Source organism: Lycorma delicatula, chromosome 13, assembly GCF_047948215.1.
Source record: "Lycorma delicatula isolate Av1 chromosome 13, ASM4794821v1, whole genome shotgun sequence".
Lineage (NCBI taxonomy): Eukaryota > Metazoa > Arthropoda > Insecta > Hemiptera > Fulgoridae > Lycorma > Lycorma delicatula.
In genome coordinates, this window is record NC_134467.1 from 3,756,787 (window position 1) to 4,045,144 (window position 288,358).

At 31.5% G+C, this 288,358-nt stretch overlaps 2 protein-coding genes across 3 annotated transcripts in view; both read right to left on the reverse strand.

Moving 5' to 3' along the window:
- Positions 1-12,161: 12,161 nt before the first annotated feature.
- On the reverse strand, positions 12,162-160,946 carry LOC142333763 (uncharacterized). Of its 2 annotated transcripts, XM_075381255.1 has the most exons (14): positions 160,820-160,946; positions 155,316-155,617; positions 110,372-110,686; positions 101,788-101,997; positions 97,929-98,108; positions 88,219-88,387; positions 85,010-85,196; positions 80,552-81,328; positions 43,596-43,869; positions 30,285-30,434; positions 22,025-22,196; positions 19,407-19,611; positions 13,363-13,458; positions 12,162-12,471 (listed from the first exon to the last, which is right to left on the reverse strand). In XM_075381255.1, coding segments are annotated over exons 1-14 (3,135 nt in total). In that variant the 5' UTR covers positions 160,822-160,946; the 3' UTR covers positions 12,162-12,375. The 2 variants fall into 2 exon arrangements, with proteins under 2 accessions (XP_075237370.1, XP_075237371.1); XM_075381256.1 differs by lacking the exons at positions 155,316-155,617; positions 160,820-160,946 and adding an exon at positions 123,408-123,657 and having other exon boundaries at positions 30,258-30,434.
- Positions 160,947-203,314: 42,368 nt separating this feature from the next.
- Positions 203,315-288,358, reverse strand: part of LOC142333998 (neprilysin-1-like) — a 97,976-nt gene continuing 12,932 nt past the window's right edge. Inside the window, exons 2-13 of the mRNA XM_075381663.1 lie at positions 287,582-287,707; positions 250,122-250,305; positions 241,257-241,340; positions 235,980-236,185; positions 225,076-225,262; positions 218,464-218,671; positions 214,350-214,566; positions 212,430-212,612; positions 210,258-210,423; positions 208,399-208,518; positions 206,473-206,669; positions 203,315-203,587 (exon numbers count right to left, since the gene is read on the reverse strand). Coding sequence (XP_075237778.1) covers positions 203,315-203,587; positions 206,473-206,669; positions 208,399-208,518; positions 210,258-210,423; positions 212,430-212,612; positions 214,350-214,566; positions 218,464-218,671; positions 225,076-225,262; positions 235,980-236,185; positions 241,257-241,340; positions 250,122-250,305; positions 287,582-287,707 — 2,151 coding nt within the window. The remainder of the gene's footprint in view (positions 203,588-206,472; positions 206,670-208,398; positions 208,519-210,257; positions 210,424-212,429; positions 212,613-214,349; positions 214,567-218,463; positions 218,672-225,075; positions 225,263-235,979; positions 236,186-241,256; positions 241,341-250,121; positions 250,306-287,581; positions 287,708-288,358) is intronic.

The window sequence follows — 288,358 nt, forward strand, 5'->3', positions numbered from 1 at the left end:
GGCTTCATTACTCATCAAGTCCTTTAAGTAATAAAATAAATTGTATATGGTTTAAAGGACTTACTGCTGCAAAAATCAGATTTTTGCCACCTGTCCTACATGTGGTTTTTGCGTCCCAAAAATGAGACATTTTCAAAATTTTACAATTTGACGGCCATTTTTTTTAATGTAGGACACCCAATAACAGTCCAACTACTAGTACATAAGAATTCAAAGGTAAAAAAGAGGCTTGTTACCTTAAGCTCTTCATTATTAATTACTCCCAAAATTTGAAAAAAAAAACAATATGTAAATGTAACTTCAGTAAACATTTCAATATTTGGTTATGTAAATAAATTTTGAGTACACTAAGATGAAGTTCCATCTTTACTCTTTCCTAAAAGCCCTTTCTGATCCTCTGTACAGTGTAAAATAAGAATGCTACAGCTCATGGAAAAAGTGACAAAAATGGCTGTTTTTACCTGTTGACAAGTTATAAAATAGTCTTTTACTAAAGGAAAACATTTTTTAAATATATAAAAAATATTTTTCGATCACTACAAGGTGAGTTGTTATTATATATTAAATATCATCAAAATCAAAAATAGTGATGCACCGATCATTTGTTTAATTAAAATGGAATACCCCTTATGGAATTTTTCAATATTAAAATTATACGCATTTGGTTATACATTTAGTCTTGAAACAACAAGAACTGTAAAAATTTCAATCAATTACATACTTTTCCTTACATAGTCTACTGCGTCTCATTTAAAAGAAATAAGTTTTCAACCCTTGAAAATTTAGAAAAAATTTAAGGGGGAAATTTTGGTTGGTAATTTAAAAAAATAATCTTCAGTTTTAATTCACAGTTTATGATTATTTCAAACGGTTTAAGCGGTAATATCATGTCATTTTATAGTTATTTTTTTTGGAATGAAATTTAAAAAAAGTACTACCCCAAATGGTTTTCGCACCTTCCGAGAGCAAAGAGTGGGCGGATTTTAATTTTCTTTTCACCAAAATTCATTATGTTTTTCGGGTTGTCAATTAATGTAATTAAAAGTTACCATGGCTATTTAATTTTTTTGAGATGGGGTAGGTGTAATGGAGAGGGTGGGTTCCATCCCTTTGAAAATAATTTTAAAAAGGTTCTCTTTGAGAATGGTATACATGCCTGTAAACAGATATGCGATGGGACTGGTAACTGTTGACTTATGGTAACTTTTCAAATGATCACCCCGTATAGCTGGGAAAGTAAAAAGATAATTTTCTTTAGTTTTTTTTTTGAAGAAAAATCTTTAAATAACTACATCGATTAATAGAAAGATTAGTTACAGAATAAATAAAGACAACCGATAATATTTCAACATCATTACTACAAATATTTCATCATTATTAGTTGTTATTAAGCATCAAAATCTTTCGAAACTTGTACTGAGCATAGCATGTAGTACAGCTGTTAACAAATAATTCAGAATATTTTGTTTGTAAGTTTATTTTTAAAAATAATAAGGAATAAGAAGACTATTGTAAAAGCTGACTACATGCATAAAAATATGCATGTGCGCACGCATGCACACACACACACACACACACACACATGCACACAAGGAGAAATGAATGCAAATAACAGAGCAGGCTAAACCATTTACAGATGTTATGTAATCAGTATATCATCATCTCACTTCAATATATAACTGCATCTTTCTTTTAAACTCCCCACTTCTTCCACTATTTCTGTTCTTAGCCATACTTCTAATATACTTTAATGCCAAAATGAAAAAAGAATAGCTTTTTTTCATTTAATAATGAAAACATCCAGGAATAGTTTGCCCTATATTCGTATTAGTATTGCATCAACACATTTCATACTACTGAATTTATACATATTACTTGAAGCAGGAAGAGTAAACCTAAATAGAATATGTAACATTTTAAAGCTGAATTAAAAAAAGAAAAAATTACATTTTAATACTGATTTTTTTTTATATGAAATATTAAATTTTTGCAAATGGTTTTAATTAATGCAAATAATTTTCAAAAAATTGGTGCTTTATAGTAGCAGTAGCAGCAGGAAAATTGATATTGACTTTTTTTGGGACTGACAAGGTTCAATAATGGAATATTATCATGAAAAATGTTCAACAGTAAATAGCGTTTTTTTAAGTGAAATGCTTACTGAAACGCTGAGGCCTGCAATTCAAAGCAAAGCTGAGGAAAATTATTGAAAGGTTTTACCGGATGACAATACGTATCTGCATACTGTTACCCGTACAGTAGAAACACTCCAAAAAATCCAAGGTTTGAGTTATCATCTCACCTGCCACATAATCCTGATCTCACTCCTTCGGTTTATCACTTATTTGGCCCGCTCAGAAACATTAAGGTTTTCTTGATTGGTTCCCTTCTCGCCAAAAACGGTGTATTTCCTAAAGGAAATGGTATACGATGGCTTGTTGCACCTTTTCATGCACTGTAAAGGAAGGGGACTCTGTTAAAAAATTATGTTACTGTAAGATTTTTATAGAAATTAAGTTTATAGGTACACTGCTGATTATTATTGCCTTACCATTATAATTATACTTGTGCCTAAATTGTAATTATACTAACATTGTAATTATACTTATACATTTACCTAAAACATAGAATATAATAAAGGAGAATGTTACTATTCTTAAAAGTAATCCATATGTAAATATATATTAAAAATTATAAAGATTAATTAATTAAAATTAATTTAGAATAAGAATAAATTTAATATGGTCAACCTTCAGACAGAGTATGAAGACGATGTTATTATAAAAGCTGCACTAGACAGTAACACTATCTGCTTTGATGATAATGTTGAGTAATTAATCTTACAACTTGGTTAGTAAAGTAAACTCAGTGAAACGACTAGCGTATAATTTTACTTTACTTAAGTTTTTGATTTAACTTTAAAAGTTTTAAATTTTTTATTTCATTTTAATTTATTTGTTTAAACAACATCACATTGTGCACACATGTAAAAAAAACTTCATTTTAATTTTTAATTTAATTTAAATTAATTTTAATATCGATTTTAATTAATTAATTTTTATAATTTTTAAACAATTTTTTATATTTTACATCTTGCTTTGATTTATAACTTAAAATTTTGAATTTAAATAATAGTTTTTAAATTTTGTAAAAGCTTTTAAAGTATGATAAAGTAAATTTAAATTTAATTTAAAAGATTTTAATAAAATTTAATTAGTTAAAAATATTTTTAACATAAAATATAAATGAATAAGCGATATGATATTATATACTGCAAGTTTATGATGGTTTTTGAATTATATATATAAATTTAATGCAACTGATGATGTGAATTAAGTTTGCAAAAGCGCTTCTGTTTATGTAATGAAACAAGATAAGTAATCCTATTTCAATTATTCTGTACTCGAGTTGATCTATTAAATATAAATTAAATTGTATTGGTACAGAGAAGTATCATTCATAAAACAATTAATTTTAAAAAATATATAAATTTATATATATTTCTAACTCAGAAGTCATGAGACTTCAGGATCTACCGTAAAAGTATATGTGCTTGTGTTGGTCTCTTATTTCACTTAAAATCTTGTAAAAGAAACAAGTTGTAAAAACTTGAAATTAGGTAGGATTACGTCTATACTTGGAGAAACTGATTATACCACATTTTGAAAAAAATTCATCAGGTTGTGGAAGATATACAGGTAAGAGTTGTCACATCTCAGAAAAATGTCTAAAACAATGATTTTTTTTACTTATCTCTTGTGTAAGTAACAAAATATATTTTTCATAAAATCACCTTTTTCTTCAAATTTTAATCAATGGCTCTTATTAATTCTACTGTAATTTACATATTAATTATATATACATAAGGCATGTCAGTGAAGTGGGAAAATTTAAAAGCTCATTCATTTATTTGACATTCGGGTGAGGGCATTGAACTTGATATACTGTCAATCATTAATGCCATTTAGTAAACATGGAACAAATGGTCCATAAGATTATTTCACGACTGGTTCAGTATTCCGTGCCATGGATGGGCACAAACCATTCATCTAGTTAACTTATGAGTTAGAGGTTATAGAAAATTAGGTCAAAATTACATTTAAAACATAAAGAAGCGGCAAAAAGTGTTAGTATGTTAGAAAATATTGACAAAGTTCCAACTGCTGTAACAAACAGCCTAAAGTATTCTGTGATTAACAAGCATTAGCACTGAATATCAGTGCTAATGCTTGTTAATCCGTCAAATCTTATATAAGAACATAAGTTTTTACTTTTATAAAATTCAAATTATTCAGGAATTAAAAGATGCTGTTTTGGATGTTCACATTAATTTTTGTCAAGAATTGTTTTGGATGATAGTGATGAAAGCTTATTCCACCATTTGTTTATGTCACCTCATTTTCACTTCTGTAGCTTCATAGATAAGCAGAATACTCAGTATTGAAGTGCTAAAAATCATTTTGATTTGGATGTGTTAAGAGTTTTCAACGCTAAACTATTGTTTTATTTAATATTATTTGTTACTAAACTGTAACTCAGTTCTGTGGAAAGCAATAAAATAGGGAGATTACATTAATTCAGGAAACAATGAATGTCAAAAGTTACATATTCCATGAAAATTTCCTACTATTATCAAAGCCGTTAAGGAATTATCAATTTATTTAATAAATATTTAGTTACACAAAAGGAAAATAATGATGTGAAACAATGTTTGACATTCTCTTAATTATATTTTCCGAAGAAAGCCGAAAATGGTCTTACTAGTGTAGATTCAACAATCAAGTCTAAAAAATAAGATATCTTGCAATATCATAAAACGTATGTAGTTATAAAATATTATATGGAGCAAATAATAGATTTAACTAATGCCTCGATTGAAATATAACCAGTCCCTGAACATTTAAGAAATAATCAAAATTAAACTTTTATATAAACATAACAAAAAAATTCCACAGCGATAGACTGAATTAACTATTTTTTCAAAACTATTTGAACAGATAGTGTTCAGTAGGTTATACACTTTGTACAAACAAAGTTCTACCCAGATACCTTGTGACTCCCCCGTAACCTTTTGAAGTTCCATCATGAACTCATCCTGAGTAGTTTGAACATCCACATCTTTGACAAGGGCGTGAACCTTTTTGCCACCCCTCCCTATCAGGGCTGTAGTGATGCCCTCGACCTTTGCAAAAATTGTCCTTACTAATTCGTTCAGCTGCACCACTATCGGCCTGCACCCGGATACGAAGGTCCTCTCCCTGCCCTTTAGGTGCGGAGAGGACCCCGACTTCACCTGGTGATACAGCTAAACGAGTCAGGTCTCTGATCCACGGCGCTTTTCAGAAAATGGGACGTTTGGTCAGCCTCTGCCGCCAAGTCAATCATCCAAACCTTCCCAAACAGGAGGGGACGTGGCCCAGACCGATCTGGTTCAGTCGTAGTCCACAAATAAGGTAAATTCTTATTAAAATTCGACTCAGCAACTTGTTCAAGTCGAATGTAAACAAACAAGTAAACTAATATTACCAGCAAACAGTCCTTAGTTACCGTTCAAACACAAAAACACGTTATTTAAATTAAATACATCAGCGAAAGGGAAACTAAACACAAAATAAACGTTATCTAATGAAACGGAAGAAAACTTAACGTAATTAAAATTAATGCAAAATGAATAATAACACACAGCCAAAAATAGTCTGACGCGAATAAAACAAATTACAAAAAAAAAGAACCCAATAAATAACAAACAAAATTACTAAAAATAACACAAAACAATGAAACACTGTAACAGAAAAACGCAATAATAACCACAGTTACGCAGAGCTAGGAAACCCTACTGTATCCACAAAGTGTTCCATACAAATGTAATGGATTCAGGTGAAAACATCATAACAGATCAAGAAAAAATATAGATCAATATATCTATCATTCTATACTTAAGTAAATTCACTGTGCAAATTAACAACAACTTTCAACAAAAATAGTTGTTGCATATTTATAGGGGAAAATGCACCTGGCTGGTGATGGAGCAACAAACAGAGAGGTTGATTTTTCATCTTGGTACAAAGATACAAATGCTTGTCCACATATATTTAATATAATTTTGATGTATTAAGACTTCCGCACAGTGAAAGCATCATTATGTGTCTTACACAAATTCGTACAGTGAATTAACGATATAACAAGTAAAACACAAGCGAAGGCAAGATTTGGTAATATTGCACTAGGCTGAATAATACTGGTGGAGCTATATTGTGACTACAGCAGATGCCTATGAAAAAGCTAGGTTCCCTAATATTCAACTCCAAAAAAATGCAGAATTCGTAGCATTTATGACACTTATCTTAAATTTATTTTTTTAACAAAAAATTGCACATTCTGTATGAGCAAACTGAAAAGTATTTTTTTTAAAGTCATCACAGTAACTCCATTTTTTCTGTTAATTGTAGGTTAATGATGAAAATGACATAAAAGTATTAATTTTTAATGATAAATGAAATCAAATCTATTTAATAAAAGAGGTTTTAAAAATTTTGCAACAGTCTTCAGTAACCATTGTTGGTATTTTGTAACCTTGTTTGAAAATGAAGAGCAAAACAGTTGGTTATAGAAGGCTAATACTACGCTCCTGATTTACCTATGGATTTGTTAAATGGATTTTTTGATGACTGGTAGAGTGATTTCTCACACACTATGGCCTCCAAGATAGCCAAATTTCTCATCACAAAATTTTTATTTACAAGGTAAGGAAAATTTTTCAAAAACAACACGCACACTTTGGTTAAATTGAAAAAATAACACAGATAGTACTCTAATATCAGTGCAGCAACTATAAAGAAAGTTGCAATGAATGTGAAAAAATGATCTATAACAACATTTAGGGTGGATATTTTGAACAATTATTGACATATAAGTGGAAATAAGATTAAAAAATATAATCTGCTTAGTTTAAGAAAGTAGATATAATTGATTTTTTTTTTAAATGCGGATTGTATAACTTATTAGTTCTACCAATAAGGCCATTCTTTTCACGTCATAATAAAGTTTATTTATTATTATGTCATAGTTTTCATTCAAATAAAATGGATTCAAAAGTATTAGAAAGAACAAGAAAAATAAAGAAAGGAAAGTCAGTCATTTGTGTATATATTATGATCAAAAAAGATTTTGTTTCTTTTTCAAAAGATAATATTATTATAGATTATGCAACATGAAAAACTGATAAAAAACAGGATCCTGCTAGAAAAATGTTTGAGGATTTCTTAACATATTATAAAGAAAATTACATTTCAAAAATTCATTACAACGGAAAAGATGATTGAAATGTTCATTTCACTGGTTTAAATTTATGTGAAAAAGAAATGAAACAAAAATCTTTGCACTTAGTGACACTGGAACGTCTTTAAAAAGAAGAAGACACTGAATTCTTCAAAAAAATACTGCACATGAAACATTTTAAAAAACATAAGGAAGTTCCAAATAAATAGCTTTCTTTAGAAAACGTACATAAATACTGTAACGAGTAGAGAAGTTTCTTATAATAGAAAGTGCCAGAAAAATAAACAGAAAATGTAGATAAATCGACAAACAAACTGAAAAATAAAAATCCAGAGGTAACAACAAATTCCTTACAGAAAAAGTTTCTAGAATAGTGTACAGATAATTCAGGCAAGTACTCGAATATTCTGTTTTGGGATAGTGTTCTTGTCTGTAGTTTAGTATGGGAAGCTGCTGGGTGAGTTCGTTATGAACAGGAGAAAAGTGTTGACATTGTTATTTATACAAATGTCAGCTAGTTTCCTTTTCTAAATATTAGAAGCAAATAATCCTGAGTTAATTATTGATTTAGTAATTGTTATCTTACTTGTTACTCTATTACAATTTTTTAAATCTTTTATTACCTTTTATTACCTGTTATAAAGTTTATAGTCAAATAAGAATTACATTTTGCGATTTATAACCGAGTTAATCGGAACAAGCCTAACGGTTTAAACAACCTTACTAACCCCCATAAAGAAAGATACCACCTTCTGACGATCCTGGTTGCCTCTGTTCATAGCTCTGTTGGGCTTTACCAGAGGTCATCTTTTATACCCTCTTTGAAACCCCCTCTTTTAAACCTGGCAACACATCAAGTCATCAGTTTGGCTTGTCAGAGTACCACCGATGCAAATTGGTGGCAAATGTCTGCCTCGACAGAATGTGAAAAATTTCTATATTCCAATACCATTTCTAATTTCTATATACCAATTTCTATATTTTTCTAAATTTAACCTTGAAATGTAAAAAAAAATTGAAAAATGCTTGCAAATTTTCCACATTTCCAAATATACAAAATAAGATATTCACTAGATTGGTGCTTGCAAATACTCTGCAAATAAATAGTTAAAAACCATTTTCAGGTATTTTTATTTAATTTTTTTAAGTGTTTTATACAGTGTGCGTGGCGGCTCACTGTTATGTATGTACGACATGTCTGGCTGCACCTACCTCTAGTTACTTGACTAAAGAACATAAAATAAAAGTAATTAAAAACTTTTAAAAAAATGAGAAACTAAGTACAGTCACCTCCTAGAGGTGTTGGTCGGGTAACACTAAGAACCAGGCAAAATGCATTTCTACCCGTACAAAGTACAGATAAATATATATATATTTATGTTTATTTTTAAGATGGGGGATGAATATTTTGAAACCCATATTCTTAGATCACTCAAAGTCAAGGCCTGTACTGACCAAACTGTTATGAAGAGATTACAGTACACTGATAGTTTTTATAAATTGAACAGGCTTTAATTTTTATTTATTATTATTCTCACAAGCATGAATTTCATGAACACAGAGGGGCTGGGGGGGCGCTAGCAATGCTTCAATTGTCCTTCCTTGGGGGACAAGTAAACCGAGCCCTGACAAGCTAAACATCCCCTGATCATGATAGAAAACACAAGTAATTGCATAGCGTGAGCAAAGTTAGGAAGGGTCTGCCTACAATGTATATAGTTATGGGCTAGTAATACAACCTGAATATAATGCTGTGAAAACAAAACTACTGCAGGACTATTTTTACAGTAACATAAGGAATAATAGAATTCAATAAATTGCTTTATTTATATGATTCTTTTAACATGTCACAAACAGAATAAATAATACCAAACAGATACATTAACACAATAACAAAAAAAGTAATTAAACTTTGAAATTTTATTCTTTTTTTTTATCAATTTCCATCTTTTAAATTAGTTACCGCCTTTTTCACTAAAGTACTTAATCAAATTCAACATACTAACTGTCTGCATTTTTAGTCAATCTTGTACATTTCTTAAACTTCACAATTTAAAAACACAAAACCTTGTCACTTCTGGTAAATTATTTATTTTCTTTATTAAACAACTACATTCTAATCGATCGACTACAACTGCTAACAATAGATGAGTTTTTGTAGCGGTGAAAAAATGGCAAGTCTGACTGGGATTTGACTCCAGGAGCTACCCAGGGGTGCACTCATAAATTTTCCATACCAGAAAGTTTGATTCTGTATTATAACAGACCCCAAGCATAAGGTCCACAGCCACAGGTTATCAATACTGCACATTCAAAAAACTTTTCTTTTCCATCTCAAATGTTTAATTTTTTTGTGAATTAGATTTTTAACAACTTATTTTGTCATCATTTGCCTTTAGATATTGAAAAACAAGGACCATTTTTGTGCGGTTTGATTTTTATAATTTACAGAAATGTCCTTCATCTCACATCATTTATGGATGTTATATTATCAAGAAATAAGAACCGTGAATGCTTAATTTTAAAATAAAACGTAGGCCAAGTGAAACAAATCGGTAAAATAAATTTTACGAACAAGGACAATTTTTTATTTCTACAAAAAAACAGTACCAAAACACCATTCCGACGCACCGGTGAATTCCTTAACCTGCTGGACAGAAAGCAAAAAAAAAAACAATTTCATAGTGAAATCTCATTTATTAATTTCAGATTATAACTTTTATCATTTAAAAAAATGCAGTCTTTTTCATATAACATAAAACATTTAAGAAACAAAATATAAAAACAAGATGGTAAACCTACACAATACATTTGTACAACCGTACAAAAGTAATACAAAAATTAAATAATAAATAAAAATAATTACAGTTACAAATATAATACTAGATAAATTATATACAAGTAGATATACATTGATAATCCACATTAAATATTAATATCCAAATTTTGGATACTTTTCCTTAGAATATAAGGTATTAATTACTCATATTACACCTTATACGACAATTTATTTCATAAAATAATTATAGGAACTATCTTATCTTACACAAAAATAAATATATATTTACAATAACTGCCCATCAGATTTTAGAATTTAACTAATAATCTTGAGGGCCTATAAGCAAATTTAAATGAGTGAATTTTACACTGGCTACATTAGGTAAATTAAAATCTAAGTTTAAGTGGCTGCTGTCAAGTTTCAAAAAGACAAATGTGGTAATATTATTCCAACTGGAAAAAAAATTGTAAAGGGATGCAATGAATTTGTTATATCACAGATCCTTTAACACAATAATACATACAAACACAAGATATACATTAAAAAAGTAAGTACTATGTGCATATTTGATATGTAATCATTTCATATTTTTGCAATGAGTTTAGTTTCTCAGTTCTTTTAACAGAACCGTTTCAAATCATGTATATTACTTATTTAGTGCATTTAAAATGTTGAAATAATGAAGACTTAACTAAAATACTTTATATCTGTTTTTTTAAACAAATAGAAAAAATCTTTAATCTCGACAGATGTATCAAGTAGTAAAATAAAGTAACAAAACTAAACAACAAAGAGGATTTGATGCTTAGAATAAGTGAAGGGAGAACAGAAAAATAAAAGATTACATATATTTAGGAACTATGGAGAAATGAGGAGTGGAAGAGCACAATGGAAATAAAAGAAAAAAGAAAAAATGGCAAAGAAGCTTTCAGTAAGAAGAGGAAACTACTATGTAATCTGAAGTTATGAGTTAAAGAAAAGGTTAGTCAAATGCTATTTATGGAGGGTCTTGTATGGAAGTAATGCGTAGACGATGAGGAAGATGGAGATTTTTAAGATGTAGTTGTGGAAAGGTAAGATAAAGTAGGAATGCCAAAATAAAAGACAGGATTAAAGAAGAAAAAGCCCTTATGTGGAAAGTACACAGAAGAAAAGGAAACTTGGAATCTTGACAACTTCCATCGGGAAAGGTCGGTAGAAGGAGTATAAAAGCAAGGAAGAAGAAGGAAAGTTGAAGATGAGGTGAAGACTGGAAAGTACAAACGGATAAGAGAGATGGAGGTTGGATGGAGACAAAAGTGGAGTAAGGAACCTGCCACCATGCAGTACACCATGCAGTACCTGCAGTACCAGAACCTGCCACCATGCAGTATAAGTTTGCATTCAAACTATTATAACCGATGAAATAATGTGAAAATAGGCGTAGTAAGTAGTCATTAATATTTGTTATGTGTACTTGTAAAACTTTGTAAGAACAGATGATTCACAATTTTGCCCTTTGTCTTATCTTTACCGGAAATCTCAAGAAATGTTTTCATGAAATTTTGTCAAGAGCATTTGAACTACAGAAATTCTCATTTGCATCGGTCGCTTAAACAAATATTTAGCTAAAACTTTGATAACCTCAAATAATATCTACGAATTTCATAATTGTTTATACAAAAAATGGTGGAAAGAAAACAACCAAAAAATTTGACAAAACAGAAATGCCTTGTCTGAGGTGATGCATATGAATGAGCGAGCGAGTGTGCGTGCATACACACACACAAATAAAAGTAAAAGATCATTTCAGATAACCCAAATTTTTGTGAACTGAATTTCACATATTATTACATAAAATATAACAATACAACAATAAAAATGTAGAGTACTATAAAAGTACTGCTTATGAAGATCTTAATTTCTAAAAAATGGCATCTGCACAGAAAAAACTGCTGAATATTGCACAGCAGAAAAACAAGATGGCCAAAAACAGAACAAACACCATACAAAGTAAATAAAATAATTTCTGGAATGTCTCGTTCATTTAAAATCAGTAACTTAATGTATAAACTAACATAAATAAAAAAGAATAATTTTGGGTTAAGAAGTAATACAACCTTCACTCAAGACTAAAAATATCTTTGAATATCAAAATACTAAAATATTTCATAGACCGACAGAATATCACATTCCGACATCAATATCCTTTCAAATAAAAATTTGTATATTTTCTTTTCTAACACTTAACAATAGATTATTATCAAAGCTCATGTAAAATATCCAACATTCCAACATCTTTAAATCGATAAAGAAAAAAGTCACATCAGTACAAAAATTTATCCGTTCGATTTCACTTCTCTTATATTAAAAAGTGACCATCTTCTACCGCTGTTTAATTTATCAAATTTAAAAAATCTTGATGACAATCCAACCTAAAAATAAAAATAATTGAAATAAATAAAAGTGTAAAATAAAATAACAAATAAATAAAAATAAAACAGAATAACATAAATAAAACAAAACAAAAAATCTGCCAGAGTTAAAAGAAAATTACAACGAAAGAAAAGATCAATCCTTAGGTAATCCTTGCAGCTTTAAATATTAAATAACTCCTGTATAGAACAAAATAAAATATAAGATGGTAAGTCTTGCTTGTTATGCTAACAGATCCTATCAATCACTCGCAGAAATATAGCTTTAATCTCAGTTCTCCTCATGACTTTAGCAAGCATTATTTTTTTATAAAAAAAAATGTAATTCCTTACTTAAAAAAGGAACCTAAATTCTGTACTTTATTACCTCAAATCTACATCTGTAAATTCAGTTTTCTCTCAAACTTGTATGTTTTTAAATTACTTAAAACGTTAAATAAAAATTAAAAAATTGCCATAACTTAAAAACCAAAGTTTACACACTAGCGGCAGTACTCGTTACATATGTCCTGTATCAGCATTTACGGTAAGGTGTCCTATTCTCTTTTTGATTTTCCTTTTGTGAGAACAGGACCTATGCAGTCAGTAAAAAAGTAAAATCAACCTTCGCTTTAGTGGAATGCTGGACATGTAAGATTTATAATTAAATAACACAGATGTTTGTACAAATCATAACTCTCTATGTAATACAAATCTATCGATGACCGACAGACAGGCAAAAGTTTGCAAAATACAAGTGTAATGCACAAACACTGATGGAACCATGAAAACTAGACAACGGGTTCTTGTAAGGCACGAAAATTACAAGCATTAATAAAAATACTGCAGCTAACATGTTAATTTATAGAAGAAAACATTAAATACAAGAGAAATATGTTTAAATTTATTTACCTTGGTTGTAGTATCTAACGACATTTTCTTTTTAAACTGTGCGCTTTCATTAGACTGCTCTATTTTACGGACACTTTCATTGCAATCTTTCACCAACTAAAAACAAAAAAAATAAACAAACAAAGTGGTACTAATAAAATCATAAATCAAATTCAAAGTAAAATTTTGAAATCTAGACAGGAGTCAGACAAGGAAATGGAATAGAGTATACATACCCCTTCTTTTCAATGCAGTCCTAGAGAAGGTCATAAGAGAATGGAGAAACATTTTGAAGAAAAAGGACTTAAAAAGGTCAAATTAGATTAGGAAAAGAGAATTTGAACGTATATAGTTTAGCTTTTGCAGATGACCTTACAATCCTACCGGAAGACATAGAGAACAGTGGAGAAGATAGCAGAAAAACGGGATTACAGATATCTTTTGAAATAGCAGAATATATAATAAACATAACAGCTCTCAAATTCTAAGATCTAAATCTGAAAATTAAGAAAACTGGAAAATCTTAGTACCTAGGTGACATAATTCAACCAAATGCACCAAATAAAGTAAGGACCAGCAACATCTAGAAAGCCTACACCCTGACAAAGTGTAATGAACAATAACAAATATCTAGGTAAGATTAGGAACTGGCACCACAGTAATCCAATCTGAGTCTGTATGACTAAACCAGAGAGGAAATTATAATTAAAATTAAATTTCATTATAAGAAATATAATTACAACAATGAACTTACCTCAAAATAGACTTAAAGACACCGTATGAACAAAGACTAGTCTTTTAAGGACATTTAACAGGAATGAGCTCTAACAGAGACGATTTTTGACAAATGTAATGGAAATAAAACTAATGTCATATTATTAAAGCAAATCATCAAAGATATCAGAATTGCAGGTAATAAACATACAGTCATACAGAACAATAATGCATTCAAAAAGAAGGTAGATGACTATGATCGAATCAAGAAAGGAAAAACAGATTGTGGTGATAAGAAATGGTCACAAGACAGAAATAAATAATACAGCTCCAAAATGAAAGAGAATCCAAAGTATTGGAGACTGACCAGAAATTAACTACTAAATGTGACTGACCCTATAGTGACCAGTGACAATCCCCCCCAAAAAAAATTAACAATAACTGGTTTGTTTCAGAAGAAATTTTTATTTCAAGAAGCAGAATTATGAAAATAGGTAACATATATTATATATTAAGCAGCTTCTCGGACAACAAAGTAAACTATTTTGATCAAAAGACAGTCGCTCTATGAATTAATCATCCATTTCCTTTTCCTTCTTTATTCTTCATCATCAATTCCTTTTTCTTAGGAAAAATACCATAGAAATTGGGTCGGCCATCATCTTAGTTCTACCTGGGATAACACATGGTGTACTTGTGAATATTATACCAATCTGGCAGTTGCCATCTTGGATACATCAGTCAATGACAATTAACACTTGAACATGGAATGATACTGCCTTTGTTGATGGTAATAAATTTAATTGTGTTTGTGTGTATCCACACACACATGTGTGGGCGCGCAAACACAATAATCAATTAAATCAATCACATTTATCATAACAAATTACCATCGCATATTTAGTCAAACAAGAGGAAAGATAATTTATTTATTGCATCCTTAATTAATAGATTTCAATCGGTTAGTACAAAGTTTTTGCATTTTTTTTTTTTTTACCAAGATTAAAGATGTTATAATTTACTTATGATAATGAAAACTGTCACAAAATAAAAACTATGTGCTGGTTTAGTAGAGGCTGTAGACACATGTTACAAAATGACACAGTTGTATGAGTTCCAAAGAGATAAAATAATATATTATTGTTATATTTGAATCGCATTTCCATATTAGAAACATATGATTTTGACTAGTAAAGTTTTATTAAAATCTCATTATTAGCTGGATTGCTTACTATAAGATTAAAAAAGAATTAAATTAACGGAAATTCACATTACTTTAATCTTTATTAATAACATATTTATGATACAGAATAATCCTGTAAGGGAAGAAATATAAAAGGGCTGATTTAAAAAGAAAAGCTATAATGTTGATTATTTGATATTTCCCCTAACCTTTTCTTAGTAAAATTTAAAATAGCACTGTTAAGCCTTTTAATAACTACCCCTTCTGCTTTAAATTCTGGTATCAGTAAGTTTCTTGTGCTTTATCGATGACGTGAAAGGGTTGCGAAGGAAACGGAAAAGGGATAGACAAAGATAGGGAAAGACACCTGCCTTGTGATGACTCTGGGTGCCAAACCACCCATTCCTAGCCCTGGGGCTTCACCGAAGGTCATCTTCAAGACCACAACACCTGAATAGATATTTCAGTTATCAGAGTGGCCTCTATCAGGATGCCACCGATGCAAATGCCTCAAGAGACATTCCATCGGTATGTTGCAACAGATAGCAGCACTCATAGGCTATAATAAATTAATATGCGTGCGATTCTTAATGTTAACAAACATTTTCATAACTTCAGCATTTTTAATATGCAGTTTAATTAAACATCTCAATCCTGACTGAAAATGCAGAATTCCGTGAAAGTACTTATGAGATATGTCTTTATCTCAATAATCTGTACTAACCTGTGCTAGGTGGTTAATTTTAATAGAATTTAAAACACACACACACACACACACACACACACGAGAGAGAGAGAGAGAGAGAGAGAGAGAGAGAGAGAGAGAGAGAGAGAGAGAGAGAGAGATAGAGAGGAGAGAGAGAGAGAGAGAGAGAGAGAGAGAGAGAGAGAGAGAGAGAGAGAGAGAGAGAGAGAGCGGGGTGACAGGGAGGGGGGAGAGTTAATATGTCATTAACCCTTCAACTGGCAACGGCAAATTGAAGACCTATTCTAAAAAATACATAAATTTCGTAACTGCCCTCAAATTATTATTTATATTCAAATTAACACAAAATATTGAGGAATGAAAGTATATGAAGTGAAAATAAATATAGGAAAAATTACAGTAATGGAAGAAATAACAAAGAGGATTTAATGTTAAGGACAAGTGAGAATAGAGTAGATGGTAAGAAGAGGAAATTATGTAGTAAGAGTCTGTTAAGAAAGAAGGAGTTTTAAATTCTATTAAAATGTTATGTGTGGTATGCGTATGAATGCCACGTATGGGGTGTCTTGTATGGAAATGAACCATGGACAAGGAAGGAAGGATTGAGGGTTTGAAGTGAATATGAAAAAGGGCAAAGAAAATAAAGTGGATGGATAAAGTGAAGAATGGTAACGTAATGAACAGTTTTAAAGAAGAAAAAGGACTTTTGTGGGAAGCACACAAACGAAATTGGTTAGAATATGAGTAAATTCTTAACTGCATCAGAAGGGTCAGTATAAAGGATCTACTACCAGATAATGATAAAACGCAATACCATAAATTATCAATGACAGATACCACAGTTAAAATATGATACTAACCGTAGACTACAGTTTTCAGAATAGATGTTAAATGAAAATAAACAAGATCCTACTGTAATATTAATTTTTTTTTAATGAGGGAGTATCTTCAAATTATTAAACCGGATAATTCGGCACAATTGTACATTTATCCATACATACAACAATTTGCATTGGAATATATGTGCTAGAAGTGTTGGAAAGGTTTTTAAGTTAAGTTAAGGAAAGTATAATCTGGAAATGTTGTTTACCCATATTCTTCTACGGTTATTAATGAATTTCTATAATTTTGAAAATTTGTATTTCAAGTGCTCTAAACTACTGCAAAGTACGATTAAATTTTAATATCAAAGTGATTGAACAATACAGTTCCGTAGAAGTGTTAACTAAACGCCTACAAACATTTTCATTAAAAATATTGTGAAAATATATCATGAAACCACAATTGAAAAATTAAAAGGTACAATTATAAGGTCGGTTTGAAAACTGTGCAAAGCCCAAGAGTTGGCACTATCAGTGCATATCGTGGGGATTTTCAGTTAGTAGCATCTTTTGGGAGAATGCACGTCAAATTTTGACCTGATCAGTTAATTTCTCTATTTTTGGTGTCCAATTGAATCAAGAAAGTCGAGTAATTTCTAAAAAAATGAATGAAACAGTTTTACATGTTGATTAAACATTGCTTTATGAAGGGCAAATCACCTCAGGAAATAAAAGGAAAACTTGATAAATGTTATGGTAAATTTGTAGCTTTGATAAGAACAATTTATAATGGTTTTAAAATTTATAAAGTGGTCACATGAGCACAAGTGAAGCCGAACATTCTGGACCCCCTGATGAGGTCACTACTACAAAAATGATTAAAAATATCCACGATATGGCGTTGGAAGACAGAAGAGTGAAGATGCGTGAAATTGCTAGTGCTGTGGTGTGTGAAATTGCTAGCGCATCTCAAATGAATAGGTACATAATACTTTGCGTCAACACTTTAACATGAAAAAGTTATCCTCAAGATGAGTGCTGCATTGCTAGCATTTGACCAAAAATTAAATCATGCGAGGTATTCCACAAGCGATTTGCTGTGAAATCTACACAATTTTAAACATCGATTCATCATTGTAGATGAAACATAGATACATCACAACACGCCTCAGACTAAGAAATAATCCAAACAACAGCTTGCCAGAGCAGCAGTCTGCATCAAAGAAGGCAAAGACCGTTCCTTTAGCCAAGAAGATTATGGTAATTTCTTTGGGTTTCACTACGGATAATCCTCATCGACTATTTAGAAAAAGGTTCAATAATTACAGCCGAATGTTACGCATCATTATTGGACTGTTACAAAATTGAGCTGCAAGAGAAACTTCCACAACTGGCCATTTCCATCACGATAATGCACCTGCTCACTCCGCTGCAGTTGCGACCACAAAATTGATAAAGTCAGAGTTTAAACTCATTCCCTTATTCACCAGATTTGGCTCCTTCGGTATTCAATCCCCAACATTAAAAAATGGCTATCAGGAAGGAGATTTTATTTGAAAAAGGTGACTGCAGGAACAAATGCCTATTTTGTAGAATTGGAACAATCCTACTATCCGGAAGGGATCGACAAACTGGAGCAGTTTTGAATAAAATATACAAACTTAAAAGGAGACTAAAATGAGAAATAAAAAAGGTTTATCTTGAAAAATAAAGCGATTTTTATTTTTGCACTGAATTTTTAAATTGTCCTTGTACACTAGTTTTCAAAGTAATTGTAGAATGTAAATCAATTTCCATCAAATGTTCTATAATGCCTACAGTTGTATGTTAACCCCTTACAGGTCTTTCATGGAATATTCTGACGTAGCAGATGTGTATATGGGCTTTGTCGAAATATTCTGGCGTCAACTTTTTGTACGGTTTTAATTCCTTCTCTGTCATAATATTCCGTCATTTTAGATTCTTTTTTTTTAGGAGTATTCTGCAATGATAGATAACGCTAGTTGTTAGTTTTAAGACAGTATAAAGCGAGGGATTTTCATGTGTATTTAATCATAATCAGCTGACCTGCTGTAATGGCAAGTTATTTATTTACAGTGTTCTGTGAATTCGGACTCTGAGCATTATATTTCTATTATATCATAAATATATCAGTATATAAATGTATAATTATGGAAATATTAAGCGTATAGGTAAAATTATAAAACTAACTGCATAAATGTTTTGTAATTACATATGAAGGAATTCTGCAAATATTGCATATGTTTGTATGTGTGTGTAATAAAATAACTTTTGCATACAAAAAAGTTGTTCTACAATTACATATTAGGTAATTATTAGTCAAAATAGATATATTAAACAAAAAAAAGAAAAAAATATAATAGAGCAAGTAACATTCATTTCTGTAAAAAAAATAAACTGGTAAGGGGCTAATGAAGAGGTAAATCATTTGTTAGTTTCATTGAATGAATTGAATGATTTTTTTGTAGCAAGAAAAACATTGTAAATAATATTAATTTAAATATGAAAAAATAAACAAAGAATTAAAATGGTGTAATAGAATGCAACTTTTTTAATATGGTTCTCTATGACTTATAGTTTCACTAAAAAAAAAATACATGAAAGAATAATTTTTTTTTACCGTATACAATAATTGTAATGCACATTTACAATCCTCAATTTCTTCTGAGTCAGGTGGTAATCGCCTTTGTACAGCTTCTAATAGTAATGGCAGTCTTGTTACTCTTTGCATAGGTAAAGTAAGAAATGAATCTAAAGAATATCCAAAACATTCTGGACTATTTTCTAATTCCCTTGTTAATTGAACAAAATTATTATCTTGAATTCTGAAAATAAAATGAAATTAAAAAAAAAATAAATAATGTGAAATTAAGTTACTATTACAGGAGAGCAGTAGTTTATTACTACAAGTCATAAACTTGTATATATTATTATTTAACTAGTTTGGTGGCCAACTCGTACATTGAAAGCAGCTTACTAATTCCATCCAAGAATTCCTAATCGGTTTCAAAGACTGTATAATCAGTCAGACCTTTATACTGGTGAAAAGATGAAAGTCAATCAAATCAAATTCCAGGATGTTGGGGAAGTCAATGAAAGTCAGCTACCTGAACATCTCAAGTAAAGCTATTGAGTGACCTGCTGAGTTGGGTTACATTTTTTCATGTAGAAGAAAAATACTCAGATCATTAGTTTGGATTCACCTCTAAAGCTTTTTCAACATTTTACATTATACTTCTGATATTGTAAGACCATGTTCCATGAGTTTTTGTAGAAAAATTTTACTTGGTGTTCATAATACTTTTTGGACTATTCCTTTCCCCTGTGCATATCTTTCTTTGAATAATCATGAGACTATTGCATTTAATATATTTGACATAGGTATTCTATAATGACTGTAGTTTCAATATTTCTAATGTAATAAATTCAAGCCCATTATGTAACTGTATGTCACAGCAACTTCTATGTTTAGTTACGTGCGATGTTTCGTACAACAGTTCATTGCTTTTGCAGTACTTTATTGATTATGGCATTTTATAACGGTTTAAAAATGAAAGCGGCTATTTATGAATAAAATGGATGACAGATAACCAGATTAAAGATTACTGGTGGCTAAGGTATACATGTCACGTTGCTTGTTACTCGACTTCCAAATTTGAACTACGCATTGAGTTCAACATATGCCGATTTTATTTCACAGTATTAAGACAACCAACTTATTTTTTAAAATAATCAGACGTTTTGGAATAATCCTTGTAAGCACTTTAAACTGAAATAATAATAATAATGTTTCAACAATTTTGTGAAAACAACTTTCAGGTACAACAAATATACAAAAAATAAAGTACGAGGCTTGATAAAAGAAAAACAAATATTTTATAATTTTGTGCTTGAAAAGAAAAGAGATCTTTTTAACCGAGTTCATCTTTTTCCAACGCCATCGTAGCACTTTCTATAAAAAAATCAGTATTTTCAACCATATTAAATGCATAGTTCAAATTTGGCAATTGAGTAATTAGGAAGTATTTTATTACAAGTGGCAGGTGATTTATTTTGTTTGAAAATGACGGAACAAAGGAATCGCATTAAATTTTACATTAAAAATGGAATAAAGTGAATCTATCAAGATCTGAGAGAATGTTTTCGGTATGAACACTTATGGACACCGAGGGCTTATAAATGGTACAAACAATTTCAAGAAGACCATGAAAATAAGAAAGGGTTGTTCATTCTAAAACACCAACAATTGAAGATATCTTCAAAGTAAAGAACAATATTATCGATAATTTTTGAATCTTACAGCTTGTGTGAAACAATTTTAACTGATATTTTAGGTACAAAATCAGCAGCAATGAAATTTGTTCCAAAATTATTGAATTTTTAACAAAAGTTGAACAATTGGAAATAGACATTGCTGATGACTCAGAATTACTCAAATTTGTCATAACAGGTGATGAAATTTGGATATACGGTTACGATACAGAAATGAAGGTCCAATTACCCTAATAGAAGCTTCCTGAAGAACCAAGATTGAAAAAAAATGTGCGTAATTTGATCAAATTTTAAAATTTTTCAAACAGTTTTTTTTTAATTACATTGACATCATCCATTATGAATTTTTGCCATAAGATTGTACGGTCAACAAACAGTATTACTTAATTTTATGCTGTGTACATGAGACAATCCAAATAAAAAAAACAATTCTTGGATTTTGACCACAGTGTTTGTATTCTCTGAACACAACACCCTGAAACTGTTTGTTATTCTCTTTAAGTGAAGGACACTGATTTGCAATAATAGCGCTAAGTGAGCTAAAAGTTAAACAAAAACATACTTTCCAAAAATCTTTTGAAAATTGGAAAAAACACCAGCATAAAAGTCTTACTTCTTTGGTACTACTTTGAAGGGGACAACATCACTAAAGAAGAATAAGTAAATCTGTTTTGATAAAAATTGAAATTAATTTTTTATCGCTTATCTTATTTTATATAACCGTAATATTTTATCAAAATTTAATTGAGAATTTCAGTTCTGAAATTTTGCAAATTATAAGCACATCGTTAAAAAAATTACTATTTAAATTCGGCTTAAAACCGGTTTATTATTTTTAATATGAGCTTTAGCTTTTCTAGAAATTCCAAATTCGAATCCTAATTGGGCAATATATCTTTTATACGCTACAAAATTCATCGGTTAACTACTAATGGGCGTCAACCAGTTGTTACATAAATAACTTACAAAAGTCGTTGTAATGTACGATGCAAATTTATTTGGTTAGAGCAATAATCAACGTAAACTCTAAATGTTGTGTTTATATGATTTTTAATAACACTGTACACTTGTCTCATTAAAACATCTTGGTTCCAATGGCCGGCTAAATCATCAAGAAATTTTTCTGAAGCTTCTTTTACTGAAATAAAAAAGAAAAGAATAAAATTAAAACTTGTAAAATTATATTAATATATAAACTGTTCACGGCAATTTTTTTGAAGTTACATCTTTCGACCGACTCGATGGAAATAAATAAATTTTATGCGATACTAAATCTTGTTCATTTTTTATCTTTTTTTTTGTATTTGCCTTATGATTTTCAATATTTTTGCAAAAGCCTACAGGAATTATAGAAAATTACACACAATTAAGTACAAAGTTTTAATTGTTTAAATACATGAAATATTTTTCCTTTTCTAGAACATGCAAAACGGTATATTTTTTTATTATGTAAGTTTCTAAAATTCCTATTATTTTGGATCAAATTGAAACTTATAATAATAATAATGTAAAGAACACATGGCATATAACATTTTTTATAAAATAGTGGCTTACAAAGCGTAATTCTTCAAAGCCACATTTTTTTTCTTTTATGTTGCATAATAATTTTAATATTTTCTTTGCATTAAATAAAACAAAACAAATAAGAATACAGTAAAATAATGTACAGTATTTTGTATTTCAAAATATAACATAGTCATGATGGAAACTGAACAGACAAAATAAGATATCAAATAAAAAAAAAAAAAAAAAAACATAAACCAAGGATTAATCCTCTATAAAGTAAGCTAGTTATTTCATAATAAAAAAATGTAAATGTACATGCTACAATATGTAGATGCTTATGCTATAATAAGATAAATACTTCAATTTTTTGAAAGCTGTAAGTATAATATCAAAAATTTAAGTAAATTTTGCTGAATTTTTCCAGAATTAGTAAAACTCCAACTGGCCTAATTTAGATCACATATAAGTTATTTAAACTATAACAAATTTATTTATAACCTGATTTTTTTTATTCGTAATTATAAAACAAACACTTTTTTATGAATTTTTTTCTCGATACATTCCTATTCCCATCTTTCATGTTTTGTTGAATTTTATTTAAAAATCTTTACTACTGTTTAGTTTTTGTCAAAGAACTTTAGATTAGATGTCAGGAAAAATAGTAATCCTGGTCACCCAAAAAGAACCTCAGCTGCTAGTTTGGATTTTTATGTATTACCCGTATAGAAAACATAGTCCTCAATAGTTTCACCCTATTGAACCTTATGACTAAAGCAGCTACCTTACTGGCTAATAGTAGATGACAGCATAATGCTACAGATTGAATCAATTTCAGTACTTTAGTTGTTCGTGATTCAATAGTTTCTCAAATATACTTAACATTACACAAACATTTCTTGAAAATTTTCATGCAGTAATGCATCTTTTGCATTTAATGCATTATATGGTGGGTTGACAACTCTCTTTTAGTATTAGCAAATTGCCACTATTAAAGATTGGTAAGTACATTTCTTTTACATCTTTTCACCGCATAAAAGATTTATAAATAGATGAAATCCAGTACATATTTAGATCATTATGCGTGTTAGGTATCGTAACCAAATGATAACACTCCCTTGACTGAACATGAGATCCCAATCGCTACCAAAAGTAGCAATACCGTTGTCAAGAATAATAAGTGTCACATGTCAAGCTTAGTAAAGTAATTTCTCTTAGTCTACTTCACAGAGACAAATATACGAGGAGCATTCAGGTCAATCCAGAACTATTAATTTTAAATTAACATAAAACACACTTATGATAGTATTTATTTCTCGAAGTAATCTCCTACTACACTTATACCGGCGTTTCACTAGTACTTGGATACCTGCAGTGTAGAAATATTTGTTGTTACGTTGAAACCAAGATAGGACTGATGCCTCACCTCATTGTTGCTGTTGAAATGCTGGCCTCCCAGGAACAATTTGAAGGGCCTGAACAGGTGAAAATCACTGGGCGCGAGGTCTGGACTGTATGCGGGTGTAACTCCCTGCCAAGATAACGTAGCGTGCATGTCAAGCAGGCTTTATGCGGTCATGCATTGTCCTGCAGAAACCAAACGCCTTTAGTAATCACACCAGGCCGTTTTTCTTGAGAGCATCATGCACATCTTGAAGAACTCGCTATTAATATTGACACCACAGGGTAGAAAATTGATGTGAATATTTTATCCCAAAAAACTAAAGCCATCACTTTGCCTGCAGAAGCAATTGTTCAAAATTTTTTTGGGAGGTAATGTGTCTACAAGCTATTATTGCTTTGATGCATGTTTTGATTCCAGGATGAAATGATGGACCCATGTTTTTACCACAGGTAACAATTTGATCAAGAAAAGACTGGCCTTCTTAGTTAAAACACTGCTTTAACTACACTTTTCTGGTCCAAAGCAGAAAGGTGTCTTGGTAACTGACCGCTAACCTTACTAAAGTTCAGATGGTCACGAATGATTTTGTTTACAGTCCCTGCAGACACATTTATTGCTTCTGCAATTTGCTGACAAGTTATCCGTCAATTATCGAGGATCAGTTCTTCCACATGCTGAATGTTTGTGGAAGTGACGACAGTAGGGTTCAAACCACCTCGACCGGGATTGTCACTCACCGATGTACAGCCTTCTTTAAAACATTTGCATCACTCAAATGTTTCACTGCGACTAAGAGTCTCATCACTCTTACCTTGCAAGGAGTCACAAATAAATTTCACCAGGTTTTACACCTTCATTCATGAAAAATTTCATAATAATGCGCTGTCCCACATATCTATTTGCTATATATATATGCCATATTTTTTTCAATAACGTTGTTTCACGTCAGTGCACCAGCTATGTGGTAATAGCTGACACTTGTAACTTATGTGTACAATCAACAGAATGCACAGAAATCTCCATTTACACCCTAGTCTAACTAAAGTCCCAAATTGAGGTGAATGTCCCTCATACTATTGCATACCACTATGTTAGGCCTACTCAAAAACCATTCTATTCAATCCTATAAGTGATTTAATCACTCTGTTTATCGTAGACCAACTATGTAATGAAAGTTACATTGAAAGAGAGCAACTCATAAGAAATCACAAATAAATGTATTCATTTTTATAGGAAACAATACAATTTATAGATTAACTTCATTAGCAGAAGGGAAAAATGTTAAAATTAAATTGTTTTATAAATTACAAGTTAAAATACTTTATTGTACTGATGAAATATATCAGAATAACAAATATTAAACCCCCAGTTGGAAGAAATTTATTCTGAGAAATAATATTTTATTCATTATACTACGGGTCATAGTTCAGATTTTATTACTAATGCTTTTATAAGATTTTGTTACTTATTGTTATCAAAAATGATCAGCCATTATATTATGAACATTATTTTTGTCTTATTTTTTTAACTTATACATTTATAATTTTCAAATCTAATAAAAAAAGTTTTAAAATATATTCCAGACTAAAAGAAATAAAGTATAAAAATACCACCATAAACAAAGTAAAAGTGCAAATTACATTACCTAATAACAGCTAATTGGCTTAATAACAATCTCAAAAAGCAAACACAACCAGTATATGGAAAAATCTGCCAGCTTACATCAAAGTGTTACACGTAAAAAAAATTATACATTCATGTTTTTATTTATTTTTACAAACAACAGAGTTTTTTTCGAATACCGGTCAGGCATGTTATTTTTCATAAGCTAAAAAATTCCATTTTCATTCCCCGTGCACAAGTTCAAGCTTTTATGGTGAAATCAAGAAAAAAAAAAAAAACTTAACACTACGTGTCTCGTTCATTTGCCAACATTATATACCAAAATTATTATTTATAAGTGGGTTATTATTTATTTATTTATAAGTGGGTTTGTGTTTTACATACACAGATGTCCCGGAAGGTGTCGGTCAAACTTAAGGAAATGATTCAGGACATCGAAGTAAACAAGAGTTCATCTGGACAAATACCATATCTCCCTTCATTTTTCCTCTGTCTACCGCTTTGTATTTTTTCAATAAAAATTCACATCTTAAGAACAGATTGAGATATTTTAATGAAATTTGGTGTCCACATATCCAAAAACATCTACAAAATAAACAAGTCTGAAAATCCTAAAATAGTGTTCCGTTTAGTTTTTTATCATTTTTTAAATTAGTGTAAATTCTATTTAGTTTTTTTTTAATCATTAACCGCTTTGTAAATGTTAAAATTATGTTTTATTATGAGATAAATTGTTAAATTTAATGCGGAAAAATTTAATTTAATTTAATTAAAATTAATTTAAATTTAATTAAAAATAATTAATTAAAATTAATTTAAATTTAATGTGAACAAATTGATATCTCATTTGCTTAAATCGGTTGATAAACACCTGAGATATGCTGAAAATGTTAAGGTGGATCAAAAAATCAAGCAGTCTTATAATTTTATGACTGGTTTTACTTCCTTCACTAATTAATACTAATAATTAAAAGAAATAAAAGAAACCACGGTCCAATTGTTGCAATCCACTTTAGTGAAAATTGACTGATAATTTCTAATCTACCAGGCATGATGCCAATAACGAATAACTTCAGTCGTAGCTACCAAACAGGTCCCTAGCTATCCGGACCCCTTTACAATCTTTTGGTTCCATAACACCTAAACATCTTGGGGTAATAGCATCCTAGAAATTGAAGGGTATAAAGTAAGGTAAAATAATAACAGCTAAAGCTAATATTAAGATCTTTAATGGAGAGAAAAATTGAAATTTTTAAGATCGGTAACAACTGATGTTATTTATAACAAAAAACATCAAATCGATTCAAATGATCTAAGGAAGAAAAAATATAATTAAGTTTAAATCGTATCGATATTAAACAATTGTATAAAAAAACTTTTTAATACAAAATTCTGCAACTCAGCAATATAGATTGTTTTTAATTTACAAAAATAATAATAAACAAAATTACACAACATTATATCTATACTGTATTTAGTTAGCTTGTAGAGTGAAGAATAAACAAACGTTGAATTTGTTTTAGCGATTTCATCATGTTTCTGCTGGGTCATGTCCCTTGAATCAGTATGATTCACAACGCGGCCGTATCTATATACAACACTACAATCGTTACTCATATGTAGTCACCGTATAATTAATTTGTCATATTGCAGTCAATGCAATCAAAAGTTTATATAATGTTTTGTCTTCTCAGTTCTATTAAAACCCTTGATCTTTTCATATGATCACTCTTTTGTCCTCTAGTTCAATTTTCATGTTTCTGTTATTTATTTACTCTAATATAATTTAAAGTTAATATAATGCAATTTTTTTTAAGTATACTTGAACGTGAGTGAAGTGTATTCCTAGATCTGTGTCTGTATGACTTGAGTTGTACCATTATTTTGAGACATGTCTGATACCGATTCAACCGATAATAAATAGTACACGATTACCAATATCCCCTCCAAAAATGAAGACCGCAAAAAAAGTCCTTAAGTTGGGCAGAAAAACACATCTTTTTAAACGCTTACAAAAGTGAATTACACAGTAATCCGAAGGCATTGAATCTGAATGTCGTTAATAAATGGCTAACATAACTGGAAGTTGTGCTGCTTCAGTGTAATATGTGATTTGCAAGAATGAATCTACTAATGAATTACAGCTTACTAAAAAAACAAAACTTCACAGATCGAAGAAAACGTTAACTATTTCAATAAAAATGTGATTCGTAAAAAAGTACATGAACTTTATTTATTGAGAAACGGTTTAGCGATGCGTTACCTTCTCTAGAAGATAATTCAGTTATCGTCTTAGACAATGCCCCTTATCGCTAATGTAAAAAGGAAAGAATTCAAGTCGTGCCTTTGAAATAAATTATATCAAAATGCGGCTTAGTTCAAAAGGCAAGATTTGTGAAGAGGATGAATCTAAGGTCTGATTGTTGCAGAGGGTTTTGCATATTAAAAGTAATTTTAATGCATATAAAATTGAAAAGTTAACAAGATCCATCGGCAAAACTGTACATCTATTAACTGCTTATCATTATGTACTCAACCCGATTAAGTTGATTTGAGGACAAATCAAAAGTTATGTAGCATCAAAAAATACCACTTTTAAAATATATGATGTTAAAAATTTATGCTTAAAAATCATCAATAAACAGGCAAGCAGGAGTGGAGAAACTGTATAAAACATGTAACGGATACAACTGAACCAATTACTGGGAATTGGATAATGTAATAGAAAACAAAATTGAGCCTCCTGTTGTATTTCTTAATACTGACAGCACTATGGATTTCTTACAATCAGATAATGAAAACTGAATTGAATTTATTATTATTTTGTTTATTATCATAGAAATTTACTGTTTGTGGACGATTGCTAATTTCATAATTCTTAAAAATACTCAAATAAAATGTCTAATTTATTTAAATTTAAAAAATATATAATAATATAAAATACAATAGCACATCGTTACTGATTATTAACATCGCGTAGTTTCTTTTATATCCATCATAATTTATAGGAGATGCTTATAAATCGGCCGACTGTACACTCGTACATGCAGTTTGTTTACTTGAACTCTACAAGCTAACTGAATAAGATATATACACAAGCAAAGTGTTTTTCTTTCATGAATCAATAAAAATGTTTTAAACATCAAAAAACATCATTAATCAACTTATAATAAATAAAATTCATATTAATACATCAATGAAATAAAAGGAATCATTTACAAATACTATTACTACTATTACAACAGTTGAGTGATGCAAGAGTAGTATTCATTAATATATGTAATACGTAAAAAAAACATAAACAAAAAAAAATTACACGTGGCAAAATGTTAACAAAAAAAAATAAAACATAAAAATAAATAATTTTTTTGTTATTTAAACATGAATACTTTTATTCATTTCTTTATTTATTTCTTTAAATAAATTGAAACTCTATCTGCACTCTACAATAATACAAAAAAGAAAATGCTATATTACGGTTTAAAATTAATTTTTTCCCCATTTACTGGTTAGCAAGATGTAACTATTTAAAAATAAGTTTTTCAAAATTAATGATTTGGTACGAGGGGTGACTGAAATCTAATGCATACTGGAACGTATTTAGAAGAACAAAATGTCACACAAGTGACAGGTAGCGCCATATTCATTCCAAAACTCACTGATTCGCATCCTCTCATTTTCTGCCAGTTGTTATTATTATGGAGGAGTACGCCTGGCCTTGTCAATGCATAGCAGTGATTACATTTTTAACAGCAACAAAAATTGCAGAGCATGGTATATTGGCACTACAGTTTGCCACTATAAGAAAAATCAAATACATAACCTTCTGTAAAAAAAACCGCTCTTGACAGTATTCTGTGACTCCACACATGTATATGGCTACCTGAAAGTCAGGTCAACTGTAAATTCTGTGAAATACACAGACACATTAAAACATCTTACAAGACATTACATATCATATTCAACTATTCAGAGAGTCGATAATTCTGCAACATGATAATGCTCATTAATACACATCACATCCAACCCAAATCTATTAAGAAGTTAAAATTTGAATCTATCCATACCTTCCATACTCACCAGATTTGGTGCCCTTCATTTAAAGAGAGGTACAATTAAAGAGGGGTTATTACAGGTTATTAAAAAGGGATTATTTCACCACAGATGATTTACTGAAGGATGCAATGGCATTGTGATCAAGGAAAGACTGCCAGTATTCTTTACTGAAGTAATGAGTAAACTGGTTCACTCGGGATAAATTTTTAGCTGTAAATAATGATTATGTGGAAAAATAAATGTAAGTTTTTGTAACAAATAAAATGCACTTTAATCCCAAATTTTTTCATTTTATTATCTCTTTTCATTTGCAAGTAACAAGTGACTGTGCATTATATTTTAGCCAGTTCTCGTACCTTATATCTTTGAATCACCAGACTTACTATATTTAACTGGATAGGTTGTTAATTAAAACCCGACAACAAAATGATGACTGGAGGGCATTACTGAAAAATTGAGAAAGTTAAATCATAACTACTACATTTCTTCGCCTTAATCCATCAACTTCATTCATCTTCTTGTGAAATGAATAGTAATCTTATCTATAATCTTGAGACGCGATTAAAATATGACATAAATAAATAAAATTTTATAAAAAGAAGTAATATAAACCTTTTAACACATGTTTAAACAAATTACTTTTGTCTTCGTCTGTAAGAATTTCATTCAGTTCTGGAGATTCAATAAATACAGCAACTAAAATCGTTAATGATTTCAGGTATGAAACTTCAGAAGTAAGTATCTCGTACTTTGACTCTTGCAGTGCCAAATCATACTTCGACATATTATCTGAAAAAAAAGATAAAATATTGAAATTTGTGTAAAAAATTAATTTGTTAACTTTCATTAATTATTATTATTATTATTATGCTTCTCTCTAGACAAAGTTGATAACATCTCTACCTTTCATCTGGAGATTCCGGGTTCTAATCTCGGTCAGGCATAGTATCTTTCACATGCTACAAAATTCATTATCATGCATCTGTAGCTGTTATTGGGAATCAGTTGAATCTGTTGTTGATGTAAAAATAAATAAATTATTATTAAGGTACAAGGATAACAAATGCATACTAAAAATTCTATTATGCAGCTGTAGAAAAATAATTGTCAAGATTAAGAATTATTGATTTAAATAAGAATATGCGTAGATAGTCAAAGAGTTACTTGAATGAAGTCTGTTGATAGTTGGTATGTCTCATACAAAACAAGTAAACCAATAAAGGGTATAATAAGAAATTAACTGATTGATTATTCTATATAAAATTTTAATTAAATTCAAATTTTTATTATTAACTGTATTCAGTGTGGATTGGATTGCTTATTTATTTATGGAATTTTCAGTTAAAATTTAGTCAATAAATAACAAATCTTTTATTTCATCATTTATAGTTTTTAATATTTATTTTGCAATCGTAAACAAGGATAAGTCTGAAAATATAAGGAAGCTTTATATTCAAAGCAAAGATAGAAGAATATTGTTAGCAAAAAAGACAAAGAACAGCTACATTATTTTACCTACTTCAATTTTAAGCTGTTAATTCACATTTTTCCCATAAGTAAATCGGTTGCACAATTAATCTGTGTTGATTATAGTGCTGTACCGATCATCTCCAGATACAATGTTAATTTGGTTGTGCAATACATATAAAACTATATAAATGGTGGGTTTCAGCTGCTCAAATTGTAAAACCCATACATAATTTTGTAAAAAAAAAATTATAATTATTACTGTTTCAGTTACTTTTACTTGGTTATAAACTTTTATAAATTTAATACTTTTAAAGATAATTTTTTTTTTTTAATTAGTTATTTATCTTACGATAAAAATATGCAGAAATTTATTTCTTACATCAAAAGTAAAATTAAATGTTATGTATTTTTTTATATATACACACTTTTTTTAATATATATTTATTTATGCATTTTGTTTGATGATTTTAACCAAAGAAGTTTAGAAGTTTGTACATATATGTTTAAAAATGATTTCTTATGTATTTGTTAAAATCTGTCAATTTTTGTAATATAGTAAAGACAGAAAACATAAAAAATTCTTAAAAAAATGTATGAAAATAATTTCTCTCAAACTTTTAAATATTCTTTTCTTCTTGCATCCTTAGTTATAAGACTAATCCTAAAAAACCTAACATTAGAAACACACTTTCACAACAAGAAGAATTCAAAACGGAAAAATTTTAGAATGTCATAAAGCAATTACTTTTTATATCTCAGAGCAAAATGTAAAAAACAGATTGCAGGAAACAGTTTAAGCTTCAAAGACAATCTAAATTTTTTTAGCTAAAAATCAAATACATATTTTTTTTAAGAAATAAATTTTTTCTCCTACAATCTATAGACTGCCTTATTCACACTGAATAAAACTAAAAATCCTAAACAAAAAAGTCAAATGACCATCAGTTATTTTCATTCTGAAAATGATTAAGGATATTCCTTTAGAAAGCCTGAGAATGTTCTTGAGTGTAGTCAGATATGTTCCTCCTACCTATTATAAAAATTGCAAAGATTTATAATTTTTTTTTTTGGAGGGGATTAAAAAAGAGGTGTTTGAAGTGGAGATTGTCGATATAGTAACTAGTTTTTAAAACCGGCTAGACATTTAATTCAAATTCCTTTCGTTTTTGAACCCGATTTTATTCAATGATGTTGAGATTTCATTCAGCTCCTTTTTCCTATTCTCTCATTACTTTCTCTAAGACACAGTTAAAAAAGTCTGCGGTAAACAACCCCTTTTCATACTCTTGTTTTAATTTTGAATTCATCTGACAGTTCTACCGTGAATCTTAATTTTTTTCTTCTTCATATGGAGTTTGCATTACTGTCGGGATTACAATGGATAATTAAATGCACTGTTAAATAAGCCTATAACACTATTTATAACTTTCATTTGAAATGCACGTGGAAAAACAATTTATCTTTTAAAAAAGTTGTAAATAATTACTAAGTGACAGACACATTTTCCTATAAATAAAAAGAAATAAAACCAATTTAAACAGAATATAATGGCTTAAAAAAGAAATAAAAGTACAAATAAAAAACAATTACATATTTACTTAGATTTAACACGGAAAGAAACCGAGTCAATAATTGGCTATGAGTAAATCTTAGCAAACAAATCATAGTACGCATTATGGTTTTATATATACAAATACGTTGTATGTGTACGTAAGTATAATGTTCCTTAATTCTAAGTACTTGTGTAATAAATAATGAAATATCCGAAAGAATTAAATAAGATTATAATGCTTATTTTTATATACGTATTTATTTACAAAAGCTAGTACTAAAAACTTGGTGATAAAAATGAATAAATGTGATTTTATTCTTAAAGATAGATGAATGAAATTAAATGAAAAATATGTTAAAAATAATTAAATTTACAAAATAATACTTTGATAATTGTAATAAATAATAATACTATTAAACAAACTGTCACGAGATAAATTAATTTCATTCAAATGAGTAATAATTTAACAATGAACTATCAATGACCAGTCAAGGTGACTTCAAAATTATTATTAAAAGATTATCGGTAAAAAAAATTCAGGCCTATTGCATTTAACAAAAAAAATCAATTATTTATAATTATTTAACTGTCAAATAGTTCTGACAACATACAAATAAAAATAAGTTTGTTTACAAAAGTAGTTAAAACAAAACCGTTCAAATCAATAACAATATCCTTCTGGTCATGGATCTTGCCGATTGCATTTGCTAGTCGCAACATGGCATTTATGTTTTAAAAACGAATAAGAATTTTCTAAAGAAATACGGGTATATTTTATATACAATCAAGATATTTAAGTTTTATTGTGCAGGATTTATAGGCAGCTACTAAACTATCAGATAACATCAAGAATTTACCAGAACTACATAACTGGTTGGTATTAATGTTACGATGAAACAATGATCTAACCTACACCTGTGCAATCCAATGAGTCAGAAAACTGTCTAGATGGATGATAGAAAGGATGATTCTGCACTGAGCAACTTAGATATAAATGCATCAATAGAATTTTTTTCTCTTCAAAAACAGGAAAAAAAACGGCTCTTTCTATTCTGTGTATTCCTTTTCATATTTTATCAAAATGCAGGTTTCTCGCTTTTAAATTTGTTACAAATAGCTCTCTTTTTTCATAGAAGAGGCATTTTAAGCTAACCTATCCATATTTCAACAAAAATAAAATGAAAAAGTCGGTGAAGACTACATCTTAGGAGATAAATTAAGTTGTACAACAAATTATGTAAGCATGCAGTTAAAGAATTATGTAAAAAATTACTCTACTCACGGCAAATTTTTTTAATATAGGACAAATAAATGGTTATTATACTTTCCCATTCGCTTGACCGATTGTAACCAAAATTTAATGGCATAAATGACCCTGTTCAGAAGTAATCATACAAAATTTGATAAAAATCGGTTAATCCAGTCTGCGATATGAAGTAAAACTCACCAAAAAAAAAAAGAAAGAATCATATCCACCTATCAGTGATATCCACCAACCCCTGAATAAAATTGCCCAAAAAATTAACTGAAGTGACATATTAATGCGATAGGATTATTTAATTAGTACAAGAATGTTACTCGAGTCCAGAAACTAAAACAAAACAGGTTTTTGTCCCTAACCTTTTACAGGGGTTTGAATAAGACCAAACATCATCATAAAGCACCTAAGTTACCAGAGGGGCATCAAATTATGTGAAAAAATTTACCTACCCTTAAGTAAAATTTGAGATATAAGACTCGTAAGATCCAACTACCGTAAGGTCAAACAAGTCATTTCCCTACCCCTTTGACAGATGTGACCAAAACTAAACTGTCACTGCCCCACGTATATGGATATCACAGTGGTAAGTTTAATCCGGTCAGGAGACATCGGGCAAAAATTAGGCTAAAATACATGCACATATATGTTATATCTTTCTGGAATTTTTCAATACAAAACCTTGGGTTTTTTTAGAGGTGAAGTCATAAAAAATTAATATATAAAAATGTCCTTAATGTGCAAAATTTCATCCGATTAGGAAACTTTCCCTTAATATACTGTGTAACCAAACAGTATAAATATGCAATGGAAAATAAGAGGATTAACTTGTTTTAGGAAAAACTTGTTTAAAATTAAAGTGCGGCCAACATTTTACTTTAATGTAAAAAAAAAAACCTAAATTATAAGTCATATAACATGAAAGTGGGTTTTGGATATGTGTAGGTGAATGGCAACAACCACCCACAAATCGATTTTGAAGTCGAGAGTTCTAAGGTTCAAATCCTACAAAAGGCAGTTACTTTTTTTTATGGATTTGAATACTAGATCGTGAATACCGGTGTTCTTTGACAGTCAGATTTTAATTAACCACACGTCTCAGGAACGGTAAGCCTTTCTTTTTCCTGTTTAGCCTCTGGTAATTACCATCACATAATACTTCAGAGGATGAATGAGAATGATATGTATGAGTGTAAATAAAGTGTAGTCTTGTACAGTCTCTCAGTTCGACCGTTCCTAAGATGTGTGGTTAATTAATACCCAACCACCAAAGAACACCAGTATCCACGATCTAGTATTCAAAGCCGTGTAAAAATAACTGTCTTTACTAGGACTTGAACGCTGAAACTATCGACGTCCAAATCAGCTGATTTGGGAAGACGCGTTTTCACCAGTAGACTAACTCGGTGGGCAGGAACAGTCGATCTGAGATCGTACAAGACCACACTTCATTTACATTCATACATATCATCCTTATTCATTCTCTGAAGTAACACCTTACAGTGGTTCTGGAGGCGAAAACAGAAAAAGAGGGAGGTAAACTAAGGCCAATGGTAAGAAATAAGTTGCTAAAAATTTAATTTATGAAAAAAGTAAAATATCTGACATAAAAAAGATAAATTTTGCTTCTTATCGATGTACGTGTCAAAATGTGCATTTTTTGAATGTGGCTTTTTCATAATGTTGTCATGTAACCAGCCGCCCGTGGGTGTGGACCATACATATTCTTGCACTCTGCTATAATACAAAATCAAATGTACCAGTACTAGAAAATTTAAGTGCACCCCTGTTTACTTACTATTTATTTATAAGCTATTTATTTACTATTTTATACTAAGTTTACCCTATTTATTTTGGTTAAAATTTTAGTGTTATAAAATTTTAATTAAAAATAAAATTAATTATTAAAAATAAAAAAAAAATTTGTATCACTTTACTACTAGCCAATTATTATTAGTATTGTGAAAAATAATGACTATTAAGTAATAAGACTGCAAACATCATCAGTTTACATATTTGTTTTTTTTTACATATCTCTCCTTTTGACATATCATTTCACATTAATTATATAATCTAAAGTATAATATAATTTATTATTTTATTACAAATAAATCAATTTAAAAAAAAAACTATTGCCCAAAAAAAATATAATAACTTTTTTAATGTAATATTTACTAGTCTATTTGCAAATGCCAGAAATGTTTTGAAAAGTAATTAACTATAATATTCCAGAAATATGTAAATAAAAAAACATATAAAAATAATGATATCATCATACATAAATCTTATCAATATTATTAACTTATTAACACAATGATAGAAGTAGCAACTTGTTATGAGTAAGTGTATATTATCGTTAAAAAATTATGCATATTTATACATTAACATATTCTACTCGAGTGATAAATATCCAATATGAAAATATTAAAACTACATACAGAATAATTTTCACACTTTTATGTGTCTTGAGACTATTTTACAATTAATGTAGTTATCTCGTGCATAAAGAATGGATTTATTCAAATAGAGATCAATTAAGAGGAACAAATTAAGAGGAACTGATAAACTGAAATCACCTGAAATTAAATTTCTCTTCTATTTTAGATAACGATGTGCTAAAAGTCACTACCCATCATTAAGGTCATTATTAGTATAAAAACAAAAACAAATTGAATTCATAACTAACACTATATTGAAACTATACGATTATTTATTACATTGTTTCTTGAATTGTTTTCCATCTTTGTCAACACATTTCTGCAGACAAACTGGGACGCTTAAGCGTTTGTGCAGTCGTATATTGAAATTTATTTCTTCAAAAGCATTTTGAATAGCATCTTTTAAACCTTCAACTGTTCGTGGTTTTGTAGCATAGACTTCATCTTTAGCATTACCCAAAAGAATAATTCCCCAGGTGTGAAGTTCAAGTGGCATTTCTACTGCTCCTCGCTATCCAATAATTTTCACACCAAACAACTCAACATAATTTCGCACAGCTGTTGCACAATGTGGTAGGGCTCCATCATGTTGAAAGTAAAGTATGTTGGAGTCATCACAATCACAGTTCATTTGTAGCCCTGGAGTGCCAACATTCTTCTCTCCAGTTAATATTACATCAAAAAACAAAGGTGCAATTACTCCACAACATGACTGCACAACATGCATTACTTCCAAACGGTAACACCAGGTCAATTAGTCCCCTCTCAAAAACAAGTCTATGGTTCTCTGAATATAAATAGCAGCATGTCTGATGTGGCCTGTTAATTTGAAAGTCACTTCATCACTCCAATTATCTTAGAAAACAACTCATTATCACCTTCTCTTACTTCATTTAACATCATCTCACAAAATTGAAGCCTAAGACAGAATCATCTACCGATAGGCCACTAATGAGATGAGGTAAGTAACGTTTGAATTCAGTCTTATGTAAAATTCTCCGAGCGAAAGTTCTAGAAATATTCTGTTCAAGAGATAGCCTACGAGTAGACTTTTTAGGACTTTGGATAACCGTTGTAAAACTTTAAGTTTAGCTTCTTCACTTAATGAAGGCCTACCAGACCCAGGGTAGTCCGCTGCTGACGCATTCTCTCAAAATGTTTTTGTAAATTGTAGACAACCTTCCATGTTGGTGGAACAGTTTTGAAATGATTATTCTACTCATTTATTACTAAATTACAACAGCCTTTGTATGAGATTTTTAATGCAAAACCATTTCCTTCGTTAGTAAGCATCTTCACGACAAGTTAGAATCAATAATGTCCAGTGAACATGATAAAAGCTGTATACAATAGATGTTTGATTGAATAGCAGTGCGCTCTGGTGTTTGTGTCAATAAGTACCTGATGAAAACAAATAGTGGTAATTTAAAATCAATGGGAAGATCACAAACAAAATTATCTTAATGCTTATAATGGATAGCGACTTCTAGCCCACCCGGTATATTTATATTTCCAGAACTGTAACTCTTTGAGGAAAGAACAGTTTTTTTATATGCCATAAAACATGTACCCAATTTTATGTTAATATTACCAAAAGTAAAACCTTTGAGGGAAATTAAAAATTTTTTTAATTTTGATTTTAATAAATGTTTTGGAGATCTTTGGAAGATGACAAATTATTTTAATCTACTTAGATTTCTACAGGTCGATCGTTTGGTTTCTATTCCTAACCATTTTATTTTTTTCCTGGATGTATATAACAGGAATTGGATTATCTGCAGCTTTGTTTCATCTGCGATACAATGCCAGTAGTTCTTGTAGCCAGAACAGCAGCTGCTTCTTTATTTCAGCTCAATGAGGTTAACAGTTGTCTACAACATGGTTTTTTAATAATGGCGCGACTAAAAATGTTTGTGTCCCATGGACACAAAAAAATTACTTATGTAATTTTATTTTATTCACTACTTGTGAATTTAGAAAATACATAAAAAATATAGAATATAAAGTACTGATTATCAGTGTTATTTTATTTAATTTCATTCATTATTTGTAAAGTTTATAATAAATAAACTATAGTAGTAAATGATCCAGAACTGAAGTTGTGAATACATAATAAGACTTTAAGAATTTCCTAAGCAAAATAATATGTACCTCAAGTTTCTTTTTCAAGTAAAACTTTTAACAAATTATTATAGAGAAAAGGATTGAAAAATGAACAAGTACTGTAAAAAATTTGTTTAATCTTTTAAAACTCAAAAGCAGTGTATACTGACTTTTATATCTTAAATATCAGTATAGGCCTGAAGAAACATAATAAATATTTATATATTCAATTAAAATATTATTTTCCTTGGAATGTGACGCTCGACCTAGTACAGGTTAAAAATATTAGCTCAAGGGTGAATTGGAAAATCTAGGCTTCTGATTCCTCTGAAAATCTAATTTTGCACCCTGATAGTACAGATTACAAATATTAGCTCAAGGGTGAATTGGAAAATCTAGGCTTCTGATTCCTCTGAAAATCTAATTTTGCACCCTGATCTCTGAATTGTAGGTGTTTTTTGGGGTGAAAAACGCTTTTGCATTATTATTACCCGCGTGTCAAAATAATAAGAGGCTTCTTCTCTGATATTAAAATATTAGCAAAATAGGGTTAAAACTGAGATAATAACAGGAATTACAGTGAAATAGTAAAAAAAATCCAACAATTAGGATAATACACATAACATGAATAAGTAGCTCAATTCAAACAAAAGTTAAAACTGGAAATGTTTTCTTTTAAATTAGTTTAGTTTGCACTGATAGTAGATAGAAAATGACTGACATTAAAAAATTAAATAAATAAGAATTGAGATTAGAAAATAATTAAACTAGATAAATTTGTAAACTAAACTCTAAAAAAAAACCCAAATACATTGTTATAATACACTATTAGAAAAGCAAAACTTTTAATAAAATAAAAATAAAACACAACTGTTTACAATACTAATAACAATGATTGCTAATAATATACAGTTGTAATGACAACTGTATGATGCATTCAAAACATAACAGAAATATTAAATTTTTAAAATTGTTTTTCTCTTTGAAGTTACTAAGTATGTTTGTTTGAACTAAGAAAATTCAGTTGGGTGTATAATCAGCTGATTACAAACTATACGTAACTTTTTTAACAACATTAATTGTAAAATTTATTTTGTATAATAAAACAATGATTATTTAGTACTAAACAAAAAAATTCAATTTTAAAAACAAATTTCTGATTGATGAAACATAAAGGAAAATTTTTTTTATTATTTTTGTACCGATACAGTCATTACTATGTGTTAAACTGATTATGTCATTGTCAAATGGTACTCAATGTTTTCGATATTTGATATAATGTATATTATATAGAATATTATATTGAAAGTACATTTTCAAGGATTATAAGAAAGTCAACATAAAAATTTATCAATCAACAATAACTTAGAAATTATTTAATTAAAAAAATTTTTTTTAAATATTTAAAATCTCAGCTGTAAAAAAAACACTACTACTACTACGATGGCTGGTAGGCAAGGGAGCCAATACTTAAAGCTTTTCTTTGAGGCTCAGCGGGTTAAGCCCCATTGAGAGTTGGTTTTGCAACTCTCCTATCTGAGAGCTGCTAAAGTAACAAACAATCAGCAGATTTACTTATCAGGTAAAGCTTGCTTTCTGGTAAAATCCATATACTGATTCGATTAAAAAAAATATATAATATATCACACTAACTTTACTTATATTTTACATTAACTAAACTTGTGAACATTGTATAACAACACATTAAGTTTTTCTTAATGTAAAATCAATTTTCACAACATAGTATTATAAATTTCCCTACAATAACTTTGTATAAAAAAATAAAAACAAAAATATAACATATTTTTAAATGTCACTACTAAATGAAACATAAACAATTACTACCAACAGTAAGCATTAATTTGGTGCAGACTTTGAAATATCAAAATTTTTAAAAGCTTATTTATTTCACCCACAGATAAACCTACAAAACGGCATTGCTAATTTAAAAAACTGTTAACAAGAAATTCAAATGATTAGAAACTAGTCAACATTGTTTCATTCAAGCCAATTTTCATAAAGAGATGGGATAAGAGAATTTCACCTCTTCTCTAATAGTGATTTGATCACAATTTCCTTTATTTAGTCAATATTCTGATTCGTTGTTGATGTGTTAGGACATCCAACCCTATTGTCATCTTCAAAAACCTCATGAGCTTTTTGAAACCATTTGTACCGCTCATAATCCCCTGGTGTTGACATAACATATTCTCACCAAAAGCCTTCTCTAAGATATCCGCCACCGTTTCACTGTATTCTATTTCATTTTTAACGTAAATCCTTTACGCTGCCATTTTCAAACTAAATATACCAGTCATACCAAAATATGTCCAAATTACTTAACTGCTAAATTTTAATTACGTATCTAATACGGCTGAAAATATTGATATACATTATAGACATGTTGCCTCGTAAGGTAAAAAGATGAACAAACAGCCAACATGGGAAGAATTAAAATATTCCCATTATTTTTTTGATCACACTTCTTATATATAACTTCAAATTAAGCTGAATCAATATCTTCCTTCTAATCTACTCAAGTTAAAAAGTAAACTATCGAAGTAACAAATATTCCATTATTAACTAAAAATTTAAAAACTTCATTAATATTTATTGAAGATAATAATTTTATCGTAATTGTGTTCATAAGCAAGTTTTTCAAATCATTACAAAGGAGATTTTTAAATTATTATTAACTAAAAACAAATAAAATAATACATAAAATATACTGTAATAAAATATAACTATAATTACGTTACGGTTTATAAACATAGCCACATTATAAAATATTTTTAAAAACCCACTATTAGTCCTGTATAATGATAATTACAGTAATTTATATTATTTGTAAGATAAAATCTGACAAAAGTGAGTAAATTTACATTGGAAAAACCAATACGTCATTTAAAACTGGATTTCTAGAACGTATTACAGCATAAAAAGAAATAATTATCCAATGTAACAAACACATTTTAGAAAACAAACATACAATAAATAATATAAAAATTATAAATAAAAAATAGAAATTCTAGAATTAAATATTACTATTAATAGAACAGAAAATTTGAAAAATGTTTTTGAATTTAAAACTTCTCAAAGTAAATGTGAATCAATGAATTCACAAGCAGTTCATAGCAGAACATTATGTTAAAATTAGTAAAAAAAAAAAAAAAACAATTGAAAATATTTCAAATAATATCACCTTCAAAAGCCTTTAAAGTAAGTAACCAATTTAGGACAAAGATAATTGTTATAAAACTATATTAGTTAAAGTTTTACGCTTTATTTACCTTGGATTTAACGCTTTACTTCCCTGTCTGTAAGTCTATTGCTGCTGCAGAACTATAACTAAAAAGGGAATGTATAGCGATCAGTTTTTGTGAGATGTAATTAAAAATATTGGTACTTCAAGATCTCCTTAACCAAAAAAAAACCTAACAAAGTTATCAAAATTTCTGGAAGATGTATGTATTTACATGTGTTTGTCTTTTATTTTACATATTTTATATATTTTGATTAATATCTCCAAAATGGATCAACATTAATTCTTCAAAACTAGCTCAAATAATTTTCTATATATGGGGAATAACTGACATAAAATATTGAATAAAATTAAAAAACACAGAGAGGTGATTTTCAACATTTTTCATGCTTGACTTTTTGTGTAACGGTCTTAGAAAACTGAGCTTAGTTCAATGAAAATACTTTTAAAATTTCTAAGTTTTACCTCAATCGAATTAAGGGATAGGAGATATTCAACATTATTTTTAAACGGTTTTTGCCTTATATCTAGAAAATCCATTGATGAAAAAAGTTGAGATTTGGTGCTTTAAGTAAGTATTAAAAGTTTTGAATATATCATATAATACTGATAGTATTAACATGCAGTTGCCATTATATCGTAAATAAACAGTGTTTTATTTATTTTTATTAAAATGTTTGCTTCTCTAATATTGTCTTATAAAAATATATTTGATTTTCTTAGTTTTGTTTCTACATTCATCTATTTTAATTTATTCCTCACTTTTTTTTGTAAGAAATCCATCTCACAGGATTTCTTACAATGACTGTGCAAACTACACTAGCTAGTGTTACTTTTTCCAAACTACACTAATTTCTTAAAAATATTTCCCGCTTAATTTTTTTTTTTAAATAAGTTACTTTTACAAAACAATACTTACAAAAAATAACAAAACGCCTGAAATATTTAATAATTCATAAATAATAAAAGTCCTAAATTTAAAAAGCAGGATGATAGATTAAATTAGATTTTCTAAGTTATCAAAACCGTGCTGTTATCTAATAGTTATATCAGCCACTAAATATGGTTTTTTGTGTAAGCCCCAAAGAGGAAACAGAATCCCTGTTGGAAAATCCCAATGACGAAGACTACAGATCTTCATCCTTTTTCACTATCGGACAAATATTTCTAACCTGCGCTAGCTTGAGGGCAGCAATCCAGTAAAAAGAATATTTTAATTTGATATACAAATATTTATATTGCTTTTGCTGGCCTATACTGGAATTCTAAGCCAAAAGCTCAAAATTACTTATCAATCACAGAAAATTTTTAACAGCATCTTTTTTTACGTAATCATATTTTAGTACTTCTTGTGAGATAACTGATTAACAGTTACATTATTTACTTAAAAAATATGACTGTTAAAAAATTTTTATTTGGAAGAAACTGAGATATGCCAAATAGGCATATCTCAGAGTTTTCTTCTTAAATAAAAATAATTCTTCTCAAGTAAAATTTCTTAAACTGTTATATATTCATTAGTCTCAGTTCTGTGACATTTACAACAGTAATTTATTTATTACACACTCGAAAAATAATAAATGAAGTTAAAAAAGATTGATAACCAGTATTTAATACTTCTGAAGTTATTCTATAAATACAATTAATAGAACAAAAAAAAAAATTCGACTCATTTTTTTGCCCTAGAACCAAGTTAAACGTTCCCTTTTTATTACATTTCACCTGGTTTTTTCTCTATATCTGGGAAAGATAAAGAAAAGTAATAACAAAATGAAGGTATGAAGTGAATTTCATGATATTTACACAAATCTATTAATTTTCTACATACATAAATAAAATAACTCATAATAACTGTAGATAATCTTACCTAATATTCCTTGATTAATAACTTTTTCAGTTTCCTTCCACAGAGTTCTTTGTATAGAAGGCGGTGGTCTTGATATAAATGAAGTACTATTCTCAGATATATTGTCATCGCTGTTACAATTATTATCAATCATATTTATAGATTTATCGTCATCACCGGTATTATCACTAGTCGTATCACTACAATTATCTTTATCATTTTCAGTCTCAATATAAAAAACAGCTGTGTGTGATTTCACTTTTCCTTCACTTTCCGACAGATTATCACCATCTGACTGTAATAAAAAAATGATAATTACAATTATAAAAAAATTATTTACACTATAAAAAGCATTTTTTTACAGCTAACTCTTTTGTAGGATTATACACCTAACTCATGATAATATTTTTAAAAAGATCATTTCCATTACAACCTAACAGTAGGATCACTTGTAAGTCTGACTATTAAATCTGAAATTATTTTGAAGACATTGCGTTATCAAAACAACACCTATTAAAGAACGATCAAGAGTTATCACTAAGCGACGGTCGCACTATTAAAGAATTTTCTTAAAACATAGCACCACAAGAGGAACATGATTTTCAGAGAACGTCTAATTAAAAAATTATCACATAAAAAAAAACAAGAAATGCTACTTTACAATTTCAAATGGGAAATTAAACAACTTATGGAGAATAAAATGTTTAAAAATTATCAATTTTAAATTTTATTTCTTTATAATAATTTTCATATCTACTGATTTTTCCCCTGAGTATGTTTTTCTAAATAATACATTATACTATAATAGAAACGTAGTATGAGCACATAAATTTGCTGTTATATGCTATCTTACTCTTTGTTATAACTATGCCATAACTAGTTCCTGATCTACTTAACAGATATAATGTCCTTTCTTTCCACATATATTTTTTCCTGATTCCTTTTATCATTTCAGTGAGTCAGACCCTATTAAATCCTCAATAATAAAAAATGTAAACATTTTAGAAAAACTCAGTGCATCCTTGGAGATGTTAACCGATAGAATGCTTCTTATGGACCTTTCTTTTTCCTGTTTAACCTCCGGTAATTACCGTTCAGATAATACTTCAGAGGGTGAACAAGGATGATATGTATGAGTGTAAATGAAGTGTAGTACTGTACAGTCTCAGTTCGACCGCTCCTGAGATGTGTGGTTAATTGAAACCCAACCAGCAAAGAACACCAATATCCACGATCTAGTATTCAAATCCGTGTAAAAATAACTGACATTACTAGGACTTGAACGCTGGAACTCTTGACTTCCAAATCAGCTGATTTGGGAAGACGCATTCACCACTAGACCAACCTGGTGGGTCGCTTCCTATGGATTGAATTAGGGACTTCCATTTTTTGTACAGTGACAACTTCTAACGGCTACTTAAACACACTTATAAACCAATGTTACATAAAAATACATAACAGAATCAAACGAAATAAAAAAATGCAGTCACAGAAGAACAAAACTCACAATCACAGAATCTAGATGTATACAAATTAAATTGCAATGATTGCACTAAATATTATACTAGACAGACTGAACGCACATACACTGCAGATAAATTTTGAAAATCACCACAAAGGAAACGGACACAAATACAATTATTTTAACCACAATATGAACATTTTACTCACAACAATTAAAAACCAAGATTTCAATATAATATAAATAACATAATAAAAGAATAAACAAGAAGAATTTGAAATTAAAACAGGAGTAATACAAAGCAACGATTTACACAGACTATATTTTTAATTGCATCCTAGAGAAACACAAAAAAAAATGTTTTTGAAATTTAAAGGAATAGGGAATAATTACACAGCATTTTGCAGACAATATTGCAATTTTCTGAGAGAATCTCGAAAAAGGCAGGAAAACAAGAAAACTGCCTAAAAGAAATCTTAGAATAAGTAGGGTTAAAAATCGCCTCGACCAACATCAAAGATTTCCTCAAATCCCAAATTATGAAGTATGAAAAAAATCAATATTCAATAAATTTAAATATCTGGAGGAAATAATCTAGATAACAGTTTAGATAAAGAAAATGATAAAAATGGTATCGGCTATCCAATTCATAAAGGATATTTACAACAAAAAAATTTCAATAAAAGCCAAATCAGCTATTACAATACAATAATAAAACAAAGTTTGTACTTATCAGAATGTATCTTCAGTCAGAAATAATGTGTAATAAATACAATAGGAAAAAAAGAAAAGGAAAATCTTAAGAAAAATCCTACCGATAAAAGTAGGTGAAAATAAATACAAATTCAGAAGTAACTGAGTTCTTTAGAAATACAATGAAAATTATAAATTGTCAGATAAAGAAGAGCCAAATTTTTCAACCACCTTATGAGAATTATTATTAGGCTTACAAAACAAATATTCAACTGAATTTACAATAAAAATAACTGAAGTAGATGTACTCAGATGTACCTCAGTGGTTCAAAAAGAAATGAAAATATCTGAAGAAATAGTAGACGATAGAACATTTAGAATACTGGTACAAGATTTCAAGAGTTTCCAAATAAGCAGAAAAAAGAAACCAACATCTGACAAAAAGAGAGAAGGCACAAACAAAATGAAAGAATAAAAATTTAATGGAAGATCAGGAAACAAAATGTCCAATAGAAAAAAAATGATGCAATATATTGCTTACATGGTACTCAGGCAACCAAATTAAAAAAAGAAGATCAAACACAACATAAGACAGAAAATATTATTTGGTTACAAAAATAAGGAATACCCTACTTTTTAACACAGAAACTATTAATAACAGCACTATCAGATATTCGATAAGGAAGTAAGAAATAATTAGCTCTAAAGGGCTTTTGAAAGTTCCATTTATTTGATGAGTCATTTAATATTTAATAAGTAATGGATTTAGTAAATGATTAAACTCATATACTATAATATATCAAAATAAAGTTGTTTCAAATCCGAATAAAAGTATACATATATGACAAGAGTGTGGAAAGAAAATGAAACTTTGAAACTAAAGTAATGAGGACAGGAGAGGAAATAAGCCGATGAATGTCTTCACAAAAGAAGTAAGAATTGAATATGTAAAATGGTACAGATACTTAGGTATAATGTTAACAGAAAATTAAAAGTGAAAATAAAACAAAAACAAGAACAGTTACGTCTAAAAAGGCATTTAATAAATGGTTACTATAAGTGTAGGAAGAATGGGTTAGGCTTGAGGTACTTTATGAAGACCTCTTCTCTAAGAAAAATGGATGCTAGGAAAATGAAAAGATTGAGACATTTGAAATAGGGGCATGAAGGAGACTAAAGAAAATTAAATGGACACATAAAATGAAGAAGAAATGAGGAAAGTGAAGAAAAGTTGTAGCTTCATCAGAATAGGAAAACTAGCTGGCCTAGTAAATTATGAGATTAAAATAATTGATTTTAACAGTGCTAGAAGGATCAGTAGATGGCAAAAATGCAAACAAGAGGCCAGAAAGATTATAGATGATGTTAAAGGAAATAGGACTTATCAAAATCTTAAAAATTTAGGTGGGAATGGAAAATAATGAAGATGGAAGTGATGCAAGTAACCTCAGGACAGCTTAACTACACACACACACACACATATATATATATATATATATATATATATATATATATATATATATATATATATATATATACATATAGTTGGTGGATTTCTTTCAAACAAGTTTAGTTTTTGGTTTGAAAACGATTTGCGTGACAAAGATTACCATTTAAAAATGGCAAAGATATTTGCCATTTAGAAGAGTAATTTACAGGAGCTAAAAGTTTATCACATTATTATCTTCATAGTAAAATCAGGTAAAGATAAATTTCATCTGCTGGTGATATCTTTTTTTAATATTTATTTATTTATTTCATAACTACCATAATCTTATAGTTTTAGATAACGTAAAACGAGGCATAAATCAGTCCATAAAATGTCAAGACCTTTTAAAGCCAAGAAGCATTCCACACCAAGCTTAGTAGGGAAAAAAGGTTTAGTAGTTTAACATTGCCATCTTTCTTGAGGCAAAACCCCTGCAAATGACAATTTCACTCTGTTCACTATAGGAACAGACCGCATAGTTAACATCATTACTCTTAGAGAAAGCAACTGACTGTATTGTATTTAAAACGATTTATACACTCATAATGAAAAGACTGCAAAGTAACAAAACCCTTTATAAGCTGGGAAAATGTCTGTACAAACGTATTAATTAAAAAATGATATTAAATAAATTGTATACTTACAAGTAATAAATAGTTTCTTATAAACATATTATAACAAAAAAAAAACAAAATTTTACCAACAAGAAACAAACAAACATAATTTTAATAAAATTACAATAATAATAAAAATTTATACAGAAACTTTTTACAACAAAACGAATTTTCACACGTAATAAGTAATTATAAACAACAAATATAATAATAATAATAATAATACATAAAAAAAAAATATCAAAAGTGACTCTACAGTTATCAGGTACTGTTAAAGCTAATATTCTTATCATTTATTCCGCACAGAGTAAGAGATAATGTAAAGTTTAGTTGTATATATGATGACATGTTTACATTAAAAAAACCTTTTGCTACTATAACATTTACACTCATACTATCATGTGGCAGTGAGATAAGTATTAAAGAAGAAAGGGAAAACTAAAAAAAAAAAAAAAAAAAAAAAAAAATTATATATATATATATATATATATATATATTCACCTATAAAGAAAAAGATGAAAATTATAAGAGATGTGAAACTAACATTAATTAATAAAATAATCTATTTCTGCTAATTAAATAATGAAATAAGCAGTTCACAATTTTCATAAAAAATTAATTAATTTTACGGTATCCAAAAACACATATACAAATATAACCATTCTTTTAATAAGGCACATTAAATTTATTATTTTTTATTTAAATCCAATACATTCATTTAACTAATCCAAACAAATAAATCATAAAACCAAACATGAAATTAATAGACTATGACTAACTAATATTCCAAAACTTATAATATTCTAATTTTTGCAGGTAAATTTATTAAAATAATATAAATTAATATTTTTGTCTTTTCTAAAGTCCCCCTGTCTTGATTAACTATCTCTACATGAGGGCTCTATGGTGACAAAAGGACTGAAAGACTGCAATTTGAATAAAAAAAAAAGAAGTATAGAAAAGACAAGCAAAGCCTTCAGTAAGAAGAGAAAGTTATTATATAGTAAAAGTCTGAAGTTAAATCAAAGATTAGCTGAATGCTTTGGATGTAGTGTTCTGTTGTACAGAAGTAAAGCACGCATTATGAGGAAGAGGGAGAGGAACCGGATTGAACCTTTTTTGATGCGGGAATGGCGAAGAATGGAGAAAGTAAAATGGACATATAACGTGAGAAATGATGAAGCGATAATCACTTTTAAAGAAGAAAGAGCAATTTTGCAGAAAGAACAAAAATGAAAAGTAAACAGAGTAGTGCATGCGGTTAGAGTGGAATCTTTGCAAGGAAAAAGGAAGTGAGAAAGAAGAAGGATGAACTTAACAGATGAGGTGAAGATTGGAAACTACAAGGAGACAAAGGAAAAGGCTTTGGACATGGACAGACAGAGAGCAGTGACATAAAGAACCTCCTGCCAAGCAGGGCACTAGATGATCTGATTTCAAAGCACACAGATGAATAGGATAATTTGTAATGATTGATATAACAGTCATTTGCTTTCCACATAACCATTTTACTAAACGATTCCCAAACTTCTGAGCAAATAATAAACAACACTGTTCTAACCGATCAGAAGCAGATCCTTCAGTAGATTGATTATTTTATTCCACGTTAATCCCTTTTCCTTTATTCCTTCTTCTTTGGATGAGTATCAAGAAAATTTGGTTTACTAGCAGCTTGGTTTTGACTATGCCATCATGCATGTATCATTTAGTAACCGGGAGGGTAGCCGCATATTTTTATTGAAGCTCTATGCGTTAGCTCCAAACTTATAAAAATGTCTAAAGATTGTGTTTCCTCCCCAGGAGTTAAACAAAAAAATGTTAACATCAAACGCTGAGATACCTACTGGAAAAATCCAGACCAGTAAATAAATTTTTTACTTAGAACGTAATAATATGTTACACAGATCACATCAGGAATGTAGATATGTTATTCCATGGCTAAAAAAAGGAACTGTCCTAGTATTGTGAATGGATTAAGGTAAACCAAATTAAAACCTTGATCAAAGCAGCATCACAAAATACCACACTTAATTCAATATTAAAATATAGATTTGGTCATCGTATTCAATTTTTTAAATATATATACATAAAAATAATATTAAGCTATATACATGAAGATCCTAAATATAAAAAAATAATTGCCAATTTAAAAAGAGTTAATGAAAATTATTTAAGCACATATTTATGTACAGGTTGAATTGAATTGAGAAAAGTCAGAGTTTTTCAATTAAAAGGGCGATGTTGTTTCTGAAAAAGGAAATTTTTTAATTGTATTTTAAACAGAATGATGGGAAGAAATTTAAACGGTTTAATAATTTATTAAAAACAGCAATGAAAGCATAATAACAAACTTTCTCGTAAGCTGAAGAATTGGGTTGTTATATGAAAGCAGTTCTGTTGTCTGATTTTTAGAGTTGGATGTTGTTATTTTCTAAGAATAAATGACTATTTTATTTTTTTTTTTTATAAGGATAAGTAAACACTTGTAATTAACTAAATACAGGCTTGCTGGAGTCATATTGGTCTGATGTTTTTGTATTTCTTACCTTAAATACTTTTTAAGGGAGTCCTAAGATTTTATATTATTCTACAGAAGATAATTATGTAAACATAATAAACATTTAATAATGATGAATTTTATTAGGTTGCTTTAGAGCATTGATTCTCAAACTTTTTCGCCCACCATCCATATTGAGAATCAAAAATTTTCTAGCACCACCAAAATCTTTAAATTTACCATCTGTCAAAAATAATAATTGCAACTGCTGTTTTTAAGATGCACTCTTAAAAACAGCAATTACAATTATTGTTTTTAAATATGGTACATCCTATTTCTGAGTTAAAACTTACATTTTACTTCACATTTTAGTTTGAAATATCAGGAAAATGTAATTTTTGCCTTTTTTTTTAATCAGCCATCGCTTTCCTAAACCGCCTGAACTCCCCCAATTTTCTGTGGGCCTTCTATCATCCCCTTGGAGACCTCCAGTATCCACAAGGGGGCATTATTGCCCACTTTGAGAACAAATGCTTTAAAGCAAAACAGCATGGTTTGTTTCATTACATGTAATAGAAATCAATTTCATTATTCAAAGTGAATCTTTCATCTAATAAAACACTCGGAAAATTTTCTATATGGATAACAGAAAATCTAATCTAAGTTGAGCCAATAAGCTTTGTCTAACTATGTAGCAATATATATTAAACAAGACATTTTTTCAATAAAATTACATATTCATTTTTCCCCGGAATCTTTTTTATTTTTTTTTTGTATAATGATAAATCATACTTTGTGTTTAACTAAAATTAAAACTGAAAACTATACTCCATACATTTATTACCACGTGCTGTTAAAAAATATTTAAAGATAATAATAAAAGTAAAATATTACATTTGTATTTTGTATGAACAAGATTAAATAACATTAGTTTAGAAAAACCGGATAAAAACAGTGATTTATTTATATATTCTGAGGAATTATTTATTCCATGAATGTGTCTATAGTAACAAATCGATCAGTATAATCTTCATAAATGCATTTTAAACTAGATTGACCTCTTTTTATTCTAGGTAACATCCTCCAGAATGAAATTCAAATTTATTTATTAGGTTGATTTCAACACCGTGAATTACAGGACTAAACTATTTTATCCAAAAATTTATTTATTTTAAGGTTATGTGAGTTACTTAAATCCAATGTTATCTGTAATAGACAAATTTTTATAATTTAAAAAGAGCGTTAAGAGCCCTAAATCTTATGAATAAAAGCCAGAAATTCTAAGACTCTATGACAAAGATCAGCATTTTTAAAACTTTGAAGTGTTCTTCAGGAAAGAGGAACTGAATTCAAGGAAATTTTTTTATGTTAATTCATAAAAAAGCACCTTAAATACATTATACAACAAAAATCGAACATCTAACTCACATAGCGACTACACCGCAGTAATCCAACCTGAAGTCCTGTACAGTGCAGAATGCACAACACTAAATGTGGAAGATGTAGACAAAATAAAAATTAGCGAGAATGATACCAAGAAAGATACTTGGACAAAGGAAAATGGATGAGGGTTAGAAAATGTGGACTCTATTTCAAAAGATATAGTTCCACAGACCATACAAAAATGAAGATAACATTTTAATGGAGATTTAATAAGAATGACCTGTAACAAACTAACTGAGATGATTTTTGGCAAATGTATTGGAGAAAACACTACTGTCAGACAATTCAAACAAAACAAAAAGATGTAAAAATAGTAAGTATAAAACACAGATACAGTAAACAGAAACACATATTCATAAAGAATACAACATATTCATAAAGATACAAAATTATGGAGGGATCCAGAAAGGAAATAGGGAATGTAATAATATAAAATGGTCAGAAGAGAGAAAAAAACAACACAGCTTGAAATGAAGTAGCATTATTAAATATGGTCCTGTACGGTAAAAAAATAATCATCAAATATAGTCCTGCAGTAACCGGTGACAATTCCCCACCCAAAAAAAAAAAAAAATAATGACATTCACAACTAAAAATTTTACAATTTAATTGGCTTTCAATATTTTGAATAATCTCATTGCACACACTGCCTTTAATCAGTAATGGAATATAATTGTAACAATAAATAAACAAAGAAATTAATAATATTGGTATTTTAAATTAAAATACCTGGACAGCAGTAAGCATGATTGCTACTAAGTAATTTTTTCATAAGTGCATATTTAATACACAAACTGCAGTTTCACAATTCAGTTTTTTTTAATGAGCTTTGTTTGATTTTTTTTGTTCTTAATGTAATTGTTTTCTTTTTGGTATTTCTTTTTGATTAGTTAATTTAATTTTTTTGTTTTAATAATATCTATTGAAGATGATTATTTAAGTAAAAATGGAGCACCTAGTTACAAACAATAATTTTTGGTAAATTATTCTCAAGAATTTTAATTTTTCATTTTAATTGTTATAATTAACATAATTATAATTAGTATTTGTAATAATACTAATAATAATACTGTTATAATTAGTATTTTTTTGTTTTTTTTTTCCAATAAATAATTATCCAACAATACTATGAAAACAACAAAATCATTCTTAATTATAGAGAACAATTATAAAAACAACAAAATTATAAGAACAATTAATGTAAAAAAGCAATCGTGTATAATCACCAATGAATTTTATAAATGAACAACTATAAGGGAATTAAAATAAATAACGACAATAATAAAAACGTAATTGGGGGTAAATCGAATGATCTGATTGGTTAATTAAAAAAGGAGTGTTTTATGAAAATGAAAACCTATTATTTAATTACAAAAAAAAGTTTCTTAATTTAAACTACACGAATTTTTCTTTAATATTATTCCAAGCCTTACTCTGCACTAAATGGACATAAATGAGAGATTTATTTTTTATCTCATATAGGAAATTACTCCTGGTGGTCCTATTGAAAATTTTCCTGGTAAATTAAATAGAAAAATACAAACACAAACAGAAAAATTACACAATCGATCTACAAAAATAATTTGGAGGTTTTTAAAATAATTTGCTTAGTATTGAACAATAATGCCGGTCTCCGTGGCTGAGCCGTAGAGCCTTGGCCTTTCACCCAGGGGTCCCCGGTTTAAATCCCAGTTGAGCATTATATTTTTCATATGCTACAAAATTTCCATTTCATATTCCCATAACACAGTTGCAAGCTTATGCGGAGAATTAATCATAAAAAAAATCACATAACTATACAGACTGAATCATTAAATAAATGCTAAGTATTTTAATTTTGAAAAATTTGGAAAACTTACTGAGAAAAATTACATAATTCTTACAGTCTAAAAAGTCGTAGCATTACTGCATGGCAGTAATTTTTTTTATTTCCTGGTACTCCTTATTTTTTCTTTTAATGATAATGACAATTTTTTTTTGTTTTTGTCTTTTAATAAAATTCAAGTTTTTCACTAGCTACATTTTTTCTCAACTGCCAGCATTCTTTTCTAAATTTACCCGTATTTTAAATAAAAGTGGAACTAAGAAATATAAAATTTTAAAAATAAAAATATACATCTCATTTAAAAACACACAAAATATTTTTAAATTCTTTAAATTTTAACCTTCTGAAGTTCTAAGTTTAATAAATAACTAACAACGCTTCAACCTTTTTAAAATTGATTTCAAATTATTCAAATTTAAATAAATGAAACAAAAAGAATTTTATATATTTTTTAGATTTTAAGTTTTTAATTATATCGTAATTTATAAGTATGAAAAAAATAAATTTTTGAAATATTTTATAAATATTTTTTATAAATATTTTAAATTTTTGAAATATTATTTTACAGATAATCCTACTTATTTTTACCGCATAAAACAGATATACTTACAGTAAATTTATTTTTCAAAATTTTAATGATGACGTCAATCCAAAAATGATTGTTTCCCATATTGTTGAAATTTTTATTGTCTTTTATATTTTCACTAACATAGCTAACACTATTGTTTTTTGAATTAACCACAATTAAATCGGTCCTTTTTTTTAAAAAAATTGAATAAATTGACATAACAGTTATTTTAACACACATTCTAAATAATAATAATAATAAAAACTATTAAAAAATCTGCAGAATGAAAATAATAAGAGAATAAGAAAATAATTTACATTTTATTAAAAAAAAATCACAAACAAAACAAAAAAAAAACATATATATACTTATTAAAATAAAATAAAAAAATTTAATTATGTCGCACAAAATATAAAACCAAAATAAAAAACCAATCGTGTATAAACAACCACCAATGAATTTTATAAATGAACAACTGTAAGGGAGTTAAAATAAATAACGACAATAATAAAAACATAAGTAAAATAAAATGTTGGGGGTAAATCGAATGATCTGATTGGATAATTAAAAAAGGAGTGTTTTATGACGTTGTATATAATGAAAACCTATTATTTAATAGAACACTAAGGAGATTTTTTATTATTACTATTAATACATTGTTATTGAAATCATCAGTGACCATGGTGTGATACCGTCTTTATTAAAGAATGATTCATATTATTAATATTTATAGTAAATACTAAGAATGTGTGTGTAAATATAAATAAGTATTAGCGTACGCATGATAGTAAATTCTTTAAAAATATTTACACACATAAAATATATTATATTAACATTCTTTTAAATGTTAATAAATAAATAAATAAATAATGAGGTATAAAGAATTTAATTAGTATTTACTACAACAGCTACTACTTTGAGATTTTCCTGTACGCAACATTTTTTTATAATTATTTTACAAAGCAATATCTTATTCGGTTTCTAAATTAAATTAATTAAATCAATTTAAAAAAAGCTTTAAAAATAAGCAAAACTCATTAAAATTTCACAATATTACCTTCAAAATAAATAACAATTGATTTAAATAATCTGAAATTATATTAACTGTAGCTAAATTAAAATATAAAAATTCAGTAAAACTAACAGAGGATCATTGAACTCTGGTTTATTCATTTACATTATTATTATAAATAAAGCCACAGTCGATATAGTGATCAATATCAACCGATCATCATTCAATTCCCAACAAGTCTTGGCAATTTTTTCATCATCAAAAAATAAAGATTATCATCTACACTAACCGCTAACATCCGGTGGGTAAATAAAAAATAAATTATTATGTCATCAAATATACATAACATATTATTACTATGACAAAGATGATGTTTTTTCCTCAGAAAATATTTACTACATCCTACACCTTCAGTTATATAAGTTTTATACGTTCAAATTTTTGTTTTCCTCTATAGTTTTTACCTTCGACACAGTCCTCTATTAATTAAACTTGTTTGTCTAATGTGCGGCCGACCGACCTAGTTCAAATCTTTATAAGATTCTGCCAAACATTTCTCTCTTTTATTTGCCTGAAACCTCTTCATTTGGAATTCTATCAATCTACATAATTCTGAATGTTCTTTGGTACCGCCGCATTTCAAAGGCTTTTATTCGTTTCCTTCCTGTTTTAGCCATTCTTCACTTTCATAAACGTTAAGCTCCTAGTATTTTTTTTTTTTTAAAATGCCTTCATCTAATTCTTTTATTATATCTGATACTAGCCACCAGACATAAATTAATTTTCTGCTTGAAAATTCTCCCTGATCGTGGTAGTCTGCTTCTGATGTCTGGCTTATTTCATCCATCCTTTAAGATTCTATTATTTAAATTTTAAAAAAAATTCAATGAATTCTAGTTTATTATTTCCCTATCTTAACTCATTATCGTCATTCTTGTTGCATTTAATTTTCTTTGTTTTAATCTTATTAATTTTCAAACAGATTTTTCTATCGGTGAATAATTTTATTATTTTTCTATTTAAGTGAATAAATGAAAAAAAAAACCTCGTCATAAATTTTAACAGCGAGTGATCTGGAAGCCAATGGCATTAACACTATGTAGCAATGAAACCACATCTAAAGATTTTTTAACTTTAATGATTTTTGAAACCGCTTTATTAAACATAAATTTGTTAATTGAAAAAGCGGTTTTAGGTAACCTCATACTGTTCAATTTTTAGAATGTTATTTCCTTCTATAAATACTAGGCGTTGCGGAATGGCTCGATTGTAAGGAGATGCAGTGGACCTCATTATCTGTACATTATAATCTTACAACATCAAAATACAAAAATTGTCACTGCTTTTGGTTAATTTGTACGACCAACAATTTGAAAAAATTGAAAACATGTTATCATTATTGATAACATGATAGTATATTTTAAAGATACATTTAAAAAATGTCAACAACTAACATTGAAAAGAGCATACAATCTTGCTTATGCGGTGTCATCATCGGCAACAAATTAAAATCTACTAACTGATGATGGAAAGGTGTAATTACTTATGAAAAGAAATTTTATTAGTACAGTTATCATGCGAGTATATAAACAGTGCATAATTAAAAAAGATTATAGGCATCCTGACGCGAGATAAAACCCGATCCTGAAACTTATATAGCCTTTCTCAAATTAGAAAGCATCTTATGTTAATCTTACTAACGAAAGTCAGGAATAAAGTGGTTTTCTGTTGTAGTTTTCACTGAATCCAACACGCAGTTTCATATCACCTCATGAAATGTCAATGCTAAGATCTGCAAGCGATCCGTTCCCTCTGATTCCTACAGCGATCAACATACAGTGAGCACAATTATTCTCAAAGAAAATAACTCTGAATAGAGACTCTGGACCTCAGGTGCTTTACATTTGTCACAATCATAAAGTCTGAGACAGAAGTGTAAAAAAAATTTATAATATAAATTGCCGGCTACTGGGTAGAGGCATACCTGATTTAGAAGGGTAAAATTTAATAATATTTAAAAAAATAATTCCAGTAGTAGCTGGGAAATGGATATAAATAAACCATGGAAGTTTATCTGAGGGAAAGCTTTAGCTGTAGTTAATGGAATGATGAAGCTTAGGGATATCTCAGCATCTGTATTAATAAAAATTATTAGTTATAAGAGAAAGGCTTTCTTAAATCTCTCACTCCACAACCTACAACAGATGTCTCCACTAAGCTAATGAAAGGTTGATAAATATTTATTTTTTTAATTTAAATGTTTTAAAATTTAAGAAAAAAAAAATTCTTCGTCTAAATAACTTTAAAATCAAACTGTAATTCAATAATATTTGGTTTCTAATTTACATAAGCTAAGATACTGTAATTTACATAACTATACATAAAAAGAAAATTTTAAACAAATTGAGTGAAAATAGAAACCTGAATGAACAAAATAAAAACAGCAAGAATGCAATTATGAAAAATAATTATATAATTACTACACTGAACGATATTACATTATAAACTATAAAAAAATTTCTTTATCAGAAAATAACCAAAGACACAATTATTATTTAAAAAAGAAATACAAACAACAGATAAATTAAAAATAATAATTTTGAAATTCTAAAGTAATAATTTTAAACTAACCTGCCAGGGGTTAGTTTTGTAGTTAAACTCGTCATCGCAAAATCAGCTGATTTTTGAAATCGAGAGTTCCAAGGTTCCAGTCCTTGTTAAGGCAGTTTCTTTTATATATGGATTTGAATACTACACTGTAGATACCGGTGTTCTTTGGCGAGGTCAAAGGAGTGGTCAACCGAAATTTGTTCAGGCCTATATGTTTACCGGTACATTTACATTTGCAGCTACAGGGTTGGGCAAGCTGATAGCAGTAATTGCATTTGCCTATACACCTACATCCAGATCTAACTGCAAGCTGGAAAATCTGACTGAAATAATGATAATAATTTTGAAGGAAGATACTTTAACAGTGATAGCTGTAAAAAGAAATTTTGCAAGTACCAGCGTACAGGTAAACAGAATTAACAACATTTAATTATAAAGGAGCTTCTATAAATGTAAAATATAATCAAACTGAGATGATTGTAAAAATCTTGACCTAGTAAAATAGAGTAACAGAATAAATGTACAATAACGAGAAAATATTTAAAATATATGACTTCTAATGTATTCATATATAACTGCATAACTTCTTCTTACTTTTCTTATAAAACTAGGATTGAATATATGTTATTCTTGAGAATGGCTTCATCACTTTCAGGAGTGACTTACGATCTATTACAACTTACCATTGTAATACATCATTTACAGATACTACATTTGTAAAAATTATAAACTGAGGTGCGATAACAAAAAGAGTAGAATGAATTTTTTAATTCTGCACACTACATGTTTTTGACAGAGTTCAACTTTTCCAAATGCAATGATAGCACTATCTATAATGTATTTCTATGCAATTAGACATGTAGTTCAAATCTGGCAGCTGAGTAATTACATATTTTATTATGAGTGGCTTATTTTTTCTAAAAATGACAAAACAAAGAATTTGCGTTAAATTTTGCATTAAAAATCTAAACAAGTTTAAGTGAAATGGTAATGATGTTACAAGAAGACTTTTGACAAGGACGTTATAAATAATTGGACAATAAACCAAAGGTTTATTAGAGGTTTCGGTTTCAGGAAGGTTTCAAGAAGACTTGAATTGATGACAAAAGAGTTGACTGTCCTAAAATATTAACAACCAATCGACAAAATAAAGAACACTGTGATCAGTTGAATCACTATTAGAGAAGTAGCTGAAAAGGTGGAAATCTGTTATGGCTCATGTGAAACAATTTTGACATTTTGGATATGAAATGGACTAGCAGCAGAATTTGTTCCAAAACTGTTGAACTTTAAACAAAAACAAGGTCGAGAGAACATTGCAGAACAATTCTTAACCGACATCACTGACAAATCAAAATTTTCAAATGTGTCATAACAGGTGAAAAAACCTGACTGTACAGTTAAGATCTTGAAACAAAGGTTCAATCGTACCAATGGAAGCTTACTGAATAAAAAAGCACGCAAAGTATAACTGAATACCACTTTCATTAAAAAAAAACTTAGAATGAAATAAAAAATAAGATACTACTTGCCATATTAGATGGAAAAAAAAATTAAAATTTATAAAATTTAGTTCATAAAAGTAACCAGCACTATCTAATGAAAGAACAATCATTTTTTCAGGCAGAGTCTGTTCCCTGGTCAGAGGTGGACATGTCCTGTTTTTCTACTGCGCTACAATATTAAAAAGACCTTAAAACATTAGTCACAAATTGCTTTTCTCCTGAACTTTGAAATAAAAAAACAATCTTGAACTACATTGTAGCATCAAAAATTTGTTTTAGCCTACTTTTTTCCTGTACCCTTCAAATGCTTTTACGTTCTAAAACTACAGAAAATATTTTGATATTACATAATTATAGTACATAAAGAACCGATTATACTTATGTATGAAGTACATTTATTAAATTAAATGATGTACTTTGGTATACTTTTTTTTTATATTTCTATTTTTAGATAATAACACTTTGTATACAAATAATAACAAACTGTTTGTCTATAAGTAAAGGTTATAATATAACAGCACATATCTCTCAGCATATTCAAAACCACAGATAATTTAATATTACATGACAAAAATATTGTAACATTAAAAAATATATAAAGTAAAAAAATAATTTGATGTTTAATCTGTAATTAACATAACGTAAGCTCATGTTGTTGGATAAGATAATAAACCGCATCCTCTATAATTTACCGTTTTGCACCACCCGAAACATCTCAGGGAATGAAAACCGACTGAAGAATTTAAAGTAAAGGAAAAGTGACAACAACCTAATCGATATTTAATACATCAGTTCTTATGTAGAACTGAATTTAGGCTAACAATAATTAATTTAAGGAATTCACAAAAAAACATACCATTTACTGTTTTCACAAGAAATTACATTAATTTTAATAAAATTTATAAAAACATTTAATTTTAAAAGGCATATTTTCAGTTATTGAAAACATCATCGATTAATGAAAAAGTTTCTAACTTTATACAGCGTTAAAAAATTACTTATTTTATAAATTCTTAGGGGATTATTTATATTTAACAGTGTGTTAGTGTACATCCATTACTTTTGTTTTGCTTTTTTGCTAAAAGATACATTCTTGTAAAAAAAAGTATGGATAACATTGCCGACCTTCTTGGTGGAATGATGCATCATTGCCTTTCAACCACCTTTTGACTCCTGGTCAGGCATGCCATTTTTCATACACTACAAAATTTTCATTAGATAATCCCACTCAGAAGGCTTGAGCTTATGTTATTTGTGTACAAGACTGGAGCTTATATTTTTTTTTTTTGTCTTCAGTCATTTGACTGGTTTGATGCAGCTCTCCAAGATTCCGTATCTAGTGCTAGTCGTTTCGTTTCGGTATACCCTCTACATCCTACATCCGTAACGATTTGTTTTACGTATTCCAAACGTTGCCTGCCTGCACAATTTTTTCCTTCTACCTGACCGTCTAATATTAAAGCGACTATTCCAGGATACCTTAATATGCGGCCTATAAGTCTGTCTCTTCTTTTAACTATATTTTTCCAAACGCTTCATTCTTCATCGATTCATCTGTCGCTTTATCCACCCGTCTGATTTTTAACATTCTCCTATAGCACCGCATTTCAAAAGCTTCTAATCTTTTCTTCTCAGATACTTCGATCGTCCAAGTTTCACTTCCATATAAAGCGACACTCCAAACATACACTTTCAAAAATCTTTTCCTGACATTTAAATTAATTTTTGATGTAAACAAATTATATTTCTTACTGAAGGCTCGTTTAGCTAGTGCTATTCAGCATTTTATATCGCTCCTGCTTCGTAGGAGCTTATATACAGAAAAAAAATTACTTAGTTATTGATTTAATTAGATAATAATTTTTTTGTTTAATTTAATATAAATTGATTGTAAACAAATAGTATTAAAAATTATTATTCTGCAAAATAAATAAAATATTTCAAATTTAAATAGAAAATTTGTATTTACTATTGAAAAATATAATGATAAATTCCTTAAAAATCACTAATGTCACAAATTGTACAATTTTTTTTGCTAGATTTTATTATAAACAAATAGTTCAAGATTGCAGATTTTCTCGCATGTGTAAAACATCTTAAATTACTACACTGTTGTACATTTAAATAGCAATATATATTTTTTTTTAAATCATATATTTTTAAGAAAATAGAAAGATTTATATATAACCTTTATTCACGTTTTACTATTAAGAAAATTACAAATTCTTCCACCTTATATCAGATGGAAATTTTATACAAGCTTACATAAACAAATAAATATTATGCAGAACACAGTTAAATAGATTATATCTGGAATAAGTAGGTATGTTATTCTAAAGATAGTAAAAAGATCTCTGATATTTGCCTGAAAGTTTCAAGAAAAGCCATGGGAAAATTTTGAGGCATTAAAAAGTAAAAGGTAATTGAAATAAAAGCAAAATGGTAGTAACAAATAATAACAAACTAAAATAATTATGTGACATAACAGTGATAAAATAATTATGTGACATAACAGTGATGAAATTATAAAAAAAATAATAAATAACTAAAAATAAAAATTTTGAAGTCATTCAATGGAAAAAAATTTCAATACATATATATTAAAGCTCATTAAAAAAAGTACAAAACTCAAGTTTATGTAATACATGTACGTTTTTGTTTTAAAGTCATTAACCGAGTAATATTTCTTCGTGTAAATGAAATTTATTTAAATTTAAATAAGTTATTTGAACTTTTTTTTAAATTAATAGGCAATTTATTAGAAATAGAAATGAAATCTTAAAATTAAGGTCCACTTTATTTACTGAAATGTTATGATGCCAGGAGTGTTGCTACACTGAAGGTGTAATACAAGAAAAATTTGTTATCTTTTACAATTGTACGATCGCTTTCTTTTTAGAAAAGATTCTAGATTGATAAATATTAATTCACGGATACGTTAGAATTTTTAACTTGCTAAAAATTGTTCAATACAATTCATATTTATTGACACCAAAAAAGATTTGCACACCCTTTTCTTACGTATATACAACATTGTTGACTGTATGGATAGAACTGTCATTAATGATAATGATAGTATTTCTGTTGCCCAAAAAGCAAAATTTCTGGATGATTTATTAGATGACAAGTTAATGTAACCTCTTGGAGCTTCCTAAAAAAGAACATTATGAGTTTTCAAATACAAAAATGGGTTGTTTGGCATCCATAAATATGAATCATTTAGGTCAATATTCAGAAAATTGAAAGTGTTAATCTATCCTTGTTTCTGATTAATCTTTGCTAAAAAGAATTATCACTTATTTTTAGCGAATAACAATATTCATCTCTACCGATCAAGGCAACAGAACTGTTTTTAAATAACTCAAACAGTACTTCAGTTTAAAAGAGCCTTGTTATGCTTCAGTTGTCATTTTTAATAATTATCAAACACTTAAAAAATCTCCCTAATAATTTATTTACAATACATTCAAAAAATTTTCTTTTACTTTGATGAATTTCTGAATAATTAAATAAAAATAAAAAATAAATAAATTTTCTTCAACCTGTTCAATGTGTACATAGATTACCAGATAATGAAGCGGTTAGTATGTTGGATTCTAAATCATTTGATAATAAATTCTATTCCAGCAATTTTTTATCATTCATTTCATTCATCATCCCATTTTCTTTGTTAAAATATGTACAGAAACAAGTAAGGGAGTCAGTCGTACAGTATTAAAAAAAGTTCTGAAATAATTTTCACTATAATCTAAATTTTGAATATTTTGAAGCTATTTTTTATATTCAATATCTACATTTATTTTTATTTTTTACATTGATTTTTTTTTTTTTTTTTTTTACATTTCAATATCCAAATAAGGCACAGAAAAATTTCAAAATATGGATAACAGAAACACCATCATCATACAAATGTGAGTAAAAATTGTGCAAACAGCAAACTTACATTTACTAACAAAGCATATCTCAATGGTACTTTTATTCATATTTAAATTTACAAAGTTAATAATTAATCTAATGAATAATTTTTTAATCTTCTCAAATAACTATCTTTGTAATGCTGTTAATGATGAACATCTGAGATTTTGAGGTAAATTATTAGAAGCACTGTTTCATTTTTGATCATCTGTGAATTCAGGGGAAGTTTTTCACCCCTTTTCTACAATTTGTTTTTTACAAAGCACCTACACTTCTACATTTTAAAGGGTGAGACTTGTTTTTTTTTTTGTATTTTTTTCTTAATATGTTACTGCTCCTCGAGGCCAGACCTGCTTTTATTAGAAACACATCCCTGGAAAATTAGGGGAAATTCATCCCTGCATTTCTTCAATCATCTTTGTTTGGATAATTGACACAAACATCCTCGTCACCATAAACCATATGCCCATTTGTTCTGTAGCATTGTCCCTGTGATGTTTTCTGTGGTCGGCACACCAAATTTTTTCAGGCATTTTCCTGTGCTTCAAAAACACGACACAATAGAACACATTGTTCTGTAGTGTTCTCCCTCCTGCAATAATCACACTCAGTAGAGTCTTAATTTTGCATGCACACATATACTTCGAAACAGTAGTGACCGACCACGGGTCCAACCTGGGTCAAATCATTCCCCGGTTCTCCTGTGCTTAATGTCCAGCCATCTCTGGAGGTCTGAAACCAGCTTAAGGGTTCATCTACCCTTTGTCAACTAATCCTTCCTCTCCACCTGCGAAGAGGCAAGTACCCCTATCCCCTAGAGACCATGCCTATCCCCTAGTACAGTGTCTATCTTTTCCGAATAAGGTCTAGGGATGCAAGTTTAGTCAATACACCAGTGGCATTATCCAAGACTGTCCTGTAACCGCAGCATACCTGAAGGGAACCCTGTGCACCTACAGGTGCACAGTTTAGAACTGTGCTTTCCGCCTTTACATTATTGCAAAAGTCCAGGCTGATACTCCATAGAAAACCACCTTTGACAAAACCCTCTGCTTTGATGTGTGAGGACCCCTAATGTCTAATGTTGGCCATTATCCACTTTAAGGTGTGAACCTATTATGTTTATAGTTCTTTTATCAAAAGATATCATTTTGATCATTTGCGGTTGGTAAGCTATGATTTTAACTCTGTGCAAGCAATTCCTATGATTGCATAACTATTAATTTTTTTTTTATTTTTTGTAAGAACTGAATACTACGACATAATAACTACTATTCTGTGAATATACTTTGGTTATTCACAATTAAAAAATTACTGAATGGGTTTCAGAGTTTTTATTTAATAAGATTTTAATATTCATATCACCGTAATACTGTGATAAATAAGGTTTAATTAACAATATTGCCTCAACTATAACTAAAAAAAGAATAAAACCAAAAAACTGCCAAATTTTAATTACACTTAATCCATTGGTTAGACAAAATTGAAGAAAAAAAATTAAATCATTAATAACTATAACTTTATCAAACAAACTAAGTAATCCTGTATATAATGATAATATTAGAAAAAACCATTACCGTTAACATACTACAATCTGAACAAAAATACATAAACTAGATCATATAACGATATCACCTTATGATATAACATTTTTAGATTATAAAATTTCACTTGATTTAGCAAAATAAAAATGATATAATTCTGAATTATATCATGACCGACCTAAAAGAATAATAAATATAAAAAACTAATAATAAAACTTCTTAAAAAGTTAAAATTTCAACACAACTTTAAAATAATAATAAAAATATTATCACCAATATAAAACCAAACAGTACTTGTCAGTTAAACTTTCAAGCAACAACTGGCTTATATCTAAAACACACATTAATTATATACAATTTAAACGGAACTACATGTGCTTTTCTTCTAATGCATATATTACATATGACATTACACATTAATACATACACACACACACACACACAAATTCAAGGTTTAAGTTTGTGTAAATATTTGCTTAGTTGCTTTACATGAACTTACGTATAACTATGAATACCTTTATATTATTATTTTTATTAACAAACTTTTATCTTTTAAAATCAACTATAATTCACTTGTTTATAAATTAAATTTGTTTCCTTTCTCAGTTATTTATCATTAGATATTTAATTTTCAATTAATTCATACAATATCAGAACTCTTTGGATATCAACTAAAATTTTTTTAACTGGTGCCCTCATTCCTTGTTTCATCACTGGACTGTACAACCAAAATGTATTGTTAATCCAACACTGAATAAGAGAAGACTATACCTAAAAGTTAATAGCATTTAAATATAACTTGATCTAGTGATATTTTGAATTGTTATAATATACTGAACAGGATTGTTTTACGTATATCTGAATTTAAAATTTAAAAATAAGAATACTTACATGAAAAAAGCAAAAATACATTTTATTTTAAAAAAATGTTTTTTTTTTAGCAGCAGTTAAAGTATAATATAGATTTTAACAAGAATAAAGTAAGAATCTCGCCAAAAAATACTTTTCCCCTATAACATTTGTCGGACTCATGAATTTTGAGAAATTAAGAAAAAAGGGGGATATAAATTTTGTTTGTTCAAATGTTTGTCTGAATTATCAGCGAGTCTGTAAATGTGTGTAAGCATCTATTTGATGCGATAACTCAGCTACACCAAAAATGATTAAATTTGGCACAGTGCTATCTATAGATGGGTGACAATGATGTTATTAAAGATTGGAGTCGTCTCAAATGAATGATTAATTAGAGTAGTTCACAGAATATACTCTGGTCATTCGCCAGATAGGTTTAGCAACGGTCATTTCTTTTTTATTTATATAAAACAATCCAGCTCCAAAAGACTAAAATATCTCGATGGAACAATTCATTAAAAGTAGATTTAATTATTAAAAAATGATTAGTTTTGTGTTTATATAACCCTTCACAAAAAATTACAAAAAATAAAAATACGTTTCGTTGATTCTCAGTATTTTATTTTTATTGAATTAACTAATTACAGATATCAAAATTTTGTTAAGCTTTATGTAAAGTACAATAATATAATTTCTCAAATTTACGCTGAAATAAAGATAGCAATTAAATAAAATCAAGCTGTAATAACACAACTTGTTATTATGCTTATGATGTGAGCAATTAAATGTTCATAAACTACAATTTATTTCTCCAGTTTTTAACACATTCTAACAATTGAAAGATTTATTGTAAATGCAATAATTCTTCTTATAATTTTTTTCTTAAATTCTTCCACTAACTGCAATTACTATACTGTGCAAATTAATTGGAACAAGCTATTTTTTTCTCTAAATTGTTTTACAATTACAAGTTATGTTTGAAAACACCTTAAACCAGTTTTAACAGCCTTGAGATGGTGTGACTATTTGACCTTGACAATAAGAAAGCAGTTTGACTGGTTTTAAAGTGGAAACAGTCACCTTGGCTTAAGTTGTCAGCCTTGGAGTGTAGCAGGTGGATGTTACTTCTTCTGCTTTGTGTAACACGTGTTGCTTTTGTGTGTTTAAGAAATGGATATTATTCTGATGAAAAGTGCAACAATTATCGCTCTTATAGATCACACATCTATGATAGTGAGAGATATAGTTTCTGCAGTTGGTGTAAGCACATCAAGTGTACCAAGAATTTTGACAACATTCAAAGAATCTGGATCATAGTCTCCAAAAAGGAGAGAAAAATGCGAGCAAAAACAGAAAACTACTCAAAGAACTGATACAATTCTAATAAAAAATAGTAAAATTAATCCATGGAAAATCCAATGAAAAACAATTTTTAACTCCTAAAATGAAGAAAAAATGTTTAGCATGGTCCCAAAAATATAAATCATGAACTGCTGATGACCAGAAGGTAATTTTTAGTGATGAAACTCATTTATCTGTTCAGGGTTACAAAAAAAATGTCATGAGACGAGGTGACAGTGAATCTTTGAGTCCTGAGCACATCAAGCAAATTGTAAAACACTCTCTGAAACAAATGTTTTGGAGTTTTTCATGACAAATTACATTGGAAACTTAGTTCCTGTTCAAGGTATGTTGAATTCAACCAAGTACATATAATTATTATGACGTACGATTGTTCCATTTATGCAAACTTTTGACAGGACATTTCAGCATGACTTGGCCTATTATAACAATTCAAAATCGGTCAAGACTTGCATGCTGGAAAATCAAATTTATGTGCTTGATAGGTCTGGAAATTCATCCCATTGAGATCTTGTGGAATATTTTGAAGAGATGTTTGGGTAAGATTGACTGTACAACAAAAGAACACATGATAACTAATTCTATAAAAGTGTGGTTTCACGATTATGAAGTCAAGAATATGTGCACTAATCAAGTGGAGTCGATATCAAAACGTCTTCAAGAGGTCATTTTTGTTAAAGGAGGGCATACTTCAAACTAAGTATGCCCTCTTAGGGCATACTTATCACCCTCTCAGGGTGATTTTTTAGTCCTGTTACCCAATTGTTAATGTCTGGTAATTTTTTTCTAAGAAGGGAAATTTTGTTTTGTGACACGAAGTCAGTAGCGCTACTCAACCGGTATAGATACTGCAGTGTGAGTTGATTATCCTTGAGTTGTGTAAGCCTTTGTGCCGTTTCTGGTCGTGTTAGGAACAGAATGTCTTTTACCATAGAACAACGAGTTTTCATTCTTGAACAATATTTTGCTATGAAATCGTACGCGAGTGTACAAGAATCATTTCGAATTAAATTTTTTGGCGTTCCTCCGCCAGAAAAAAACTCAATTTCTAGGCTAGCAAACCGATTTCGAGAGACAGGTAGTGTTTGCGACAGAAAACATAGCAGTCGACCGACTCACTTGACAGATGACGTTTTAGAGAATGTGAAATAATTTTCTACATATGAAATTCAGTACCAAATTAAAAACAAAGACCTATCCACAACTATCCCTTTACTTGTTATTAATTCTAAAATGTTAAATTTAAAAAAAAATACTTTTATTACCTCCTATATGAATCATGAGACCTTGCCGTTGGTGAAGGGGCTTGAGTGCTCAGTGATACAGAGTAGCTGGACCGAAGGTGCAACCATATCGGAGAGGTATCTGTTGAGAGCCAGACTAAGGAATGATTCCTGAAAGAGGGCAGCTGCTCTTTAAGTAGTTGTTAGGGGCATGAGTCAGGACGACTTAAACGGCCATATCAACATCACTCAGTCCTCTGAGTACTGCGCAGCTGAAAGCAATGAAAAACTACAGCTGCTTTTTTTCCAAGAAAATGTGGCTCTCTGCATTTTCATATAGCAATGATGGAGGCGCCTTCCTTTGTAAAATATTTTTGAAGGAAAACTAGTCCCCCCGTTTGGATCTCTGGGTGGGGACTACTAAGGAAGGGGTCACCAGAAAATTAAAAAATAATATTCTACGAGTCGGAGCGTGGAATGTTTGAAGTTTAAAAAAGGTTGGTAGGCTAGAAAATTTAAAAAGAGGATAGGATAAAGGTAAATGTAGTAGGAATTAGTGAGGTTCAGTGGGAAGAGGAAGATGACTTTTGGTCAGGTGATTTTAGAATAATTAACTCGGCTTCAAATAATGGGCAGGCAGGAGTAGGTTTTGTAATGAACAAGAAGATAGGGAAGAGGGTAGAGTATTTCAAAATGCACTGCGATAGAATCATTGTATTAAGGATAAAATCAAAACCTAAACCGACAACGATTGTTAACGTCTATATGCGCCTACAAGCGCCCATGATGATGATGAGTGTGTATACGAAGAGATTGATGAAGCAATTAAACATGTAAAAGGAGATGAAAATTTAATAATAGTTGGAGATTGGAATGCAAGCATTGGAAAAGGCAAGGAAGGAAATATAGTGGGTGAATACGGGCTGGGCAAAAGGAATGAAAGAGGGGACAGACTTATAAGAGTTTTGCACAAAGTATAATTTAGTAATTGCCAACACCCAATTTAAAAATCATAATAGAAGAATATACACTTGGTAAAAGCCAGGCGATACTGCAAGGTATCAGATAGATTATATCATGGTTAAGCAAAGATTTAGAAATCAACTCGTTGACTGCAAAACGTACCCTGGAGCAGACATTGATAGCGACCGTAATTTGGTGATAATGAAATGTAGATTGGGGTTTAAAAACCTGAAGAAAAGGTGTCAGATGAATCTGTGGAATTTAGAAAAGCTTGAGGAAGAGGAGGTAAAGAAGATTTTTGAGGAGGACATCGCAAGAGGTCTGAGTAAAAAAGATAAGGTAGAAAATGTAGAAGAAGAATGGGAGAATGTTAAAAAGGAATTCTTAAATCAGCAGAAGCGAACTTAGGCGGAACAAAGAAAACTGGTAGAAAACCTTAGGTTTCAGATGATATATTGCAGCTGATAGATGAACGTAGAAAATATAAGAATGCTAGTGATGAAAAAAGTAAAAGGAACTACCGACAATTAAGAAATGCTATAAACAGGAAGTGCAAACTAGCGAAAGAAGAGTGGATTAAAGAAAAGTGTTCAGAAGTGGAAAGAGAAATGAACATTGGTAAAATAGACGGAGCATACAGGAAAGTTAAGGAAAATTTTTGGGGTACATAAATTAAAATCTAATAATGTGTTAAACAAAGATGGTACACCAATATGTAATACGAAAGGTAAAGTCGATAGATGGGTGGAATATATTGAAGAGTTATACGGAGGAAATGAATTAGAAAATGGTGTTATAGAGGAAGAAGAGGAAGTTGAGGAGGATGAAATGGGAGAAACAATACTGAGATCTGAATTTAAGAGAGCATTAAAAGATTTAAATGGCAGAAAGGCTCCTGGAATAGACGGAATACCTGTAGAATTACTGCGCAGTGCAGGTGAGGAAGCGATTGATAGATTATACAAGCTGGTGTGTAATATTTATGAAAAAGGGGAAGTTCCATCAGACTTAAAAAAAAGTGTTATAGTCATGATACCAAAGAAAGCAGAAGCAGATAAATGTGAATAATACAGAACAATTAATTTAACTAGTCGTGCATCAAAAATCTTAACTAGAATTCTATACAGAAGAATTGAGAGGAGAGTGGAAGAAGTGTTAGGAGAAGACCAATTTGGTTTCAGAAAAAGTATAGGGACAAGGAAAGCAATTTTAGGCCTCAGATTAATAGTAGAAGGAAGATTAAAGAAAAACAAACCAACATACTTGGCATTTATAGATCTAGAAAAGGCATTCGATAACATACACTGGAATAAAATGTTCAGCATTTTAAAAAAATTAGGGTTCAAATACAGAGATAGAAGAACAATTGCTAACATGTACAGGAACCAAACAGCAACAGTAATAATCGAAGAACATAAGAAAGAAGCTGTAATAAGAAAGGGAGTCCGACAAGGATGTTCCCTAGCCCCGTTACTTTTTAATCTTTACATGGAAATAGCAGTTAATGATGTTAAAGAACAATTTAGATTCGGAGTAACAGTACAAGGTGAAAAGATAAAGATACTACGATTCTAGCCGAGAGTAAAATGGATTTAAAAGAAACAATGAATGGCATAGATGAAGTCCTGCACAAGAACTATGGCATGAAAATAAACAAGAACAAAACAAAAGTAATGAAATGTATTAGAAATAACAAAGATAGACCACTGAATGTGAAAATAGAAGGAGAAAAGATTTTGGAGGTAGAAGAATTTTGTTATTTGGGAAGTAGAATTACTAAAGATGGATGAAGCAGGAGCGATATAAAATGCCGAATAGCACAAGCGAAACGAGCCTTCAGTCAGAAATATAATTTGTTTACATCAAAAAGTAATTTAAATGTCAGGAAAAAATGTTTGAAAGTATATGTTTGGAGTGTCGCTTTATATGGAAGTGAAGCTTGGACTATCTGAGAAGAAAAGATTAGAAGCTTTTGAAAATCGGCGCTATAGGAAAATGTTAAAAATCAGATGGGTGGATAAAGCGACAAATGAAGAGGTACTGCGGCAAATAGATAAAGAAAGAAGCATTTGGAAAAAATATAGTTAAAAGAAGAGACAGATTTATAGGCCACATACTAAGGCATCCTGGAATAGTCACTTTAATATTGGAGGGACAGGTAAAAGGGAAAAATTGTGCTGGCAGGCAACGTTTGGAGTAAGTAAAACAAATTGTTAGGGATGTAAGATGTAGGGGGGTATACCGAAATGAAACGACTAGCACTAGATAGGGAATCTTGGAGAGTTGCATCAAACCAGTCAAATGACTGAAGACAAAAAAAAACTTTTATTTGTTTATTTTTTGAATTACCCGGATCAGGATATATTGGATCAATCATGTGTTATGGCTGCTTTCTGATCGATTCAATATTCTTTCATTTTTTGTGAAGAATGGAGGTTTTGAACTGCAAGTGTGGAGAAATTGGAAAAAATAAATGAACAGAATTAAAATGAAGAAGTAAAGAGAAAGCGTAAACAAAAATAGGCTTTATCAGAACAATTCAAAATTGTTAAGAAAAATGGCTGTGATATAGCATAAATGGAGACACCCGGATAAAAATAATCCTAGACCGATCGGTAGACTAAAAAAGAAAAGAAAAGAGGACGGTAAATAATGGAAAAATATGTAGAGCTACAATCTAAATATAAGGAAGCCGTAGGTCCTCAGAAGTTTATGTGGAAATAGAAGAGTACAGATGTTTAGCTAGAAATGAAAACGGTGGAAGAAACCTATCTCACGGCCAATATTATAATGACAATGACGAAAGCAGTATGCACAGGTTGAATTCATAACTTCTTTTTTTAAAGCCTGTTAAAAATTTAAGGGCTTTTTTATTGTGTTTTTAATACTTGTTTTTTGAGAAGTAAAATTTATATAAAATGACAATAATTTATCCCTCAAGTATTATTATACATTCAACTGGAAATAAATTCCATATATATATATATATATATATATATATAATAAAAGAGCTATTTATGAATTAACCTCCAGATGAGTAATAAAAATAAGCAAAATAAAGTGAAAAAAGGTATTATATACAATGTAGATAATGTAATGTGACAATGTAGATAATTATTATATTACTTCTTGACATAGTCCCTGCTCAATTTCAAGCAGCTGTCATATCGTGTTACCAGCTTATCTATTCTCTTCAAAAAAACAGCAATGCTAAAGTACCCATGCGTTCACTGATTCCAATGGCAAGTTCATCATTTGGTTTTGAAGTTTTGGGTTGACCAGCCATTTTTCAATTTTGTAAACATGGTGTCAAATAAGGACTGTAAGAGGACAATAAAAAATCTGCCACTTGTTTAAGTTCACCCTTAATACTAACACTGCTGTGCAAAAGCACAGATTCTGTAATGCTCTCCTAAGCCTAAGCTTTATCAGTGGTTCACAGATTTTTACTCCATACATCAGAATCGGTCTTAAAAATCAACATTTTATGTTATTGTGATATGTCATTCCACATCAGTTTTTTGACAAAGTTGCAAAGGTTTACAGTAATATGAGTTTTTCTACTTTTTACCTAACCTTTTTTCTTCAACTGCACTAAGAGGAAGATATGTTAGAAACGCTATAGCAAACAATTTCACTCAGAAGAAATCATTGCTTCTTTCTGAGTATAACTACGTTTAACCAAAATCATCTCTCTACATTTCTTGGAGTTAATGTGATGTTGCATTCTTTGTTTAAAAAGGAATTAGTGTATATATATAATAACACTTTATACAAAAAAGTCTATATAAATCCTTTTCTTTTTCAAAACAAACCAGTTTAATTAACATAACAACAAATACCTTTTGAGTACAGTTCTGACTTAGGTAAGGTGAATACTATTTTAAAATGGTTTCAGGTTATTTTAAAATCGGTTGCTTTTCAGGTCCAGAAATAAAAAAAAGTAGCAAATGACCATACTAGATGACTGTGATTATTATATTAACATTAGAAAGTTACTGTGTTTTTAAAATATATTACAATTATTAGTAATGGATATTATTTTATATAACAAATTTAATTAAAAAAAAAAAAAATTTTATTTAATTTTTTGTCATCCAGTAATAAAAAAATATCAAGTTAAAGATGGTTTTATTCACTTTAAATATATAAATCATGTTTTTTTTTCAAAAAGCAATATTTTTCAAGGTTTTATAAAAAAAATAATAAAAAACTCACTTTACACATTACTTTTCAACCTCTCTCTACAATATAACAACTAATAACTTTTATAAAGAATTAGAAGTATTTCCAAGAAAATCAAATTATTGATAATTAATTTTACTATATAATAAAAAAATTTCTGTTAAAAAAATAATGAGCAAAAAATATCAAGTTATAACGCCTAATTAAGATATAAAATAAGGGAACTTATTATTGAAACAAAAAAATGTACTATAAACAAAAAAAATTTTCTTTAAAATACAGATAACAGTACAGTAAAATAATTAAAAAATGGAAAGAAATTTTTGTTTGACTTCAAAAGTACTTTTCAAAATAAGTGACAAATGTAAAAATTTTGCAACTCTTTATGTATTCTATATAAAAGATATGATTTAAATAACCAAATATCACACTCTTATTTTAATTTTAAGAAGTTAGACTTAAATTTTGTAGCCAAGATTAAAGAAACCCACCGGGTTGGTCTAATGGTTAACGCGTCTTCCCAAATCAGCTGATTTGGAGTCGAGAGTTCCAGCGTTCAAGTCCTAGTAAAACCAGTTATTTTTACACGGATTTGAATACTAGATCGTGGATACCGGTGTTCTTTGGCGGTCGGGTTTCAATTAACCACACATCTCAGGAATGGTCGAACTGAGAATGTACAAGACTACACTTCATGTACACTCATACATATCATCCTCATTCATCCTCTGAAGAATTATCTAAACGGTAGTTACCGGAGGCTAAACAGGAAAAAGAAAGCCAAGATTAAAGAAAAAGTCTCATCTAATCTGAATGTTCTTATGCAGTAGAATGCCTGGTACCGCTTAAAAAACACAAGACCAAAATACTTAAATTAAAAAATAAAGATACTCAGGAAAATCCTAGACCTAAGGAAAAGAGATACCTACAATATCCAAACCGACAATAAAATCTATCCACACTGTAAAAATCTCATCAATATAATGCGAAAAGATTCAATTCTATGGCCACATTTCTCACATGAATGGCTTATGACTCACAAAATCTATCATCATGTATACCAAAACTCAGAAGAACAACAGATAGATCGATGATATCTGTAAAGATAGGCATGAAATAAACATCACCGATGAAGAAACACAATACCCCAACACATTTTAGGACAAAATTAAGAATTTCAGTAGATCAATCAAGAACTAATAAAGCAAGTCAACAACAATTTGACATGGTCTGAGGAGAGAAAACAGCTCTATTCACAAAAAATGAAAAATTACTGGAGTACAAAAATTAAGAACCATTTGTTACTTGGTCCAAAGATGGGTTAAATCGAGAAAGAAAAAAGAAATGTGTATGATATATGTACATAAACAAGGATATGAAAAAGTCTGAATGTGTGTTTTATCTCAACTTTTAGCCGACATAGAAAGATGTTTTATACCATGCTGGAAGTGTCTTTATTAAAGCTATATTCAAAGTATGCGAAAAAAATGCCTAGAAATACAGTGTTCTGAGAAATAACTAATTTTTTTTAATTTTTTTAAATGTAAGCATATCACTAATTATCTAATTTCAAACAGTCCTCATTACAATCTTTTTATTATTTATTTATGAGTATTATTTCAGTTACGACTTACAGAGAGTTGAACTTTATGAATTCACAGTGTTATTGTGTCATCTTGTTTTATTATATGAATGTACTCAATCAAAATTTTTTTTAAAATTTACTAATCTTTCAATATGATTAAATAAAACTTATTGCTTATATACAGGATAACAATAAGATGGGTAATAAAATTTGAAATGAAAAGGAGATGAACTAGTTGGTCAGTCATGTGTATTAAGACATCCAAATAAAGTTAAATCGACATTGGAGGAAGACGTAAAAGTAAAAACTGTAAAGGAAGTAGTAAACGACTTGAAAAACAAGCTGATTTAATCAAAGTACAAATAGGATACTATACTTACAAGTGAAATCACTTTACTAAAACAGAAAAATTTACAAGTGAATAATGTATCAAGGAAATTCAAAATGGAGAGTACGATCAAAGAGCTTAAAATAATATTCACAATTAGTGATGATTTAAATATTACATTTAAGTAATATTTAAATACATCAAATTATAGAAAATAACATTGGAATTGTTGAAGAAACTGCTATGAATATTGGTAAAGCTTTAGACATGCCAATCTGCAGCAGTAATATTAATGCTTCTTATCTTAGAATCAAGAAAAAATTAGACATTGTTGGATCTGTACTAATAATAGTTTAACATTCAATATAAAATCAATTAAGATTCATAAAAATTCATAAATTATATATATGTACAGAGGGTGACGCATCTGAAATGTATGTTTTATCTCTTTATCTCTCAGCTCTTTAGAAAAAGAAATAAAGAAAAAACAAAATAAGCAATTTTTTTTTTAATACATTCATCTAAAAATATATACATACATATATATATTAAAACAGATACATACATACATATATACATGTTATGTATTTTGCCGGCTTTCGTATATACACATATACATACATATTTTGTATAATGTACTTTGCCATCTTATATATATATATATATATATATATATATATATATGAAGCATATATATAAGTAGATGATGAAGCGTTGTTGAGATGGCCTCTGAGGTCTCCAGAAATGACTCCATATGACCTCTTTTTTGGGACATTGTCGAAGACAATGTCTTTGTCCCACCATTGCCTTGAGATCTGAGCTGTGGAGCTGCGAAAGCGGATCACAGAAGCCTTTGCCGCCATTACAAAAGACATGTTGATTCGAGTATGGGAGGAAATGGACTATCGATTAGATATCTACCACGTCACAAAGGCACCCAAAATGAATCTTTGTAAGGTAGGAAAAAACTTTCATATTACCTTGCTTTTGGTATATAAAGGATTCCAATATCACATCAGGGGACAAAGAATATTTTTTTAAAAAGGTATATTCTTTTTTGGACATATTATATATAAAATAAATAATAATAATATATATATATATGTAAGTTGTAGGCAAATTGAAAGATCAGGCTTATTGTAAACAGCCTACGATACTTTGCAATGCATCTGGAAAACTGGAAAATTATCTAGCAATTTCTAATTAGCCTGATATTTTTCAGGCTTATTGTAATTTACCCATCCAACTTTAGGCTAATTAGAAAATTTGCAACTGTTTGCACATTTTTTCTACCAAAATCAGCGAGTATTTGGAGGTATTTGCAGAGAAATTATGGATATAATCTAACCAAACTTAACTTTGCTCATTTCATTCACTAAAATTTGCTCACTAGTCAAGGTTAACGAGCAAAGCAAGTGTAGCTTAAGTTTTGTTGAATTATATTTATAATTTATATTTACAATTATAAGCAATAATCCTTATATTGTTTACTCTTTAATGAGTAAACAACTGCACATTTTCTAATTAGTCTAAAGTTGTGTGGGCTCATTACAGTAGCCTGAAAAATATCAGACCGATTAGAAATTGCTATATAATTTTTCCACTTTGCCAGGTTCATTGCAAAATGACGGCTCTTTACAATAAGCCTGATTTTCATTTCACCTACAACATATTACATATATATATATATGTTTAATATTAATTGAAATATTAACCATCAAAACACAATAAGTAGATAAGTTAAACTTACCTCAAATATTATACTGAAATGTTATGTCATTTCAGTACTGGGCAGCAGAATTTGTGTATTCGTCCATAATAAATTTCAAAATTTAGAAAACAGTAATAATTTCAAAAAATCCAAAATTAACAAATTATAAAAACAATTTATTTTAATGTAATTATAGAACCAAATACCAACAGACGTGCAATCCCTCACAAATCAATTCTTGGAATTAATATGGTAAGTTTAGCTTACCTGTGTTTTGGTGGTTTATATTTCATTTAATATTAAATTTTATTAGCACAGTGGTCAATATGTTAGTATATAATATACATATATGTATATATGTATATATTTTTATAAAATCAATCCGTTTAAGGCCCATATTACTTATGCACTAATAATATAAATTCAAATATATATAATTCAACTAAATCCACCCGAGTACAGATATAAGACAACTCTTACCTTATTAGTATATTTATAATTTTTCACAAAAATACTTTTGCAAAATCCTGCATCATCAGTGGTGTGATATTTATAAAATTACATATTAAACGACTGAAAGATTAAAATTATGATCATATACAAGAGTATATGAAGTCATTAAATAAAATATATTAAAAACAAAATAAAAATAAACATTTAAACATGCATGTTGAAGTTAAATACTACAGTACTGTACTGTTTAAATAAATAGCTTATGTAATATCTATGAAAGTGCTGCTATCCACTGCAGCTTTTATGAGTGTGTCTCCTTCAAAATCTGTCTGTAAGTTGATCAAGTTGAATCTTTGTTTATAATTATATATATAATATTTTTCTAAAATATCTAGATTTTTATTTACGCTTCCTTTCTTAATTTCTAAATTATAATTAACATCAGTAATGGAATGTTTATTGTTTATAAGGTGATCGGTAGCATTAGAGAAGCCCAATTTTTTATGTTTATAATACCTAAAATGTTCATAAAATCTGGCGTTAAACGATCTATTGGTTTTATACCTATACAAATATCCTCACAATCATTAACGTTATCTTATAAATCCCACATAAATTGTATAAATCAGTATTTTTACTGTTTTCTTAATTATTTTATTATGTGGTTGTTAGTTTTATATACAGGTTTAAATTTATCCTTGTCATAAATTTTGGTTATTTTCAGCAATACTGTTAGTGAATGAATATTTTAAGTAAACGTTATCAATCTTCTGTGCGCTACGTATTGGTTTTAAAGTTATTGTACTATTAATTTTTGATATTTGTTTTTTATATATATTATTAATTAACAAAGTACTATATCCATTTTGAATTGTAATTTGTTTTATGATATTTACTTCTGTATTTAATTTTTCTTTATTACTTTGCGTATAATTGATAGCTCGCTCTATTAATCATATTTGTATATATGTTAATTTTATGAGACCAAGGATGATTTGATTTTCTATGAATTGTTGCTTTATTGGCTGTAGGTTTCCTGTATACCAAACTTACAATTTGATAATCTTTCTTAATTTTAATGCTAACATCTAGAAAATCTATTCCTTCTGTTTGTATTTATTTCATAAGTAAATTTTAAATTGTTATAAGTTAATTTTTTTTTTAAATATTAGGTGATCATTGTTTGTAGCCAGATCATAAACGACAAACATAATGAGTCCATAATAAAATTTTACGTGTGTTAATAATAATAAGAAATTTTGTTTTTAATATATTTTATTTAATGACTTCATATACTCTTGAATCTTTTAATCTTGCAATTTTAATCTTTTAATCAATTTTAATCTTTTAATCATTTAATATGCAATTTTATAAATATCACACAACTGATGATATGGGATTTTGCAAAAGTACTTTTGTGAAAAACTATAAATATATAAATAAGGTAAGTTGTCTTACATCTGTACTTGGGTGGATTTAGTTGAATTATATATATTTGAATTTATATTATTAGTGCAGAGGTGATATGGATCTTGGAAGAATTGATTTTAGAAAAATAATTATGAATGCTGACCAAGGAATATTATCTTTTAAACTTTACAAATTACATATTAAACTTTATAATGAAATACAATTAATAAATTTTAATAAAACATGTCTTAGATTAAACAGAATTCCCAAATATTTTGCGATAAATATAAAAAACTTTCAATTTAATAAAAATATATCAAAAACAAAAGAATTTGCAGAAAGATTTTGATATAACAGTTAATTAAACAAGGTTATTACAAAAGCAGAATAGAGTTACAGCCAGGAAAATAAACATCTATTTTTAAATATCATATTAATACAATACTTAAATATCATAAAGAAGAAAAGTGTAATATATATCACAGGAGAAAAGATTACAAAAAATTTAATCACAGTCTTGATATAGATTTTTGTCAAGCAATCAATTAGTCAATTTACTTAAGATTCTTTTTTTTTGTCAATCCAGAAATTAACCGATTACACTCTTTTATTAATAACTGTATATTTTCCATTCCTTCATGTAACTGTTCTTTACTTTTTCGTTAATTAGTGTCAAGAATTGTGTCTTCACTCCATATCTATTGGTCTTTTCTTCCAGCATGTTCACAATAAATTTATTGTGTACCTAAATGACCAACAAACTTGTTTTATCTCTATTTTTATTGCTTTAAAAATGTTTTATCTACACTTTCAAGAATCTCTATCTTTGTCATTTTTAATGGATCATGAAATTTTTTAATTCTCCTTCAGCATATCATTTCAAATTTTTCCAATCTTTTCAAGTCAAACCTTCCAATAGTCCATATTTCTGATCATACAGAGCCACATTTCATAAGTATTCAATAAATCTCTTTTTTAGTTTTTTTTTTTTTTTTTTAACTATGGTAAATTTCAAATGTCTTTTTGCAGATGAATGTTTCCTAACCTTAGATAATTCTTCTGTTTATATTGGCTAAACTTAATGAACTTGTTACAGTGGTACTTCCCATGTAATTTTAATTTACACAAAGCTTTATCAGCATTTTTATACCGTAAACACAATTTTTATTAATTTAATTAACTTAATATTTCCCTAGCAAGATTATATCTAATTCTAGAAAGAATAATTTCAACATTTATTCATCTTTTCCAACGGATAATGTCATAAACAAATCTTATCGCCTACAGTATCTTGCCACTCATCATAATTCCTTCTGAAGTTTCTTTGCATTCATCCATTACTACGTGTTTGATGTACATGTTAAATAAACTGGTAATAGATTGAATTCCTGTCAAAACCCTTTCGAAATGCAATCTTTTGTAGTTAGCCATATATATTATAGCTTTCTGATTCGTGTGTAACTTTTATGTTATTTATCTATCTTAAAAGTTTAATCCAGCATTTTTATAATTTCCAGTAGAAATTTCTTAATACCATGGGCAAAAGCTTTTCCTACATTATCAAAACTTATAAACTACAAATTTTTAAAAAACTGTTTACAACAGAAATCAAGGGGTGAAATATGAGTAAATACTCAATCAACTTCTGTTAGGTAAAGACTTCAGTAAAAACAATCAATTGTAAACTAATAAACATTTAATATAAAAAATAAATAAAATTAAACTTACCTGTAAAGAACTTTCAGCGTAAATTTGATAGAGCGGTTCATCTTCAAATGTTTTATTTAACATCGAACATAATGGCAAAGTACTTGATTTTAAATACTCATTTTTTAAACGTAAACGAGCTTGATAAGATATAGCTGATAATTCTACCATTTCAACGTATTCATGTTCGTCTAAATCTTCTGAATTATTAATATGTTTTCTATTAAAAGTACGAAACGGTAAAACATTAAATAATGTTCTCGTCTTTTCAATAGCATCTTCTTTAAAATTATTCTTACAATTAAATTTTTGACTAAAACTTCCATTTGATAAATTATTATCGAGATCTTCATCTAATTTCAATTGAACAGGTGATGTTTTATTTGAAATACCATTACCATCATCACAGTCATCAATATTTTCTAAAACATGTAAATTTGAATCGATTGAAAATGACAATTTATTACTTATTTTATCATTATAATTAAATTTTATTTTCCTTATAAATTCATTTAATTCTATTAAATTAATCTCTTCGTTACCATTTAATTTTTTATTTCTAATTATATCATCTTTATTGTCAACATTATCATAATCATCATCATCCGAATTGATTCCTGTTGACCATTTCATCATTTCATGAGTGATAATAAAATCATCATTACGATTATTAATACTAATGTGTTCATCAAATGACGATGATGAAAAATTTAAATCGAATGGAAATAAATTTTCGATTTTACGTAAATATTTTAAACCATATATTGATGTTGTTATTTCATAACATTTTGCTAGCATCTGCAAATTTAAATAAATAAATAATTAATTAATTATTATTAATTAAAGCCATAAAAGCAAATAACTAAAACGACAACATAAAATACAAATTGTATTTGTAAATATTACATCCTTAATCAAAAACAACAAAAGTCTGCAGGTGTAAGTGTTCGAAGTACGTTCTGCATTTCTTCCTGAATCTACTCAATTGGGTTAAAACTACGGCCTTTTAATTGAAATTAAATTTTCAGAAAGAGAAAAAAGTTGCATGGGGCAAGGTCAGGTGAATACGGTGGGTGGGGAATCACTACCGTCTTTTTGGAAGCCAAGAAATTCCAAACAGCTAGCGATGCGTGCGTGGGCGCATTGTGATGGTGCAGAACCCGGCTGTTGTTACCCCACAGATCTGAACGTTTGCACCTAATGCTTTCACATAACCGCTTCAAAACTTCACAATAGAACATCCATTGACAGTTTAACCAAGAGGAACAAATTCCTTATGTATAATGCCTTTGATGTCGAAAAAATCAATCATCATGGACTTCACGTTGCTACGAACTTGGCTTGCTTTTTTTGGCCGCAGTGAACTTGACGACTTCCACTGCGACTACTGCTGCTTAGTTTCAGGGTCATACCCGTACACCCATGTCTCATCACCGGTTATGATGTTGGAGATGAAGTTAGGGTCATCTCTTGCTAAATTTTTCAATTCGCTACAGACAGCTACACGATTTTGTTTCTGGTCGCTGTTCAACAGTCTCGGTACGAATTTTGCAGCAATGCGTCTCATCTTCAAATTGTCTGACAAGATGCGTTGCACGGACCCATATGACATTTGTACGATTTCACAAACATCATGGATTGTTTGTCTACGATCTGCAACAATAGCCTCTCGTACTTTCACGATGTTTTTCAGTGTTGTGCTTGTTGATGGTCTTCCTGAATGCTCATCGTCATTGACTGTCGTTCGTCCATCTTTAAATCGTTTGTACTACAAAAACGATTTAAAGTTTTACTTTTACTCATAGCATTGTCACCAAATGCTTCCACAAGCATACGATGGGTTTCTGTACCGGTTTTTTTAAGCATGAAGCAAAATTTGATGTGGGTTCTTTGTTCTTTAAAATCTGCCATTTAGAACTTCGCTGAAGCAGTAAAACACAACGTTACACAACCGCACGAAAGTCAATAATGCAGCCTCTCACCGTCACAGCTTTTGGAACACTGATTCACAAAGAGTACTGTTAGCCACATCTAAAGGCAGCAGGTCATACCAGCAATGGTTCGCGCGTGAAATTCAAATTTCCCGAACTTTTGGGTAGCACCTCGTATATAAAGTATGGATGTAACCTTACCTTTCACTATTTAATTTGCATACAGAAGAAGTAATAAGAGAGGGCTAAAAAAAAATTTGAGAGCATTGTCCAGGGTTAAAATATAAAAATAAGTAAAATTTTAATAAAATTAATCTTTTTTTAAATATAATGGTTTTTTAATACCATTTCCACTGAGTATAGGATGAATCAGACGAAATCTAAAACTTATGATTAACAAAGTTAAGGAATTATTCACAGGAATAAAAACAATTCTCAACTAAAACTTAGAAATTTTTCTGTCCAGTACTGGACAGAACACTCATATATATACGCTCTTACATGTTCACTCATTCAAAAATTTTCAAAGCATAATTTTGAACAAATTATTAAAAGAATATACTATAATGTAATAGATATAGAATTTCATATAAACTAAATATGCAGAATACTGCAAAAACCAGAAACCAGTTACTGGAAATTAATAGGGCAAATTTATAGTCTAATTTCTGTGTTTTGACGGTTTATATTACATATAATATTAAATATATTTATACATAATACAATAATATCTTTTCAGCCTCTGCAAAGAACAGAATTACAGAAGTAGAGAACACTCTTCCCTTTACTTTTTTACATTCATCAAAACATTTTCAGACTCAAGTCCATCATCAGTGATATTTTTTTATTTTAATAAATTCTTCTTTGTTTACATTTACACATTAATTTTAGCTTTTTACATTTTCTTTTTAAAATTTCATAACAGATATTTGTTCTAAAATTTTTTAAATGTTTTAAATTTTATTAACAAACAATTTTTACAAAATAAAAGAGCAGAGGCTGAAAAGATATTATTGTTTTATTATATTTACTTATTTAACATACAGAGGGGAAAAATGGACTATAAATAATTTAATCCAAATAAATTAATAAATATATTTATATTTATTATTATTATTATTTTACTAAAACTAATCTTTTTAATTTTATATTTATAGAATTTAAAATATATTTGTACATATAAATTTATCAGGTGATATAGAAAAAAATGATGAAATTGCAAGACAATTGTGTCAGATTATTGTAAAAAAGTCAAAATTACATGGCTATAAGCAATATATTAGAGCTTACAGGGAGAGCGAGTTCGATTCTAGAAATATATAAGATAAGACATTTATTACTTGACTATTATTACAAATATTAGCTAAGTAATGTATAATAGTGTACAAGGCATACTGAGATGACTACACTGCCACAGAGTGGTAAGTAATGGAGAAGTGCACCAACCAGTAAATATTTTTTCATTACCTGACCACTAACTAATACTGATATTTGGAATGGATTCTTGGAATGCCATGTTCTTACTTGCAGATTTGAAAAATACAATGTTCTAAGTACTCAGTCACCCAAAAATGTGGTTTAAAATAGACATCCGAAACTCACACACTTGAAACAGGAAACACTTGTTTTTTATATAACACTCAGCTAAGCCTAAATATCATCTCACATACAATCAGCTGCCACTTCATTTTATAACGCTCAATTGGTACACAGTGAATACAATGGGAATTGTTACAGCTCTTGCTAGTTATGAGGTATAAGGTTTCATTTATTTTTTTATAAGCAGAAGGTCCATCGGCAGCCAACTACGCATCAACTATGCGTAGTCTATGGTAATAATGTAATGAGTGATGGTTCTGAGAGAATGGTGCAGGAAATTCAAAGAAGGGCAAAAATGCAACGATGAGGAAGGAAGAGAGTCACTTTCATTATAAATTATTGTGAAATATTACAAAGTTTAGGAGATGATTCAGAATAAACAGCGAGGGTTGGTAATAAAGGGGATTGTTCTCCAGTATGACAATGCACGATCTCATACTGTTTCTAGTACTAAGGATGTACTTAACGAGTTTAAGTGGTACATTTTGGCCAACTCCTAAAAACTCTGATTTGGTACTGTGTAATTTTCATATGTTCACACAACTGAAGAATTGGCTCAACACTTCAAAAGCAATGATGAACTCAGTTGGAGTCAACAAATTGAAGGGTATTTCGGTGCCACCGTTCTTTGAAGATGAATAAATAAGTTGGAGTTATGAAAGGACAAGTAATTAAATTTGGACAAGGACTATGTCGAGAAGTATGTAAGAATGTAAGTAAGATTATAAGTACGTATGTAACTTTTGTATTCGGTAAATTTTTTCAGTTATTTTGTTAATTTTTATTAGCTGACAGGAAATTAATTTATAAATTGCCCTCATAAAATATATTTCAAAATTATATATGTGACTGTAATATTTTGTTCAAAAATCTTCCACTAATATTATATTAATCGATACAATTATTATGAAATTAAAAAGATTGCACCTTCACTGCAATAGTGACTTACCCTTGATAGTTTTCTATCAAAGCTTTTAATTTTACAGTAAAAAACATTATTCATATCATTCGGTATAATACCAATAATATCTATAATTAATGTCCGAATATTTGTTAAATGATGTATCGGTAATAACGTTCTTTCAATTTGAAAATAACTACTAAATAAAAGTTTTAGGAACTCAGAATTCTTCTTCCTGTAAAATAATAATACTAATAAAACTAATATTAATGACAATAATATTAAAAATAAAATGAAAAACATATATAAAGAGAAATAAATGCTGAGACAAGAGTGCCAGATTAAATAATCACTAGAAAACTGTGGAAATAGTTAACTCTTAAAAAGTAAAATTTTAACACACATGTATACAAAAAGAAAAATCAAACACTTTGAGGAATGTTTATTCATTATTTAACTACAAAAAATGAGCTACTTTTCAACATGATCTCAAATTTACATCAATTTTTCTGTTTTCAGTAAAAAACTGCCAATAATTACAACCATTTTACAACTGATTTTTGTATCTCTTTATAAAAATGATATAATTATAATAGGCCCTCCTTCATTGATCCAAATAAAAGTTACAATGTATCTAATCTTGATTCTATGAAGAGTAATCTCATATTTTTTAAATATTCCAATAGGACTTGCTGCATATTGGTATGGCATTAACATGAAGAACCACAATGTTTTTTTTTTTTTTTTTTATTACTAATCCTGATTTATTACTCTTTAATTGCCCTTATAGGCCTTTTTGACATTTTACAATAAATAAGAAGCATATTTTTAAATTAAGGTCTGTTTAGAATTTGGAGGCTAAATAAGTGATGTAAACAGATGGCACTTGCACAGCTCAGTTATTTCAATTAAAGTTAGCTGTTAACAACAATAGTTTGGCCATTTTTACGGTTAGTTGTTTACATTCATCCATTTATAATGAATACTACAATCTGTGATCCCGCCGAGAGTGTGAAGTATGAGGAGTAAACCGAGTTTTGATGGCAAACACAAATTCTGGGGCTGAAATTCAGAGGCAAATTTGTGACATTCACGGTGCAAATATTACGAGGGATGCTAAATTAAGGTGGTGGTGATGTTAATTTTGAGAAGCGGAAACATTCTTAATAAACATAGCAACCAGCTATAGATAATAACAGATGATTTGATTGAAAAAGTTAATAAAAAATTTGAGAAAACTGACGCTTCACCACTACATAATAAGCTACTTGATTGTTTTTGAGAAACCAGTTTACATTAAGCTTCACAGTCTATTTTATTAGAATATAAACATTATAACACATAAACAATCATTTACACGATGTACTTTGCATTTTTATAAACCAAATAAAATTTTCCCGCTAAACTGCTCCAAACTGTCATGGCCTCTCGTATGACATCATGCCTTATAAAACAATCAAATGTTGTTGACAGAATGTTTCAGGTGTTTTGAAAATTACTAAGTCTAAAACAAATTCCAAGTTTTACAAGTGCCTCAGTCTGAAAGTACTACCATTAAAACTCCAAACACATTGTTTATTTAACTGTATACATGTTTATTTAACAAACTGTATACAATTTCGCATGAACTTTATGTTCCGGGCATATTTTACATTTGACTGTACATATTTTGCCAACACGCTTTAGCAGCACATAGTTTACAGCATCATTTCCATACAATGCTCAAGAGGACCTAGAATTAGATTTAACCCATTATTATAACTATTTAATTATGAGATTTCTTCTGACAACTAACCTCAAAAACAATACGGTCAAAATCCATTATTTCCCTACTTAATAGCCATCTGCTTAATAGTCCATCGACCAATAATTAGTTAGTCGGTTAGTTCTTAGATGACGCCACTGAAATACTATATTCAAATAAGAAAATAAATAAATAAAATTATCAATATAATTTATGTTTTGCAAGACATGACGTCATGCGCTCTGATTGGTGTTTTATGCCACGTGACAAACAGACTTTATTTAAATAAATTAAATCGGTTCATTTTCAATATTTTTGAATTAAAACTAATTATAAAAAATAAAATTCAGGTTTCCCCTTACGGTCATTTAGCCTATTGTCTGCTGTTTCATGATGTTTGATTTATGAAGTTTTAACTGAAAAATTGGTATATAAACAACTACAAGCCTGATAGGTGTCGAGATGTTAACAGACACAAACAAGGAAAAACATCTTGCAGCACATAAATTTCTGCAATGATTCAAGAATGATCACATTGTTAATGGAGATGAAACCTGGATTGCTTATTCAAATGTCGAGAGGAAGCAGCAATCAATGCAATGGCAACGTTCATCATGTACTAGACCAAAGTAGTTCAAATAAGAATATTCAGTAAAGAAACAGTAATGAATACTATTTATTTTAGGACAAAAAGAGCGTCTTGCTTGTTGAATTTAGTAATCGCAGAACTACTGTAAGAATGCCGATACATATTGCTAAACGTTAAAAAGTCTTAGAAGAAATATAAAAAAAACGACATGTGATGTTATCCCGCAGGATTTTGTTTTTGCATGATGATGCCTGACAAATCAGACAGTGGGGTGAATGGAAAAATTTTGTTGGGAAATCTTCAATCATCCACCCTATAACCCTGACTTAGTACTTGGTGATTATTTTCTTTTTCTTTGTGTTTCTTAATGATAAATTTCATTACAAACATTTGATGATGATGATGACGGAATTGAAAAATAGTGTTGCTGCATGTTAAGTCACTGGCAGCAGAATTTCTTGAAGACGAAATGAACAAACTAGTGACATGCTATGGAAAATATACTGAAGGCAGCTCTGTAGAAGATAAGTAAATAAATATAGTTTTTGCGCGTTAAGTAATAAACTTTGTTCATGTTTTTCAGTTTTGTTTTTATTTCAAGAAGAACCCTGCCGTAAAAAAAACGTCCTATAATATAAAATTATAAATTATAAATTATAATTGCAAGACATGAAAAAAGATCTAAACATATATCAATTTGATTTATGAAAAAATAGAATAAGAGGTAGAAAAACAAGAAATGTAACGAATAAAAAAAAACAGTTGTAAAAAATGGAAATGAAAAAATAAAAATGATAAGTAACATAGAGCAAAAAAAAACATTAAAGACATGGAGAAAATGTATTAAAAAGCAGGAAACTAGTGAAAAAGATGTAATTAAAAAAAAATGAATTAAAGTAATAATAAAATAATACTAATACTTACATCTGATGATGAAACATATGCCTTAATTCTCCCATATTTTCACAGTAAATACTAAGCATTATTAAATACTTTTCCTCTATATGACTATCTAGCACTTCAATTAATTCAAAAACATTACCATTGTTTTTACATTCTAAACACTGTTCTAGATAATCTGAATGCAATTTAACTGAAAAAAAATTGAATCAATTTATTTACTTACAAAACAGGCTTACACACAATTACAGTTACATGTAGATAAATTCTTTAGCATATGAAAAATGCCAAGCCTGCTCGGGATTTTAATCCAGTACCTTCTGGGTAAACAGAGAAGATGCTACCACTCCACCACAGTGATCAGCAATAACAAAAATAAAGAATGAATAATATAATACAAACTGTAGAGGTAAATAACTTATGCTGTATAGCAAATACGATTTAAAAGTTGGAAGTTAACTTGTAATAACTGATAAGAAGTTTTATCAAGATGACAATTTTATAATACTGAAATTTCAAGTTTTAAATGGGGAGTATTTTCAGCTTTATTGAAAAGATAATTAAACATATTACATATTTAGATAATTAAACATTAATTGAGAGCCCAGTTGAAAGCGTCTTGGATAATACAAATGTAACTTCTTTTAATTATCTCATGAAAAAAGTGATTCTCACTCAATACAAGCTAATATCAAATGTCAGTAAATTACAAAATTGAATAATAAGTTGAATACAAATACAATTTATGGGTTTTTTATGTAAGTGATGTCCTTTCCAAATAGTCTAGTATAAATAAACAAATAAACTCTGATCAATTATATAATAATAAATACATTAAAATAATTTCATTATGAGCAGAATGGATAAAGGGAAATCATGGTAAAACTTTGATCAGAATATTATAATATACAATTAATTATAAAATAAAAAATACGTATAATTAAAATTCATATTAATTATTTAAAATATAAACACACAAATTCCTAATCAGAGATCGGAAAAAATAAAAAATCTAAATGTATATAAATTGATGAATTGAAATGTCCTATGCGTAATGAATTGATTGAAAACGATAAAAATTTTTTAGTTGATTAATTCAACAACTTTTTTTTGTAATATAGGCAGTAATGATTACAAAAAACATTAATGTTAACAATTTTAACAAAAATCATAAGAGTAAAAGTAGAATTAACGTTAAGTCAATGTATCTTAGACCTGTTAAAAATTATGAAATAAAGAAAATAATTAATACCAAAAAATAAAGCAGGTAGAGTTGATGTGATATATACTTCTGTGATAAAAGTATAAAACAGTAATATTAAATTTATTGATGCTTTAATGTATTTACACAATTACAATACTTATACAATTTATAAGTAACTAGCTCCCAGTCGCAGCTTCACTCGCGCTATACGGTTACTTGCGTTTCCCGTGGTGGTCAATCTTTTTATTTTATATTTATTAGTCAAGTAACCGGAGGCAGGTACAGTCAGTCACACATACAGTAACGGTGGCATATCGCATTTCCCGTCGCTCAGTTGTTTCAGTCGAACGGGATTGGGCTGTATATATTCGATCGCTTTCAAATTTTGACTGTCTTTCGTCTTCAGTTTCTGCTGCACGAACAGTTTTCATTATACGTGCTTTTTTTGTATTTCTCCCAATTGAAGAATGTCTTTTAGGCACAGGATGATGTTTTAAAAAAAGATCACAGAATTTAAAATATTGCAGTTAAATACTTTACACACTTTAAATTAGTAACACACACATGATAAACAAAAGCAGCTTTTTATTTATGTTTTTAAACAGCAAAACTGTAAATGAATGAATCATACAAATTACATATGCATGTGCGCTAAATCAATTGAAACTTAGGAATAACTGTACGTTAAAACCTCAGCCCTTTTCAAAATTAATCAATTCAATGTTGAAAAAAAATGTTAGCTAAAAATTAAATTTTTCTTGAAAATCAAAGTCATTTTGAAAATTAAATAAACTTTAAGGAAGAAATAAAGTGTTTTAAATTTCATTATGTTGGAGGTCCAAAAAAATTAGCCTATGTTCACCGCAGGGCTTCAAAGTGTAGGTGTGCAAAATTTTAGACAAATTTGTCCGGTAGATCTCGAGTTAAGTTGAGATCTCGAGTTAAGTTGGAACAGACAGACAAACAAACATTGATTTTCATATATATATATACTATAGTAGTATTTGTCCAGATAAATTGAAAATTGCTGAGCTTATATGAATTTTTAAAGCTGGTGATAAAACTAAACCTGGAAATTATAGACCATTTTTTATATTCTCTACTTTTGCAAAGACTTCTTGAATAAAAATAATATTCTACATAACTAGTTTTAGAAAGGGTATTGAAACTAAAAATGCAACAGCTAATTTATCTGAAATCATTTACCAAAAGCTAGATATACGAGTAGTAATCACATAGCAACTATTTTTGGATCTGGCTAAAGCCTTTATTTCGAGAGAACACAAAATTTTAATTGAAAAGTTTGAAAAAAATTGGTATCGGAAGTTTACCTCTTCAGTTAATTCATAATTATCTGCTGAATAGAAAACAATATTTGAAATCGATGAAAAAAAAAGATTTGAATACTGGTGTTCCACAAAAGCCATTCTTAGGCCACTATTATTTATATTAATGAAATAGGTGACAGTTACAATACATTATAGAAATACTTGGTTAGAAGTTTATAACAAAATTGGAAAAGCAACTTAACTGATTTAAAAGTATGGTTAGATTCTAATAAGTTAGCTCTGAATGAAGTAAGAAAATCTGTTTAATTTTTGGTTATGACTATACAAACTGATTTTATGACTGTACGCCATTACAACTGTACACCAACTGATTTTAATTTTTTTATCTGCAATGAATTTATTCAAAGAAAATATTAACAAACCGCTTAGGTATTATCACTGATCAACATTTCAGATAGGATTGTGAAATTTCAAATAAAATATATCATTTTTGCATTATCAAAACCGAGCAGACTTCTTTCAGTTCAAAATTTATTTACATTATGTAAGGAATTAAGTATAATATCATTAGTTATGGTATAATTGCATGTGGGTCAGCTAATAGAAATCAAATAAAACGATTAAAAATGACACAACAAAATAGTAAAATTCTTTAAAAAATCAAGTAAAAATATCAACTTAAATACCACTTAATTTATTCAAAAAACATATATTAGAATCATTGAGTCATCATAATAGAGAAATATCCCAAAACCTATAAATAATTTCTCAAATACAAGACATAAACCCATTTAATTATTGAGAATATATTGTCACGTGTTCATGGTTCAACAAGAATAACGCACAAAAGAACTTATAAATGCAATTTATGAATAATAAATTGCTTTTATAACATAGCAATTCAAATTAAATACAAAATTAGTTTTGTAACAATTAAACTATAAAGACCAAGATACAATTATGATTTACTATACGCTTTAAACTAATGTTGAGGTATCAAAATAACAATTGAAAAAATTTACAACTCACTTTCTGCAAGTACTATTCACTTTTATGGTTTAACTTTATTAATGAATAGAAAGACTGTCGTCACTTTCATTCCAGTTTACAAATAACTAACCGAACAGCATTTTGCTTTCAACAGTTGTCCAAAATGAAATAATTGTGATGCACTCTTTACTCATTTGTTACCAAACACTTCCTCTGAATGCTCCTGCAAACTGTGATTGCGTTTATCGCATACTGAAACCAAACTTGCAACTGTGACTCTGCTGGTCCTGGGAGTATTTAAATTTCCTGACCTACAGTACCAGTACCCGACCCGTCCTTTTGATTGTTCAGATGTAATTTTTTTGACTGTCTTCACCTTCTATGCTTTCTATGTTCTTTTCTAGAAGGTTGTTCCTTCTAGATTCTTCTTTCTTTATTTTCTCTTTTTTTCTTCTTTCTAGAAGCTTATCTTCTGTTACAATATAAATAAATTGGCAAAAGGAATCATAAATATACAACTACATATTATTTTAATAAACTACCTCGTGAAACTATAGTCTAGTTTGAGAAATTATAAATAAAAAATTAGAAAAAATTACAGATGATGAACTTGAATAAGACAATATCACATAGATGAATACTTTACAGACTATATTCCGATGTTATTCATCATTATTTTATTTTTTAAGTTTTTCTTTCTCCTTTTTTTATTTATTATTTTATTCTTTTATTGTGTAAGTACACTGGACTGTGTACAGATGCCTTGGCATCTTGACATAATGTCATTGTACTGTTACAACGTAACCTGGTGTTAAATAAATAATTAAAATTATTTGCTAACAATAATCTGACTGCCCATTTTTATATCTTGAAAACTTGTTCCAATTTTTTAAAAGAGACCTAAGACATGACGATGTTATACTTCAGATGAGAATATACGTTAGCATAATAACTATTTTATGATGAAGATAAGTTAGAGTTTCATTAAGGTGTTTCAAAGGAAAACAGTACAGTTGAATTTTGTTTCAAAAGAAATCAACTTGATAATAATGAAAAATTTGGCCTAGTGAAAAACCAAGAAATTTTATAGTATGAGCAACAGAAATACTATCATTATCATTAGTGACAATTCTACACCTAAACTTAAATAACTAACAGGAATTGGATATCATAAATTGATAATCTCTTATGCACAGTAATGAATACAATTTTGAGATTCGTAGAAAGAATTTATTCATATTAGACTATAAAAGGGAATCATTAGAATCAGGGTAAAATTATAGGTGCATGAAAATTATAACTTTCTGAAGATCTGTACTTAATGGAAGTCATGATTTATTTATAAAGCAATGATCAACTGCAGCCAGATACATATATCAAAGTTTTGGATATTTGCAATTATAATTCAAGAATTGAAATAAGTAGGTCTGTAGGGATTAATAACATCAACTAAATGTCTTAAAAAGGATAAAATTCCATGAGAAATTGCTAGTTGTATGATTTTAATTGAATAATGTTCATATTTCACTACAGAACTTCTTTTTTATCCCACTACTAAAATGTTTAGCCAACATTTTAGGTTTATGGACTGACTGATATGGAAATAAGTAAACTACGAGTGAGCAGAGTCCCTTTACACTACAATAAGTACTCTACAAGTACACTACAATAAGTAATCAGGCTCTACTGCTGTAGATTCTCAATACTGCTGGAAAAGGTGGATAAGCCATGGTGGGGATTGTACGGTGTGTTCATTCGTGATGGGATTACCTTAGTTGTAGTTGAATATGGAATGATGGTGGATACGAGGCATTCATTGTCAAAGAGTATTTGTTAGCTTGTGTATGAAGCATCATAAACATCACGATTTTATGATCATGCGGATATTTTCATGAAGTACGACTAACATCTGTACACTGGTAAAACATTGGAGAACACTATGAATGACCTTTTATGTATATTTTGGGAAATCATCACCATCACTCCCAACGTTACTGACATGGAACAAGAAGGCTTTTGTAATGGGAAGTGTTCTTGATGTGCCACGCAGTGGGAGGCCGAGCACTCAAGCTGAGATGCGTGCTGTTGTGGTGGCATAAACTCGATGATCATTGATGAAATCGACATGCAATTGTTCCGCATTCCAGGATCAACAATGCGAGACCGTGTGGAAAGGCTTGAAAGTTAAACATTTTCATCCAGCCACAGTTAACGAGTCGAGTAACAATGACCTTATCAATGTGTTTATGCGTGTTAGTTATTTTTTGAACGCTTTCTGACGGCAAACAATAAAACGAACATCATTTTTTAGACGAGTGTACGATTTATCAAAGCTCTCATAACTAAAATTTTTTTTTTCTGGGCGAACTCTTTTTTGAATAAATCAAAGACCATACCCATCTCATGTTATGATTTCGGCTGGGATGACAGCTGAACATCTCTTTGATCCTTATTTTTTTGATGGCACAGTTAATCAACAGTTATCTGAGAATCATCAATGAATTTTTGCTTCCAGAATTAACAGCAATGGGATCGCTGACATCTATATGTTTCAGTAAGACGGTGCACAAGCACATTTTGCTTTGAATATCCGCAGACACCTCAATGAAATTTTTCTGAATTTCTGCATTGGACGTGGGTCAGAATAGTTACTGGCTCTGTTGCCTTGGCCAGCAAGAAGCCCTGACTTCATCCCATCCGACAATGCAATCTGGGGTTTTGTAAAAGGAGAGATCCAAAAAAACAGATACATCAACGAGCAGCTCCAAGATGCTGTTTGCTCAGTATTTGAAATGATCACCCCTGATATGCTGCTGTGGATGAACAACTAGACATGGAGGCACAGCTGTGCTTTGAACATGGTGAAAGCCACATAGACAGTTTAGATCCATAGAAGGTAAGCTGCACTTACCCTAATAATTTCTTAACTGTACTGAATTGAGACCAACTGATTACTGTTCAGGTTTTGTCATTTGATTACAATGAATCACCATGGTTTTCTGGAAATTTTACACATTGATAAGTATTGGGTATCCCAAATGTAATTATGTACCTCAAAAAAGGCATTTAGATCTCAATTAATAAAATATGATTTAACTTGTATTCTTTGGTATTATCAACAGTGAAACTAACAGCTGACTTTGTTCGCAGGTGATTTCTATGTTTCATTGTTGACAATACTTTTTAGAACACCTTACAAAAGTAAAAAATGTTGACCCACTTTTTATAAGTTTTTCAAATATTTTTTCATATATATATATATATAAAAGAGAGAGAGAGAGAGAGAGAGAGAGAAATTCTTTTAGTCATTTTGGAAGAATTTATGTTGAGCCAGTCAGAACACATATGAGGATCATTCAATAATTAGACACAAATTGCTCTGGAAATTTAGTGGTTTATTTAACCAATATGACATTTTTCTTTACTTTTCTCTCTAACAACACTAATACACATGATACACCTGTCTCATCTCTGAATCTGCTTATTTATGATGCCTGCTTGCAAATTTTCTTTGACGTCTTTACAATAAAACTTCTTACCATCTAACACCTGCTTGAGTGAGCCAAACAAGCGGAAATCCTATGTGGCCAAATCAGGACTGTACAGGTGTGTGTGAGGCAGTACTTCCTGATGCAACTTATCAATGGCTTTTGGAGTTACTTGAGCTGTATGTGCTATCATGAAGCAGAATGATGCCTTTGCACTGAGATCCAGGGCATTTATCAAAACTGCTGGTTTTCACTTTGTCGATAAGCATATCACAGTAGTATGAGCTGTTTATTGTTTGCTGAACTACAAAATCTACAAAAACTGACCTTTTGGATCCCGAAAGATTGTAATCATGATTTTTCCTGCTGATGGTCGGTTTTGGAATTTTTTCTTGAGAGGTAAGTTCATGGCTTTCCACTCCATGTTCTACTCTGATTTCAGTGCACACTGATTCCATGTACACAATGGTGAATCCATGTCTCATCACAGATTAGAATAATTGTTTCAACACTGTGCACATGCAAAATATTGAATCCTTATGGTGATATGTTAACTCTGTTGGAACACAATTGCAATTGTTTTACAATATTTGAGCTTTCTGGTGATTTTTTTTTTTTTAACTGCACCTAACACTTACTGGTAATTTTTTTGCTATAATCTCAAATGTGATCTGCAGTGTTCTTGGTTGAGACAGTCTATACAAGTTTCAAGCAATGTAGCTGAAAATCAATCGGATGTCCAGAACAGTCCTCATCAATTACTGAAGTTTAAAGGTTGACCGTTTTAAAATTTTTCCACCGGCTTTAAAAATTTCTTTAGTTCATAGATTTTGGTCATATAAGAGTAAATGTTAACTGGTTTTTACTTTAGGAAATAAAAAAACAGACCACTTTTCAACTAATTCAACTAATTTCAACTAATTCACAACTTATAGAGGACTTGCCACCATAAAATGAGATTTTGAAGTAATAAACGAAACAATTCTACTCATATGGCTGATCAAAAGTCATCACAGGGTTTCCAGTTTATTCTTCAAAAAGTATCATAATCCTATTACCAACTGTTTTGCCTCCACTCCTATTGTGTCTTTTCCGTTAAAGCCACTACTGGCTAGGAAGAGAGGGGGTGGTGTAGCGACCGGACAAGCTACAAGGTGGGATCTTCTCCCCTCAGGGGGGAATCGAGATAAGTCTTTTAATTGCCCAGTGCAGGGCGGCTGAAGGGATTTAGTAGAGTAGGAACCTGGGTGGCTAGGTTTCATCTGGGCAGTTGATTGACCGAAGGTAGGCGCTTCAGCAATGAGCCACGGTTAGTTTAAGAGGTGTCAGGTTGATTTGATAAGCCGTCGGCGGAGTTGCAGCCGCTGCCGACGGGCATGGAATTCCTTGTCCCGGGGGTGCGGTTGTGCTTCGACGGGGGCATTTTTATGAGCATAAGATACTGTCGGCTGGATGTGGCTATGTGCCGGTGGCATTCAGCAGTTAATGGAAGATGGTGAATGTCATGTGGGACTCCGCGATGGAGCTGAGTGGGAGTAGGCGTTAATTCTCCTCTCCCCGGTAGACCGAACCGGAGTACGTTAACGTTGCACTCATGATGAGTTTAATGTTAGCGGGATTCTTTAAGGGAACTAGGACTAAATTTCGTAGAGATTAACACTTTTAGTGGGAAAGTTGTTGTTGTGATAAGTTATTGCCTCGAATCAGAGACATTCAATGAAATTGGCTCATTAAATGGTTAGAAATAGGTGCGGGGTCTTCAATCCGCGGTTAGGTTTTTAGCTTATTTCCTGAGGGCGATGTGGTAGCTGCAAGTGTCCGTTGTCTTCTTCTGAAGGCATAAACCTAAAACTACTATCTCGGGGTGAATTTACCGTTGCAGATGTCCCTCGACGCATCTGCGTCGGTGGCATCTCAGTGGGGCCTAAACTGAACGCTGTGGTATGTGATCGGTTTGAGGGCGGGAAGATGTCCTCCGTTAAAGCCACTACTGGCTATGAATGGAGGGGATGGTGTAGCGACCGGACACGCTGTGAGGCGGGATCTTCTTCCCTCAGGGGGGAATCGAGATGTGTCTGTTAATTACTTAATGACCCACAGATACATCTATCAGAAATATCTATGACTTTTCTTTGTTTTTTTTGACCAAGGTGTTTTTGCAACATCTACATTTGCAATTAATTATCAAAATACAACTTTGGCCGATCACTACTCTCCTTTTATAGCACTGCTGAAGCATCAATAGAGGCTACAGCTGGAACAGCAAAAATTGATTTTTTAAATAATAATATACTATCCAGGGGTAGTTATACAAGCATTACACATAACAGTTTGCAAAAGATGTGATGTACCTCTTTAGCTCAATAAAAAAAAAAAATACTAACTTCTATTATTTCTTACTTTCATAATTCCATTTATCAATGACAAAATAAAAAAAACTTTTTTGTGATTAATAAATAACTGATAATTTAACTGGCTAAAAAGAAACAACAAAATGTTCAATTTAATAATCAAAACGTTCAGTTTTACCATATCCATTTAAATGTTTACTTCTCTGATTCACACTAACATAATAGATTTTGCCTTTCTGCATGGGATGTATTTTGAAACAGATTCTCTTAAATTATGTTTTTTTTCATAAAAGTTTAATAAGTCCGCCATTATATTCCTAAGAACCACTTTATCTGTCTTTGTTTTGTATAAAATCTACAATTTTTTTAAAAATCGTAATATATTTTTATTCGAAATCATATTTATACTTACTCTTTTGTATATTTCTTGATATACAACGCCTACTAAATAAAGGTAAATAATACTTCCAAGATATAGCTTGTTTCGCTAATAACATTAATACTCTTAATTCTTGATTATATGTTTTTTCATATTCAATTAACGATAATTTTATTTCTAACAACTTATTTTTATTATCTTCTGTAAGAGAATCTGGAAAAAATACAAATAAAATTTATAGAAGATATATGAAAGATATATTGATTAAAACAATCTGTCTGGTATATGGTGCACCTGAGAAGCCAAGTATAAATGTAATATATAATAATAGTTTCACTAAATTATAAACAGGTAAATACAGTTAAAAGCAATGCCATGATTATCAACTAATAGACACTTATGAAACAAATCAGTAATTTTAAAATATTATTAATAAAGAAATTCTAAAAAGTTGAAATGTTTCTGTGAAAGTTTTTCCCAGATTCATACAAAATTTTATGTTGTACCGTTGCTCAAAAAAATTGCACATTACAAAAATCACTACTAACACTTAAACACGTTACACTAAAATAACACAAAAACTAAATGAGATAAGAGATATCAACAATCCAAGAACATGTGGTTATAGAGGAGGTTATGGGGAACACAATGCTGCTGACCACATGTCACTAAATATCTCTGTTGGCGTGTAATTAAAATTGTTTGGTTATTTTCTGAACAGACCTCATATTATAACACTTGAACTTTGTAAAATAAACAATTTTAAATAGTTCAGGGGATAAACAAAAAAAAATTACCAAATACCTCTTATCTAAATATCTCTCTGGTTATAGGTCTAAGCATAACTGAAGCCAATACCATCAAAATGTTACTGTATTTCATAAACCACACTCTACGCATACCTGTACTTATTCAATTTCATTAAAATAACTTTACAGAACAGCTCTATAAGATTTGTGTCAGAAATCACCCTAACACCGACTATATAAACGAGGTGCTACCAAAAAGTTTGGGGAATTTGAATTTCACGCGCAAACCATTGCTGGTATGACCTGCTGCTGCTAGATGTGGCTAACAGTACTCTTTGTGAATCAGTGTTCCAACAGCTGTGACGGTGAGAGGCTGCATTGTTGACTTTCATGTGGTTGTGTAACATTGTATTTTACTGCTTTGGTGAAGTTCTAAATGGCAGATTTTAAAGAGCAAAGAACCCGCATCAAATTTTGCTTCGTGCTTAAAAAAACCGGTGCAGAAACCCATTGTATGCTTGTGGAAGCATTTGGTGACAATGCTATGAGTAAAAGTAAAACTTTTTTGTGGTACAAACAATTCAAAGATGGATGAACGACAGTCGATGACGATGAGCGTTCAGGAAGATTGTAGACAAACAATCCATGATGTTTGTGCAATCGTACAAATGTCATATGGGTCCGTGCAATGCATCTTGACGGACAATTAGAACGTGAGACGCATTGCTGCAAAATTCGAACTGAGACTGTTGAACAGCGACTAGAAACAAAATCGCGTAGCTGTCTGTAGTGAATTGAAAAATTCAGCCAAAAAATTCCCCACCCACCCTATTCGCCTGACCTTGCCCCGCCGTGCGACTTTTTTCTCTTTCTGAAAATAAAATTTCAATTGAAAGGCCGTCGTTTTAACACAATTGAGGAGATTCAGGAAGAAACGCAGAATGTGCTTCAAACACTTACACCAGCAGACTTCCAGGGATGCATGGAATCATGGGAAAAATGCTGGGATCTCTGTATCAATGCCCAATGGGATTACTTTGAAGGAGACAGTGGAAATTATAAGTTATGGTAGGCTATTTTATTTTTATGGTAAAATTACCTGAACTTTTGGGTAGCACTTCATATATGCCATTATGTAGATATTTTTACTCAACAGGACATTGAACTTGCTGGTGAGTTACTGTTTCCTACGTAGGGGGTTGCACAAAGATTTTTTTTTTAATTCCTATCGGATAAAGTCTCTTGCTCCTTCTAAAATTAAACATTTAAATTTAAAAACTTAAATCTTTATACCAAGAAAAGGACTCATTAAATTTTGCAATATAGAAATATACTTTCTAATTTAAAAATATTGAATTTTTTATTATTTTGGATTAAAATCAAATTAAAAATCATAAAATTTGAGATTTATCTTTAAAAAATGAAGCATTCAAAGAAATCATTTTAGGCTAGAATTCTATTAAGACTGGCTCTGAGTTGACACGCTCAAAATTAATGAAGTTTTATTTATATCTTTATTTTAAACTTATTTTAACTTGAAAACAGTTTACTTAAAAACAATTCCATTGACTTCTAATACACCTATCATTTAAATTAAAAAAAAAACCATCAAAAGATTAAAAATACATTCCCATCAGTGTGCTTTATAATCCACAAAATTTATTTAACTTTAAACAAATATTCTTAATATTACTATTATTATTTGGCTAATACGAACGCAAAAATTAAACAATATTTAGTACCACAACTGCAAAAAAATCAAATGTATAATAAACAAATTTTGCTACAATTTTATAATCTTAATCAAATGATATTTTTACTTTAAAAATTAAAATATATTTAGAATAAAATTGCTAAAAAAAAAAAATCAACATTTTTGTAACAAAATTTGGCTTCAATGTGACCCTCTTGCTCTACAGCTACATCAGATTTTTTAAAACAACCACAACTTGAAAAACACATCTAGTGTTTAAAATTTAAAAAAGATTTTTAGTTCTTAAGTGAGATCCCATGAGACCCTCTTTTTTAAAAAGTTCCCATGTAATTTACATTAATACTAGATACAGTTGACTTTTCAATCTTGAAAATTTAAATTAAAAAAAATGTTATAATTTAAGTAATGATCTCTTTAACATGTTTTTTTTTTTGGGGCAGGGCTTAAAAGTTTATTTATCGCAGTAATTATCTACTTTAATAAGTCAGCTCGATTCGATGCAATGTAATTCAACAAGGGTAAAAAAATTATAATTTACTAAAAAAAAAATTACAGGTGATGCCCTCTTGTCTAATGGAGTCAGGCCATCTGTGCCAAATTTAATTTTTTTGGTCAATAGATTTTCAAGAAAAGAGAGAAAAATTGTACAGAAATAGTGTGCAATATTCCCATCCCTAAATCATGACTTCAAACTTTAGAATTTTAAATAACTTAAAAAGTATACTTTCATCGTATTAAAGCTCAATTTCCATGGCCATTAAAAAAGTCAAAAATTAAAAATACCAAAAACTACCTCTTCCCTTTTTTTTTAAATTTTATCCAAGTTCATGCAAGCAATGCTGCATATATGCATTTTTTAGAATTTTTGTCAAGCCAGTCCAAAGATATAAATGAAAATATAGGCCAACACATATAGATATGTCTTACAGAAATTTCTACTTATTTTTTCCTATTGTTTGAACTAAAGGGCTCTTTCAACACCAACATTTGTAAAAACTCAGATACCCAGCATTTTTGCTGACTGCTGACTTTCCCTTTATAGCTATCCTGCTGCAGCAGTAACAGAGCTATAGCCAGGAAAAAAAAAAGTAAAAAATACCATCCTAACACAGGCTTTTTTCTCATCACAAAATTTATTTACTCGTATTTATTTTTTTAAATTATTTTTCTTATTAATTACTAATACACAAGAAGAAGCATATAGAGAAGTTACACAACTGTTATTATTATTATTAATCTTAAGTAATCTACAACAGCCAGTTCATTAAACATGACTGGTCATTCATCATTCTTCTTTCAAAGTAACATCTTTGAGAAGTTAATATATCATAGAGCCATGTAGATGAAATTTAATTAAATCGAGTATTGATACAGTATAATAAGAGCAGAAAATCATAATTAAAAAAATAACATCAATAATAATACAAACCTTCAAATACACTGAATTTATCACTTAGACTTATGTTATTACAGTGTGAACAGACATTTAAACTTTCTAAATTAAGTGATGAACTGCTCCAAAATTTATTAAATTTTCTAATTTTCTTACATTTTCTTACATTTAAAACATCAGTATCGTCATCATCATCATCATTACCACAATTTATTGAATTTATAGTCATTCTCTTATCAAATATACCTGAAAAAAGAAAAATATTTACAATAAATATATAACATCACGTTACAAATAAAATTATACTAAAAAAATATCAGGAACACTAAATATACAAAAGATGTTTTTGTGGTTTGGTAACTGAATGAAATTTATCAGATTCAACTGATATTTTTTAAAAGCCTTTTGTGTTTGGTAAGGAATACTGCTAATTATCAATTAAACCTGGAAATACATTGATTTTGTACGGTTATGTAGTACTGAAACACTTATTGAAGTCTGTTAAAATTCAAAATATGGAAAAACTCTGAATGGTGGTTACTTTAAGAGTTTAAATTACAACACAATGGGTATCAGCAGTAAGTCAGCGAACTGGAAGTGATTTATACAAGTTCAGATCAATACAAAAAATATGTTAACTTGAGAGACCTAAATGAAAAATTACAGAACACAAATTTTAAAGAATGGTCTCATAGTTTCATGTTACAGAAAGATTGTACAAGTTAAATTCATGAGAAATAACACCAAGCATATTTATGAAAATGTGGAGTAACAGATTTCTCAGTCCTTCAACAAAGTTATTTGGAACTAGACATCCTGTACAAATATAAGTTGTTCTCTGAATTTGGGGGTTGATAATAAATTCTGTGAAGCATTCAAGATGCAGTGCTGTAGGCGAATGTTAAAAATCAGATGGACAGACAAAACACTAATGAAGAGGTATTCAAACGAACGAACAGAAGTAGAATCTTCAGTAAGACTATAACAGAAAGAAGATATACACTAACTGGATATATATAGAGACATGAGAGGGCCTGAAGATGATTATTGAAGGAATGATTGTAAACCACAGAAAGAGGTAGGCTGGATATAAATGATAATATGAATAGCTTAAGCTATAAACAATTAAAGAAAATGGCTCAAGAGGGAACAGTTCTGGAAACTCAACACAATCAATCTGCGAACTGATAGCAATGAAGAGAATAAATGTTATAGAGCCTAATGATAATTATACCGTGTATTACATTTTTCCAAATAAAAACGAGGTGTACTATTTATAATCATTAGGAAAATAAGATTTACCTTATATAATTGTCAGTTATCCAGTTATGAAGAATTTAGATATATGTTGGCATTAAATGTGGACGTTTTCTTACAACAAAAAAAATAATAATTTTTTTATTCTGATCATTATATAATAAAACATTATATAGATTACATCATGATAAATATATAAAGATATATTACAACAGGACCCTGATAATTTGTCACCTATTAATTCATCTCATTCAATAATTCGTCAACCATCTGGTAAATTTGTGATTTTTATTTTAGAGGTATAATACTGATACACAAAAGTAAATTAAATTGTTAATTACTAATAAGAGTATCTGTTTAGACACAGCATAAAAATTCACTTAATTGCGACCGAAGTTTTATATGAACCTACTGTAGGTTATGTATAAATTACAGTAATCGCGTGAGAAAAGAACATAAAATTACTTTACATATCTTTCAGTTATATAAACATTTTCATTTTGGCACTATTATCTAATCAGTGTTTACACATTTCTTACACAGAACAATACTTAATAAAAAATAATGTATTACATCAAAATTTCCTATCCGTTTCTGAAATTCATTACAGTAGTGATGACTTTGGTTCGCATGAATCAATTGTTCATACTTGTTTCGTACCTACTACTGTATACTGTACTTACGGAGCAAAAATTTCTAGCAAATTTGGAAGTTATAAAAGTTTAGAACTACAAAACAGTTTGATATTCTTCAACGCCTCCATAAGGATAAAAGTGCCGTTAACCTATCACAGAAGCTCGGAATCCCTTGTAAATCAGTAAACGATATTAAAAAAAAGGCTGTTAAAATAGAATTTCTAAAAAAAATGGAAGTTACAACAAAAAAATGGTAAAATCAAAGTTACTGACAGTGGTGTAATAACCAACAAGAGAATGAAGACAGCAGAAAATGCTGAACTTAACAAAGCAGTGTACATTTGGTTCGCTCAGCGTCGTAGTCAAATGGCTCATAAATCATTGAGGCAGTTCTTCAAAGGAATAAACAATTAAATGGCGATCCAGATTTTAAAGCCGGTGAAGGTTGGCTATATTTAAAGCAAGGACGGAATTCGTCAGCTTGCAACTGAGGGTGAAAAATTAAGCGCCGACAATCAGGTTGTATCTGACTACTGTGATAAATTTATTCGAAAATTAAAAGTCTTGCACAGGTGTACAACTGCAACGAACGGGATTGTCCTGGAAGGCGCTTCCTACGAAAACCTTAGGATCTTCTTCCGAGAGCTCTGATACAAAGTAAGAAATGAACGCATCTCTATTCTTGTATGTTCTAACGCAAGTGGTTGTCATCGACTTCCCCTAACTGCTATCAGCAAGTTATAAAACCCAAGAGTTTTTAAACAAATAAATCGTAACTTATTAACGATGAAATATTTTTCACGACGGAGTGTTTGGATGATGCTAGAAATTTTTAGCCAGTGGTTTTACAACTGTTTTATGCCTGAACTAAAGAGACGTCTTAGAGAAAATAATTTACCCGAAGAGGCGTTACTTGTGATAGATAATGCTCCTTGCCATCCGGTCGACAGACTGGAAGCACTACATGGTAATATAATCACCATATTTCTCCCGGTAAACATAAGCTGTTTATTCCAGCCTATAGACCAAGGGGTCAGACGGAGTAAGTATGAAACGACGTTATAAACACGCATTAGAAAAAGAAAGAACATTAAAGTACAAAGAAAAATTACATATTTCTTCAAAAATCAAAAAATTAAAGTACAAATATGTAAACAGAAATTTAAATACAGTACCTTTTAGGTTATAGATTTTATAGATAGAAGTGCCTAAATAATAAAACATAGGCCTACAATGTTCAGTAGTTACTGTACGTTAGACTTAACGTATTATAGTGTTGTATGTGTAGTGATTTTTTTTTTTAAGTACAGTAAAGTAAATATGTAATTTTTATAAAAATTGAGTTAGTGAATGGTTTACTAATGTAAGTACAATACATGTTGCTGAATAATAAAATACTAAATGTTCAGTAGAATACTGTAGTTAAATTTCATCAGTTTGCAGTCTTTTTATAACACGTTTAGTAAACGGGGTGGGGGTGATAACGGTTAGGTCAATACAGCGTTAATTTTTATGTAACCCGACTTTTGTTACACTATTCGGTAATTCGTCATTTTTGTTAATTCATCACCCTCGGTTCCAAAGGTGACAAATTATCAGGGTCCTACTGTATAAGTTATAAAATAAATGTGATTAAAATCCATATTAATTATATAGAATATAAACACATTAAAAAATGTAAATACATTACATATTAAAAAAAAAAATTAATATAAATTAATTCACAATTCAGGTGTTATTGAAAATTATTTTCAACACATATTTACAAACAAGTTGGACAGAATGGGGAAAAAATTAGCATTTAAAAAAAAAAAAATATTTAATATGACCTAAATATTAAATATTGATAAACATTGTTTCTGTAGGAGAAAATCTTTTAATTAAATGTTACATGTTATAATTTTTTTTTGAATGGCAACAGAAGTAGAAGACCCTTTTTTGTAAGCACTGTATTGGAGTTAATTATATGAAAACAATTCCATCATCTGATTTGGTACAGGTGGATATTGTTTTTTTCTTTTTTTTAAATAGTAACTATTGATTTAAGACTACAACACATTCATAAACATAAACACAAGGATAAGTAAACATATTTAATTTTCTAAATGTCAGTCTGTATAATTTATATTTATGGACACCAAACAACGACAGTCAGCCCATTTTTGTGTCTTGAAAAATTGTCTTGACTTTTTAAGAAACACCAAAGAAATGATATTATAATATAGATGAGACTATAAATGAGCGTAATAAATATGTAATAATAACAATAAGCGTATCGTTTTATTAAGGCGCTTCAAAGCAATCTGGATTGAAGCGTAATCAGAGGTGTTCTTTAATTTTTATTGTTTATAAACACTTTGTAAATTGCATGAAAATTGGAACATTTATTTTATAAATGATCACAAATTAACAATATTGTGTTGGATTTCTTGCTTCTTTTCTTCTGGAGTAATTGTTTGGTTAACCGAAACCTGAAGATTGATTAAGAACTTTATTTTTAGTTGATAACAGATTATTCAAATTCAAAGTCATATTGCATACAGTTTGTCAACATAGAACAGAAATGGCTATCAGAAAAGGAAAGTACTGACTGAATTATTTTTCAAATAGATGTATGTTCAACAATTCACAATTTATCAAATATCATATACGTCAATTAAAAATCACAATAAAGATAACAAACTGCTTGTCATGTTTGTATGACATATAGATCCAAAGATGGTTTGTAATTGATGGTACAAATAGAAGAATAATTCAAAAATAATTGAAGTTAATGATCAACAATTTTGTAGATGATATGTTAATATAACAGGATAGTTTGTAAAAAAATTTGAACATTATTGGTCTCGTGGTTTATTTGTTACAAGCGATCAAGATCAAGGTACAAAACATAAGCTCAAATAACAGTACCTTTATTCCTTCAAACCATTATAACAGAACTTAAAAAAATTAGTAAAAAATAAATGTTTAATATCATCAAATGTAGGATAAAAAATCTAAAATGCGATACAGGTTTTCTTAAAATATGATGGACAATTTTATTTTTTTAAATCTTCAAATTCAAGAGCACATACTTTCTGCACCAATAGTAGACAAAGATGTTACTTATAATTTGTATAAGAACTGGTTGTCGCTAAAATACTAGAAAATGAGTGAAATCATGCTGCAAAAGAGAAAGGAATGAGAAGAAGAAAGAAGTGTTGAAAGAATTTAAAAAAAAAATCAAGGTAATAGTACCGAGGCATGAAATAAAAATAAAAATATCAGCGGATGATGTTGTACAGTCTGAAATTCAGAATGAATTGAAATAATATGAATGTACTGGTTAATTGTGTGGAGGAGGGGATGACTGCCCAAGGAAGATGTGCTACAATTTGTCATAAATGAGGGTGGTATCTTTTTCCCAACTGTGACTGAGGTTCTTAAATCAAACAATAGAATATTTCATTAAGGATTGAGCAAGGACCTCCTTTCATGATCATTCGATCAACGATTTTAATGAAACTGCAAGTCATTTATTGTTATTAAATTCTGAGCTTAATATTTAGAAAATAGATAATTTTAAATTTATTGCTCCTAATATTCATACATGAATAAAAAATATAATATAAACATATATATATGGAGTGTTATGGGGTGTATTCCCTGAACTTCAGGTACTGATTTAAGGACACCAAAATGAGAAAAAAGTTCATATCAACCTAAGTCCTACTACGTTTTGTTTTTCTTCTGGATGCTATTTTGTGATTTTCAATAAAAATATTTTTTCTCAAGAACGAGTAAACCAACATTAATTAAATTTGTTAAATCTAAGACTAGTGTCTTGCTCTACAAAATAAAATATTTTAAAAACATCACCTTCAAAAATTTCAAAACGGCGGCCATCTTCATTTTTTAATCTTCAATGTCTGTAATTATTTGTTTGATAAAATTTCTACTTGTTACAAAATGTATTAAGGTTTTTATTTTGAACAAAATGACACCTCATTTGTAAAAATCTATTTACAAATAATCAAGTTATTGCAGACAATTAACCTGGCAGTATGCTTGTGCTTCATACTGCAAACTGAAAAATTTTCACCTGTTTTTGTTTCCTTCACTAAATGTAATAAAAATTATTAATAATAAATAATAATAGAAATTAATTTAAATTATCAGCTTGCATTACGGTGCACAAGCATACAACCAGATTAATTGTCTACAATAACTTGATTGTTTGTCAACAGATTTTTACAAATGAGGTGTCATTTTGTTCAAAATAAAATCCTTAATACATTTTGTGACAAGTAGAAATTTGATCATACAAATAATTACAGACATTGAAGATTAAAAAATTAAGATGGCCACCGTTTTGAAATTTTTGAAGGTGACGTTTTCAAAATTTTTTATTTTGTAGGGCAAGACACTAGTCTTAAATCTGCCAAATTTAATTAAAATTGGTTTACCTTGTCCTGAGAAATAATCTTTTTGTTGAAAAATCAACAAATTTTTTTTAATTAAAAAAATATCTTTGTTACCACAGACCATTAGAGTGGGATGGGAAAAAATGTTTGTAGAGGTTTGAAAACCTATTGACATACTTGTATAAAACACAAATCCAAAAACTCCCATAACTCCTTTTCTAATGCAAGATATAGCAAAAAAAAATATATATATATATAGTAATTTTTGACTACATATATATATATATATATATATATATATATATATATATACACACACACACACACACACACACACACACACACACACTAGCTCCCCATCACAGCTTCACCCATACTATATAGTTACTTGTGTTTCCTGTAGTGGTCAACCTTTTTATTTTAGTTAAGTAACCGGAGGCAGGTGCAGCCAGTCACACATACAATAATGATGGTAGCGGCTATGTTGGTTGAAGTTACAGCGTCGTATATTTTCACACCCCTTAAAATAATCAGAATTAAAAATGCCCAAAAATGAAAAAAAAAATATTTATCTTAAGAATGGAGTTGAGAAAATTTACAATCATTGTTCAAATTTTGTTTACCTTTTTTCATCCCCTTTCAAAGTCAAATTTCAAAAATCTAAAAACTGGTTTATTAACATGAAGATTACTCTCGCCAAGAATCAGGTTGATTTCTTCATTTGTTACTGAGAAATTAAAAATTTAACAGGGTTTCAAAAAAAATGCAAAAATTCATTTTAAGACTTGAAACTTGGAATTTAAAAAATCTAGAAATTGGTTTTAGATATTCATAATCATTCAGTTCGAACCCAGTTTATACAGTGACAGACCCTCACAGTTCACAATTCATTAAAGTTTGTGCTTCAACCAGTAAATCTCCACTACTATATATATATATATATATATATATATATATATATATTTTTTTTTTTTTTTTTTTTTTTTCCAAGATGAAATATATCTAAAAAACCTTCTCAGTTATACCAAGAAAGATGGGTAAAAATTTGGCTGTGATTGATTGATTAGTTTTTTGTTTATACCGAACAAAAAAAACCCTTCTTCCTGTTTATATAATAATAATAATTATATAATATATAATATATAATATATATATATATATATATATATATATTGAGTATAGGAAAGGGGGAGTGAATATTAAATAAAAAGAAAGTTTTGAAAATTTGTGATCTCTATAAAAAAAATATTCAACTTTAGTAAGAAAAATTTTTTGCTCAAATGCCCTAGTAAAGATTTCAAATTCTATTTTGGTTAAATTACCTTCACCTCTTTTTCAAGTTTTTGTAAAAATTTAATACATCCTTTCCCCCTCTGAAGGGTGTATCTGTCTACAAAGTTTGAAGAAAATCGATCTACAGGGTCCAGAGTTACAATACCAAATACAGGCAAACACATTTACGGATCTCCTCATAAACCTCCGACAAAAATAGATTTTTTTGGATTTGGGAGCATTAGAACAACATGATATTTTACAGATTATTATTTACAATTTATTTATATCTATTTTTTTTTCTTTTGTTAAAATTTTTTTATGTCTCCTTAAGGTATAAAACTTAAAAAAGACAAACTTTTAAAAAATTATTTTACAATCTATATTTTTTCCCATTATAGCTATAGCATAGCAACATATATCACTATAGCCAGGGAAGCGAAAATACTTACATTTTTTTATCCATCTTGTGAACTGGATAATACATTTATATAAAAAAAGGAGTTTTTTTTAACATATTTTCCATTTTATGGAGGTCATCACACCATTGACAATAAAGTACATATAAATTTATAAGCATGTAAATATTCTTCATTGTAGACAAGAGCATTAAAAAAATGTCTTTTTGGGAACATAGAGCTTGAATATTTCATTTCTGCAGTCGGTAAAGATACTGAGAACTGACTAAAAATCTACTGAAAGAGTAAACAAATTATGTTCATTACGAAAATATTTTTTTAAAAATAGGAAAATAAAAGATCAAACATCAATGTAAGAAATAAAAGGAGCAGAACCTTCATAATCGGTACAGGAGTAAAACAAGTTGATGTTTCTTTAGGAAAGCAGACCTTTTTATAAACATAATACACTCCTATCCTGAAACTGCTGTTCAGGAAGGCAGTGGAATCAACATATATATATATATATATATATATATATATATATATATATATGTTGATATATAATTATATATGTTGATATATAATTATTAAATTTGACCGCATACTATCTGTTAACAAATAAAGGCATCACAAAGATAGAATTGCAACTTACTTTCACAGAAATTATTTAATTCAATTTGATCATTAGATTTAAATAATTCAACAGGTTCTTCATCGATGGTATTTATAGCACTATTTTCTGTAACTTCAGGAACTATTTTTAAGTTTTTATTTAATTTTTTACTTTCACAGTATTGTTTCTGTTTATTTAATAATAATAAATTTCTCATAAATGTTTTCTTGCGTTTGTTCTCTACATTTATCACAGTCTTCTTTTCTTCTTCTGTTTTATCATCATCTTTAAGCAATTCATCATAATTAACCAAATTATTTTTTGATGTTTTAGCATCATCTCCATTAGGTACATCTAGGAGAAAACAAATAAAATTTTAAAATTACACATGAATGATCATGTAAAAATTAATTCCCCCTTTTTTTAACTAACTATACTTTCTAATAAATAGTTAAACTAAGATAGGCCATAAAAAATGGCCATTATTGTTTAATTTCATTATTTTTAATCTCTTATTCTATTATATAATATTTTAGGGTGGATAAAGTACCCTAAAACATCCCTTGTAATTGATTTTTACCAGTTAATTATGAGGCCATCAGACAGAAAACCAAATAGTTACCTCACAAGAGATGACACAGAACACACCGTTTTATTTGTCGTCAATATTAATCAAAGCAGAGTCCGATCTACACCCACAGAAACCAAACAGAATGGATCAAATACATAAAATACTGATCGCAAGCAGATAAATCCAAACATAAACCAAAAAGTGAGACAAACAACTCTGCCCGCAGAATACATTAATAAATCATAGCAACCTAATAACAATAAGCAACCACCTCACCTATAATCTCTCAGAAAATAGAGAGATTTTTACCCAAAATGAAGCTACACATTATTATTAAGGATAAAAGCTACATATTATTATTCTTAGAAACTGAATTATTTATATGTGTAAAAAAAAGTTGTCATAAAAAAAATAATGACAAATAAATCTCCACAAACATTAATCAGTACATACCATATATTTCCGTAGATAAGACGATAATTGAATCACAAAAAAGGCCCCCAAAATCTGGGGTTGTCTTATAGGATAGACACAAAAAAAAAATTTATATAAGTGAAATTTATATAAATTGAAACCATTATACAATAAAATAAATCACTCATCAATGTATTTAAAATCCTGCAAAATCCTCACATAACTCAACTAAGGCAAGTAGCTCTTCAAGTACATCCTCACTTTCATTGTTGAGAAGCTATCATATGGGTCCCATTTTGTACCTTAATCGATTTCCGCTTCGTCATCAGTATCCCATAACAAACTGTCCTCAGTGCCATCCATAGCATTAGAAATTCCACACTTTTTGAAGGATTTGATCGCTGTTTCCACTTTTAATTTTTCCCATGATTTGATCACGAAATCATACAGCACAACACAAGTGACGCAGCCAACACAGCTCCACCTTTTGTATAGACTTTTCAGCGAAAAGCCAACAACAATGGCATAACTGGATGATGAGTGGCGCTCATCATCCAGTTATCCCATTGTTCACACATGTGATCTTTAAATGGTTTATTCAGAGAGACCTCTAAAGGTCATAATATCAAAGTTAAACCGCTCAGTATAACAGCTTAATACTGTTTGATGCTAAATGATTTTTAGTGTTCTCAGTTATGTGACTGCGAAACATATCCTGCACCCACAAACCGTGTTGATTTCATAGAGCATCTGGTCGCCTCTTCCACACACTTTCCATCCACAATTTTATACCATTCTCGTCCACCCATCCCTTTTCATGAAATTGTACAAGAATGTCTGGAGGGAATTTTATTTTAGGAGTAGTTTTCCTCTTGAAAATGACCACGGGTATTACCTTTGTTTCATCTGCTGTGCATGTTAATACCACTGTAAACCTGGTCTTTCCATTGCCTGTACTTCTTACTTTAACAGTTTTTACCTTTTTTTGTTCCACAGCTCTATTGTTTACCATGTTAAAGTTAATCAGTGTTATGGAAAGTTGTATTTCTTAACCACACAATTGTATTCTGATGGCATGACTGTATTAAATACATGTAATTGGTCAACAACTAAGCAAACTAAAAGTACAATATTGACAAGTTAGAGGTTTATTTTATTAATTATATTATTGCAATATTGAATAAAATATTTAAAACTAAGAAAATCTTGGCTTGAATATAGGAAAGGAGGGGTTGTTTTCAAGCTGTTATAAGAATGGAAGATAAGGAAAATCAAGCTCCAATTCACTAAAGGAGTGAGATAAGGGTTTCACTTGCACTTAATGCTTTTCAACTAATACAAAAAATATGAAAAAAAATAAGGAAAATTTTGAGAGTGCAGTTAACTATTCAGAGAAAACAAAAAAATTAAAATAATCTCAAAATTGTTTTTTGGCAAAAGATAATTAGAAGAAATTTTGAATGGCAAGATGCTATTTCTTGGAGCAAGACCAAATCTCCTTTAGACGTTCAAATTGTTATATACATATTTGAAATTTGCAATCCCGCTTAAAAAAATCCACTGAATTCAACTGATTTCATTTCAATGGGATCTGGCTAGACATTTATCTAATGAAATTGGCAATTGGGAAATTTTTTGGAATCGGCTAATAGGCATTTCTAATGAAATAGCAGCTGCATAAAGTCAACAAAGATCAAGATTGGATCAAATGCTGAACATTCTTTGGAAATCCTGGCGAATGAGACAAGAATCATGAGAAAAGAGGACATGCCTTCCAAAAGGTGGACATCTGGTCAGACTGATTGTGTATGGATTTGAATTTTTTGATACTACTAGAAATTAAAAGATAAGAATTCAATAATTTTTAATATTCAAGGTTGTAAACTGAAAAATTGTTTTGATGTTCAAAATCACTGAAGAATCCAAATCCGTGCACAAAGCTCCATCTCAAATATACACTTTACTAATGTACATTTCAAATTAAATTAGACGTATAATTTATGAAAAGATTCTACAAAATTTTCTTTGTTTTTTCCAATGATTGAAGGTTATTCAGAGAAAGAAATACAAAAGTAGTCATTATCTTTTAATAATTTTTCTGCTCAAATAAAATTTTTCAAGTTTACCTGAGTATTTTATAAATTACAATAAATTTCACTGACTTACAGTGATTTTGCATAATCTTCCCTGATTAAATCAAAATTCAAGTCATGGGGGGAACCCAGTTACCTTTTTCTGATTTGAAGTAAGTGTAGTTTTTTTGTGTCATGAAGCAACTTTAGAAAAGAGAAGTAGAACACAGGCGATTTTATATTTTTTATATAAATTTGCATTGATAAGTCATGTTTATTTTGAACCCATGCTTCATCTTTTATTAGATACTGTTCAGTGTTAAATACATAAAATAAACAATGATAAAAATTCATGATGCATGAGAGTAAGTGACGTAGTATGAACATCCTGAATATATTTTATCATAATGAACAAAGCCAGAAAAAAAAAATTATTACAGATAAAAACTGATATAAGAAAAAAAAATTGTAATTAGAATCTTTCATGAATGAGATTAACACCATGAATATAAATTATTAAATTTATTTTATAACATTATTAACAAAAAATATTATAAACCAAATGAAACATAAATTATTTTTAATAAATAATTAATAATACAATTTTTTTTTTTTAAATAGCAATTATCTTGATGTGTTTTATTTCCATATGATTATAAAATAATCTATCGAATATTATTTTAAACAATTAAAATTATTATAATTAATTCTAAGGTTATAACTGTTTTGGGTTCTTTGTTATTGTCTTGTTTTTTCTCCAGCTACTGCCAGGTTTGGATGTGTGTGTAAAGTCAAGTGCAATTACGGCTACCGGCATAACAGGCCTGACATAGCTGCAATGCAAATGTAAATGTACTGGTAAATATGTAGTCTGGAACAGACTTAGGTCAACCACTGAGACCTGTGGTTAATTGAAACCCAACCACCAAAGAACACCACTACACAGTCTAGTATTACACTTCATAGTCTAGTATTCAAATCCATATAAAAGTAACCACCTTTACAAGGACTCGACTTCCAAAATCAACATATTTTGTGACGACTAGTTTAAGCATTAGATTAACTCAGGAGGTTAGCGGATCATTGTTATTATATTACAAAAATATTTATTTTGGTTTCAGAACAATAATAAGAAGTATCTCATGTGAAACCACTCTAAGTGGAAATGAAATAATCTCCCAACACCTGTTCATTGACCATACATCAGCAAGCCATACCTATCAAAATTCAAGTGAATTCAGTCCTTAACAAGACTGTTCACCAGTATGACCGACTGAATAGTAAACAATGAGACTAATCTTAGAGAAAGTAATTCGGATTGTGTAATTTGAATCACAGATGCTTTACATATGTTACAGCCATAAGAAAAACTATGACAATTATTGTACAATTCATTCCATTTTGAAACAATATGCCAGTAACTCCCTGTATGAATCATGAGACCTTGCCGATGGTGAGGGGCTTGAGTGCCCAGTGATACAGAATAGATCAAAGGATCAAAGGTGCAACCATATTGCAGAGGTATCTGTTAACAGTCAAATTAAGGAATGATTCCTGAAAGAGGGCAGCAGCTCTTTCAGTAGTTATTAAGGGCATAGGTCAGGAGGACTTAAACGATCATATCAATATCACTCAATCTTCCAAGTACTGCGCAGCTGAAAGCAATGGAAAACTACGCCTGTTTTTTTCGAAGAAAATATAGCTCTCTGCATTTTCATGTAACAAAAATAGAGGCGCTTCCATGGTAATTATTCCAGAGGTAAACTAGTCCCCCATTCGGATCTCCAGGTGTGGACTACTAAGGAAGAGGTCACCAGAAAATAAAAAAATAAGTCAGAGCGTGGAACGTTAGAATTCTAAAAAAGGCTGATAATTTAAGATGATAATGATAAGAAAATTTAAAGAGGGAAATGGATAGGTTAAATGTAGACGTAGTAGGAATAAGCAAGGTTTGGTAAAAGAGAAAAATTACTTTTGGTCAGGTGACTTCAGAATAATTAACTCCGCATCAAATAAAGGGTAGGCATAAACAAGAAGAGTAGAGTATTTCAAAAAGCTTAGCGATAGAATCATTGTAATAAGGATAAAATCAAAACCTAAGTTGACAACAATTGTTAACATCTATATGCCTACAAGTGCCCATGATGATGATGGTGTAGAGTGTGTATACGAAGAAACTGACAAAATAATTAGACACATAAAAGGGGGTGAAAATTTAATAATAGTTGGAGATTGAAATGCAAACATTGAAAAAGGCAAGGATGGAAATATTTTGTGGGAGAATATGGGCTGGGTAAAAGGAATGAACGAGGGAACCGACTTATTGAGTTTTGCATAAGTATAATTTAGTAATTGCCAACACCCAGTTTAAAAATCATAATAGCAGAATATACACATGGAAAAAGCCAGGTGATACTGCAAGGTATCACATAGATTACATATAATATACCCATGACATATCATGATTGAACAAAGATTTAGAAATCAACTCCTGGACTGCAAAGCACATCCTGGAGCAAACATTAATAGCAACCATAATTTAGTGATAATGAAATGTAGATTGGGGTTTAAAAACCTGAAGAAAAGGTCTAAGATGAATCGGTGGAATTTAGAAAAGCTTGAGGAAAAGCGGTAAGAAAATTTTTTATGAAGACATCACAAGAGGTCTGAGTAAAAACGGTAAGGTAAAAAATATAGAAGAATGGGAGAATGTTAAAAGGAAATTCTTAAATCAGGAGAAGCGAACTTAGGTGGAACAAAGAGAACCGGCAGAAAACTTGGATATCAGAGGTTATATTTCAATGATGGATAATATAAGAATGCTAGTGATGAAGAAGGTAAAAGGAACTATCGACAATTAAGAACTACTATAAACAGGAAGTGAAAATTAGTGAAAGAGTGGATTAAATAAAAGTGTTCAGAGGTGGAAAGAGAAATGATCATAGGTAAATTAGATGGAGCAAACAGGAAAGTTAGGAGAATTTTATGTTACATATGTTAAAACCTAATAATGTGTTAAACAAAGATGGTACACCAATATATAATACGAAAAGGAAAGGTCGATAGGTGGGTGGATATATTGAAGAGTTATACGGAGGAAATGAATTAGAAACTGGTGTTATAGAGGAAATCAAAGAGCAATGAAAAGGGAGACACAATACTGAGATTTGAATTTAATAGAGCATCATAAAATTTGATTGACAGAAACGCTCCTGGGTTAGACGGGATACCTGCAAAAATTACTGCACAGTGCAGGTGAGGAAGCAATAGATAGATTATACAAACTGGTGTGTAATATTTATGAAAAAGGGGAAGTTCCATCAGACTTCAAAAGAAGTGTTATTGTCATGATACCAAAGAAAGCAGAAGCAGTTAAATGTGGAGAATACAGAACACAATTAGCTTAACTACTAACGCATCAAAAAACTTAACTACAATTCTGTCCAGAAGAATTGAGAAGAGTGAATGAAGTGTTAGGAGAAGACCGATTTGGTTTCAGTAAAAGTATAGAAACAAGGGAAGCAATTGTAGCACTCAGATTAATAGTAAAAGGAATATTAAAAACAAACCAACATACATGGCATTTACAGACTTAGAAAAGGCATTTGATAATGTCTTTATGCCTACTGAAATAAAATGTTTAGCGTTTTAAATAATTTAGGGTTGAAATATAGAGGTAGAATAACAGCTGCTAACATTTACAGGAACCAAACAACAACAGTAGTAATTGAAGAATATAAGAAAGAAGCCTTAATAAAAAAGGGAGTCTGACAAGGATTTTCCCTATCTCCATTACTTTTTAATCTTTATATAGAACTAGCAGGATGTTAAAGAACAATTTAGAGTGACAGTGCAAGGTGAAAAGGCAAAGATGCTACAATTTGCTGATGATAGTAACGATAGTAATTCTAGCTAAGCGTAAAAAAGATTTAGAAGAAACAATGAACGGCACGGATGAAGTCCTATGCAAGAATTACCGCATGAAAATAAACAAGAAAAAACCGAAATTAATGAAATGTAGTAGAAATAATTTAGACGAACCACTGAATATAAATACAGAAAAAGTTCTTCTACATTATGGATGTAGAAGAATTCTGTTATTTGGGAAGTAGAATTACTAAGTATGGATGAAACGGGGGCGATATAAAATGTCGAATAGCACAGACGAAACAAGATTTTAGTCAGAAATATAATTTACTTACATCAGAAATTAATTTAAACGTCAGTAAAACATTTTTGAAAGTATATGTTTGGAGTGTCACTTTATATGGAAGTGAAACACGGAGGATCGGATTATCTGAGAAGAAAAGATTAGAAGCTTTTGAAATGCGGTGCTACAGGAGAATGTTAAAAATCAGACGGGTGGATAGCGACAAATGATTAGGTGTTGCGGAAAATTGATGAAGAAAGAAGCATTTGGAAAAATGTAATTAAAAGAAGAGACAGACTTATAAGCCACATATTTAAGGCATCCTGGAATAGTCGCTTTGATACTGGAGGGACAGGTAAATGGGAAAAATTGTGCAGGCAGACAACGTTTGGAATATGTAAAACAAATTGTTAGGGATGTAAGATGTAGAGGGTATACCGAAATGAAACGACTGGCACTGGATGGGGAATCTTGAAGAGTTGCATCAAACCAGTCAAACGACTGAAGACAAAAAAAAATACCGGTAAATATTATCTTAACTCGATACAAAATTTTACGATTACAATAAGGCTAAAGAGCAGCGGGTAAGATAAAAATTGCATCCTATTACTGCACGGTATTTCTCCACAAACTTGGAATATTTCACAGAATAGAATCTTGGTAATCGAAGGACATGAAGTACGAAATAGAAAAAAGTCATTTAATAAACCGGTTCCTAAAGATAACCGAAGTTAAAAAAAAACTAAGTTCAGTTCAGTGCATATTAACGTCATTATTTATTTAATCGTATCAGTAATATTAAAAAGAGAGAGAGCGCGGGAGAAAGCGGGTAGGCAACTGATCTCGGCACAGAATTACACGCATATTATTTTATTACATTCTGTTTAATTCACTCTACGTCTGCATGGTATCCTACATGGTAGTCTACATGGTAACCTAAAAAGAGCAGGTACTCGGCTTACAAAATAGTTTATTTACGACCTTTTTCACGGTAGCTTTTTCATGGAGGGAGTCCCTACTTTAAATAGCAGCTTCAAACTTGAACTATTGAAAATCTATCTATCACAGCAGCACCGACTGAGTGGCAAGCATTCAAGTCCGTACTCAGATAAGATTCACAGTGTCGTTTTTTTTAACTTTTACTATTTCTTATATATTACCGACACAAATTATTTTTTTATTATGTGAAATTTATAATAATATGCTTATAAGACTGTGGGGGGGAGGAACTATATGAATTTCATGTTTGCCGATTATTATTTTATATTGAATATAACAATTATTAATGTAATAAACTGATTTGTTTTATAAAAATTAACTAAATTTATTTAGCAGTCATTAGAATAACGGATGTATTCAAGAAGAGTATCAAAATTCTCTTATTAAAAATATATAATTTTATATCGGTATTTATTTTATGATTTCCAGTATCCGTAATTTTCTTTATCGTATGATTTTACTTTATTTATCTACATTATTTGTTATCCTTAAATAATTTTTTCTCACTTAGAGTACAATTTAAGTTTTGTTTTAAATATTTTTTTTCTATCGCGACTTTCTTTGGCGACGGAAAAATAGATAAAATCAATCTCAGAGTAAACCCGGCACGATATGTTTGTTATCGTTAAAAATAGTTATTCTACATTCAGGTAAGAAGTTGTGTTTTATATAGATCGCCTGAAACAAGAAACAAAGTAATATACAGATCGATAAACAGGAATAACTAAAAACAAATAGCCGATATACTGAAAGATTTAAATATTACAGATCGATAATAAATAGCTTTTTATCGAGTTAATACGCACGATAGAAACCTAATTTTATTTATATAATACAAATGTTTTTAAATATTATTTATATTAACATAAACATGTTTCCGCATAATTACGTTTTAGCAGAGTGGAAAAATTATACGATACGTTTTTACATATAAAGCGAACAGCAGCATTTTTGTATCTGTTATTTACTTATTATTACGTATATTATTATTTAGAAATGTTATACGATAAATACATCTGCAGATTACATAAAATATTTCTTATTATTTGATAATAAAATATGAAAAGATCAAATTGTACGTCGTATATAAGCGGAAATTAACGACCGGATTATTTATTGATTTTCTTTTTTTACGCAAAACAGAAACAGAAGTATAAAAGTAAACGGTAAAATGAGAACGGTTAAAAAAATTATCTATCGGTTATTATTACGCGCGTGGAACAGTCTGTCACAAAAATATTAAAAGTTATTCGTCGGTAAATAAATAAGTAATTGATAAGCGGCTTAAGCGATATCCTGAAACCTGTAACCGATAAGAAACGGTTATAGCAAGCCCGCAATTCCAACGGTGCAGGTCAGTTTGGAGAACCGCCAAACACCTCGACTCCTATCGGACAGATCGTGTGGATTAACGACTGACATCTTCAATCGCAACAACCGTACGGCGGAGTAAACGTGCAGATATTAACGTTTCCGCTTACTCCGATCTCTCTGGACTATAACGAATCGGATAAGGCGATATACAGAGACGAATATAGATGCAGCATAATGGAGGACGGGGCAAAGATTATACACGACTGTAGAAACTACAAACTGTGAAACGCATCCTGAAAAATACGAAAAAAGGAAATTCTAAATCATCAAAGTATTACGATCGTTACATTTTTTTAATCTTTTATGAGTTCCTCTTTTTTGTTGAGTTTGACCGTTAAGCAACATTTTTGCATTCATTTATCCTTCTGAAGGTTTTCTTTCCTGGTTCGTTCTTTCTCTTTATTTTTTCCTTCTCTCTTCTAACCGGATATAGCCGGTTTACTTTTTTCTCCTGACTTTTGGAAACTCTTGAGATCTTGTACGATAGAAAACGTTGATTTATCTTGTACTGTTCTTCAGATATTTTCATTTAACTTATATCTTACCGAACCACCGAGTCGATTGATTTCCATTATTTTTGTTAGTCGATTTCGATAGTCGATTTGTTTTGTGAAACTGCTACCGTTCATTTTTGTAACATTTCTGAAGAATTTGGGTTGTCTTTGTCCGATGGAATCTGACATCTTAGTTTCACTGTGTTTATAAAAAACTTGATCTGAATTTATTTTATCGATTTTCGTATTTCTCCTTCTCTTTCTAATATATTTATTTAAACGATTTCAAACTGAAGATGTATTCAATGCGTACAGGTTTTCTGGTCCGATTACCAGAATAGCATTAGTGCATGTATTAATAGTGTAATAGCATTATTAGTGATTTTAGCTTTTATTGAGATTTTTTCGTTGTAAACATATTTTTGTTTTATATAAATACATTCTATTTTAATTAATTAATTTTAGCGTTTTGGTACCCGTAACGCGTCATGTTTAAACAACAAAATAATTTTTAAATCGCATACAGGACAAATTAACTTAAAATGAAAGTTATAAAATCTTTAATCTTTACCAGAATCTAAAATCAATTTTCTTTAGAAAAAATAAATTCATAAGACCCGCTTACATTAATAAGCACGATGAAATAGACGCCTGCTATTACAAAACCGACTATACACAGAATATACACTGTCAGACCAAAACGTGCAATCAAATTCAATTTACCTGGGTGTCTAAAATTTAACTGCTTTAACCCTGATAAATTCTACTCAGAAAAAAAACGAGGTCCAAATTTTCCAAAAAATACAAAGTATACACGACGAGAGAATTTTACTACTGGATCCGTAAAGGTCTAGGCACACTTGAGCAGCTCAAATACACACACACAAAAAGAACAAGTACAATTTAAATCACATAATCTATCGGCAATGTATCCAAGCTTTACTGCCACTCTGAACGGCACAAAAACGATCCGCAACGGTCCTAGCAACAATTTAAACTATTATCGCAAAATCTAATTCAATCTAAATTACATTTTTATGCAATTTTTTACCTCGTAGAAAGAAATATGTTAACGCATTACTTTATTTATCCCGGTCGATTTCATAGCGGTAAAAAATATATTACATTTAACAAACAAATAGTACAAATGCGGGTTGCTTTAACTGAAAATAATGTTATTGATTAAACCCCGACTATCTGCGGTGACCAGGATGATATCACTTGTACGAGCAAATATAATCGGCATTCTAGTGGTTTTAACGAGCTCATATATAACGGTATATTCAATTAAATAATAAAATCGGTAGGAAACCACTTCATTCTTCACTTTCTGTACTAAGCCTGGCAAGGAGTGGTTATTAATTTTAAATGGTTGTCATCGTTGGGAATGAATGGTACTTGGATGTAGTGCTTAAAAAAAAAGTAGTTTTACGTTTTACGGATCGATAAAATAATCGCACAATTTTGTTGGGACTGATTTTTTTCTTTGAAAAAGGCTTAAAAATAATTATATTATTACAAAGAATAAAGCAATTAAAAGAAAAAAATTGTAATTTAAATGAAGCATCTGCTTTTATGTGTACAAAACTTTCATTTTTTAATTATAGGTTTTATTTTTTTATGCTGTTTGGAAAAAAAACAATATAAAATACAAATTAATCGCTCTTTTGTTTCTTTTAATCATTGTACCCCGTTCTTCTTCATTACACTACAAAAAAAGAGAATTTGGTGTAGCTTAAAAAGTTTTACGCTTTTAACATTATAAAAAATACACCAAATCTACTAACAAAAAAAAACCCGTTTTTTAACACAAAATTTAGACGCTACAACACAACCTTTAAACCAGAATGCTTTTTGCTATAAAAACTATGAAGACGGTCAAAGAATCGAGATTTAGAAAAAATAATTAAAAAATTAAGGAAAAAAAAAATAGGACGTAAATGTAAAAGGTCAAAATATCAAACTAAAATGAGTTCGTTATTTTTTCAAAAATAACGAACTCTGTAAGAAAAAGAAAAACGGGCTTTTACAGAACCTTAAAAAGAATGGAGGACCACAGATTAACAAAAAGATCTTTAATTGCATTTCTAAATGAAAAAGTTAAAATAATAGCCGGGTTCAAGAAATCGAAAAAAGACGAAAAGCAATTCAATATTAAATATGAAATTGAAAATCTCAAAAGTTTTCAGGAAAAACCAAAAGCAAAAGGGGAAGAAGATTGTCAAAATACAGACGAAGTTAGTCAAAAAACGAAAGAACGAAACAAAATGCAAAATATAGTTTGTATTAATGCGATCTGTAATGTTCAAACGAATTCAGCAAATAAAAAAAATAAAATAAAAAAATATTCCAAAATTTTCCCTGCTAAGAAAAACTAGTAAAACAATACACATAATATACTTTTTCACAAACAAAACGGGTTTATTAATTTTTTAATTATCGTACCCTTAATTAGTTATAAAAGTTACAAAATAGCTGCTTTCTCTGAGAGTAATGGTGATTAATGACGCCCTACGTTAAGTAGAAAGAAAATGTCTTTTGTATAAATTAAAACTGCATTTTGAATATATATTTCCTTCTTACTTTTCAATCTGACACGGGATACTTATTAGTCTCGGAAGAATAACCGATATCTTCAGGAAAGCGTTGTCTTGCGTAGCAGTTAGCATACTACAACCGATATTAATGATATTCATATCTTTTTTTAATTTTTTTTCCATAAGAGTCTACAGTGCAATGTAAAAATTTACGTTACATAATTTACGCAAACGTAGATTGTGTAAAGAGATTTACACAAAATAGGATAAACGGAATACGCTCGTAATTTTGAAGAACTTAAAAAATACATTTTTAAAAAATCCGGCTGGGAATCGAACCAAGGACATCCAAATCCTAGTCGTTTCTCGACAAACCGAGCTAATCGATAACTACAACTACGTAAAACTATTATACCTTTATAGATAGAAAATATAACAAAATAATAATACTAATAAATAAATACCTGAAGATGAAGACGTATTTCTTGAACCGCTAATATAAAATCGAGACGATTTAAATTTTTTACATTTTTTCTTTTTAAAAATCGGCATAATTATTATTACCACTTTAACCGTTACGTTGCTTTTTTTTATAAAATAAAAATAGAATTATTTTTGTTATATTTAACAGTAAACATGTTCAATAAAAAAAAAAACCAAGAAAATATCAAACCGTTAAGCGTCACAAAACAAACAACACATCTCGTACATCCGTAGAAGAGTCTGAAATGAACACAATTCGTTACCCGCACTACACAACACTACAACATTTATAACTAAACGTATTAAAACAGTTTACAAGTATGCTCTCTCCCACTCTCTCTCATTCTCCCTCGTTCTTTCTCTCTCTCTCTTCTCGCTCTCTCTCACTCTCTCTCTCTCTTCCTAGCATAACACGATCTTTTCAAGAACTATATCAGACAATATTATCTATTTATAAAAATAGTATCAGAAAGCTCGTATTTATATCGTTATAGAATTGTAAATTATCTTTTACGTAGATAAATACCTTAAACGTCCTACGATAACCAGTTTTCTAAAAATCTGCAAAAATATACCTGCTGTTTAAAAATAAATACGGTATTATAACCAGAACCAAGTAACATCTCGACCTGAATATTCCACGTAATTCTTAAGGACCTTTGAAAAGTATAAAATCTGTCTATACTAATAATAACAACGTACTGAAAACTCGGCTAATAAAATCTTGAAAAAAGTTACAAAACTTCCTTCAAAAATAATTTTCTTTTCGACAAGCAAAATTAAAAATTAAAAAAAAAATTTGACAACTGCGGGTTGTTTTTTACGCACGCCTTACACGTACAATTTAATTTAAAATATTTATAATTTTATTTAAATATATTTTTTCGTTTGTTTAATTCAACGATTTTAAATAAAGCGCGCTCGAATACCGTATTTAATTCCCACGGATGTGGCGGTACTAGCGGCGACGGTCGGCACTAACTAAACTAATGAAATTTTACAACTTACATAGAAAAAATTTCGCTTGTACAGTCGGCAGACCGGTATAACCGCGACGCTTAACGCACCAGGTACCGAGTGAACCGGGCGATCGAGTCCGAGACCCGGCCAGACCCGATTACTTCTTTTACACTTTAATTATTATTCGTTTATTTAATTCTACCTTCGTCTGTAACGTCACAACATAGCAGTAGTTTACAGAATTTTTTGGGGCGGGGATGAGATTTTACAAAAAGGTTTTTTGCTAATATCGTTGTTTTTTAATCGTTAAATAAATGCAACTAAGAAGAATAACGCCTTAATTAGGCGAAATCTCCAGATACTGAGGGTGACCTTACTCTACAGCCTCATCCCCTTGACCTTTTAAGTTAAAAATTTAATGGAATCAACGTCCCATATACAGAAAGCAATGCGACCAGGTTTTATCAAAAACGGTCCAGTAGTTCCGGAGATATAAGGTGATTTAGACACCGACACCAAACATACGGTTTTTGGATTTCTTATGTGTGAAAACGTCAAGATCCGGTGAAAACCGCATACGCCCGAATCGGACCGATTACAATACTTTCCCTTCTATAGCTATAGCGCCAGACGGGAAAGTAAAATGGAAATAACGTATCGTTTAATCGGAATCCTGTACAACAATAATCCATAAAAAAAGCTAAAAGAACACCGTAAAACAGTAATTCTTCCAGAAGCCTTATACGGTTCAGAAATAGTACAAACGTTCTGTAAAAAATCCTCAAAAAAATATATACGATCCGAAATACAAAGCTGGAATGCGCTAAGAAAAGCACAAGACTTGCATAAAGAAATAGAAAATATTTAAACGACAATGAGAAAAAGCAGGTTAAACTTTTACGGGCATCTATATAAAAACAACGATAACAAAAAAGGTTAAAATAAATCGGTACGAACAGATCGAAAAATATCTCGAGCGAATAAAAATAAACAAAATTTTATATATGAAAGACATATATTTAGGAAATCGGTCGATGAATCTAAATTTCAAGAAAACGTAAACGCTAAAAGAAATCTAAAGTCGAGCGAAGTAAGGTGAAAAAATAGCGAAAATGAGCAAGTTTTGGGAAAAGAAAAAAACCAAATTACGTAAACGTACTTTACATAGATGAACCGAAAGAACAAAATAAAAGGAGTCGATCAAATAAGACCAAGTAAAATGGAATCGCCAACCAAACAAAAAATTAGTAGGGTGCCCCGGCTTCCAACTCTTTAGGCCATAAAAAAAATTGGCAGAAACATCAAATTTTTAATTTAAAGCTATGACTTTCACGTAATCTTACACATCACCATCAAACCTTGTCAAATCCGTCGTTTATTTGAAGTCGTTTTTTTTTGTTTTTTTTTTACATATTTTTTATTTACTTATGTGATTGTTTTTCTTCATAAAATAATCAATTATTACCAAAACGTAGGCGCCGGAATGTACGAGATCACAAGTGGGAAATCCCGATTCGAGATCAATTTCTAGAATTAAATTTCTTATTTAAATTTCATTATATTAATTTTCATCGTTAAAAAAAAATATTTTTATACAAGAGGTAATCAATTTTTGACACTTAATAATCCCAATCCGAGACGTCGCCCGCCAGGGCAACCTGCCCGGAGGGCCTAGCTACGGAGGCGCGCCTTAGACGCGCCCTGCAGCTAGTTTAAAAAATATAAAAAATTCCCTTTCGGTACGCCAGAAGGCGGAGGTAGATTTCACCGGTGCTAAGTAGGGGATAAAAAAGATTTCCGCTTTAAAATTAAGGAAAACTTCAAATTTACTCGATACGACAACGGTTGCATCTGAAAAAAGTTTCACGTGTTTTGCTTTCGATAAGCCCGTCTTACAATTCCAGCAACATTTTGATCATCTCTTGCCGTAACAGTTGGTCATATCAAAACTTGTTTCGGACAAAGGTTTTAGATAACGTTTACAGGACTAACGACCCTTTACATGGATTAGATACTGTGCTTATTAAGGGAGGTATGATTTTTTTTTTCGAATCTCCATTTTTTCACCTCCTGAGCCAACGGTTGGTAATATAAAAACGTTACTTATATACGTTTTAGGCCCTTATCTAAAAAAAATAGTAGGAACTTTAAACGAATTCGATATTTTACTTAATAAGAAAGTTGCAGCGATATTTTATTTTTTTCGAAAAAGCCCCCTCATTTCCATTCCCTTGGTCCGATTTTAGAAGTTAACGAACTCGACCGAGATTTTTGAACAAGTTATTTTTAAGGAACTATTTGAAAGTGATTGGCGCAAAATTACGGCAGTTACCGTGTTTACAAGAAAGTGAAGAAAGAAAAAAAATATATATATATATATACCTATGTAAATGTATGTATAAACTTTTGAGCTAACGGTGGATTTGAAGTCTTGGGGATGTAAAACGCGAAGACATGTCGAAATTTTCCTTAAGTCGAATCACGGTACCCATTACAATACAATAGGTAGCTTTCTTATGAAATCTACCTAAAATATTAGGTTGTCCAAAGATATAATGAAATAAGTTATTTTGTAATTTGGGGGGGTTTTACCCATTTAAAACTCCTTAAAACTGGATAATTCATTCGGTTTAAAAACAGATATTTTACATAAAAATAAAAACAATAATTTATTTTTAATTATTAAAGATCTTTTACTGATGTTGAATAAAAGTGGATTTAAATCCATATGACCTGGTTTATATAAAACATCGATCGGACCTTTAATTATTAAATACCATGTCGTTATTTTCAAGTCATTTAAATATAAAGTAATGCGTTGATGTTAAAGTATAAACTTTCCTATCCTATTCGTACTGTATTATAGTATAATATTAAATTTAAACTTGTCATATTATAATTTACTATAAGCGTGTATTATTCGTATTTGTTTTTATAAATTTTGTTTTTATAAGATAGAATTTTTAATATTATTACGTTCTATTAAATTAAATTTTTATCTCTTTAATTTTTAAATGGCAAATGTAATGTATTTTTTTATTACTTTAGATCGGAACACACGTAATTCTATTTTGTAATATGTCGACATTAGGATATAAACAACAAATATTTGTATATATATATATATATATATATATAACCTTTTACTTCATGGTTATTATCTTTTTTTTTCTGTTTACTTCCTCCTGAACTACCGTAAGTTATTACTACATAAGATGAATGAGGGTGGTACGAATGTAAATGAAGTGTAGTCTTGTACAGTCTCAGGTCGACCGTTCCTGAGATGTGTGGTTAATTGAATTCCAACCACCAAAGAACACCGGTATCCACTATATAGTATTCAAATCCGTAAAAACGTTATACTCGGCTTTGCTAGAATTTGACCTGAGAAATCTCGACTTCGAAATCAGCTGATTTGCGATGACGAGGAGTTATCCACTAGACCAACCCGGTGGGTTTACCGATTAAGCCTGCTACTCTTAAAAAAATCGAATCTAAAAAAAATCGAATCGTTACAACAGTGAATTTAATAACCAGAGACCGGTTACCGATAAAACTAATTTGGGATCGATTAAAATAATTAACTGTTATTTATAAATATCGATTTTTACATCGTTGTACGAAGTAAAGGAAATATTGTGTTCGCGAAAAATTTCGGTTTTCAGGTTTCAACGGAAATTTCCATTTGACCATGGAAATTTCCATTTGACCATCCCTGAATCCATTTTGACTATTTTCGGCGTGACGTCTGTACGTACGTATGCGCGTATGTATTTCGCATAACTCAAAAACGATTAGGCGAAAATGTTGAAATTTTGGATTTAGGACTGTTGTAACATCTAATCGTGCACCTTCCCTTTTGATTGCAATCGACTTAACCAAAAGTGTCCAAAAAAGGCCAAAATCCAAAACATTTGGATTTAAGAATTTTTCTTAACTGGAGTGTAAGCCCTCCTTTAGAGCTTTTCAACGATATATCATAAGCGGTACTTATTTTCATCGGTTCCAGAGTTACAGCCAAATAAAATTTTAATTAATAAAATATTTGGCTCTTACAAGGGGAAGGTACATCGGTTCGGATCCGACTTCATTTCCTTTTTTTTCAAATGAAAAGTACATAAAATTTTATTTCACTAATAACTTCTGATTAATTTCAATTTTTTTTTTATTGTTATTATTGAATTATTATTTATTGTAAAACTTTTTTAGTCAGAGGTTAATAATTATTAATAAATCAATATATTTAAATTAAAAAAAAAAGATTTCCGGTGCCAAGGAGGGGATAAAAAAAATGTCCACCTTAAGTTAAGAAAACTTCAAATTGACTGAATACGACAATGGTTGCATGTGAAAAAAATTCAATATTTAGCATACGACAAGCTTCATCTTACAATTCCAGCAACATTTTGGTCATCCGTTGGCGTAAGGGTTGGTCATATCAAAAATTGCAGCGGATAAACTTTAAACATTACCTAAAAACTTTATCTGCTGCAATTTTTCACTTTAAACAGACGCAATACTGTGCCTATTAAGGGAGATATGATTTTTTTTGTTTTCAAAATCCCACTTTTTCCACCCCCTGAGCCAGCGGGTGGTGATATCAAAAACTTTACTTACATAAGTTTTAGGTCCTTATCCAAAAAATAGTAGAAACTTTAAACCGATTCGAAATTTTACTTAATAAAAAAGTTATAGCAATATTTTGTTTTTTCGAAAAAACCACCCCATTTCCAGCTTTATGGTTCGATTTTGGCCGTTAACGAACTTGAAATTTTGAGTCGAGTTTTTCTTTATGGAACGATTTGAAAGTGATTGGCGCAAAATTACGGCAGTTATCGTGTCCAAAAGAAAGTAAAATATATATATATGCAGTTGACGGTGGTTTTGGAATCCGGGGGATGTGAAACGCGAAGATATGTCGAAATTTTCCGGAAGTCGAATCACGGTACCCGTTACAACGGGTAGATTTCTTATGAAATCTAACTAAAAGAAAGGTAAGCTTTCCAAAATAAATTAACATTTAAATTAAATTTTCAAGGAAATTAATTCAGACTTCTGAATAAAAATGTTTTAAAAAAATTTGTTACAACTTTTTTTTTGCAATATACTTCAGGGCGGTTTTTATAGCTTACGTACTTTTGACTAATTTAGTTTTATAATTAATTAAAATATAATACATCCAAATAAATTTGGCCCGAATTAAGACAAAACCCGTTTGAAACAACCGAAAACTTCATAAAAACAAGAAAAAAAGCGTAGAAAAACTAAATTAAAAAGTTGCTACAGAGCACGAGCCAAGTGACTAACTGGAACGCGATTTATATTTATAATTATCTGAAAATTCTTTAATTTTTTTTACATGAAAGTACAGAGCGATTCACGAAGAATGTAACAAAACCTTCAGGATATGTTCTACTGGTAAAAGTAAAGAAAAACGTTCTTATAAACGTACGTTTCGAAAAAGTTTCGTTTATCGGTTGGCGAAAGATTTCGCCCTTCGCTAAAATTAAGCCGGAATATAATTCTTGGGACTTGGGTCCCAAGAAAATTGAAGGGATTAATTTAGCGATTTTATATAGAAGTTTACCTGAAAAGTTGAAAAAAGTTTTAATAGTTTTCGAGTAAAAGACAAAAGATTGGAGGTAAAAAAAACATTCGACTTTATGTTTGGTGTAAAATAAGTTCGTTTTAAACGGGTAATATACATAAAAAACTTTTAAACAAAAATTGTAGGGAATTTGATTCGGAGTAGTATTTTGTTTTAAAATACAAAGAAATTAAGCAGATAAGTCAGTACTGCCGACTTATGAAATAAATTATTTCTAACAAATTTAGATATCATTAACTTTTTGTTATCTTCAAATATCTGTAGTAGATTGTTTTTTCTTTGTTTTTAATATTGATCGTTTATTTTTTTTTGCAATATAGAAAATCTTTTTCCGTTTAATACCTAGTTAAAATCTGCCAAATTTTGACGAGTTCTGTTTTTAATAAACTTCGAAATTTTTATGTTTGTATTTTGTAATCGGTGGTTTTTGGACTTTATTCTTACCGTTTTACTCAGAATTAAATTCTCTATCGGTTCTGTTTAAGAAATTTATGCGTTTAATCATTTAATGAAGTTTTTTTACGCCAAACATAAAATACAGAGTTTTTCGATTCCTACCTTTTGTCTTTTATTCCAGATTTCTCGAAAACTACCAAAAATACAATTCTGGGGGCTATTTTTTCAATTTTTCAGGTCATACTTCATATAAAACCAGTAAATTTACCCGTTAATTTGGTCCCCAAGAATTTCAGTCCGGCTTAATTTCACAGAAGTACGAAATCTTTCGCCGGCCGAAATTCGATAACGAAGCGTTTCCGTACTTACGGTTATCTGAACTTTCTTCTTCAATTTGTCCTGAAAGTCTGTTACATTTCTCGTGAATCATTTTATACAAATACATATATAAACGTTTTACTAATTTTCCTGTAGCGGCTTCATCCGTGCTATACGGTTACTTGGGTTTCCTGTCGCGGTCAATTTTTTCTTTATTTTATGTTTTTTATTCAAGTAACCGGAGGCAGGTGCAGTCATTCGCGTCGCACTTACATTAACCACTGCGCCCCTTAAAAAATCGAAATTCAAAAAACCCGAAAATGGTTTTTACATATTTAACTGAAGAATATTTGCAAGCCCTAATCTAGCGAATTTAGTATAGTTTAGTATAATCGGAAACGGGGAAAATTTGAAATCGTTGTTCAAAGTTTCTTTATCTTTCTTTATTCCTTTCGAGGGCGAAACTCGAAAAATCTAAAAAATCGTTTTTACCCGCAAATCGCTTCGATATCTTTATTTATTACCTAGAAATTAAAAAAATATCAAAATCCATTTTAACTGTTTAAACTCGGAATTTCAAAAAGTCCTTTCTTAGTGTTCTACTCCGTAAGAAAAACACGTATACAAATCTACATCAATTTATTTTCAATAGCTTTTGCTGGGCGTTGGTGAATCAATATATATATATATATATATATATATATATATATATATATCCCGTACGGGGAAAAAGGAGAAACAAGTTCTCGGCTTAGCTAATATAATAAACATTACAGACGGAGAGGTTTTGCATGATAACAGGGGAAGGTTTTTAGCGGATGAGAGACCCGCACTACCGTCAGTGCGCGCCTGGCGTTGGCTGGCAGACCTTTTTCCTCCCCCAACGAAATCAAAAAGACGTATAATAACATTAACATAATATTTATTTTTATTTTTATTTTTTTAAGCCCTTAATACCTTTAAAGAAAAATAATTAAATGTAAAGGATCGAATATTTTTTCAATACACGACGGCTACGAAAAACGATCGACTCATATAAAACGTAAAACAAGAATCTACGTATAAATTTTGAAACTATTTAAAATAATTATGAAAAACCCATTACGAGGAAACGTAAACAATTTTAAGATGCGCTCTATAAATGAAAATACAGAGAAAAGTTCATAAAAATATATTTATTCTTAACAATATCGAACAATCTCGCCTTAATTTCATGATGCCATAATGAAATTCTTATTACTAAAATTAAGGGATAAATGTACGGTTTCATATACGGGTTTTTTAACCTGAATAATTGAATAGTCCCACAAACGCATCGATCATACCGATACGTAAATCTGAAAGTTTGTTAATCAATCGCGCAAAAACCAGTGCAACGATTTCGAGATTCTTTTTTTTATTTTTTATAGAGATTTACAAAAAAACTATTTAAATAAAACCTGCAAACTGAACTTCAAGCAGCATCCAGAGTTTACGAGTTTTTGAAAGATCAAAAACGATGCGTCGAATGGTTCAAGCTAAACGTCAAGTAGTCGTCGGTCTTTGCAAAACGCAAAACATAATTTATTTTAGGTTTGACGTACGATTACTTCGTTGAATTATCATTAAACAAATAAAATCTACGCGAGTAACGACGACGTAATACGAAGAAGGGTTTAAGAAATTTGACTTTTATTAAAAACAAAACGTATCTCAAATCTAAAATTTACTATTGAATCTTTCTGCTCCGTTTCGGTCTGTTTTATTTTTACAATAACCGACGTTAAGGTGTTATAAAATCGAGAATAAACTTTAATTTACAACCTATCAGAACCGTCGTCAGCGATTCTTCCTCTCGTGTCTGATAGCCGGTGACTCTTCCAGCCGTAGCTGACGGTCCTCTGCCGTTCTAATCGATGCGGCCGACGTTTCTCCGATCGCCTACTGAACTCGGTCCGGCCGTCTTTTCGGCTCTCTTCTGCGTGACTTGCTGTCCTCGATATTTCCGTGTACGACTGCCTTCTCAAGATTTTCGCCGGGCCTACGGATTATACGGCCGGAAACATATCGCTGATAACCTCCTCCGTATTTCCAGCCGTTTAAAATCGAGTTTTTCGTCCTCTTTTAGGTCCGAGTGACGCGGAGCATTCTTCTATAGGACCGCATTTCGAACGCATCGATTCTCCTTCGGTCTTCTACCTTGACGGTTCACGTCTCGACGCCGAACACGACTACCGGGAAGACTAGCGCCGGAAGCAGTCTCAGCTTTGCATTCCTCATGGTAGCTCTGTCCTTCAAAATAGCTGTCGACATCGTAAGGTCATTCTTCTTCGTACGTCGGCCGACGAGCCCCCATCTTTAACTATCGTGAATCCTAAATATACGAAACTGTCCGTCTTTTCGAAATCAAACGCCAAAACTTTTCAAACGCTTAATTCCTTTAAAACCTGCAACCGATTTTAAAAGGTAAATCACAGCATTGAAAAGGTTTTTTTTACCAAAATAGCTTTTTTTTATCAAACAAAATTAGAAAAAAAGATAACTGAAAATAATTAATGAAATTTCCATTTAAAAAAATGCGTTTAGTATTTTTATTTCATTAATCAAAATAATGGAAACTAAATTTTATTAATACTTCGAGTGAGAAAGTTCCTGATTTCTTTAATATTTAAAATAATTTTTCTTGTAATCTTGGGTTAAAAATGGTGCTATATCAAAAATAATTTATTTAAAAAAAATTAACTTTTAATTTTTGTTTTTAATGAAGAATAATTTAAATAAAAATATCTGAAGTCGTAATTTAACAGAACCATCGTTACAAAAAGAAAGCCCTACGTTTAACGCTGTTAAAAGGACAACCTGTCAAACGCGCTCTAAAGTATTTAAATAAACTATAAAAAAAGTCGGCAAAGGAACAACAGATTTTTATTTCATATTATTTTTAAATAATCATAATTTAATTATGCAATATTTAGAATGCGTTTATGAAAATATCATAATTTTCTATTAAAAAACTTTTTGTACGACTTGAACCCCCCGTGCGTCAAATAATATTTATATCAAATTATTTAGAGCATAATTAGTAAAAATAAATAAATCTATAAACACAAAATTTTAGTACAAAAATGTACGTTCATTTGTCCCCCTTACTCGAAGCTACGTCACACAAAATTTATAACAACAGCCGTAAATTGAAAAACAAATAATATATCAGAAGTTATAATAAATTCACAAAAACGTTTTTAATTCTTTAACTCGATTACCACTGGACCCCTTCAAAAAAAAACCATATCCTCCATAATGTGAGGCTCGGCTAATAAATTCTGCATATAGAGTAGCATGAGAATGAAAACAGATATTGGAATGAATAAAGTACAATACTTCGCTACAAAATGCATTATTTATTTTACAATATACTTTTTTTGTGTTGTCATTTGACTGGTTTGATGCAGCTCTCCAAGATTCCCTATCTAGTGCTAGTCGTTTTATTTCGGTATACCCCCTACATCTTACATCCCTAACAATTTGTTTTACATACTCCAAACGTTGCCTGCCAGCACAATTTTTCCCTTTTACCTGTCCCTCCAATATTAAAGCGACTATTCCAGGATGCCTTAGTATGTGGCCTATAAGTCTGTCCTTCTTTTAACTATATTTTTCCAAACGCTTCTTTCTTCATCTATTTGCCGCAATACCTCTTCATTTGTCACTTTATCCACCCGTCTGATTTTTAACGTTCTCCTGTAGCACCGCATTTCAAAAGCTTCTAATCTTTTCTTCTCAGATACTCCGATCGTCCAAGTTTCAATTCCATATAAAGCTACGCTCCAAACATGTACTTTCAAAAATCTTTTCCTGACGTTTAAATTAATTTTTGATGAAACAAATTATATTTCTGACTGAAAGCTCGTTTCGTCTGTGCTATTCGGCATTTTATATCGCTCCTGGTTCGTCGAGCTTTAGTAATTCTACTTCCCAAATAACAAAATTCCTCTACCTCCATAATCTTTTCTCTTCCTATTTTTACATTCAGCGGTCCATCTTCATTATTTCTACTACATTTCATTACTTTCGTTTTGTTCTTGTTTTATTTTCATTGCTCCTTCTAAATATTTTCTTATCGTGACTATATCATCAGCAAATCGTAGCATCTTTATCTTTTCACCTGTACTTTTACTCCGGATCTAAATTGTTCGTTAACATCATTAACTGCTAATTCTATGTAAAGATTAAAAAGTAACGGGGATAGGGGACATCCTTGTCGGACTCCCTTTTCGGCTTCTTTCTTTTGTTCTTCAATTACTACTGTTGCTGTTTGGTTCCTGTAAATGTTAGCCTAATTTGAACCTAATTTTTTAAAATACTGAGCATTTTATTACAGTCTACGTTATCGAATGCCTTTTCTAGGTCTATAAATGCCAAGTATGTTATTTTTCCTTTAATCTTCCTTCTAATATTAATCTGAGCGATAAAATTGCTTCCCTTGTCCCTATACTTTTTCAGAAACCAAATTGGTCTTCTCCTAACACTTCTTCCACTCTCCTCTCGATTCTTCTGTACAGAATTCTAGTTAAGATTTTTTATGCACGGCTAGTTAAGCTAATTGTTCTGTATTCTTCACACTTATTTGCTCTTTCTTTCTTTGTTATCATGATTATAACACTCTTTTTGAAGTCAGACGGAACTTCCCCTTTTTTATAAATATTACACACCAGTTTGAAAGGCAGATATATAATATTTAAACCTAAAGCAAAACAAAAATGTTAGGCTTTTAACCTACATCTATAGAATATAATACAAAAAAAGATAAACTTTTCGAATCTATAAAAAAAAAATAATGTTTTACAGGCATCTTACGCGATTCAACGAACTAGATCGACAAAGGAATCTTTCAAAAAAGATTGAATATTTATTTGGTCCTCGAAAGTTAGAAAAGATCTGAGAGAAAAACAAATCTCCGAAGAGGAAATCTAGTATAGGGAAACTTATAGGGGAAATCCAAAAACTGGACGGTTTTCAGGTCAAAAAAAAATTTAAAAAAAAAAACGCGGTCGGAAAAAAGGAAGAACGGCAGAGTGAAATGGAGGAATATCGGAAAAAAAAGAAAGCAAAAACCTTAAAGTTCGATTCTTTCTTACGCGTATATAACAAATCTAAAGAAATGAAAGATGAATGTTTATAATCTACCTCTTTAATTATAAAAAATTTTACCTATAAAATACAATTTCTTTTTAAAAAGGAAAAAAATAATTTTTTTTAACTCAACATTGCAAACACGCATAACAAAACCGTTTACTATATACACAAGTTGAGGGAATCCCATTTTACGGTATTCAGGTAAAAGTTCGTAGAGAGGTTCGGACTGAAAGGTTAGTTTTAATTCTTTAGGAGAAGTTCACCTGAGAGATAGACGTCGTACAATTTATTGCCCGCTTTATCTATTGTTATATCGAAAGCGCGCAAAGGAGTTAGGGAAGTTTTATTTCTGGAATTTTCAAAGTGATTTCCTGTAGAAGAACTTATATATTTATTTTTGTTGTATTTTATACGATATTAAATTATTCGTTAAAATGAACTTATTCAGGAAAAAACAAACATTCGTCTAGTGAAAGAAGATTTATAAAAAGATTTTTGTGTAAAAAAAAAATTAACGGGTTTTTTTACCCGTTTTTAATACAATTTGTATTTATTTACTCCAGAAACATAACAGAGTGACCGCCCGATTACATTTCCTTCATGTTAAATGAATTTCGTAGGTTGTAAGTAACACGTACTTTGACCGGGACTCAAACCCAGATCTCTACGGATTAAATGCAGAAAAAGACATTTTCACACCGCCACGGAGGTTAACGGATCTAGCCTGAAACTGAATTTTATACCGATTCAGACGCTTAATAAAAACAGCCTTAAACAGGCCCGGAATTTACCCTACGGCTGTCCTATTCCGGGAATTTAACCCGTTAACAATGAGACGGCTCTACTATCTCAAAAACATTATTTATATATTAAAAGAAATATAAACTTCTTTAATATCGTAATACATTTCACGTATACTTCTACAAAACTAATAAATCTTATTCCTGCTAAATTTATGCACAGCAAATTAAAAAAAAAACTCCTCAAAGAAATAAATGAGCGGATAATGACAAATAATGCGTACGAATCGCTATTCTAAACATATTTTTGCCGTCCTGTCTAAATCAGTTAATTTTCTAATCCGCCTTAAAATCCTATAACGGAATTAATCCAAACTAAGGAAAGAAAACTTATTAAGGCTAAATTTATAATTATAGTCGTAATATTAATACTAAGATTATTTTATATATAAAATAGCGTTGACAACATAACAGATATAACGATATACATTTTACTCAAAGTTATACAAAATACTAAGCGTAAAAGTGTAAAACAATATAAATATTATTTATATCATCTTCGTCTTGGTAATACTAAATGTGGAATGTTGAATTTTAATGAACGGGTGCTGGTGTTCATTTGTTGTAGTATCGTTATGTTATTTTTTTTTATTCTTTCGTTAATTCTTTTTTCTGTACAAGGGAAATAAAGGTTTATTCTTTCATTTGTTACGTACAGGATAACTTACAAAAAAAAAAAAAACTGAAATAATTTCAGATAAAAGTGAAAATACAGTTTATATGAACATATGATCCGGAAACGCTAAGTTTTCCGGTAACAGCTTGCGAAAAATTCGGTTCAAAGGATAAAATGAGGCCGTACTGAAATTTGTTGAGCTTAATAATTTAATTTGATGTTTTCATACGGTTTCAATAACCCAAAAAATTGTAGAAAAACAGGTCCCAAAATTGTATGTTAATAATTTTTCAGAAAACTACTGTACAAAAAAAATTCGGTGACGCAAAACACAATGTTTCAGGTTTGACGTACGAGTACGATATACTTCGCTAAATTGCCGGTAAACAAATAAAATTTGTAGAGAATTTAATTCTAAGAAAATCTATTTAAGTAACGTCAATCGAACACGAAGAAGAGTTTAATAAATTTCACTGTTATTAAAAACAAAAACAGACAGAAACGTGACGAAAAAATACTATATTATAATTTTCGGCACGATTTCGCAAAGTAAGATCCTGTGTTGACGATGTACTTGTTCTAAAAATATTGTTTAAAAAGAGACGAGAGTTTAATTTAGGGAAGCACCTTCGCCTTCATAGATTTACACAAGCCTGTAAAATTTGGTTTGTGGAATGTTTTTTAACTCCTGATAATCGATTCCTAAGTATTTTTTAGCGCTGAATCAGAAAAATCCTTTATTTTTTCATCGCGTCAGGATTTTCGCAAATTACAAATTCCAAAATTTGTAAAAAGTTTAAAATTGCGAAAATGTGATACTGTATAATAGACGTAAAAGGTTTTTTTACAGTAAATTAATACGATATGTTCAACAAGAAGTAACAGGTTTATTGGCAGCTATCCGCGCCACTTATGCACCGCGAGACTACTACCAGTGCGGTTTTAACTATCAGCGTGCGTAAATCGAGTTTTTTTCGGTCCTCTGTGATCAACGCGTTTTTTTTTCGGTAGAAAAAATATATTTTCAGACCGTAAAGCAAAATTTCCGTTTTCAAAACGGTTTCAAGAAGCTGCAAAAATTCTGCAGATTCTTTTTGTTACATTTGTGGTGAGTTAAACGGCGAAAAGGCAAAAAAGAAATATAACAAGTATCGTTCGACAAAAGTACCTCGCGTAATTTGGAGTGAAAATAGGAGATCGAGAAAAAACTTGGACACGTAAAGAAGTAGAGACAATTATAGATCTACATAGTTACAAAATTATTACTTTAGGGGGGGGGTCGAAATACATAATGCAATAAATTTAAAAAAATTATTTAAATTTAAAAACTCTGATATGGGCACTACATGACTTCATTGTACGCCTATTGAATTAAATATACACATTAAAGTACATAAGATTTTATTTCATTAATAACTTCTGATATTTTTCATTTTTTCCCCTTCCCTTTGCAAGATCCAAATACTTCATTAATTAAAATTTTATTTGGGTATAACTCTGGAACCGATGAAAATAAGTACCGCTTATGATATATCGTTGAAAAGCTCTCGATGAGGGCTTATTACTACAGTTATGAAAAAGTGGGAAATCGAATTTGGATTTCGGGCTTCTTCGGACACTTTTGGTCCGGCAGATTGTAGTCAAAAGAGAAGGTGCACAACTAGATGTTACAGCAGTCCTAAATCCAAGATTTCAATATCCTAAGGGCAAATCGTTTTTTAGTTATGCGAGATGCATACAAACGTACAGACGTCACGCTGAAACTACACAAAACGGATTCAGGGACGGTCAAAATGGATTTCCGTTGAAATCCGAAAACCGAAATTTTTCGCGATCGCAATACTTCCTTTACTTCTCACAAGGAAGTAAAAATGTATTATTATAAATTTAAAGCGGTAAACCAGATGTTACTTTACAACAATGCAAGTTATTAACCTCTCCTTTCGGCTTATTAGTATAACGTACAAGTAAATACTTGATCGCCTCTAAATTAATTACACGTTTGAGAATTAAGCTGTAAACGTTCAAATCGTTGTTGTATACTGAAAATATTATTATTATCATCGTCTTCGTTTATTCATTTAGTTTTATCAAATAATAATCCGAAAGAATAACTCTGTCGATGTGGACATGGAACCGAAAAACAATTTAATAAGTTTTAAAATGAAATATTGCGATAATTAAGGTAATTTAATTTAATTTGCAAAAAATTAAATTATTAGTTATTGCGTATTATTATTATTATTGTTTGGGCCATTAATTCCAACATTAAATGTTTAAACTTTCTTTATCGGATATAATTATGTTTTATTACAATCACGATTTTTAGGTTTTTTTAATATTGACTGCTTATAACTCGTAAACGAAGGCGCTTATCGAGAAAAGGGGTTCGCTATCGTTTTTCTCGTAAAACTTCTTATTTCAAAACAAAAAGTTCTGGTTCAGTACGGCGGAAAAAATTTCAAGCAAACCGTAACGTAGTAATTTTGCAAATATGTAGATCCGCACTTGTTTCGTATCTCCTACTCTCCCTCGGTTTTCAAATGTAAACTGTTTCCGCTATTTAATATCATCCTGTACATTTTCATTTTAAACACCCAAAAAATACGTACCTCACCGTTTCCAATGAAGAAAAATCGAGGGTAATCGTTTAAAAATCTATCGAAAGAAATACAACTTGAAAAAGCCGGATAATTATATATTTAAAGCCGGTGAAGTTTAACGTTTTATTACCGGATTCTAATCCCGGCCAGGTCCGGCATTTTTAAAAAAACGGCATAAAAATTCTGACGTTTCTATTTTTTTAAATTTCATAAAAAAATATGAAAATTTCCATTTTCATATTCTCACGCGCAACCTTCGAGCTTATGCGGTGAAATAACTCGTCGAGAATATCAAGACGCATCAAAATGGAACGAATTAAAAACACAACATTTCAATAAATTGACCGATTAATCAAATTCAAAAGAACTTCCTTCTGTTTTCTTTTTAAACCGGAGATTCATCGGACGAGGATTTTGATGCTGTTTTCATCATTCGTCGAAAAAGGTTTAATACGATAACCCTGCGAAAGACCTGTACTTGGAGATTAGCAGGTCTGTCCTCAACTCCTTAGTGGACCGTTAAGTTCAAGTCGACTTGTTTCGTATATTGTAAACTAAATTAATCGAGAAGTATTAGAGGTTAAATTACGTTGTTACGAACAACAAAATGCGATATGATATGAGTTTAGTACCGAATTTAAACTCGTTACAAATTAATTAAAAGCTAAGGCGTTTAAAGTCACTGATAACTAGCGAAATAAAGTATCGGACTAAGCGCGGAGTTCGCGCTTCCGTAAATTCGGTTACCTAGTTCTGAGGGCAACGAAGTAGTACAGAAAAGAGATGTCCGAAAGAAGCTACAGTAAAGGTAAAGGCTAAGCGAAAAATCACCGATGTAAATGTCTACCGAGACGAGACGTTTGCATCGCCGGCATCCAACCGAGGCCTGGCTGATGACCGAGATGTAATCAGTCGAGATGGTCAATGAGACGACCTCCGTTAAATCCTATCAGGGCTAGCAACGGGGGAGGTGTAATCGCCGCAAGGAGGCTGTCTTTCCCTACGGGGATTGGGATGTACATTTGTGTGTGTGTTTGTTCGGTGCCGGCCTCTAAATCACCTTATATCTCCAGAACTGCTGAACCGATTTTGGCCCAACTTGGTCAGACTACTTTTATAATATGGGGCGTTGATGGAATTAAATGTTCAACTTAAAAGGTCAAGGGCGTGAGGCTGTAGAGTACGGATACCCTTAGTACGTCGAGATTTCGCCTAATTAAGGTCGTATTTTTCTTAGATGCTAACGATTAAAAAATAACAATATTTGCAAAAAAGGTTTTGCAAAATCGCACCCCCGTCTCAAAAATTATGTAAACTACTGCTATGTTATGACGTCACAAATGAGCGGTAAAATTAAATAAATGAATAATATTTAAAATGGCAAAAAGCGACTCGGTCTGGCCGGGTCTCGAACTCGATCGCCCGGTCGACTCGGTACCTGGTGCGTTAATCCTCACGGCTGCGCCAGTCTGCCGACCGTAAAGGCGAAATCTGTTCTACGTAACTTTACAAATTACATTAGTTAATGCCGACCGTCACCGCTAGTACCGCCACAGATTACATACGGTATACGCGCGCGCTTTAGTTAGAATCACCGAATTAAAGAAACTAAAAAATATTACGTCTGAATAAAACGATAAATATTTTAAATTAAGTATTGCGTGTAAGTCGTGCATCAGAAACAACCCGCCGATGTAGGACTTTACCGGACCGCGGCTTTTATTTAATTTAATTTACGATTAAATATTTATAATATTTAATTATATTTGGATTAAATACACTTTTTTTCTAATAAAAATGTAATTAAACATTTTGCGCCAGTACAATAATTTTCACAAGAAAATTATTAAATATCATTCCTCAAACGTATTACTTAAAATAAAATACTTTACGGAAATTAATGCGATATTAGTTTTAAAAAAATAATAATTTTTTTCTCAAATATCATCACACTTCGTTTCCATTATAATAACATTTATTGTACAAATTTTAGGAATCGATTTATCTAACATATACATTTCTCACATACAAATTTTCATTTTCACATTCGTAAGCTACCGTTTGGAAAACTGTCGTTTCAAAAACGTTAGCTCAAATAAAGTAAGGATAATACGAGAAAGTTTTAATCGTACGCTTGTTATACTATTATCGAAAACATAACGGTATCGGGCAAACCGACTTGGACACAAGTCATTAAAGATAATTAATCGTAAAGATTTATTATTAGGCTATTACTAGGACATACTTATAACAATTTGTTCCGGATTTTACACGACCGTAAAGTAGCGTTAGTTTAAATCTTAAATTCTGTTAGTTCTGAATTTTGAAGACAAAATTTCTCTAACGGTAAACAGAAAAGTTACTAGGAAAAAGTCGGGTGGGGCTGTGTCGGGGCGCACGGCCGTCGGTTTAACGTGAAACTTTACAGACCTTGGTTGAAGTTCCTCCGAGCTAGAGACCGAACGACTTAAAACGGGAGAGCCGCAATCGTATTTTTTGAACAAAACTGAAAGTCTCCGATGGAAATTTTAGTTCCTTCATTCGGCCAACTCTACAGAAAAATCGGTCGGTCTGTATGTCGACAAGTCGCTTTTAGCGTATCGGATTGAAATAACAACGAGACATCGACCGCCTACTAAATTTAATTTTAAAATAAAACAGACACCAAACGGTACACGATATTTATTTCGACTAATATTAAACGACAATTTTGTTTGAGAAGTAAGAGACATAAGCAACGGTAGAGGTGTTCGCACCGTCGACATCGTTCGCCGAGCGCGCTGTACCAGATTTGCGACGCTCCCGAAAGACTCTTTCTCGCTCGCCACCAGACAACGGGGTATTGTGCGCGGCCCATAACCTCCCCTTTCCAACGATATGCGTAATTTATATTTCCGGCTGGCTTTTGCGCTGGCTGAGGCTGACATATTGAATTCTTATACTTTTTTACACGTAGATATCGCCCAAAATACGCTTATTATTATTTAAATCGATCTATCTCGACAAAATCTGAACACAAATACACGAATCGACCGCGCTATCACTCCCGAATGAAAACGACCGAGAGCGCCAGTTTTGTCCGATCTGCGCTGTGCCCACTCCCCGCCAACCCGCACGCCAGCGATGCAAATTCACAAGTCGTATCGGTGAGCTGACCGTGTAAGTTATAAAATGACACCGCATTTACGTCTCTGAGATTAATAGTTAGGCAGGACGATATAGATCTTTTCGTTACGCTACAAATCTCCGTTCCGGTATCCGTACGTTTCGTTGATTTTAAAGACGTTTCGCGTCAATAAAAATAATACTTACGATTTTTATAGTTACTTTAAAGCGTTTTATTAAACTTCACGCTCGTCTATAAATATATTATAATACGAATAATTTTAACTATTAAATTAATATTTTCTAATTCTATTTTACAACTATCTACTGAGCTATAAAAAAAAATTGTAAAATATTCGGAACATTAAAAAATTTTAAGACAAACCATCCGATTTTAATCAAATTCTGCTTATCTCAGTAACTCGATCTACAAATTTGATGACATAAATTGTAGACCGTAGAGAATGACGATAAGCTTTGTCGTGTAAACAGCCAGAACACATAAAACATTCACTTTTTGAATTTACATATAATATAAATAATATAATAAATACATATTAAATACGATAACATATTAAATATAATAAATATTTAAAAAATTAAAATTATTACGAAATCATAAAAATAAATAAATCACTAATAACCGATAAAAATAACACAAAAAATTATATAAACCACTGTTAAAAAAAAAAAGGTTATAAAAACTATTAAACAATAAATACGTGTACAAGTACGTATATACTACTCCGGAATTCCAGTAATAACGTTTGCTAATCGAATACAAATTATTACCAACTAAACAAACAATAATATCCTAAAATTAAAATAAGCATTCCCTTTATTAATAAACACTTTTGTTTACGATTCGTTACCCCTTTGCTTAAATACTTTTCTTTATATTCTACCCGTATTACTTTCTTTTCCTACGAACTATACGTTATTTACGAACAGGTGGGAAAATCAGGTCGAAATTTAAAAATAGATTATTATTCAAATTACAATTAAGGTCGTTCAAAATTACGTTTTTTTATTCCGCTCTCCCCCAAAGTAATATTCCGTCAGATCTTAGAAGACCCTAATCCAAAAGTTCTTATTTAATATTTAATTCGTGAATAAAATTACGGAAATAAAGGGTAAAAGAATTGTTTTTTGCGAAAAAAAATGTAATTTTAAGATTTTAAATTATTTACGGTTTACGAAAACGCGTTTAAGTTTCAGGTCCTTTTCTGTCCTATTCCCGGCAAAACCTTTAACGTTCCAATAACTTCCATTTCTTTTTAAAACGTCTATAATTTTTTTTGCATTTCTATAACCGTTTTAATCGATTTTCTTCTGTCGCGATATATCCTATTCCGGCCGAATAACTTTCCTATTCCGAACGGTTCTGATTAAGAGCTTCCGATTTAGTTCATCCGCTTCTGTTAAATCGGACAAACGAACCGCTTTGCGCATAACTCAAAACAATACGCCGATCTCCGCGTCGGAGTGTCAGCCTGTCGGCCTCCGGCGACCCCGGGTTCGAATCCCGGCCAGGCGTAACATTTTTCACGGGCTAAAAAATTCTATATCCGTTTTCAACGTACAAGCTTCTCCGGTAAATAAATTATCCGGCAAAAATAAAACTACTTATATTTACGAGAAAGGATATTACACGCTTACGATCGCACTTTAAATGTTAAATTGCCGAACAGTTTAAAAAATCTTCTCGTCGGTTACTTAAAAGATTGTCTTTTACGGTAAAAAAATATTACGCTCGTTGAATTTTTAAATAACATTAAACCGGTATTTATTTCGTTTTCTTTCAACAAATTATACTACTAACATTAACATTAGGGATTATATATTGTACAAGTACAAAGAAAGAAAAAAGGAGTCATTATATTAAATGTTATCTAATATCAAGCGGTAATACGGAGTGCTGCAGTTCCACAGAGCCGATACGAGAGCCGCCACTGCTTAGATATTAGATACAAACGTAACAATCTCGAAGTCTGTTAAAAACAAAATTAATCAAAATGCAGTAAGTTTTAACTTTGCGTTAAACAAAACAAAATTTTCAATATTACAGAACAAAACAAATATATATATATATATATATATATATATATATATATATATATATAAAAAAATAAACAATCAAAATGTAAAAAACAACTAAAAAATGAAATAAAACAATTTATTAAAGATCTTTAAAGATAATTAAAAATCAATTTTACTTTGATTTCTTTCAAATAGTTTATTTCATAACTTGTCAATGCTAACGCTTGCATTTAGTTTCTATGTACTTTAAAACAGACCTTTTTTGTCGGGATCAAATTCTCTGCAAGTTTTGTTTAAAACGTTATGCGCTTATCATCCATTTAACGAAGTTATCTTACCCCAAACGTTAAATAGTGTTTTTATCGGTTCCGATCTTTTGCATTTATCCCAGATTTCTGGAAAACTATTAGAATTACAGTTTTATGACCCTTTTTTTTAATTTTCCTGGTCAGATCTCATATATAACCGCTCAATTTACCCCTTAATTTTCTTCCAAGAGTTACAGTCCGGCTTAATTTTACCGAAGACGCAAAAATCAGGACAAACTCTTTCGCCAGCCGACAGTCGCTAACGAACCGATGTTTATATAAACTTTCTTTTTTATTTTCGCCAGCACAGCGCGTTCCGAAAGTTTGTTACAACCTTCGTGAATCGCTCGGTACAAGGCTGAGATTTGGGAATGTACGAAGGAAGTAGCGGCGGGTAGAAAACAAGTGACGACGGCTACTGCAAAATGTAATAGAAGCACCGAGATGTACGCCAAAGTATGTTTTGTATTTAGAGAACGGAGTCGATTAATGTTTTTCCAAGACCTTGAAAACGCATTTAAAATATACATACAGACTATTATATATTTTCCAGCGAGACCGTCGTGTAAGTTTACAAAAATAGAGACGGTAAAACGACTGTCGGTACAGGATTCGGAAATATTTAAAAGTTTTTAAATATAAATTCAGCTTTGGTTTTAGAGTGTAGTTTTAGGTTTTAAGGTTTTAACAATATTAAGGATGAAATGGATAGTTAGGAAAAATAAAGCGCAATTTCATAATAAATTAACTTTAAACCTCGGGGAAAGAAATTAATTAATTTAGAGTCGATTACAGCATAAATCTTATAACGGTTTTTAAAGTCAAACGCCCAATATTACCACCGACTGTTTATTCGGGAAAGGAAAGACGAATCGGTAATTAAGTACTGAGGGATAGGAAGAAAATGTGCATTTACGGATACGTGTGTCATTTTGAGGGGGATTCGGAAAAAAGATTGTACGGGAATTTTAATTTTAAGCGACGCTGAAACAGTCTGTTGAATGAAAGGGATTAACTGGAGTAAATATATTAGATATTTACGGGACAACGTGTACGAATATACACAAAAAATAAGGTTTTAAAGCGCGAGCCTTTTGATTTTCATGTTTCTGGATTGGATTTTTATTTTTATCTTATTCTATTGTTTATTTTACTTTATGTTAATTTTCTTAGTCGTCTAATTTCTTTCAATACATTATCTTTTTTATTGTAATTTGTACGGATTTACACTTCCTAGTTGGCTGTTAATTTTATTTTAATGGTAAATTCAGTATTTGTTGAAACGGTTGTATTTTAATGTATAAGACTTGTCGTAACATATTTAGAGTGTGAAGTACTCTAAATATGTTGTTATCTCTCTTAATTTTCCACCGTCCACCGTAAAAAGCTTTACTTTGAGAAAAGATCCAGATGTAATGTAAAGATTTAATCTTTCACAATTTGAAAATTTAAGCGATTTAAATTGTGTAATCGTAAATAGCCACGTAAATATTAGTTTCATCGAATTACGTTTTATTAGATAAAATGTTACGCCTTTTATTGTGAACAAAATAACACCTCATTTATTCAAACCTGTCGATAAAATAGTCGAGATACGTATAATTTTTTTTTTAATGTTTATTTTCCTAATATTTTTTGTCGAAATCTGTTCAATTTTTTCCTGTTTATCCTCCGGGAATCACCGTTACGTATTACTTAAAGAATGAATGAGGATGATATGTACGAGTGTAAATGAAGTGTAGTCTTGTACAGTCTCAGTTCGACCGTTTCTGAGATGTGTGGTTAATTGAAACCCGACCGCCAAAGAACACCCGTATCCACGATCTAGTATTCAGATCCGTGTAAAAGTAACTGCCTTTACTAGGACTTGAACGCTGGAACTCTAGACTTCCAAATCGGCTGATTTGGGAAGACGCGTTCACCACTAGACCGACCCGGTGTGTTTTGCAATCTTTTGAATCACCTGATCCACCGTTAGGCGTTCTTCAGAGGATGAGATGAGTGATTTATAGCGTAAGTAAAAATCCCATGCCTGACAGGGATTCGAACCCGGGACCTCCGGATGAAAGGCGGAGACGCTACCACTCGCGCCACGGAGGCCGGCAACAATCTGTTCAATTACTGAACGATAAGCGCACGGTACAATAAGATAAGGATGATATGCACGACCTGTAGTCTTGTACGAACTCAGGCCGACGCGTTCCGAGACGTGAGGTTAATTGAACCCCGACCACAAAAATACACCGACATCCACCTTCGAACTCAAATCCATACAAAAGCGACTAACTTTTGCTAGGATTTTAACTTTAGAATCGTACAAAAAATTGTCAACTGTACAGTTTTGACGATTTTTTCGATCCACTTTAATAATTTAAATACGTGTTTCTGCTAAAGACATCACAAAAAAATTTTTTTTTCTAAAAGACTCGTTTATCCTACCCTACTAAACGGCATTTGAATGTGTGTCTGTTTGTGCGTCCCTCCTAGCTTAGCACCGGAATGTACCGAAAATCCCGATTCGTTAGAACGTGTCGTGGTGGCCAGGTGTATTCTTGTTGTATTATTACATATCGAGGTTTTGGAAAAATTTAGTACTTTTTAACCCGATCAAAAATTGTTTGACTCCCCCTTATAAAACCCAATCCGCTCTCAGCGGTACCCGTCGGATGATGATATTTTCAAGCGCCCCCGGGGCGCCGTTCTGAAATGGAGGGGGGTGCGATGGGGTGCCACCGTAATATCTCGACAACCACTAGTTTGATTTAAACGATTCAAACGGCGTATGTATCGGCAGGTCAAGCGCTATCTGTTTAATAGATTTAAATTAAATTGTTTAGCCCTATGTTTTGATTAGACTCACCCGTCATAAAACGTACCGATCCGATCTTTCGCTAAATACGCTCCAACCTGCGCGCTAGCGCGGCTATAAATTATAAAATTATGAAGACTAAAAAGTACAAAATAAAAAATATGTAAAAAAACTTTCCAAAAACCCACTCATATTAAATGCACTAAAAGGTAGAAAATAAAAAATACGTAAAAATGTTTTTAAAACACCACTCTTAAATTAAACGCACTAAAATGTAAAAAATAATTTTAGGACGGTATCTCAGCACGGATTTGACAAGCTTTCATGATGCTGCGGCACCCCACTCTTTAGCTATTCATCACGTACATGAAGAAATTGGCAAAAACATCAAATTTTTAATTTGAAGCTGTGACTTTCACATAATCTTATATATCACCCATCAAAACTTGTCGTCAAATCTATTCTGAGATACCGTCCTAAAATTATTTTTTACATTTTAGTGCGTTTAATTTAAGAGTGGTGTTTTAAATTTTTTTTTACATATTTTTTATCTATTTGTGATTGTTTTTCTTTATAAAATAATGAACCACAGCCAAAAAGTAGGCACCGGAATGTACCGATCGCTAGCGGAGATTACCGATTCGTTAGTATCAATCTTTAGAATTAAATTTATACATTTCAACATTAAAAAAAAAAATTTTACATAAAAGGTAATCAATTTTGGATACCTAATAATTCCATTCCGAGACGTCGCCCGGAGGCCTAGCTGCGGCGGGCGTTCCTACGGCACGCCCTTCAGCTAGATATACATATATATAAGTTTCTTCTTATTTTGTATTTTTATTTCATTATTTTATAGACACGCATGTTACAATAAATGGTCAGTTTATAAAAGATCTATAATATATATATATATATATATATATAACCTCCCCCAATGCGCAGCCTACCACTCAAAGATTTCTCCATTATAAGTTGAACTGTCTCTGAAATATAAAGTAAAATGCGAATTTCCGTGTGTTTACCATTCAACATGAAAGTTCCGGGTTCGAATCCCAATCAAGCTACGAATTTTTTCATGCGTTACAAAATTGAACTCATAAGAAAAAAATTCCGACAAAGGTTACATAATTTTTCAAGAAATGCCCGTGACAGATTTTCATTTCAAATACGCCTCATACGGCTTTAAATATTAACGATTTAAAATTATGCAATATTTACAGTTCAATTGAGAAAGATCAAAACGTTTTTACCGTAAACATTATGCAATATTCAAGTTAAAATTGAGAAAAAACGATCAAAATTCTTAGTAAAATACGTTGGGTTCTTAACCAAATGTTATTTTATCCTCAAAATTATATTGTATTTCGAGAAAATTACTATTAAAAAAGTACAAACCTTTAACCCCTTGCTCCACAGCCACCAAAAAGCTTTTTAATATAGCGAAAAATTGAAAAACGAGTACCGAAAATTATTTTAAAAATTTAAACGTTTAAAATTGTTAAGTCGGGTAATACTTGATACGGATGAATTTTCAAATTTTAAATAATTTCAGTACTTTTATCGTACTAAAAGCTCAATTTTCTACGAACGCAACACAAAAATTAAAAATTTTTTAAATGTGAAAATCACCCTGAATTAAATTTCATCCGTAATTTAATTCCATCAACGCTCCATATATAGAAAAATATTTTGCCATTTTCGAAGAATTTCTATCGAGCGGCCCAGAAATATTAATAAAAATACAGGCCAATGGCCTGTATCCTTGTGTTTTTTTTTTTTTACAGAAAACAGTCCACATTTTTGAAAATCCCGATAACCAAAATCGATCCACGGTATACTTTTTATTTATAGTTATTCTGTCGCGGCAGTACGCCATTATCTTCCCGCCAGTCGTTATCGATGAATAAATGACTTTCAGTACTTTTACAAAAGAATTAAAGGTATTATATTATACTATATTAAAAGAGCGACTTATATTTGGTGATGCGCCGACCGACATGTTTCTAATTGTTCATTTCACGAGTTGACGCTTGCTAAACGATCGATCCTTTTTATTTATCCGGTCTCACAGTGATACCGCGTTAAGTTAACTAGATCGTGGATACCGGTGTTCTTTGGTGGTTGGGTTTCAATTAACCACACATCTTAGGAATGGTCGAACTGAGAATGTACAAGACTAACACTTCATTTACACTCATACATATCATCCTCATTCATCCTCTGAAGAATTATCTAAACGGTAGTTACCGGAGGCTAAACAGGAAAAAGAAAGAAAGAAAGGTTCCTACTGTTACCGAATTCACTTTTTTTTCTCCTTAATAGATGTTTCCGGCAATATATTTCGTTTTTACTAAATAAACTCGTGCGAAAAAAATATCTACGTTCGTATGTTCCAGAATTACGGGTATTTTGGCGGCAAATAATTTATGTAATCGCGGACGCGAAGCGGTTTTAAAGATTTCGGATAACCGGAAACGATGACGTCATAACAGCAAGGAATGACGAATTCACGTTAAACCGCCTCTGAATGCGCGGTTGCAACCGTTCCGAACTTAGTCCGGACAAAATATTGTTATATTTATAATCGTAGGGTTTCGAAATGTCGGGTAAATTCTGTTAACGCGAACTAGAAGTTAACCGCGATACGTCTGTTGATTACAGGGATTACTTGCGGGAGATACGCGTGAATTAATTGTTAAATAATAACCGTTGTTGTTAGCGATCGATATGTGAACGATGTGACTTTTATGGGAATTTCCCCGGTGTCGTAAAGCAGAAGTAGATGGTCCGGTCCGTTCCATTCCGATACGTTCTGGAAGACAGTGCCGCCTTTTGGGCCGTATAATAAGTCACAAATTGTGATTTTCATATTATAATATTCTTTTTACAAACACGTCACTTATAGTATAAATGTAAAAACAAAATATCTTATAATTAAAAAATAAATTTTTGTTAATAAATTAATTTGATCGTTTAACAGTTATTTGTAAATTATTATTAAACATCGCAAAAATTCATCGATAAAAAGGTGTGGCGTGAGGATAACGGAAGACGGCCTGAAATGTATTATTTTTAACACCAAAATGACAAAAGAAATACGAAAATCAAAGGAAGGTCTGTTTTTCGACCGTCAGCGAAAGTTTCCCTTTGTTATACAAACTAACACAAAAGCCGGGAAAATAATAAATGGCAACAGTGTATTTTAAACGCGTATCTCTTTGTTAAATAGTTCTCATCAAATAAATAATACAGCAGTCTGACAACATATCAATACATCCCGCTTCCTCCATCACATACATAAATATTCTTTGAGTGTATGTGTGTGTGTTTGTATGCAATTGTTTTGCTTTTTCAGCTAAAATTATTCATATTAACCTGTTTCGCGTAGTAAAAATGTTTTTTTATTTTACAGCAGTAATCTTGATGTAAAATAAATTTCCCATTAAATAATCAAAACTGTACTATTTATTCTCTCTTTGTGTGTGTGTGTGTGGTGCACCCATGCATACACACACACACACACTAAAAAGCTGAAATAAACCAGCAACAAATAAATAATACTATATTCAAATGTCAACACGATTATTAAAAATAAATTTGCTGATGTAACAGTTACCAGTTAATTTTTCCCGTTTACTGTAATTTAATTAAATTACTAAAAAGTACCCTCAAATAATATAGTTAAAAACTATAATCTTAAAAAAAAAATTGATGATATAAAAAGATGAAATAAAAATAAATAATCGAAATAAAAAAAATGGATTCGGGTACGATTCTGTTAGAAAGCCGCCAGGCAGCGCTCACCGCTAGATCTTGACGGTAAATGCGTCAACCGGTTTGTTATATTCAAGAACAAATGAATGGATGTATCGACTCGTTTATCTATTCGGTCAAAACAGTTGTGTCATTAACCTAATAATGTTCATCGACGTAAAATTTGAACGATTCATCTACCGTCCGTTAACATGTTTGACAACTGGATCGTGGTAACTTTGAATGTACACACAATTCATTTTTTTTTACATAGGTCACGTCCTCGTTAATAATCTGATCTAAGTTTTCCCGCCAACAACGTAATTAATAGATTTAATTTCTCCCATCGGTAGCGATGACGTAAATTATAGAAATATATAAAAAAATCATATTTCTTCACGAGAATTTATTGAAAGAATTAATTCTTGAAATATATATATATATATATCATGTATGTTAGAGGCTTCAACCGAAATGATTTATATGCGACCTGACGAGTCACAAATCACTTTGATACTGGGAAACTGGTATTGTAAAGATAACAACCTTTCCTCACGACAGCTTATAATAAAATGAGGAGTGAAGCGGTTTCCCATTTTCTTCTTCACTGAACTTAACATGTTTCTGCACGTCATCATGCTTATCGCAACGAAATGTATAATTTCAGCTCTATAAACGGCACTTTCACTTCATTCACCGCAGGATGAACATTTAAAACGAACATCATTACTCCCAAAAAAGAATGACCTAAACTAATTTTACTATTATCTCAGACGTTTAATGCACATCGTAAGAAAGAATCGGACAAATAATCTAAAACAAATGTAATGCGTAAATCATAACCCAGAAAGAAAAAGCTCAACCGTTTTCAAGAGCAACTAGTTTCCCATACCAGGCTTAACAGAAAAATGAGGAATAAAACGGTTTCCTGTAGCTTTCTCCACTAAACCAAATATAATGTTACATATCATTAATATGCCGAGCGCCCATCCATAAAAATACAAATGATATTCAAAAATATAAATGCAACTTCGTTATATATATTCAAAAACGGGAATAGCTTAAATAATGAACCTTATGGTTATCAGAGAAAGCATTTCTGACCTGTACCTTCACTATTATGATATTTTACATTTATCACGTCTATTTACGGCAAAAAATAAAGCATTAATTAATGTACATCTTTCTGTTGTGTAATAGTGTATTATGTACGCAGGCGGTTCATAATCACTGACTCACACGTAAAACAAACCACATTTATTTAACGACAAACGTAATTTATTTAGACTAAATTAAAATTTTTTTTTCCATTTGCACGACACAATAATTGTACAAAATGTTCACCTTGAACGTTGATGCAGACATCAACCGGTTTCTTTACATTCAGTGCAATTTTCCTTAGAGTTGCTGCACTGATGTTAAAAATGTTACACCCTCAATATTTTCTTTTAATACATCTAATGCGTGTGAGTTGTTCTTGAAAACAGTATTATTCAAATTACTCCATAAATAAAGATCTGGTGGTGAAATCTGAAGACCATATCATTTACATATGAAACTCTATCATTCTTCATTTTTATTAGTAATTCTGATAAGGGATGCTTGTTATTCTTGGGAATGGAAATACCATTTTTCAGAGCTGTTTTCTTCCGTCAGATCTCCTATAACTGCTACAGTTATGATACCCCGGACAAAGATATACAACAATTTTGTAAAATGAAACTACTATCTGATTTTTTTTCCGGTTGAAATTTTAAACATTCAGTGGCAGGCCATTCCCCTCTTGACAAAAAATAAATTTTTTTACAGACTTGGATTTAACATTACAGAAAAAAGATTACAATAAAATATTAACTCTGCTCTCCTTTACATTAAACATTTCTTTTTTTTAGTATGGATTTAATTAAGTAAATCATTTTTGGGGAAAGAATTAAAACAGATAACATTTAAACGTTTTGTATGAAATACATATTTTTTGAAACGGCTCCCTTAATAATAAACAGAATATATTTTTAGTAATTATTTATAAATATAAACACTGAGATGATGTTACATATTTAATTTTCTAAATATTTATTTACAGGTTTCAATTTTTCGACAATTTTTCTGCTGACATAATTTGATGTAAAATTAAACAAAGGAGGAGAAAGCGCATCTCTCTCTTTGAGCCCCTAATATCAAAATCATCTTAAAATAGATTTCCCACGCTGACTTTACCCTTAGATCTATATATACAAACTTGAATCACCTTAACTTCCCAGAATAAATAAATTTTTTTAGTTTTTTAAATATTAATGAGTTCTACTTAATCTTTTAACATAATTTATTTTCAGTTTCATTGATTTTTATTTTTTTAAATAATATTTAATCAAATCTGTATAAATATTGCAGAAATTTATGAAATTATCATTGTATTATGGAGTATAAGATATCATCAACATTCCATAATACGGTATACATCATAGACCAGTTCTGGCCTTTCAGCGCTTCCTCAGTCCTCTCTCGCTCCTTCCTAGAATAGCATAGTTTGGGAATTCTGGAATCCTACATTCTTCTTACATGTTTCTTCCATCGGTCTCTCTAGTTTATCACATCAATTACAGTAGTAATATTGAAGTCTCTTCTAACATCCTTATCGGGTATTTTATCCCTTCTTGTTAGTTAAGACTCCTAAGAAATCCATTTGGATGGCCTGTATAGAGCTGAATTCCCAAGCCTCAAAGCCATTTATCAGAGTACATAGAGCGATGGTCTTGTACAACTTTGTCAGTTTCTTTCTTAGCAATTTCCTTAAATTTTTATAATCCCACAAACACTTCAAAATCTGTTAGTTTTATTCAGAATGTCTTCATCCATAGTAAAGGAGAGAATACATTCCAAACGGTTAAAACAATTCACCTGTTCAAAGGCAGTGTTGTTAAATATAACTTTCGATCGTACCGGTTCTGTTCCTTTGAACGCCATAATTTTAGCCATTGCATATATAAAATATTTTATTAGATAATAATTTAAAGTTGACATTTGATAGAGTGGTGATATAAGTTGTAAATATAATCGATTACTTTCTGAACAGTTTACTGTGTTTTATTTTATAATAATTTATCCTGTGTTTCTTGCACGTTTTTCTCTATTATTCCACTTTTACAATCCAGCCATTTTATAGCTTTGATACATTACAGATCTACATCTTGAAAAGAGAAATCTTGTTGAAGTGTTCCTTAGGTAAACGACTTAGGAAAAAACAAAAGAATCTATCGGGATAAATAATCTTAAAGGGAAAAGCTGCAAAATAATAAATAAAAATACAATGCGGATTCATGAGTCATGCACAATTTAAAGAATGTAGATTCAAAGACTGGCAATAAGTATGTAAAGAACCATAATAAATAAGCTAATCAAAATAATTAATTTATTTACACATGCATTTAAATAATGCGATTAAAAAATAAACTTACCACAGTTGTGCTTAGGAAAGGAGCTCTCTCCAAATAATCTTGATGAACCGTATTTAATTTTCCACTCGTTTATTGTTTGCGATACTTTATTAAACAACTGATTAATTTTACTTTCATTTTTTACACTGTCAACATCTCTGTCACCATTATCATCCTTGTCATCACGGCTGATATAATTTTCGTTAAAATTTTTACTATCAAATAGATTGGCTTCACTATTATATTTCTTACTGTAGTTAATGAACGTTATTGGAAACTGCAATAAAAATAAACCATCAGGAGTATCGGTAGAATGGATGTTCCTAACAAAAAAAAAAAAAAGAAAAGAATAACAAATGTAAAACATTAATAACTAAATTAAATTACAATTTATATAACTACACAATTAAGCGATGAATAATACAGTGTTCAAAAATTGATGCAACTTAATGGAAAAATGTTTCCTTCTTTTGTTACAATAGGAAAAATGGGTTACACAATGCAGCAGAAAATACTCATTGTCTCTCGATACATTAGATGAGCCAGTTATGCCCACACCCAGAATGGCTTCACAAAAAAGTAAGGTATAGATGCACCAAACAAGTCCTCCATCAAACGACTGTAAGAAAAGTTCCAAGAGACAGGAAATGCAACAGATGCAGCCAAAAGTATTAAAAGAGGAAAGTTGATCGACATGCAAGCTGCATATTCTTTTAGTCCCATTAAGTCTGAGTCTGTGCAATGCCTATCTACCAGTCTGGTCTCTGCACTGATAATGCCCACATGGCATCGTACAAGTGTTTAAAGATGCATCTGTATAGAATTCGTGTTATTCACGAGTTGATACCTTCAGACACCGGAAAACGTGTAGTTTTCTGTCAGTGGTTCATGTCATCTGTAACTTCAGATGGGGAAGAACTCGATGGTTTGTTTCGGTCTGATTCCACTTTGATGGATATGTGAATGCACAGAATTCACGCATTGGGTGGACAGAAAATCTACATCAGCTGCACGAGTATGCTCTGCACAGAAAAAAGTGGGTGTTTGGTGTGTAATGTCATGTAGGCAAATCTTCATGACATTCTTTCACGGCACAGTGAATGGTAAGCGCTACATACAGATGGTGCAACAATTTATAAACACAATTCCTGCAGACCGCTAAAGTACATGTGGTTTCAGCAGGACAATGCTACAGCTCATACAGTCAACAACACTATGACTTTCTTGGAACAGTGTTTTCAGAGACAAGTGATTTCAAAGGGCTTGTATTCCCTTGGTCTTCTGATTTATCTTCCTGACTTTTTCTTGTGAGAATACCTTAAAGATGCCGGTAAAAAAACTCATCCTCATACTGTTCCAGAATTGTAGAGCAAAATTGAACAATGTGTCACTGCAATTCCTGATGTTGAAAAAACGAATTGTATTTTGTTTTTTTCAAATAAGCACAATAATTTGGGCCTTTTTAATCCCAATAGACTGTTAGCAACACTTTACCAGCTGATGCATAGGTTTTGAATTTTTCTCTGACGGGCAAACTCGGATGTTTCTGTTCCACATATTGACATTCAGATTTCAGATCAAAATGAGCTTCATTAAAATTTATTGTGATCTAAAAAAAATCGTCTGCTAAAAACTGTTGTTTAAGTTTCACAGAAATCTGAATTCCAGTATCTTTGTGATTCTTAATCAACTATTATCGAATCAACCTTGAAAATGTTTTATGGTAATTCAGCTTATTATGGATAATGGAATGAACAATCCCAATACACAATTTTCAAGAATTTCCCAATTACCTAATAAAATCTGCAATTTTGCAAAGCATCAGTCAAAACTTCCACTAATCTCCTGCTGTAATGAAAATTGGTAACATTAATTGATCCACTTATAAAAGTTTGAATGCTTTAAACCATTTTTTAGCTTACCTTTAACATCCATCAGTAAACTGATGGATGTTAAACCTATACCTATACCTGTATATATATATATATATATATATTTAATTCTATTAGTATAAACCACCTACAGAATATTAAGATAAAACATATCTTAACTTAATTTTACCATGAAAGTACTTTTTCAGGATCCTGCATCCTCAGTCATGATTGAAATATTTTTAACTGCATATTAAAAATTTTAAATAATGAAATTTGTGTGTTAATTTATTATATGAGTGCTGCTAACTATTGCAGTTTTTATAAATAAAACACATTAATTTCAGTAAAATATATATATATATATATATATATATATATATACATATTCACATATGAGTCACAAGAACCTGATTTTAAAAGTGAAATAATAAATATAAAATATAATTCACCTAAGTATTTTTTAATACAGCATATATTGTGCAATATATTGGTATAACTTCATTTTTTAAATAACATATCAGACAAACATCCTCACCATTTTCTATGCCCTTTTGTACCAAGTTTATATTGTTTCTTGCACCAAGTTGTCTGGGATTACTCTGATTTCTTCTTGTAGAGAAGCTTTGGGTTTTTAATGTAACTAGGTCAACCGATGAACACTGACTCTAGATATACCCCCAGAGAAAATAATCACTAAGTGACAAGTCTGGAAAACTTGTTGTTCATGCAACATCTTCTCCTTTGACACTCAATGGCCTGAAAACATCTCTCAAACCAGTGTACGACTGATATAATCAAGCAAATCTTACAAAAATAGATTATTTAATTAATTATATACTTAACTTTATCTTTCTAAACAGCGTGTGATTAACAACATTCAAATAGATCTTAATATAAATAAGTCATTGTACGTACATATGTTTGTTCCATATCTACTCCTAAACCACAGGACTGATTTCAACCAACTTGAGAAAATTATTACTTACTAACTGAACAAAAATGCTGCGAGTGTTAAACATTCCTACAACAACTGCTGTGGGATTAGTGAGGGGGTTTTTTATAATGTTTAAAACATTATAAAAGGTTAAAAATCTGCAACATTTGGGAATATTCTAGAATATTTTCAAATACTTTTACATTTTGGAAATTTTTAGAATATTATATAAGTTTTTTGAACATTTTGGAGCATTCTACATCATTCTTGAATATTTTTTAATATTAGTGCATTTTGGAACAAGAAGGAAAGACAAAAAATATTATTTACAGCCAAGCAATGGATTAGTAAAGTTGTTGCACCCTTGAACTCTGTTGTGTTGTAAATTGAAAGCTGTATTTATTTGAATGTATATTGCACATTTGTACAAATTTGTACGGTTACATTAGTTATTTATATATTGTACGTTTGTAAGAGTATTAAGTGTCTTCAACAAGAAGGAATCCAAAGGAGATTTATGTTTGTTGTGGAAAGTTAGTGACAATTTTTCTAAAAAAGAAATGGACAGGCCTCTGAAGAAATGGTGACCCTGAGCAACGCCAAGTGTATAACCTAATACTGTAATAAAGACTCTGATAACAATTAATTAGCTCCAAAAGCTTTAAAAAAATCAAATTCTATTAATCTGAAAGAATTGTTTTATTTTTAGTAATATGGAAATTTAAAGATAATTATGGCTCAAAAGTAATGTAAAATTTAAACACAATTAAGTTTTTATGAAATAACATCTTTATAATAATTTTTGACAGACTCATTTCACTTTTAAATAAGCAAAAAGTGCTGGGTGATGAAATTATTTTAAGTTACATCTAACTTTTTTACTTTCATGACTGTTACAAAATAGAACAGAGAAAATAAACTGCTATCAGCCAAAAAAAAGTGATAACCCTAGAGGTTTTTTAATTATCCACATTTTCAAGTCTCAATGATGAAACATTAAAATGTTGATTACATAATTCTTTATAAATGCATAAATTAATGTATACTTAGAATAAATGTATTCTGAATCATTATAAATTCCATAGTAAAGTAGTTTGAAATTGGGTACTGAAAAATATCAAACAAAAAAAATTAAACATTATACTACACCAATCTCTGCGGCAGATGGGTAGTTTTTTCATTCAGAGTTTCTAGGTTTGACATCCAGTCGTGGCTATCATACACTATAAAAAAATGGCTTATTCATACACTATAAAAATTTCATTTCACTACCATTGACGGCAGCTGTTAAAGAGTGCCAGTCAGAATAAAACATTGATACAAGACTTTATATAGACTTTAAGACTTTATATAGAGTATAGAGGCATTAATTGCTATTGAGCTTTCTCTTCTTCCAAGTCAGTTGTAGACATTCAAAACATCTATTCATTGTAACAAGGTAACAGATTGTAGACGTTTAATAACTGTCAAAAAAACCACACTCAAGCATTATGAAACATACAAACACACAGTAATATACTAAGCGAACAGCAAAAATTTTAATCTATGTGTATTTTTTTAACGCATCCTAAATAAATATTTAAATAGTTAAGAAATTGCTGATGCCAGAGTGGAAAATAGCAGCACCAGTCGGAGGAGATATTCACAGAAGTTAGTGAAACCATTATGTTGTGGTTAAATTTAAATAAATTTGGTTTGGTTGTTATTCAAAATAAATGGTATGCACGATTCTCACTTTTGACTAGCAGTGACAAAAATGTCAGGAACCTAATTATGTTTGGTGTGTGAGCGACAAAATTAGTTTACAATACTTGTTAAAGAATTCATTTTAAAGTATAGCAGGATTAATATTTCACTTTCATTTAAAAAAAATAAATTTTGCATAACAATAAATCATACCTTTTAAAAAAAATAGTAAGTTGTATTTAAATGAAAGTTAGCTGATCGGCTTAAATTTTCTATGTCAGAGTTTTTTTACAGCATGACATCTTTATAATTCCATTCTAAGCAAAAAACACAATTTTAGTGTTGAAAAACCTTGAAAGGTTGTATGTACATAGATATGACTTTACGTATATGTAAATCGGTCTATTTTTACTTGATCTCTCCAGACTGAATGGACCAATTCTGATGAAATTTGGCACAATGATTGCTCTGCAGCCCACATACAGAATATTGATGCTATTTAATAACATAAAAGATATGCATAAAGAATTAATTGCATAAAAAGTAATATAATTTAATTTTTGTTACAACACCAGTCTGAGGGTGGTCTTTTAAAACCCATCATAATAAATTTAAATAAAATAAAATTTTTATTTAAAAAAAAGAATATAACAAATTTTTTAAAAAAATAATTTTTTTCCAATTCTTACTTTAATTTAGGTTTTTAAAACGGTCGGTGCCAAATTAAAAATCATCACCGATAATTTATTGATTCTTAATCTACTGTCGATTTAAAATAAGTCTAAATTTAAAAAAAATTTAATCGACAAAGAAAAATCTGTTCATTGTTATGCAACCATAATCCAAAGGATATATTGGAGCAACACCAAATGACATGAGGTATACGTGCTTTAAAATTAATAGCCGCAAATGTGAACAATAACATTTAATTTATATTTAAAAATTAAAAAATACACAAAAGCTCATTTAATTATAATATTTTAATATAATATATTATACTTATTGTAATACAGATAAAATTGAATACTTACATATTTTAACAAAATAGATAGATATACACACAAAAAAACAACTGAACTGAACTGCACAATTAATTACGATTAATTTTACATAAACAATAAATTAATAGTCGCTACATTTTTACAATATATAAGATAGACATTAAAAAAACAAACACTGAAGTTAAAAGTATTTTTATACCACACACTTAAAAAAAAATAAATTATATCAAACGCTATATAATTATTCATAAAAAGGAGCATTAAAAATTATTTTAAATGTAGGTAATTATTTATTACAAATAATAAATAAAACATTCAAAAACGACAAGAAATATTTAAAGAATTTGTCTTAACTTATACGAATTATAGAATTCAACAAAATAATTATTTGGAACGTAGTATTAATAAAGTTATGTTATCAAAATCTGAAAACAAATGAATGTAATAAAGCCTATTAATAAAAATAATAATAAAAAATGAAAAGATATCACAATCGTTATCATAATTCAAATAACTATAACTGTAAGGCATTTACTCCGCAATTGTCTTATAGATAAAATTATTACACATAATATATATATATATATATATATATACACACGAGAAACTAAGTGTAATTGTATTATTTTGTTCCAGTGAACCATGAAAACATAAATAAATAAGCCAATTTTTTATTATTAATCATAGTCTGAACATGGAGTTAATAAAGAAAAGAATAATTGTCTACTTTTTTATTATTACATTAATAAAATAAAATTATATTAATATTATATAATTAAATCTAAATCTGTCACAACCTATTACACAAAATAGAAAAAAAAATAAGTGAAATAAAAATAATTTCTCCGTAAAAACTATTAACTTTCAAAATTACACATAATTTTTTTTTTTGGTGGTAAATTTATTTATAAAATTTTATTTGGTGTTATACTTTTCAAATACAGAGTGTTCAAAAAGTGACGCAAACCTTATGGTAGAATGTTTCCATTTTTTGTTGCAATTTTAATCGAGGAAAAATGGGTTACACAATGCAGCTCAGAATATTCATAGTCTCCCAACACATTAGATGTTATGCCCAGACCCAGAATTCCTTCACGGAAAAGTACGGAGTGGATTCGCTAAACAAGTCCTCCACCAAGTGGCTGTACGATAAGTTCCAAGAGACAAGAAAGACGACAGATGGAACCAAAAGCTGTTGACCGAAAACGCCAACACCAGAACAGTTGATCGACATGCAAGCTGCATATTCTGTTAGTCACGAGAAGTATGTGCAATGCCTATATTGTCGGTCTGGTTTCACTGTCGGTAGTGCCCATATGGCATCACGCAAGTGTTTAAAGTTACATCCGTACAGAATTCGTGTTGTTCACAAGTTACCTGCAGACACTTGAAAACGTGTAACTTAGTGTCAGCAGCTCATGTCAACTGTATATGCCGGATGGGGACGAATCCGACCGGTTTTGGTCTGACGAGTTACTGCGATTCCTCAACAAACATTACAACACGTGTTTCAGAGCATGCAACATCGTATAGGAATATGTGAATCGCATAATGGAGGTCACTTTCAACAACTATTGTAACTTGCTCATTTTTCTATAAGGTTATGTCACTTTTTGAACACCTGTATTTATAGTTTTAAACAACACCATCTCACGGAGAAAAGCATAATTAATCCATTACGTATTTCAAAAATAGATCAATTAATACTTCTTTCAGATCAATATATGACATCTGATTATATATAAAATTCCAGTCATTCATGCAAAAATTAATCTACTAAAATTTTGAACGAACACAGTTTTTATACCTGAAAATAATATAGGACAATTGCCGTTACAAAATGTTTCATTTCAAAATGGTGACAGTAACAAACAGATTATGTTCCTTGGTGATATTCAACTTTATTATGGTCAAACCATCGGTCAATTGAATTCAGAGACAACATCCAGTATTTGAAATTAAATTCTCTACAAAAAAAGTCTCAGCTTTTTTTGATACCTCTTTCAGTTATTAAGAAAAGCAGCGTAGCTTTAAAGATGCAACGGGGTATGATGTGGCAGCTCAACCAAGACAGCCGCTGCCATTGTTACTGTGTGTACATCAAGGCTGGCTGCACCTGCCAAAAAACAAAATAAAAAGTGACGAACAAAGTTCCCCCCCTCTTGAAGAGTTCTAGCGCCAGATAGAATTTTTTTAGGGCCGAGGGGGCAAAAATGGATTTCTCATGAATAACACAATAAATCATAATTAATCCATTTTTTCTAAACTAGAACAATTCCTGACAAAACTTTTTTGGAGCAATTTTTTAAGATCAGATGGGACTGTGTTATAACACTTAAGTATTACTCTCTTTTTAACCCGTTGAAAAATTCATACTTTCACGCTTATTATTCATAAATATTTTTTTTAGCAAAGATAACAAGCCTTGGAACACAACGGCATTTCAACTAAAAGTTTTAGCCTTTCAGTTTTTGACAATTTGCGCTCAACTTTCTACCTCTGACAGGGGTATGGCAGTTTAAACATTTTTTGGGACTTACAGCCTCTTGTAAGTAACAATATGTAAAGGTAATATTTAAACGTAAAAGACTAATAAAAAATCTTACCTGTATATCTATAATTACAATAAAGTTTTTACGGCAGATTCTGATAGGAAATTCTCTGGTATATGAAATGCAGAAGGTCCCGTTAAGTTTAAAGATCTCGTTGAAAAGTTATTAATAATCAAAAAATATTAATTTTTTGTGAAACATATACTATTTTTTCTCTTTCATTGTAAAGAGAGAACCAAAGTTAAAAATTTAAAAAGAATTTTATTATCTTTAACTTTCTAATCTATAGATTTATTTGTAAAATCAATACTTTTATCCGCCTGACAAATATAACTAGAACAGCTATATTAAAGGGGAAAGTGCAGTGATCATTGTTAAAAATGTTGGTTTCTTTGCAAACCTTTGTTTTAGGGCCCAACCAGATCATCCAGATCAAAAAGCATATCTATGTATGTGAATACACATTTGGGTCACACCGCTTTTGGCCTTACATCTCAAAAGTTTATATTTCATATATCAAGAAATGTCCACAATTTTTCTAAATTATAAACCCGGACCTGAAATGCAGAGAAGTTTTTAGAAAATTTTCTGTTTCTAATTTTGGTCTTTTTTGAAGAGGATGTTAGATTTGGAGAAAACTTTACTAAGAAAAACCTTAAACATATTTTAATAAAACCGGTATATATATATATGTATACAGACCTATTTTTAGGAAAATTTTTCTTAAAATTTATTACCCACCTCTAAAAAAATATATATTCGGTTTTTGTTTTTTTGCTGTCTTTTACTTTTTATTAGCTAGCAGACCCGGCAATGCTTCAGTATTGCTAGATTTGAGTATAGATATATATATATATATTAAATGAACACAATTGAAACGTTGATAACACATTAAAAAACTGAACATTACGGAACTTTAAAAATTTAACCTTTAACTTTATGTAAATAAATTCTATTGTCAAAACAGCACTATCCATCGGATTTAATTCAAACTACTTTCTAAACACCATATCGGTTCAAAATACGCTCCTAACTTTCTTTCTGGTGGTCAGATCGAGGATTTCAATAGCACCTTCTGCTGTCAACGCGGACCATTTTGTCAAAAACCGCGCGTAAATCGGTCCGGCGGATACACATACGAAAATTGCCTTTTGTATATATATATAAAGAAAGGCTATATTTTTTTGTCGGTTTCGTAAATATCTTGACACCGGCCCCACCTAGCGGGTCCATTTTTCACAAAAATATTTCTTTTCGCATAACTAATACGTATTCTGAATACGAGCCAAAATAGACCGTAAATTCAATTTATCCAAATATCTCGACCCCGGCGCCATCTGGCGGATCCATTATTGTGCGTAATCTGTATATGAGCCAAATCGAACCGTAAATACAATTTTTCCAAATATATCGACCCCAGCGCCACCTAGCGGGTCTAAACCGATTCAGAAACCTTCGCGGGCGTGCGCACAACACGCCAAAGTTTCATCGCAATCGGATGAACGGTACCGAAACGCGTACGGACAAACAAACAAACATTCATTTTTTTGATCGCGAAACATTTTGGTTTTCGGATTTCAACGGAAAATATCTATTTTGACCATCCTTGAATCCATTTTGACCGGTTTCGTCGTGACGTCTGTACGTAAGTATGTATCTCTCATAACTCAAACACGATTAGCCGTAGAATGTTGAAATTTTGGATTTAGGGCTGTTGTAACATCTAGTTGTGCCCCTCCCGTTTTTATTGCGATCCACTGGAGCAAAAGTTTCCAAAAAAGCCCAAAATCAAAAAAATTTGAATTTTGTACTTTTTCTTAACCGTAGTAATAAGCCCTCATCGAGATCTTTTCAAAGATATATCATACGCGGTATATTTTTATCGGTTCCAGAGTTATAACCGAATAAAATTTTAATCGATGAACTATTTTGATCGAACAAGAGGAAGGCACATCGATTTGAATCGGACTTCATCTCCTTTTTTTAACTTTTTTTTTTAAGTTAAATATATTGATGTATTAATAATTACTAATCTCTGTAAAAAGAGTTTTATAATAAATAATTATTCAATAATAACAATAAAAAAAGGAAAAAAAATATGTTATTAATCAAATAAATTTTATATTCTTTTCGATTAAAAAAAAAATCTGGATATGTAATTTAATAGACGAACAAAGAAGTCATGTGCTGTCCACATCAGATTTTTATTTAAAAAATTGAAAAATATATTGATTTTTTTCCAAAATACCGATGACTGATTTTGTTGAATTACTCAAGCCCTTCTTCAGTTGCTTAAACTACATGCCAAACATGCATAAATGAACTTTTTTGTAAACATTTTTTCTTTTTAACTTCAACAAGATTTTTCAAACTTTGTGTAATTTGCCTACGAAAATAGAGATTTTCATAGGTGTTGTAATCGCAAAAAAAATTTATACGGTTATAGGTTTTTAATTACCGAGTTTATCTGCCTATCAACTCACGGTATTTTAGGAGATCATGTAACCCCTCCGTATTTTTTCCCTACATCCCCGAACCGGACATCCGATTAAGTATACTCGGCTCGGGAACTATCTTTGCGACCCTAAGCGGGCCTCCCCCTCGCCGGTTATCAATCCGGCACGGCAGGATCTTTTAATCGCCTGTGCCGCTAATCTTCGACGGAAGAAACCAGGCCCGGCTACGACAGGCCCCCTCCATACAACGTATATAGCGATCACGATAAGCTTGTTAAAAAACATATTTCTGTTTTTATTTATTTATTTTTGCTTATTTAAGGATTGCTTTTCTTCATCAGTTCATGAGAATTATTTATTTTGAAATACTGGTTGTTAAAGACAACGGGGCGATGACGCATCTTTGGTTTTCGGAGTGATGAATCGCACGCTAAGCGTGGAACATGTTATTCTTACATTACAAATAACTTCGCAATTCCGCATCCTACTATTTGTTTACGTTTGAATCGCTAAATTTTTGTCTTGTCTATCATTTTATCGAATCGATACGGCGTTTTCTTTAGTTATTACATTTTGTTTTGATTTTACCGTTTTTATAAAATCGTTATTTTATAAACGTTCAATTTCTACGACTATATGCTCAGTCAATTTATATGTTAGTAAAGTAAGTTTATTTTGCGATACCCGTGCAATATATTTAAAAGTATTAACTTTGTTTTACTGAAGCGTAAAAATTTATTATAATGTAGAATATTGAAAAACCAATGACGTTTGAAGAATCGCATTGCATTTTAAAATACGAAGATAATATTTCACAAGCGACTGCCGTCGACGCAACTTATATTCCAAAACTTTTATTTATTCTAAAGTTCTGTCTCGCACGACTTGTGTCTGGCACTTTTAGAGAAAATAGGTTTACTAATTGTCCGTTAAACGGTCGCAAAGAATTGCAGATAACGAATAGAGGTACATTTGATGAAAATACAAAATTCGCAGTCGCTATATGGAGTAAGAACGCGGCGGTGACAGTCGCCGGTAACCGCAACGGCATATACCCGTAATCAAATACGGCCGAAAATAAAGAAGAGACACCGTTATTACTCGGTCATTAACGGTAGCAGAATATATAAAATGTACGGCCGGCATCGATTCCCATGTCGATGGTATTGGAAATTATAGGATTCGAGTTCACGGAAAAAAACGGTGGCGGCTATCGTTTACAAATACGGTCGATTTTATTAGAGTAAATTCATGGAAAATATAGCGTTGCAAATAATAGTAAAATCGGTCGGATTGATTTTAGATGCTCTCGTGAATTATCACCGATAAAGAGCGAAGAAATAAAAACACTATCAAGCACGATGAAAAAATTTCAAACCGATGTCGTCGTTTGTGGTTTCCTTCACCGCCAAAAGCGACTAAGGGTCGTCCGTCAAAAACATTTTTCCAGAAGATGTTACGATCAAATAGGCACGTTATTTCAGAACGTATGAAAAAAGCTAGGCGAAGGTGTAAGGTATACAAAAACCACACAATTTTTTTTACGTTTAATGTAAAGTGCACCTCCTACATTGAAAATGTTTTCAAGACTTTCATTCGCCGCAGCGAAAAAAAAATTAAAATATTTTATTTGTAATTGAATTAGTTTAATACATTTTAATGTAAATCGTTCATAATTATGTCTTCTATTACATTCTTCAGAAAATGACATTTTTTGTATACTTTTTGCCAAATGTGCGTAAACGAACCGTTTTATTCCTGAGCGATAATTGATTTTTTTTTATGTCGATGTGAAAATATTACTAGCTTTATATACTTAACAACGGATAAAATAAAGGGATTACTTAGAAAAAAATTGAGTACGTTTATGTCGAGCAGTTAACGGGTTAAAAGATATTTTCGCAGTACTATTGGCGATTGTGTGCAATAGAACCTCTGACAGACCGATATAAAACCGAGACCTTATGAGCTTCTGATACGTTTGTTCCTATTGTTTATTTATTTGACAACATAAATAACAGATTAAAAATCAATAATCTGGAAGAAGATTCTTTTGAAATAAGATTTTATACGACCGAAATAATATATTAAAAATACCGAGCCCTGAGGGTTAATTAAGGCTATGAAAAAGTAATGAGCGATAGCGATTTTTCATAAAGAAATTTTGACTACTTGCCGCCGTTAAAATAAGCATTCTTTCGCTCCCACCACTTTCCACAAATAATTGACTTCTGACAATAGCGACCAGGGTTGATTCAGTGTTATCGTTTTCAAGAAGCGGTAAAATTTCATCAGATTTTTTTCTATAATAAAACAAAGAGATTAAAAAATTAATACTCCACAGTTTTTATACGCAGACCGATTCAGGAGGAAAGAGAAATAATTTAACTTGTTCTACAGCTTTAAAATAAGAGAAAAAGTTCATACAAACATATATCTGAAAACACTTAGTTATTGCGTTACCGGCAGCGAAACATTACGCCTGGATTTCAGTTGTCCTGTTGAAATGAGGTCATACTTACATTTTTAATGCGTTATGTAAAGGATAAACTTGATTGTTTCTTATGTTTTTTTTACTTCAAAAACTGAATAAAATCGATCCTAGAACTGTACGAGGTCTGTGACAAAAGTAATGAGATTGGTATACTGCGAGCGATCTGGCAACGCTGTGTCTACCGGTGTGTGCTAGACCGGTTTGTTCATCCCTTCCACATGGTCAATACCAGTTTCAACTCCGTTCAGCCGACACATTATTTTTGACAGCGCCATCAGTAAAATTGTGTTTTTGTTGTATGTTACGAAAATGGAGCATCGGAATTTAGAGCGATGTTGTGCGATCAAGTTTTGCGTTAAACTTAGGGAAAGCGCGAGTATGGCCTTTGAAAACTTGAAACAGGCCTACGGGGAACATTGCTTATCAAGATTACAAGTTTTCCGCCGGCACAAATCATTTTTGGAAGGTAGAGAACACGTTGAAGATCAACCTCGCTCAGGGAGACCTTCGACTTCAAAATCTGACGAAAACGTTGAGCGTGAGAGGGTTCTTGCGAGATCAGACCGTCGTTTAACAATAAGGATGACGAGTGAACGGTTAAATTTAAACGCTTTCAACGTACATCAAATTTTGACAAACGATTTGGACGTGCGAAAGGTTTGTGCGAAATCGGTGCCAAAAAACCTCACGACAAAACAGAAGGACAATCGAAGAAAGGTGTGCGTTGATCTTCTTGAGAGGACTGACAATGACCAAGAATTCTTCAATCGTGTGATCACAGGTGATGAAGCCAGGATACTTGAGTACTATTCTGAAACAAACCGGCAAAGCGAAGAGCGGCACACTCCGTCATCTCCTCGACCGAAAAATGTCGAATGAGCAAATCAAAGATCAAAACCGTGCCGATTTGCTTTTTTGTCAGTAGGGGTATCGTGCATAAATAATTTGTTCCTCCAGGACAAACTGTCGACCAAGTGTCGACAGTTTGCAAAGGTGTCCTTGAAAGGCTTAGGAAAAGAGCGATTCGCGGGAGACCAGACATTGCGGACAAGGATGCTTCATCATCACAATGCCCCGTGTCACACGGCCATTTCCGTCAGGAAAGTTTTGACCTCAAAACGCATTCCAACGGTTTCTCAACCCCCCCCCCCCATATTCACCTGATTTGAGTCCTTGTGACTTTTTCCTTTTCCCGAAATCGAAACGTATCTTAAAAAGACGTAATTTTGGAACTCTGGAGAACATTCAAAAGCCTGTGGCCGACCGGTTAAAAGCCCTACCGGTTGAAGCCTTCCAGCGCTGCTCCCAGGAGTGGGAAAAACACTCCGCCGGTGTATAGCACCCTAGAGAACTACTTTGAAGGGGATAATGTTGTTCGAAAAAATAAAAACTTGGTAAGTAAAAAGTCAGTCTCATTACTTTTCTCACACACCTCGTACTTCCCTTAGTTTTCATTATATCCAATTCCAATGGTAAAACAGAAGAATTCAGTGACAAAAAACACTTTTTTTTTGGTTTGAAGTAAAATAAAAATGTTAAATGACTAATAAACTAAACAATATAAATAAAATAAACTTGGATGAATTTATACTGTAAAACAAAGTGATAATTAACAAATACAAGCACTTCCAAGACTACACATTTAACATTTGCCAATTACCTTGCAGATTATAATACTCAACCAAGAAGGTTGTCAGTGATAGCGTTAAAATTATTTTCGATTTTACAAAATAGTAAAGTTGTGTTTATGTTTCACACATTGTTAATTTACAAAAATTAAAATAAGGGATTGAACTATGTGTTTACAAATAAAAGTAATCGTAATACAATATTTATATTAGTAGCCATCGTGAAAAAATACAGCGCATTTTATTTCAATTTAAACACGAACGGCAAAAAATAATAAATAAATAAATCTTTAATTACGATTGGTAGTACGTAATACATTAAGCAATTCACATTAAAAATGTATTTATTACGCTACTCCACACGTAAACTAAAGAAATGCCACGGGATTATCTCTCGATGCATCAAGGGAAACCGCGGTAAAACATTGAACAAAGCCAGATTTTGAAACGGTAACTGTCAGTTAAGCTGTGTTCTGATGTATTTAGTTGTAATACTTATATAAATAATTTTACAAGTTTTAATATTTCACTAATATATTTAGTACATAGACAAACCGGTTATTTATTTGAGATAAAAATAACTAATCCAGTTCTTTTATACAAATATTCTACCGAGGTCTTATTCCGTCAGATTTATCAAAAAAGGAATAAAACGGCTACAGATATGGTCGAAGAATAAATTCACCTTATTTTACAGAGAGCATTAAATTCAATTTAAAATAGCAAATATACTCCGATCGACTGCATTAAAACTTAAACATCTTTAAAAATTAGTCGCACCTACATTTATTAAAATTTATGTTTTGATTACCTGCGTTTTGGCGTCTGCTTTGTAATAATCTGCAACTTGGAATTGCAACGATCTTTATTAGGTCTACCTAATTTTTTATACGAACACTTTAATATTTGTATGTTGTACGCATCAACGTAAATAAATATTCTGTACCGTTTCTGTTAACGATTAGAATAACGTTTATAATTCATCATTAACTATTTTGTTTTCCTGTTTAGCCTCCGAAACCACGGTCAGGTATTACTTCAGAGGATGATATGCGCGAGTGTAAATGAAGTGTAGTCTTGTACAGTCTCAGGTCGACCGTTCCTGAGATGTGTGGTTAATTGAAACCCGACCGCCAAAAAACGCCGGTATCCACGATCTAGTATTCAAATCCGTATAAAAGTTAGTAAAGTCCGCCTTTACTAGGATTTGAACGTTGAAACTCTCGACTTCGAAATCGGCTGATCAGCGAAGACGCGTTCACCACTAGACAAACCCGGTGCGTATCGTTATCTATTATTGTACTTACCAAATTAAACCGCCAAATATATTAGAAATAATTACAACAGTAAACGGCAATACAGATGACGCCGTCTAGCATCATTTACTGCAAATAACGACCCGTGACAATTTCAAATACGATCGTATAACTTCGTACGGCGATTTAACTTTACTGCCGCTAATTCTTCTTGACGTGTAGTTGCAGAACTATTTTCGAACCCGGAAGAACTAACAACTAGCGACAAATGAAATTAACATTTATTTGTATAGGTAAAATATAATATAAATAATGTAATTCCTGCTTAACTGATCTCTATTATCTGAAGATGCTTATTCATAGTTCTACAGCGTGAAGAAACCTTGAAAAAATGGGGCTCAAATCGAATTCAGAAGTAAAATGTAGTTAAGTTTTATTACCGCCCGTGAACTTGTACTGAAAATACTGATAATTTTAAAGACTTAAAATTTTGATCGCACACAGAATCAAATAAAAACAAACTATGCGGTTTAAACAAGCATTTTGATAAAACATTTAATAATAATGGAATAATCACACGTAGCTATTCCAACATAACAAAGTCCTTTTTTACGTTAAAGTTCATTGAAATGATACTCGGTTAAAAATAAATAAATTACAATTTGCGTATTTAAATCTAAATAATAAATGACCGATGAATTGTTATAATTACCGATCATATTGGTCGGACTTCTGTACTTATTAAAAATCTTGTCAACTTATAACATTCCATCCTTGCTCATTTTTAAAAGATGGAATCCATCTTAACTTTAAAAAAAAGTAATCGCATAAAAAAATCAAGTCACTGACAGTTCAAAAGTTTATATATATTTCACTTTCTTGTGGACGCGATAACCGCCGTAATTTTGCGCCAATCACTTTCAAATTGATACGTAAAATATAACGACCCAAAATCTCGGGCGAGTTTGTTAATGGGCAAAATCGGACCGTGGGGATGGAGGTGGAGAAGCTTTTTCGAAAAACCCAAATATCGCTATAACATTCTTATTAAGTAAAATATCAAATTCGTTTAAAGTTCTTTCTATTCTTTGGTTAAGGGCCTTATCCAAAAACTTATCTAAGTAAAGTTTTCTGATATCACCAACAATTGGCCCAGGGGGTGGAAAAAATGGGGTTTCAAAAACAAAAAAAAATCATACCTCCCTTAATAGGCATGCTATCGAATCGGTTTAAAGTGGTCCTTAGTCCTCTAAATATTACCTAAAATTTTTATCGGTTACAAATTTTTTATATGATCAACCCTTTCGGCAACGGATGACCAAAATGTTGCTGGAATTTTAAAAAGATGGGGCTTGTCGTATGCGAAACACGTGAATTTTTTTTTTTACATGCAATCGTTGTCGTATTGACTAAATTTGAAGTTGTTCTTAAATTTATGGTGGAAATCTTTTTTATCCCCTACTTAGCACCAGTGAAATCTACCTCTGCCTTCCATCGTGCTGATAATATATGTATAATATATATAATCCATGTGCTGTGAGTAATGCTTTCTGCCAAGTTGGTAATCCTGGGTTGTATGCAGTATGCTTCCACGAGCTGGTGGCAAGAAGGTGTATCTAGTTCTTTTTTATTCATTGTGGTTGTCGCCTGTGAGTTACTCAGACTGTCTTTCTCTGTGTGCTGAGTATAGTGTTAACCTTAGAAAAGCAAACATTTCTTATTAAGCACTTATTCTGTGAGCACAGTGAATATATGCAAACAGTGAAAGATCAGTTTTCTGTTAGATTTCCAGATATACTTGTTCCTAATTGACATAATGTAAAAGCGCTAATCAAGAAATTTAGGGAAACAGGTAAAGGACTATGAGTGATGCGGTAGCTTATTAGTACTCGACGATGAAAAAGCTGAAAATATGTCAGTGCTCAGCACTGTACTATAGGTTTGAAAAATCCATGTGAAGGTCAGCCAACAGAAAAATATCAGTACTGGAACTGCACACAAGGCAGTTTGTAAGAAGCTCAGCTCTATTCCACATAATAAGAAAGCGATTCAAAAGTTATTGGGCACAGACTGTGGAAAGTGAATTCAATTCTGCGCATGGTTTTAACGGTTTCTACCACACAATTCTGATTATATTTTGGGCTATGTTTTCTATATTGATGAGGAAAGATATGGTTCTATTTATCAGGGTATGTGCACTCACAGAACTCACGTTTATGGTCTGCCGACAATCCACGTGCCGTATATGAAATTCCTCTACATGACCATAAAATTGAAGAATGGACTGCAATATCAGAAGAATAGTTGGCCCAATATTCTTTGCAGAAACAATAAATTCAGCTTGTTAATGTGAATACAGCTGATTGAAGAGTATTTCACCGTTCATATAACCGTGAAGTAAACGCAAGAGGTTTTAAGAGATCAAACTAAATCTAAGGGCTTGTGGCCAACTCCAGATTTAAGCCCTCCAGATTTTTACTTCTGGGTTAAAAAAGTAATATTTATCAAGTACACCACCTACCAGGAACTTCAAACTACTATTTGTGATTTTACAAAGAACATTCCACACGAACAACTACTGAAAGTCTTGGAGAACAACAAGAACTTTATGCACTGGATGTTCATGGTGAACATTTCCAACAATTATTGTAATGTACAGTAAATCGATGTAATATATTGTTGTACTGGGGCATGACAAGTGTATAATTACTTATTTTAACACACTTTATATATATATATAAACTGGGACATAACGTTTAGGATCAGACTTTTTAACTTTTCTCCAAAATACCAAATTTAACAAAATTCAGATCGAGTCTCCACAAGGTAGCCTGGATAATTTGGAACAAATAGGAGAAATTTGTCCGGTGAACTGAATCCAAACAAACTTCACAACTTTATCTATCATCAAATCATATCCACTAACACCTCACTACATCACATCTACAGTTGTAACTCCGGACCTAGTCCCACCACAGGTGACCCCTTGACAGTAAACCGTGATAGATCTTTTAAGGAATACTCCACCGACTGAACCAAGCTACACCAGAATTCAGGAAAGGCAGCACTCTGATAAGTGGGCTGTCACTGAGAAGATAATATGCAATCAGAAGCATTGGAATGCCCTAATACTGCACACATGCATAAGAACGATACAAAATACAAAGTCAAACTGACGCAAATCCCCTAAATTTTTACATACAATGTAAACGTGTTAATTTAGACCGGTAAACTAAGAATAATAACCAACCTAATGTACCAACACAAAATTCTCATCATGGGACTCCAGGAAATTAGAAACACCGACCAGGACGCCATGGAATCTCCAGGATATATAGGCTGTAAAAAGGTATACCTGGAAGAGAGTGATGAAAAGCGACCCACAGTTTGGAACAGGCTTTTGTGGTTAGCCTCAAAATAATAAACTCCATACAAGAATTCAAGTCACAATCCCCAAGAATCTCAGCACTCGCCTAAAAGCATTTAATAAAATCTACATCATAATAAACGCCCACGCTCCCATTAATAATAAAAACAAATCTTCAAAATACTGTAAAGAAAAAGAAATGTTCAGGACCTTCTCCATCAGACCGTAAATAACATCTTCAAAAATCGAGTTAAACAACTAATCGGAGACTTAAACGCCCAGAGAAACAATGTACCGCGAGATCATCGAAAAATGTCCCGTCCAAAAGACAACATATGAAAATGATCAGAGATTCATCGATCTCTGCAGAAACTACAATCTAATCTCAAAATCCACATATTTCATTGGGAAACTCAAAAACTCAAAAACCTGGAAGTACCCCGACTACACTAAAGGAGAATGGCAACTAGACCATGTCTTCATGGATAAACACCGCTGCAAGGAAATCTACAACGTAAAAGTTCTCCGAGGAGTAGACACAGGCTCAGATAACTATGTAGTCAAAATTAAAATTAAATTTACTATCCAAAGAAAGCAACAAAACCGGCTTGGTTTTGTTTTAGGGGCTTCCTAAAACTGAAAGAAAAATGGATCCTACCCAACTACTCAAGAATGAAAATTACAAAAAAGCAACCGAAAAAATAACAGTCATGGATATACTCTAAGATGTAGAGTCAACAACCTTAAACAAATCGCAGAAGAATTAGTCCCAATAAAATCCCGGAAAAAAATTCAGTGGTGGAACAGGGAATGTGACGAAACAGTGGACAATCAAGCGTGGCTATTTCAACAATCCCAAAAATCAGAAACATCCTTCTAAATTCTAGTAAAACAAAGAAAAGAAACCGACTGAACCCTAAGGAAATTAAAAAGACAACACCATAAAGACACTAAGTCAGTAGAAGAATTCAATAAAATGCAGTCTAGAGACTTCTAAAAAACCTCGAAAGATTAGCTCCAAAAATACAAACCTCCAACCCTACTAATAAAGAATGAAAACGGTAAATTGATCCGTAACAATAAAGATAAAGCGGAAATTCTAGCTAAATATTTCAACCGACTCCTAAATTGCGAAGAACCGACAGAACTCTCAAACTTCGACACCAACACCACAATATCAGCGAAAAACATTAACTCTCACGCAATAAAAGAAGCCTACTAAGCGCTGGATGAGACGAATTACAAAGCAACGAGAGATCAAACCTTTGTAGAGATCTGCAAACATGCAGGAAGACCAGCAAAAATCGCCCTTCATCAACAGCTTGTCGACATCTAGATCGATGAAGAACTACCACAACACTGGACGACAGCCCTTATCCACCCGCTACAAAAGGCGGACAAAACAGACACTAACAACTATAATGAATTTCATTGCTAAACACAACATACAAAATTCTTTCAAGAATCATCCTCAACAGGATCGGTTTACAACTCGAGAAAATATCATAGAGTGAGACAGGACTTGGACCTCTGTCTATTGAATGACGGATCATGCACGTTTATGTCGTCTTCGACTAGTACTTTGTCCAAATTGACCTTTTCCTATGCTCACAAAATTTACTCATTCACCGGTCTGTTTGCGACAACTTACACCGCAGCGACCGTAAACGAATTGTCACTGCTTTTGGTGCCGACCGCGTAGTGAGCAAAAGACCACGGCGATGGATTGCTGAAAGAGAAAATTGGAACAGTTACCAAAAAGCCTTCCCATCACAATATGATGATAGTGCTGACACCCTACATCAACGTACCCCTTTTACCGCTCGGGTACTTGAGAATGCTAGTAAATTCATTCCACAAACATCAAGAAATCCAAGGCGTCCCTTTATTCCCTGGTTGAACAACGTTTTGCCAAAATGCGATTAAGAAACGACGGCGTAAATTTAACTGTAGACCTACAAATGAACATCGATATTTATATCATAGAACTAGAGCAAAATATCATCGCGTATTCATAAAAGCTATTCGCGTATTCAAAAAAGGAATTACGTAGACACCATTTCACGCATTTCTCCCACGTTTGCTGCGTGGAGAAAACTTCGTGTAATTTGTGGATCCCACAAACAGCCTATCCTCGACCTTGTTCATGAAGGAAAACTCCTTACGTCATCTTCTGCAGTCGCAACTAACCTAGCTGACTGTTTTCATTCGGTGTCCTTAACTTCATCATATACTAATGAATTTCGTAGATATAAGATACGAATGGAAATAATATTGCTAAAAATTGGTGATTCGGTCGACGAATTAAATGCTCCCTTTACATTCAACGAGTCGTCGCACGCAATAAAAAAACTCACGTGACACCTCCCCTGAACCTGAAAACATCCGTATGCTTTCAAACCTTACAGATTCGGCTAATTATTTACAGCGTATATATAATACTTTGTTCTCCGTTCCATCCATCCAGTATTCCCATCCATCTGGTCGGAAGGAATTGTCGTCATACCAGTCCTTAAATCTGGCAGAGGCAAAGCACGCTCCTCGGACTACCGACCTATCGCCTTGACGAGCGTTTTGTTTGTCCAAAATGATTGGAGAGAATGGTGAACCGAAGGCTTACCTGGTATTTAGAGAAGGACACTCTTGATATCTCCAGAACAATGTGGTTTCCGCTAAGGTCGATCTTCCATTAATCATCGGGTATCACTGGAAACAGCTATCCAAAATCCCTTTCTGTTCCCCCAGCAACTCATCGCTATTTTCTTTGACGTAAAGAGGGTTTACGACACAGGCTGGCGGAGAGGTATTCTAAATACCCTTAAGGAACGGGGAGTCGTGGGTAATATGCTTGCCTTTATTAGGAGTTACCTAAATGATCGTTCATTCCGTGTTTATATCGGAGATTCTACGTCGAGTAGTGGCACCTTGAAGAACGGTGTGCTTCAAGGAGGTATTAAGTGCCACCTTGTTTACTATAGCCGTGAACAGTATTACCAAACGCGTGCAATCACCTGTTTCACGTTCTCTATTTGTTTCACTACATACGAGTACATCACGACCGGCTCAACAGCCGCAGCCGAGAGACTACTATAGAATACTACTACATCCCGCCGTGAAACTCGGTCCAAAGTCACCGGCTTCACGTTCACACCGGAGTAAACAAAATGTGAAGTTTTTTCTAGCCTAAAAAAAAATTAAATTAAATATTAATAGTTTCATAGATTTTCAAATATCTTAATTTCCTTACTTTCGTTTGCAATTTATTCTTTTTTTAATCCGATAATATCACGCTGTAATGTAACATTCGATCTACGTATAATTTCTATCGCATCATAGTCAGACGGAAACGCATCCGAAATTGTTAACGGTGATTTTCACGAACGATATAATCACATCGCGAGAATATTCAAGCCGATATCTTTGTATGCGCTTACAGACTAGCATACAAAGTTCGATCTATTTATATATCGATAAGGATTAATAAAATTGTATTATAATTACAACACACGGTCATCTGTATAAACTCTGAAACACAACCTCATACATTTCTATTTAAAAACAATAAATCGCTTTGATATAGTACGGGTTGTTAAATTCAAAATCATCGTGATAACAAAAATCGCGGTACATTTTGAAAATCGTAATCTGATAAATTTGTGTGAAATATTGTTATGAAATTTAATAGTATTTTTGGAACGCTTTTAAAATTTCCAACCGAGTAACGTTTCACTTATGTTTTATATCATTTTACTTATGACGCGCAAGTATAATTCAACGGGTAATCGTAAAAGTACACGCGTACTACAGATTTATTAATTTTTGTACGAAACGTTATTATGGAAGAGGCTAATGTAAGAATATGAAAAAGACTAACGTACCGGCATTCTCCGGTTTTCAATAATAGGGCAATTTTGTGAAATTTATTTAACTTTTACCCATTCATAAACATCGGTAAAAAGAATGAATTACGACACAAAACTTGATTCTATTATAAGCCGATAAAAAATAGACCGATGACCGTTCACATTCATCCTCGCATATCTCAGATAACACTTACGTTGTTATCGGATTACTTACCGATCGGTTTACGGCATTTTTGTAACCGATCGGTAGTAAGAATACGATTGACCGATCAAAAAGATACTTTTCGACGCACCAATCACAGCTGTAAAAGGAACTGACGAATAAATAGGCAGTAAATTCCAACCGATCGTAAGGTGTGAATAAAACTTAACGGTTAGGATACAACAAATTTTGCCCGATAAAATACGGACAGCCCCTGAATGCTGTTAACAATATTTCATATATATTCGTCAAACTTTGCATTTCATCAGACAGAAAAACAGAAAACCATCCAGAATACAATTTGTGACCAAACCAAATCGGGAGAAATATCATCACCGTTACCTTATCCGATAACCATATCAAACTTATTTTTAAGCGATCCAAATCAATTTACGATTTAATATATGTATTCATATTTATGTATAAGAAATCGACTGTATACGTGAATCGATGTACTAGATCTAGAACTAGATCGATGTACTAGAAGAACTGTTTGTAGAAGGTAAATAAATACAAAAGCAGTTTAATTTTAATGTACTTTTAAATGTAACAGCGTTATCTTCAGCGCTTTTCAGGATACGATACGTTTTTTCTCGGAATTTATAATAAAATTTACAAATTTACAGTTCATTTCACATATTTGTTTTAAGAGTCGAAATAATCAAACGGCATATACCTGTGTTAAATTTTTATTGATTGCCTGAAACTAAAGTCGGTCGATACACACGAGATTAATTAAGAAAAAGTTAACGTTGCAGTTTTTACGCGATGATAAATCGACGAAACTAAATACGGAGTAATTAGTTTTTACCCGATAACCGCGACAAAACCGAAAGAGAAACATGAAACTTGCCGTGTAGACGGTAAACACAGCTCGACCGAGTGATAACTGATATCACCGGGATTGAGATTTGCAGTCTTATACCCGTGATGCGAGTAGCTAATAAATAATACAAACATAATAACCAACTGATTCTCATACGAAAGCTTGCTTTATAAGATTTTGAAAGTAGTTTCCGACTTTCAATTTCCCAGTAAATCAAATTCTAATATGTGAATGTCACTCGGTATTAGAATATAAATTTTTTCGAGAATAAAACTTATGGAGTTAGAATACAATAAATTTTGCCTGATACGGCCGCCCCTGAATGCTGTTAACGCTATACAATATACGGTCGTCAAACTTCGCATTTCATCAGACACAAAGACAGAAAACCATCCAGAATACAATTTACTGTGACCAAACCAAAGAGAGAGAAATATCATCACCATCGCCTTATCTGATAAAGATACCAAAAATATTTTTAACCGGCCCAAATCAATCTACGATTCAATATGTATAAACAATCGACTGTACGAGGTGTGATCAAAAAATACGGTGAATGAATTTTTATAGCGGCAACTGCCGACGCTACATCCATATGCTGTAAATTGTCCGATAGCGCGATCGACTGAGACAGGCACGGACAAGTTGTAACACGTTCGAGCTTGCCGGTCAGCCGCCAGAGCCGCTAGAGTGAAGTGTTTATCGTGTCTGTCGCGCAACATGGATTTTGAAAATCGTGTGTCAATTTGCACGGAGTTGAAGGGTCGTCTTCATGCAGATCCGGACTTCACGGCCAAAATTGTAACCGGACATGAAAGTTGGGTCTATCGCTACGACCCTGAGACCAAAATGCAGAGTTCCCGATGGAAAACCGGTTCATCTCCTCGCCCTAAAAAGGCACGTCAGTCAAAATCCAACATCAAGGTCGTGCTCGTTGTTTTATTCGATAGCGAGGGCATAGTGCGATCAGAGTTCGTTCCAAGGTGAACGACTGTAAACTCTGAATTTTATAAGGGTGTACTGCAACGTTTGCGAAACGACGTACGAAGAAAGCGACCAGAAAAATGGACCGATGGCTTCCTTCTTCAACACGACAACGCGTCGTGTCACACGTCGCTTCTCATTCGCAAGTTTTTGGCCGAAAAAAGTGTTCCTGTCTGTCCGCATCCGCCATACTCGCCGGATTTAGCACCGTGCGACTTTTGGCTCTTCCCAAAAATTAAAACTGCGCTTAAAGGAAAACGTTTTGACACCGTTGCTGACATTGAGATGGCCACGACCGAGCAGCTGAAAGCCTTTCCGAAAGACGCCTTCCAGAAATGCCTACAGTCATGGAGTCGACGGTGGGATAAGTGCGTTGCTAGCCAAGGACAGTACTTTGAAGGAGATTAAATCGAATTCTATGTAACCTTATTACTTTTTTTAATAAAAAATGATTCACCGTATTTTTTGATCACACCTCGTATACATATATAACATGATTTCAATCAATTAAGTGAAAAAATGTATTATTATATAAATAGTACTTATTGACGGATGAAAAGAAGAAACTGTTGATAGGCGATAAATAAACACAAAAGCGGTTTAATTTAAGGCTAGCTGGAAAATATAATGTAAAGTAAGTAAATTTGTTTCACGCCAAAAAAGTAAAGTATTAGTTTTATAGATTTTCAAATTTCTTATTTTCCTTAGTTTCGTTTGGAACTTATTATTTTTTGCCATCCGGTAATATCATGATATAATGTAACTTTCAATCTACGTATAATTTCTATTGCATCATAGTTAGACCAGAAATCTGAATCATTTAATACGGAAATTGTTAATGGTGATTTTCATGAACGATATAGTCAGATCTCGAGAATATTCAAGCCAACATCTTTGTATGCGCTTGCAGATTAGCCCACAAATGTTTGATCTATTTAAATATTTATAAGGATTAATAAAGTTGCTTTATAATTAAAACACATGGTCAACTGTATAAGAACTGAAACACAACCTTATAAATTTCTATTTAAAAATAATCACTTTGATATGTCATTAGTTGTTATATTCAGTATCATCGTGATAACAAAACTAACTGTATTTTTTGAAAACGTTTTTGATTTTTTGAAATCTGATAAATTTGTGAAATATTTTTATGAAATTTATATAAATTAATGAAATTCAACAGTAAATTTTGAACACTTTTAAAATTTCAAAAATACTTATCTGCATTTTAGATCCGGGGTCTACAGTCTAAAAAAATAAAGAGATTTCTTGATAACTCTATAAATATAAGTATAAACTTTCAAATATTTAAACCGAAAGAGATAGAGCAAAAGTACAATATATGTATATCTTTCAATATTAGCAGGTAGGGTTTTATTTTACGAAAAGAATATTTTTAGGTTATTTATATTTGCATTGTAGGTTACAATCTGCTTTTTCTGATTTGCTTTCCTCTAAAACGCCTCTGAAGAAAATCGAAATTTGTATTTTCGTGATATCCCCACCGCCAAAACGAATTTTGAAATAAAATTTTTACAATGTCTTAAAATACGGTAAATATTTGAGGCAAATTTGAATAAAATAGGTTCTGTCAATGCTCAGATATAAAGCCAAAAAAAGTGTGACACATCGCACATACGTAGTATTTTTGGTCCAGATAAACTAGTTGGATCCTAAAACGTAAAAATTTGTAAAGAAAACCCGATATCCCATTTTTGAAACGATCGCCATACTTTCCCCTTTAATATAGCTGTTCCGGCGATATTTGCCGGTAAAAAATATATATTGTTTTAATAAATATAAAACAGCATTCCTAACCGACTCATAATCAACGCCAGGCAAAAACGACTGAACTACAATCGGACACTAAGAATGGATATACCGAATTTAAAGGTTAAAATGAAATAGCATTGAATTTTATTATTTTTTTTTAATTTCTCGGTAATAAAGAAGGATATCAACTCGATCTTTGGCGTGTGTAATCTTCATGCGAATATTAGAAAACCAATTTCTAGATGTTTCAGAATTCAAACTTAAAAGGAATCAAGAAAGATAAAAATTTTTATCGATTATTGCAAAATTTCCCCGTTTCCGTTTATACTAAATATTTTTCGTTTAAACTAACCATTTTATATTTCTCGTTTATATTTCATGTAAACGAGATATTCAATAGATTTGGGGTTGCAAATACTCTTTAGATAAGTAGCTAAAAACAATTTCTGGTTTTTTTAATAGGTGGGAAGGAGTACGGAGCGGCGGCTCAACCAACACAGCTACAGCCACTGTTACTGTATGTACTACGCGACTGCCAGCACCTACCTCCGGTAACTTTAAAAACATAAATAAATAAAAAAAATTAAAGCATAATATGAAAAACTAAGTAGTCATCTCCCACTGGTATTTGTCGAGTAACGCTAAGAAACGGGCAAAATACATTTTTACAAGTACGACGTACGGGTAACCATTTATAACAACATTTTTAAGATGGAGGCCGACTATTTTACACCCACATTTTTCAGATGACTCAAAGTTTTGGGTATTTTTTTTTAGTCCCCCGGACGAATTAGATATCGCTTCAGAGGATGAGATGAAACGGCAATCTTTTAGCGTAAAAACGCCACGCCACGGTTCTTGTACTGACCGAACTGTTGCTCTGACGAAATTACAATACAACGACAATTTTTATAAATTAAACAGGTTTAATTAGGAAGATTTCATAAGAAAGCTGCTTATTGTAACGGGTACCATAATTCGACTTGGGGAAAATTTTGACATATCGTTGCGTTTCACATCCCCCAGACCACAAAACCACCGTTAGCTCAAAAGTTTATATATACACGAGATGTGTGAGAAAAGTATTGAGATTGGTAACACTGCAAGCGATCTGGCAACACTGTGTCTACCGGTGTGTGCTAGACCGGTTTGTTCATCCCTTCCACATGATTAGTACGAGTTTCAACTCCGTTCAGTCGACACATTATTTTTGACAGCGCCATCAGTGAAGTTGTGTTTTTATTGTGCGTTACGAAAGTGGAGTATCGGAATTTAGAGCGACGTTGTGCGATCAAGTTTTGTATTAAAGTTAAGGAATCCGCGAGTGTGATCTATGAAAAGTTGAAATAGGCCTACGGGGAACATTGCTAAAGAAGAGCGCAAGTTTTCCGCCGGCACAAATAATTTTTGGAAGGCCGAGAACACGGTGAAGATCAACCTCGTTCAGGGAGACCTTCGACTTCAAAATCTGACGAAAACGTTGAGCGTGAGAGGGTTCTTGCGAGATCAGACCGTCGTTTAACAATAAGGATGACGAGTGAACGGTTAAATTTAAACGCTTTCACCGTACATAAAATTTTGACAGACGATTTGGACACGCCAAAGGTTTGTGCGAAATCGGTGCCGAAAAACCTCACGACAAAACAGAAGGACAATCGATGAAACGTGTGCGTTGATCTTCTGGAGAGGACTGACAATGACCAAGAATTCTTCAATCGTGTGATCACAGGTGATGAAGCCAGGATATTTGAGTACGATTCTGAAAAAAACCGGCAAAGCGAAGAGCGGCACACTCCGTCATCTCCTCGACCGAAAAAATGTCGAATGAGCAAATCAAAGATCAAAACCGTGCCGATTTGCTTTTTTAAACAGTATCGTAAATAATTTGTTCCTCCAGTACAAACTGTCAACCAAGTGTTTCTCAAAGATGTCCTTGAAAGACTCAGGAAAAGAGCGATTCGCGTGAGACCAAACATTGCAGACAAGCGGATGCTTCATCATGACAATGCCCCGTGTCACACGGCCGTTTCCATCAGGGAATTTTTGACCTCAAAATGCATTCCTACGGTTCCTAAACCTGATTTCACCTGATTTGGGTCCTTGTGACTTTTCCTTTTCCCGAAATCGAAACTTGTCTTAAAAGTACGTAATTTCGGAACTCTGGAGAACATTCAAAAGAGTGTGACCGACCGGTTAAAAGCCCTACTAGTTGAAGCCTTCCGGCGCTGCTACCAGCAGTGACAACAACACTCCGCCGGTGTATAGCTGCCCAAGGGAACCAATTTGAAGGGGATAATATTGTTGTTCGAAAAAATAAAAACTTTGGTAAGTAAAACGTCAGTCTCATTACTTTTCTCAAACACGTCGTGATATATATATATATGTCATTTTCTTGTGGAGACGGTAACTGCTGAGTCGAAATTCTGATTAGTATTTCACAAAGCGAAGCTGCGATGGGAAATGCTAGTATAGATATCGGTGTACATTTATACATATTGGTGAATTAAAAAAAACAATTTTTTTTTAAAAATACATACACTTTATTCATTTTTTATATGAAAATAATACACATGAAATGGGAAATCAATACTGGAATTATTTTTATTAATAATATTAAACATTATACTGTAATAATAATATGTAAATTCTTATAATATAATAAAATACTTATTATCTTATAATTATTATAAATCAATTAAAATATGTATAATTGTAATATAATGTTATTATTTATAACAATAGAATATAATAAAATACCACGATCACATGTTTGTTTCACGTAAGGGTCATTAAATGCAAATATCAATTACTATTTATATCTAATCTCAGTATAAAACATTATATGAACAGTTCAAGATAAAACGAAGTCGTAAGATATTCTTATATCGTATTCATGGATGTACTCGTAACTTAAGTATATATATATATATATATATAATATTCAATGGAAAGGTATAGATTAGTCAATACTATTTAATTTAATGTAGTATTGTAATACTATTTTGATTTTCTCAGAATACCAGCGTTAAATGAAAAAAAAAAAAAATCCACTATCCACGTTCCAAATTTATCTTAAATATAAATACGTCTTATGCGATATAGTTTGTAGGTATATTTTATTTCATAAATAAAATAATAAGAAGAAATTGAGATTCAGGTTACGACAATAAACTGCATTTCCTTATAATTTAACGGTTCCGCAACATTTGTATGGAGCATCCTGAAAATTAAGAGATGTGAAGTAAATAGCGATGACCAAAGTTAAATTTAATATATAGATTCCTTCAGGTCAAAAAAAATTAAGATCGTCGAGTGCCATTTATTCCATCATATTCAATTATTAACGAACATTTAAGCGTTCGCTGTAATTTGAAATAAGTATTACTTTTCGTCTAATTTTTCTCCCGACAAAAAACCGGGTTACTGAAATTCTGAAAATCCTTATTACTTCTTTCTATAACATTTGTATTCTCCAAAAAATAGTAAACTGTACACGGATTCACAGCTAGAAGCATATTTTTTAAAAAATTCGGTAACGTCTCTGTCGACAAATTTTATTTATCGCTTGAAATACATTTAAGGTATTCACCGTTCGACTAGAACTATAAAGGATCGAAAAACATTTTTTATTGAAAGAGCTATTTTGACAACAATTACAATCTATTATTTTTGTTTTTCTATAAACCGATTTACATTGAAAAATAATCTCTAGCGTATTCACGTTCTATATATATATATAAAACTAAGAAAAACCCTAAAAACTATCACTATTATAGTCAATTTTCGTGGGATCCCGCATCACGGACCGACTGATGACGCGTGATCCCGCGAAAGTCGACTATTGGTGTTAGTTTTTAGGTTTATTTTCTTACTGTGTTTGATGGATAAAATCCATTTATAGCGAAAGAGGTGTACTTTAAAATGCTAGGATATACACCAAAGTAAAAATAGCGGATGTTTTTTTTTTTAATAATTGCGGAAATAAACTTAATTTTAATAAAAAAAGATATTTTAAATAACTTAAAACCCTGTGTTTTTTCTGGTTTGCGAGTGATATAACCCGGAAATAATTTTAGGCATCTGGAAAATACCTGCATATATAAAAAGCAACACAAAAGCGATCACGAAGGGATCAAGTAAAACACAAAAACGGTAAAAAGGTGCTTTCTACGCGAATCCCTTCGTCTTCCTTAAAGTTTTTTAACGGTGCCTTCGATATACATATCAAATAAGGTATAAGTATACATCAAAACGATAAGTAAAATCGGCGATTTCGGATTATTCGTCTTTCTAGATCGAACCCGTTTTTTTTATTTCGATAGCTGTTTTCCGAGTCGTGTTCGGTTTTTTACGAATGTACAATAAATCGATAAAATAAATTTTTTTCTCTTTTTTACGGTCGGTTCGCTTTATAACGTCGAAGCTTACGCGTGGAACTGTAAAATATAATTTTTAAGCTTACGAAAAGATCACGCTTTACCGGAGATTTGAACCCGGGACTTTCCAGATTACGACGCTATCGGGACTCTACTGCTGAGATCGATAAAGCGGTATTTAATATTACAATTCTAAGTTATATATTTCTCTTCTTATAAATTTAAATGTAAGCGGTAATCGTATTTTATCGCATTCTAAGAAAAATTAAAACGTACATTCATTTTTTGTACTGATCTCAAAAAAAAAAAATATATATATAATACTTTTGGAAATGTCTGGACCTGCAAACCTCCCCGTCATTATATACCTCTGGAATTACGTTAAAAAAAATTTCTTTGGAACGTGGATGTGAAATGAGTATTTTTCTTTTAAGTTAAAAATTGACGTACAGATAAAATATTATGTCTTTAATAATACTTCACAATTACCAGAAAAATTCATAAAAAATATTGTATTTACGGTTAAAAATTATTTATATTCATTATAATACTAATATTATAACATGAAAAACACTTAATTTACACAGACAACAGCTAATAGAAATTATATTAAAGATATATTTTTTTACTTATTATTATTATAATTAGTAGTATAACAAAAATATAAATGATAAATTTTATATATATATATTTTTTTTTCTATACTGAAAGACATTAATTTCATTTCTATATATATATATATTTAAAAGTACGTTATTAAATAAAAATTATTTACAAATTTTCATAATAACATTAACATAATTTAAATATTTAAGACACCGATCCATTTTAAATATTTTCTTACGGTAATAATATGAAAAAAAATGATCCTGATTTTATTTAACGTATTATTAAAATATAAAGGTTTAAAATCATTAAAAATAAAAAATGTAAAAAGTAAAGGTAAAAAAATACAAATATAATTTTCAAACATATAGAATTATCCTGTAGAGTGAAAAGATTTATTAATAACAAAAATCATCTTTTCTTTAAATTAAATGAGAAACAGTAGGCGCGTAACAATACTAAGCGTCGTATACAAAATAAATAACAATTATCTTAAAACTAAATATAGTACCTTTCAGTTGTCGTTTGTGCGTTTCTGTCGGTACACGTTTTGCTTTCCTTCATTTGTGTTAGTGTATCGTGTAAAGGATAATATAATTACATCCATTATCTTACCGCGGTATACGTAAGAAGTTTTAAGTAGGATTTTAAAAAATTGCGCGTAATTTATAAAACTTGTCTGCTGACGGTAGAGTAAAACAATGAAAGCGCTACAAATTGACGTATTTGATACGTTTTTCGCAAAACGTAATCCGCTTTAGATTTTGCAGTCTTCCAAGAAATTTCCTTTATTTACGCTTTCCTTTTATTTGATAAGCGATATAAAAAATGTTTGAAAAAGAAATGTATACATCGGCCTCGATTCATAAACCTAAACGATACTGAAGATAACATACATATTACATCGATAAGTTTCTTTTTCGCTCCAAACATTAAATTACTACCTAACGATTAGTAGACTACACAAATAATATAAAATTTACATAAATTAACAAAGTTTTAATTAAGCGATAACATTGGTCGATATGATTTTTGTGTCACGAGTACCAGTATGTGCACACGATGCGATTTTTTATCCTGTTTTCAAATATGTATTCGGAATTTTTCTATCGCCCACAGTTTTTTTGTTATTTTACTTTTTTTAGATATTTTAAAACGATCTTTCGTTCGTTTGTCCGCGTCAACTAAAAGCTCCTAGAACATCGTAAATATGATGGAACCAAACGAGGTAACTCAAAGGGTAGCGTTTCTACTGTTGTGCAGGTTCAGACGTGTATAGACATGTACAAACGCGATCTAGTGTAGCGCAAATTCATCAGAACGATGCCGGTCGTGAGATAGTAATGAACAAGTTAACACGTCATTGTGAGCGCTTTGCGTGTCTGAATTATTGTGTATTACATATTTACAACTTTATTTCTTTTAATTAGTCGTTAGTTACAAAACGCCTAGAGTTTAAATCACCCTAACGATTTCTGTTATGTACGTGGTGAAGCGATGCTCAAGTCCCAAAAGCAAAACCTTACTCCATTAGTAAAAAGGTGTTTATTTTGAGTAACAACGGCGTGGGCCCCACGCGTTTGTTGTTTATCGTGTTCTAGGCTTTTCACTGCGCGGCCATATGCCGTTTGCTATCCCTATGATTTGGAGGGAACCCGAAGATCACTCTTCCGGCTGTTATTTCTGTTTACAACTATTAAAGGGATTACGTCAAAATCAAAACGTACAGTGGCGTACCCTAACTTGCAATCCGCAACGAGACCGGTTCCACACCGCAAAGAATTGTCAGATGTTGATTGACGTCAGATGAAGAGAGCTCAAAGTCTGATGGAAGTAAGGAAGAAAAATAAAGAGATTCTGGTGATTTAGCGATGCAAAAATTAAAGAATGAATATTTGTGCGTCTACAAATACGATCGCTAATGCGCGATGAAAAGTTTGAGGAAGCGGCTTAGCAAGCATTCAAAAATGTTACTCGGTGCTTTTCGGGAAATCGAAAGGCGGAAAAATTACCGCGATATTGTCAACGATCTTAAAACATATCGTAAAAATTTAGGTTGTAATACGTCCTTAATAGTACACTTCCTGCACTCGCACCTACACTTCTTCCCGGATAATCTTGGCGCAGTGAGCGACGAGCACGGGGAACGCTTTCATCAGGAGATTTCAGCCGCTGAAAAGAGGTATCAAGGCAAATGGAATCCTAATATGCCGGCCGATTATTGTTAGATAATCAAGACGGATTCTCCACAGGCGAAATAAAGCAGAAAATCGTCATTTCTTCCTTCATAGACGAGTCAAACGTTAGAATATTGCGCAGCAAACAAGTCAGAAAGTATTAAAATGTTTAAAATTATAAATGCTTGTCTCTCGGAAATCTTGCGCGATCGGGAAAAACCTATATCGTATTTGAATTCAGGAGAAAAACTACTATCAGAATCACGTATTTTTCTTCCTGAGAAAAAAAAAATTCTTTTTTGTTCCCCAGTGTAATTAGCCATATTAATAACCGAAGATTATCCGTTAATCGGTAAACGGATAATACGATATAAAATACCTCCCTTCAATTTCTCTTTGATAATTCATATAAAATAACCCGTACGATAAATATCTTACAAAATTACAACAAATAATATTAACTTATAATTTACGTGCCGAAATATAATATTACTGTACAATATACACGCGTAAAGTTTACGTAAGTAAATAATTTGTGTACTGTAAACGTAAAAGTAAATAGATTAATAGAAGAAAAAAAAGAGAAACGGAATATTTATAAATGCCGAACGCAAACGCTACGGAAAAGAAATCAAAAAATCGGAATTATAATAACGGTAAAGCTTATAATAAAGCTAGCTTACAATAAGTAAATAATTAAAGACCTAAAAACTTTTACGTTTACAAAAAATAGCTATCGATAACAGTTTTAAATGAGAAAATATTTAATTATTTACAATCACAACTACCGGCTAACTACCGATCACAGGCGTCTTACTTTTAATTTTTTGATAAGAGATGAATTTTACAGCTTACGTAATATCCAACCCGACCGGGATTCGAATTCAGAAACTTCTGTTTAAAAGGCAGAAGTGCTACCGCTCCACCGCGGTGTTTAGATCATCTACGCTTAGATGATTTTATGTTTACGCTTATAAATAAAAATTATGAAGACGACTTTTACAACAAAATATTCATAATAAAACCAATTTAAAAATCGATTACTCTTTAAGATACTTTCAGAAGATTTTTTTAAAACTATTTTATAGTTTCATCGTCAATAATTCTGACGTTAACCTTTCCGGTGAAAATAATTAAATATCGTCACCTGTGAAGTTATTAGTCATTCACGCTGTTTGCCGCCCGTTATTACTGTATAGAAGCAGTTATATTATTCATTTGGAGTTATTCAAATACACATCAATATATACTTTATAACTGTTTGAATTTTATTCTCTCGTAATTTCTTTTTCGACTGCGATTAGCTTAGACAGCAAAATTATGTAATTTTATTACTACGGGTTAACAAAGATTTACTTGATACAAATTTTAAAAATCGATGTCACAAACGAGATGTTCAAAGTCGATTATCATTTTTAACGATTTAATTTAAAGATAAGATAAACGCAAATGAAATTCTCTGTATTTTAATTTCAAAAACAGCATTCAAAGGAAAAATATTTTAAAATAGAAAGAAAGATGATTTTAATTTAAATTATATCCCGGTAACTTTATTACTACACGCGCGCGCGCGTACACACACACACACACACACACACACACACAATATGTATGAAAGCGTATACTGAAAAACTTTCTGTACTTTTCAAACGACTAAAAAAAATTTAGTAACAGCCAGTCATTATTCTGACGAAGCTAAGTTTTGTGATCTTAAAATGGTCTAATTAATAGATGTACTCAAAATTTACCCAAATTTACATTAGCTAAATAAAGCTACACAAATTATACCGGAAAAATTCACAATTAGCTCGTAATACTGCTATTTGGGTATCTACTGAATATTCTACTTTCTATAAAAAATAACGGATCCTTTCTGTTATGAGCCTTGCACCCTGCTTCTTGTTATTTCTCGTGAATTTAAATAAAATTACTATATAATATCATTTTAATCGCCGTTTCAAACGATTAAATAACGTCATACGTAAATAATTTTGTAAAATCGGTCCTATATTGGCCTGTACGACTTTCAAATAAGACAGCCATTTGGTATCGTCTATACGTAGGCGATATTATTAACTCTATATTCTGCGCACAAAAATTAGCAAGCCTAAATAATAACATTCCATTATTTGAAATAACGTTAGGTTAGTTTTAGTTACTTAAACGCCTAAAATATGTTAAACGTGTGTAGGGGTAGTTTTTAGAAGAACTTCATCGGTTACTTTTCTCAGTATCCGAAACCAAGTCGGCTTCCGGATGACGTAATTACAAAACGGTAAACGAAAGTTTCCGTTTTGTTAATATTCTACCATTTTATATTTCTTCGTAAAGTTAAGGCGATTCTCGGTAGTTACCGCGTAACAGTACACGCTGTAAAACCGTTGTTACGGGTGAAACAACTATACGAGCTAAACTCCAAACTCGCAGTGACAGAATGGAAACGCTCTAGTCTTGTATTCTGATGACGGTAGGTCTCTTAACTTAGCGAATATGTGGAAAAAAAACAGTTTATAACGCGTAGAAAACGCGGGGTGCATAATAGAAAAGAGAGCGAACACGTATTGAAAACGATAAAATGACCTTTAATTTTTAACTTGTATCGATTACTTCAAAGATCATTTAAGTAAATATACGAAGTCGATCCGGTTACAATTACTATCGGTGAAAATTAAATTTTATAGAACGTGAAAAACAAGCCACATCGGAATCGAATTTGAACCCGGAATCTTCCGGTTGAAAGATAGACATACATCGCTGCACTATGGAGGCCGGTCGGCATTATAAAAATATTTTCAAATAATAATGCTTTAATATCACTCGAGAATTTTTTTGTCGGAATTTTATTGTAATTGTTAATAAAATAACAGAGTTGGAAATTAGAATCTGAAAAATGTATAATTTCAAGAGCCGTTTTGCGATAAAATGACTATACTCTCATAGTTCCACAAACATCTTCTGAAAGCACAAATATATTTATAAAGCAAGTTGTATCTATTTAAAATATATTTAATGTTTACGCATAATCAACAAATTTCACGAGTTGAAATTAAAAATATTGAATTTTCATCTACAAACTTTTTCTAGGTTCAACGATATAACATTTTATAATGAAATAAAACAATATTATAAATTTAAGAAACATAAAACATTAAAAACTGAAGGTAAGTAGGGTAGATTTCATTCAGTATCTCCCTTAATATGTAGAATATTAAGAGATCAAAATCTCCTGGTCACCATTTGTCGTGTTTTTTTTTTTAACTAATGATACATCCTAGTGAACTAATGATAATTTAGGACATTAGGACATAATACAGTTGTGTGTGTGTATATATATATACAGACATACATACTTCTACTTTATCAATTCTTTATCAATAATTCAGCTACCCGTGGTTCTCTACCAAATAAAGCTACACTAGATATCCCAGAGAGAATTAAATAATATAATTTACAATTAGATCGTAATATTATTATATAAGGATATCTACTGGATGTAAGGATAGGTATTCTATTTTCAATAAAAAATAATTACACGTATTAATTATATAATACTAAATAGAGAGGTAGCAGGCATTTAATAAATTTGAATAATATACACGAATGCATTTATAAGAATGTAATATTTACTAAGAAAATAGAGCTAATATATATTTATTAATTATAATATAGTAATATATAAAAACTATATATACAGATTAATTTTATTATTACACATTGCTACACCTTATGTAGTAAATATCAGTAAGAAAAAAAGGAATGGCTGGAAAACATTTGTTTATAATTTAAACTATAAATTTTTTTAATTTCCAACGGGTGTCCAATCAGATAAAACATAGCGACGATTGACCGTGAACAGATTAGAATCAAGATATATAAAATAATTTACAACTTTATGCTACTAATAAATTTAAAAATACAATTTGATTTCGGTAGTTTGGCTTCTAAAGACACCATCTGATTTAAAATAATTTACGGGTAAAATGGTTTATTATTTCATTAAAGTTAGATTATTCGAATCTGATGAATTCAAGGTACCCTAATAAACGGGTATTTTTTTTTGTAACGATGAATTAATTCATTGATTAAGCTTTGAAATTAATATATAGAAATGGGAATTTGTAGTATATGAAAAATGTCACGCCTGACACGATTCAAACCTAGGACCCTACAGTGAAAGGCTTAGATGCTACTGCCCTACATACAAGGAATAATCTAAAAATATTTCTAAAATAATACTTAATCGTTAAAAAAATTCATTTTTGAACGCTGCGATTTTCTTGAATATTCTAATATTATATGTTCATATCGGTTACGTTTGTAACTATTTCAAAGAATTCATTACGGCTGTGAGGCGTGAAAACCAATAAACTGTGACAAAAAAGTCGATCTCAAGTAACCTTCACAACAGAAATTATTCTGAATAGTCATTACTTTCAAGATAACTCTAGAAATGAGTAAAAAAACTAAATAAAATAAAATTTTGCTGACGCTTCCTTGGCCTTAAAAAGATTGGTTGAGCAACGCTACATTATACGTTATATTATACTACATTATTAGAGCAACGATCCTCTATTGAAGATGATATGATACTTCAGAAAAATGCAACATATGAATGGTTTCTTTCATCACAAATATACAAATCATAACCGATTGTTTCGTACTTTGACCACTAGTGCTCTAAAACCTTAGCAAATGGAAAAAAAAATAAACTGAGAAGAGCTGCTTTTATATAAATCAATCATCTGTGTATTTTTTTATAAAGAATACAAGAAATGAACAAAAACAACATTTTCATAATTTACAATAATCACTTATACGGGAATTAGTAGACAGTTGAATTAAAAATCGAATAATTTACACTCATTATGTTAAAGCAAAAGGTGAAACGGGGTTAGTTATCTTTAAAAGTTCAACCTAACTATATAATATTCATTAAAAAAAAATATGTATATATAAATTTAATAAAATAATAATTATAATTAAAAAATAAATTCAAAATAAAACAACTTTAAAGAAAGACAAAAAATAAAAAAATAATTAAACAAAATAATATCCTAAAATATAATGAATTGTGCATGTAAAAAACTAATCAAACTTATCTCATTATTAATTATTAACAACTCAAAATATTGAAATTTTTTCTTCAAAAGGACTCTTCACAGCTTCTTCAGTGGAGTTACTAGTATCTTAAGTATATACAATTAAATATTGTTCTGTGTTGTGTCAGTTCAAATTTTGTCTGTTTGTAAGAACAAATATATGTTTTTGTTAACTGCAATGTCCAAATATTACACATAGTACATACAAATCTAAGTTTCAACGATTAAAAATTTAATAATATACATAATTTTATAAAAGTTTTTATTATTAATGTAAAATACGGTCTAGCATTTTGAAAATGACTTGATTAATAATTTTAAAGTATTATGTTAGCGATGTAGGATGCAGGAGGTATATTGGCATGAAACGATTGACACTAAATAGCGAATCTTGGAGAGCTGCATTAAACCGGTCAAATCACTGAAGACAAAAAAAAAGTGTTATCATATTTAAAATGTTATCGTGATGTTCAATGAAAGCAAATCGCTCAAATGAATCCTAAAAAAATAAAAAAAGATTAAAATTCAGATTGAGATATATATATATACTAGAAAATTTTTCTTTAAAGAAAATTACAAAAAAAGGTTTGACAAAAATGTGAGATCGGGGAGGTGAAGAAAAACAAATAATAAAATAAAATAACTTCACAATAAAAAAAATAAATAAATGTTTCTCTTTTAATAAAAGCATAAATCTCTTTTAATAAGAGCATAAATCAAATTTATTGTGACGGTCTCCAGTAGTCGTAGCGTCTCAGCCTTTTATCTGAAGGTCCTGGGTTTAAATCCCAGTCAGGCACAGCATTTTTCATACGCTACATTTCCAAATCCCATGCACAAGCTTCAAGCTTTTGTGGTGATATCATCAAGCAAAAAAAAAAAAAATTAATAAACATGATAAAACTGAACCTCACAAATACTAAGTTAAAGGTAAAATTCAGAGGTGAGCTCTCAGAACCATTTGAGATCAAAACAGGACTGCGCCAAGACGATGGGCTCTCTCCGCTATTATTCAACTGCACTCTAGAAACAATAATGAAAAATGGCTCAAAACATGCCTCCAAAAGTAAAAATAGGTCGAAAAATAAAAAATCTTGGTTTTGCCGACGACTTGGCACTGCTAGCAAACGACATCGATGAATATAAATAACTGATAGTAGAACTTCAATACATTGCACATTAAACTGGACTCAAGAACCGTTTGAAAATACAGAAATTATTCCCTGAAAACCAACATAATTAAAAGAAGTAAAGATAAATGATAATAAATTTAAAATAATAACTCAATTTAAGTACCTTGGAGAAATAATAACAAAAAACCTAAACCTAAAAAAAAAATAACAAAAACCTCGATCCAAATAAGAAGAAACAAACTATCTAAAGCCCAAAAATTATCCTGGTTCATTTACAAAAATAAGACGTTACAACACAGTTATAAAACCAGAGGCTACTTATGCAGTAAAAAGATTCTTCCACCTGCACAAACAATCAAAGACAGACTCCAGAAAATCAAAAGAAGAATTGGAAGAACCTACATCAATAAAAAGTACCAGAAAGAGAGGCAGCAGTGAATCATGCCCAAAAACATTATGTACAAAGAGAACGCATCACTGATACCATGTATAAGAAGAGACTAGGATTCTTTGGACGTATCATGAGGATAAAAGATTCAAAACTTCTGAAACGGCTAGTTCAGTACAATCTCAACTCAAAAAACACCAAGATAGGATGCAGATGGATTAGAGAAATAAGAGAGAACCTGAAGCAAATACACCAGAAGACATCGCGGATAAGATAAAATTAAACAAGAACAAAACATTTCCATCACACTCACAAAAAAAACTCCCAACACAAACATTTTCAACACTAGAAAGGGCACAGACATCAGAACATATGAAAAAGTATTGGGAAGACCACAAGACCCAAATAGTCCCCTAGAAGATACTTGGATAATGAACTAACTAAAGCGATCGATCCTATGTGATCATAAAAGATAATAAAAATAAAAGCACATCAGAAAAAAACAATACATAAATTTAGAATGAGAGCGGTAAAAACTGTAAAGTGAGTGTATTTAATGACATTTACTGATTTAATGGTATTATCATTGTCTGATCTGCGTAGCGAATCGGTAGCATCTTAGCCTTTCATCCAGAGGTTCCAGATTCGAATCTCAGTCAGGAGCATTTTTCATTGCTACAAATCTCCATTTTCATAATCCCAAACACAAGTTTCTGTCGTGAATTAATTCCTCAGTCAAAAAAAAAGCAGTTTAACGGTTTTACATTATTTGGAAATAACATAACAAAGTAATAAAAAATACAAATTTATTTTTCTATCTGAGAGATAGGAAACATTACTCGCAAAGAATAGTTAAACGAAACAGTTCAAATACATAATGAGATGTAGTTGATACTATTATTACGGACAACCTGAAACATTTAATAACTTTTTGTTTTGTTACCTTAATAAACACTCATCGTCATTGGTGCTGCTTAGAATTTGAAATTAATTAATAACCACTGTTAATGCATTAAAAAAGAAAAACAATTATTCCAGCCGTTCAAAAAATAATACACCAATAACACACAAAAAGGAAAAATTATTTAAATGCATTCTTTGGACCACAGATTTATACAACCGATTAAAAACTATGTACATAATACCATTCTATTTTAAAATACATACATTTTTTTTTCTAAAATATCACTCGTTTTATTACATCCAAGCAGCTTTATTATGTTTTTCAAATCTCAAAATATAATAAAATTTATTGATCATATTTGCATATTTTAAAAAAACTATTTTTATTAAAAAGAAAGCGTGAATTCTTTTCCTGATATCGGAAATGTTCTTTTCTAAGACAATTTTTTTAAATTTTATTTGGCTTCTTTTGTCAGTAGTATTTTACACGAGTCATCTCCTACAACACTACTGATGAAACAGCTGAATAAAAAGTCTGAAAGATGATTATATTAACATCTTTTCCTAAATTATTAACAAATTAAACGAATAAAGTTTTGGAAGCACACTTCCATATTTAGAAGAACAGTTACGAACATCAATCAATAACTCATATAAAAGTAAAAATGAAAGTTTTTTTAATCATAAACATTAGTCGTTCTTTAACATTGCTAAAATTTTGCTATAGTAAACCGTCAAAACTGAGAATTGGCATTTGAAAACTACATCAAAATTGACATCTGTTCAAAATAAACTGATTACTCAGCAACACAATAACTGTGACCATAAAGGACCTATATTCTTGGTGCATGTCCAACCATTGTCCTGTACCATAATGTTTGATAATATAAAAGACTCTCAAAAGTTTGAGAGCAGAAATTCTCATTTTACCAAATGTTAACTGTACAACATTTTTTTGAAAAGCATTTATTTGAAAATCCTATCGTGGATAGGATCCATTGACAATTGTGTCACGTATGGTAATATATTATGAATTACAGAAATAAGCAATAGTCGCCCAGGTTGATCGAGCTTACCATATGAATATCATCGATACTGTTGCATTCCATCTACGCTGGCTAGTGAGTAATGGGGCAGGTGCTTCTTTCTGTTTATTTTTAAGTGTTCTATTTACTTTCTAGTAGTTCTACAGAAGGCTCATTCATCAACTGAGTAAAGTAAAGCCAGCCTTTGGTTTTCATAAAATTTAATCTTAGCTGCACAACACTATGAAAAGCTGGTACTAGAAATTTCAAGATGGATACACATTTGAATACGTAAATGCACACCCAAGCTCTACATACTGCAAAAACAATCTTTCTTGAGCAGCTCTAGCGAAAAATTTTCAACAATTCTTCTTATTTCTCAGACTTAGTGCCAAAGAACTGTCATTTCTTTCGCCAAAGTGTAGATCAAGCTGATTATTCAGTTCTTTGAAATTAAACAGTGATGTCATGAAAAAGGGTTAATAATCAATTGTTTAGGTACCCTAGCAGCAGAGTTTTTCAACAAGACTGTGAAAATTATCGTCTTGGTATTATAATTATATAATGTCACATAACACAAAATCTTTTACTCTTTATTTTTTAAACCGGCCAAACATAGAAGTCAAATTTGGAATAGCCATATACAAAAGTTAAATATAACTTATGTGAAAAAATATTCGGTTGTACTAAATACAACCGAATAGATAGAAAGGTAATGAAACTTTCCATTAAATCAGTCAATTTAATTTAATATTCAGTATTAATGCTATAAATTAAATATGATCTCAGAATGATTTTATATACATATTTTAGTGAGAATAAATCAAATAAAATATTGATGAAAGAAAGTCAGATCTCATTAAGAAATGAACCTGAAACTTATCTTTCTTTAAAAAAGGAAACTTGTTATGTACATTTCCAATATAACAGAAAAAATGACAAGATGATTTCAAATGTAGTGGAATTAAAAAAAATGATTCTAGGAATCGATACAGAAAAAAACTTTCACTGAAAATTTGTTAAACAATTTGTAATTTCAATTCTGTTACAGTATATTAAATTTAAAAAAAAAATAAATAACAAGAGAATAAGTTTCATTCAAATTTCCACACCAATGTGCCTCTTCTCAGAGGCGCCACAAAGTTGTAAAAAAATAATGAAGATACACGAGTTTTATTTATTTTTATCTCTTACTTACAAGTAGTCTTACTTTTACTTAGGGTAGGACGCCATGGAAAAAGTTCAATTGAAAAAGGGCGCCGTGACTCGGAAAAGTTTGAGAAACTACTGGGTTATGCAATGGCTTATGAGCTACATGGCTGATAGAGTTCAGAAAAATAATAAATGTATTTTAAATAATTAACATCTTTTTCTTAAATTAAAAGAAATTTTTTTACTAAATGCTAGTTTTATTTACAACTGATATGGTTAAAAATATATCTCTATTTAACAGGTTGTCACTCAAAACACCAATATTACTTAACTATACTGCAATGAAAAAAATTTTTTTTTTCAAATGATATTTTTTCTATAAAAATTCTGTGTAATTACAATAAAAAAAATATAACATAAATTTGGGCTTCACGGTATCAATTATTTCAATCAATGAGACACAAATTGGCACTTCAAGAAAAAGGATAAATGGGGGGGGGGGTTATATAATTACAATACACTGTTTGTTTACAGAGGGGAAATAAGGAAAAACTTTCAATCATCTGAAATAATGAACTTCAAGAATCAAGGAGATTCTTGGAGATTCTCACAACACACATGAAAAAGACTTCATCTAATTTTAATTATACTTATTTACGTTTACGCTGATAACATCACTTCATCATTTGAAAAGCAGGATCCACAGTAATATTATTAATAAGTAACTTCTGAATGAGTTAATGCACAAAAAAGGTAAGTATACTGCGGGAATCATTGTAATTTTCTCTATCGCAGTATAATGTTTTTGTCCTGAAAAGTGAAGCAATAACGACCCTTAGCAGTTGGAAATCACTAATATACTGAAACATCAGAAGGTCCCATAGCCCAGCTTCATATATAACTAAGACCCAGAATTCGATCTCATAGCAGTTATTCTGTTAATAAATACAAAATCATATTAAGGACTAGACCAGTGTTATGTGGTGACAAAATCTGTACACCTTGATCCTTGTGGGGGGGGGGGGGGTTGAATTACAATTAGCAATTTTGGAGTAGATATCTGTAAATCATACATTTTTGAAAACAGGTATTGGATTTGGATGGAATTATGCAGAAAAAATAAACAAAGAAGCGTTTAATTTTGAGTTAGCTATGCCAGTCAAAAAAGAAGTTAATGTAATAAATAAGTGCATAATATAAAAGTTGGTTTTACATTATGCAGAAAATATCCAATACATGTCGTTTTTACAAAAGAAATATTGAGTTCTTTGAAAATTTATGAATTAATATAATTTGAAATGAAGACCTTAACAAAACTGGAGAAATGAGAAAGTTGTGGTAGAGAATCTTGTACAGATGAACCTGGCTGATTGACAACATATTGAAAACACCAAAGTTCAGTTAAGTTGATAAGAGGGATGTGTAGAAGATAAAAAGATCAATAAAAACTAAACAGGAAGGCAAAAATTTGAAATATATCCTCAGTTACAATTGAGGATATAAGCAGTAGTAAATATACTGAGGTTAAAAGATTTGTGCAGAAACCAAAAGTAATAGAGAGTAGCATCAAAACAGTCAACTCTAACTGACAGCTCCAGAAAAAAAACACAAAAAATAATATTAAACTATGTCCATTACTGTACTTCTTAAATAGATAATTTTTTTACTAAATAGCTTATGTGGATTAGATGCTGTTTGCAACACTTGATCCATTTATTACCTACCGCCCCCATCAATTAAAGCTGGACATGTAACTACAATATACATTTAACATGTAGATTTTTATTCGTTTTATTTGATTTCTTTGAAATAAAGAAACAGAAAAAGATATTTGGCATTTAGTATAGTGATGTGGTTGGAGAAAATAAGAAATTTCTGTCTACACAGTAAGAATATAACATTACTTATCCTAAGTTGTTTCAAGAGCACACTTATTCTTTACGCTGTATGTTACTAATATTTCCTGATCTGAGGATGCATTTATATAGTTTAAGCTGCATTCATTTTTAAATGTTTATGGATCGTCCATGAACCTTGATTCTAGCATTATCCCTTTATATAAAAGTAATTTTCTAATAAATAATTTTACTATAAAAATAATCTCATTTCATGTTGAATAATGATATTATCGATCAAAATTAAGTCGATACTTGTTATTTAAAATTTCATTTATTTAAATGTCAATCTCATATTAGTTCAAATCACCATAATTATAAAATATTTTTAAAAATGCAAATTTTTTCATAAGAAGAATTGAAATATCTTAAATAAAGATATAATAAAAAAGATTTTTTATTTTTTTTTTTTAGCTTGCATCAAAATCTTGCCGATATGTATAGATAACTTTATTACATTTTTTTTCTTTACCTTAACCATATAAGTTATAAATAACTTGAAACAAGATACAGCTTACTCATAAAAGTATACTTATTTTCAAGGATAACATAACTTCAATGTTGAGTGAAACAGTTCTTACTGAAGTAATATAAAATTCCACATCAAGTCAAAATTAAAATCCAAATGATAGAAAGTTAAACCTAAAAATGACAATTCATTTAATTCTGTGTATCACAGACTATTATGAACAACGTAACAAATAGAAAGAATGAACTCTACCTAATACCGCTCGTGTTAATGGCTTATGCCTTCTTCACTGAGCCAAATATACCGTTGCATATCACTGTACCGTCCCACAAAAATTCTCTATAAAAGAAATAACATTTCCATTCATCAAAGGAATTAATTATATAGCATTACTCAAAAAGAAAGAAACCTGATACATAAGACAGTCTATAAAATATAATATAAAGCAACAAAATGTACTATTTCTTTAAAACAAACATTGACTGAGTACAGGAATACAATACAATTAATAACAATATCATAAGTGATATAGGTTCAAGGTTCAGTAGAACTGTTATATATTTTGACTCCTGTAATCATTTTGAAAAGTTATAATATCCTTAAATCTTTATAAATTATAATTTATTAAAATGTACATATTATAAAATACTCAAATGATACTATATATTTATATCAATATAACTATTTGGATACAGTTAATTCTTCGTACAAACATACTTAGCACTCACAACTTTTATTATAACAATAATAATCATCATTCCTTTTGTAAATGTAAATTACTTCATATGATATATATTAATAATTACTATATATATATATATATATATAAATATACTAATTAAATGGAAGATTTAGGAATTGTCTTGTAATATTATTTATATAAATTAAAATAATAAATGTTGGTTAATTATTATTATTAATTATTTATTTATTTTATTATTAAAATTATTGTTGATTTATATATATAAATAAATATACATCACTTTGTAAATTTTTTCTACCATAACTCAGCATTACCATTTTTAACCTTAAAAACTAATAAAAATGAATTTACTTACTTCTCAAAGGACGGGTACGATTGTTTATTTTAGAACTCTGTACCTGTTCTTGGATGGTTATAAAAAATGTTTATTGCACGATGTATTTAAGCCGATCAAATCAAATTTTTTACCAGCAATGAGCTGCTTCCACCAGGATAAAAGTATCAATAATCTGCTGAGAAATTGTGGATGGGATCGATACCCATTAATTTTTAGAAAAGGTCTTGCGCTTGCTTCGGAGTAAGATTATTTATTTCTCACTGCAATTCCTCTAAAGGTACATTAGTCTTCTCATCCTTCCCTGCTTTTCGTTATCCTGAAATTCCTTCTCTTGTCATCGATACTGTGAGTAAGTCTGACCCCCACTAGGTCTTTTGTGCTGAATACCCGAATAACCAATGAATCCTCAATATTATATGTAAAGAGAAAACTGTCTATGAATTAGCTTGGGGACTTCATTTCCTGTCCAGTGATTTCACATTATTTCAGCGACTATACTTTAAAGCCAGGTCTTCTAATTCTTTTTAAAACATAGAATATAAAATACTCAAACATACCAATGATAGTAACAGGCATCAGTATACAATCTTCTTTGCCATTTTTTAAATTTCTATTACAATTTTATTTTTTCCATCGAGTTTAAATAAAGAAGAAAAGCAATCACAAAAATACCCAATCAAAAGATTAAAGTGCTACAAAATTTTGTACTCTTTTTTTCTTCTTCTTGCATTAGATGCAAGATATAATGTGTTTTTATTTTAAACCAACATTCATAAATTTTAATAATTATTATAATTGCAAGTCGGTATACAATATTATATTATAATATAATATTTTTTATTATAATAAATATAATTTTTACCAAACAGAACATTTTTCAGTAGGATTCATTGGCGATCCAAGCGGGCAATTATACGCTTCTGAAAAGTCATGTGAATTTGATAACGGTATTATAACACGTACAGGTCCTGGTGAATGTACACCAGAACGTACTTTATTCAATGCTTCTTCAGGTCTCATTGTACCGCACCATATTTGTGCATAATTAAGAAAGAATAACTGATTATGTGTTAGATTAATACCTGGTAGTAATGGTTCTTCTCCGTGCTTTTTTACCCATTTTCTGTATGCCTGTAATTAAAAAAATAAACTAGTATATTATCTTAAAATCACAATAGCATGTCAGCGACTGAAAAAAATCAGTTATTCTTAAAAAAAATAGCTTTGAATTTAAAACTGACTTCATGTATAGATTCTAATGGTCCTTATTAACAGTATACCATTTATATTTCAACATGTAGATGTTGAAATTTCTTAATTTCTTATCTAGATGCACCGTAAATACATACATAAGACTTTATGCTAACTTATTACATATAACTTATTATACTTAAGACTTTTTTCCCCCCAAAATAGTTTACCTTGGAACACGTTAAATTATTTATTCATTTACGGTTGCTTAGTTTTTCTGTTTTTCTATCTACTTTCTACCTTTTCATTTTTTCTGATATCTCTTTCCTTCATTCTCCAGAAAGTTCAGCTCTGTTGTTCTTGTATTCTGGCACTTCTTGGAACTTTCATTTTCATCTCTTAATATTCTCTTTAAAATTTCTCTTTCTAATTCCTCAGTTATCATCAGTTCTTTTAGGTCTTCTTGGACTTGCGTAAACCAGTTGTTGCCTTTAGTTTTTTACTTTGGAGGAAATCAAAAATTTGTTTAGTCAAACTGCATTTTTTATTCATTATAAATAAATGGGAGTAGAATGCAATTTATCTTTTCCTTATCGTGTCTGAGAGTTTTTCAATTTTAGTATCAAGTTTGTTATTCAGAATTAATTTTACCAAATTATTTAAAAATTTAGGATCTAAAATTTTTCTTATAATTGTTCTTTTTTTTTCTAGATTTTCTAGTAGACTGTAGCATAGTCTTCAGGTTTCTGTCACATGACTGACAGGACAGAAATAACATAAAAGTACAAAGTTACTTTTGCAACTGATATATGGTGCATTGTGTTTGTAGCACTGAGGTGAGTAAGATGCTGTCCAAGAGGTGTCTTCAAGGCAGTGTGCTGGGCCCTCTGCTTTGGGTTGTGAAGTTTGACTCTCTCATGCGGTTGAGGATGGCCAGTGGATGTCATGTCATCGCTTACGCTGATAATGGACGTCTGCTGGTCAAAGAAGACTCGCAGAATGAGGTCGAATTCCGGGTAACTCAAGCTTGCAGAGTACTAGAGGTGTGAAACAATCAACACAAAATGGTATGTAACCCTGAGAAGACCATCATGGTGCTGCTGAAGGGCTGTCTGGACGCTACGCGGTGAGCACAAATTGTTGACCGGACATACTTTTAGTTATGTCTTGTTGCAACAATATTTGTGTGTACCCTTGATGATAATTTCTTGATTCAAGGAGCACTTTCAGAGTGTCGCTAAGAAGGCATTTCATAGCCCGAGGGCTATGGGACTATTTCATATGAGGCAGTTTTAGTTATCACGGGTGTAAAACCATTTGATTCCCTTGCGTCACAACGTCAATTATGTTATGCTGTGAAGAAGTTGGGTGAGCTGACTTCGCACAGCATATTCGGGAAGTAGAGAAGAAAGGTTTTAGTATTTGGCAAGGACAGGTGGGATGAGAAGGCAGGTGGACAATATATGCACCATCTCTTTTCAGATGTACGGGCGTTGGGAGTCGCCACATCGATCTCCCCAGCATGTGACTCAGTTCCTTTCACGGCATGACATATTTTGGGACAGGCTGGCTTGATTTGGTTTGACTGACTCAGGTCAGTGTCCTCAATGTTTAGTATTGGATGATAAGTCTGGATCTGCAGGCTAACTGGAAAGTTATGATGAGCAGTGCATTGTTGAAAGATTTTTTTGGTTTTTGGCACTCGAATGTACTGCAGAGGGTGTTTAGTGTAGAATGGTAGCATGGGTGGCTAGGGACCCGTTTGGGTGTTTTTCTGCCAGAGTAGGTGCATTCGCATTCAGCAATTGTGTCGGATTGTTGTTTGATATGTTCGTGGGTTGATTTATAGGTAATTTTGATATGGTAGATCAAAATTGCGATGTTGTGAACAATTTTTGAGGGTATGAGATTAATATTTTGTTATAGTTAAATTTGTAAATTTTTATTGGTTATCAGTTTTTTGATTTGGATTTGGTGAATTTGAAAAATATCTTTTTGATGAGTTTCAACGCTGATGGAAATGTCTTACGAGGCATTTGAATCGATGTCATCCTGATAGAGGCCGTACTGATGGCTGTAATATGTAATCAGGTATTGAGGGTCTAAAATGTGACCTCTGGTAAAGCCAATCAGGGCTAGAAATGGAAGGGGTGGTATTCCGATGGGATCATCACAAGTTAGGTGTTTTCCCCTGTGGGGTCAGGATATATTTTTGTCTATCCTCCTTACTTATTGTTTTACATTACAGTTAATAATTCTAAAGATTAGATTCTGATGTTAGAAGGATTAAATTTATACTGGACCTGCATGATCGGAACTGCACCATTTGAATAAAAAATTCACAAATAATTTTATCAAAGATTGACATAATAGCATTAGAAGAAATGAAAACTTACAAGATACAGGTGTACTGTAAAACACCAGCAGAAATGTGAATACTGGACAATGGGGACTTATAATGCACAAAATTGTGTGCATTAGAAAGAATACCGCAGTCAACATGTTAAGTAGTATAAATCCAGCTGATATGCTCATATTGACAGAAGAAACAAGAATAGCTACGGAATAAAATTCTGAAATATAGACCAGACAGAAGAACAGATTGAGGAACAACTGTGAAAAGATGGGTGTAATATACTTACTTTAGGCAGTATAAGGCCAGATAGTCTATCTTTGAAGTAGAGGAAAAAAAAGAATTACTTCAAAATTAGAAAAAAATAACGAATACTGCTAGGATTTATAGTAGGCTTCATGGTGTTATTGCCGTTGCTAGATATTAATCTGACTTTTATTATTAATAATAATAATAATAATAATAAACATACCCTGAATGATTGTTTTAATCCACCATTGTCAGCAATATTTTCACCTTGAGTCATCTTACCGTTCAGATAATGTCCAACGTCATCCAGTTTATATCGACTATACTGATCAATTATACATTGCGTTCTCTTTCTAAATTCTCTTATAGTAGCATTATTCCACCATTGCTTCATATTACCTTCTTTATCAAATTGTCTACCTAAATATAAAAAATATAAAGACAAATTAGTTATAGACATACAATTACTTCTTTAATAAAGAAAGCGGGAGTAAATGAGTTCAAGAACTACTGCAATACAGTATAACATCTCATGTATAAAAGGCACTTAATATAAAGGTTTGCATATGAGTAGAATATGTATATGTTAAAGCTCGTTTCAGTTTCATAAAAAAAATGAGTACAGTGGAAGCTGTTTTAGCCATAAGATTAATTTTATAAAGCAGAGTAAGAAGAATCAAAACGACTTATATGGTATACGTACATTAGAAGAGTACACTTTGGACTGAAATAAGAGAAAAAGCTTATAAGTAATCTATTCAATTATTGTAAAGAACAATGATAAAATACAAGATGAAGAAAGGTAAATTTTGATTAAATAAGGAGTGAGGCGAGGCTTAAATTTGTTCTTGATGCTCTTCAACTAAAATATAGAAAACGCAGTAGCGGAATTGAAGAAGACATTTTAAGCCAAGTAATTATTTGAGAAGAAAAAGATTAAAAATCTTTGATGATATTTTTCTTTTGAAAAAATTAGTAAAAATTAGTTGAATGACAAGGCAAATGACAAATATTTTTACTAGGAAAGAAATTTATTTTGAAAATAAATAACCAAAGAAGAAAGATAATAATGTCTGATAAAAACGTGGATAAGAGGAATTATTTATTAAGATGGTGAGCGTAATATACCTGAAGTTGTAGAATTTATCTATCTAGGAAGCAACCCCTTTTAAAGGGCAGATGAAATAGAAATGACAAAGATTAGAAGGATAGTTTTCACACAAAAAAGAAGTCCGCTACTAACAAGAATTAAAAAAAAAATTGAATGGAACACGGTGTTTAAGATAATGTAATATGGAGAATTGAAAAAAATTAGAAAGAAAGAAAATAAAGGAATTTGAAATGTAGTGGTAAATATTAGTTGGTTTGACAAAATACAAAATGAAGAGGTCTTAAAATGAACAAAAATGTAGAGAAACTTGTAACAGAATCTTATGAAAAGAAGAAAGAGCTCAGTAGGTATATCAAATTTAATTACAAATTTAATTCATTTAATTTGTTAATTGAGGGGGAGTAAAACATAGACATTGAAGCAAAAGTTAAAAAATGAAATTAAAAAAATAACAGATGAGGTTGTAGGGTACAAAAATTATGCCGAGATTAAAAGCTTAGCATAGAATAGAAAGGAATGCATAATAATATTAAGCCAGTCAAATTACTAAGTCAAAAAAACTGACCTTCACTCTAAAACAGTTGTTTTAGAGCCCAATATGACTGACTACTTGTGCACCTTTATTTTGCATTATTTCCGCAATAACTTATTTTTTGTAAGATTTTAAACTAATTTTCTAATGCTTTCATTTAAAAAACCTAAGAAATACTAAATAAAAGAACATATAAAATAAGTCATTATTGAATAACATAAAAAAATTTAATAATACATTTAAAATGACAAACGGGCCACTTTCCAACATTTTTTTAAAGAACCTTTTAGAACTAATCATCAATACCTTCTATATTGAAATCTCTAGCAGCATCATTAACACTTCTACCAAAAACTCCATCGAAGAAGGTGATAAAAATAATAAGCTTCAAAAGGTCCTTCAGGAGAAATAATTTTAAAATAAATTGATTATGATTTTAAATAATTTAATGCTATTATTTATAATTATTTGCTGAAATATTAATAAATAAATGTAATAATTTATACCTTTATCATCAAAACCATGTGTCATTTCATGACCAATAACAACTCCAATACCTCCATAATTTAATGATTTTGGAAAATGTTGACTATAAAATGAAGGTTGTAGTATACCAGCTGGAAAGACTGTTAACAAAAAATAAAATAGTATTATACATTTATTATATCAATCAAAATTAAAATTATACTTATTTATGGAGGTATTTATAAAAATAATGATTAATTTTTTTTCCTATTTTAATTGAATATAAATTGGTGTATTCTTGTGTTGTAAGGGAGATTCAAAGTAATTTGCTCTGCTCTTGTAATGAACAGAAGGTAGTCATGACTCATTAGAAAAATACTTACATCTAAATTTGTCATCATAAATTTGAATATCCTTTCTTTTTCCTGTCAGTTCAAATCAACATATCTGAGCAATAAATGCATAGTAGTGATGTAGAGTGAACATTTAATTCTTTTTAAAAGATTAATGGTCATTTAATCTAAGTTTTATACAATTAGTTTGAAGATGAGAGTCTCTCTCTTTCTCTCTCTCTCCCACTCTCTCTCTCTCAGTCAATAGTTTATAAACAGTTATTTAAACAAGGTCCAAAGAAAGTTGTAAATGAATCACATAGGCAAGAACCTAAGTCACTGAAGATAAACACACTCTAAATTGAAATATGTGTTTTGAGAAAATTGAATTACTATTAGGGGAAATCTCTGAAAAACTGGAAGCGTTAAGGTTCTTTCTAGTAAGAGATTACCTCAAATTTAACAAAGCAATTGCTAGGTAAGATCCTGCTTTTTGTATCGTAAATGCAAAAATAGAAGGTCAGTTGCTATTTCACACTTTTGCAGTTATATTAAAAGGAGAGAGACAGGTTTTTGAACTATATAATAACCTATAATGAAACATGGGTGCACTATTTTTCTCCCCAGATTTGATTTCTCTGAGAATAAAAAAACAAGCAATTGTACAATGGTAATATTTAACTCAGCTCCACCACAGAAGGCAAAATTCTCATTTTTACATAGGAAAAGCTGTTCCTAAAACTGGAACAAGTGCATCACAGTGGCAGAAGACAATTTTACAAGTAAGTTATCTTATTTTATTCAATAAGTAAATAAATTATTCCCATGAAATTCCCATTAATATCTGAACCCTTCCCCTAGTAAATTCAACAGTATTGTGTTAAGAGTAGAATTTCATTATTTAACTGAAAATTACATCAGTCAGGTCCTTATCTCTAACAACTGTATGCAACTTTAGCATACCAATTGTTCTTTAAATTGAATTTCAAAACATATCTGTTGTGCGACAAAATTTCCAAGTAAATAAACATGAGATGGGAATTATCCTTCAGTAAAATCTTAGGCAAAACAGTAAATTTCCCGGATCTATGCTTTATCCTCTTTATCTTTAGCCTTGACCCTTTTTTTCTCAATATCAGTTCTGAAGGTGCAAAGTTAGATTCTTCATGCTGAGGACACTGGGACCTGAAAATCCAATGCAGTTGTAGTATTTGATAAAGAGGCTGTCTTGGACTAATTCAGAAACTCTGTTGTCCAGTGGCTGCACAATAATGGTAATGGCTAAAGCGGTTATATATGTACTGAATATAGAAAAGAAAATTCTTTTACTACAAATTTATTACCATTTCATGCACTTCAAAATTTCATATCTCCAATTAGAAACTTTAATTGGACCGAGAAAATCTTTCATAGCCCATTGATGTGAACAAGCATCAAGATGTTAAATTACTTTAGGGATGAACCAACCGATTTTAAAGATGTTTTCATTAATTATTCTTAACTCTGAATGTTATGAATGCTAATATTTTTGATATTCTAATACTATTATTAACAAACTGATAACTTACCGATATCATTTTTATTCGGATTATAGAATGCATTAACAATTGCCGGTCCATTAATTGCCCATTTATCTTTATTAACAGGTTGTCCTAAGTTTTGGAGATTATGCCTTGCATCATATCTATATATATTCAGAATATTTACGAGAAATTCATCTACTGTAACATTTAACTGTAACAAAAAAATTATTTTAATTGATATTATTTAATATAAAAAAACAAAAAGAAAAAAATTAAAACAGAGATGGAATGCTGGAGGCATTCTAAGGTTTTACACTTCTTAATAGAAATAGAAATGAAAAAATTAAAAGTACAATAATGGAAAAGCCACTGATAAACAATATGAAAGAGAGAAAGCTGATATGGTATGAGTACTTGTAGCATATCCCAGATTCATGAATTTATTTTGGTCATGGATTCCATCTAGATAATGAAAATGTGGAAGATCCTGAAGAATGTAGATGGGTACTGTTTTCGATATCATGACACAACAAAACTTAGGAAAAAACATACTTAAACAAGATATATTACATTTTGGAGTGCAACATTGTAAAAATTCAATAATAATAACAGTTATTACGAAGACAACACTTAGTAAATGAGAACATAATTCTACCGTATTAATCAATGCATTCTACCTGGAAATACAATTGTATATGATGAACAAGTATTGATTTTTTTGTCTTGTTAGGCTATATACAACAGCACTGATGAAGAAGCTATGCATTATATTTGGTAAGATCTTCTGAAAATACGCTACTGTATTCTTGGAAAATGAATCGATTACAAGAAATCTTTTTAAAAGACATTTTGTTTCTACAGGATAGGAGATTATATTATTACTATAATGATTATTTCAAAATAATTATATTTAATTTGATTAAATTTAATATGAAACGGGAAATGGAGGTTTATCAGTTCTACACATTTGTGCAAGTTCATTTATTTTTTACTTTTTTTCTTATCATCAGCATTCTTTTTAAGTTGTCTATAATTTTATTCTTTTTTAACCTCTCTTTTTTTATACCTTTTAATGGTCCTTGTAGCATCATTTTAATCAATTCTTCTCTTCTGATGACACGCTAACCGGTTAAAGGTCAACTAAAAAATAACAGCGGTCTCATAATGAAGTATACTCACAGTGCCAGTGATAATTTAATCAACTGTTCGCACACATAAATTAGACCTTCAGTGAACTATCAAACCAGACTGCTCCTAGATGGCGTAATTTTTCAATGATGAATCGGTAATCATAGCTTTAATATGAATTTGATAATTTCTTATTTTGTAATATAAACTTTCCAATCACTGTTTTCTCAAAAATATGATCTTTTGTGTCGAACAGTATCTCTTACTTGATGAAAAACAGTTGTGTAGTACTTTTTACTGACAGTTCATCCTTGAGTGGCATGCTCATGATAAACCACGCCTTGAAAATAAAAACGACTGTCGGTAGACCTTCATGCTGATGTGAAAATTCATCACGGCAATGTTCCAGCCCGTGCATTACAACTTATTAAGAGATTCTTGGCAAAATAAGGGATTGAATGACTTCAGTAGGCTCCTTACTCATTAGACATGGCTCCCTGTGATTTTTGGCTCTTTCCTAAGTTTAAAATTCCTTGAAAGCAAGATATTAGAAGACAAAGAAGAGATCAAAACAAATGCGACAAAAGGAGCTCGCTAAAAATAACTTTGAAAACTGTTTTCAATGATGGAAACATTGCAGGATAAGCGGGTTACATCAAAAGGGATCTACTTTGAAGAGAACAGTCAATGAACTAAATAAATTAAGCATTTTTGTTTTTATGAGTCAAGGTCAGATATTTTTTGATCACACCTTGTATTTATTTTACTGGACAATCCCATCAAATTGGTCGTATGAATAGAAAAAAATAAAACAAGATTCTAAACATACTTGTATATCTAATATCAGCACATTTCTTTTCTGCAAAAAATTTACCCTATACTAATGTGGTTTATTTTCCTTATGTTGTCTATTTTTCATTTGAAAAATATACTCCCTAAATAATTGCAAACAATTGCAAGGATTTTGTTTTGTTAGAGTAGAGAATTACCAGACTAAGATTAGACAATATCAACTACTACTGAGTTGTACTGTTGCAAGGCAGCAAAATCTTAAAATAAAAATCAGTAACTAAAATAAAAATCACTGACCAACGTGTATTCTTTGCTCAATTCAGTAGGATCGGTCATAACATCTGGATATCCTATTTTCTCATTCATCGCATCAGCTTTTTCTTTAGCAACTGCCCTAGTTTCATCATCCATCCAATGTTGTTCAGCCAGTAATTCATTAAACGCTGCCCTTATCGTGTGAATCATTTCTAAAGCAACTTTCTGAAAAAAAGAAATTCATTTTATTATACAATTTTTGCTTAGAAGAATATTCAGATATTCCAAAAAAAATAATATCCACATCTACTGACCGTAGACAACAGAACTGTTTTCTTAAAAATGAACACAATACTTTGGCTTATGAAAAAGTGCCTCGTTTCCAATGCTATTTTTATTAAGTTACAAAATAATTTAATAAATCTTCCAAACAAATTATTTTAAATAATTGAACAAGTTTTTTTTAAAGAAAAAATATCACTCTATTGATGAAATTTTAATTATTATTGCTAATAAAAAAAGTTTTTAAAAACCAACTTCTCTATATACCGTTTAACGTATGAGTAAATATATGCTCAAATAATTATCATTAATGTTGTTAAATGGTTATTTTTAGTTAGTTTATTTCTTAGTATCATTACATAATAATACTATTTCATACATTTATATTTAAAATAATTACGTGGACTTTAATCACATCTATTTATTTATTTTACTTTCCCATCTCAATAGTTCTATAGCAGAGCTATAGCTGTAGAAGGATAATTATTGTAATCCCCAAAAAAGTGCTCTTAACTAGTGGTTAAGTGGTATACTGCATCAATAGTACCCCCTGTCACCACAAGGAGCGCTAGTGCAGCACTGATGTACAGCTGCATGTGCATGTGCTTTAGTTAGAATCATTGAATTAGATAAACAAAAAGTATTATATTTAAATAAAATTATAAGTATTTTAAATTGCACTGTATATGTAAGCTATGCATCAGAAAAAATGCCACGTGACAGAAAAGTCCTACAACAGTGTTGTCAGCTTTTTTAATTAATTCTGTATTTTGTAATGGTGGTCTGATCAAGGTTTTACTATGGTTTCCCTTGATCCATCAAAGCAAATACTGCAGCATGTCTTTTTTATCCATGAAGTAGCCTGAATTAATATTAAATTAATTCATATTAATTAAAAAACAATAATAATAATAATTAAGGTACAAAGTTTTCTTCTTAATTTGAAAATATGATATATAATTTGAACAGGTCGATTGGAAAAAGAAATACAAAAAAGCCAATAAAGGTATGGATAACAGAACAGGTCTTTTAGGTCTACACGTGGATTATGAAAAGTTATTAACCAACCTCTCTAACTGTGCTTATTTTATACAGACTGTCTCCATGTATATAGCAGTAACTGTATGAACGATTGGAAAAATGAAAAGTTCTCTATGTATACTATTTCTCAATAATTCTAGTCAGCACAATTCTACAACAATTTGTCAGTAGCATCTCGGCCTTTCATCCAGTGGTCCAGGGTTGGAATCCCAGTGAGGCCTGATTTTTTTCATACGCTACAAAATTTACATTTCATATTCCCATGCATAAGCTTCAAGATAATAAAAAATAAAAAAGTCAAGGACACTTCAAAGTTTATGTTCCCTATGAATATTTACCATTTATTACGGTTGCTTTTCTATATGTTAAGAGAAAGTAGAGTAAAAATTTTATCGATTGTCTAGTTTGTTCTTCACATGCTTTTATATTGCTCTGGTTTTAAACATTTTAAAGCCAAGATTTTTTCTTCAATTTTCTAATCGAATTGTTTTACAAAAAAAAGGAATAGCGTACAAAATAGAATGTAAAATAATAAAAGTACATAAATACATTTACAGAAACAATTATTGCTAATGAAAAAAATTCAACCTTGACATATTTACTTAATTTATAATTTATGTAAATTTTATTTCTACATACCTTACTATGTTGGTCAAAATTTTCTTTTATGTATAAAGCACCGACCGCCATACCCATTTTTTTATTGGTCCATTCGACGCATTGTGTCCAACGACTTAAATCACGTTCAATTCCTGACATCATTTTACGAAATTCATATTCTTTTTGTTGGTATTCATCAACCATATGCGGTACAACTTCCATTACAAATCTCCATAATAAATAGTTATGTATAACTCTAAAACAAAACGCATGTCTTATAAAAGCAAAGACAATTTTAAATTATTTTTTTTTAAGTTATAGAAACAGAACACTACTCTACTTAAGTATACTAATGTATACTTACATGTATGTTACTAAAATGAATATCTATTATTAGTGCTTAAAATAAAACTGTTCATGTAACTCGACACAATATTTCAGCTTACAAGAAAGGGCCCTATTTTCTCTGCATTTCCATTTTTAATAACTTTCCCAATAATTAAAAATATCTACCCACCACTATTTAAAATAAAATTAAAATATTCTCTTTTACAGAAACAACATTACTTTGTTGTTCAATTTAAACAAAATTTTAAATGGTGGGAAATAACTGAAAAAAACTACGAAATGAATTGCAACAAAATATTCTGAAATCATTCTACATTAATTGATTACTCAAAGAAGATAGCAACAACATTTTTTTCTTCATAATCTTGAACATCTTGACCTCCGTAAGGGAAGACACCCACCTTCATGGTGATGATCCCAGTTACTGCACTACCCCCTCCATTCCTAGCTCTCCTTGTCCTGATGGACTTTACCAGAGCTCATCTCTTAAATCTTCTGAACTTGATAACACAACATAGTCATCAGTTTGACCTCTGTCAGGATGCCACTGATGCAAATGTCTCAGCTGACATTTCCATCAGTGTATTTATACAACCCACTATAATCTCCGTTTGGCATCTTCCAACCACGACCACCTCACCTATCATAACTTACAACCTTCGACTATCAAATTAACCGAGTCGTGGAAGCCTGATCCCCACACCTTCCTCTAATACTGAACGTTTCACACAAAAACTCTTCCCATATCTAACTTCAGTTAGACTATGCGCTCAGATCATTACTCGATTGAGTCTTTAAACACCACAAACACTATTCTCTCACCAACAAAAGAAGTGTTGCTTGCAACAATGACAATTTTGTCCTACAGTTCAAAATACTAAAAGTCCTTTTGATTTATTTATCAAGAAACTAATTTTTTTAAACTTATTCACTTGTTTCGATGACTAGCTTTCTAAGAATTCATAACTTTTATTGGAGTATAAATGCGTGAGTGTGAAGAATAAGTGTGGATTATGAGAAAAATTACATACTAACATTATTATTCTTCTTTGCGAAGTAAATGATGTATTAAATCTAAATATATGTTTTGTAATTTTCAAACACAATAAAGTATCAAATTTCAAAAATTTAAATTAAATGGATTTGAGGGCAGGGAAATATTATTTCCCCACCAGAAATATTATTTCTAAACAGTTTTTGCCTCATCTCAAAAATCCATCGTTCAAAAAAGCTGAAATTTGGTAAATATTTACCTAAATGTATCCCAGCTGTGGTCTGATATTTGTTCCGTTCAGACAAGGGAACAGCATAATATCCCATCTTTTTTATTAATAAATTATAATTTTTTTAACATTGTTGAATAACATGTTACTCCCAATAAATTGGAAATCGGGCTAAATTATTGATGTATATAAAAACTCTAATAAATAAACTTTTAACCAAAAAAACAAGGGGCTAAGCAGGATCGTACTTAAAATATCAGTTTTTTTAAACTTAATTCTCAATATTGAAAATCCAAATGCATCTATCTAATATTGTCACGTGTTTCGCAGCTCGATCAAGATATTGAGGGGTTGACAATTTAGAATTTTATAAAATTACTTACAGTTTATTGATTTAAAATGTTCATAATCACAACCAGACAAATCAATTATATTAACAATAATGATAATAATAATAAGTGACAATTAATATAGTAATTACAACCACAATAATAATCAGGATAACAGTAGTAAACGACATTAATATTACATGCCAATAATAACACATCAAATATAAAAATACATAACAAAGTACATGAAATAATACATAATCAAAACAGTAAGAATGACGTAAAAACTGAGCGTAATCAACAAAGAATAACAATCAAGATATTACTCAACAAACAGTGATAAATGAACGTCATTAGTAAATAACAAATACAGATTATACATAAGACACATTTCAAAATAAATAATCATTCGAAATTTATTCCAGGTATATAAACAGAAAACTAGTATTCAGACCCATTAACAAAAGAAACTGCTAGCTTAACCCTTTTAAACTACTAGTCTTTTATTAACAAAACATCTTAGAAAATTCACTTTCAAATCGCTTTTGTTGTCTACCCTAACAGTTTATGAATGAAGTCTATTGCATTATTCCTTTCACTTATACACATAGTTTTACTGTAATTCACCGATAGTACTTCCTGGTTACTGGAATTACTCGTGGCATCACCTTAATCATATTGAACTGGATACTCTCCTCACTGGACTGACGTCTTGCACTCTTCTCTCGCAGACTCACACCTATGACTCTCCTCGCTGGACCGTTATCATAACGTGTTGCTGGACTGGTTTGCAGAACTCCGCCAAACCCACACAACTCGCAGCCTCGCCTCGCTGAACTCCTCGCAGAACTGATGTCATAACACCTCGCAGACTGGTTCTAATAGAAATTGTTTTTAGCTGGTCTTACTGGGCTATTTATACTGCTAGCCTCTTCACCTGTTGGACCGGACCCAAGTTGAAGCGTGAGAACAGTTGACTGAAGCTTTTGTTCCCAAGAATTCCAAACCTGGTCTCTTCTCACCATACAATAGGGATTTGTTGTGTGTCAGTGAGGAGTATAACAAAAGACGTTTTTAAAACAGACCTATTCTTTACTAAAAGGATTCTCTTTTTTGTCCCTTTCTGGATTTCTCCAATTATTATACTTTATATTACTTTCATGATAATTGGTAGGAATCCGTTACTCAGGCCCACTATACCGGTCTTGTTGTTACAGTATTAATGCAGATGACAGATAAACTTTTTAAAAAGAAGTTTCCATGGGATTGACTTAAGAATTAGAAAACTTTTTTCAATTTTTTTTATAATTTCTGATACTTTATCTGCGTTTCAAATTGTGGTTATTATTAAAAATGTTGTAGGAGATAAGGATATATGTCAAGCAAGGGGGTGGTCAAATGGAACTGAAATTTTGTTTTATAACAATTTTTTTTTTTGAGCTCTTATACTCTAAATACAGTATAATTTTTGATGATAAAAATTAATTTCATCAAGGAGGTAAACGAATTGATTGGGACCCAAAATTTTTTACTAAGAATTTTGATTTTTTGTCTCAATTATACTTTTAATTCTCTATAACTTTTAAGGTAAAAATGTAAATTTGTTCAAGGGGATAAAACCCAATACTTTTTACTGAACATTTTGATATTTTTTGCAACTGTCCTTAAAAATTGCATAATTAAGTCATTAATATTACAAGACTACGGAATATTTGAAATAAGAGTATTATTTTTATGGAAATGTAAATCTTATGGTCGGGGATGTTTTTCAACCCTTTACCACCTTTTTATATCTACATTAGTTTCTTTATAACAATAGTAACTATCTGACAATCAAAGTATGCATTAAATTATACATTTTTATTTTTGTAAAGCTTCTCGAATATTCTATTAATTATTTTATGACCGATATGTATCAAAACCAGTAAAAGAAAAATCATATTTTTAGCTTTAATAATTGCAATTAATCTAATGAAATTATGACAAATATTTAGTTGAATGTTTAAAGTAATGAAACTTAGGAAAATCTATTTAACGAAACAAATAAATGATTTGTAAATAATTCATTCATTTTAGAAAAATATTTAAAGAAATGATGACCTATATAGGAGAGTGGAAGGGTTCCTACCTTTCATGCGAAACATTCTGAGTTCGAATCCCAGGACCTTCCACATATTTAAAAAACGTACTTTTCATCGTTAATTATAATTGTTCTAATTACACTAGTTATCTTAATAAACAAATATACATTACCTTCTATCAGTTTCCTCAAGTATTTTACCCATTTGTACAAAATATGACATACAATATGCTACAACCGGTTCATTTAAATCGATTTTAACATCAAGAAATTCTGTAATTAAATCCAACCATTTAATCTGTGGGACTTTTTCTTGTAACTGTTTCAGTGTTACTTTTTGATAAATTAAGCTATGATCATGTCTGTCAGCTTCTGGTATAACTGCCTAAAAATAATAAAACAAGACATAAAATGTTTTAATCTTCTGTTTCATATCTTCAAATGCTTGGAGCAGATGATGTTACAACAATATGAAGTTTTAACAGGTTGACTGATATGAGACCCAATTCTGGGTCTTAAGTTATACATGCAGCTACACCATGAGATCCATTTTGATGTCTCATTGTAATAGTGATTTCCAACTGCTAAGGGTCTTTATTGGTTTTCACTTTTCAGGACAAAACATTATACCGTATTAGAGGAAGTTATGATGATTTCAATAGTAAACTTAGCTTCTTTTGCATCATTTCATTCAAAAGTTAAACACCTCTTGCAAAAATTATAAATTTTACTGTATTTATAAAATAACACGTAATTTTTATAAAATAAATTTAATGTGCGGAATAAATTTGTTATTTAGGTCAGCAAACAAGTTAAGACCAGAGAATAGGATCTGCTATGCATACGTTTCCGGACTATTGTTTTTCTGTGCACTTAAAAATTCTTTTAAATATCTTTAAAACTGTTACTTTCATTAGAAATAACTTATATTTTCTACATCAAAGTTCCCTTTTAATTATATAATTATAAAATAAAAGATGAAACAAAAAGTCGAGCGTTATAAAAAATATTACGTGTAATATTTTTTCTACGCGTCTTGTGAATCACACAAACCTACATTCTTGGATTTCATTATTTCAGATGACAAAAATAATTTTTTTCTTATAAACAAAAAACTGTATTGTTTATTCTACGAGTCCCATTTATGTCTTATTTGCTGAATTTATCCTAATTTTTTTTTAAGATGCCAATGTGTGTCTCACTGAAATGCTGAGAAGCCCAAATTTATGTCTCACTATTTTTATTAAAATTACACAAAATTTAAGATAGAATGAAATTTTTGTAGAAAATGTACAGATTGAAAAGAAAAAAAAATTGAAGAAAATGTTTTTGTAGCAGTGTAGTATTGGTATTTCAGATGTAGCAGTCAACCTGTTAAAACACTTCTAAAATTTGTTGAAAGACTTCCGTTTTAAGTAAACAACACTTTTACGGCAATTCCCAACAACATAATAGTTCAACCATATATGCAATCAATATAAATAAATTTACTAGCACAGCGACCAGCTTCCTGTAGAAAAACCCGTTTTCATTCTACCATAAAAAAAAAGTTTAAATAACTTCATCTGTAGCTATGATTTGAATTCATTTCATCATAGTATTATATTAGAATTATTGGTTATTCCATAATGGCATTATAAATAATTTGCAACTCTTATCACACTTCTGAGAAGTTTTCACCGTATACTTTAGAAAACTTACAATAATGCTTGATACGATAACATCAAAGCATTCTATATCAAGGAGAAAAGAGATATTAATAAACAAAAACCAAATTGAGGAAAGTGTTATTATTTTATATTATAATGAAATAACTGAAGGCTAATTTCTTCTTAAAAAGATAGAACTTTAAAAAAATAATAAATAAATTTAGATCTGCCCTGATTGTTTTGGCTCAATCACTCTTGCTTAACCATTATCACTTTCGGGTACACAATACACCAAATCTAATACATGCAAGGCAATAGAATAGCTCATAGCCTAATCTACTGGTTTCTGTATGTCATCACCTTTGGTTGTATAACAAAATCTAACAGTTGATTGATAGGGGTTCCCAGTTGCCAATCAAAGTATAGCATGCTCAGCTAAGGACCACCTGAAATCAAATATCCTCCTGCTTCCAAACAAGTTCTATTAAAGCAATGGAATACCTATTAGTCGGGATCCACCATATGACTTTAACTAACTCAGTAGATGAGGAAGGACAAAGCCTAGGGCAGTACCCAAGTTTCTTCCTCTGGTTTTAAACTTAACAGTAATCTAGAACAATAAGAAACAGTGCTAGTATAAGTCCAGATCTCAATCTATTAACGCAATGAATTTTGATGTTATCTCCAGATTATTACAAGAAGTTTAGTCATCTACATAGACTGGGCTCCAGTAAAGTATGAATTAGTAAAAAGTATCTATTAGTAAAAAGTAATAATAATAATAATCATGGAATCTCAAGGCTATAGGCTAAACAAAGGTATACCTGGGAACAGAGTGATAAAAAATGACCAACTCTAAACAAGAATTCAAGTCACAACCCTCAAGAACCTCAACACACCCTAAAGCATCTAATAAAATCTACACCACAATAAATGCCCATGTCCCCACTAATAATAAAAACAAATTTCCAAAAGTTCGTAAAGAAACATAAAAGTTCTCACAACTACTCGACCAGACTAAAAATAACATCCCAAAAAATCACGTTAAACAACTAATCAAACACTCAAGACTTACGGCTTTAACACTCAACTAGAAAGGAAGAAGATGCCAAGAAATCAAAGAAAATGGCTCGCCCTAAAGAGAAGAAATGAAAATGAACAGAGACTCAACAATCTCCGCAGAAACCACAATCTAATCTCAAAATCCTCATATTTCAAGAGGAAACCTCAAAAACTCAAAACCTGGAAACACCCTGACTACACTAAAGGAGAATGGGTACTAGATCATGTCTTCAAGGACAAACACCGCCACAAAGAGATCTACAATGTAAAAGTCCTCCGAGGAGTAAACACAGGCACAGATCACTACGTAGTCAAAATTAAAATTAAATTCACTTCACAAAGGAAGTAACAAAACCAAGCCCCTAGAAGTAAAAGAAAAATAGGCTCTCCCCAACTTATCAAGAATGAAAATTACCAAAAAGCAACCAAAAAAATAACTATCATGGATAAACTCAAAGACTTCATTAACCTTAAACAAATTGCAGACGTATTAGCCCCAATAAAACCTCATAAAAAAAAAAATCATTGGTTGAACAGTGAATGTTCCAAAACAGCAGAAAAGAGACATCAAGCATGGCTATTATACCACACCCAAAATCAGAAACATCCTTACAAAATCTAAAAAACAAAGCGCAGATAAGAGAATACACAATACCTTCAAAAAACAACTTCAAAAATATGTATGATCCCTACTAATGAAGGATGAAAATGATAATCTAGCCCATAATAATAAAGACAACATGGAGATCCTAGCTAAATATTTCAACAAACTCCTAAATTGCAAAGAACCAAATGAACTCTTAAACTTTGACACTGGTACCCTAATAACAACACCACCGTAAAACACCAAACCTTCTACAATAAAAGAAGGTCAAGCAAGCACTGGTGAAATGAAGAATCACAAAGGGGTGGGAGAAGATCCAGACCTATATAGAGACCTGGAAACACGCAGGAAGACTAGCAAAAATCGCCTTTCATCGACTGCTTGTCAACATCTTTCTTTTCCTGTTTAGCCTCTGGCAATTACTGTTTAGGTATTATTTCAGAGGATAAATGAGGATGATTTGTATGAGTGTAAATGAAGTGTAGTCTTGTAAAGTCTCAGTTCAACTCTTCCTGAGATGTGCGATTAATTGAAACCCAATTATCAAAAAACACCAGTATCCATGATCTAGAATTCAAATCCGTATAAAAGTAACTGTCTTTACTAGGAATTGAACACTGGAACTATCAACTTCCAAATCAGCTGATTCGGTAAGACGTATTCACCACTAGACCAACCTGGTGGGTTTTAGCTTGTCAAAATCTGGATCAAAGAAGAACTACCAGAACGCAAGACAACAGTCCTCATTCACTCACTACACAAAAAAACAGACAAAACAGACCCTAACAACTACAGGGGAATCTCACTCTTAGACACAACATACAAAATTCTTTCAAGAATCATCCTCAACAGGATCAGTTTACAAATCGAGAGAGAACTAGGACAACAACAGGGAGGTTTCAGACGCTGAAGAAGCTTCTCAGACCAGAAAAATGAATCTCAAGCTAATAATGGATTACAACAGAAAAAGAAATAGAGAGATGGTGATAATGTTTGTAGACTTCAAGAAAGCATATAATTGTATCACAAAAAATCCCTACTAAAAATTCTAAGACACTTTGGACTACATGCCAAATTAATAAACATAAAAAAACTGACCCTCACAAACACTAAATCAAAAGTGAAATTCAGAGTCAAACTTTTGAAACCATTTGAGATCAAAACAGAACTGCAACAAGGCAATGGACTCTTACTGCTACCATTCAACTTCATTCTGGATACGGAAAATAGCTTAAAAAATCCCTCCAAAAATAAAAATAGGCCAAAAAAAAACAAACTGTCTTTGTTTTGCCGATGTCTTGGCACTGCTAACAAATTACATAGATGATGCTAAAACACAGATATTAGAACTTCAAATCATTGCAAATAAAATTGCCTAAAAAATTTTAAAAGACAGAAATTATATGTCCCAAAAACCAACACAATTGAAAGAAGTAAACGTAAACCATAATAAAATTAAATAGTTACCCAATTTAAATACCTTGTAGAAATAATAACAAACAACCAAAATAAAAAACCTCAATCCAAACAAGAACATACAAACTAGCAAAGCACAAAAGTTAACCGGGTACACCTACAGGAAAAAATGTCTATCCATAAACACAAAAGTAAGGTGCTACAACACAGTTACAAAACCAGAAGCCACATATGCAACAGAAACATTCTTCCACCTGAATGAACAATCAGAGACCGACAGACTCCAGAAAACTGAAAGAAGAACTGGAAGAACCGACATCAACAAAAAGTACCAGTAAGATGGGCAGCGCCCGTTAAAGTCGTGCACAAAGAGTTAGAATCCATCACTAATACAATGCCTAAGGATCATGCATCAATAATACCACGCATCACAAGGATGCAAGATTCGAGACTTCTGAAACAGCTGGTACTATATAATCTTCACTTGAAAAACACCAAGACAGGATCCAGATGGTTCAGAGAAATAAGACAAGATCTGAAGGAAATTGGCCTTACAATAGAAGACACCAAGACAAGATAAAATTAAATGAAAAAATCAAGGACAAAAATACTCTTCAAAGTCACAAGAAAGAAATTCACTATACGAACATTTCAACACCAGAAAGGGCACGAAGATCAAAACATTTAAAAGAATACTGGGAGGACCGCAAGGCCCGAACAGCCCCTTTGGAGAGACTTGGATAATGGACAAGTAAAGTGGTCCTATGCAATCATAAAAGTTGAAAATAAAAGAAGATAAACCCTTTCTGTTTAATGTATATATAAATTTGAATTTATGCAACATAGTAATATATTGTATTACATATGATCGTCTGCGGTACAAGTAAAGTTACTATCTCTAAGTAATGATATTCGTTGCGCACTCTACTCATACGGTAAAAAGAATGAATATGTCACTTATAGAGCTGAATATTATCTGCATTTCAATCAGCTCTTGCTGATATGCCACAGTAAATTAAGAACAGTGAACAAAGCAACAAATGAAAATGGAAATGTAGTAAATAAAAAATAAGTTATAGTCTACAATTTTCCTGTATCAAATCAACCAGGACAAGAACTGTGCTAAGATAATATACTTTTAATATTAAATAAGACAACATCGACATACATAAACAGAGAGTAACACTGTCATTCACAGAGATAGGTTACAATGTGACTGAACTGATTGTTCAACTAGAGCTAACTCCTCCAATACTAAAATTCCAGAAAATGAGAATTTTATGTTATTTAAATTTTTTTTCAGTCGGTGGTATTTTAAGTAATAAAGCTAAAAATTATTTACCACTCACAATAAAATCTTGTTATTTCTAGCTTACTAAATTAATTGTAAGCTACAGTCTTGGGCAAGACAGTAAACTATCTTGATCAATCCTGATCGGTGAGTAGTCCTGTGAATTAATTCTTCCCTTACAACTGTTTCCTTATCCTTTATCTCATCTTCTCTAACATTTGCTATGGGAGTTTGGTCTGTCACTTTAGTTCCACCTGTGGTTCCCTATGGAACACTGTGCAGAGTAATGAATATGTGTACCTGTGTAACTGTACAGGAACTTTACTTCCTAGCTGGTGATCACACAAAAAACTAAATTAATGGCTGTGGAGCTAACTAAATAATACTGGCCCTCCTACTTCTATTTCTAATCTACCCTACCGTAATTATAAGTTAAAATTCAATATACTTGTAGTTTTTAATTTAAAACGTTCTAAGAAAAACGATAAAACCAGAATTTTTATTAACAACCCGTTCAGAAATTATTAAAGGATTTTATCACAAATAGTACAAATCAAAAATTCAAAATTTCAGTCGGTTACTTAATAGGGAAGGACAAAGGTTCTAGGATCAAATCCCACTCATTAGTTATGTTTCTCGTACATCATGATATGTGCCTCTTATAGTCAGTAAAAAAATTAAAGGTAGCTGTAACTGACCTTAAAATTATTTTACAAATAAAATTATGTAAAATTAACAAAAAGAAAAAATTGTAAAAAAGTACTTACATGTGCTAATCTTTTTTCAAATTGTATCACTTCTAACATTTCTTTTTCGGCTTTAGTTCTATTTGCACCCAATAATACGGCGACTTCTACCATATATTTATGATATGCACCCAAATAATCTCTTTCTTTACTTTGTTTTAAATAATAATCCCTGCTAGGTAATGCCAAGGGTATTTGATCCAACTGTATTGAAGAAAAAACAAACAAAATATTTATATTAGTAAATAAGTACGATTAATAATAATAAATTATATATACTTCTGTTAAATTACCAAACAAGCTTTTTGGTTTGGAAAAAAGGGTTATAAAAAAAAGAACTAGTAAAAGAATAAAAGGAAAAGAACAAGTTTATGAAACGGTTTTACCAAATAAAACTTTATTTGTAATAAATATTAAATGGAGAATAACAAAATTAATTTATAAAAATCTGTTAAGAGCATACTTGTAAAGTATAATAGAAGGCCTTGAAGAAAATACTAAAAACAAATGTAAACAGTTTGCGATTTAGAGTTACATAATATATATTAATTATAATTTTGTTTTTATATATATGTCTTTACAACTGTTCCTTTACTGTTTCAGTTCCGCCTGGCAGCTGATGAGCTGTGCATCTGCGGGGAGATCCAGTCAAATGAACACCTGATGTTTGACTGCCCTGCTCTTGGGAGGGGGGCCGGAGACTGGGCCACCCTGGAACTGAAAGATCAAGGAGAAAATTGGCCACTCACAAGCGGCAAGTCAGTGTGGTGAGAGCCACATTGACGGACCGTGTGGGAGTTCCTTGATGCGATTGCTTTGTTCAACCGACATCAATAGCTTACCTAAGGGAAAAGACTCCTACTACTTCACTGCTGTGTGAAGCTAACCTAGAGATAAATATGGCTGACCACCGGCCAATTAAGGCTCCCAAGTGCTTTAATATGGTGGACAGGTACTTGCTGGCGTTCAGCGTCCTGGGTGTGGCAGCAAATCGCTGTCTAGATGAAATAAATTCAAATTTATGGATGTCATATATATTTCTTAGTAGCTGACAGGGTGCGCCTACTTGTTTTAGCAAACATATGACAAGTGAGCAGATGGGACATGTAAACCGGTGGTGTATGGCACTGCGCTTAGTTCGCTCGTGCTGTTAGGTAAGCTCTAGGAGCTATTTAGGATACTGGTTGCTAAACTGTTCGAGGCTCAGTTGCCGTTTGTGGCACAGACATTCAGTCTTATGCTTTAGGGCGATTGAATGGGGTGGTTGCGGGAGAAATACCAAGCAAACCAATACGTCTTTACAAAAAAACTTTTTAAATAATAACATACAGCATTTTATTTTAACAATACAATTTAGTCATACGTGGGACAATTAGTTTAATTCCACATATTTTTATATATTTTTCTAATTGTTACAGAATTACAAGGATCGAGTAAGGTATCAGGTATAAGAGATTCAATCGGATTACTACAAACTACTGGTGAACGATATATAAGTAATAAATGGGTTTCATAGATGGAAAAAGCATTAAATCATAATATGTGTGGCAGACTGATGGAATTGTTAAAAAACTAAAGAGTAGATTGCAAAAATATTACGTTAAAGAATTGTACATTAATCAGAAGATGACTAAGAAAATAAATGCATGATCTGATTAGTTTGAACTAGAAGAAGAGATTGGCAAAGAGTGTTGTTGTCTATCCTAAACTTATATTATCCTAAGCATATATTAAAATGGAGCCAAACTTAAAGAAGCATCTTCTGAAGCGTTATATCTGGAGTGTATTTCTATATAGTTATGAAATACGAAGAGAGAGATGAAACTACAAATTTCACAAGGTCAGAAGAAAAAAGAGTTTTTCAGGAACAGTTTAAAAGGAACCTTAAAGGAAAGAAATGGTTACAATTGTACAAGACCAAGATAAAATATGGTTCTGTAAGAAACTAAGTGTATGAAACATGGATACTAAGACAACGGTCTTAAAATAAAAGTTGGAGAGATTTTAAATTCGTCTTGGAGAAGAAGATTAGATGAACACATGAAGTGAAAAGTTAATGAGGAAAGTTAAAGAAAAACTGGTTGGGACAATCATGAGAGAGAAAGGGTGGATTAGCGGTAGTAAAAGGATCAGTAAACAGGGCTTGGATAAAAAAATTAAACATGATTTAAAAGAAATTTAAGAAAAATCGTAAACCCAAAAATTTTGCTGGAGAATGGAAATGAACATGGTGCAAGGACCTGTCTAAGGGCATATAACCATATCATGACAGTACATTACAATATAAATATTAAATTAAAATAAGTTCTAAATTGTTATTTAAATGTGTTTTATTTTAAAAATCTTATACTTATTGGAATAGATTACTTTTTTTTATAAAAAAAGTAACTTTAGAGTATACAAGAAATTAAGAAAGTTTTGATTGAAATATTCATGATGAAATAAAAAAGAAGTTTGAACCAAAAGGATTTTTATTAGCAAGAATATGGTGATATGTAAAAACATTAAGCCTAGATAAACCCAGTTCTAGAAATTAGGGGAAAATTCTACGTTGGGCACAAAGATGTTATATTTTAGTTGTTGCATGATTATGCCCTAACAATTACGATAGCATTCAAATTAATCACAAATAATATTACTTTCTTTTTGTTTTCAATCGTTTAACTGGTTTGATGCAGCTCTCCAAGATTTCCTATCTACTGTCAGTTGTTTCATATGTATACCCCCTATGTCCTAAATAATTGTTTTACATATTCCAAATGTTGCCTGCCTGCACAATTTTCCCCTTCTATCCGTCCCTGCAATAACAAAGCAACTATTCCAAGATGCCTTACGATGTGATTAAAAAGTCTGTCTCTTCTTTCAATTAGATTTTTCCAAATGCTTCTTTCATCATTGATTTGCCGCAACACCTCTACATTTGTCACTTTATCCACCCGCCTGATTTTTAACATTCTCCTATAGCAGTGCATTTCAAAAACTTCTAATCTTTTCTTCTCAGGAACTCCGATTGTCCAAGTTTCACTTGCATATAAAGCTACGCTTCAAACATATACTTTCAAAAATCTTTTCCTGACATTTAAATTAATTTTTGATGTCGGCAAATTATATTTCTGACTGAAAGCTCATTTTGCCTCTGCTATTCAGCATTTTATATCGCTCTTGCTTCATCCATCTTTAGTAATTGTACTTACAAAATTCTTCTACCTCCATAATCTTTTCTCTTCCTATTTTTATATTCATTGGTCCATTTACATTATTTCTACTACATTTCATTACTTTCGTTTTGTTCTTGTATGTTTTCATTCATTAGTTCTTGCATAGGACTTCATCCATGTCACTAATTGTTTCTTCTAAATCTTTTTTACTCTTAGCTAGAATTACTATATCAGCAAATCGTAGCCTCTTTATATTTTCACCCTGTACTGTTACTCCAGATCTAAATTGTTCTTTAACATTATTAACTGCTAGTTCAATGTAAAGATTAACAAATAACAAGGATAGGGAACATCCTTGTCAGACTCCCTATTTTATTACGGCTTCTTTCTTATGGTCTAATTATTACTGTTGCAGTTTGGTTCCTGTAAATGTAAGCAATTGTTATTCTATCTCTATACTTGAACCCTTAATTTTTTAAAATGCTGAACATTTTATTCCAGTCTACATTGTCAAATGCCTTTTCTAAGTTTACCAATGCCATCTATGTTGGTTTGTTTTTCTTTAATCTTCTTTCTACTATTAATCTGAGCACTAAAATTGTTTCCCTTGTCCCTATACTTTTCCTGAAACCAAATTGGTCTTCTCCTAACACTTTTTCCACTCTCCTCTCAATCCTTCTGTACAGAATTCTGGTTAAAATTTTTTATAAATGATTAATTAAGCTAATCGATCTGTATTCTTCACATTTATCTACTCCTGCTTTGTTTAGTATCATGACAATAACACTCTTTTTAAAGTCTCATGGAACTTCCCCTTTTTCGTAAATATTACACACCAGTTTATATCTACCACTTCTTCACCTGCACTGCGCAGTAATTATGCAGGAGCCTTTCTGCTTTTCAAATCCTTTAACATTCTACTAAATTCAGATCTCAGTATTGTATCTCCTTTTCATCCTTTTCAACCTCCTCTTCTTCCTCTAAACACCAGTTTGTAATTCATTTTCTTCGTTTAGCTCAATATATTCCAACCACCTATCGACCTTTTCTTTCGTTTTATAAATCAGTATACCATCTTTATTTAACACATTATTTGATTTTAACTTACACACCACAAAATTCTCCTTAACTTTACTATATACTCCACCTATTTTACCAATGATCATTTCTCTTTCTACTTCTGAACACTTTTGTTTAATACACTCTTCTTTCGCTAATTTGCACTTCCTGTTTATAGTATTTCTTAACTGTTGATACTTCCTTTTACCTTCTTCATCACTAGCATTCTTATAATGTCTACACTCATCCATCAGTTGCAATATATACTCTGATATCTAAGTTTTCCTACCAGTTCTCTTTGTTCTGTCTAAGTTTGCTTCTGCTGATTTAAGAATTTCCTTCTTAACATTCTTCCATTCTTCTTCTATATTTTCTACCTATCTTTTTTACTCAGACTTCTTGTGGTGTCTTCCTCAAAAATCTTCTTTACCTCCTCTTCCTCAAGCTTCTCTAAACTCCACTAATTCATCTGACACCTTTTATTCAGGTTTTTAAACCGCAATCTACATTTCATTATTACTAAATTATGGTCGTTATCAATGTCTGTTCCTGGATATGCTTTGCAATCAAAGAATTTATTTCTAAATCTTTGTTTAACCATGATATAATCTACCTGATACCTTACAGTATCACCTACCTATTTCCATTATGATTTTTGACGTTAACAATTGTGTCGGCTTATGTTTTGATTTTATCCTTATTACAATGTTCTATCGCTAAGCTTTTTGAAATTCTCACCATCTTCCCTACCTTCTTGTTCATTACAAAACCTACTTCTGCCTGCCCTTTAATTGACACTGAACTAATTATTCTAAAATCACCTGACCAAAAGTCGTTTTCCTTTTCCCACCGAACCTCACTAATTCCTAGTACACCTACATTTAACCTCAAATTGTTTTCAAGTGATAAAAGACGATTTCTATATTTAGTTTTTAGTGCAACCATAAACAGAAAACCCCAAGATGAAAGGGATTAATATTTTCAATGCTTCTGTGACAATGTGGTGGGTGATTTCTATGAAAGTGAATTTCCATATTCACTTCCAACGAGCAAGTCAAAATGTATCTAAATCTTCATGTGTGAATTGTAATCGTAACATTTTATCAGCACATATTTTAATGAACTAATTGTGAATCTCAACTGGTATCTTAGCAGCTGGAACAACATTTTCATTAAATGGATTCAGTACCTGTCTCTTCAAGAAATCATTTTTATCTTCTGGAAAATACTGCGCCAAAAGAATTTTCAACTCATGTAAATGCATCTTCATGTTATCCAAACTGTAGTGAATAATAGTGTCTTCTTCATCAAAATTTTTCTCATTATAAATGGAAGCGAGTGGAGACACACCACAATTTTTTCTTTGAAGACAAATAATCCAGATATCAAGCTTCTTAATGAAAGCATGAATTCTGTCTGTCATTAATAAAATATTTCTATCGCGTTCATGTAAATTCACATTCAAGTAGTTTAAATGCAAAAATACATTAGCTAAATAAGCCAACAGCAGTATTCACACATTATTCTGTAAAACCACTGAGAATGGCTTTTTGTTTATCCTGGAAAAATATTATTAATTCATCTCGCAATTCTAATAACTGGGTTAACAGTTTTCCATGCGATAACCATCTGACTTCTGTGCGGAAAAAAGAGATTTTTTTCTTTTCGCCCATTTCATCATGTAGTTTAGCAAACAGTCTATTCTATAATGGTCAGGTTTAAAAAAAAATTATCCATTTTTACAGCATTACTAAGTTTGTTTGAGAGTTTCCAGCATATTTTTTGTGACAAGGGCACGTCTGTGAAGGAAGCAGAGCGTCCATTTCACCCTTGGTATAAGATGATTTTATAATTTTTTCAGAAATCCACTGTTCTTTCCTGTTATTGTCTCTGCACCATCACTACATATTACAGTACATCTTGTCCAACAGATATTATAGTTTTTAGTAGCTTCATAAAGAAACATAAAAAAGACATTGTCATGTTGCATGACTAATTGATTTGCAAAACAGCATATATTCTTTGACTGATCTGTCCCTATCGCATTCATATTTCATAAAGCATTAGAACTGAGAAGAAAACGTTAGAACTTTTGCCACATCTATTGATTCGTCAACTCCAATACTAAAAAATTTACTTGTACTCACTTGTTGAATTATCTGATCATGAACATTGGCAGCCATGTCACCGATTCGCCTTGATACTATATCATTAGAAAGCAGGATTTTTTCAGTTATTTTTGCTTCTTCCAAACCTATTAAAATACTGATATACCTAATTCAGCAGGCAGTATGAGGTCTACCGCGATTGCATGGCCACATATGAGAGAAGATTCTTCAATTGTAGTTTTATCAGTACGGCTTGATTTACAAATAAAAGTTTGTTTATTTCTCAAAGTATATAATTTTCTTTTGAAAAATTCCAAGGGTTCACTTTTATAATCTGGATATTTAATTTCCAAGTGTTGAATTAATTTTGATGGCTTCATGCTTTCATTGGAGAGGACTTCAAAGCAAATAACACACTGTGGCTTCCATCCCCAATGAGATAAAACCATAATTTAATTGTCATTGTACAATCTTGTCTTTTTACCGATTAACTGGATATAGATGGCTCACTTCATTTTTTCATAAATTTATCATTTTGGATAAGCATCTAATTGAAAAAAAAAAACAATTATGCCATTTGACTGCATACTAAAAAACCGAAACCTCAATTATTATTGTTTTTCAATGAAACTACGCTTAGCATTTGAAACTAAACTGATGTTCTGCAATCACTTAGCCTCTTTTAAACTGCTGAGAGCAGGACGTGTTCAAACATATCATATGCATGTTTGAATGTGATGCTCCCACAGTGAATATTATGCAAGCATACCAGATTACAAAGAGCATGTATACATCAAGCTGGAACCTGTAAATTGTTCAAGCGTGTACACTTCATACGTGAATGTTAATAACTGTTGCTATCAATGCAGCTAAATTAATTTTAACTAGGTTTCATTGGGTTGGAGGTTGGCGGTGGGGGGTCAGGGAATAATCATTATATATATATTTTTTGTACTTTTTGGGAGTTGTGGGGCAAAAAAAGTTGAGAATCACTAGTGTACATAAATGAATTGGCATAGATTTAACAAATGAACTACACAGTTTTTATACATCACAATACCATATTTGTATTATTATATAATCAGGACAATTGTTAATTGACCTTGTTTTCTCATTCTCTCTTTGACTATTTTCCACAAATTTTCAATCACATTATTATCCAAAGAGTTGTATAGTCACTTGAATATTTAACTTACTTTTGTACTTTTTGTGAATATAACATGATGGCATGAAATCTTTTCAGAAAATTGTCTTCTAAAGGTAATCATTTGTGTACGACAACCTTTATGTATATATTATTACTCAATGTACCATCCACTTAAAATAATAATGAACCGTGCCCTTCCATCATGAAACAACCTAAAATTTTTCTTCTGTTTGTTTAAACCAGTTGTTGGGGGTGCATACAATGATTTTATATTTTTTTATCTGATGCCTTACTATTATTATAATGAATGACCTTTGAACATAAAAGTGTAATTCAAGTGAAAGCAACATTTTGTTTAGTTTTTCTATGTCTTAGACCATAGGAGAGTTATTTTGTACAAAGGGTTGCTTTTTAGATGATTAATGAGTTTTCCATCTCGCTGCCAGCAATCTGAGTTAACATGTTAAATATATGAATTTGTTTCACTCATTACCAATTTTTTATTAAAATTTACAATAGATTGTGGGATTAATTTTCTCACTAACAACCGCTCCAGCAATATACTAAATTTTTTCTAAGGCTACAATTATAAAAGGCTAATAAAAACTTTATTAAAATAAAAAGAGACCACTTTCTTTTTAAACTGTCTTTAAATTAAAAATCATAAGCCAACACCACACTAAAAAAATATGAAAAAATGATTCTGAAATAGAATACTGGTTACTACATATGAAGTGGTAGAAATAAACAAACAGCTATAACAAATGAATATAGCATTACATTATTCTACGGATATAGAAAATAGACAAGGTAAGCGAAAAAACCGCAATACTGAAAGAAAAAATCAAATTTCATCTTGATCAGATTATTAAATACAGATGTATAAACTTTAAAAAAAATGGTGCTGATTAGAAAGGATTGGAGAAATTAATCACCCCATTATTTTTCATGACGGAAAAGGAAAATAATAAATTATACATACTGTTATGTATTATTAAAAAAATATATTGGAACTAAACAATTGATATAAGACTTAAAGGATTAATCAGAAAAACAGTGAATCAGTACAGCGTCCAACAAGGTTACACTTTGTCACCTTGTACCTTTTAATTTATATTCTGAGACTAGCATCACAGAAACATTTTTGGGTTAAACTGAGGATTCTTATTTACGGTGAATGTTTCAATGGTATTAGACATACTGAGTATACATTATGCCGCTGACTCTTAGCAAGGCCTTGAACATTTATGGATACGGAAAGTAAGTAAACTTTATGATTTATCGTTTAATGTGCAAGACAAAATTTATGATCATTAGTAAACAGTTTAACCTGTCAGGAAGTTTTTTCTACATGGAACAGCAATCGAGAGGATGAAGAAATTTATTTATACAGGAAGCTTTTGATAACTAATACGGGGATCAGTTAGTTGAAGTTATATGTTGTATGGATCAGATCTTCATCAACATTAATCCTACATTGAGAAGTATAGAGACAAAACTGGTTTGTGAGGTACAATTTTTTGCTTTGTAATGTGAAAGGTGGATGTTGACTGCGACCACCACAAATAAATTAGAGGATTATGAAATGCGGTTTATAGGGTTTCTATAAACCTCCTGAACTGGCCCTATAAATTATTTTAACAAACAATGAAGAGTTTAGGACCAAAAAAGAAAGGATGTGGAAGAAAAACTAAATTTGGAACGTGTAATGTAATATCCTGAAAGACTTTGACTTCTTCAATTAATTAACTTCAGGGGTAAATAGCTGGTAGAAGTGAAATGGAAAAACAAAAGAACTTCTAGTTGCAAAACCTGAGGACCTGCTAAAATGATATAACTGTAAACCTATTTTGGGCATCAGTCAATAAAATTACTGTTTGATTTCGTGGATCATCAAAATCCAAAAATGGATATCCATACAAAGAAGAAACAATATATAAGTTATCAAATAGAAGACAGATATGAATCACACTCAATACTTTCTTTGAAACAAATACTACATTAAATTTGAAGAGGTGCACTGTAAATACTTGTATGCAGTGGCGGCTTGTGTGTATGAACTGTGGAACTGCAGCACCCCCTATTTCCACTTGATATTACCGATAACATTTAATATAACGAGTCCTTTTTCTTTAATTCTTTCTTTATACTTGTACAATATATAATCCTTAAAGTTAATGTCAATAGCCATCCCCCTGTTTACGAAAAAGATACAAAACGTATGGAATGTGTTGCATGGAACTGTGCACTTCACAGTTGCAGCGGTGTGGTGTTTGGCTGTTGTGCGCATGTGCACGTAGGAAGCTGCAAACAAGGCTGTGAGGGAAAGAGAGAGAGCACTGTTGTTCCCACAGTGCCAACCCTGGCGTGTTGGTGGTAGTTTTTTTTTTACTCCACGTGTGTCTAGAACGTTCCTCGTTCATTTCCTTTTCTAGTTTAGTACCTGGAAGGAATATGAAAGCAGTTTAGTTGGTTTTCAATATGATCAAAAGATGGTGCTAAGCAAGGGTTCTTTGATTGCCAAATCTGTCCAAAAACGCTGGAAGGGCAAAAGAGAAGGTAATTAGTAAAAACTAATTACGTATTTGATCCTTTGTACATAGAAGTTTAAATTAAACAAACTATAGAGTTTGTTTCACTATCAAACTATAGTATTTCTAAGCAGACATTTTATTAAGTTACTATTAGGTTATTATCTAATAATACTAAAAAATATTACCTATATTGACATTTTATTATTTATTCAGTTAAACCGAATACAGTTTTTAAGCGCAATGTGCTTAAAAACAGTGTACTGTATTTTTTAATCTGATAAAGTGTAGAATTATATTATTATCCTGCTTCCAGCTGTTCTATTTGATTTTTTTTTTCAGTTCTTTTATTTTACAGAAAACTTTAACCGTGGCCTTGAAAAGGCCCAGAAAAAAATTTTCTGGAGCAGCACCTCCACTAATTTTAGTTATGAGCCAGCAATACTTGTACATTACAGTTTGTACCATTGTAAATCGTTTTTTTAAAACTTGAAAATTTTAATCTTGAAATAGTAAAACTAATTTCATGAACTAGTTCGTTTAGAGATTTAGTTTTTCAAAAACAATATTTTTCTTTAAGAGGAATATTTTTTTGTAGCAGACTCATAAATGAATAAATAGAATGATTTATACCAAATAATAGTCTATGGAAACTGTAAAACATTGCTACAATCTCGTCAAACAGATGAGTTAAAGATTCCTTTTAAAGATAGCTTTATGATTCAACAACTCAATCGATGTAATTTAGAAAAAAGTTTTAAAAATTTTATTTTTGAAGAAGCAGAGAAAAATCACCACAGAAGTATGAAATCAGAAGATAAATTCAATAATTCTAAAAACAAAAACAAAAAATCTAAAAAATTAAAAAAAATATTTGTACGATCAGATCAGACGACCGTTCTCTTACTTTGTCCGCACCTGAAGAATGTTTACTGACGAGTTTTTATCATCAGGCCCGACCCATTGTTCTATTAACCATCCCATATTGTATTGACCTCGTAATCTACCTAATAAAACTTCTATTTTATCTGTCGGTGGTTCCCAGTTTTCCATTGTTACAGGCCAGCCTCCAAATGAAGCTAATACGTTCCGCAACGGTTTATCTCCAACTTTACGAATTTGTTCTGAAATAAAACAAAATATTTATATATCAATTCATAAATTAATAATAGTAACGTGTTATAACAAACAATAACCTTTGTTTGTCTATTGGTAAAATCATTATCACAAATAAAATCTGTTACAGCTGATTTTTAAAGTCAAAGATTCTGAGGTTCAAATCCTAGTAGAATTAAGTAACATTTATACAGATCTGAATACTATACTTCAAGATTTTCTTTTCTTTTTTTGTTTAGCCTCTAGAACAACCATAAGGTATTCCTTCAGAGGATGAATGAGGATGATAAGTATGAATATAAATGTAGTCTTGTACAGTCTCAGGTCGACCATTCCTGGGATGTATGGTCGATTGAAACCCAACCACCAAAAAACCTGTAGTATCTGTGATCTAGTATTCAAATCCAAATAAAAGTAACTGCCTTTATTAGAATTTGAACCTTAGAACTATCGACTTTAAAATCAGCTGATTTGCGATGACAAGCTCACAACTAGATCAACCCGGTGGGTACACTTCAAGACTACACTTCATTATCACTTTGCATATCATCCTCAATCATCCTCTGAAGCAGTACCTTATGGTGGTTCCTTAGGCTAAACATAAAAAGAAAAAAGAAAGATCTTAATACTAAACACCGGATACCAGTGTATTTTGGTTGTTGGGATTCAATTAACCACACATTTTAGGAATGGTTGGACTGAGTCTGTACCTCATTTTCACATCATACTTATTCTTCTCCCTTTGAGCCACAGGGTTGTTTAGCGTTCACAAGTTGGGCAAACTGCAATGTAAATATAAATAAAAAATAAACAAACAAACAATAATACCGCAGTACGTTTCAATAGTTACAGAATCCTAGTTTTAATGAAAGGATTACGGTTCTTTTTCTGTTGCAAGTTCCTAGTATGCCTGCACTGATTGTGATAAATATAATGTACAAACTTTTAGCTAGTTATTTTCATTTGTACAACTGAAATATTTTATATATGCGTGTTAGATATGCAATATGGATCTGGGTAAGACAGAAAACTACCCTGATCAACAGAAATCCCTTCGTGTGTTGATTGTCATTTTTTCTTCCCCCTTTCCTTATATGTTATTTTCTCCTTAATATAGTCATTTGAATTGAGTTATCCCCAACCTGTTTCATCTGTGGCTTCTAGCTGCCAACAAGGCATACGGTTCTTTATTGAGATTCAGTGAGGTAGCAACCATCTGTTTTGTGCCTGTGGAAGCGACCAAGTTAAGATTGTAGAAAATTCCAGCTGAAGGCTAAATAAAGCCAGAGCTCCTCCTCTTAGTAAAATTTAATCTATGTGCCGTAATTTTATGGTTGTAAGCAACCTGATAATACTTCCAAAAATTACATAGTCATTCTACCATAACAGATTATTTATTGACAAAAAGGAATACATTAATTTGGCCTTGATATAATTAATATTAATTAATTAATATTTCTTGTCCAGTCTTTCTAACAATCCACGTAAAGGAAATAAGTTTCTAGATGCAATACACATCCTTGTAATAGGATCGATTGCAGTGAGGCCAATGAACAAATATGCATTTAATGAATTTTAAGGTTTCTAAAGAAAATCATTAGATATATAGTAATGATAAAGATATATGAAACCTGAAAAATTTTTTTTTTAATTTGCTTCACGATTTAATTCACCACTGAAGCTCACTGTGAAGCTTGTACATAAGAATACGTTAATGGAATTATAAAGCATATGAAAAATGCCGTGCCTGACCGAGATTCAAACCCAGAATTCCAGATTAAAGGCTGAGACACTACCACTCTGCTGTAGAGATTGGCAATTTTAAAGATATACAATTAATATTTGTTTTTTTATTTATTTATGAAGCAAAACAAAGATGGCTGAAATGTAAAGAATAAAAGTTGCTTAAAGCAACAGGTGCTGCCATCTTATAGTTTCATTCCCTCATTTCTTACATTCCAAAATTTATTGACCCACACCCTCTCACTTTCTGTCAGTCACCACTGTTATGGGGGCCCATAGACATTAACATGTCTAAAACAATACACAGTGACTGAATTTTTATGAGTAGAAATAGCAAATTTCAGTGACATTCATCATCGACTAAAAGCTATTAATGGTGTTGAAACTATTGATTGAAGTACGGCAGGTGGTAACATTTTGTGCATCAAAAGAGCCGGTAAAGTAAATATTGATAGTGAATCGTAGCGGTCGACTATTTCTGGGATGGATGATAAACAAGAGGAGGTTAAACGCTTCCTTTTGATGCATCTAAAATGAATTAGGAGATTTATATGTCGATAATCCACAGAGTCAATAATTCTGCAAAACTATAGCACTCGGCTACAAACATCATGTGCAACCACCAAGGTTTGTGTGAAGTTGAAATGTGAACCTACTCCACGCCCAGTCTAAAACCGGTATATTCACAGATTTTGTTCCTAGCAATTTTCACTCCTTTCTACAATTAAAGAAGGATATTAAGGAAATCTATTTCTCCACGGATGATGAACTGAAGGACGTAATGAACTCGTGGATCGAGGAAAAACCATCAACATTTTTCATTGAAAAAACCGATTCACAGTTCCGATAAATGTATAAATGTAAATGGTGACCGCATGTAAAAATAAATGAAAGTTTTTGTAGCAAATAAAATAAAATTTACGCTTCATTTCTTTCATTTGACTATTATTTTCATTTGCGAGTCAAAAGCGAACTGTGCATTACAATTCAGCCAGATTATTTTAAAAGAAATTTAGATGCTCATAATTACAGTACATGGAAAGAACTAATGATTTTAAGAAGATTCATAAAGTGTATTTATAATACTGTATGTAAGCCATATTAAATACGTTCAAAGCTCATTAAGTAATTACTATTTGATATTATTATCTGTTATTATAAAAAGAGAAAAAATAGAGTAGTTTTTAATTAAAAAAAAAGTTTTTATTTCATTAGAAAACTTTTTCCCTCCCCAAAACCAAGTAGCTGAGCCACAACAAATAGTTGCAAATTTAGTTTTCACTCAATTTTGGTCTTAAGGAAATGAAAAAATTACTAAATGAACAGATGGGTGTAGTAGATCAATATAATTAAACAAAAATATTTTAAATAGTTTCATTGCATTTGTTAGTGGATTACAAAAATTTAATAAAATTAAAAAAAAAAACGAACAAAAACATTATTATGTTTAGAACTACAAAATCAATCCCTGTTGTGAACAGAAGGTAATCGATACTACAATAACATTAAAGAATGTACTAGATTACAGTTATGCAAAAATACTCTGTAAACATATTCCACAAATTTAGAAAACGGGTGAAAAATATTGTTTTTAAAAATGAATAGTAACTTTAAAACAATTAAAATAAAGAAGGCAAACTTGATTACAGACAGAAACAAGACAAGGATGAATGCTCTAATAATAATTTTTTTTTTATTTTTATGTAAAAGAAACAATTCTTAAAAATAAAAGAAAAATTCTGTTAAAAAAAAGTAATGTTACTATTTGCTGATAATTTTATTAATCTGGCTGAATTAGTTAAAAGTAACAAATTAAATATAAGATTCAATGCTAGGCGAGAAATTTAATTTAAAAATAACCAAGCGTAAAACAAAAAAAAGTAATAATAATAGTAGAATTTGAACGAAGAGGAGATAAATAGTTGAATATTTATATTTTTTTTGTCGTCAGTCATTTGACTAGTTAGAAGACATTCTTCTCTGCTCTGTGGACATATTTTTATGTATCATCGTTTATTTATTACATACTTTCCAATCTAACTAAATCTATAGTATAATTTAATACAACTTCATTCATTGGAGTACGTATGGTCAGTCCTGTATGTTTTCCTTTCCTCTTTATTTTCAATATTAAAATGTTTACTACGTCTGTTTATTATTAAGTCTGTTATTATGTTGCCGGCACGGTTAACCGGATGTTCATATTTAGCTACGTTCAGTATATATTGTTGTATTCAGTTATTATTTACAAATATTTACATCTATAAATATTACAGTTAAATGACTTAATTGTGCTCTTAATTAATATCTGTGAATCAGTGTTATGATAAAAGAAAGATGCGGTTATGCGATTCAACAACGTACGTATGTGCATACGTATGTATGTGTATGCATGTGTCAGTGTGTGTGACAGTGGGTAATTCCATTGCGGGTGGATGAAGCATTAAATATTTAAAATCTTAATATAAATCTAGGAAATTGTACATGAGAAAATATTTTCTCACATACAGAGCGATTCAGGAGGATAGGGCAATACTTTGACAACTCATTCTAGAGGCAAAAATAAAAGTTCATATAAATAAATATATGTCCGAAAACGCTTGTTAGCGAGTTACACAGAGTGAAAGATTTCGCCCGAGTTCAGTTTCTCCGGGTAAATTAAGGCTTTCTGAAATTCTGGGAAGGTCATTTAAGGGACAAATTCAATTGTTTCTTTGGTTTTTAAGCTGGGAAATCGAAAGAAATAGATCCCAGAACTGTATCTCTCTTAGTTTCTAAGATAACCCGTGTACAACGCCAAGGAGGAACTGAAACTCGGGCGAAATCTTTCACGCTGTATAACTCGCTAACGAAGCGTTTTCGGACATATATTTATATGAACTTTTTTCTTATTTTTAGCCTCTAGAATGAGTCGTCAAAGAATTGCCCTATCCTCCTGAATCATCCTTTAAAAATACGACCGTAATATAGTTGAATCCTTCAAAAATGTAATTTTCTTCAATAGTTTTATTCGTCATAAAATAAAATTAATATTTATTTATTATGCGCCGTGTGAGAGAGGTGGCGTCTCTTTCTTTCATTTGGAAGTTCTGGGTTTGAGTCCCAATCAGGTACGGCATTTTTTTTATGCGCTACAAAAAATTCGTTTTATTATCTCGTCGACAGCTTTTACGGGTTTCCATCCAGGATAAAACTGAATATAGAGGAGTTAATTTTCTGCGATGGGCTTTCTCTCCTTCAGGCCAATTATTATAAACATTTGACGCATCCAAGGGAAGAGATTTTAGTTATTTTAATTATATATAAAAAAAAGTAATATTACAATAATATACTTACTTATATCCATACACGATCTGTAGAATCGTTTAGCTTTTATTGTAGCTGAACTATCAAAACTATCACTCGGCTCTTCTAAAACACCTGTAAATTAATAAAAATAAACGTAATAAAAAAGAATTACATTTTAAACAAAAATAAATTATTATAATTGAAATAGCATTTTTTTGGATCGTCATCGGCCGCTAGGGCTACATCGACCTTCATGTAATTAAGTTCAAAAACAGGATCGAAAAACGAGTCGTCAAAATATAATCTAAATTTCTGGAGAAGAGAAACATAACTAGAAGGCATCGGCAAGAATCTGCTACTCTCCTTTTCCATCGCCACTTAACTTCCATTCAGGAAATTTATTATTTTATTTTTTCAAAAAGCCCTGTTAATCGACATAGAATAGTCATTTCTTCAATTTTTACGTTTCAGTTTTACGTTTGGCCCGGTATTCTTTCATTTTCTACCGTTTACATTATTAAAATAAGTTTATTTTATTAAAAGAATCATCAAAAACGAAAATGAATTAATAGAAGGCCTTTGAAATATAAATGATGTAAATAAAAAAAAAAAAAAGTTAACATCAAAAAGATTACGTCGAAGAAGATGAAGAAGGGCGATAAGAGAAGTAGAAGAAAAAAGATGAAAAAACAAAACAGAAGAGAAAGAAAAAGAATGAAGAAAAGAAAACGGAATCGGAAGAGGAAGCGGGAAAGTAAGACTGACGGACATTAGATAAAGATTGAAAACAAAGAAAGGGAAAAGAAAAATATTTAAAAGAATTAAAAATAAAAGATAGTAAAATATAAAAACAAGTGAAAGAAATACATAAAGAAGGGGAAAACAAAAATGAAGAGCGCGTGCGCACATATATAAATATATATACTATCATGCGATGAAAAAACAACATTTCAAACGATAAAATATTGACAAAAGCAAAACATATGTAAAAGTGGAATATATATAACATTCTGTTACATTATTCCGCTCTTTGTTAAAAATATTCTTTTGTTTACTAAAAAACAAAAAAAAAGTATATATAACCCTCTTGCACATTAAAAAGAGGTATAAGGAAAAAACCGAGTACACACTTACCGCTTTACAATAACAACAACAAAGAAAGTACTTTATCCGTTCTCTTCATTTCCTTTTTTTCTTGTAAAAGATTACTCTACCCTGTTACGCACACAATAACGTCTTTTCAATGAAGAGCGATCTTTTACTATTTTATATAATACCTATACGCATTACCGTCTTGATTACAAATTTATATTTACCCGGTTTATTTCTGTATTTGAAAACAATTCTTTTACAAGTAGAAAGCTTTCTATTCGTCAAACTACTTTCTACTTAAATTAATTCTGCTTTTTATATTCTTAAGGATTCCTAAATGTTACGGGTGTATATTTTGGCATCTATTTTTCTTTATATTTCAGAAATATTTTAATACGCCATCGTAAAATTTACAGCGATTTACGTAATAAAAAATTAATTCTATAATAAAGTTTCGATTATCTGGAAGATGATGATTAACCGGTTTGCAAAAGATTTGACGCTTTTTTTTAATTACCCGTTTTGGGTTAGTATTTCTCCGAGATAATTACTATTTTTAATTATTTAATCGGTAATATTTAATTCGTTTAAGCCTTCTTTGGCTTTTTTTAACCATTCGCTTTTAGTTTTTTGAAAAATTGAAATATCTGTTTTGTAAGTATTATTGTTCGTTCTAAACTTATTCTCTTTTTTCTCACGGTGTCTGAGAGTTTTTCAATTTTTATATATAGGTTTTTATTTGAGATAAATGTTATCTTATGTTGAAATTTCGGGCTAAATATTATCCTTATTTTTCTTTCTTTCTTTATTTTTTTAATTTATTCCTTTATCGCTTAGCATTAGAGGGTTTCAGCTGTATACACTGGCTTCTGGTTTATTACTATTTTGAGTTTTGCGATGCGACTTCTTGTTATATTTGTTTTTGGCCGATTAAAATGCTAGTTCCATCGTTTATATACTACGTTCTATTGATTTATTTTCGAATGAATTCACCTATATATTTAAAGTGATTTTTCGATTGTTAAATTCCAAGTTTTTGGGCGAGTTTATAATATTTATTAGTACTTAAAGTTTTTTTCAAAGATGCCGCGGGTCCTATTTTGGTCGACCGTTTTTGCAATTCTTTAACAAGTAATTCAGCTTCAGACCGATCTTTAGCTATAACAGCCGTGTCGTTTGCAAATTCTAGGCGGTCACATTGTAGCCCTTTTGACCCTACTGTAATCCCATTATTTTCTATGAGGCGGAAGGTATCGGGTTCCATTCTCTGAATATTTTTTTTTGTAACGTGCAACCGAATAAAAGCGGCGATAATTCATCACCTTGTTTTACTCCGGTTTTGATCGCAGATAGTTTTGGCAGTTTTTTCATAAATTTTACTTTATAATATCGTGTTTGTTAAAACATTCTTGATTATATTTGTAGTTTTGCCGTCCAGGCGCGGTAGTTTTAGCGTCGATAACAGAAAAGTTCTATCGACGAAGTTTTTTTGAAAACCGATGTACGTTATTACATTTCTTTCGGTTACGTGTTTACACGGAACTAATATTTTTAGAGTCGAAGATTTGTTTGGCGCACGATCTACTTTTCCTAAAACCGTTTTAATATTCCCCGAGTCGTGGACCCGGTGATGTTCTGCTCGATTTAGTTACGCTTTTGAAAGTACTTGTAGCAGTGAAATTTTCCTACGATTATTTGGCCCTGCGTTTACGCCTTTCTTGTGGAGCGGCTGTGTCAAAAGCTGTTTTCCTGTCAGACGGTATTTCTTCTTTTCCCCGCATTTCATTGAAAATATTAACCGTGAACGTTTACCGCTGATGTTGGATTTTTCAAAAGTTCTGCTATTATAAAATTTTTGTCTGAAGCCTTGTTACGTTAAAGTTTTGATATTAGTTTTTGACTTTCTCTGATATGCGGAGGTTTAAAGTCTTCTTTATCGGTATTATCGATTTAAATCTTTCTTTACGTTCTTCAGAATTCTTCACAAAAAATTCGCTAATATTTTAGAATCGTTTATATTATTGCGAGCTAGTTTAACACCATCTTGTAATTGAACGTTTGGGGATTATATTTTTATTTTTTTTTTAAACATTTTGTAGAAACTTTACGAATTAGTGTTGTTAAATACTTCTTTTATCCGAATTAGTAATCTGTTTTCGTTATTTTTTCTTGTTAAATTAATTTATAACGTTAAATTTTTAGTGTAAATTATAAAGATTTATATGATTACAGCCGAGAAGGTAAACCTTGGAGGTTTCTCGGTTTCGTTCAGAAATTCTAAAGCGTTTCCTTTCCAGTGACGCCAAGCGAAGGCTCCGATCTCTAGACTCTGAAAAGATTTATCTGCTCTGCTGTTCCAGAGAATTAACCGTAACCCTCGGTTCTTTATTACTATAATTTTTAAAGAATTAAAAATAATTTTTAAGAAATATTTAATTACCGGTAATTTACACTGGGATTTAATAAATACATGAAAAACGTTAGTAAAATCATCTATAAAAGTAGGCCGATAACGCAAACACACGCAACCGATAAACTACTGGCTATTTGTATTTATACGAATCTGAATTCACAGGTAAAATATCTTTCTGTAACAAAATACAACGGTATAAGTGCTCCCTCAAAAAATCATAAGTTTTCAAGATTCAAAAATAGAGCGGTCAAATCGTTTTAATCAATCTATAATTATGAATCATATAGACCGAAAAACGTTAACTTCTTCGTGTATTTATATTTACGAACGTACAATTTTTACTTAAAAAAAATAACCGTATCCGTCTCTATCGAAATCAAACGACAGACTGTTTTATATTGCACGACCCGACACTTTGACTTACAAGTAAGGGTCCTATTCCGCTTCCTTTGCCGTCGATAAGAAATCCTCAGACCGTTTATAAAAAGGTTTCCCGCTAATATAATCGAAGTAAAATTAAATTACAGATTTACTTTTAAAGAAAATATTTTTCTGTCAACGCATCCTATTATTGACCTCCACAGTAACGTCTCAGACTTTAATCTGGAAGGTTCTAAGTTCAAATCCCAACTAAGCGCGCGTTCTTCATACGCTAAAAAAGATCTATTCCATATTCCTGTGCACAACTTTCAAGTTTTAGTCGTCGACTAAAAAGCACAAAAGTTTTTAAATTATTAAAAAAAAAACGTTTAAAAACCGGCTTAAATTTCTTCAACTTCATTTAATGTACAAGTGCTTTTGCGGCTTGCATCCGCTTTTAATCGCGTAATGATAAAAAGAATTTTGTAGCGTATAAAAAATTCTAAGCGCGACCGGGATTCAAATCCAGATGAAATTTATTTAGGAATTGAATACTTACCGTCCTGTTCTGATACGTTAACTTTTAACGAAGTAAATTATTTTATAATTTTTAAGAACTAAATATCACATTATAGTGCTTAAATTTGAGTTTTTACTATTTATTTTTTAAAAATCTAAAAGATTTGTAAGCTAAAAATAACTGTATCGCATGTTTGCAAACAATCTTTTATCAAATTTGGAAAACGTATTCTCAGTGACGTTTTAATAGTCCGTATTAAACATCAGTATATTCAGTCTTCTATTGTAAAACCTATTTTTTTATAGAAAATTAATTAAAAAATAAGATTTTTTTTTCGGTTTTATTAATATTATTTTGTACCTATTTTAATACGTTTTATATTTCTCACGTATATTAATTTTGTATTATATTTGTATTTTTTAAAAAAATAAAGCTTTTACATTTTTATGCTTCATCTAGCGAGAATCGAAGTAAACATAAATAAAAATCTACCGGCGCAGAAATCAAACAGCAAGAATCTCATAACAGGTAAATTTTAACCGATTTTAATTAAGAAATCTTATTTGTAAACCCGTTTAATAAATAAACATATCCTTTGTACGACATACGAGGTCTGTTCGGCAAAAAATCGAACGTTTTTAATTACGCGTCAACGAGATATTTTGTGACGCGCGGTCGACAGCACTGTGATCCGCACAACCTCCTCTTTAATTACGTATTTTGGATCCTCGATATCTCGTTTGATTTTCGTGTTATTGTTATCCGAGTGCGACGCGTTTAACTGTTAGTAGCGATTTTTGGGAGCGATGATACGACGTACGATTTTGCGTGAAACCGGAGAAGACTCGACAGAAACTACAAGCTTACGGGGATGATGTTCTGGTGGTACGCGATGTTACGAACGGTTTTACGATCGACCCTCGACCAGGAAGCCTTTCGACTTTTACCGATGACACGTTCGTAAAATCACGATTTGGTGCGTGCAAATCGCCGATCGACCGTCAGAGAACTTGCAGAAGAGGTTTATCTCGATCGGATCGTGCCTGTCATTTCGACTGAAAAATTAAAGGCGCATCGAGTGGCAGGAAGTTTGTTCCTCGTTTGACGACCGAAAACCAGAAAGAACATCCGGTGAACGTTTCTCGGCGAGTTCTTGAACAAGCCGATGACGACGAAACGTTCGCGGAAAGGATCATAACGGGAAACGAAAACCGGGTTTACAGCTTTCGAGACGAAAGTTCAATCGTCACGACGGATCGACAAAGGATCTCCAAAAGACTTCGATCCGATGTCAAAGCGATGTTCTCCGTGTTTTCGATTTTGACGGAATCGTGCGTTTTGAATTCCTGCCTCGAGGTGAAAAAGCGAACCGCGCGTACTATCAAGGCGTTTTACAACGGTTACGGAAAAAATTCTCAAAAAGAGACCGGAGTTGTGGCGAGACAACTCGCGGTTCCTTTTCCCGACGATGCGCCCGCACACTCGACTTCGTCGGTTTTGTGCCGCAAATCGGACGACTGTCCTCCCTCAGCCTCCCTACTCGCCAGACCTGGTTCCTTGCGATTTTTTATTTATTTCCGAAATCAAAATCGGCGATGAAAGGACACCGTTTTTAGACTATCGATGACGTTAAATCGAATTCGTCACGGACCTTAAAGGCCATTTCGCCAAGCGGAAACACCGCTGGGAAAAGCGTGTGAATTCTGGAGGGGAGTACTTTGAAGGGAACAAGGACCGATAATCTGTAAAATTAAAAAATATAAAGTTCGGTTATTTTCTGAACAGACCTCGTATCGCTATTATACGGAATTAATAATAGAGAAAGAAAATATGCGCCGTAAAAATCAATTACTCTGTTTACTTAAGATAATAAAAAAACTACTATTAAAATATTTAGTTAATGTTCGCCGAAAATTGTCCTAACACGGGAAGTTACGGCGGTCACGTCGTTAATACGGCAGCCGTTAAACGCCTATTTCGGCTATCGATAAAGATAACTACTTGTTAAGTCAAGAAATCACACCGATTTCGTCTTTCTTTGACGGAAGTGTTATAACCCGGCAACTTCCTCTTATTCTGTAGATTATTCGATTACCGTTCAAAAACTGAAACGTTTCTTCTCGCATTAAATAACAACGTTAAGATTCACCAAAATGAAAAGACGTTTTTGTAAACGATTCAAAGGTTAAAATTTAATTAAATTCAAATACGTTTTTGTAAATATTTAAAAAAGTTAATTCTTACTAAATTCAAATACGCGTCGGGTTTAAGCTTAACCTCAAATTCAATATAGTCAGAATTTCTCTTATGTCGACTCTACATTACACGCCGTTTAATCGGATTTAAATAATACTTGTTTATTTGTTAAAAATCGGCGATTTTGCACATCTATTAGCTTGCAATGGCATAAGCGTTTTTCTTCGCGTTATGAAAGTAGTATTAGTAAACCAAATTTTAGAAAACCGACTTGACGGACACGGTAGGAATAGATCGCTGGATCGCGATACGTATGACGTCCTGCCATATTACACTAGCCCTTACGCTGTTCTACTAGCAGCGCCGACCCTTTTTATTCTTTCCTCGGTCTTAAGGTTTTTTCCTCTTTATTAATTCCTATTAAATCGATGTAATAATTATTAATCCGCGATTGTAAAAAAAATTAACAATAAATAATTAACGATAAAAAAAATTATTAGCGAAATAAAATTTTGTGTACTTTTACAAAACGGAATGTAATTTAATAGGCATTACATAAGTGTGTGTGTATGTATCGGTGAGAAATCTGCTAATTTAATATCGATTGAAAATTGTATTTAAAGTAGTACTATTTTTGGATTTTTTAGTTTAATTTTCTTTAATTATTCTGGAATTTCTGTTTAATTTTATCCACGTTAAAGTTAACCGCAAAGCGACCTGAAAAATAGACCCTCGCAAGAACAACATACACACTGAAACATACACGGCTCGTCTTTAATAAATCGCAAAAAATTCTTATCTTTTAGTTTATTACTGGTCTGATAGTCGGACAATATTCTCCCTAACTCGGAGTCGATCGTAATTTCGTTTATCTATTTTTTTGTTGCCGATCATTTAAACGTTCTTTCATTCGATATAATCTTCTGATCTTAATTTGCGTACACGTTCTCTGGTTTTCAACATTTCTCTTTTTATATTCATCTCTCTCTTAATCTTTTTATTCTTTCCTTCGTCTTAAGGTTTTCTTCCCCTTCGATTTCATCTTCTTGTTTTTTGAGATATGTTTCTTCGCATTATCTTTCTGTTTATTTTTCGTTTTTGAACGTTCACCGAATAATCCGATAATAAAAACCGAATATTTTACACCGTTATGTCGAAATTAACATTTGTAACCGGTATACAACAGTTCACTAAACGGAATAGTTTAATCATTATCAACTCTTGTTTATACCGCCCGCCAGTTTTATTAAAACTTTTTTTAATAAACAACTCACGAAGATACGAATAATACCGATCTAGTAATACGAGTAATAAAAGGACTTTTACTCTCTCCTAATATTTCACGTAAAATTGTTTAATTGATTATCGTATAAATATTCGATGTTAATAAAAGCTAATATTTCAGCGATCGTGTAACCGTCTACTTTATTAAAGAATTGGAGGATCGTATCTCACTTTCAAATGAAGTACGTAAAAAAATGTGTATATGTAATTTAATAGGCGTGTGTAATTTAGGAAGTCGTGTGGTGTCCGCATCAGATTTTTTATGGAAAGTGATAAAACGTATAGATAAATAACCTCAAACTTCTTTTGCTAAATTAAATGTCGTTGTCTATGTCGATGTCGAATTCTTCAGAAACTTACGTGATTTACTAAAAATTTAATGTCATTGTAAAATCACAATTTGTATCATTATCGTAATATACGTAAAACCAAATTAGTTTGATAATAAGATTAAAGGGGATGATGACTCTCTCTCTCTCTCTCTCTCTCTCTCTATATATATATATATATATATATATATATATATATATATATATAATGTGTGTGTGTAATTACGAATCTAAAAAAAAAAATTAAATTACTGTTTTACACATTATAATAATTTTTATAACGGGAACATATCCCGGTCAAGCTTGGCATCTTTTTTTATCGCAAAACGACTGCATTTGGGAGTAAGCCCGTTGTGTTTGAAGAATAAATAAACAAATATTAATTAATATAATTTCCTGTTTATCGACACGTATATTGTTTTTTAAACGACTTGTCATTCATACGCTGTAGAAGTCTCTGAAAGAAATAAAACTGAATTTTGAAAAAAAAAGATCGATCGAATCGGCTTTTTTTTTTTAATTAGTTTTTCTAAGCTTTTTTTGTAATTTAAAATTAAATTAATTTTTTTTAATCTTTATCGTATATTTTTTGTCGTACAATAGAAAACTATAGGACTTTTATCAGATTATTATATATTAAAAGCGAGGTAGAGTTTTAGAGCGGAAGGGAGATCGATCGATTGAATACGAACATTGTATTTTAAATATAAAATCCATACCTTTCAATATTATGTGAAGTTGATCCGATAAGACGTCAAAAACATTAATACTGCTTTTGTCCTCCGGAATGACGTGTTTTTTATTCCAACTGCCGCAAGCGAATTGAAAAAAATCTTCGCAGGGATCGATCGATCGATCCATCGCTGCTAGGAGAGTCGATGCTGAAAACACAAAACATTTTCTCTTTTAATATAAAAAGTATACAAATATTTATACAAACGCTTACTGTAGGAGGACAAATATAATTCCTATAAAAAAAGCAAATCTAACGGATAACAATCGATCGGCATATATAAATATACGGGGGTATATATAGAGGCTAACCCGGAGGTGTCGACAACCTTCGGGGGTCGATTCAGAACAATAATACAAAAAAGGTTCATACGGATAAATTTCCTGTATGTTCACAGTTTTGTGTTTTTTCAATAAAAATCGATCGAGATATTTTAACGAAACTTGATGCGCGCGTATCAAACAACATCAATAAAATAAATCGATTTAAGAATTTTACTTCTTTAAAATTCCAAAACGGCGGCCGTTTAATCTTATTTAATAGCTAATAGCTCCGTAAATATCAGTTTTCTTAGATAAAACTTTAAATATTTTATTTAGAAAACAACGTCATCTCATTTCATTTGTTTAAATCGGTCGATAAGCATACGAAATACGGATGAAATTGTCGCAAAAATTATGTAGTCTGACGATTTTGCGCCTGCTTTTTTTTTTCTTTACCCGTCGTACAGTCTTTCTGTTATTCGTACATCGACCGAAATTTCCAGGGATTTAATAAATATCTCCTATTACTTTAATACGCATATTAATATTAGCGGGTAAATATATAAAGCGATTCACGACGTACACGCACTATTTCGTTCGCTCGTTTAAATAATCGACGGATGAAGCCGTTACTTGATGAAAATCCATTCTGACGAAGAAAACAAATACGTTATTCGATTTTCAAAAAATTATTTAAAAAAAATCACGACTGCGGTTTCGGTACGCAGTATCTTCCGCAGATGTTACAAACCGAGTATTATAGCTAAAAGTACAACGACGAAAAAGGTAAATACGAAAACCGAAAGAGATAAAATGCACAAAGATACAAAAAAAAAAATCGCTCGGTCCACAGATTTGTCGCTCTTTATCTTTGTGCTTTTTATTTCTTTTGCTTTTGTATTTACCGTTTTCCTTTTTTCCCTTAAAGAATTTTAGAAATTAGGCAAAACAAATTTCCGGTTTTTTATTTTTTTTTATTTCGATTTTTTAAGGGGTGCGACGGCCTACGGCGCGACGATTCACCGACACAGCCGCTGTTACTGTATCTGCGATGCGACTGGCTGCACCTGCCTGCGGTTAAAGAAGTACGGTCACCTCATGTTTGTCGGATAACGCTAAGAACGGGGAAAAATACACCGCTTTTTTCGGCGTTTGGTTAGCAGTTCATCCCTGTCGGGGGCTTAATTTCAGAACCGTCCGTGTTCTACGTAACGGTGTATGCCGCATCTGTCTGGGTTCATCGAACGAGAATCAAATATTACAGGAATATTTGTCACGATGTCAACGTCCCCGATTATAATCTGCGATCGCCTCCTATAGGACTGTCTCTCGAGAGGCGGTCCCTGTTATTTCTGGTATTAAGCCCGCCGATGTCCTTACGACTGAGCGCCGATTACGTTACGATACTAACAAGGTAGGCCGACTTACCTCCGGACGCCGAGGTTTCCGTTTGTAGCGTGTCAGATGAACTGAATCGTCCGATGGCCGTAACACGCTCGGCGTTTTTCAAAACGCTAAAAGTATGCGGGTTGTCAGGTGGATTTCCCCCGATCGGCATATAACACAATTTCTTTCCGGACGCGGTGCTTTTCGAGATAGGTCGGCCAGATTAGGTTTGATCGATTCACGCTTGTGTCCGGAGCGTAGGGCAGCCGGTTTTGTACACCGCGTCTTATATCTCTGACCCGCGTACGAAGCTGAAGGGTACCGAAGTAGCCAGAGAGCTTGCCAAGATCAACTGCGGTGTTTGTCGAGTAACGCTAAGAACCGAGAAAAATACATTTTTATTACCGTACGTCGATATTTTTTATAAATCGAACACGCTTTACTTTTGATTAATCATAATCATTCTTACAGGTTTAATAAAAACAGGGGGATTCAGGGGGCAGAGCCCCCTGGCTAGACGGGAAGGGCGAGTGAAGCGAACTGTGATCAGCTAAACATCCCCTGACCACGATGAGGATGCTAATGTATGTATATATATATATAACTAAGCTGAATAAATATTTCAAATACCAAACTACGGGACGAATTAGAAACGCTCAACACTTTAAAGCGAAATTAATATGGTTTTATCTTGTTGCTTGTATTTAATAGACTTGCATATACTCCCGGTAAAGTAAAATATCATTTGTTAGGGCTCGTCCAAATATTAGAACGGTTCCAAAACACAAAAACGGGCGTCATCGTTTGGCGTCTATAAATATAAAACGTACAGACTAATATTTAAATGATTAAATACGTTAACTTAACCTTTTGCGATGTTTGATACAAAAAAATGTAGCCGTTTATTCATAAAAAAAAAAAAAAAACAATATACATTTGACCGAACCAGATAACAATTGTTTTCGTGTAACTCAAAAAAGTACTTCGGCTTACGAGAAAGGACATTACAGTTTACCTGACCGTAAAAACAATTCTTCCTACGATTTATTAAAAATACGATGAAACGATTTTCTTTTATAGAAACTATTATTCTGCGGATGAATTTTTTAATAATATCTAAAAATAAAGCCGCATTTATTTTCATCGGTTTAACGCGTACATAAATACATTAATCTCTTCTAATTGTAATTTGTTTCCTAAATTTTTGTACACTTCCTTTCATATTTTTATATTTTAATTAACGCGGACTTTAATCGCGTCTATATTTTTATAGATTTTTTTTCTTCGCTTTATGAATTAATTCGCCGCAGAAGCTTTGGACCTTTTACGTGGAATTATGAGAACGAAAATTTTCTGCCCTATGAAAAATGTCAAGCCTGACTGAAATTCGAACCCAGGAACTCCGGACGAAAGCACGACGCTCTACCGCTCCAACAAGAAGCGTGTATTGTTCTGATCGTGCTTTTACCAAGACTTTCCTCGATACGTCCAGACAAACATCGGGACGGTCGCTATTTTTTTTTATCCGTAGAATAGAATATATACTCGTTCCTGACGTAATCCGTATAATATTTTATTACGCATCGATTTGAATAAAACATTTATACGTCCGCTTTAAAATCAGACCGAAACGGTTTTGTCGATATTTCTAGTCGAATAGCCCGTCGTGCGATCTCAAAAAAGTCGAAACAAAACTTTTATAATCGTACGTTTTCTGATACGGATGAAGTTATCAGGTTTGAACAGAAACGGTAAACGATATAACATTTTCAGAATAACTATTAAGAAAATTACGGGACCGATAATACTATAAGGTACTCCCCGTTCGATGTTTTTTTTAAATAACAAGTTATTTTTTTTACGGTTTTATTATCGAAAGATTAAATTCCAAGTCGGTAAGGTACGACTTTAACCGCTTACAAGCCGTACTTTTGATTTTACGATTAGAAAAATAGTAATCGAAGGAGATAACACGAAAATGTAAAACGTACCAAGAATACGCCGAGGCTAACGAAAAAACCGGCGTAGAATAGAAAGGAACGAGTAATCGCGTGAAATTCAACGACCGAAGACGAAAATAATCTTTACTTATTTATTTTTTTCTTCCAAATTTATACTGTACTAATCGGTCCGGGCTCGCATTTCGTAACTTAAAATGAATCGATCCTCACTGTATTTGTCGTACTCGAACTCGTGTGAATAATTTTGATAAACGATAATTAAAGCCCGTTCATTTTATAAAAACTATCGGCGTACAGGGCTCGACACTTTGAGCGATATGAATTATGCGGGTGTTAGAATAATCGGCCGCAATCTTAAAACATTAATTATAGCCGGATACCCGTCCTTCGTACGGGTAAAAAACTATTTTGCACCGTTCTTAGCGTTACCCTACAAACACCGTCAAGAAGTGACCCTAATTCGTTTACCGCTGTTTGTTTTTTAATTTTATATTTTCATTATTTTTTTTTTTTTGTTTTTTTGCGGAAGAATTTGTAAACAGCAATCTACACAATATTTACACCTTTTATCTCTGAAATGTATTATATATATATATATATATATACGGTATATAGAAAGATAGTTCCCACAGGATCACGCCGCATGTAGTTATATATATATACCTACTATACGACATTTTAATTATACCGGGTGATTCAAAAAGGGCTTCATAACTTTAAAAGGATATAAAAAAATTTATTTCACCGCAAATATCTCATTTCACCGCAAAACACTTCAAGTTTTGACTCGCGTAGTTCATTACTACCGAATTCGGCCACCAGCGCTGTCACCAGAGTTATTGAAAACCGACACATTTACCGGTGCGGAACGCGCTCGCTTTCCGTTTTGGTCTCACGATTTGCAGTCAAGCGACCGCAGTTCAAGGTAATTTTCGTCGAGAATACGGTAGGTAGTCTCCTAGTAGGCGTACAATTTATTCTCGGTACCAAACCTTCGTCTAGGCAGGTCGTTCTATTAAAGGTACAAAATCACCAAGACGCCCGCGCGTCCCTGAAGCTGCTGCGGGACAACACAGAGAAAGCTTTGCGCACGTCCGAAAAAATCAAATTCACAAACTACTGTTTGGCGCGTATTAAGCGAACGATTGCGCTTGAAACGATACAAACCGACCGCGGTTCAAAGCGTTACAGATGACGAGAAAGTAGTTTTGTTTGAAAACGACGGATATAATTGTAGAAGACGATACCTTTTCAGATGTTATTTGTAAGGACGAGTTAACGTTTCGCGTCGGGGCAAGGTCGACACCCGTAACTGCCGAATATGGAGTAGCGAAGAGTATTTGTGACAACCGTGTAAGCTCAATGTTTTTTTGCGCCCTAAACAAACAAAGACCGTACGGCCCGTTCTTCTTCCACGAGGCGACCGTAAACGGTATCGTTTCTCTGTACGCGCTTCAAAATTTTCTAATTCTTCAGTTAAACGATGACGATCGAAATGGACGCCATCGCTATCGGCGAGACGGGACATCGCCTTGCTACCGCCTACAAGTCCGAGATCTTCTTCGTACTCGATTCCCAAGTCGGTGGATCGGTCGTGAAGGTCCGATCGCACGGCCACCTCGCTCCCCAGATTTATCCCCGCTACATTTTTTCTCGTGGATCTCATTAAACATCGGCTTTAGTACCGCCTTTTCCAGCCGATCTCGTCGAGCTAAAACTTGGAATTAACGCCACAGCATCAGAAGTAACGGCCGACTTGCCGGCTACTGTCTGAATGAAATCGACTTCAGACGGGATGTATGTCGCAGAATAAATGAAAAGTGAATGTCGGGTAACAAACGTTATGTGTTTTGCTATAAAATGAGACCTTAATCAAATCTGTAAGTTAAGTCGATAAATTTTTACATATTTTTATATACATATATATATATTTACTTATAAAATAGATTTTAGTATACAGATGCTTTAATAAATTACATTAATTTTATTTTCGGTTCCGATTGACCGTTTATATTAATTACGACCCAGTTTTTCAAGGAATATGAAAAAATAGTTCGCCACATATTCATTAAAATATTTTATATAATATTATGCCAGTAATAAAACTTTTATATATAAGTATATAAATCACAATGAAGCTCGGTTTAAAAGAGAAAAGAAGAGATTGTTTCTACACTGCAACAGATAATAAAACAGTAAGAAGAAAAACAGAAAAGATTTCTAAATTTTCAGTTTAAATTGCACGCTAAAAAGAGCGATGATGAGTTAGTGGAAAGAGGAAAAAAAAAAAAATATATATATATATATATATATAAATAACAGTAGACAGGGTAAGAAGTAGTGGTTTGAAATAAGGAAGAAGGGATATGAGAGAGTGGGTGAGAAATAAGAGACGGTATGAGAAATGATGAAAGTAGATCGGGGAAGGAAAGATTGCATAGAACTTCCTTTTTCATCATCCCAAATGAAAATGACTTTGTCAACCGTCACGATTTCTTTAATCTCCGAGACCCCCTTTTTCCTACGGTTCTTAATCTATCTCTAAATTTAAAAAAATAATAATAAATATTCCTATCTTACGTTTCATAATACTGTTATTTATTTTTATTTTACACTTACTCGTATTTTAAATTATGTAATCTATCTTCATAAATGAAAAATATATTTTAATATTAAAAAGATTATTTGCGATACATACATACACATATTTTAATTTCAACACCGTTAACAAAGATTTTATAAAAACGACGAATACAGCTATTTTATAACAATCAAATCCTTTTGTATTTTTAAATGAATTTATATATATATTTTACTTTGAAATTTAAATTTTGTAATTATTTTTTTACTATTTCCATGTAATTTTTATCCAATATTACGCTTTGAAGAGTTAGCTTTAACAAATTAAGTACTTTCTTTATTCTGTTTAGCCTCCGGAACCACCGTAAGATATTACTTCAGAGGATTTTTTTTATAATGATCGGTTTGCTTGGCATTTCTCCCGCCACCACTCCATTCGGTCGCCCTAAAGCATAAGACCGAATGTCTGTGCCGCAAACGGCAACCGAACCTCGGACAGTTTAGCGTCTAGTATCCTAAACGGCTTCTAGAGCTTACGCGTCCCACCAGCTCGCTTGTCATATATTTGCTAAATTAGGTAGGCGCACCCCGTCAACTACTAAAAATATATATGACATCCATAAATTCAAATTTATTACGTTTATACGGCGATTCGCTGCCACGTCTAGGTGCTGAATGCCAGCAAATACCTGTTCATCATATTAAAGCGCTTGGAACCTTAACTGGCTGGTGGTCAGCCGTATATATCTCTAGGTTAGCTGCCCGCAACAGTGCGGTAGGAGCCTTTTCCCTTAGGTAAACTACTGATGCCGGCTGAACAAAGCGACCGCATCAAGGAACTCCCGTACGGTCCGACAATGCGGCTCTCGCCACACTGACTCGCCGCTTGTGAGAGGCCGATTTTCCCCTCGACCTCTAAGTTCCAGGTTTGCCGGGTCTCTGACTCCCCCGAGAGCAGGGCAGTCAAACGTCAGGTGTTCATTTGACTAGACCTCACCGCAGACGCACAGGTCATCGGCTGCCAGGCGGAACCAAAACAGATATCGGTTTAATTTAACACGGTTGGCGAGTACCTGGGCGTCAGTTGCCCTTAAAAACGAGCTCGAGGCGTACCATCCCCCCAGATCCTTATAAAGTTATACAAGGATCATCCCTTACTCGTGGTGTGCCATTCCAGCTGCCATGCGTCCATCGCGAGGCTCTGCAGCTTCTTCCGCAGGCGGGAGATGGGCAACCGAACGAAATTTAGATCCGATGCATTGCGATCGCCGTTCCGCTCCAGTACTGGCCCGGCTCGAAACCGCATCGCAAATACCTCGGCCTCCCGACCTCTTCGCGATATCCACATGGCCGCCCGAAGTTTCACCGCTAAATCGATTGGAAGAGCCTTTCCCAATACGGTGGTAGCCTCGTAGAAGGTTGTTTTAAAGACACCGGTGCATACAATTAAGGCTCTGCGCCGGGCACTCCTTACATTTTGAAGAAATGCTTTATTCATATCTAATCTACGCCCTATGAAAGAGGTCATGTTTTCGAGGACACCTACGTACACCGTATACATTTGACGGCCCGACAACCCGTAGTCTTTCCGAGCAATCCTCCTAAGTTTGTGCATCACTGACACGGCTTCCGCCGCTACTCGCTTAAATGCGGTTGCTAAACGGCAACTTCTCATCAAAAAAAATACCTAGGTACATATGAACTCTCACTCGGCTGATTACACAGCATTTATAGTTAACGAGAGGGTTCCGACGGTACGATAATTTGTCTGCACCCTTGACGAGCATATACTTCGTCTTGGGCACAGAAATCTTTAAATTTTGCATGTCCATCCAGTCCTCTGCGGTTGGCAAAGCCTCCTGCGCTCGATCTTCTAGCTGCCGTCGTGAGTTATCACGAACTAGTAGCAGACGGTCATCGGCGAAGGCCCTGATCCTTTCTGGGAATGTTAATCTCAGAAATCCGTCAACGACCGGGTTCCACAGCAAGGGACCGAGAACAGAACCCTGCTGGCTTACCCCGGTCACTGATCTTTCCACAACTAGATGAGCATCTTTAAACAGAGCCGTGCGGTTAGACAATTAGTTACGTACTACGACCTTTAGGGCTACGGGAACATTGCGGCGTTCCGACTCATAGAGGACAGAACTCCAACACAAGGAAGGAAATACTGTCAATAAAAATCGCCAAAACATATTTACAGTTTACTTCAGAGCATGATATATACGAATGTAAATGAAGTGTAGTCTTGTACAGTCTCAGCTCGACCGTTCCTGAGACGTGCGGTTAATTGAAACCCGACCGCCAAAGAACACCGGTATCCACGATCTAGTATTCAAATCTTATAAAAGTAAATAACCGCCTTTAATAGGATTTGAACCTTAGAACTCTCGATTTCGAAATCAGCTGATTTGCGATGACGAGTTAACTAGTAGACCGGCCCGGCGGGCTAATTATGGCAAAAAATTAAGTCGAAACAAACTTTCAGAATATGAATTGTGTCTAATTAGCGAACGATCCTTGTAAATAATAGTGTACGTACTTTTTCAATTTCCGTCAAAAGTATTTCTGTTATCTGTAGAAATCAATCTTAAATCCAAAAAATCCTAATATTACTTTCAATTCGTTGTAAATTTTATACCGTTTTCTTTTTATACTTTTGAAAACGTATAAACGTTGAAAAATCAGATTTCTTCTTTCGTTAGCCAGACTATACGACCTACTGGTGAAAATAAATATAAACTACGTTCATGTAAAAGTAGATCCAGAAACGATTTGTTAGCTACTGTCAACTGGCAAAAGATTTCGGCCTGATTTAAAATTAAACACCTTTGGACTAGTACCTGTAGGGCCGCCTAAAATCATTATTATATATATAGAAACGTAACGCGAGAGAAGAACCGGTTATTATAATTGTCAGTCACATTGTTCGTCGGCCAGAGGGAAAACATTTAGCTAACCGTTTGTATTTTTTAATACCTCGTTAAAATCTGTCGCATTTCGATTTTAATAAAACGTCAAATTCTTACATTTACATTTACTTTCTGCGGCCTTCATTCGTGCCGTTTTATTCAGAATCAAATCGTCTACAAGTTTTGTTTAAAACATTTTCGTAATCGTGACCTGTTTAACAAAGTTATTTTACGTCAAACGTACAATAATATCTTGTCGACACCGATCTTACTTTGTTTTAATCCAGATTTTTCGAAAACTACTAAAAACAGAGCTACGGGAAAATTTTTCAGATCGGATTTCATACTGATAATCGCTAAATTTACCCCTTAATTTACGTCCCAAGATTTACAATGAGGCTTAATTTTACCCAAGCGTTTCCGGACCTATGTTTATACGACGAACTTTCTTCATTATTTTCACCAGGAGATCGTGTCTTTGAAAGTTTGTTATAATCTTCTTGAATAATTCTGTATACGAACATACGTTTTTTTATTTTTTATGAAATGCAAAGATGTCATTAAAAACCGTTTGAGAAATGAATAGAAAAAGTACATTAAATGTAGATTTCCCACGCGGTTGGCGAACACAATAAGAAAGGGGAAAACAGAAATAAAAGATAAAAAAAAAAAAAAATCAATAGAAATTTTCTCTTTTTTTAAATGCGTCACTCGATCTGAATTCATTTATTATTATTCAATACCTTATGTCTTTAAAATTCTTTACGTTTCAACGAATAGATTTTTTTCATTCTTTATTCTCTTTCGAGCTACTGTTTCCTTTTCTTTTATTTTAAGGATAATATAAATTTCCTTTAGGATTCGGTTCGTTTCTTTTCAAGATTAATTACTTTTTTTCAATTATTAAGATAATTAATACAAATCGTCGAATAAATCTTTATCTACGTCACCGTCAATTAAATTTATCTAATCGCTAAAATTCCACCTTTTATCTTAACCGATTTTAATCGACGGATTTTTATTATTTCATTTTATTTTTCTTTATCTTTAATTAATAATACTGTTGAAATTAATTTTGTTTTTCATTTTATATTAATCGGTTTATACATTTAATCAAAAATAAAAAAAGAGAAGAAAGATTAAACGATAATGAAGAAAATAAAAAATACTACTGACATTTAATAATTAAAGACGCTGCTGTGAAGGCAAAGCGATCGGTAACAGGGTTGCGATACTGTCAGAACAGTAACTCGGTAACCCTGTCGTGACTTTCGATCGACTATTTGAGAAAAATTATTTTATTTATAACGTTAAAATCTTATTTTAAGTCGGCGAATCCTCTTGATATTTGCGAAACGACCGCAGAGATCAGTTCTTTCGCTTTTTGAAGGTGAAAAACCGGAAAACATTTACTATCGTACGAACGAAGTTGTACGAACGGGTAGAAAGATTTAAAGACGATCGAACTTTATGACTGACGAGCACCCGATTTTCAACTCCGGCGCCTGAAACTCGCAGAAAGTCTTTCATCCAACCGGAACGACGGATTACAGTTTGGATCAAAGTTGAAAAATTACATATAAATATAGGTACGGTTCAATTTATAACATTATCACAGTAAAACAAGCAGAAGAGGTTTCCAAGAGAGGACAGATCACCGTAAAGAGAAGACTTGGCATATGTACAAAACCGAAACGATTGTTATTTAGCTAAGCGTTCTAACCTGCGATTAGTCGTAGATTCACCAATATCAACCGGAATCTAAGACAGAGAGTGGACGCACGAGTTCGAGGGGGGCACACGAGTTTACCTGTCAAGAGAAATTCCGTAATCGACTATCAGCACGAAAAATCGCGATGACAATTCTTTGCGACGCTAAAGGCCCGGTTTTTTGACGACTTTCTAGAAGATCGGCGAATAATAAACAGCGCATACCCCTGCGACATGATAGTCGACAATTTACGCCGGCAGTGTTGAAAAACGCCCTAGATCTAATCGCAACATCATTCTGCATCACGATAACGCCCGACCTCAAACGGCTCAAGTAACTCGAGAAGCCACCACCTCATTTCCCATACAGTCAACCTGAGTCGGTCCCGTTGCATTTCCAGTTAGTTGGTCCACTCGAGGAGCAGATACGCGGTAAGAAGTTTAACGGCGATGACATCAAAGAAATCTGCTAAACCGGCTACGTAATCGGGACAAAAATATTTTTGCAGCAGACATAAATAAACCGATTCGGAGATGGAGCAAGTGTGTTAATGTTGCCGGAGATGCGATGAAAATTGGAAAAAATGTCACCGGATCTTATTCCCTTAGATGAATGTTTACGGAGACGGATGAAATGCTAGGAATACAAGCTTGAAGTAAAAACACGTGACGAACCGATCGCTCGTTTTCTCAATGCCACTGCTCTCATCAACGAACGCGAAGATATCATTAGGTCGGCGAAGAAAATGTAAGGAAACGAGTTGAAGAGTGCATCGCTGTCAACAGTGAAATTTTCGAACGTTTATTATATCAATTAATACAGTATTTTTTTTTAACTAAATTAAAAGTATTTTAATTTTTAAACGGTCTAAGTTGTAACACTTGTTTTTAATTTTTACAAATTCATCGTATTTTTACTTCCTTGTACGAAGTAAAGGAAGTATTGCGATCGCGAAAAATTTAGGTTTTCAGATTTCAATCAAGCCCTGAATCCCATTTTCACTATTTTCGGCGTGACATCTGTACGTATGTATGTACGTAGCGTAATTCAAAAACGATTGGCCGTAAGATGTTGGAATTTTGGATTTAGGACTGCTGTAACATCTAGTTGTGCACCTCCTTTTTTGATTGCAATCGATTGAATCAAAAGCGTCCAAAAAAAAGAAGAAAATCCTAAAATATTAGAAGTTTGGACTTTTTCTTAACCGCTATAATAAGCCCTCATCGAGATCTTTTCGACTATATAGTGGTGCTTTTTTTATCGGTTCCACAGTTATAACCAAAAGGAATTGTAATTAATGAATTATTTGGATCTTATAAGGGGAAGGTACATCGGTTCGAATCAGACTTCATCTCCGTTTTTTTTAAATTTAAATATATCGATTTATTAATAATTATTTAACTGTTATTGTAAAAAAAAAATATAATAATTAATAATTCAATAATAACAATAAAGCAAAAAATATGAAAAAAAAACTGAAGTTATTAGTGAATTAAAATTTTACGTACTTTAAAAATGTGTATATGAAATTTAATAGGCGTTATACATATGTGTATATATAATAGATTTGATGAAACATCTGATTATTTAATATAATTGACAATTATAATTTAGAATCTTATTATTTTTGAATTTTCTAGTTTAATTTTATCTACATTAAAGTTAACTACAGAGCGATTGAAAAATAGACTCTAATAAGTACAACATATTTTATATACGCGTACACTGAAGCATACATGTCCGATCTTTAATCGATTGCAAAAAATTCTTGTCTTTTAGTTCATTACTCCTGTGATATTGTCTGATAATATTCTCTATAATAAGTCGGAGTCGATCATAATTTCGTTTATTTGTTTTTTGTTACCGATCTTTGGTTTGATGTAATTCTTCTCACCTTAATTTGCGTACACGTTCTCTAGTTTTCAAATTTTATCTGTCTTTGTATTCATTATCCTCTCTTAATCGTTTTATTCTTTCCTTGGTCTTAACGTTTTCTTCCTCTTTATATTTATCATCTTTTCATAACGCTGAAGGGACTTTTACTCCATCCTAATATTTCAAGTAAGATTGTCGAATTAATATCGATATGTTGAACGATTTGTAACCCGTAACGTGGATCGTCTTTAATCGAAGAATGCCAGACCCGGAGAACAAAAAAAAATGTTGGAGTAACTGCGCCTAAATGCACCTTCCATTCAGAACTTGCGATCAACTATATTTTTATTATATGTAATTTATAATAGGTTAGATACATTTCTTTATAGAGGATTTTTTCTTTATAATATTGTAACGAAATATTACAAGCGATAAGATGAAGTAATTAATCTTTGTTCTTAATCTCGACAAGTATAACAATATAATTTATAAATATATATTATACAAAGTAAGATAATCTAAGATGCTGTATAATAACACGATTACTGAAGAAAGGTTACGGCTAATTGCGTGAAATATATGATTTTAAATGTATATTATACAATACGATATAAATATCAGAGCAAAAAATTAATTTTTAGATATCGCTTATAGTTAAATTATTGAATCGATAGTTTCAATTTAGATTCACATCGGTTACAAAATACAACAATAAATAGTAATTAATAATAATAATAATAATCATAGAGTTCGGATATATAATAAGTTGGTTATCTGCAATGTTTCCTTTGGAACAGTTACTAGATATACATCTTAATAACAATTTTTCTAGTAAATCGGGTAATCTAAACTCATGTAGTATCAGGATTTCTTTAAAAGTATTTTTCGTAAGTCCTTATGACTTCTAGATCGGCACGCATCTCATTCCGATTAAGATTTAGTGTAAATAATTCATAAATATCAGAAATCTATTCCGATCGGGATCGATAATCCGCTATAATGTGCACGTATATGTTATACGTACGTACATGTGTGTGTTGTATACGTGTTGTGCGTGTTTGTACAGTTACGTAGATAATAGCCGGTCTGTAAATCGTTTAAAAGTGTAGAGCGATCTGAACACGATGTAATAGTTACATTGATCGACAAATTAAATCGTAACACGAGATTACAATTATAACACGAAACCGCAGTAATAACGTAACGTATTACGTCAAACAATATTTCTTGAAAATATCATCGTTTAAATTATCCGATTATTTATTTAAATAATAAAATTTACGCCGATCTTTAAAAGTCTGTAAAAAGAATAATTTATGTATAAGTCTCTTTAGCGAGCCGTTCGCCGTATGTACGTCTACAACTCTTGGCCAAACTGTCAGAAACCGGATAAATCTGGGTTACAACGCCACACTTGCAGTGCGAGAGTGAAGTATTTTCGTCGGTGATCAGAACTAGATCTCCGACCGAAAGGTTACGTGCGGGAGAACGCCGTTTGTTGCCTCGTCGAAGATAGTGCGGATAGTCCTTTGACCGTCGTCTCCAAACGGATCGTATAAATTTTTGGAGCACTTTGCCTACATCCCCGAGCCGGACATCCGATTAAGGATACTCGACCAATTAAGGACTCGGGGACTTGTCCTTTCCGGATCTTTTAATCGCCTGCCTCTAATCTCCGACGTAAGAACCAGGCCCGGCTATGCCGTTCCCAGCCCCCCCGCCGGAGACCGGGTCTCGGTCTTTCCTTTTGCCAGCCGGAAACCGACGGCGCAGGAGCCGAAGACGCCAAAGCGTATCCGGGAAGCCACACCGCCGGCCGGGTCTCGGTCTTTTCATTCATTCGCACCTAACGGACCCCAGGAGTCCCCGCTCCCACACACCAGGGCATGTGAGCCCTCAGGAACGGGGCTGTCCGCCCAGCCCTACTATAAACTACACCCCTCAGTATCCCAGTCGTCTTGCCTCATCTTCTTTTATTCTGATAACTGTTCTAGATCTTTTTGAAATTCGATCTTGTAAGGGGTGAAAAAAGTAACAACGATTGAAAATTTCCCCGTTTCCGACTATACTAAAGAGATATTCCCTCGATTTGGGCTTGCAAATACTCTTCACGTAAATATTAAAAACAAATTCAGGTTTTTCGATCGTTAATAAGAGGTTAAAAAGCATAAATCATTTTTTAATATTTTTACGGTTTTTTAAGCTGCCGCTAACGAATCGATCTTTATAAGATTTGGTAACACTGTGACGGTAATTTACGTTTGTAATTCTGATTATGTACTTCGGGATCGAAGCCGCGACGGGAAGTCTAAAAACCGATTAGCGTGTCCTGTACCGATTCGACTGTTGCCGTGAAGAAATTATAATACAATACACCGATAGTATTTATAAATGGAACAGGATTTATTTTTTATTTATCGTTACTATTCCCACAAGCGTGAGTTTAATGGACGCACGGCTAGACGGAAATGAGGAGCGAAGCTAGCCCTGACCGGCTAAACATCCGCTGACAACGGCTGGAAAGAAATTAAGCGTATAGCGCCAGCAAAGACGCGACGGGGATGCCATTTTACATAAGCTATTTATATATAAGCTAAATTTTTTAATTAATTTTTGATACGTTTAGAAAATACTGAAAAAAAATATTTTTCAGTGACTTTTTATGCTAATAATTTACCCTGATTCCAACGGGTATTTTCTTATTCCACGTAAAAATTCCAACGAACTACAAGTAACAAAACGGGGGAAATAAAAACGTTTAACATAATAATACAAAAGAAGTTTTAAAAACCTCTTCTAAGATATCTTAAAACACTTGTAACATATAATATAGTTAAACGATTCGCATATATAAAAATAAAGGGTGTCCCGTATAAAACGCAACCCGACCTTATATCGGTAGGTATTGAAATAATAAAAAGGCATGTGTAAATGTAAATGTAATTTTTATTATTACCATCCGTTACCTTACATTTAGAGTAAATGTTGGAAGTGGCTGCCATCTTCTTGAATACAAACTTCAATTCTTTTTACTGCGTTTCTTGCAACTTTTTTCAAAGTTTGTGGCCGGATATTTAATACGGCTTGTTCAATATTGACTTTCAAGCGTTCAAGTGTTCGTGGTTTGTCGCCGTAGGCGTTTTTCTTTGAGGTAAGGTAACCCCGTAGAAAAAAATCCGCCGCAGTCAAATCTGGAGATCTTGGTGACCACAAGCCTCGACCGATAGCACGATTACCGAAGAATTCCTCGACGAAATCGGAAGTTGAACCTGCGTAGTGCGATGTCGCACCGTCATATTGTAGCCAGTAGTGTCTGTCTTCCTCTTCCGAGAGTGCGATGGACCGAAATAAAATATCCCGATATCGTTCTGCATTAACGGTGTACTCGAAAAAAATAGGACCGATTATTTTCTTCCGCGATATCCCGCACCACACGCCCGACTTCTGCGGGTGTAATTGTTTTTCGTGATAAACGTGGGGATTTTCAGCGCTCCAAATTCTACTGTTTTGGCTGTTTACGTAGCCGTTTAAATGAAACCGTTCTTCATCTGTGAAAAATAACGAATCCGTAACGTTAATTCCCTCCCTCAGGAATCGACGGAACCGTTGACAATATTGTAGCCGTTTTTCTTTGTCGTGCTCAAGAAGTCGATGAACCGCTTGAATGCGATAAGGTCGAAATCGTAATCGTTCGGTCGCCCGATGAACAGTCGATTTAGACAAAATAATTTCAGCAGAGAAACGTCTGATCGATTTATTTGGCGAGGCGAGTAATCGGTCTTTGATTTCAGCGACCGTATCTGTATTCAACACCGACGCAGATCTTTTGTGTTCCTTGTTATTAACAGAACCTGTCTCTCTAAATTTTGCAACTAACCTTTAATACTGATGTTTTGTTAGGAGCCGGTTTATCCGGGTACTTATGGCGAAATAAATCTTGCACTGCGACCGCCGATTTCGTACTGAAGTACGACTCGGCAATGAAAACACGTTCATCTAGCGAAAACACCATCTTGTTTCTAGCGATACACTGAACGTTATGATCGCTTTCGCTTTGTTGTTACTATCGGTAGTGTTCTACTGCGTCGCCGCGATGTTCAGATGTTGGACGAGTCCATTTCAGTAACGAGTAGGGGAGTAAGCTTGACTTTTGAAATTTCATGGATGAGTGATTGATGGGTTGCGTTTTATATGGGACACTCTGTATAATATCTATTGGAGAATCTTCACAGAAAATATGAAATAATTGAAGGAATAACAGTGAGAAATTTAAATCTTCATACCGCTATACCGGGTCGGTCTATTGAAGTCGAGAGTTCTGAGTTTCAAATCCTGGTAAAAGCTAATCGCTTTTTTACGGATTTGAATACTAGACAGCGGCTAATACCGGTATACGCACATTTTGTCGCGGAAATTTCGATGCCGGTTTTCGGTTTTCTGGAGGCCTTAAAGGTCAACTTGTTAAGATTCGGCGAAAATCGGATACGCCCAATTTTGACCGATCGTCATACTTTCCCTTCTACATTAGCTATAGCCGCTATACAGACGGGAAAAAGTAACGTGAAAATTATATTTATAAATGAAGATAAACAGAGAACATGTAAACAGATTTTGAAAAAATTGAACATCCGATGAGGAAAAAAGATAATTTTACGGATACCTGTGTGAAACGAGTAACAACAGATTGATTACGTAATTTTTTTTTTTTTTTTGGAAGAAAACCAAAAATATAACAGTTTATCGAAGCAGAAAAGGGATAGATGAATATGAATTTCCAGAAAAGCAGAAAGTAAAAGCGAAATCGGTAAATGGAGTGATAAGATGAAAAGAAAGACGAGCGAAAGGATAAAGAGTGTTTGAAAAGAAAGAAGTCTGCTGCTATAGCCGTAACAATAAAGTACGAGTATAAATACATCGGTCAAAAAAATATTTTTTAAAAATTGGACTTTAATTTTGCGCCAAAAGAGAAATTTAAGAAAAAAAATACTTATAAAAAAAAAAAATAGATTTTAATAAACTGTAAATTATCTGCAAAAAAATGTTTTAATCCGATGCTCCCAAAAATTTATTCTTTTCAGACGGTTTGTTTTACGTATGTATGTCGGCCTGTATTCGGTCTTATAACTCTTAAATGTTGTTAAGCGATTTTTTCAAACTTTGTAGACAGATACAACTTTCGAGGTGAAAGAACGTATTAAAGTTTTGAAAAAACCGGAAAAAGGAGCGGAAGTGAAAATTTTTAAATCTTTACCGGGGGTGTAACTGTAAATCTTTTGTCGATTTTTTTTTTTTTTTACAAAAATTTACTTTTTTTGTTTAGATGACGTACATCGATCGCTTTAGTCGTTTTACCCGACAGGAATGGAAACTTGTAGCCTATGAAAAATACCGTGCCTGACCGGGATTCGAACCCAGGATAAGCGGATGAAAGAGTGAGACGCTACCGCTCCGCCGCACAGATCGGGAACTTTTGTTTTATAAAAATTACAAATTACCAAAAATTTTTATTTAGTAGCATTCACAAAAAAATTATTTCTATACGTTTCTCTCTTTTTAGCTATATATTGGTTCAGAAAAGGATTTGCTGGAAATATTTTGCACCGTTATTTTCTACATCGATAGGCCTTCGATCCGATATTAAAATTTTCTGCCCGTCCGATTCCGACGGTTTGCGGTAAGAAAAAATATTTTTTTTAATTTTTAGAAAATCTTTTAAGATTTATTTTAAATTAAAATTCATCTCGCAAGTTACCCGCTGCATTTCGCGTATAAAAATCTTAATTTTTTTGATAGCGTATTCTCAAGTATTTCTCGAAAAAAAATCACAACTTTGTTTATTTACATCGTTTTATCTTTGTATTTTGTAAAACTTGTTTTTATAAATCTACCGACACCGCTTAGGGATTGTTTTCTTAAACGTTAACTTTACCCGAATCCTTTCTCTCGAGTACGGAAGCCCTAAAATTGAAAAAAAATTTCAACGTTCAAAAACACAAAACGATAGTCGCATCGTTCAACTTTCATTAACAACACCGTGAGTATACAAGCGAGTTTTATTTTTGTTTATTTACGCGTCGTAAAATTAGATATAAATATTTTTACATAAATAAATGGAAAAAAAAATATTAATTTTGGTTATCGCTTATGATACAAACAGAGCTTAAAATGATGAATCGCATTACTTGACCGGTGTAGCCGGGAATGATATGCAATTCACGGCCGGAATTTTTTTAATTTTTCTTTTACGGTTGCTTGTAGAAGCAAAACAATTTTAAGAAAATAAGTAAAACAAAACATTACAACCGCATTTTTACTTGAAAACTTCTTTCGTTTATTGATTTACTTCGTTCGTTCGTTTATTCGGATATAGGAAAACCGTCGGACAAGAAAAACAAAACAAAACTTCTCATTTCTACCGATAAAATATTTTAAACAAATAAATACTTACGATTAACAATCTAAACTTTACTTTTACCGATATTTTTTTTATTTCTATTCTTTTAAAACCTTTTTTTTGAAAAACATTAAAGAAAGCTTTCGCTATTTCATTTTTTTGTTTTGTTCTTATCTGTTAAGTTTAAATTGAAAAGAGCTTGTTTTATAAAAGAAAAATATTAAAAACTTTACACGACTTTTCTCTTATACTTAATAAAAATAATAATAAAATAAAGGAAAAAATTGTCAGACTTTAACGATTCGCTTTTTAAGTTTACAAAATTACATAATACGTACCGCAGAATGTTCAGAGTTAGCGATGTAAAATAAAAAGAGAATTTAAAAATACCGTAAACACAAAATCTAAATAAAAGATGATAATCGTTTTTGACCGACCCACCGGATTAGCGAATCGGTCAAGCGGTTAAACCCGTCGACAGGGGTAAGGTTCGAGTCCTTGTAAAGGCGATCGCTAGACTGTAGATACCGGGTTTCAATTAATCAGACTACATGCTTACCGGTGCATTTACGCTTACGTTGCACCTGCGTTAGACCTGGCAAGCAGGAAGCGGTCATTTCATTTGCCTATACGCACTCGCACAGACCCGGCAATAGCTGGAAAACCGGTCGGAAAAAACAATTATTTTTTATTTGTATTTGAATTCCAGAAGTTCAATTAACAGCACCGTCTTACGATATAATTAGACTTTTAAGATAGAAAAATTTTAAAAAAATTAAAATTTATGTACGCTACGAAAGTAAAAAACTGATTTTTTTTTTAAATATTAAATATAAATAATTTTATTTTTTATTTTTTTATACAAAGGTAAATTCAACCGATTAATAATTTGCTTTCTTTCTATAGCTATTTAAACCTAAACACTTCAACGGATAATTAAATTTGTTGCCTTTTAATTTTTTTCGTTATGGAATTCTACGGGTCACGCTAGGTATCGATTTATTTCTCTTTAGATTTCTTTTTTCTCTTCATCATCTCGGATTTTCCTCGTTTTTCTGACAAGAGGTTCGGTTTTGTTTTCCTTTCTTTGTCAAGTCTTGACAAATCTTGATACACTGGACCGTTTCGTTGTACTCTTGTTTCTTGCCGATCGTTTCCGGATGTACGTCGTATTGTTTTCACGTCCGGTTTCTTTCTGTCTTTCTCTATTTTCTAGAATTCTAACATTCGTTTGGCTACCGTCTCCGTGCGTATTATTTTAATGCGAAACGCAGTATTCTTTTCGTAACGGTGGCTGTGAGTTTTTCTACAGTCCGGTAATCTTCATTAGATCTTATTTTATTGTCGAATCTTTATCGATCACAGATATACAGTTGTACCGCAGATTTTCTCACCCTTCGATCGCCCCAAGGTAATATCTTGTTTTGTCCGTTTTATCGAACTGGATTTCTTGCCGTATATGTTGTAACAGAACTGGCGTACATCGATTCCACTTTTCTTGTTCTTTCTTCGGGTAATTCTTTGGACAGGCCCGTCAGCGTTTCGCCTAGTTATCAAAACTTCTCGATTCTATTTATCTCGCCGTATTTGGTATTTAGCATCCGTCTCAGGTCTTAATTATTATTATTTTGCAGATGAGGTCGGTCTCCGTTAAGTTTTTCGTATTATTTAACGGAAAGATTTTTTTAATGGAAAACCTCGCGGCATTTTTCAATCGACTACTTTTTTCAAACAAATCACTTTATTTTTCTCGACAAACGAATCTATTTATAATATTTAAAGTACAGAACAAGTCGATGAAGCGAGAAAATTTAAATCTTGGTTTTGACGGCGCCGAACTTGAACAGCGGTCAGGTGCATATCATGCGTTCTGCGTTAATCGATGACTCCTACGAAAGTTATTTGGCAATAGGTTCAATATTCCGTGTGACGGACCGATACAGTCTGTCGATGCGATTAACATATAGATTAAAAAGTTTGAGGAAATTTTAAGTCCTCACACTTTTTATTTGATGCTAAAAATGCTAAAACTCCAGAAAACATTAATAAGCATCTAAGAGTTCTAACGGCCGTGAAACGCAGTGCGAAACGTTCTGCGATTAAAAATTCGTTACCGTTGAATACCAGTGAACCGTCGAACCCTCGAATGTTACATAGGAACTTCAATTTTCCCCCTGTAAAATTAAAATCGTTCAGAAATGAAAGAATGGCGATCGGTTGCTCGCATGGGATTTTGTTTGGAAATGTTGTAACGTTTGGACGGTGGGAAACATTTACTTTCGTACGATCAAAAGATACAAACAAAGTCGTATTAACCGCAAAACCTTTCACGAGCGGGTAAAATACCTAAAGATAGTCGAACTTCAGCGACTGAACGGCACCGTTCCGGACGTCCGATCGATTAATTTCAATTGATGCGCTTAAAATTTGCATCGACTCTCTCGCTGAAAAAGACCAACGGATTACGGTTGAGATTATAGATGAAAATTTACATAAAAATGTCGGATCGGTTCGTAACATTATCACCGATAAGCTCAAGTACCGTAAAATAAGCTGAAGATGAGTTCCAAGAAAGTCGACGGATCACCATAAGGAAACAAGACTTCGCATACGTACAGAATTGAAACGATCGTATCGGCAGGAAGGTGAAGATACTGTTTAGCTCGGTATTCTAACCTGTGATGAGTCATCGATTCACCAATATGAACCGGAATCGAAAAGCGAGAGCGTGGAGCGGAAATACACCTATCAAAAAAAAATTCGATAACCGACCGTCACAGGAAAAATCATGATGACAATGTTGACGGAATCAAAAGACCCGGTCGGTCTTTGTTGATTTTCTAGAATATCGGCGAACAACAAACAGCACATAATACTGTGCTGTAAAGCCATCGGTGATGAAAAAGACCCTGAATTTCAGCACGAAGGCATCATTCTGCTTCACGATAACGCCCGGCCTCGCACACGGCTCAACTAACTCGAGAATCCATCGAGAAATCGTTTCAGGAAATACCACCTCACTTTCTATACGGTCCTACTCGGCCCCATCGGATTTCAAGTTGTCGGTCCATCAAGTAGGGCCTACACGGTAACAAGTTTAATGGCAATCAGGATATTAAAGAAAATGCGATAAACCGGCTGCGTATTCAGGACAAAGATTTCATTAAAGGAGACATATAAATAACCCGATTCAAAGATGCGTCGATCGTATGAATTCTGCTGGAAATTACATTGAAAATTGAAAAAATCGAACGTTAATTAAATAAACCGTTTTAACTCCATACCAATTTGTTTCGTTAATTATCGAATGGACCTTCGTAATTACGATAGAAAAACGGGGTCGATAAAATATATTACACGCGTAATTATATAAAATAATTATTTATTACAGTCGTAGGAAGATGAAGTCGAAATTAACTTTAAATTTCAAGTTTTATGAAACGATAGAAGGGAAGAAAGTAAGGGTAAAACGGTACGATTGAGTCGGTAGAACTGATATTTTATACTAGTGACGAAGAGAGATGAGAAAAAAAATTTATATATAAGAAACGAGTAGGTGAAGTAGTCGAACAAAATAAATTGCTAGTATCAAGTCTTCTTCACGTAGTTCACCCTTAACCCCTTAAGTGAATAAACGCAAAGCTCTTGGACACGAGAGCCTGAAGGGTAAACATAAAATATATAGGTATATATATCGGGGGAGATAAAGAGAGAGAGAGAGAGAGTTAGAGGGAAGGAGAAATCGGTGAGAGCGAGACGGAAATAAAACACTATTTACGTTAACGTTTTGGAGCGGTATGAGGGATATACGGTCGAGGAGTACCGCGTTCCCCCTACTCCTACGCCACAGAGCGAGTCACACTTCTCCTCCTTCCGCCGTACCGTGATATAGACAGAGTCTAGAAGATGAGTTAATGATGAAGAGGTATACTGTTGTGCCGTCGGGAAGGGGAGAGTAACAGTGCAAGATGAACGGGGATTTTGCCTTCAGGGAAATATAAAATGAACTAGCTTTTGCGTGCCGGTGCGCGCGTGTGTTTGTAGGATGAGAAGGTAAATTGCAATCCCCAAGGCCAATCGTAACATCTTTCCGCTTCCCTCTTCGTAAAATCCGACCTCCCTCTCGCGGGATTCACACGCTAAAATACGAACGCATACATACACACATACTAAACCTTTAAATTTCGATTTAGTTCCCGCGTCGTTAGTTTAAACGAACCGTTTGCGCTCACACGTAGTAACACTTTCGTACTTTATATATTCTATTAAATAACAACCACCACCGCAAGATCCGTGTTCTTAAGTTCACCGATCGTTGTTAAAATTTAATTCGATATTAATATCTTACTGTAAATAATTAATATAGTAAAAATAAAAAAGATTTATCGTAGTCGATGTTTGTAACCGCACTTCTCTCTTTCCTAACCGCATTTTATCCAACATTAAAAGGTTTTGGCTAGAGTTTAGCGGTTAAAAATAAAATTTACGCAAACGGGATCTAGTCGCTGCATAAAACATTAGATTCCCAAATCACAACGCTTAACTAGAAAAAAACAATGGAATATTAGTATAATGAAAAGTACTTGACGATGATAACATTAAAATATACTCGGGTCGGCTTAATATTTAACCGACAACCATTATTTATATTAAAGTGTAAGGTCGGTGAGGAGGATTTCAATCGCGATCATCGGAAATATAACGGATAATTATTTTACACCTTGGAAATTACGATAGATTCACAAAAGAACCGAAACGTTTAGTTCGAAAAAAGGTCGGTGGCGATTACCACAGCGAGATGAATGCTACGCATTATAAAGAACGATTCAAGAAAGTATTAACCATCTTTTTCAACACAAATCGACCGTTTTTTTGGAGCAGGCCCCCTACCGCAAAATACTTGATCCTGAAATTAAAAAGCCAGAATTTTAGTGGAAATTATTTAGAGGCTAAGAGATCTTCCTAAAACCGTTCCAAATTTCCTATCCTATCTTTAATAAAAGCCGCAATTATTTAAGACGAAAAGAAAGTTTTTTAACGACACAAAATATAATATAATAAACTTTAAGACCAAAAGTCGATTTATTACGGTTCCCAGACGACGGATACGAATTAAACGTAAATTATATTCGGGCAACTATTAAATCCAAGAAATCAATACGGCCGATGCATATGAAAAGGGATAAATTCTAATACGGCATTTGAAAATTGCAAAATTCAATTGCGGGCAGTCACATCAGAGTTCTGAAACAAATGCATGACGTATCGGAAAATTTGAACACTCTTCCTGGGTAAAATATAATTTGTCGCACGACGCTCAGGAGGTACATTTACTTATATAGCTGATTTACATATCGCTCGGTTCTAGCAACGACATCACCGACACTTCTAATAACGTAACTGTATTTATTAGTAATATCAGAGTATAGTAATAAAAAGTTTCTTTGATACAAATAAATTAAAAAAAAAATCAATTTAAGAACAATTTATCAGAAATATACAAAAAAGGATAAAATTTAAAAAAGTTAATTATAATAAAAAATCTATTATATAATAATTTGGGAATAAGGAGGCTTTCGAAAAGGACGATTATGTCTGAACAAATAAAACATTGATTTTTAAATAATACGCGTCCAAGAACAAACCCGTCTTTGTAAACTTTCAGAAAGCTTATGATTCTGTAGACAGAGAGACGCTCTCCCAAACTTCATTAAACTCAGTCTCACAAACAGAGTCTCTAAAGTAATTTTTACGGGAGAAACTAAGCGAATCTTTTCCAGTCGTTACGGGGTTGAGACAGGGCGATAGATTATCGTCGATCTTGTTCGACTTGGTTTTGCAAAAAATAACGAAAACCTTTTGGCAGATGAACGATAAGGGTGTAAAGATCGGTTCTAAAAATCAAAATAAGATGCCTCTTTTGGCCGAATCGAAAGAAGACACCGTAGCACGAATAGCCCAGAAAGCAAACCTACAAACATCCTTTATCAAAACGGAATTTATGACAAACATAAAATCATTCGCGCAAAAGACGATGGGGAATAAATACAGAAAGACAAAAGTCACCGATTTTTTTACTTTGTTTTTCGGTTCAATTTTTTAACATTTTTATCTGATTTTATTTGAAACTAGTTCGATTATGAACGGAGATTATAATCGGGGCAGGAATAGATAAAAAAAAAATCAATTGAAAATAGATCAAAACTGCAGAAGCTTACGTTTATTTCCAAAGAAATCTACAATAAGAACCTCTCCAAGGCCGCGAAATAGAGACGTACAACTGTAGTAAGACCGGTAATCCTGTACGGGACTAAAACATTACTTCTAACTCGCCTCGAAAAATTTCTAAGGATCGAAAGAAACATATTAAGACGAATCCACGGACTGCGAGTAACAGAGGAAGGGTTCAGACTGAAATCTAACAAGGAGATCTTCCAAAATCAAGAAGACTCAGAGACAGCGGTGGGGAACAGAAGGTTAATTTTTTTTTAAAGAGAAGCCAAAAGACGAATCGAATTTTACTTCCGTTTATTTAGAACGAATAACAGTAGATCGACCGAACAAATTTTTTATTTCTTCCAAAGTAAAAATAACTAAAGACAAAGTGTTCACCCGAGTCGAAGAAGACCTAAAAAACCGATGATAACCGAAGAAATTAGAGAAAGAGAAATTTTCAAGAGAATATTAAAAAATTATAATAAAAGATTACAAGAAGCGCCAAAACGGAAGAACAACTGAACTTTCTGGAAGAACGAAGGAAGAGATATCGAAAAAAATGAAGAGGTATCGGGCAGAAGAAAATCAGAAAAAGAGAAACAACCGCAAATTAATAAATGATCTAACGTGTTCCTAGATGAACTATTCGGAGAAAGAAAATAAAGAAAGAAAGTTTTGAAAAACCGAATCGACCCAAAAAAGAGAAAAAATTGTTTTTATGTTATTTAACAATTAACAAAAAAATACGAAATTAAAAAAAAAACATTTTGAGCAGTTCATTCTCCTTAGGGTTCATCTCCTTTCGATTTTGAGAAATTTTCTAGTCCAGTCAAATTAGCAGTTCAATTCCGAACAACATCGACTACATTTTTGTAACCTCTAAATTTTTCGTTTATAGACTGATTATTTTTGTGTTTGTAAATTTGTTGCGATAGGGACTACAATTCTTTTAATTTGGATTTCCGGATTTCCAAAGAAAGTTTGTCTACCCGATTTTAAATGTTATTTTATCTCAATTTTTTAATCGTGTAATGCTATTTATTTTTTCATACTTGATCTTTGTCGATTTTTTTGTGATAATTTGAGACTTGTCACGATTTTTTTTTTTTTTTTTGGAGAAGAAAATTTGGAAGGATTCTTCTCCTGTTTCTTTTAGGTCGTTAATGTGAAAAAATTGGTCTTCTACTCATTTTGGGAGAAGCGCTAGATAATCTGCGAAAATAGGGCGACTGATTTTTTTTTTTTTTTGTTCCAATTTTATCTGAAACTAGTTCGATTATGAACGGAGATGATCCATCTCCTTCTTTCAAACCTATATTAATTCGAAACGGTTAGCCGATTTCTCCTCAGAATTTTAGCGTGGAAAATGCGTCTGTCAGCGTTAAAATGATTAAATTTAGTATTTTCTGGTCAACTCCGTATCGTCTCATTTTTGTTTAATAATATTGTATAATATCAGACCGGGGATATTTATGAAAATACAGGCCACACGTATATTCATACATCTTTTGGAAATTATTATAACGCTTTTTGTGTTTTGTTTTTTTTTTTTTTACTAAGGAATGTTCAAACGTCAACAATTGCAAAAAACCTCAATATCCAAAATTATGGCAAACGCTATACTTCCCCACCGTAGCTGTTACTGCAACGGCAAGCGAGCTCTAGCCGAGAAAGTGAAAATTGGATTTTAATTGATTTCGTCATCCGTAATCACCGGATAGATACAATACTAAATTTTATATTAAATTCCCCTATCTTGCTGCGGTTTTAAAATTTAAAATTTACGATTTTTAAACGTAAATAAATCGTAATAATTAAAATACAAAACCAATTTTTACGGTCTTCAAATATTAAATATTCATTGAGAAAATTTTTTTTGCAAACATTATTTTTTAAACGTTAATAAATGTATTTTAAGATTACATAATTGACGTATCTCAATAATTAATTAAGAGAAATCTCGAAATACTAAAGGGTGACCTTGCTCTACAGCGTTACCCCCTTGACCTTTTAAGTTGAAAATTTTATGACACAATGCCCCATGAGTGTGGTCAAACTCGCTCCAGGAGTTGCAATTTTAATCAAGAGCGATATTACAGGGACAGTACGCCTAAGTAATTTTTATTTTTTCTATTATAGTTTTACCGGATATATTCAGACAGGATTAACCGATTATGATGAAATTTATACGATAACTTCTTATCGCAAGTAATTAGGGTTATTTAATTTCGGTTACAATCGGTAAGGAAGTAGGAAATACGGTAGAAATGGTTCCCGTATCTTAAAATCGTTTACTCAAAACGTCGCAATAATTTTTTAGGATAATATTCCACCTTAATTTTCCTGCTGAGTAAAACCGATTCGAAGGCGACAAGTCTTCCATCATTTTTGTACTCTCTTCCTGTCGAGACGATAAACGAAGGATCAAGAAAAAGTTCACTTAAAACGATCGTTTTAAATCGATTATTTTCCGATCTGTTTTCTAAGTAACGGAGCGAATTTATTCTTTATAACTTTTTTTAATAACCGTAACGATAGCGAAGCGACAACAAGAAATACAAAAAAGTCACGATCGATTAATTTGTACGGTGCAGAATAGAACGACGATTCAAATTCCAGAAAATTGTAAAAGGTTTTAAAAAAGAGTTACAATTATATTCGCTAAAACAACAGAGTTACGGATGCTTCCTTACCTAAATGAAGACCGTACAAAAATTATAATGAAAAATGTTTAAAACCGTTATTTATTATTTTTATTATTATTATCTTTTATAATGCACTGTATTTCAATCTTGATAAAACAACGACAACGACGCTTCTAGTAAAACACCATTATAAAACAGCAACCCGAGAAATACGTCGTGTTGAGACTTCGATTCAGGCAGACAAACAAAATCTGAAGCGCAAAAGAATTCCGGGCTGTTTTTACGAGCAAGTAAGCGGGCATTACGCGTCATCTTTAACAAACCGCTGTTAAGCCGATATTGAAAATACTGTTCAGCGATTTAGAACTAAAATAGAGCGATCTAAAGATTGAAGTCGTGCAAAGGATCACCGAGGGCTAACTACGCACTAACTTTCACGTGCAAAGCGATCTCTTAAACCCGGCATAAAGGAGGAAAATCCAAAGAGTTACGTACGTTTATAAGGCGATGCACGGACTTACGGATGTTACATCTCGGGTACGGACACACGGATTCCGTACGCGAATAATAGGAGGCGTAACGTATAAATATTCAAACCGAACGACCGTATATCTCCGATCACTAGATTCGTTTAAAGCCTTAACTCGGTTAACGATAGCGAAGCAGAAGTAAAAATTCGTGAAAATTTGTCTTCGTTTAAAAGGAAAATTAGAGAGATACGCTTGGATGACCGCTCGATCTTTCATAACCCCTTTGTTTTCAGCTTAAACCGATTTATCTTACAGTAATTTAATTGCGATGTATGATATTATTATAGTAATAATTTACAAAAAAAATAATCATCCCGCATTTTCATATTATTCCTATGTGTACGTTGCAATCTGTTCAACCCCCACCCCCGCGGGCCAACGAGATGAGGATGATATGTATGACACGTAAATGTAGTCTTGTACAGACTCAGGCCTACCGTTACTAAGATGTGTGGTTAATTGAATCCCAACCACCAAAGAACACCGGTATCCACTGTCTAGTGTTCAAATCCGTATAAATGCGACTAACCTATACCAGGATTTGAACGTCAGAACTTTCGACTTCAAAAAACAAGCTATCTGTGACAAGTTTACCGCTAGACCGGCTCGGAAAATCACGCTTAACATTAGTATTAGGAAATAGTTACTTTACGATTAGGTACGTTCTTACGTTTTCATTTTATAATAGGTAATCTAAAAAGACTTGAGCGTTTTGCGCACGAGACGGGCGTTCCCTATTCTGGTAAAAGGTCAGCAGTAAAAGGAGGAAGGTCAGCATTTAGGCAGTCACGACATCGCCGATGACCTAAACATTTAACACCGAACAGCGTTAAACCGTTTTGAGAAAGCCGGCTGCAAAAAGAAGCTCGGCGTTTGGGTGCCGCACGATCTGACTGGGAAAACTTTACTCGATCGAATTTCTATCTGCGAATCTCTACTGTAACGTAACGAAATCTAGCCGTTTCTTAAGCGGTTGATCACGATGAAAAGCGAATAACCTGCGATAAAAACGGGCGAAAAAATATCGCGGTCAAAGCGAGAAGCTCCACGGTGTGCGCAAAGCCCACACAGGTGTCCAGGAAGGTTATGTCGTGCTTCTGGCGGTATCGAAAGGGTATCGTTCATCACGAGCTGCTGCCGCCAGACAGAACGATAAACTCAGACCTATACTGTAGACGATCAGCGCGATCGGACTTAGCGATTCAAAAGAAACGTCCTGAAACGCTTAACAAAAAGCGTATAGTTAACCGCTATGACAACGCCAAATCGCATATATCTTTGACGACCCGTCAGAAATCGAGAGAACTTGACCGGAAAGTTTGAACGTATTCTCCGTATCGCTCTGACTTGGCTCCTCAGACTGTCGTTTGTTTCGGTGTCTGGAGAACTCCCTGAACGGCGTTAAGTTAAAAAGAGGACTGTGAAAACCACGTATCATAATTTTTCGACCGGAAACCACAAACGTTCTACAACGACGGGATTACGGTTTGGCCGGAAAAATGGCAGAAAATCATCGAAAACAAACGGTGCATATGCGGTCTCACAATGTTATTTTCAAATAACCGTAGACGTATTCTCGATTTTGACATCTGTAAGCTCTATACATTTACTTTGAGACTAGATAAATTATACACCGTTTGATTTGACCGCCACCGGTTTGTGTACGGCTGATTTGTTTTAAATATTCACCGCATATATCAGCCGCTTTAATTTTAGTCGCCACACTCCCGATAGGATAACGCAGAATTTTAGTTACTGTTATGCTGTTAAGTTATGCTAAGTTACTGTTATGTTACTGTTACTGTTACTGTTACTGTTAAGTTACTGTTATGCTGTTAGTTACTGTTATGCTAAGTATAAAAAGGTCTTCCCCGCTTACCCGATTGTAAATTAGGTTGCTTCGAGGAAGCGGCGAATGGCTGTAAGGGATGAGAGAGGGCATCCGTAAAAAATAAAATATTATTATTAATAAATATTAAAATAAAATAAAAACAAATTTTTTAATAGATTTTGACTTTAAACTTACCGGTACGAACGCATTCTTCTGTGAGACAGATATTTTTCACCGGAGGAGCTGAAAGAAAAAAAAAAATTAGTTTTAAATGCTGATTTTTTTAATCATAATACACTTAAAAGCCGGTATCCAACTTAAATTTTATAGAATACTACCTGTCCACCTCCATTTTTTTAAAATTAAATTCGTTATAACCGTGAAAAAATCACAATTAATAACCTTTTACTTCCTTGTTTTCAGATTTCAACGGAAATATCCATTTTGACCTTCCCCGAATCCATTTTTACTAGTTTTGGCGAAACGTCTGTACGAAAGTATCTATCTCGCATAACTCAAAAACGATTAGCCGTAGAATGTTGAAATTGTGTGCACCTCCCATTTTGATTGTAATCAAAGTGAACCAAAAGTTTCCAAAAAAGCCCAAAATAAAAAAAAAATCGGGCTTTGGACTTTTTCTGAAATGCATTAACAAGCCTTCACTGACGGTTTTTCAACGATATAACATAAGCGGTACTTACTTTCATCGGTTCTTGAGTTATAGCAAAATAAAATTTTAATTAATGAAATATCTGGATCTTACAAGGGGAAGGACATCGGTTCGAATCAAACTTTGTCTCCTATTTTACAACTTTCTTTTTTTTTAATTTTAATATATCGATTTATTAATAATTTTTAACCTGTCATTGTAAACAAATTTTTACGATAAATAATAATAATTTAATAACAACTACAAAAAAAAAATATATGAAAAAATATCAGAAGTTTTTTTTTTGTCTTCAGTCATTTGACTGGTTTGATGCAGCTCTCCAAGATTCCCTATCTAGTGCTAGTCGTTTCATTTCAGTATTCCCTCTACATCCTACATCCCTAACAATTTGTTTTTAATGAAATAAAATTTTATGTACTTTTCATTTTAAAAAAAAAAAGTGAAAATGTAATTTAATACGCGTACAAGTAAATCACGAGTTGTCCAAGTCAAATTTTTTCTGTCATTTTTGTTTTCCCGTTTGCCCGATGTTGTTTCATTCTCTGGTTTGATTTTTTCGTTTTTTTCCTTTGTCCGTCGGTTGTTATTTTGGATAACCGATTTTTTCTACGAAGAAGCCCTTGAAAGTCTTTAATAATCTTCTTACGTTGATTTCTATTTTTAAAGTTTTCAATATAAATATTTATTTTTATTGAAAATTTTGGTTTCCGGTTTTCCTGTTTAGGTTATTTCAAAATTAAATGCTAGAATAAATTAACGAAGTCGCGAGAATCCTCTTACCGGTCGGCAATATTACGGATATAATACACTTACGACTATTACTACAGATAGTACTAAAGCCCTAATGATCGATTACTATCGATAGTAATACGTTATTATGTCAATAAAAGAGTAATAAAGTCAGTAATGGAATTATCATTACAATCAATCAGGGCTAATTAATTATATATATATATATATATATATATATATATACATACACACACACACACACACACACAGAGTGATATTAAAGTATAGAAACGGCTTCGTATTTCAAAACTGAGGGTAGAAACAAAGACGGATCTACATAATTACAGATTACTACTTCACGGTGTGTTTTAAGCTTTTCTCCACCATGTTTGATACGCAATATTGAATCCACTTTTTTTTTAAATAGGAAGACTGAAATGCGTTACAAGATTCGAATGTAAACTTTTACGAGAAAAAAGGTGGTTAAATCCGTTTCTCGATAAACGATTTCGTTTTCCGACTACGAGAAGCAATCAAAGCTGCAAAAACGGGAAAATCGGGTTAGTAATAAAGCGAGGTAAAACGCTCCGTAGTAACTTTTTTATTTCGTATTACTTTCATAATTACAGTCGGTAACCCGCTTTAAATAGTTAACGTTGGGATTATCGGCCCAAAGAATAGCGATAATAATACGCAACGCTTGGCTGTCGTACAGTCATCGTAGGTATATCGTTATACTACTTTCGATTACATCTTCAACAGAGCTATGCACAACCGAAAGAAACAACGAAAATGATAATAAAATTTGCACTTGAAACGATTCGACTTAATTTACCGATACGTAAATAATTTAGATAATCGATTGCTGCATTTACATAAGAAATTAAGAAGCTAAAACGAAGCGAATGTAAAAGTTGATTTACTATTATAAATTTTTAATACATTTTTTCTTTAATTTCAAAACCGTTTAAATGCTTTTCAAAATTCATTTTATTAAGTACTCGTAATTTACGTTCGGAAACATTTTTAAATTAAATTTGTGCCGTTTAATTTGTAATAGCGATACAAATGATTAATTATTATTATTAGTGATTCGGCCAATAATTACAAAAGTTTGTTATTCGATGTAATTTTGAAGGTAATAAGGAAAAATATAAAAGTTAATAAGTGGCGTTTTACCTAATTTTATTACTAAGACGATTTTGCAACTCTGTTTATAATTCAAAACGAAACCGCACATCGAGAAACGGTTTTCCGCATCGTTTTTGTCGTAAAATGTTACACTAAAATCACATCGCATGTCTACCTTCCTATTTAAAAAAAGTTGATTTAAAAAAAAGTCGATAGGTCAAAAATAGTAAAGAAAAATTTCAAACACACCGTAAATAGTAATTTTGAAAGCATGTAGATCTGCACTTGTTTGTACCTACTGAAACGCCTCGGTCTTGAAACGTGAATCCATTTCCGTACTTTAATATCACTTTGTGTTAATGTAAACCGGGTGTTTGTTTTAAAATGCAACAACACAAACAAAGTACTTTCTGGAAAAGTTAATACGATAATTTCTGATGAAGAGGTTGGCAGCATTACCTATTGTTGTTTTATAATCGGCTGATATAATTTTCTATTTACTTTTTGCGAACGGTTAATTATTTTTGATTATCTGTCTTATTTATTAAGAAGAAACACGGAAAAAAGGATTTTTACCGTGGAAAATTATTTAACAACCAAATCGTTTGTTTTGCGCCAAGAAGCTTTTCGGTTGCAGGTAAGAATATACCGAATAAATCTTCGATAAAGAAAGATCGAGGTGTTCGTTCTTTTTGCAATCAGAGACGCAGCCGGGAAACGTTCGGTACTTAATGACAAAACACTGGAAGATGTTACGGTAAGCTTTTTAAACTCGCCGAACAAATCGTTACGAAAACTTGCGCGACAAAAAGGAATATCTCTGCACAGCGATTTTAAAGCTACCCGACCGCTTAACTTAAAGCCGTACCGAATTCACGTATCGCATGAATTACACCCGGTCGATTATGTCGTAGGCTCCGATACAATCGACGGTTTAATTTGGGTTGTTCGGGAGAGCGTTAAAGTATTGGATAACGTATTTTTTATAGCCGAGGCGGTTACGTTAACGGTCGGATTGGTCGCTCGCTACTGGAGTTTCAACGACCTCTACGCTCACAGAAAACCGGTGTGCGGTGTGCGATTTCCAGGCGAAGAATAACCGGCTCGTAATCTTTCTAAATACACTTAACGAAGATCTCTACCGAGAAACTGTAACGAAATTTATTGCAAATTTACAAGTAAACGAAACAAATTCGCGGTTTCAATAAGACGAGACCGCATATCACACGGCGAGAGCAAACATGGACGTTTTGAGAAATTTCTTCGGTGAAAGAGTTTCGACCGGCTTACGGCCAGGTAGATCGCCTGATGTTTCTTCTGAAGATTTTTCCCTGGGGATATCTAAAAGCTTGCGCTCTGAAAAATAATCCACATACCACGGAAGAACTGAAAGCCATTTCAGAAAATGTTTTCGATCGAAATATCCCGTACGAGCACTGCGACCGTTAAAAACGTAATCGCTAACGTAAAAAATATAGTTGCCTACACAGAATGTATCGCGAAGCTTTCCCGGGACTTCCATAACTCGTTGTACTCGTGAAACTAATATTAACCTACACGTAAACTTACGTTCTAAAACGCTTCGCTTGCGAATTAAGGCTAATGAAAAATGTTTCTCGGATTTCAGCTACTCCGATGAAATGAAACGTACTGAAATTTTTAGGACGTTAATTTAGGAATACAATTAATGATCGCTAATGATTTTTGAGCTGAAAAATCGAAAATAGGTCCCGCTACCGAAAACCGATAAACCGGGGTTAAAAACTTTTTTTATATTTGACGTACAATAACTTCGTTAAACGGATAATAAGTACAAAACTTGTAGATAATTTAATCGTGAACAAAATCGTGTAATGTGAACAAAATCGTTGAATGAAACAAAGAAAAATTCCATTTATAAAATTACACTGTACCAACACGCATCATTATACGTATCAGTTTAACAAACTAGCTGCAGGGCGTGCCGTAGGCACGCCTCCGCAGCTAGGCACTCCGGGCGGGTTGTCCTGGCGGGTGGAGTTTCGGAATGGGATTAGTAGGTGTCCAAAATCGATTACCTCTTGTGTAAAAATGTGTTTTTTTCTCTATTATTAAAACTGATATAATGAAATTTAAAATAGAAATTTAACTTTAAAGATTGATACTAACGAATCGGTAATCTCCGCTAGCGATCGGTACGTTCCGGTGCCTACTTTTTGGCTACGGTTCGTTATTTTATAAAGAAAAGCAATCACAAATAGATAAAAAATATGTAAAAAAAATTCAAAACACCTTAAATGAAACGCAATAAATGTAATAAATAATTTTAGGACGGTATCTCGGAATGGATTTGACGGTGATACGTAAGATCGTGTGAAAATGATTGAGGTGCCCAGCACCCCGCTCTTTACTGACCGTCAAAGTTTGTCGTCAAATCCGTTCTGAGATTCCGTCCTAAAATAATTTTTTACCTTTTAGCGCGTTTAATTTAACAGCGGTGTTTTAATTTTTTTTCATATTTTTTATTTTCTACTTTGTAGTCTTCATAGGTTTATACTTTATAGCTGCGCTAACGCACACGTTTGAAGGTATTTAGCGAGAAATCGGGTGATACGTTTTACTGCGGGTGAATGCGATCCAAACGCAGGGCTAAAATACTTAATTTCCGGATAACCTAGATCCGGTGCACTCTTGATCGACCCAAGAGTGCACCCGATGCGTTAAACAGTCAGCGCTCGACCTGCCGATACATACGCCGATTGAATCGTGAAAATCGGACGAGCGGTTGCCGAGATATTACGGTGGCATCCCATCTCACCCCCTCCCCGATTTCCAAACGGCACCCCGGAGGCGCTTGAAAATAGTATCATCCGACGGGTACCGCTAGGAGCGAATGACTTTATCATCGAAGGCGTCGAAAAAATGTTTCAGAGCTCGTTTTTGATATATTTGCGATTTTCTTCCAAAAATTCGGATCCGGTTAAAAAGTATTAAATTTTCCCAAAACTTCGATAGATACACAATAATATAACAAGTATACATCTGACCGTCACAAGACGAATAATAATGTATCGGGATTTTCCGCTAGCGATCGGTACAGACGCAAGTACAAATGCCGTTTAGTAGAGTAGGATGTCCAGAAATGAGCCCGCCATTTCCAATACTTGCCGTGCTTCTGTACTTCTTTTATCGCTCTTTTTATTTTTTCAGTGCCGTCTATAAATTGTTCAGCCGCATTCTTAATGCGGACGATTAATTCCTCACGAGAATGTATTTTTGCTTTGTATACAATATTTTTCATCCGTGCACAGACGCAAAAATCTACAGCCGTTAGATCAGGCGATCTTGCTGGCCAGTAACGCGGACCTCCACGACCGATTAAACGAGCGGAAACATCGCAAAGCAAATAATTCTATCGCCTAATTAACGATATAAAAATTTCATTACCGCCTCGTTTTACCGGAGTAGCTGAAATACGACCGGTATCTTATACCGGCCGCAACTCGGAAACGAAGCATTTTAAAACATATTTTTCCATAATTTTCACGAGTAGAATAGGTTATGAAAGACCCGGGAGAACTTTGCGATACACTCTGTACAGTTTCAAATGTAGAACGCATTATGAACATTTATTATAACAAAATTACTGTAAGTTACGATATCCCGTACGTAACAATACATCTCAGGTTTAATGTAATTAAATACCACACCGGTGAGAGAATAATATAAATTCAGATCGGACATATTTCACTCCGTGACAAAGTAGAACGGCTATGTAAACAGATACGCTCCTTTCAAAATTACAATAATAATATTAACGAAACGATATGTTTTTTACGTCGTTTGTTAAAAATACACACCTTGAAAATCAATACCAGTGTCAAGGTCGATTATTAACCTTCTTTTTTTACGATAATTCAAGTATCGATTATTATATATATATATATATATATAAAAAAAATTTTATATTCTCAATTCGAGCACTAGCCAAGACTACTTAAACCGGAAACCATCTCTTCAAGAGCAACCGGCATTTCTATAACAGATAACCGTAAAATCTTTGGAAGAATTTGCTGATCTGTCAATATCTACCCTTTTTAAGTGTTTAGTTTTTAGTTTTACTTTTGTTAGAATTATTTAATTACACTGATAATTTTAACACGCTAAATTATACTATTATATTATTATTATTATTATCAAGTAATACGACCGTAGTAGCGAGGTGATTTCATTAAACACAGTAGAGTTGTACCTGTTATTGAAATTAGGGCTAAGCGATTGATATTTGACTTAGTAAATTCCATAACTGATGGTGAAATATACTTCATAAGTACTATGAACTTCAAACAAAGCACTTGCAGATTAAAATTTTAAAAAATAAACTCTATTAAAATTATGTACTTAGAACTCTGATTAACCGTATGAGAGAATAAAAATTAAGAACTGCATCGAACCGGTCTTATAATTAATAAACTAAATTTAAAAAAATAATAATAATTAAACAAGTACCTTCTTCTTTATGGCAATTATATTTTGTTAATAATAACAGAAGTAAGACCCCGCATAATGCTAGTAATAAAGCCGACGCTTGTGGCCAAACGAACGGTCTCCTGTTTAACGGTCGACGAACTGGCGATGTCGATGCTGATAGGCTTAACGGATTTTCTTGAATTCTCAATTCAGGTTGTTCGTTTTTAAGTAAGCCCGTTTCTACTTGATGTCCGCTATTTGGTAATCTAACTACATAGCCGTTCATCTGAAAAAAATTAATAAGAACAGTTATTAACAAAAATAAATATCGCTACTATAACAGATATACTTATATCGTAAATTAAAATAAGACAGGTATAACGGCTACGGCAATCGAGGTACAGTATATTCGAAAAGTAACTGTACACCTACGTATATAAACAAGATAATATGTCGAAGGATTTATTCCGTGCGCTGCGAGTACGCTTCCTACAAAGATCGGTAATTCTGAATCGAGTGCGGTTTGCTTACAAGAGGCGGTGACCTTTAGAGGAGAAGGTGCGTGCGTGGTTCTTTGATGTTCTTTGTGCGTTTCGTCGCCTTTGAACGATTGAAACGGCCTCTTTCCGTGTACGGTCAGAAGGACTTTAACTTCAGAACGGCGAATATCACCGGTCGAAAACGTTTTCTGTGATAACGATCTAGCACAATCAGACAGTAAAAGACCGATTTCCCGATAGATTTCCAGGTACACAGATTCCTAATCGAGATAGTGTAAGAGCGCTAATCGAGAAATTCAGGGAGACGAGATCATTTCCCTAAAGAGACGACTAAAGTAAATCTAAATAGATCTACGCTCTATTGTAATAGATCGATAAAAAAACCTACAAGACACGTCGGCAGCTATTAACGTAGTCCCAACAAATCCGTGCGAAAA

Coding starts and splice junctions, on each gene's coding strand:
- LOC142333763 (XM_075381255.1), bottom strand. Junction 81,329..85,009: donor TTGATAGAAAACTATCAAGG/GTAAGTCACTAT, acceptor TTAAATTTGCAG/ATGCTAGCAAAATGTTATGA. Junction 43,870..80,551: donor ACGCTGAAAGTTCTTTACAG/GTAAGTTTAATT, acceptor TTTTTATTACAG/TCAGATGGTGATAATCTGTC.